This window comes from Schistocerca americana, chromosome 9 (genome assembly GCF_021461395.2).
Source record: "Schistocerca americana isolate TAMUIC-IGC-003095 chromosome 9, iqSchAmer2.1, whole genome shotgun sequence".
NCBI lineage: Eukaryota > Metazoa > Arthropoda > Insecta > Orthoptera > Acrididae > Schistocerca > Schistocerca americana.
In genome coordinates, this window is record NC_060127.1 from 34736857 (window position 1) to 34992643 (window position 255787).

Here is a 255787-nt window from a genome sequence, read left to right on the forward strand (position 1 = left end):
CTAAATCTTCCGCTACCATTACCAGTACCAAAACCAGAAGAGAGGTTCTAAATTTGGCATTTATTCTGGTTATAGATAAATAACCATTTACCAAGTACAGTAAATCGATCAGAAGTTTTTAGCGAACTACAACGTGGCGGACGACATAAAACCCAGGAATCCACAGGCACGTGAAAGTTATACAGTGAGACACAGGTCTCGACATCTATGTAGTATAGACATCACTGCAACATATCATTCGTATCATCAGCTATTTCCACCGATTGTTAGTGTCGCAAATTCCTCCTGCTACCCCCCACCCTCCCCGCTCCCCAAGCCATGATGTCTTGCTCCGTCTATTGGTCATGGGACTTACGTCCATCAATCCCTTCTTTCACCTCTAACAATGTCCGCCCCTGGTAACTGAGTGATCAGCACGACGGAATGTCATACCTAACGGCCCGGGTTCGATTCCCGGGTGGGTCGGAGATTTTCTCCGATCAGGTTCAAAAAATGGTTCAAATGGCTCTGAGCACTATGGGACTCAACTGCTGTGGTCATCAGTCCCCTAGAACTTAGAACTACTTAATCCTAACTAGCCTAAGGACATCACACACATCCATGCCCGAGGCAGGATTCGAACCTGCGACCGTAGCAGTCGCACGGTTCCGGACTGCGCGCCTAGAACTGCGAGACCACCGCGGCCGGCCCGATCAGGTTCAAATGGTTCAAATGGCTCTGAGCATTATGGGACTTAACATCTGAGGTTATCGCTCCCCTAGAACTCAGAACTACTTAAACCTAACCACCCTAAGGACATCACACACATCCATGCCCGAGGCAGGATTCGAACCTGCGACCGTAGCAGTCGCACGGTTCCGGACTGCGCGCCTAGAACTGCGAGACCACCGCGGCCGGCCCGATCAGGTTCAAATGGTTCAAAATGGCTCTGAGCATTATGGGACTTAACATCTGAGGTTATCGCTCCCCTAGAACTCAGAACTACTTAAACCTAACCACCCTAAGGACATCACACACATCCATGCCCGAGGCAGGATTCGAACCTGCGACCGTAGCAGTCACGTGGTTCCGGACTGAAGCGCCTAGAACCGCTAGGCCACAGCGGCCGGCCTCCGCTCAGGGACTGCGTGTTGTGTTGTCCTTATCATCATCATTTCATCCCCATCGACACGCAAGTCACCGAAGTGGCGCCAGCTCCAAAGACTTGCACCTGGCGAACGGTCTACCCGACGGGAGGCCCTAGCCACACGGCATTTTCATTTACCTCCAACAATTATTTGTACATATTTACAAAAAAAAAAGTCCTGGTAGTTGCACTACGATTTGGTGTTTCCCTGCAGTGGCTTTGTAAATCAATCCACATGCCGAAGGAAGTAGACATACCACCTTCAATAAGACCAAGTCCAGTAAAGCACTGTGATGTTCGTGTTGAGGATAGCTTTAATTACACTGACGGAAGAAAAATCGCAACACCAAGAAGGATTTATGTGACACAAACGAAGGTTGATAGGTGTGTTTCTACATCTGAAAGATGATCTCTATTCAAATTTCGCGCCAGTCGTATAAGAGTGGCGCTATTAACGCCTTTACGATGATGCAAATCAGGTGTGCTTTAAATAACTCTGCAATGGTCGTGAGATTTGACGTGGTGAGTTGATGTTAGTCAAGAATGTCTTTAAGGCGCCAAAGATGCCATTATCAAAACCTCACTGAGTTTTCAAAAAATGGTTCAAATGGCTCTGAGCACTATGGGACTCAACATCTGAGGTCATAAGTCCCCTAGAACTTAGAACTACTTACACCTACCTAACCTAAGCACATCACACACCCATGCCCGAGGCGGGATTCGAACCTGCGACCGTAGCAGTCCCGCGGTTCCAGACTGCAGCGCCAGAACCGCACGGCCACCGCGGCCGGCTCACTGAGTTTTGAAAGATGTCATATAATAGGGCTACGAGAAGCCGTATGCTCCTTCGTGATGTTACAGAAAGACTTGCAGGAATGTAGCCACTGTACATGATTGCTGGAAGCAATGGTGACGAGAATGTACGGTTGCAAGAAGACCAGGCTCCAGACAGCCACGTGGTGCTACCGAGAGGTTAGACCATGTGTTCGTTGCATGGCTCAGGTGCCTCGTACTGCACCTGCAGCCGCAATCTGAGCAGCAGTTGGCACCACAGTGACACAACGAGCTGTTACAAATCGGTTACTTCAAGAACAGCTCCGAGTTAAAAGCCCTGTAGCGCGTATTCCACTGACCCCAGATCACCCCCATCTGCAACTTCTGTGGTGTCAAGCGAGAGCTCGTTGGAGAGCAGGGTGGAGGTCTGTTGTGTTTTCTGATGAAAGCTGGTTCTGCCTCAGTGCCAGTGATGATCGTGTGTTAGGAGGAGGCTAGTTGAGGGCCTGCAACCAATCCGTCTGCAGCTAGACACACTGGACCTACACCTGGAGTTACGGTCTGGTGCGATTTCGTATGACAGCGGGAACACTCTCGTGGCTATCGCACGTACCCTGACTGCAACGTCAGTCTGGTGATTCGACCTGTCATGCTGATATTAATGAACAACATTCCAGAGGGTGTTTTCCAACAGGATAACGCTCGCCCACTTACCGCTTTTGTAACCCGACGTTCTCTGCAGGGTGTCGACGTTTGCCTTAGCCTGCCACATCACCAGATCTGTCTCCAATTGAACACATATGAGACACCATCGGACAACTCCAGGTGCCGTCCACAACCAGGATTGACCGTCCCCATATTGACCGACCAAGTGCAACAAGCATGGGACTCCATCCCACAAATTAACATGCGGCACCTTACAACACAGTGTTATGCATGTACATTTGCATGTTTGCATTCAACATTCTGCCAGTTACTCTGGTTATTAACGTACCAGCATTTCATTTTTGCAATGGCTTACCTCACGCTTACTTTGACCTGTGATCTTGCAATGTTAATCACTTAAATATGTTACCTAGACAAATTAACATCCGGCACCTTACATCACAGTGTTATTCATGTACATTTGCATGTTTTCATTCAACATTTTGGCAGTTATACCGGTTATTAATGTACCAGCATTTCATTTTTGCAATAGCTTATCTCAAGCTTACACTACCTGTTATCTTGCAATGTTAATCACTTGAACATGTTACCTAGACATATTTTTCCGAAATTTCATTACTCTACATTAATTAGTTTCTAGAGGTGCGATTTTCTCCGCCAATGTATTCACTACTACTCCTTTTTTCTGTGCGTAAAATAAAAATGACCCTGAAAAGAGTGAGAAAAGGTGGATCAGGTAGTGTTATTGTTAAAATCAGGTAGAGTCATTATTAACGTTATAATAGTAAGGTACTTCTTAATCCATATATCATCTACGCCATGGCACTTTTTTAGATAGCTACATAGCATTTCATGTAGTCTGCCCGCTCTGATTCTCACCTAAAGTACGATTATATGAGGCATGAAACTAGATTTGTGACTGCAATGAAGTTTTGTTCGTTGGTAGGACGCAGCATGTTATCTTGGATGGAGAATTATCGACAAAAGTAGAAGCAACTTCACGCGTGCCCCGAGAAGTGTGTTCGAACCCTTGTTGATTATACTATATATTAATGACCTGTCAAACAATATTTATAGTAACTGCAAATTATGCAGTTATCTATAAAGAAATGCTATCGAGAAAAGAGCTGCACAAATGACCCTTAATAAAACTTAAAACAGATGGAAAGACGACGAACTTGTTTTGAATAATCAGAAATATAAAATTATGCACTTCAAGAAACGCAAAAAAGAAATATTCTATTACTGCAACATAATAAGTAACAACTGGAATCAGTTGACTCATACAAACACCACGTTTAACAGTTCGTACAAATATGAAATAGAACGATTACGTAGACTCAGTCACAGGTAAGGCGCGAGGCAGACTTTGGTTTATTGGTGATCCGTTCTGGAATAATGTTACAGTGTGTGGGACCCTTACCAAACAGGCCCAACAAGGGACACTGAACGCATACAAAGAAGAGTGACATAAATGGTCACAGTTTTGTTTGACTCAAGGAAGAGTGTCACCGAAATATTGAAAATCCTGAATTGGCAGTGTCTGAAAAGAGATCCGTATCATTCCACGAAAGCCTACAAAATTTCGATTACCAGTTTAAAATGAGTAATCTGGATAAATTCTTCTTCCCCTTCCTCATGGCTCCCATAACTACCGTGAAGACAGGATTAGATTAATTACAGAGCGCACAAAGGCATTTAAGGGGACTTGTACGTGAATAACTCTCAAAAAATCGATTTTTGAAACTTTTGTTTTAAAAATTCTCTGTAGTTTTCAGAACGAGAAAAAGTTTACTTCCGGGATAATGGACCACAAAAAGCACAAAAATTAGAGGACTTTAAAAGTGACTGCACGCATCATTACGTCCCCATGGCACACAGTCAGCTCTGTTCAAAATAAAGTTGTGAATCCAAAATATTATGCTGGCACAAAAATTGAGAAAATGTAATGTGTTGGACATATCCAGAAAAGATTAGGTACAAGATTGAGGAACTTGAGGAGGAATTTGAAGAGAAAGAAATTAGCTGACAGTAAGTGCTTTAGTGGACAGGGTCAGCTTACAGATGATGAAATTTACAGGTTGAGTATTATTATGGACAAGCCATAAGACAAAATAAAAATGACCTTGAGGGAACGAAAAAGGCAGCATGGGCTACCTTCTTTCATAAACCCTCCACAGATGACAATGCACGTCATGCACTCTGCCCGCCTGGCTGTGATTCATGTTGTGGCTACCAGAGGTCTCGAGGTGAGACCTACAACCATAAACATTCTTTGCCATTTGTTATAATGGAATTATATATTGGGATCTTAGTGGCACAAGACTATTAGAGAAAAGTTTACATGGTAAGACCCAAAATCCAAATGAAAATTTCAACGATACCAAAAACTGTCCTAGTGGAATTAAATACTTTGAAAATAGATGTACTAGATGCTGTTCTATGTTTCAATGACGGTGCAGTGTCAAGGAGTAATGTTATGGAGCTGATGGGAGTGCCTGGTGGACTAAATATGCATACAGCTCTAATAACTATTGACAAAAGGAGACTCTTCAAAGTAGAAAAATCAGTGTCGTAAGTGATGAAAAATATTATTTAAAGGCAAGAAAACATTTTATTAGCTTTGTAATTACACCCTGGATACGAAAAAAAACAAAACACATTTACTGTAAGAAAAAAACACACAGAAGCTACACACAAGCCAAGAATAAAGATATTGACAGCAGAGTCGTGGAGCAGCACATAAATATAGACGTCAAGGAATTTTTTCTTTTCTTTTAACACTTCCCCCAAAAGAAAAAATCATGAAATTATTGCTTTGTCTCTTGCATGCCAATTTCTGAACATAGAAAATTAAATCGAACTCGTTCAAGAGGTTTCGTCAAAATATCTGCCAACTGATTGTGTCCATCAATGTGTTCCAAGAAAATCTCACCGTTCAGATATCTTTCGCGAACATAGAAATGTCGGACCTCTATATGTTTAGAACGTTGATGATATTCTGGATTTTTTGCCAACTTCAATGCACTAGCATTGTCAATGTAAAGAACTGGAGGCTGCCCTGACATTTCCACTAATTCTGATAGCAGACGACGTAACCAAACTAACTCTTTTGCTCCTTCACTAGCTGCAATTATTTCCGCCTCGGTTGTGGATGTGGCCACTACTTTCTGCAACTGACTTGTCCATGACACTGCACCACCGGAGTACTTTGCAAGAATTCCAGTTGTTGAGCGCCTTGTCCGGTTATCACCTGCGAAATCTGCATCAGCGTAAATCTTTAACTCTTCTTTTTTATTATATACAATTCCAAAATTTAAGGTCCCTTTCAAATACCGGAAAATGCGCTTCACTCTATTCCAGTCTTCAGTGGTTGGTTTCTCCATAGCTCGAGCAGCTTTATTGACTGCAAAAGTGATGTCTGGACGAGTTACTGTTGAAAGGTACATGAGACAACCAATTGCTTCACGGTAGGGTACAGATGACGAAACTCTTCGTTTTGATTATTGTCCTCACGTCCAATAGGAGTTGAGATTGTATTGCATTCTGCCATTCGAAATCTTTGCAGAATTTCTTCTGCGTATTTCTCTTGACTTATCATTATTGCTCCATCTTCATATTGCTTTATTTTTATGCCAAGAAAATTGTCAAGACTGCCAGTTGTTATTTCGAATTCATGTTGTAAAACATCCATAAAAACAGCAATTTCTTTCTTGTTACTGCCGACAATCAGGCCATCATCAACGTAGATTGCCACATAAAGGCTATTTCCATTTTGTCTACGATAAAATAGGCATGAGTCTGCATCACTGTTTGAAAAACCAGCTTTCTTCATGAACTCAACAAAACGTTTGTTCCAGCAACGTGGCGCTTGCTTCAACCCATAAAGACCTTTTTTTAAGAAACATACTCGGCCTGTACCATCTTCGAAACCTTCTGGTTGTTCCATATATACTTCATCTTCAAGTATTCCATTCAAAAAAGCTGTCTTTACATCGAATTGTTCTAGCAGCATTTTCTTTGAAGCAGCTACAGCCAACAGAGTTCGTATGGTGTCATAACGTGCCACAGGGCTAAAGGCGTCGTCATAATCAATTCCTGCTTTCTGAATACAGCCTTTTGCAACCAATCTGGCTTTAAAGCGAGTACCTCCATTGACTGCGACCTCTCGCCGTAGAACCCAGCGGTTTTGCAATACTTTGGCATTCTTCGGACGGTCAACCAGCACCCAGGTATTGTTTTCCTTAAGTGATTGAAGTTCTTCACTAATAGCTTGCATCCATTCTTCCTTCTCGTTTGACTGCAATATTTCTGAAAAACAGTTTGGATCTTTGTATCCAAGTGCATCAACTTTTGTTGCCATACAAAATTCACCACTTTCCATCCAGGTTGGTTTTCTTCGTTGTCTTTTATTCTTCTATTTCTCTTCATTAGAAGATTCAGCAGCTTCTGCTTTTAGAAATTCTGTTAATTCTTTATTTTCTTCAGATTCACTCGACTCTTGACTTTCTCTAGAATCGAGAGTGCCAATTTTTTCTTGAGTTTGGCTTCCTCCAGAAGTGTACAGCCTAGGAGATTTACATTGGTCATCTTTAGATGAATTCGGATCATTAAATTCTTCCCGAGGGACTTCAAATTCAACATGATCACTATGTAAATCACAAACAATTTCTGGCTTAAATTTTACATCGTGACTCAACACCACTTTTGTTTTAGATGGAATCCAAACTCTGAACCCATCTTTGTCATTAACATATCCAACAAGTCGTCCAAACACTGCCTTATCATCAAACTTGGAACGGAATTGTTTGTTAATGTGAACATAGCAGCCTGTACCAAAAATTCTGAGATGATCAAGTCGTCCTACTGGTCGATTAAACCATAGTTCATAAGAGGTTTTATTTTCAACTGAAGATTTTCCAGTACGATTTATTATGTAGACTGCTGTGTTACATGCCTCTGCCCACAACCCTTTAGGTAATTTACTCGGATTTAGCATTGACCGGGCAGCTTCAACAATGGTCCTATTTTCCCGTTCAGCCACACCATTTTGTTCAGGAGTGTGAGGAGGAGGAATCAGTAGCTCTATTCCCCTGTCTGCAAGCAGTTCACTGACATTCTTATTGTTAAATTCTTTGCCACCATCACATCTAAATTGTTTGACAACATGCCCATTAGTTCGTGCTTCATTTAAAAACTGCTTAAGCACAGTACACACTTCACTTTTGTGTCTTAAAAAGAAAATTCGACGAAATTTACTAAAATCGTCTTTGAAACATACATAATAATGCTTGCCTCCAAAAGATTTCGTGCTCATTGGTCCATTTACATCCGCGTGGATTAATTCACCAGTACTGGTAGCGCGTATTGTTCGTGTTTTGAATGACAGCCTATGCATCTTTCCAACCGCACAGCCGTCACAAAATTCACTCTTGGCATCTTCCACATTAATGTTCATTCCTTTTAAAATATTCTTCACATGTTGTTTATTCTGATGACCAAACCTTTCATGGTACACTTGCAATGTTTCGGATGAAGTCATCAAGCTCATACGATTCATTTTTGCATTTCTAACAACACGCATGTTCAACACATAAAGTCCATTTTTCACATAACCTGTCATAACAATATTGCCACTGACTTGTTTTCGAACACAGACATTATTATAACTAAAATTAGTACTGTAGCCTCTGCAGGCAATAGCTCTCACAGAGAACAGATTAGCACTTGCATCAGGGACGTATAAAACATTGTCCATTCTAGCATTGTACCATTTATTGTTTCGTCGGATTTGGATGTAAACTGTTCCTTGACCGTACGCACACATTTTCACATCTTGTTTTCCCAATGAAATTACTTGAGGAACATCAAATTCACTATACGAAACAAAATACTGTTTGTTGGGAGTGATATGATTTGTAGCGCCACTGTCGCAATACCATTTATTTGGGTCACTGTGATTACTGGTACACACACCCATAGCGTATGAAGTAAATGCAGCGTGTTCACTGTCTCGCTTCTTCTCTTTTCTTTTATTGCTGTCACGAGTGTTCTGTGGACACTCTGCTGCCCAGTGACCTAATTGTTTGCATTTATTACACGGACACTTTTGTTTTAATTGTGACTTCGTCATCTTTACTTGCTGATTACTTGTTTGCCGTTTTCTTGTTTTAGAAACGACAAAAGCTGCACTTCCATTAACTTCTTGTTCACGCAGCTCAATAGTACAGAGTTTTTCAATCAATAAATTCAAGCTTTGCTTTTCTGTCGGTATCGTATCCCAGAGATCCTTAAAATTGTCGTAGTCTTTTCCCAGTGTAGACAAAATTCGACCATTTAAGATTCTTTCAGATAGCGTATTTTCTTCATGTTTTGATAATTCATCGTTCAGGTTCACAAATAAGTTTTGCAGTTTGGCCACATGTGCACTAATATCTTCCGATTCATCACGTTTAACACGGAAAAATGTTTCAATCAACATATTCAAACGCTGAGTACTGCTACGCTCAAATCGGGCGCGTAATTTGTCCCAGATTTCTTTAGCATTCTTGCACGTTAAGACGAGTTCTGCAACAGGTTTACTTAGCGCACTTGCTATAAGACTTGCTGCCTTTGCGTCGTCCTTGAGCCATTCCACATACGCTTCTTTTTGTTCACTTGTCGCATCTTGCGGCAACTCTACACGTTCACGTGTACCGTTAATAATATCTTCTAGTCCATATGCACGTAGCACCATAGAAATATGCCATTTCCATTTAGCCCAGTCGTCAGGTCCTTCAAGCTTATCAATGCTGACCTTATAATCGCTTCTAGCAGTCATGTTTCTTTACAGACATACGCTCATTTCAAATATTGTTTTAATTAAACTGTGTTGTTTGCCTTTACACGTGTACTGGGCCCATAACCTGATGAAAAATATTATTTAAAGGCAAGAAAACATTTTATTAGCTTTGTAATTACACCCTGGATACGAAAAAAACAAAACACATTTACTGTAAGAAAAAAACACACACAAGTTACACACAAGCCAAGAATAAAGATATTGACAGCAGAGTCATGGAGCAGCACATAAATATAGACGTCAAGGAATTTTTTCTTTTCTTTTAACAGTAAGCCACCAGAGAAGCAATAACAAGAAGTGTGAAAAAGCGAAAGGAGGAAGTACAACACAGGAAACAAGATGAATATGCTTCCAGAATGAGATTTTCACTCTACAGCAGTGTGTGTGCTGATATGAAACTTCCTGGCAGATTAAATCTGTGTGCGGGAGCGAGACTCGAACTCGAGACCTTTGCCTTTCGCGGGCAAGTGCTCTACCATCTGAGCTACCCAAGCACGACTCACGCCCCGTCCTCCCTCACAACTTTACTTCTGCCAGTACCTCGTCTCCTACCTTCCCAACTTTACAGAAGCTCTCCTGTGAACCATGCAGGACTAGCACTTCTGGAAGAAAGGATACTGTGGAGACATGGCTTAGCCACAGCCTGGGGTATGTTTCCAGAATGAGATTTTCACTCTGCAGCAGAGTGTGCGCTGATGTGAAACATCCTGGCAAATTAAAACTGTGTGCCAGAGTGCTAGTTCTGCAAGTTTCACATAAGAGCTACTGTGAGGTTCGGAAGCTAGGAGACGAGGTACTGGCAGAATTGAAGCTGTGAGGACGGGTCGTGAGTTGTGGTTGGGTAGCTCATATAGTAAAGCACTTGCCCGCAGAAGGCAAAGGTCCTGATTTCGAGTCTCGGTCCGGCACACATATTCAATCTGCCAGGAAGTTTCAAAATGAATATGGACCTGGGATGGAATAGTGCCAGGCAAGTTTAATAGAAAAAGCAGGTTAACTCTAACTTGAATTTCCCAAAAGTTAAATTATTTCATGTTCTGGTAGACTTTGGCTAAAAACTATTAAAGATAGAGAGCTGAAAATTTGTATACTGTCTTAACAAAAATGTAGACTACTCTTGCGACTTAATTTTGAAAATAAAATGAATTTTCTGAAGAAAAACCCTGAATTCATTTCCAAAATGTTTGATAATCATACATAAAAAAATTTTGTACCACAATTTATGACATCATCATCTTTTAAATAGTCTGCTTTAAAGATAATAGTGTAAACAACTTACAGGAAAAAAATAAACCTTCTACTTTTTTTGTATTTAGAGTAATGCGTACCTATGATGTTCATAAATAATTAGCATGGTTTATTTCACTGACAACAAAAAATACAATTTAAAAAATATGAGAGCTAAAGCTGTGGTTCATACATAAAAATGTCCCTAAAAGATATCTTAAAAGATGGTAAACGTTATATGGGCTTACAAATCTTGTTCTTTGAAATAAACTGTTTAAAAAACTGGCAATTTTTTCCAGGTTCCCCCTGGTATTCACGGACCAGTCCCCTTAAGCAATCATTCCATGCGCCATTGAAACGGGAAGAAGCCCTGACATGTTGTTCCATCGTAAGTACCCTCTGCTATGCACTTCACAGCGTGTTGCAGAGTATGAATGTAGATGCAGATCTTTTTGTAGGATAGAGCCTGAAGGAATATCCAGCGGTGACTCTTCCCAGGTGAGCTCTATCGTCAGTGAAATTCCGTAAATAGAAAAGAATATCAACCAGGCCGAGTGTTTTAAGGTCGTGCTTCGTATTATCCGTAAAACACTGTTGTGACAGGACCTGACCATTTTGCCACGTTAGCCGCGGAAAGGAAGAAAATGCTAAGAAGGATGGAGAAAGAATGCTGATAAGCGATCGTCCGCTGGAACAGACTGCACGCCGCTATCTATTATCGATCCCGCTGGCGCAGTCGCGATACAGCAACAAACGTGCAACGCCACCAGAGCGCACTGCACGCACTGCCTCCTTCACAAACTGCGCATGCGTGCACGAATGCGTTTGATGCCGCTAGATTCAAACAACTTTTCATTAAGGAACTATGGAAGATTATAGTGTTTAGCGTCCCATCGACACCGTGATCGTTAAAATTGGAGCCCTAGCTCAGATGAACAAGAATAAAGGAGGAAGTCGAACGTTGATCCATTGACTATCGCGTTATCAGTCACAACTGGTTTGCGGCAAGCTGGCCTGCTGTACGAGGATTTGAATTAGTTTCTTACGATCTAATATACCGTCTTAACCACTGATCATCTTTTCTAGATTTTTCTCGTCGAGAGTAAACGGCTTATCTAACCAGTCGCTCAGCGCGAGACATTTCGAGAATTTCTCATTTCCAAGGCCTTTGTGGCGTTTCATTATCATATTAACTTGATGATGCAAAAAAAAGGTTTTGCATTTTATGTCTTTTTTGTTTTGATTAAAAGCTATATCGCACTGCGTTTACAGCTATGAAACTATTTACTCACAGAATATTACTGCAAGAACTCATTCGAGCACAGCCGCCATGAACGAGAATATTACACAAGTTTATTTCAGAGATGATAAATGCATACACAGAGATTATTAACATAACTATGAATTTCACCAGTGTCTCAGGATCTTACAGAAAGTATCTGAGAAAAACTGATTTACTTATTCCAATAATTACATTAGCCCAGAAAAAGATTGGTAAAAAATAATGATTAACTTTTCGACTATCTGGTTTTATTTACAGTTCCACTAGATCACTAATAACTCGTCAGATAAATGCAGTGTGTTACCTTCATTTAAGCAATGATATATCTTTGTCCTTGCCAGTTTGTTACGTGCATGGTTGGAAACATTTTCTGAATGTAACGTAAACATCACTCACAGATTACACCTTAGGCCTCTTCCAACTGCTGCCTACAAGGTGGTACAAGGAGTGACCTATGATTGTGCGGCATCTGATCAACATGTTGCCAATCCCTGCAGTTGTTATTACCAATAGCGGAATCCTGACGATGCCACCGCTTCTTTATTCGAGCAGCTCCTCATATGGCCTCGGAGGAATTGAGTGGACCCCGCTCTCTATCTCGGAAAAATCTGAGAAAATACTGGGAATCGAACCCGGCTCCTTCCACACCGAAAGCGCTAATGTTAACCATTCAGGTACACGCGCGATCTTTCTGCTTGTTATTTTATAAATACCATTTCTTTGTATGTGGACTTTGTTTATAGTATTATTTGGTTGCTAAAGTGGGAAAAAGAGACCGACCAGGGAAGTGCATTGTTTATTCCATGTAAAAGTAGCTGATTTTGATGGTTTGATGTTTATTCTTTGTTTCTGTTCTTTTGTTTACAGCTGTACTTCAGACTGTAACCCAAGTAAATAAATGTCTATGTATATGTGGGTTTGATTTCTTACCTACGTATTACAACAGATCAGGGTCAACAAATCAAATCTAATCTGTTCAACGAACTGGCTAGACCGTGTGGATTCCAGAGTCAGCACACAACCAGCACACACGGCAAGCTGGACAGTGAAGGGGGAGGCGTGTTTATAGCGATAAGAAGTGCAATAGTATCGAAGGAAATTGACGGAGATCCGAAATGTGAAATGATTTGGGTGAAGGTCACGGTTAAAGCAGGCTCAGACATGGTAATTGGATGTCTCTATAGGCCCCCTGGCTCAGCAGCTGTTGTGGGGCTGAGCACCTGAAGGATAATTTGGAAAATATTTCAAGTAGATTTCCCCACCATGTTATAGTTCTGGGTGGAGATTTTAATTTGCCGGATATAGACTGGGAGACTCAGACGTTCATAACGGGTGGCAGGGACAAAGAATCCAGTGAAATTTTTTTAAGTGCTTTATCTGAAAACTACCTTGAGCAGTTAAACAGAGAACCGACTCGTGGCGATAACATATTAGACCTTCTGGTGACAAACATCCGCGAACTATTTGAAAAAGTTAACGCAGAACAGGGAATCAGCGATCATAAAGCGGTTACGGCATCGATGATTTCAGCCGTAAATAGGAATATTAAAAAGGGTAGGAAGATTTTTCTGTTTAGAAAAAGTGACAAAAAGCAGATTTCAGAGTACCTGTTGGCTCGACACAAAAGTTTTGTCTCAAGTACAGATAGTGTTGAGGATCAGTGGACAAAGTCCAAAACCGTCATACATAATGCGTTAGATGAGTATGTGCCAAGCAAGATCGTAAGAGATGGAAAAGAGCCACCGTGGTACAACAACCGAGTTAGAAAACTGCTGCGGAAGCAAAGGGAACTTCACAGCAAACACAAACATAGCCAAAGCCTTGCAGACAAACAAAAATTACGCGAAGCGAAATGTAGTGTGAGGAGGGCTATGCAAGAGGCGTTCAATGAATTCGAAAGTAAAGTTCTATGTACTGACTTGGCAGAAAATCCTAAGAAATTTTGGTCTTATGCCAAAGCGGTAGGTGGATCAAAACAAAATGTCCAGACACTCTGTGACCAAAATGGTACTGAAACTTAGGATGACAGACTAAAGGCCGAAATACTAAATGTCTTTTTCCAAAGTTGTTTCACAGAGGAAGATTGCACTGTAGTTCCTTCTCTAGATTGTCGCACAGATGACAAAATGGTAGATATCGAAATAGACGACAGAGGGGTAGAGAAACAATTAAAATCGCTCAAAAGAGGAAAGGCCTCTGGACCTGATGGGATACCAGTTCAATTTTACACAGAGTACGCGAAGGAACTTGCCCCCCTTCTTGCAGCGGTGTACCGTAGGTCACTAGAAGAGCGTAGCGTTCCAAAGGATTGGAAAAGGGCACAGGTCATCCCCGTTTTCAAGAAGGGACGTCGAGCAGATGTGCAGAACTATAGACCTATATCTCTAACGTCGATCAGTTGTAGAATTTTGGAACACGTATTGTGTTCGAGTATAATGACTTTTCTGGAGACTAGAAATCTACTCTGTAGGAATCAGCATGGGTTTCGAAAAAGACGGTCATGTGAAACCCAGCTCGCGCTATTCGTCCACGAGACTCAGAGGGCCATAGACACGGGTTCACGGGTAGATGCCGTGTTTCTTGACTTCCGCAAGGCGTTCAATACAGTTCCCCACAGTCGTTTAATGAACAAAGTAAGAGCATATGGACTATCAGACCAATTGTGTGATTGGATTGAGGAGTTCCTAGATAACAGGACGCAGCATGTCATTCTCAATGGAGAGAAGTCTTCCGAAGTAAGAGTGATTTCAGGTGTGCCGCAGGGGAGTGTCATAGGACCGTTGCTATTCACAATATACATAAATGACCTTGTGGATGACATCGGAAGTTCACTGAGGCTTTTTGCAGATGATGCTGTGGTGTATCGAGAGGTTGTAACAATGGAAAATTATACTGAAATGCAGGAGGATCTGCAGCGAATTGACGCATGGTGCAGGGAATGGCAATTGAATCTCAATGTAGACAAGTGTAATGTGCTGCGAATACACAGAAAGATAGATCCTTTATCATTTAGCTACAAAATCGCAGGTCAGCAACTGGAAGCAGTTAATACCATAAATTATCTGGGAGTACGTATTAGGAGTGATTTAAAATGGAATGATCATATAATGTTGATCGTCGGTAAAGCAGATGCCAGACTGAGATTCATTGGAAGAATCCTAAGGAAATGCAATCCGAAAACAAAGGAAGTAGGTTACAGTACGCTTGTTCGCTCACTGCTTGAATACTGCTCAGCAGTGTGGGATCCGTACCAGATAGGGTTGATAGAAGATATAGAGAAGATCCAACGGAGGGCAGCGCGCTTCGTTACAGGATCATTTAGTAATCGCGAAAGCGTTACGGAGATGATAGATAAACTCCAGTGGAAGACTCTGCAGGAGAGACGCTCAGTAGCTCGGTACGGGCTTTTGTCAAAGTTTCGAGAACATACCTTCACCGAAGAGTCAAGCAGTATATTGCTCCCTCCTACGTATATCTCGCGAAGAGACCACGAGGATAAAATCAGAGAGATTAGAGCCCACACAGAGGCATACCGACAATCCTTCTTTCCACGAACAATACGAGACTGGAATAGAAGGGAGAACCGATAGAGGTACTCAAGGTACCCTCCGCCACAGACCGTCAGGTGGCTTGCGGAGTATGGATGTAGATGTAGATGTAGAAGCTGGTGGGAAGGTGGCACAGAACACTGGAGGCGGCCCTCATTTGTCATTAAGAGAGTTGGACAGAGGCAATACCGCTACTACTTCTAGGTTTATGGAGTGCCTATAAGGTGGATATAGCCGCATCGTTGGCAGAGATGGTTTACAGAAAACCATTGAGAATTCCTGCACACTATCTCACAACTGCACCACTACAAGCACGAACGGAGCTACCACTGCTGGTACAGTATATTTGTGACCATGTGACATGGACGAGAGGGCCACCAGCATCCCGCCATGGTGAACACCTTGTCTTCGTGCACAAAGCATTGGCCGATAGCTCGCGCATCATGTTGTGCACAGACACCGTACGGGCTCCCCTGCAACCTCCTTATACTGGGCCCTACCAAGTGCTGTGACATAATGCTCGTACTAAAGACATCTCGCAAAATGGAAAAACTGCCAGGGTGTCCATTGAAAGAGTGAAACCAGCGTGGACCTTCCCATCGCCGAAGCACGAAAGCACTCCTCCACTTCAGGATGGTCGAGGTTCAGGTGAGTGTACACCCAGTCGAACTAAACAGACAACGCCAAGATGGCAGACGACTACAGAACAACCAGTCACACCTGTGGTCACACTGACAACAACCTGTCATCCGTACAAGAGCTGGACGACAAGTCAAATTCAAATACCCCTGCAGCCCAGGCACCCTACACTTTAATGGGTGGAGGGGGAGGCTGTGCGGGAACAAGATACCGACCAGGGGAGTGCATTGTTTATTCCTTGGAAGAGTAGCTGATTTTGGTGGTTTTATGTTCACTCTTTGTTTTTGTTCTTTTGTTTAGAGCTGTGCTTCAGACTGTTAATCCAAGTAAATAAACGTCTCTAAGTATAGGGCTTATGTGGATTTCATTTCTGACCTACACTAATTTATGTGGTAATTTATTTGTTACACAAAAGACTGTTCTTTTTTTTCTTCATTTTTCTAAACACTGATAAATGTAGCACCTCATGTGTGATGTAACATGTGTAGGGAATATGAGAAATTTCTTTCTACTTCATTTACTGTATTTCTTATTTTCATTTGAATTGTACCTATCATAATGTTAGAGAATTGTTGGTTACTGCAGTTCCATTGTCCAGTAAAGGTAATTTAGATAGTTCATAACTGTAAAGTGAACAGATCAAAAACCTAAACACAATGCTAGCCATAGAATTACAAGTTGTTATAATTATCAATCTTATTTGAAATGAATAAAAACAGCATACTTCTGCACCATATACATTCCTATATATTTATTACAGAGTGCTGTCTGCAGCTAAAACTGTATTTATATTTACAGCTCAGTGGAGAAATCATTTCTGTATTTCTTACATTAGACACTTAGTTTCCAAAACGATATGGACCTGTGTTTTAATCCTTGTTTACTATGAAAAACATAACTGAAGGTGTTCTACTAATTTTTCTAACTGATTAACAACATGAATACGTGTTACTGAAACATATGAAATTCAACAATATGTTCCAAGGGTGTAACTACAAAACATATGCCTCTTTTACCTTCGTCAGTAAATAATGCATTGGGTACAATCAAATTACCTTTGTGTGCTGTCAGAGGACAGTGGTCGTAAGTTGTATGATGAATCATTACCAGCAGCAGCAATGAAATCTAATCATGCAAAGGTAAAGGAGGGCAGCAGTCATATGCTGAAATTAATATGTATGTTACCATCGCTTTGTGACTCACCCGTCAGGACTGGATGGCCTGTATCGTGATTAATAATGAAACTGATATTACAGTAACATTTAAAATGCAATATCAGAGCTGTTGTTTGTATTGTACCCACAAGTTGTGAATCAGGTTTGGCAAAGATGTGGTTACAATCACATATATTTTTAACTAGAAATATTAATCCGCACTGCTTTCTCCTGTAGCAACAGCACATTCCTGTCTGTACTGAAATGACTTACTGTCTGTTAGCAACATACGACTGAAGTTTACGGAGCCACATACAACTGAAGTGTTGTCACAGCAAACCTTCCAATACCAAAAGACTTTATCTTAGTGGTGGTGGTGGTTAGTGTTTAACGTCCCGTCGACAACGAGGTCATTAGAGACGGAGCGCAAGCTCGGGTTAGGGAAGGATTGGGAAGGAAATCGGCCGTGCCCTTTCAAAGGAACCATCTCGGCATTCGCCTGAAACGATTTAGGGAAATCACGGAAAACCTAAATCAGGATGGCCGGAGACGGGATTGAACCGTCGTCCTCCCGAATGCGAGTCCAGTGTGCTAACCACTGCGCCACCTCGCTCGGTGAGACTTTATCTTAGTAAGAATGTCCTTATGTGAAATACAAAGGCCATACTAGAATCACAAAGTAACAGTGCTATACATTGCTCAGGTCCAAAAGATTCTCTTATCTTTGTAATAATTAAGTTGTAAACTAATGTTGTTGTGGATGTGCCCTTCTGAAAACTGCTGTGATCATGTAACAGGTTGCTCTCTTCAAAATAAGTTAAAAGTAAGCATTTCATTCTAGATTCCATCACTTAAGCCAGTAGTGGGTCTCTAGAGAGGCCTGTGGCTAGAGACACTATTGGGGTCACTTCTTCTATAAACTGTCACTGTGTCTGCTAATTTTAAGAAGTCTGAGAATTCATTAGTAGATAGGCACTTATTTATTACCTCAGTTAGTGGCTGACAGTTGCACCAGTCATTTTTACAACAGTACAGCACATTTCACAGGTGTGTGTGATCACCAATTATTTGTGCATTTTTACAATGGCATTTGGTTTCACTCCCTTCCAGTTTTGAAAGCTGCACTGGTTTCTAGACTTTACAGATATTGTCAGACGATGTCTCTGAGATGGATATAGTCATCCATCCTGTTCCAGAGGAAGTTTCTCAGCCCACAAGGTCTGGGCATTCACAGATGATGGATTTGCTGCTGGTTGGGAACTCCAATATTAGGCACGTAATGGGGGCACTCCATGTGCATACCGGGGGGGGGAGTCATTCCAGATGTGGAAAGGGTGCTTCTGGATGCCATGAACAGTACAGGCTGCAGCCAACCGCAGGTGATGGCTCGTGTCGGTACCCATGATGTGTGTCGCTTTGGATCGGAGGAGATTGTTTCTGGTTTTGGGCGGCTAGCGAAAATGGGACTGACTGCCAGTCTTGCTTGTGAGATTAAGGCGGAGCTCGTAAACTGCAGCATCATCAATAGAACCGACTGTGGTCCTTTGGTGCAGAGCAGAGTGTCGGCTCTGAATCAGAGGCTCACACAGTTCTGTGACTGTGTAGGCTGCAGATTCCTTGACTCGTGCCATCGGGTGGTGAATTTCCGGGTTCTGCTTAATACATCAGGAGTCCACTACACACAGGAGGTGGCTACATGGGTAGTGGGGGCTACATGGAAGGGACTGGGTGGTTTCTTAGGTTAGAGGATCTCAGGGAACCCCATCTAAAAAGAGACAGGTAAAACACAATAAGTTAGTTGTAGAAACGATCGATATTGTAGTTGTAAATTGTCGTAGCTGTGTTGGGAAAGAACCAGAGAGCTCCAAGCCCTAACAGAAAACACTGAAGCTCAAATAGTTATAGGTACAGAAAGCTGGCTAAAGCCGGAAATAAGTTCAGCTGAAATTTTTTTAAATGATCTAACAGTGTTCAGAAAGGATAGATTAAGTACAGTTGGTGGTGGAGTATTGATTGCTGTCAGAAGTAGTTTGCCTTCTAGTGAAATTGAAGTAGATAGTTCCGCAAAATAGTGTGGGTAGAGGTTATACCTGACAATCCAACTAAACTATTAATTGGATTGTTTTACCGATCCCCACGACTCAGAAGATATAGTTGCTGAACAGTTCCAAGAAAACTTGAGTCTCATTTCAAATAGGTACCCCACTTATACAGTTATAGTCGGTGTTGACTTCAGCCTACCCTCGATATGCTCGAAGAATTATACATTTAAAGCCAGCAGCAGGCATAAAACGTCATCCAAAATTGTACTTTATGCTTTCTCAGAAAATTATTTTGAACAATTAGTTCATGAGCCCATTCGAAGTGTAAATGGGTGCGAAAGCCTACTTGACCTCTTAGCAACAAATAATCCTGGACAAATAGCAAGTATCATGGCGAATACAGCGATTAGCGACCATAAGGTAGTTGCTGCTAGGCTGAATGCCGTAACGCCTACAACCATCAAAAATAAACACAAAGTATACCTATTTAAAAAAGCGAATAAAAATGCTCTTAATGCCATTTTAAGAGACAGTCTTCACTCCTTCAGATCTGGTCATGTCAGCATAGAAAAGTTGTGGAATGATTTCAAAGAGATAGCATTGATAGCAACTGAAAGATATATACCACATAAATTAATAAGTGATGGTATTGATCCCCCATGGTACACAAAACGGGTCAGATCGCTATTGCAGAAGCAGCAAAAAAAGCATGCTAAATTTAAAAGAATGCAATATCCCCAATACTGGCAATCTTTTACAGAAGCTCAAAATATAGTGCGTACTTCAATGCAAGATGCTTTTAATAATTTCAACAACAAAATTCTGTCTCAAAATCTGGCAGAAACCCAAAGAGATTCTGGTCATACATAAAGCACACCAGTGGCAAGACGCAATCAATAACTTCAGTGCGCGATAACAATGGTGAAGTCACTGATGTCAGCTCCACTAAAGCAGAGTTATTAAACACGTTTTTACAAAACTCCTTCACCTAAGAAGATGAAGTAAATATTCCTGAATTCCGATTGAGAACAACTGCCAAAATGAGAAACATAGAAGTAGATATCCTCAGTGTCGCAAAGCAGCTTAAATCACTTAATAAAGGTAAAGCTTCTGGTCCAGATTTTATACCAGTCAGGTTCCTTTCAGAGTATGCAATTATATACAACCACTCACTCACAGAAAGATCCGTACCTAAAGACTGGAAAATTGCTCAAGTCACACCAACACCAAAAACGGGAAGTAGCAGTAATCCATTGAATTACAGGCCCATATCACTAATGTTGATTTTCAGTAGGGTTTTGGAACATATACTGTATTCGAGCATTACGAAGTACCTTGAAGAAAACCATCTATTGACACATATTCAGCACGGATTCAGGAAATATAGTTCTTGTGAAACACAACTAGTTTATACTCATGAAGTAAGCCGGCCGCTGTGGCTGAGCGGTTCTAGGCACTTCAGTCTGGAACCACACTGCTGCCACAGTCATAGGTTCGAATCTTGCCTCGGGCATGGATGTGTGTGATGTCCTTAGGTTAGTCAGGTAAAAGTAGTTCTAAGTCTAGGGGTCTGATGGCCTCAGATGTTAAGTCCCATAGTCCTTAGAGCCATTTGAATTCATGAAGTAATGAGTGCTATCGACAAGGGATGTCAAATTGATTCCATATTTTTAGATTTCCAGAAGGCTTTCGACACCGTCCCTTACAAGCGTCTTCTAACCAAACTGCATGCCTATGGAATATCACCTTAGTTGTGAGACTGGATTCGAGATTTCCTGTCAGAAAGGTTCATAGTAATAGACGGAAAGTAATCGAGTAAAACAGAAGTAATATCCGGTGTTCCCAACCGAAGTGTTATAGGCCCTCTATTGTACCTGATCTATATTAACGATATATGAGACAATCTTAGTAGCTGTCTTAGATTGTTTGCAGAAGATGCTGTCATTTACCATTTTGCAAAGTCATCAGATGAAAAAACGAATTGCAAAATGATTTAGATATCTGTATGGTGCGAAAAGTGGCAGTTGACCCTGAATAAGGAAAAGTGTGAAGTTATTCAGATGAGTACTAAAAGAAGTCCACTAAATTTTGATTATGCCATAAGTCACACAAATATGAAGGCTGTAAATTCAACTAAATACTTAGGGATTACAAATACAAATAACCTGAATTGGAACGATCACGTAGATAATGTTGTGGATAGAGCAAACCAAAGACTGCAATTCATTGGCAGAACACTTAGAAGGTGCAACAGGTCTACTAAAGAGACTCTGCTTGCACCACACTGTGCGGTGGGGGATCTGCATCAGGTGGGACTGACAGATGACATCGATAAAGTACAAAGAAGGGCAATTCGTTTTGTATTATCGTGAAATATGGGACATAGTGCCACAGACACAATACATGAATTGGAGTGGCAATCATCAAAACAGAGGCGTTTTTCGATGTGAGAGGATCTGCTCATCAAATTTCAATCACCACTTTCTCCTCCAACTGTGAAAACATTATGTTGGCACCCACCTACATAGGGCGAAATGATCGTCACAATAAAATAAGCAAAATCAGGGGTCGCACAGAAAAATTTAAGTGCTCGTTTTTCTCGCACGTCATTCGAGAGTGGAACGGTAGAGAGACAGCTTGAAGTGGTTCATTGAACCCTCTGCCAGGCGCTTTATTGTGAATAGCAGAGTAATCACGTAGATGTAGATCCAATTCTGAGTCAGGTATTTTCACATATGGAGCTTCCTTTACAAAACACCGATTAAATTCATCTGTAACTACAGGGTTATTACAAATGATTGAAGCGATTTCACAGCTCTACAATAACTTTATTATTTGAGATATTTTCACAATGCTTTGCACACACATACAAAAACTCAAAAAGTTTTTTTAGGCATTCACAAATGTTCGATATGTGCCCCTTTAGTGATTCGGCAGGCATCAAGCCGATAATCAAGTTCCTCCCACACTCGGCGCAGCATGTCCCCATCAATGAGTTCGAAAGCATCGTTGATGCGAGCTCGCAGTTCTGGCACATTTCTTGGTAGAGGAGGTTTAAAAACTGAATCTTTCACATAACCCCACAGAAAGAAATTGCATGGGGGTTAAGTCGGGAGAGCGTGGAGGCCATGACATGAATTGCTGATCATGATCTCCACCACGACCAATCCATCGTTTTTCCAATCTCCTGTTTAAGAAATGCCGAACATCATGATGGAAGTGCGGTGGAGCACCATCCTGTGGTACGTTTAGCTCCCTGCTTGCTTTATTCGTCAACTTCCACGGGCTACGCGTGAAACTTGCCCGCACGCGTTCAACTGTTTCTTCGCTCACTGCAGGCCGACCCGTTGATTTCCCCTTACAGAGGCATCCAGAAGCTTTAAACTGCACATACCATCGCCGAATGGAGTTAGCAGTTGGTGGATTTTTGTTGAACTTCGTCCTGAAGTGTCGTTGCACTGTTATGACTGACTGATGTGAGTGCATTTCAAGCATGACATACGCTTTCTTGGCTCCTGTCACCATTTTGTCTCACTGCACTCTCGAGCGCTCTGGCGGCAGAAACCTGAAGTGCGGCTTCAGCTGAACAAAACTTTATGAGTTTTTCTACGTATCTGTAGTGTGTCGTGACCATATGTCAATGAATGGAGCTACAGTGAATTTATGAAATCGCTTCAATCATTTGTAATAGCCCTGTATTTATCTACAAGTATTTGTGCACGAGATGCGTTTCTCCCTGTGTTTGTTGACTGGGTCCCATGCTGCCTTTCAGCAACACTGTTTTCCTTCTTTTCTTGTTCTGTATCCTTTCTGTAGATTGTTTATCTCTGTATGTAATTCGAATGAAGTGTGTGTTTAGTACCAGTATCTGCTGCTGCCTTTACCTAATCATTTTATGTTACCTAGTTTCGTTGTGTACCACAACTTCTTCTTCACTATTTTTCCACCCCTACCGATTCCTCGCAGTATTTTTTTCCTTTGTTTTAGTGGAAACATTTCATCAAATTTTAAGCTCTGGACCTGACTTCATCATCACTTGGAGCCAGCTTTTCAAATATTTGTTGCAATTCAATAATAGACAATGCAGCTTTGACTGCATCTACACTTTTCTTTTTCATAATCCTACTGTGCAAAATACAATTTTGACACCATGCCAGAATACGTAGTTTACTCACTGTTTTTACCCACAGCTTCATGATCACTGCTCTGTGAATGCTGATCATCGGTTTGACCACACTTACCTTGTAGTCCCACCTACTTAGATTTGCTGTAACAGTGTCGAGACACGCACCTCTTTAACTTCGTAAACAATTTGCCACAAACACTCCATACCTGCTTATTAATTTCACTACGGTGCTCTCTTTAAAACCATTCTCACCAATACGCTTTGCTGAAACTGCAAACAAGGTAATTTTTACTCCCACAAGCAGAAAGTGGTAAACACACTATTCTGTTTCTCCAGAATATAAACTCGTCATATCACAACATTATTGGGCCAGGACTATTGTCCATAATGTCATCTATTAATTTGAAATCAACATAAGTTTTATAACTATTATTCAACTTCTTCATTTCCAGTTTGTCACCTTTAAAGATAGTGTTTGTATTAACACGATTCACGTTTCCGTCGCACTTCACCTAGTGTAGACCAGGAACTGTCTGCTAGACCTGCCCGATGTGAACTGACTGGCCCGGCCCGTGCTGCCGGAGTTGTTGCTGTTGTTGTTGTTGTTGTTGTTATGCCGGCAGAGGTCGCGTCCGAATTCTCGCGTGCCCTCTGGTGGACGGGACTCTACTTGCAGCAACTACCATCCGTGACGCACCGTGCCAATGTGCGCCTCCCGCGATCTTTCTGGTGGCTACAGCAGTGTTGGTTTCTTTTCCAAGATTTACTCTACATACAGACACATAGGCACACATTCCTTCCAAGTGGAAATGGTGGCATCTGGCCACCAAATACCACTAACATTAGCATATCCACTATAATGATGCTGATCCCATAGAGAAATGGGAACCAGGTGTTATTGTTTGCATTTTAACCTTTACAATGCACTGCCAAAAAAGTAGTATAAAAGACAGGCACATCTAAGGGTACTGAATGAAAGATGTTCACAGTAAACACACATCAGTGTCAACACAGTGGATGCACAATTGGCATCAAGTATACCGAGAGAATGTGATTAATATGATTTTGTTTACTATTCATATTTTTAATACCTATCACTGAGTGGAGGCTTAAGTTTTAATGTAGCTGACATGTAACTTGGAGGTTCTGGGCTAGACATTTGAACCACACTGTCTTTTTCTGTATGTTTCAAATTCATATGTTAACCATATGATATTTACAACTGATATAAATTTCTCTCTCTGAACTCTGTGCTACTTTAAAAAAGTTGTGTATTAATGTTCTTCCTGTAAAAAGTTATGTAACTGATTGTCAGGGTTTCTGTATTTATTTACAGATCACTGAAATTGCCGAGAGATGAAATATATGAAGTGTCTGTCTCATTGTGATAATTAAAATCAACAGTTCGATATTATTTTCCACATTATGTACCATAACACTAGAACAATTCCACCCTCATCCCTTTGTGTGTGTGTGTGTGTGTGTGTGTGTGTGTGTGTCAGTCAGTTACTAAGAACACTGCCTGTGTTCACATCAGTTTGAATCTGCTAAGAAGTACTACAATATTGTACACTCTGCCACAGTATGAAAGATTAATTCTGCATTTCTTAGGAGAAGCTCTGTAAATCTGAGAGTGAAACAAACATTCAGGTTTGTTCTAAAAGTTAGCTTAGCATACGCAACTTCACTCTTAAACAACAGTCACTAATTTCTGCAATAGCATATTTATTATGGCATTTAATACAGTGACAACACATATCAAAATCTAAAAAAGCTATGTTGTACCACCTGTTACATACATGAATCATCAACTTCACATATTTTATCTTCTACTACAATAGGAAGCAAAATGGAACTAATGATGTTTCTATTGTATTGCTGGAAGACTAATAAGGTCAGTCAAAATTCAAGTTGCTGATAAAGGTCTCATCAGTCTTGAACTACTCAGATCAACATGCTTATATTGCTTGAGATTGCACATTGTCTTTACAATTTGGTAAATATCTCTTCTTGACATAAATAGTCTCACATGTCAATCACAAATGCATCCTAGATAAACTGAGCAATATTTTGGTAACTCTTGTGGTTACTGATTTCCTTTGAGAAACTGAATACATTTCTTACACACAACCACCATGTTAAGTGCATGTATATCTATTAAAGTATCTGTCTCCGCCATTTCTCAAACCCTCTTGTTAACTATTTTTGTGCTTTTCTTAGATGACAACCATAGACACATACATCCGCTCAGACACTACACATAGTTTCAAGTGAGATAAATAAGACTATATCTAACACCCAGTAACATAATAGTTAATTACAACAAGAAGCAATTCTATTAAGAAAATACTTCATATAAGAAATATTTAGCACCCACAAGATTTGTACACCTCATTCACGCTCTGTCCTTTATTAAATTCTCACACGTACAGCTTGAACAGAGTGAAAAATCCGAATGAATGCATAAAGAATAGACGTGTGAACTATTTTCTAGACAACTAAGAAAAACGGTTGTATTAGCTGAATGCTAAAAGTGCAACATAGCACACACAAATCATTACAATTAAATGTATTACGCTTTCAGAAACACACATTTTTTATAATGGCTAATGAAAAAAATAATCTCTGCAGAGGATAAAATTTTAGTTTTTGAAAATCTTTAGTTTTTGGTGTCAAAGTACTCCACTATTCTAACAACTCAGTCACAAATACATGGTGGTCTCAAATATAAAAGACAAATCAAAGTTGCAGAAAAAATTTTAAATTTAAAAATACTGAATTACCTACTTTTGTATACACAGATTGTGTCAAACCATGTCACTGCTGCCTCTGATCATATCTGCTTTGCTTTTAGTGCTGCTATCAAGACCACGACTTCTACACTGTGGTCAATTATTTCTCCAACAGAATTTTTAGTATTCTTCAAGGATCTAAATCATTATTTCCCCAAATTCTTAATTTACTAATATCAACATTGTACCGGGAGTGAGTTGAAGTGAATAAAATGTCACATTACACGGGCAATGTTGTTCTGTCCAACCAGGTTTAGACTGACTTGTGCTGCTGGAAACAACATAAACAGCACAAAAATTTCTGGCTATGAAGTGAAATAAAAGCTTGTAACCAACAAGTGGCAGCACAAACATAAAGTAAGATCATATAAACATTAGCTCTTATAACTATGGATTGCTTCTACCAGTGAGAGAGATGAAACTAGGCCATTAGAGTATTTAGTAATTAAGTCAACAGTGATCCTTGCCCAAGCATATGAGAGAAGAATGACAACACATTACTTCCTCTGAAACAACCTACTGCAAAATTAGAGGAAGTTGAACTGATACAGAGAGCTACTAGCACTCACTTTTCAAATTCCTTCATCATGTTTTCCATAGCAATGAGGTACCATGGTACTGGTACATTAGTTATGCTCCAACAAAATCCAAGCGACATCCGCAAATATGGATGCAGAGGATCATCACATCTTATTTTTCTGCTGTTGACAATGATTGATAAAGGTACCTTATTTTTCTGCTTGGTTTTATGTATATTCATTTTAAAGGTTATTTACTGTGTACACATGTGACTATTATTTTGCAGAAAATTGTCACGAACTAAAATGCATCCTCTTAAAATCTGTGTTCTGTCAATGGCATTAAAAAAAAAAATGCTCCTTTTTGTGCTTTGATTGTTCCAAAAATATCCTGGAATGTTTTGCCCCCTCCTTTTCGTCAAAATGTTCCTCCAATACAACCTTCTTTCCACAATGTCTATTCATACAATGCTTTCATACCACACTTCACAAACCAATGTTGATTAAAACTTAATCTTAACAGCAAACCTCCAAAATATTATGAAGATATGGCACAGCTTTTGTGCCTTCAGTCAAATTCTGTGCAGGCTATTCAACAGGCAATGTACTATTCAACATCAACTAATCTCAAATTTTGAAAAACAAAGTATCCTCATTTAACTGAAACATTACACCTTCCATATTTCTTAACCTAGTGAAAGACAGAGATTCAAATGATATTAAAAGCCACTCTTTCAAAATTATGGACATATGAACTGCACCAGAATGTTAAAAAAAGTGTAGATCAATTTTTAAAATCCATATATCAATGTAGAGATTTAAGAAACAATTGCTCTGTCGTTTCCTTATTTTTTTCTGGTTTCCGTTTTCGCCATACAAAAGTCAAGAGATATAGTATACACATATAATAACACCTGTAGTTACTGTTTTCAAACATGCAGGCCCATCATCAGGAAGCACACAATTCTCTTTTCACAGTAAAATGATTGTACTTATTTTGCGTGTTTGATTCACACCTTTGCACAGTCTCACATGTGTGAAATGAATAAGCAATCTAGTGCATTCATTAAGCATTTTGGGTAAAAGTATTCTGGAACTAACAATGCAATATGCTGTGAGATATAAATGTAATATTAATAGAGGCACCAACTTGTGAAAAGTAAACTGTGTGCAGCTGGCTTCACAGTACCTGTAAAGCTATTGTGCTTAACAAAACAACAATGTACTGTGTGTTGAGGCAGTCTTTATACATGGAAACAACGATTTAACACAAATGCAGATATCCAACCAAGTGCATTACCTATTGAATAACCACTGCCTTTAACAAACAGAACTATATAAAAGCTATTAATGGAAGCAAAATATTTCTGAGAAAATGCTTCCCACTGTGAAGTGGCTCAGAATCGCTTCAACAGAAGTGCTTCCACAATGGAGCCAGCAGGTAATGTCTGCCGGAACTCCGTCCGTGCTGGAAGCATCAGGAAGGCATTGGCAGAGAGGCAACTCAGGAGGCGACAGCTTAGCTGATTGCCTAAAAACAGAACAACATTAACTGGTTATTTATCAAAATCACACACTGCAACGACATTACATATGAGACAGCCAATGCATACAGGGTGAGGTTCAGCTCAAATATCTTCTGACTCAAAGATATCTATAATCTAATTCCACCCAGACAAACACAGACCAGTGACACATGAAACAAAAACCAACACACTTTTGCAACTTCATGAACCACGAGTGTACTGCGGCAAAACTGTGTTTGATTAATGGTGTACCTTCAGGTGTTCAGCCAAGTTGTTCGTTCCATTTTATCCGCAATAGTTCAGTGACTGACCTCGTCATCTTCACGTGCTGCTAGTTGTGCAGTGAAGTGCACTCACTGCCTGTACTTCAGCCAGACTGTGAACCACTGTTTACATAGTAGAATCCAACTTTGGACATTCTCTGGTTTTAAGAGACCACACTAATAGTTAGCAAAACACACATACTCAGCTTCTCCAGCTCTGACAGATTGATGGCCAGCGAAATCCGAATGAACTGTGTGCTCGACCACAAGCCTTAAATATATTGAAAACTTCATTCCCATTTATTAGGTTGATTTTTTTAAATTTTTTTTTTAGCATCTTTATCTTTTGTTCGCGTCCCTTGCATATCTCTTTAACTGTTCTCATTGTCTACCACCATTTGCATGGAATGCAGTACACACCCAGCTTTCAGACACACATTTCATCTATACAAAGGAGACTTTTTATCTTTGTTCACATGAACAAAACATACAGTGTCATGACTGTGTAGAAGTCTACCAATCTTTCCGGATATTTAGCTAGCATAAGGAATATAAGTGATTCTTGGCTACTCTGTCTCAGTTTCCACCTCTTTCTCAGGCATCTGCTCAATTTTACAATCTGAGTACTCATTCCTTCAGGACACTATTTGTAGGTGTAATTCTATGAAGAGGCACTCCCCGTCTGAAAGTGTTTGCGCAGTATTTCTCTTCTTGACGTCAAGAGTCTCACATGTAAATCACAAATACAGCCTAGATAAACGAGCAATATTTTGGTAACTCTGGTGGTTGCTGATTTCTTCGTGAAGGATGGTGATGGCTCAAGGCATGGAGATTAGTTACAAGCATTCACAAAGTAGGACCCTCATGAAAAAGGAGACTACAGTGAAACTGACCATAATTTATGTATCCTGGAGCTGAAAATGAGGTGTTCACAGTTCCCCACATATTTGTTGAGGAAATATTTCAGGTATTTTTCCGGCTAGTCTTTAGGTCCACCAGCAGTATTAACTCAGCTGAATACCTGGGAGTACATCATTTACAGGGATCTTGGCTTTACAGCCGGGTGGCAGTGTTGGGGAACTGTGACATTTCGATGGGTGTCATACTCATCATCATCTTGCGAAGTGTCGCTATATTTACATGTGTGAGTGGCCACTCACTCCACCTGGTTAGGTTTTAATGTGGCTAGTGAGAGGGGGGAAGGGGGAGGGAGGTAGTGTACCGTGGTGGGATGGGGATGGGCCAGAGGCTAAGTTCTAATCTCTGCACACGCACTTTTCATCTGCTTTGCAAGATGGCAACTGCCAGTTGTACTTTTGGCATTTAATTCCTAATGCATATTTCTCCAATGAACTCAGCTGATAACCTTAGTCTCTACTGACAAGATTCCACAGATCCTTATTTCTATGGATTCATTCATTATCCTTTCCCAATAGTGGCTGGCCCAGCACAGCAACAATTCTGAAAAGTTATAGGTGTTCGTTTAAGCTATAGTCTGTCAATTTCCCAGTATATCGCACACATTTAATGTGTTTCTCACAGCTTTTAGATATGTGATACTGCTTTTGCCTGATGTACTGCACTCAGCTTCACATGGGATGCTATAAGTCACTGATTTTGAAGTTTCTGCAGGTCCTTCACAGAGTCCAAAATAGCTTTCATCTTCGGTGGTGACTGGATTAATTACATGATAAATCACACAAATCTAAAAGCTGTAAATTTAACTATATGCTTGGGGATTGCAACTACAAATAACTCAAACTGGAATGATCACACAGTTAATGTCTTGGGGAAAGCAAACCAAAGACTGTGATTTATTGGCATAACCCTCAGAAAATGCAACAGGTCTACTAAAGACCTACTACACCTGTCTGCCCTCTTCTGTAGTATTGCCTCTGCAGTGTTTGATGATGATGTTTGGTTTATGGGGTGCTCAACTGTGTGGTCAGCAGTGCCCCTACAAAGTCCCAATTTTTACACAGTCCAATTTCTTTCTTTCTTTTTCTTTTTTACACAGTCCAGTCTACACAATGTCACGAATAATAATGATGATGATGATGATGATGATGATGATGATGATGATGATGAATTATGAGGACAACACAAACACCCAGTCCCCGGGCAGAGAAAATCCCCAACCCGGTAGGGAATCGAACCCAGGACCCCATGAGCTAGAGGCAGCAATTCTAGCCACAGGACATCAAAAAAGTTCAAACTAGGGCGGCTCACTTTCTGTTATCGCAAATTAGGTTATGATACTCAAATTGGGGCAGCAATCATTAAAATAAAGGCACCTTACACTGTGACAATATCTTTTCATGGAATTTCAATCACCAATTTTTTCTTCAGAGTGTGGAAATATTTTGTTGCACGCATCTAAAAATAAGAGAAATCAGAGCTCACACAGAGAGATTTAAGTTTTAGTTTTTCCTCCTTGTTGGTCGAGGGTGAAACAGTGGAGAAAAGCTTGAAGACGGTTCGATGAACCCTCTTCCAGGCACTTTATTGTAAATTGCGGAGTAATCATGTACATGTAGATGCAAATATTATAGTCTCCAAGCAGCCTCATGAACCTCGGGTTAGTGTCGCCTTGTATATGAAAGAAAATTGAGTTTCTTGTCCCATTCATATTCCTCGTTGCTTGCGACATCTTTTCTTTCATTGACTACCCTCGTTGTACCCATTTTTATGGAACACTTCCTTCAGGTGTTGAAGCTTGGCTGGGGGGCTTCTTTGTCACAGATGATGCACGCCATGTGGACCAGGGTGGTTAGCACTGTGCTCTTTGCATGTAGATACACTTATGTTTGATCATCTTTCTATAAACTGTACAGCCTAGCATACCATCAGCCTCCTTCTTTATTAGAATTTCCAAAGTAAGGCAGACATCTGTTTTTTTTTCTAGCTCAGTCATGAATGTTTTGATGACTGCCGTTTCACTGATACACAACTCCTCAACTAACTATTTGCCATACCTGTAAATATAGAAACATCCCAACACTTTGTTATAAGATGATCAGAATGATCCTTGTTGAAACACTGCGTTATTTTAACACAGCCAGCTGCATGAGCATTTTGTCAAAAATATACACTGTAAAAGTCTACACACACACTGTAACCAACTTTTTCTTGCACTATGGCATATTTTGCACAAGTGCAGCAAATTTGTACGGGCAAATCCAGGGTTTTAATTCTGTTGGAGGTTTGAAAGGAAATTATGGAGTTAAATATATTGAATATCCATAAATTTCAGAAGTTCTTATGGAATGATGTCACTCTGCACGTACCTACAGCTGTAATGTGCTGAGAAAACAGAACAGTAAAAGGAATGCTTGGATATAATATGTTAAAAACAAAAAGGAGTGCCATGCACAGAGATTGGAAATAAAAACAAAACAAAGGTCTTAAACTTAAGAAATTCTTTATAATAGAGGGAAACATTCCACGTGGGAAAAATTATATATAAAAAATTATATATAAAAAAATTTTAAGAAATTCTTTGTAACATTATCTTTCCAGACATTTAAAATTTCAAAAAATTTTGATACCGTATAGCTCATACAATAAATGTGGAAATAAAGATCTATAGTGCAAGATATCAGCATATCATAATAATGAAAATTCCAAGGTGGAAACAACAAAGAAAAATGAGGGAAGACAAGCACTCATCAGCAACTGACTGTAGGGTAGCACACAGACACTGCTGATAGCTCAGAGAACTGTACAAGCTTTTGATTAAGCTCCCACTGTTTTTGTAGTTTAATATTGGGGCCTCAGTGTCTTAGATATGTCAGAACTCTGAAGTGGGTTGTTACAGACCAGTGGAATAAAAACAGGCAAAGCTCTCTTTGAAAGAATGACTGACAGCAAAATACAACTCTTTCTTTCTTTTTTTTTTTTTTTTAAAAAAAAAAAAAAAAAAATGTAAATCATGTTCAGGGTTACCAAGAGTGAAGCAGGATTTCAGAACAAATGTGTGTGGCTAGATGTGTGCTAGCATGAAAAAGAGTTTTCTGAACCAGCAAAGGCAGAATGAGCAAGGGTTCATATTGGAGCTCATGGGGACAACTTGTGGTAAAACAGCAATCAAAAATGAGTAAACCAACACTGGAAATAATTTTATAAAGAAGTGCTTGTTGCCATAATAGATAGGAAAGTGAATGACATAATTAATAAACTAGATACATTAATGAAATCTTAATACAATGAAGGCTTTCATTGAAATAAAATTTCATTAGACTAGCATTTTAGCCTTGACAACACACTGCTGTGTGTTCTTGTATTGACAGCCAACACAAACTTCTAAACACAGTAATAACTTTAACAGAAAATAAGAAAGAGTAAAACAAGTAAGGTATGGAAGCTAACTTTACAAAAAGAAAGGAATTCTCACTATTGATTACTTTTAATTGAGAATGATGTCATCTGATGTGCATTCATCACCACATGATCAATAATGGTGCCCTCCACACAGCTCATAATGCCCCTAGGAATGTGGAGCACCTTGAGCTCTCTGAAGATGTTCACCACAGGCAGATGCAAAAAGTTAGCAAATAGTTTCAGGCATCTATCAGCCTGGAAGTTTTGAACAGACTGTTTCAAGACACATGCCCAAGAAGCCGTGAATGCAATCATAACTAAACACAAGCAGTTGAGAAGTTGGAGTTGGTAACATGAGCAACTGATGCATTTTGCAGCATGTAGGCAGGAGAAAGTAAAACATCAGAGGTCAAAACAAACAGAAGGAAAAACTACAGACAAAACAGACACAGAGATGAAATAAATGTATTGGGCAAGAGAATAAAGGGTTACAATGCATCAACGATTTACATAACTGGCTTTTACAACAGTGGGCATTCAAATTACACCACATGAATGGCATGTATATGGAAGAAGGTAACATATAATGCAGAAAATAAATGGAAATAGGAAACAAAATACTGGAAAAATAGGCCGTAAACCACAGAAATAGAAAGAGAGTGACAGCTGCTGGAAAGCTAGTTCATTTTTCTGAATAGTAGCAGTTGTTTGTTTGTTTGTGAAAATGCTTGTTCCAACAATCAGCTGCAAACAAAAGAGAGGAACACCTTATGACTAGCCTACCTGTGCTCCTTGCAACAGGAACTGCATTTCCTGGCTGCCAGTCCAGAGACACTCTGTGATATTCAGGCCTTGGGTCCAATGAAATGTCCTTTTCAGTCTGTAAACAGAGTGAGGCACAATGAAAGTAGTCAATTTGGAAATTACATTATTTAAGATTGTAGAAATGGCTTACAGTAAACCTTGAAAAAGGAAACTTTCAACACTATTGCTAACTTGCGTTCGAAAAGTAGATTTAAATATGATACTTCCTGGAAGATTAAAACTGAATGCCAGACCAGGACTCTAACGTGGGACCTTTGCCTTCCACAGGCAAGGGCTTTACCAACTGAGCTACCCAAGCACGACTCATGGCCCATCCTCACAGCTTTACTTCTGCCAGTCTCTTACCTTCCAAACCTGACAGAAGTTCTCCTACAAAACTTGCATTTACCACTCTTGGAAGAAAGGATATTGTACAGACAGGGCTTAGTGACAGCTTGTCTGATGTATTAAAGCCGAAATTTCATAGTCTGTAAGTCCTGCTAGTGAACACAAAATACCACTCTTTGTGGTGAATGTAGTTTACTTTGACCTATGAATTCTATGTAAATTTGTGTTTCAATTATCCAATACCACTGATATGACTAGCATACTTGAATGAGATGTAGTGAAGAGAAATGGCTTTCAAAACCAAAGAAATAGTGTTTTATTTACCTTTGTTTCTCCTAGCATCACATGAATAGCTCACACACTCCATTTCACACTAACCTAGCATCTGCTGTCGAAGTGGTAATGTCTACAACAATTACCAGTCACATTCCGCATGAAGTACCATTTGTAACATTGTTGATTCCAAAGACAAATATGTACTCTGACCTTTATGACAAATTTCAAAAGTGAGGTATCCTATATGATATCTGGGAATCGAAGAGGATAAATGTTATAATGGCTGCAATAACTTATCCCAACAATAGTTTGGCCCAATATTTGTCTCATGCTCAGTTTGATTCAGTTCATTTCACCATGGTTCCAACTCTGCACAGTGAAACTGTATGTTACTTACAATGTTTTGGATTATTCTGGGGCTGGGGGAACATTTTTGCTTGGTAAAACAAACATAAAATTGTAACCAGACTGCGTCACTTTATTTGTTTGATGTACCCAAGACCAATTGATTAATCGCTCAAGTAATTGTTTCTAACATTATTACTTCTGACAATAACATGTTGTGATACTATTAGCGTATTTGCTACAAAGATCATCTGGCCAATGAAATTGATTTGTTAAAGTATTTAATTTTCTATATTAAGAATTATATAAGAGTAAAGGAGGAGACTCACCGAAAGGTAGAAGTACTGTGTTGTGAATCCATGGCAAGGATATATTATCCGCATTCCTCCACAACCTCAACACCTTCTCTCCTATCCACCTTACCTAGTCCTCCTCCACCCATTCTGCCACTTTCCTAGGTGTGAATCTCCTCCTCTCAGATAACTCCATCCGCACCTCGGTCCACATCAAACCCACCAATCACCAACAGTACCTGCTCTCTGACAGCTGCCCGATCTTCCACATCAAAACATCCCTCACATACAGCCCAGTCACCTGTGGGAGATGCATCTGCAGTGGTGAGAGCTCCCTCACCCAGTATGGTGAAGGCCTCAGAAAGACCTTTGCAGGCAGGCAATACAGTGAAGATCTAATTCACAAACAGACTTCCCGTGCCATATTCACACACACACACACACACACACACACACACACACACACACACACACACACACCTGAACCTCACAACCTCAAAGAAGCACCCCACTTGTTATCTTGTGCCACCCCAGACTAAAACAACTGAACCATATCTTTTATCAGGGCTTTATCTATCATCATGTCCCAAAATGAGGGACAGCTTACCCAAGATACTTCCAATCCCTCCCAAAGTAGTGTTCCACCACCTACCCAATCTCCACAACATCCTAGACCATCACTATGCCACTCCCACCCCAAATCCCCTGCCACAGGGATCATATCCCTGTGGAAGACCCAAATGCACGACCTGTCATTCCACCCACCCAGCACAACCTACTCCAGTCCTGTCATAGGTTTATCCTACCCTATCAGAAGCCAGGCCACCTGCAAAAGCAGCCACATTATATACAAGGTCTGCTGCAACCACTGCACAGCATTTTACATTGGTATGACAACCAACCAGTGTCAACTAGAAAGAATGGTCACCGCCAAACTGTTGCCAAAAACGAGGTGGATCACCCAGTGGCACAACATGTAGGAGACTACAACATGTGAAATTTCAATGGCTGCTTCACAGTCTGTGCCATCTGGAACCTCCCCACCACCACCAGCTTTTCTGAGCTGCACTGACGGGAGCTATCCTTACAGCAAATCCTTCACTCCCATAATTTTCCTGGCCTAAACCTAAAGTAATTCACTGCCCTCCCCCCACCCGATAGTGTGTGTGTGTATGTGTGTGTGTGTGTGTGTGTGTGTGTGTGTGTGTGTGTGTGTGTTTGCTTCTTTTTCCTACTGAAAGCTAGCAGAGCTCTGTACCCTGTATTTGTGTGCCTACTGACGACACAGCACTTTCAGTGAATTGTTTCCTTCATTCCTAAACAATTTGGAATTTTCAACCAGAACTTTCTGTACATTATAATTTTCTGCATTTAAAGATATAGTAGTAATTTGTTAGAGCATCCAAAAAGCCATTATTAACACCAAGAAGAAAATTAAGAAAATGAATTTCTATTATTCAACCTTTCTTGTAGTCTAAGTATTATTACCCAATCCTTCTTGTAACCAAATATTATCAATTTTATGTTGTAAAAGTCAATCCATCTGATTGTGAGTGTGTGTTTTACTTCACTATTGACTGGCAGACAATGTGTACAGTAACAAAGCATAGCTCTGCTCTAAAAAGCATAGCTATGAAAGCATAGCTATGCTCTAAAAAGCATGGCTATGCTCTAAAAAGCATAGGGCGACCTGCAGTTTAATGTGGACTCCAAACCACAGATGTATACTGATAATGAATAAATGGAAACTATTATCCAGATTGATGTGAACATTAATTTAAAGAAGAGTAACTTCTTGTAAATATCTGTATTTCTAAATATAAACCATCAATTATTAATAAAATTATTTTAAAGTTATTTAAATGGATTTAAATCTATTACATGGATTTAAATAATTGTATTTCTAAATCTGTTTTATCTAATGTATTGGGAAGATAATGTCTTGAGAAAACTGAAGATAACAGTTTTAGGTGGCACCTAATGGCCTATGGTTAATATATAAATACATGGTAACAGTTCGTATATCTGTCCACAGTTAGTTTCTGTTCATCAAGCAAGCCTTTAAAGCTGTCAGACAGTGACACGTATTTTATCTTGCCTGAGATGCCTCCTCAATTTAATTCTGCCCATTGAAGATGCTTTCCAATCTCCCTGAATGATATGTTAGAAACATTAGTATGTTGTGAAGTATCTTAAAAATTCGAGTTTCAGCCTCTTCTTGTCCATTCTAAACATATTTCCATAAAATTTTAATCTTCTTTTTCTAATTGACTCATTTAATCTTTCATTTTCTTGGTACAGTTCTGCTATTCATTGTAACCTATACTAACCATGCCATTATCTTCCTGAGACTGTTTCTCTCAGCCCAATATGTATAGAGATTAATGAAGGACAGACTTCAACCCACCTCTACAGGAGTAGGGGAGGTATTGAGCAGCAGAAAGGTACATTTAAAAGTAGACTAAGCTACCAAAGTTATCCTTCAGTGGATGGAACAACAGCAATAATATGAAGTCAGATAGATCACCAAAATCTATGTAAAGGAAGAATGCATCTATATAAAACACACACACACACACACACACACACACACACAGGAGAGGCAGAGGCAGAGAAGAACATAACATAATACCTTAGCAGAAACAATCGTGCCGAGCAGCAGAAGTGTAGAGCCGGACATCTTGCGCAGAGCTGGCAGTACAAAGAGGTGACATGTCACAGTCGCAGACACGGGGTTCCCCGGCAGCCCGAACACCAGCTTGCAGCGCCCTTTGTATTCCAGTGTTGCAAATGTCGTCGGTTTACTGTCACATAATTATTTCTTTTGTTACTTCGAGCACACTTAACAGTTTAAAGAAATTAAAAGGAAGACTGATTAGATTTTAACACCTCATCAACGATGAGATCACAGGAGATGCAGCACAAGCTTGTGGACAGGAAAGAAATATGTCGTATCCTTTTCAAATCAACCATTCCAGTATTTAGCTTGATCAGTTTAAGAAATTCAAGAATGCACAGAGACTCATTGCATTTCTGATTAAATATGAGTTACTCAAGAAAAACAAATTTGGCTTCCAGAAAGTTGCACTCACAGATCTCATCAAAATGACATAACCAACTCAGATTTTAGAAACAAGTGTGTAAGAGTTTTTATGGATCTAATAAAGGCATCTGACTATGTAGGTCACAAAACTTTAGTGGAAGATGAAATGGAAGAGACTGAATTCTATCATACCTGGAAACAGGTGCCAATATGCAGAAAGTACAAAAATAAGATATGAAGTGAGAATGCTACACTCCAGTGACCCACAGGGATCCATTCTTGGCCCATTGATTTTCATTTTATACACAAATCACTTCCCAAACATGGGTAATTATGGTAATCTAGTTACTTATGCACATGACACAACTTTACTATTAGAAGATAGATACAAAAAAATCTAGAAATAAGTGCCAACATGGAAGTAAATCATGTTATCCAAAGGTTTACTGAAATAAATTTCCACAACAACATTACTAAAACACTATGTCTAAATTTCAAACTAAAGAAAATAAACCAACACAATGAATAAATCAACATTTGCATACAAAATAACATAGTAGAAATCTAAAAAATTCCATGGACAAATAATCAATGGAAATGACAACTGAGATAAGTTCATAGAATACATATTGGGAAAACTCAGCTCAGACCTATATGTGCTGCACAAACTCGGCTACCTATAAGATTATGAAAATGCTATTATTATTATTGTTGGCGAATTTTCCCTAAAAGGAAATCGTTAAGCTTATGACTTTGAAGGCTTGTTCTTCTTGTCCTTCCAGTACTCCTTCATTCTCTTGGAGAGGGCCTCTTTTCTCTCCTCAGACCATTCTTGTTTGGTCCGCTGTTTTAGCGCTTCTGACTTTACTTCCCAATTGTCTATGTGTTTTCGGAAGGTGCTTCTGTCTGTGGTGTTTGTGGTGCCAATTGCTTGTAGGTCTTTTCGGACTCCTTCCATCCAGGGTGTCGAGACTTTAAGTGTCTTGATGTGTTCTAGAATTTTCTTGGTGAGTCTTGTTCCAGGGAGTCTATCTAAATGTCCGTAGAATTTAAGGCGCCTTTTTCTCATATCGTTCTCGATGTTCGAATATGCTTCTACTGTTGAGTTCTTATGTAGTCTGTAGCCATCTGGTGTGGGTCTTCCTCCTAAAATTTTCCTCATGATTTTGCGTTCTTCTTTTTTGATTTCTTCAATTTTGATTTTCCTGTTGAGTGCTAGTGTTTCGCTGGCATACAGTACGGTGGGTTTGATCACTGTGTTATAGTGTCTGATCTTGGTGTTTCTGGAAATGCATTGTTTGTTGTAGACGTTTCGTACCATGCCTAGTGATTTCCGTGTCTTCTGTTGTCTGTCTTCGTAAGCCAGTTTCTCTGTTCCGGTCGGTTCGATGATTTCGCCTAGGTATCTGAAGTGTGTGACCCCTTTAATTTTGCCGTACTTGGTTGTGATGTCGTCGCCTTCTCTTGTTAGGACTTGCGTTTTTTCAAAAGAGATTTGTAGGCCGACTTTCTCGGCGCATTCTTTCAGGATTTCGATCTGTGTTTTTGCTGATGTTGGGTCATAGGTCAGTATCGCTAGGTCGTCTGCGAATGCTAGGTAAGGGATTTCCAGTCTTTTCCTTCCTAATGTGACTGGTCTCCAGGTGTTTTGTCTCCTGACTTCAGCTTCCCATTCGCTCATTACTTTGTCCAGGACGATGTTGAACAATAGCGGGGATAGTCCATCTCCTTGTCTTAGGCCAGTGTGGATTTCAAAGGGGTCCGAGATTTCGCCCATGAATTTGACTTTGGATTTTGTATTGGTTAGTGTCTGTTCGATTAGTCTTCGGGTCTTTTGGTCTAGGCCTTTTTCTCTGAGGATTTGGATGAGGGACTTTCTGTTGATCGAGTCGTAAGCCTTTTTGAAGTCGACGAAAGTGCAGATGATTTTTTTGGGGCTTGTCATGTGGGATTTTATGATTGATTTCAGGTTGAAGATTTGTTCGGGGCAGGCTCTGTTGGGTCTGAAACCCGCTTGGTATTCCGAGATGGCGGGTTCCAGTTGTCCTTGCGTTCTGGTGAGAAGGCAGGTTGATAGAATTTTGTAGATGACCGGTAGCAGGGAAATTCCTCTATAATTGTTTGTGTCTGTCCTGTCACCTTTCTTGTGTAGCGGGTGAATGAGTGCGGTCTTCCAGTCGTCAGGTATGATTTCGGTTGTCCAGGTGTTCTGAATGATTTGTGTGATTTCGTTTAGCGAGTTTGGTCCTAGGTTCTTCAGCAGTTCTGCCGTTATTCCGTCTTCACCGGCTGCCTTGTTGTTTTTCAGTTTCTTTATGCAGTGGAGGATTTCTTCTTTTGTTGGTGATGGTGAGTCTTCCGGTGCGTTGGCCGGTTCTCGGGGTTCGAAGGTTGAGTTAGGTTCCGGGCAATTTAGTAATTTTGAAAAGTACTTCGCGAGCTCTTCACAGTTTTCTTTGTTGGTAAGTGCCAGTTTTCCGTCTTCTTTTCTGAAGCAGAGGTTCTGTGGTGAGTATCCTTTGACTTGGTTGGCGAACGTCCTGTAGAAATCCCGTGTGTTGAAATTTCTGAAGTCTTCTTCGATGGAGTTTAGCTGATCGTTTATGTATTTGCGTTTCTCTTGTCTTATTGTTTTCGATGTTTGTCTTCGAATTTCATAGAAGTTGTCCCGTGTTTCTTGTGTTTTGTTGCTATACTATACTCTAATCCAATTTGATATTAAGTTATGGCATTGGGCAAGCACTTCCAAAATAAACACTAATACAGTATTCAAATTACAAAAAAGAGCAGTAAGAATAATACCAAACCTTAAATGGAGAGAATTATGTAGGCCATTTCTGAAGCTCTTAAGATGCTAATACTACCCAGCATATACTTATACGAACTGTTGTGCTGGACAAAATTCAAATATGCTACCAATATTCAAGACATCGAGGCACAACACAACCACTACACAAGAAAACACAAGGTATTCCAACACCATGAAATATAAATTACACCCAAAACTTCCTTCTTATAAAATATATCTTAACCATCAGCTGCTGTGTAATACTATAATAAAAAAAAGAGGTTTAACTTACATAAACTGCAAAAATGACCTTAAAAAAGAAAATGAAAAAAAAAACTACCAAACCATACAGAAATATATGCATATTTAGCATGGACTGTGTAAACAAAATTGTAATTTAATAAAACAATACTATGAGAAGTAAAGTTGCTACTCACCATATAGCGGAGATGCTGAGTCGCAGATAGGCACAAAAAAAAAAAAAAAAAACACTTCCACACTTAACTTAAGGCTTTCGGCCAATAGCCTTCGTCAACAATAGACACACATCCGCACGCACACATGCACGCGCGCGCACACACACACACACACACACACACACACACACACACACACACACAAAGAATGGGTGTGGTGGTGGAATGATGGCTATGTAGTGCTGGAATGGGAGCAGGGAATGGGGCTGGATGGGCGAGTACAGCGATTAACGAAGGTTGAGGCCTGGAGGGTTACGGGAACATAGAATGTACTGTACTGCAGAGAAAGTTCCCACCTGCACAATTCAGAAAAGCTGATGTTGGTGGGAAGGACTCATGTGGCACAGGCTGTGAAGCAGTCACTGAAATGAAGGATATCATTTTTGGCAGCATGTTCAGCAACAGGGAGGACCACTTGTTTCCTGGCCACAATTTGTCAGTGGTCATTCATGCGGACAGACAGCCTGTTGGTTTTCATGCCTACACAGAATGCAGCACAGTGGTTGCAACTTAGCTTTTAGACCACATGACTGGTTTCACAGGTAGCCCTTCCATTCTTGATGATACATTTGATTATTCGAATAAATAAGATGTTAAGTGTTGTTCTTGTTATCATTGTTGTTGTGGTCTTCAGTCCAGAGACTGGTTTGATGCAGCTCTCCATGCTACTCTATCCTGTGCAAGCTTCTTCATGTCCGATAAACTACTGCAACCTACATCCTTCTGGATCTGCAAAGTGTATGCATTTCTTTGGCTGCCTCTATGATTTTTATCCTCCATGATTCCCTCCAGTACTAAATTGGTGATCCCTTGATGCCTTAGAAAGTGTCCTACCAACTGGTCCCTTCTTTTAGTCAGGTTGTGCTACAATTTCCTCTTCTCCCCAATTCTACTCAGTACCTCCTCATAGTGATATGATCTACCCATTTAATCTTCAGCATTCTTCTGTAGCACCACATTTCAAAAGCTTCTATTCTCTTCTTGTCTAAACTGTTTATCATCCATGTTTCACTTCCATACGTGGCTACTCTCCATACAAACACTTTCAGAAAGGACTCCCAATATTTAAGTCTACACTCGACGTTAACAAATGTCTCTTCTTCAGAAACGCTTACCTTGCCACAGCCAGTCTACATTTTATATCCTCCCTATTTCGACTATCATCAGCTATTTTGCTCCCCAAATAACTAAACTCATCCACTACTTTAACTGACTCATTTCCTAATCTAATTCCCTCAGCATCACCCGATTTAATTTGACTACATCCTATTATCCTCATTTTGCTTTTGTTGATGTTCATCTTACATCCTCCTTTCAAGACACTGTCCATTCTATTCAACTGCTTTTCCAGGTCCTTTGCTGTCTCTGACAGAATTACAATATCATCGGCAAACCTCAAAGTTTTTATTTCTTCTCCATGGCTTTTAATTCCTACTCCAATTTTTTCTTTTGTTTCCTTTACTGCTTGCTCAATACACAGATTGAATAAAATCGGGAATAGGCTACAACCCTGTCTCACTCCCTTCTCAACCACTACTTCCCTTTCATGCCCCTCTACTCTTATAACTGCCATCTGGTTTATGTACAAATTGTAAAAAGCCTTTCGCTCACTGTATTTTACCCCTGCCACCTCCAGAATTTTAAAGAGAGTATTCCAGTCAACACTGTTAAAAGCTTTCTTCAAGTCTACAAATGCTCAAAACATAGGTTTGCCTTTCCTTAATCTATCTTCTAAGATAAGTCATAGGGTCATCATTGCCTTACGTGTTCCAAGATTTCTATGGAATCCAAACTGATCATCCCCGAGGTCAGCTTCTACCAGTTTTTCCATTTGTCTGTACAGAATTCGTGTTAGTGTTTTGCAGCCATGACTTATGCCTTACGTGTTCCAAGATTTCTATGGAATCCAAACTGATCATCCCCGAGGTCAGCTTCTACCAGTTTTTCCATTTGTCTGTACAGAATTCGTGTTAGTGTTTTGCAGCCATGACTTATTAAACTGATGGTTCGGTAATTTTCATACCTGTCAATACCTGCTTTCATTGCGATTGGAATTATTAATTCTTCTTGAAGTGTGAGGGTATTTCGCCTGTCTCATACATCTTGCTCACCTACCAGATGGTAGAATTTTGTCATGGCTAGCACTCCCAAGGCTATCAGTAGCTCTAATGGAATGTTGTCTACTCCTGGGGCCTTTTTTTGACTTCGGTTACTTAGGTGACTTAATTAAGATACTGAATAAATTAATTACGGTCCTGAGAAATTTACATAAAACCTAGTAAACTAAAGCAGACATGTTAAGGAACAAACAGTTTTATTAAGAAATTGGGTTTGTATCAAACTATTTATACAAATAATTTAGGATAGAATATTGTTGATGTAGACAGTTTAAATTAAGTTCTTGATAATTTTGTGATGCAGAATACACAAACTTTAATGTTTCATTAGTGTGTAATGAAATTTATAAATTGCACATAGCATGTGGCATCATGATAAGGTAATGGCCGAAATCAATACCTTCATAGAATCTGCAGAGCACAACACAAATCTGAGAATTTTTACAAGAACAACCGACGACTGTGCTCATTCTGGTCTCAAGAAGGGGCAACATGACCTGACGTGCCATGTGCAAGAGGTCTTTTTAGCAAATGTGGAATTCAAAAACTCTATATCAGTTCACAAGAACAAACTGCCACAAACTGTTGCAATAACACTGACTGTCAAAATAAGACTATAAAAATTAAATTTCTTTATTCTTAGAATGAACAAGAAACATCATCAGAAAAACAAAATCATTTCTCATATAGAAGTACTAACAATATTATGAAAAGGATAGATTGCTATTCACCATGTAGTGGAGTGCTGAGTAGCAGATCAGCACAACAAAATGACTGCTAGACAGGTATGCTTTTGACCAAAAGGCATTCTGAATTAGGCCGTGTACAGACACACAATTACACAGATGCAACTCATACACACCTGATCACTGTCTCTGGCTGCCGAGGCCTGACTGTAAGCAACAGAACATGATGGGAGAAGGAATCTAAGGAGGAGGCTGCATAGGGGAGGGGGAGGGATAGCAGAGTAGGGGTGGCTGACAGTAAAGTGCTGCTTGTAGGAGCATAAAGGGATGAGTAGCAGAGAGTGTAGGGCAGCTAGGTGTAATTGGGAGGTGAGTAGCAAGCTACCCTTTTCATAACATTGTCATTATTCAGTCCTGGATTTTCCATTGTTTGATTTCATACAGAAGTATTGTCACGTAAGAAAAGTTAATTTCTATCATTTAGTACTACAATCTATTTAAGCATTAGCTGTGCCAAGGCACAGTCACCTTCATCTAGTCTTGAGTTAGAATGGATGCATTTAAATAAATTGCACCTAGCTAATAATATTACCTATTTTGGAAGCACAAACTAAGAAGACTCCTAAGTATTTGCAGCAGACAATATAACTCTTGGAAAGAAAGAAGAGGTGGCACCAAAATTCGTTGAGGACTTTTCCGATTACATCAAAATGAAGTAAGATATGTACACTTTTTCTTGTAACACTTAGTTTTCAAGATTTTGCCCCCCTTTTTTTCTTTGCAATTCCAAAACAGTAAAGAATTTGTGAGTTGGGCAAAATTATAAATCTGAGACAAGTTTAACAAAACTGATATTGTTGTCATGAAGAAGTGGTTAGTTACAGTCTCAACCATAGTGCTGCACGTAAGTGAAACTTGGACCATGGGAACACAGGCAAAGACCATACTGGAGGCATTTGAAATGATGTGCTAGAAAAAGGTTTTGAAAATTAAATGGACAATTAAAATAAGGGAGAAAGATGTGTTATAATTAGGGACAGGAAAAAAATCGGTGTTATTTTATGGCCAAAATTGGTGTTATTTTTTGCCCTTTTTGGCATTATTTGTTGGCGTTATTTTCTGGCAATATTTTTCTATTATCAGTTATCTATTTTTATCATATTTAACCATTTTTCAATGCTATGTTGAAAATGGAACTATTCCTACGAAAGGGGGGCCAAACATGAAACAAGTGTAGAGAAAATTATTTTAAAAAAAATTTTTGACACAAATAATTACTTAAAAACAAATACCAAAGGTAAAAACGAAAATAACAGGGTGATGCACATATTTTATTTCTGGCATGTTTCGTGCTTCTTCATATTGTTCTTGAGCCATGGAGACCACAGAAGCCGGTCTCTGTGGCTCAAGAATGATCTGAAGATGCACTAGAAGCATGAAACGCATCATCAATAAAGTATCGGCAACAGACACTATTATTTAAATTTTTAACATTTGTATACTGTTGCTGCACTTGGCCAGAGTGGTGTGGAATGATACATGTATTTTAAATACTGAGGGAACAAATATTTATCAATAATGCATCCAGCAGATTAAAAAATATACAGAACTCCCCTTTTCTCTGGTCTGCAATCAATTTTTGACACACGACAATTTTCCTCACTGACTTAAATATTTATGTTAAATGGCTGAAATTTCTTATAGAATAGCAATAATGAAACTTAGAAAAAAAAAGCTTTTAATGTAAAGAAAAACCTCTGCCTGTGCAATATTATTGTTAATAAATAAAATGTCTTGGCTGCATACTCAAGAGATTTTTTTGTATGGATATCACCAAGAAAGCTTGAAGGTTATTTTTTAAGTATTCCTAAGTAACAAAATATATCTAAAAACAAAGATGATGTGACTTACCGAACGAAAGCGCTGGCAGGTCGATAGACACACAAACAAACACAAACATACACATAAAATTCTAGCTTTCGCAACAAACGGTTGCTTCGTCAGGAAAGAGGGAAGGAGAGGGAAAGACGAAAGGAAGTGGATTTTAAGGGAGAGGGTAAGGAGTCATTCCAATCCCGGGAGCGGAAAGACTTACCTTGGGGGAAAAAAGGACGGGTATACACTCGCACACACACACATATCCATCGACACATATACATACACAAGCAGACATATTTAAAGACAAAGAGTTTGGGCAGAGATGTCAGTCGAGGCGGAAGTGCAGAGGCAAAGATGATGTTGAATGACAGGTAAGGTATGAGTGGCGGCAACTTGAAATTAGCGGAGATTGAGGCCTGGTGGGTAACGGGAAGAGAGGATATATTGAAGAGCAAGTTCCCATCTCCGGAGTTCGGATAGGTTGGTGTTAGTGGAAAGTATCCAGATAACCCGGACGGTGTAACACTGTGAGAAGATGTGCTGGCCGTGCACCAAGGCATGTTTAGCCACAGGGTGATCCTCATTACCAACAAACACTGTCTGCCTGTGTCCATTCATGCGAATGGACAGTTTGTTGCTGGTCATTCCCACATAGAATGCATCACAGTGTAGGCAGGTCAGTTGGTAAATCACGTGGGTGCTTTCACATGTGGCTCTGCCTTTGATCGTGTACACCTTCCGGGTTACAGGACTGGAGTAGGTGGTGGTGGGAGGGTGCGTGGGACAGGTTTTACACCGGGGGCGGTTAAAACTCTTTGTCTTTAAATATGTCTGCTTTTGTCTGTATATGTGTGGATGGATATGTGTGTGTGTGTGTGTGTGTGTGTGTGTGTGTGTGTGTGTGTGTGTGTGTGTGTGTGCGCGTGCGCGCGCGAGTGTATACCCATCCTTTTTTCCCCCAAGGTAAGTCTTTCCGCTCCCGGGATTGGAATGACTCCTTACCCTCTCCCTTAAAACCCACTTCTTTCCCTCTCCTTCCCTCTTTCCTAATGAAGCAACCGTTTGTTGGGAAAGCTAGAATTTTGTGTGTATGTTTGTGTTTGTTTGTGTGTGTATCGACCTGCCAGCGCTTTCGTTCGGTAAGTCACATCATCTTTGTTTTTAGATATATTTTTCCCACGTGGAATGTTTCCCTCTATTATATTAAGTAACAAAATACTTATAAACATTTACAAAAGGTATTTAACTTGGGTTAAAAATGAGACAAAATTTAATTTTCTTGATATTCACTCAGATGTTGCTTGGAAACAAAGTTCATAATATGTTCCAGTGCAAGTTCTGACTTTTAAATTCCATTTCCCATCAGTAACACAGTCTTTTAATACAAAAATACTTACTTTTAACGTAGTCGCCCCCCCTTTTTTTTTCCAAACATATACAACTGGTAGTAAGGCTCATTTATGTGCTGTATTTTCAGCTGTTTTTACCAAGATCTGGATAAAGGGGGTAAAAACATACAAAACATCTGATATGCTTGCCTTACTATTAACAATTAAGTGTAAATGTGAAATATCCAAACATGGGAACTGCAATAGCTTCGAAACAATTGAAAGCATGCCACAAACAAAACAAGAGTCAGTGAAGTGTACCCCCACTCCAACTCGGACAGCTATGCGCATGTGCGATTCTGGCAGCTCGGCAGTGTCAGAAAAAATTTTCCGGGTAGATTCTGGCTGCTTTCTCTCACTGCTTATACACCACACAGGCATAGTACACAACACCAAGCTGGTCCCACCGAATGCAGAGCATGATCTTGGAGCTGTGAATATTCGGTTTGGCCGTGGACATGGAAGCATGGTGGGAATATCCCCATGATTTTTTGCATTTAGGGTTATCGTAATGAAACCATTTTTCATCCCCGGTCACAATGCGATACAGAAATCCCTTCCATTTTTGCCTCTGAAGCAACTGTTCACAAACACATAAATGCCATTCAACGTCTCTTGGTGTCCTTCTTTCTGAATCACGCTCATAGCCTTGAGACGTTTTGAAATGACTTGCTGTGTCACTCCCACTAATTGTGCCAATTTTTCTTGAGTTTGACGACAGTCTTCACTCAGCAATGTCTCCAATTCTGCATCTTTGAAAACATTCTCTCTTCCACCACTATGCCGGTCTATGACGTTAAAATTACCATTCTTGAAGCATTGAAACCACTCAAGACATGTTCTTTCACTAACAGCATCCTTACCATACATACTTGAAAGCATTCGATAAGACTCAGCTGCTGGTTTCTTCATATTGAAACAGAACAGTAACACCTCCCACAAATGACGAGAATTAGACTCGTAAACTGACATTTTGAATCAAGAACAACTTTATGATGTAGACACAAATCAACTAATGTTTGAATGAACTTATGTTGACCGAGCTAACTGCCTGACATCTGCGCTCTGTTTCTTTCGACCGTTACTTACCTCTGTCGCTACCTATCGGCAAATGGCGAAAGTAAAGTTGTACACCATATAGTGCAAAGAGAAAGGTATACCTGGGGAAAGACAGATAGCAACAGCTTGTAGCTGGGTGTTCAATGAATTGGTTTGTCTATAAATGTTGTCCCAAATGAGCTGAAGTTCCTTCCACAGACGGAAAGTCAAAATGTACTGGAGTGAAGAGTAAGAGATCAAACCAGTCATGAGGGCACAATTTCGTTTCTTGGAGGGATAAAACAAATGGGAATTGTGATTGCAATAGCAGCTGTATAAGTCTGTCCTGTGTAATCTGATACTAAGAGTTTTCAATTAGAGAACAGCCATATTACATGATAGAAGTTATTATAAGGAGCAATTACTTTGGTAGCTGCCAAGTGCCAGACTTCGGCTGCATACTACTACAGGGTTCTTAGGCTGGAGGATCCTGTTCTATTATTTCTTCAGGGAAACCAGTAATCTCCCTGGGTCAGTAGCTGACTCCAGGGTGCAGAATCAGTTGGTGATTTGCACTGGTGAAATGGAGGTCGGCTAGACGGAGGTGCCACGTGGTGTCAATGTTGTGAGAAGGGGAGAATGTTTGTCTTGAAAACACTTCTTGGTACCTTTGCGTTTGTCAGACATGAACCCAGACATTTGCTGACTTGAGGTGCACAAAAGTTATCTCAGGAATATTCCAACTTAAATTTCCATTCTTCTGGTTGTGTCACAAGTGACTTCACTGGTGTGGGCGAAGACGTTTCGGTGTGTTGAACAGCTGTAGTGGCTGGACGTGATGACGTCACCATAACACTAGACAATTTCACAACCACAGCACTGAACTGGAAGGCGCAGGTCTGTGTGGTCTTAACTTTTGTGGTCATGATGTAACAACAATGGTACTGTAATTGCCAGATAGTGGTATGGAAGGCTTCAAGCTAGCTAACATTCTGCAAGTAACATTGAGGGCCGTACCTTTTCATTCACCTGGATCTCAAGGACGGCTCGCTCATCGAGATACACGGGGGATTCACTAGATGAAGCGGCATGGTTGCATCTGCTGCATTCTACAAATGCCCTGTGTACCTTGATGAGTGAGCTGTTCATGAGATCCAGGTGAAGGAAAAGGTACCCATCAATGTTAATGCAGTGGGGAGAGGGAAGTGGGCAATCTCTCTCATCCTTGCCCCAAGTTACAGATTTGACTGCATTTTCATGGGAAATGTGAGTGTTGTCATAATGCCGACATTGGTAGCATTGCGTTGGGTTCAGTATGTAGAGTCCGACACTGGTAACTTCGTAGCCTGCCTTGATCTTTGACAGCAGCTCCACTCGATCAAACATTAAGAAAAGGGAGCAGGTAGGCACTAATTCTGCATCATCCCTCTTCATAACCCACCGGATGGCAGTTACGCCCTAATAATGTTGTATATTGCCCTCCTTCATACCATCAAGCAGCTGACTTTGTATGACACCATGTGAAGCATTCAGTGTTTGATGAGACTCTACATGAAATGTAGCTTTAAGCGGTTTTTGGACTCTGAAGGCTCTGTCTGCCTCTAGAAGCAAAATTCCATTGAATAAGCGAGGGCAGGACTTTAGTGGGCCTTCAATTGTAGCCACACATTTCAGAATGACAAACAGGTTCACTGTAGAAAAGTTCTGACCTTCTTCTGCCAGTGGGCGTTAATACACCACGATTGCCATCATTTCCAATGATTACCAAAACTGTTACAGCTTTTTTATATACTCATCAGGACTCATTATTAATATTAAACAAATTATGAAAAATAAAGTAAATATCAAGTAATACAAAGGGAATAATTATTAGTGTCATATTGCATGCTTGTGAATATGAATACACTGCAAACGAAGATAATATAAAGTACTGTAGTTACCCTGGTTTCATAAAAACTCTTCCAAAGTGTATGGTGGCACCAAGGTCATTTATGAGCACATCTTTCAGCATGTCACGTTCACCCATTGAGACACTGCCTGTTGAAATCACCACGTCAGCCATCTCCAACGCTGCAGTCAACCTCTCCAGCATCGAGTCGGGGCTGCATATGAAAAGAAGTGTCACTTTATGTATCCTGTGTCTTTGTTCGTTTCATAACTACATTTATTATATTAAAAAAAGAAGAGTTCTATAAAACCAGTTTGAGAGCCAAATGCAATGTACTTCATGAAATAACATACAGAGGAGAAAGGGAGCAAAAGTTATTTTTTTATGTATGAAAAAAAGGGAGAGGGGAGAAGGGGAGAGGGAGAGAGGGGGGGAGTAGATTTCTCATGGTTTTAAACATTGACAGATTGACAGCCATGCTTTAAACAACTTTCTTTTTAATTATTTACATGTTACACTTAATAATGGTGGTACAACCAAGAATGTATGTAGGTACTGTTTCCTTAATAAACATAATCTGAATATGGTTGTCAATCGACCAAAACCATACTGAAATTTTACGTTTCTTTTTTTTAAGTGGTATTGAGCTCCTGTATTTATGTTCAGTATTGACAACAACATAGCCCAATAAAACTGTCCACTAACACTACTCAACAATGATGCTTTTACATGAAGAAAAATACACAAGGTTTATAGATTTTGGTATGCTGAATTCGAAAATGACAATTTTTGTTTTTTAGCTCCTTTTTTGCTATATGAAGTTTGTTATGGCCTTACTTCTATTCTTTAGCTGTCATTTTCTTGTCATACCAGGAATGCCACTGAAATCACATGTGAATGCTGTGTTTCATACAGTTGTAAGATACACACATTATGATGTGAGGCAACAAACATGATCACATCCTCATATATATCAATTGGTGAATACACACTGCACACAATATTATGTCAGTGTTTTGTTTCTAGCTAACACAATCTGAGATTGCTTTCCTTCTGGAGTGCTCCACTGTGTATTGTGACTTGACTTTTATGATAGTTTCTGATTTATTGCGCAGTATCAAAACTGCTGTTGTGGCCCCGCTGAGGTCAACAACTTCCAAACTTGAGACAGCTACAATTTTGTCATTCTAATATTCAGCACACTAAAATCCATGTAAAACAACAATTCTGGCCCTTGTAAAAAAAAAAAATTATTGTCTAGTGCAATTTGTGAACATGGTACAGAGTGGGATAACGAAGCACTATATGAAGGGAGAAGACAGAAAAGAGTTAACCGAAGATGGAGACAATGAAATAGAAGTATAGAGAGAAGAGGAGCTTAGTTGAACTTGCAAAATCAAAACAGCTGTATGAAAGTGAACGTCAGTGTGGTAGTGCAGCCACTGGAGAGAAGTATCTGATTGCACCAAATGGTGAAGCCAGCAACCATAGTTCTCCTGACATGCTACAGCCACCCGGCAAGTTTGCAACAGCTTGGGGCTACACAACTGTAATACATAAGTGTGGAATTAGTTGCATTTTAAGAGTTGAGTATAAAAGGTTTTTGGAAAAGTTAAATGTTTGTTTGATAGTGGAGAATGAGGGCTTTCGAACAAGCTGTATCACTCTTGAAACAAACAGTTATTTATCTCTTCATATTGTCCATAGCTGCTTTACAATTCCTGAGGGTATTTTCGTTCTGTCGTTGCAACTACAAGAAAATGCGTGTTTTTTCACCAGACACGTTTCGCTTTACTGAGGTAAACCATAACCAGTGATCTGAATTAAAGACATTTATAATCTGATTTGTTTTTAAGATTGAAAAACAGTCCATTAACAATATGTTGCTTTTTACTTGTGGTGATTTCTGCTTGTAGACAAGAAACCAAGCAAGAATTACAATAAGTAAAAAGCAACATATTGTTAATGAATTGTTTTTCAATCTTACGCATAAAACATGCATGCAGCCTATGGAATGCGCTTACTTGTCTCTCGCAATGCCAGCATCGTAGGTGTCACCAAAGCCCTGCTCGGCCAGCAGGGACAGCAGTGTCAGCTTGTTGCTGTCTCGGATGCGGCCGGGGCACAGCGGCTTGTCAGGTTCCTGCAGCTCGTCTCCCGTGGAGAGCACCGCTACTTTAGGTAACCTGAAAAATAGCAGCAACATCGACACTAGTATCTTACACCAACAAACACACATCCAGGTACTGACTGTATCTATCAAATTCAAATGACAGCAGACACATAGTGAATACGAGTACTAATTTCATGCAGTTATCACATACAAGCACATAAATTGTCAATTACTATAGTGTGCAATTCCTTTCAGGAGACCTCCCAACAGCTTAAAAATAACTTCCTCTAAATTAACCCCACTTGTCTAGCTGCACTGCTGAAAACATCATGAGAAGGTTTCCATACCACACCTTCATACACCTTGCAAAATGGCACTTATATAGTAGCATACGGCAACCTTAAGTTCATCACCTGTCTGCAAACAAATGGCAAAGACGCTTTCTTTCAAGTAACCACAAAGTACCTCAGTGAAGTTGGATATCACATGGCTTGGAAATGTTTGTCAGAGTATAGCCACACTCTGGTGTGCTGTGTGAGCCATTGCACTGTCCTGCTAAGCCCAAACCCTCTCACCTGCAATTCCGAAATGGTTTTCTCATCAATAAATCCAGTCACAAAAAATTTTCCTTTGTCGGACATTAGTAGCTATCGTAGCAACAGTGATTCTCAGTTCATCATTGCAAGAATCTCAGTGAAAGTGGGGATTTTGTTTTGTTCATCAATGTGTCTCAACTCGTGATCCACTTGTCATTTATACAGGCAAAACTTCAAATTACCCATTAAGCAGCCCGACATAAGTTGTCAAAGTTGCAACATTTGTGCATGTCACTGTGCTGAATGTCTGGGACTGTTTTTGAGTGATATGCGGGCACTTGTTCAGGTTATCATATGTTTGAACACTTTTTCCCCAGCCTGCTTGGTGACTGTTGGTTCAAAACATTATCAGCTTCCTTGGCAGAGCCATGTTAGATAAATGCTTTCACTGCCACAATTCCTGTCTGCAAAGACCACTGCTCCATGGCAAACCAATTGCTTGATTTCCCTCCATTCAGCAATGTATGCACATGCAAAATTCAATGCATGTTTGGCCAGAGTTACCAACTGCAGCTGTTAGACCCTATATGCATCACTCCATATTTGTGAATTTTTTTCTCTGCATGGCATGCCATGCCATAGTTTCTTTCTTCTTTTTTCATACCATTGCATTATTTGGTTTCTTCCTTGGGAAAAGTGGATTTGGGAGGATGGGGTGGTGTATGTAAGTGAGAATGACCAGTCACATGCAGTAATTACCATTATTATAATTTACTGTTTACAAACATTACTCAGTTTGTATAATGTTTGAACACATTTTCCCAATTTTCAAATTTACAGATGGAAAGAGAAGTAGTAACACATCAAACACAATAAAAACAAATAGTCAAATTCCTTCTCTCAAATAACTCTCTCTTCCCACCTATTAATCGTACAAATTGTGCGCACAAATTACTGGTACAATCCATTGTTGTTACTATTTTCAGTACACACTGGCTAATTTTCATACACTCTGAAAACTAATGAATACAGAGATGTCATCACCATAACCACCACTACCTCCAAAGCTCTGTGACAAACACAACAATGCTCTCTTCAAAACAACTCTTTTGAGATCACATATGCCTGATACGCAGTAATGTCCTCCATCCCCCCCCCCTCCCCCCCCTCCCCCCTTGGATCTTCTGCTCCTCCTCCATGCCTTTGTACACATCTTTTCTTAGAAGATATGTGTTGGGGATGAAGCTTAACAATGTGGGCCATCTCCACTAGCTATGATTTGATTCCTAGTGTAAATCAATAGCTTTTTTCTCTCCTTTTTAATTCACTTTTGGATTGTAATTACTCAGAAAAGAGCAAATACCAAAATAACCCCCACAGGCTAAAATTTTCAAATTCTTGTTATTCAGACAGAAATTTAAGAGTTTGCTGATTCCTATGATTTAGTTAGTTTTGACAAGGAATTATTATGTTACAAAAGTGTTTGATTTTTAAATTTCATAGTACCATGTGCTTTAAAAAAGCTTGATCCCACTAATAACCTTTCACTGGATCTACACTGACAAAGTGCTATTTTGGAGAAGGAAAAATAATTACGGAAAGGTATTGAAAGACTGACAGACATGTTAACTTTTAAGGCACAATCACATAATATGATAGCAATCATAATCAGTTTCAGCCATAAATTGGTTGTCTTCAGATTTAATGTATTATAAACAGCATGGGCATCAGTACAAAGTTCAAAGCTTATTGTGGCAAAGATAAAGCTATGTTGTCCAACAATTTCTATGCAAGATAGATCACAGAACACTAAGATATAATATCACACTCAGAAACATGGAAATGTGCAAATGTAGCAAAATGGTGGTAGTGAGAGAACAACATTCTCCATTACTGCAACCAAGAAGCACCTTTCAGCCAATCCCAAGAAAATGCAAAAATTGTCAAAAAAAAATCGTTAAACAAAGCTGAAATAATTTCTAAGAAACATAATCCAACTCTCCTGAATAAATTCCCAGTGGCATAGTGTGTGTTTGTATGAAACTTGGTAGCAGATTAAAACTGTGTGCCGGACTGCAGCACTAACCTGGGAACCTTTGCCATTCATGGGCAAGTGCTTTACCAACTGAGCCACCCAAGTATGACTGCCAACTCATCTTCATTGTTTTGCTTCCATGAGTACATTGTCTCCTACCTTCCAAATTTCACAGTAGTTCTCCTGCGAAACCTGGAAGACTAGCACTCCTGGAAAATAGGATACTGCAAGACACATGGCTCAGCCACAGCTAGGGCGTTTGTTTGCAAAATGAATTTTTACTGTACAGTGGAACAGTTTAAGTCATCCAGGAAGTTTCATATCAGCAAACATCCCTCTGCAGTGTGAAAATTCATTCTGCAAAAAAATCCCCAGGCTACGGCTAAACCATTGTTTTCATGTTTTTTTGATGATGACATGTCACAGACTGGTCAGACACATTTTAATATTTCAACAAGCACTTGAAAATGTCTTTGAAGCTGAAATCATGACTGCGTAAAATAAATGAGCTATTAACAGTCAAATAGCAGAAATTCCTTTAAAAAACTATTGTGCATTTCTCCCAGGTGTGGCAGTCCTGCAAGATACACAGAAGAACTACTGTGAGGCTTGGGAGATAGGAGATGATGTCCTGGTGGCAATAAAGCTGTGAGGATGGGCCCGTGAGCTGTGCTCAGGCACATCAGTTGGTAGAGCACCTGCCTGTGAAATGCGTAAGTCTCAAGTTCAAGTCGCAGTCTCGCAAATAATTTAAATCTGCCAATACATTTCAAAATCCCACTTTTGGCAATTTTAATGGAGTCTTTCACAATGTGTTTGTTAGGGGTAAGAGTGATTGAATGTAGGGACGTCACATTTATATGAAGCCAACTTGCACAGATCTCTCTCTCTCTCCAGTCTCACAGTTGTCACTATCCAGCTCAGTGCGAAGGGATTCTTCATACCTTGGTTCATAGAGCCTATGTAATATCAGACCATGAAAGTTTGTCAGCCAAGTTTGCCCACCTTGAACCCGCCTTCTGCCTGAATGGTTAAAGTGAAAGAAAGACTAGGCATTGTGCTGTCACCCGATCGCAAATTAATGAGGTAGTAGCTAGTCTACAGCCTTTTTCCCTTACACAGGTAGTATTTCCGAGAAAATTGATCTTACTCTGTGGGAACAAGGTACGAAGTGTGTTTTTCAAGCACCATCTAAAATGAGAGCCCCTTAAGTGTCTGTAAAGGATGAACTTAGTGTGCATAAGTTAGGTATTCATCATATTCCTTGAAGTTGTAGCAAGTCCATATACTGGTCAGACCATCAGGAGAATGGAGGACCAGTGTATAGAATGCAAGCATCACACAGTCTTACAACAACTGAGCAAATCTGTTACTGCAGAACAATGCCTTAGTACCAGTTTCGTATAAGGTGTAACTTCCAACTATTGGGAAAGTATTATGAAACTTATTCGCAGATTGCTAATTCATTTGACACCAGCTATACTATGTATAGATGCAGTCTACTGGCAATCCATGAGCATTTGTGCTGGACAGGGACTCGAACCCAGATTTCCTGTTTATCATGAGAGGTCATCTTAACAAATAAAGATATCCACCCATGCTACCTGGACAACCCAAAACTACCTACATCATACACAAATAAGTTTCATGTATTTAATACAGCTGCGGACCCCCAGCAATGTCTGTTCCTTCATAGAAGCAAAATAAAACATATAGCTTTAAAAACAGTAGCAACATATGGGCTGGTTGCATGGCGTAAAGGACAAACTTCAGGTGCAGAAATTGTGTGTTCGAAAGTTGTCAGATGCTTTAAATTTTGTTTATTTTTAAATCTTTATGAAATGGCTTTGATCATTACTTTTATTCAATTATTGGTTTAAATGTAATTTTTTATTTCTATTCCATTCTCACATCAATTTAGTCACTCCATCAATTTTCTTTCTTGGTCTCATTTTTTCTTTGTATCATTCTTTTACCATTTTGTTAATGTGAATTTAATTATATTTATTTTTTATGACACTTCAATATTTCAATATGCCAATATATTGGTTCAAAAACAAAAGATGAAATAATTCATTTATATTGGCTGCACTATGGTGTCAAAAAGGTATTTTTCATTACAAGATGTCCATGTTTTTACGGTAATCGTCATACAAACATTTAAAGCATCCCCTAAATTCCTCTCACATTGTGGACAAAATAATGTAGAAGAAGATTTAGACAAAAGAAGGAGTTATAAGTAAAATGAAATTCAAGCAAAATGAGAAATAGAAATAATGAATGCAGTAACATGGACAAAAAGCAGGATGGTAAATTTAAAGAAATTAAATCAAAATTAATACATAAAATTAAAATCACATGAACAAAGATTTCAAGCATAAAAAAAATGATGAGAAGAAAATGAGAGCAAATGAAGATGTTGATATGATGATTAAAATGGTGTGACAAAAGAACAGAAATCAAAAAATTACTTTTAAACGAATTTATTAAATAAAAATAATGACCAGTCATTTCAATAAAGACTCAAAAATAAACAAAATTTAAAACATCTGACAATAAGCGAACTCACGACCTTCTGCATGCGAAGGCCTCACCCTATCCATTAAGCCAAGCAATTAGTCCACAAATTATTACTTTTTAATGCTATTGAGCGTCATGCAAAATTCCATTTTTTTTCTTCAATAAACATGGAACTATCCTACTGTGCTGCCTGAAAATCAAAGATAACATCCTGACTTATGTTTTTCTGTCAACAAATGCTCACAAAACTTCATAACAACAGAAGAGGAAGACCGAATCATTCCTAAAATACCCCACAACAATATTAAACAATGGAAAATCTGGGATGAAGTAACAACAGTATGGTCTATCAACTTAGCTACAACTATTGTGTGACATTCTACGTGGACGAGGCCACTAACAAGCTTTCTGTCATCAAGAACAGCCACTGCCATACTGTGACTATGAGACAACTGGACCACACAGTTGCCAAGCATGTTGTGCAACTTGATGTGTTCGACTTCCAAGACTGCTTTATAGCTCTTACCCCTATTCCTCCCATCGACACCAGCTTTAATCAGTTGTGTACGTGGAAACTTTCCCTGCAGAGTATCCTCCATTCCCGTAACCCTCCTGGCCTCAACCTTCCTTAGTTCCAGTCTGCCGCCTGCCTCTATCACCTTCCCTACTTCCACTCCAATCTTACCGACACCTTTGGTTTCCCCAGCACACCTGCATAACACTTTCCCCTTCTATGTTTCTCTCATTTCATTCCTCCTTAACCCCCCCCCCCCCCTCCTCTCTCTCTCTCTCTCTCTCTCTCTCTCTCTCTCTCTCAGAACAGCCTCTCAATGCTGTATCTAGCAGCCAATCATTCTGTCCCGCGATGTTTCCACATGCAGCCCTACAGCATCTTCCCCCATTCTCAACCTGCTTTCCCTCTGACTCCCTGCCCCACACCTCTTGTGTACACCTACTACCCACCCCTGCCAAGGTCACTGTTCACATCAGTCTGGCCTGAGTGGCTAGAGATGACAGATGTTGTGTTTGAGAGTTGTGTGTTATAATGTAACTGATCAAGACTCAAATAATGAAGTTTACATCTCATTATTAACCATTACGATACACAACTATTAACATATTATGCGATACGCAGTCTACAATGTATTGAGTAACACATAATATCTTTTATTATGTTCTCTTGTATTTAGATTTGTGTTTATTCCTCTCACAGTTACTATTCTTTGTCTTATATCATTTGGAATAATTAAATGTGCTGTAAATGCCAAGTTAGTAATGCTGTTTCATTGACAAAAATATAAGTTTGAAATGTCATGTATGCACATTTCTATTTTGTTAAAATGATAATTTCTAATCCAGAATGCTGTTTAACTAAAGTAGTACAGTTTTGTAAAATCAACGAATAGAAAGTTATAGAAAAAGCACTTAGTAACATCGAGTATGATTATTGAAATTGTAAAAAGTTCTGTAGATAACGTCTTTAATGTGGTTCATAAAAAATTGGTCTACTTTTAAACATGCCCAGCTCCAATTCAATGTTCTTCAAAACAGTACTGGTGAAAATAAAACTTTTTGTACAACAGTATTCTGAAGTCTTCATCTCTTTATAACTGGACCAAATGAACTAACTGTAATCAGTCAGAAACTATTGCAATAATTTAATGTTGACTTTTCTATTAATTCAAAATCAAGGCAAGCAGCTATGCTTTAGTATGTGGAGCTTGTGGCCTCACCTGTGGACTGACACCGTAGTGGCCCCAACAGTAGCCATCAGCCCCAGTTCAGCAGGGCCGATCTCCGTGCCTGCGGGAATAACTGTTTGCCCTGTCTCGATGTCGCTTCCCAGTGGCCTGGTGAGAAAAGCAAAGCCAAACACTCATTATGAAAACGTCTAGTGCACACCCACTAATCCATGTTTGAAAACAAAATAAAGCTCACAATTCAGTGCTCATGAAATCTTCTACAAAAATTCACAAATTATTATAAAAATAATGCACAAACAACAGTTTTATTAAATTATGCATCTGTTAACTTCGTAATCAAAATTATTAATTAATTAGAAATTTACTTATGAGCTAGAAAAACAAAGAAATTAGATATTGTAATTTGTAACAAAATCTGTTGCCAATAATTTTAGCTCGAGCAAAGTCAGAATCTCAAATGAACGCGAGCTTTCAAGAGATCAGCAGAGTGGGCTCACCTGATGTCCTGCCCCGGCTTCGGTGCCACCTTTACCTCCACCTCCAGCTCGGTGGTTCCATCAGCTGACGAGCGGACCAGGTCCACGTCCTCCACCTGCACTACACAGTCAGCTCCTGAAGGCACGGGGGCTCCCGTGTTCACACGCACTACCTGACCAGGTTTCAAGAAGACGCCATCCACCTGTAAATGAGGCACAGCTGTTAAGTGGAACTGTCTCTTAAGACAAGAGTGACTGTTCAGTGTGCTCCTAAGAAAGCAGTTGAGCTGACTTAACAATAGGTACAGAAAGCTAGTTAAAACTCAGAACTGATAGCAATCAGAGTTTCGGGGAAAATCTGATTTAAGGTATAAGCTTACATGCAATAATAAAATTGCTTTAAAAATTGCAGTTATTTTGTTTGAAATAAAAACAGTATTTACTTAATAGAACACACACCTCTTATCATTTTTGCAATTTAAAGTTTTTGGGTTTACGCATGGGTTGTAAATCATTAACTTTAATGAGAAAGCCTGAAGAATTATTACACCTATGACCAACCACTTGAACCCCAATTGCCGCTACTGGGAAACAGTGGAAGCAAAGTTGTAGACCTAATATAAATATAGGGATATTTTTATAGGAAAGAAGAAACCATGAAACTTAACAACTTATGGACAGTGGCTCTGCAGAATCACTAAACAGTTCTTTATCTTTGACAAGACAACAATCAATAGTTAAGTTTTATCTTTCACAAAGATCATCTCTCCTTATCATGTGTTAACTCCAGCCAGGTTCCTTTTTTCTACAGGATATATGTCGCTCTCAGATGTCCGGCCTGTCAGTCAGCAAGACTCAACAGACAAGCAATGCCTTTGAAGATGTCCACGACAGTTCTGGACAAAACATCAGGAACAGAAGAGTTTCGGCGACCACGTCTTTATACAACAGAAGTTTTAACAGCAGCAGAGATGTAGAGAGCTCATAACTTTTCTTGGTACTCTAGAATAACATAGAAGAGATTTAAAAAACTCTATTTTTTGACACAAAATAACTTACCGTGACTCCAGCCTCTGAACTGCCAACAACTTCGCGCCTGCCAGCTCCATCTGAACTGATAGCAGCATACCCGTCTTTAATGGAAGCAGGAAACGGTGGAAGAGGATCACTAGAAGTCACTTCAGTTGCCAACACACGACCCAATAGACGTGCGGTGAGAGGGAGGCACTCCGGATCTGCAGGTGTCGGACAGAGTGCCAGAACCTTCCACTGGGCATCAGGCACAGTGAGCAGCGGCCAAGTCGACTTGCGGGGTCGCAGTGCTACTTTTGACACATCCACCTGTATGCACAAACAGTTAGATTTAAATTATGTTGTTACTGATGTATCTTGTAGTAAACCCAGTTTTTGGCTCTGTAATCCAAATTGAATCTGTCACTATGATCTTCTCTTACGAATATTTCATTGCCACTTTAGTCGGAAATTATGTGGCACTTGATTTTGTGTAAGATTTTGATACAATGAAGTAATTTACTGATATTAACTAAATTAAATTAAAAATAAACTCCATCTGAACAGACCTCAGAAGGCCCAACGGTACTGACCAACTGCACAATATCCTAAGTCAAAAGGTGTCACTGGAAGCAGATATGGAAGGGATGTGGCCAGCACACTGCTCTCCCAACTGTTGTCAGCTTTCATGATTGGAGCCACTACTTCAACTGGCCTCACAAGAGCTGAGTGCACCCCACTTACCAACAGCACTCAGCACATCCACACAGCCCGACAGTGCTTATCTTTGGTGATCTGGCGGGAATAAGAGTTACTACTGTGGCTAGGCCATTGGTGCTACTTTACTGAGATTAATGTTTCCTTTTTCATATAATGTTGACAAGAATTTTTTTATGTATTAAAATTTGAGAACTTGGAAGACCACCAGGAAAAAGTCACTCTTACATTTTAAAATCAAATAGAAACATAGTAAATAAAAAATTATGAAAATAATGCAATTTTCGTCAGGAACATATGAGCCTTTATTCTGATCTAATTTGGTATAAGTCATAGTTTATATTTCTACAAGTGTAAACACCTGCTGCACATTAATATATTTGGTACTGTCAGCATGTGCAGATATGGCAGGCATGTTGTGCAGCACAGTTAATTGAAAGTTGATCATTGTATCTGTTGCAAGTAGCAGTTTGTAATTGGTGAAGACTGGCATGTTAGTCGATCCACATTTCACAATTTAGAACCTTTCTGAAATTATTTCATGTCATGACAAATGCAACTGTATTAACAAACTGATGTGACAACTTACTTAGAAAAAGGTTCTGAAATAAAATTCAACTTGCATTTGGAGCAACTATGTCAAGCCATTACTGCTGCGACAATCAATAATGAGAAAGTATTAATTTTTACAGACTTGTGGAAACATGAAAATTGTTATGTGTGAAGTGAAGGCAATAAATGAATGGAAGTATACACCGTATCTACAAAGATTTTGTTTCTGAATTATAAACCAACAATGTACCACCCATATGTCAATTGTTTCTGTGAACCTCAACTTCATCAAGGAGTCACAAAAAGCAGATGAGTGGTAAAAATGTTTTTTCACTGTGTCACTTCCTTCCTCAGATATTGCTGCACTACATTAGCACTGGTGCAGTTAAAATGGTGCACTTGAATTAAACATCAATTATTCACATTTTCAATATTCTGGATCGAGTGAATAAACTATTGAAGGGAGGGTGATGACAATATTCTCTTCTGAATTTCATTCCTTACCTCTTCATTACTTACACAATCTGCCCTCCTAATCTTCATCATTCTTCCGTAACACGTTTCAAAAGATCCTATTACGTTGTTCATTGTACTGTTTCTTGCATACAATTCACTTCCAAACACTTTCTAGAAAGCCTCCCAACATTTGAATTTACACACTCCATTAATATAGTTCACTTTCACAGGAAAGCTTTTCTGTCAATTGTCAGTTCACATTCTATATCTTTTTTACTTCTGTCACTGTCAGCTATTTTCTTGTCCAACTAGTAAAACACATCTCATTTCCCAATCTAATACCTCAGCACCACCTGAGTTAATTCAACTACACTCCATTACCCTCATGTCACTTTTATTTAGGTTTGTGTTAAAAATTACCTCTTTCCAACACTTTATCCATCTCATTCTACTGATCTTCAATGTCCTTCATTGGCAAATCTCAAAGTTCTTATTTCTTCTCCCAAGAATTAAGCACTTTTCCCAAATTTTTCCTTGGTTTCCTTTATTGCCTCCTCTATGTGCAGACTGAATAATATGGGGGATAGAATACAACCATGCCTTATTCTCATCCCAATTAGTGCTTCCCTTTCATGCGTGTCCTTCAACTGTTATCACTGCTGTCTGGTTTCTGTTAAAGTGGCAGATAACCTTTCATTCACTGCATTTTATTCATACGACACTACAAATTTTGAAGAGAGTATTCCAGTCAAGATTGTCAAAAGATTTTTTATAAACTTACAAATTCTAGAAATGTGTGTATGCCTTTCTTCAATCAATCTTCTCAGAATAGTCCTATGGCCAGGACTAAATAAATTGTAAGGCAAAATAATTATGTAATTTTGTAGCTTTCACAGAGCAAATGTTAGAAGGTATATTTCCAGAAATTCTGTCAGGTAGATATTCCATATTTTTGCACAATATTTTGATGGTTGACAAAGCTATTCTCATCGGGTATTCCAAAATATAATCACATGTGTTCACTACTTAAATCTCCAATTAATGTTAGCTGCTATTTATGCCTGACTTTAAACTTGCAATACCAGCTGCTCCCTTTCTTGCTAGTTTGTTTACCACTACCCTTAGCTGTATACTTATTGTTGAGGCTCATTTCAGTCAAAAGATTATCTTCAGTCAACCCATGAAGATACAGAAACATATAGGGTCATTCAAAAAGAAAAGGACAGATTTCAATTGTTTATTACTGACAAACTATAAAAGATAGAAACACATTGCACACATCATTGGATAGAGGAAAGTTCAAAGTTTTATGTTCACACATACACTATACCATACACTCAACATGAGCACCAAGTGCTGCTCGACAAACATCAAAACCGTAGCCCACTTCATTCCACACACATAACAACAGGTTCCCGAGTACTGAATCAACAACTTCACAGTCTGATTTCTCAGCTTTTGAAGAGTAACTGTCATAGGTGGAACAAAGACTGTCTTTTATATACCCCCCACCAAAAAAGATCACTAGGTTTGAAGCAGTGATCTGGGAGGCTAAAGCAATGAACAAGCTCTTGTTGTTAACCTTGTCCAATCCAATGTTGTGGGATGGTGTTGTTAATACAACGTCGCACCACTAAGAGAAAGAGAGGCAGGCCACCAATCATGTGTGAAAATTAAATCACTGTAATCTTCGTGAAGTAGAAAAAAATGGTTCAAATGGCTCTGAGCACTATGGGACTAAACATCTGTGGTCATCAGTCCCCTAGAACTTAGAACTACTGAAACCTAACTAACCTAAGGACATCACACACATCCATGCCCGAGGCAGGATTCGAACCTGCGACCGTAGCAGTCGCGCAGTTCCGGACTGAGCGCCTAGAACCGCTAGACCACCGCGGCCGGCTTTGTGAAGTAGAGGAAACAAACAATTTTGCAGCATGTCCAGATATGACATTCCCATGACAATTTCCTCCACAAAAGAGAAAGGTCTGTACACTTTTAAACAAAAATGGCACAAGACACATTCAGTTTCAGTGAGTCTTCTTCAAGCTCAATAACAATTCCAGGATTTTGTGACCCCAAATTCTTACATTATGGTGGTTTACTTTACCCCATAGAGGAAATGTCAGTTTGTCTGAAAAGATGAGTCATTTGGAAAAATTTGCCCTCTGTCATATCCTGGAGAGCTGAAATGCAAAATTCATACATGCCTTTATGGTCACCTGGACACAACTGCTGCAGTAACTGCAACTTGTAAGGCTCCATATGTAGGGTTCATTTCAGAGCGCAGCACACAGCTGATTGAGGAAGTTTGAAGTTCCTGGCCTGCTCATCTTGTGGACTTCCAAGAGCTCCATGTGAACACATTTCAAATACGCTCGACATTTTTATTAGATGTGTGTGGCCGCCCAGTGCTCTTTGCATATGCAACCAAATTCTACAACTTTTATACGACATTCATAAATCTATTTATGCAGAGATGGCTTCTTGCTGAATCGAAGGCAGAATGGACATTGCACTTGAACAAGGACTGACTTCGTGCAAATTCCAATACACAGAATGACTTGTCTCGTGGTGTAGCCACCATGTTGCTACACACAAATAACAGTGGAGTTGTGTCACAACTTTGAACCTTCTTCTATCCAGTTACATGGACAATGTGTTTCTATCTTTTATAGTTCATCTGCAAAATTTATTCTTTCTTTTTTAATCACCCTGAACAAGTGGACAGTTCTGGAGGTTCTACAGTTAAAATCTTGTTACCTAAATTTCTTATGGATGTTGTCAATGAAGCAAATGCTTTTTAGAAAGGTTCCTTGGCATCAAATAATCATTCAAAAACATAGTGGTGTGTTTCATGTTAGGAGTAATTACCGAAATATCTTTCACATACTGGACTTCTTACCAATGGGTCCCTTTTTCAAATGGACATCAGCTGATCAACCCTTTAGTTTCATTGCAACACCGCTTAATGCTGTAAATTTTTGACATATCTGTTGTTATGATGTCATTTTCAGTTGGTGATTCTATGACACTAAAATATATGATAAAAAACATGACAACATTTATGTTCACAATAGTATGTTTTGTTTTTATGATTTTTGACTTCTAGGAAACTTTTTAGAAAGTATTTGTTGTAATTATACCTTTTTGGAATATTATAGACAACATGAATTAATTCGTCCAAACTTTCAAATAATGGTATCTCATATTTCTGAGTTTGTATAGGTTGACTGAAGATGATTTTTTAGAGGCCATATCCTTGCAAAAACTTTTTGGTTTTTAACAATGATGTTCTGTAAATAAACTAGGAGAGAAGTTTCAAGACTTGGAACATGGCACTGATTTTACGAAGTTCTCACCGGCTATGTTATTCACATGACACAAGCAACAAAAGTATGTGGATTCACTACCGTCAAGAAACGCAACAACCCAACCATCTTCAGACAAGTAAATGCTGCATGCTTTTAGGGACCTTCATGGTACGGTGCTAACATATTATACTCGTAAGAGGCAAACCCTCACAGGAGCATACCACCAATCTCTTCCGACAGCGTTATGGGTGGCTGTTACGATGAAGTGTTCCAAGAAGCTGTGGTAGAGGGGTAGGGGACGGGAGAGGCAACTGGGGATGGTGTGGGGGAAGGAGTTCTCCACATCAATGCCTCAGCTGATTATGTGCAGGACACAGTCACATATGCTACTCTTTTGCTCTATCAAATTGACCCTCACCCCTCTGTATTCTCCTGACACAGCAGCCAGTGATTTCTTCATCACTGCTCAGATGAAGAAACCATTAGGTGGCAGGCATTTTAAGGAATGATGAGGTCATTTTTGAGGTGCAGTGTTTCAGCTGTATTCAAACTGCATACTTCTACAACCGAAGTCTCTAGCAGGTCACCGATCATTGGGAAAAAATTTGTAGCATTGAAGGATGAATATGTAGAGACAAACTAATACCATCACAAAGTTTAAAAGTCACAGTATGAGTTCTTCCAGGTGGTAATTAAAACTTTATAACTACTTCTCTTATTGCAATCTAAGACAGTACTACCACACTCGAACATACACCGTCACGACACTCACTGCGGTGACAGTTATTCCCGTCTGACAGCCAAAAACACACTAGCATCCCTATCGGCAAATAAGTCATGTCTCTCTCAACATTACATGCCCTGTAAGATTAACATTCTTTTTTAAGTTTTTCTACATAATTCGCAAAATATATACAATACTTTTCTGTCCCAAGTGATCATAAAACATCAGAAGACCTGAATAATCATAAAATAAATGTAAACAGAGCAAAAACTTATGAATGAAATGACATAAGCTAGAATGTCTTCATGAAGAAATACCTCATAGAATGTAAATAATTTAAGAGCAAAGGAGACTGCTCATTAAGTAGCATAATTGCTGTGTCGTCAACATGCACATGCACATGCATATGCATATGCATATGCCTCCGCTGCTGTCCCCTGCCCCCCACAGATACACACGTGCTCTACCCCCCGTGTGCGTGCACCATGACCCTCCTACGTAGTGTCAGTTGGATGCATGAAGCCAGGATTCTAGTTTGGTTGGTGGACTAGTGTGGTGGTGCGAGTTGTGTCAAGTGGGGTGGATAGACAGAGAGAGAGGCAGGAAGCAGGATTGTGGGTGGGGAGCTAGTAGTTTGGTGGGAGGCACTACTTCCCCCCCCCCCCCCTTCCAAACACAGTCTGCAAACAGACATCCCGTGGCATAGCCCTCACACACTAAACTTACCATCACCCCAAAGAAGCAGCTACAAAGGAGTGGCCCCTTGTCACTCAATATCAATCTGAACTGGGACAACTGAACCATATCCTTTGGTAGGGCTTGGATTGTCTATCATCATGCCTTAAAATGGGGCAAGTCCTACCTGAGAAACTTTCCCCCACTCCTAAAGTGGAATTCTGCCACCCGCAACACAACATCCCTGTCCATCCTCATGCCACTCCAACTCCCAACCCCTTGCCACAGGGACAAAAGCATAAGGAAGACCCTGGTGCAAGACCTGCCCAGTCCACCCATCCAGCACTTTCTACTCCAGTCCTGCCACAGGACTATCCAACCCCATCTGAGGCCGGACCACCTGTGTAAGCAGCACTGTCATATACCAACTCCAATGCAATCAATGCACACTCTTTTATGTGGATATGAAAACCAATCAGCTGTCCACCAAAAATGCATGGTCACCGCCACGTTCCAAGAACAATGTTGACCACCCAGTCATAAACATGCAGCTGAGCATAACATGCTCTATTTCAATGGCTGCTTCACATCCTGTGACATCTGCGTCTTTCCCTCCACAACTAGCTTTTCTGTTCTATACTATATGAGTTAGCATTACAAAATATTCTTAATTCCTGTAACCCTCCTGGCCTCAATCTTGGTTATCCCACTGTCCCCACACTCTCCACCCAATAGTTTCCTCTTCCTCCATCCTATCTGCCCTGCCCTCCACACCCTCAGCCCGCACCACTTTAAACTGGCCATCCTGGCATCCTGTGCCCTTGCCACCCCTCCCTTCCACATTTTGTAGCTGGCAAACCAGCTGCAGATTTATTGTGAAAGCTAGCATTTTTCCTTTCTTTTCTGTCTGTGCCTGTCAAAGAATACAGCAGTATTTCATCCACAAGAAGCCTATTATTTCTGTTGCTAGTTGTTCTTATAATTGGCACTTTCTTTGATGCACAACAATTTTTCATCCAATCTACAAATTCGCTCATTGTTTCACTTAATTCGACTTTCTAATACATGGATATTTTAAAATATAATTATTACTTCTTCAAGAGATAACTGTATGTTGAATTCTGAAGATTCTGGCTCTGATATAGCACCAATTGCAGAATTAGTTTCTTTTGAGTCGAGAAACAAGATCTTTTTTTACCACATCTGCATGGTATGTTTTCTCTCTAGCTACAGTTATGGTGGTGTATCTGTACACTAGATAATGTAAGTACTGCATTCAATACCAAGTTCCTGTTTTACATGTTTATTCGAAGTGTAGCAAGTAAAACTGCACATTATTGTGTTGATAGATGACATCTTTCTGCAATTCAACACAACTTCTGCCTTTTACTAGCTACTTCTTGTTCTTAGAAACAAATGTTACTCTTAAGTTAATGTCCATAGGTTACAGGAAAATAATAATTAAACAGTCCTGAAATGTGTTTCACACCTCTTGTGGTCTTTAGGCAACCCACAGAATGACACATTTGGTGCCTCCTTTCTGTTTCTTTTATAATTTATTGCATAATGTACTTTTTTTTTGTACAATCTATATTACAAACGAATATAAATAATACTACTTGCATTCATCAAGATGTATTCAACAGTGTAGTGTACTGTCCACTTGGCACACTGGTGTCGCAAAAATTAGAAGGAATGTCGCAACTGTACATGACAGACTGTGGTATTACTCGCAGAAGTTTATAAGGTTTGTGGACTCAGTTTGCTGATAGCGTAGATATAAAGTCGCCCACCTTGCTGTGGACGCTGGGAGGGGCGGCCTCGGGATCACTGTCGCCCTGTGCACCCATGCTCCTGTGAACCTGCTCCACTTCCTTCTTGCTGTCCCTCACCAGCTCCACCGCGTGTGGCAGGACTTTGGCGACTGCTTCCAGGGACTCCTGAGCTCCTTTAGTGCTGCCTGGCAGGTTGATAATCAGGGTTTTGCCACGTATTCCACACACACCTCTGGAATGACAAGGAGATTACAGTTCATATAATTTAAAGAAACCTTAATTTCTGAAAATGAAATTTATTGTCTTGTCAACAGACAGCAGGAACATAAAACTGAAGTAGTAATGGGAGCGGGCCAGTTTGGATTTAGGAAAGGAAAAGGAACCGGAGATGCCATCAGTACAGTGAGGTTTTTGTCAGAGGTAGTTTTGGCTCCTAACAAAGAAGTCTGTGCTTGTTTTATAGACTGACAGCAGACTTTTGACAGAGTCAACTAGACAACTAGAACATCCTTAAGGAGATAGAAATCAACTGGAACAAAGAGTAAAGGTGTGACTAAACAATGGAGAAACAAACAGCGTGGAAATAGGGAGAGGAGTCGGACAAGGATGTTGTCTATTGCTGAGTCTCTTCAACCTGTATGGAGAATGGCTGGTGAAAGAAGCTTTGAAAACATGCAGAAACTTCAGGATAGGAGCAACTCATCAACACCATCAAGTATGCAATTGATCTGGTAGTGCTCGCCAAAAATTAAAGGCAATTGCAACATGCGATGAAGCAGAGAAACTGGAAGGAAATATGGCATGGAAATCCACATCGAGAAATCAGAAGTGATGTGTATATCAAAATGGGAGAAACTTTTGAGGATAGCTGCCAAAAGATGCCTACTGCACAACTGAAATTCAAGGAAGAATCACCATGGCCAAAGCCGCATTTAACAAGAAGAGAACTCTGCTGACCAGAAAATTGAGCTTGGAATTAGGAAGAAACTTGTGAAGTGCTACATCTGGAGCATTGCACTGTATGGAGCACAGACATGGAGCATGAGGAAAATGGGGAAAAACCTGGAAAGTTTTGAAATGTGGTGCTGGAGAAGAATAGAAAAGATCAAGTGGACAGGTCATCTGACAAACAGTGATACTGAGAAGAGTAGGAGAGAAGAAAACTATTCTGAATACAATTCTTCAGAGAAAGGCCATCTGTATCAGACACATACTTAGGCATGAGGGGGACACATATGATATCACTGAAGGGAAGAACAAAGGAACTACATGATCAGGAAGAAGAAGAATTCAACATCTGGATACATGAAAGATAGAAGGAGATACAGAAGACTCAAGGAAGAAGCTGAAGACATGGAACACTAGCATCAGAAATTCTCTGTATGAAGACACAGTCCTGCCACTAGGCAGAATAATGCATAATAATAATTGTCTTGTCAAGAGCATTAGCATCATTGAAAAAAATTAAGCACGGAAGTTGAAATACAACAAGGAAGAGTATCTCCATCTACTCTGCTACCACTGCTACAATAAGTAAATTACAAAAGATTCCCATTTTGCAATTTACTTTTGTGTCACAGTTATCATGTAGGGCAAATATCAAAATTATTTCAAAGGCTATATTTTCCAAATTCTTATTATTCAGACAGCAGTTTATGTTTCATCAATTTCTATGGTATGGTTTTATTGAGGAACTTTTTCCACAAAAATTAGATACTGAATATTTCACACAGAGCTATGTGGTCTAAAAATTTTGGCTCCACTAACAATATTTTGCTGAAACATCAGACTATACAGATTTAATGAACTAAATTTAATAACTACAAAAACATATTTAATTTTTCCTAATTTTCAATAATGTATAAGCGATTTTAATTTAAACATTTTATTGTTGACATAAAAACAATAATGAATACTGCTTAAATTTTGATCCTAAAAAGTATTAACTGATTAGTTTATATTTACAGAAGCATGTGACCTATTAAGTGATACAAAAACATGTATACTAATTACACTATGTTATTAACTAAAAGTACATTAGCACAAACTGCACGAAATACATTGTTATAAAAACTGCCATAAATGTGCTCCAACTGTTACTAGTGGTTATGTCTTGAGAGTAGTTGTTACAGCATTGCTCAGTAACTAATTGCTGCGTGGCGATTTTGGTTGATAACGCCACTTTTCACTCACTGAAATGTAATTAGTTGAATCCTTGTGAAAGTTTATGTTATGTTTCCAGCAAGAAATCGACATAAAAACCACATGGTAACACAGCAACATTTTTGTATGATTTGAAAATATATTTGTTGAACATACTTTACTGTTTATGAAAACTTTTGCCACAAACAAGGCACATTAACAATAATTTTATCGTGGAATATTACGAAGTGAGTGCAGCTTGGTTGGGGACCATTTACTATATATTTGTATGAAGCAATTCAAGAAAACCACAGAAAAACCCAATCTACAATGACTGAAGTGGGAATTTTAAGTCTGGTCCTCCTCAATGTCTTCACCTCTGTATCACATCACTCAATTATAACTTTTACACACTGCAAATTCATTTTTCTAAACCTATTAAGAACTTATGACTACTTCTAATTGACAAAAATATTCTCTCAGTCATCATTTCTCCTGCAGAAGATAATTACATTTTTAAAGTATTAAGACATAGTAAGGGAAAGCTATAAAACTTAAAAGCTAACAGGATGTACTAAAAAAGATCAGAAACAGATCTTAGTATCCAGCGGGATATTTTTTACTTGCAAGTTTTTTTCCACAAAATAACAGCTGTCTTCAGGAATGTAAAAAGAATTACTAGCAAATAGTTTTTCTTTAACGTTAGCTTTCAGCTTCAGTGTTGGAACAGCAGTGCTAAATACACTGGCGGGAAAAAAACTGGTATGTCAAGAAGTTGTGTGACACAAACAACAGTTGGTAGGCATGTTTCTACACCTCAAACATGATGTCGATTCAAATTCTGCACCAGTCACCTAAGAGTGACCCTAATGGCGCCAGTATGAGGACCCAAATCAGGTTTGCCCCAAATACATGCTGTAACAGTCGTAAGTGTTAGTTATCTTCCGAGACTGGGTTGGTGAGTTGACGCTAGTCAAGAATGCCTTCAAGGCAATAAAGACACCATTATCAACACCTCACTGAGACTCTATGAGGTCATATAATAGGGCTATGTGGTGATGGATCTTCCTTCTGTTATATTGCATAAGCACTCAGCAGGAATGTAGTCACTGTACATGACTGCTGGCACATGTGGTTACAAGAGTGTATGGTCACAAGAAGACTGGGCTTTAGACACCTACGTGGCACTACCGAGAGGGAAGACCATTGTGTTCAGCGTACGGCTCTGGTGCATCGTACTGCATCTGCAGCAGCAATATGAACAGCAGTTGGCACCACAGTGACACAATGAATTGTTGCGAATCAGTTATTTCAAGGACAGTTCCCAGCCAGAAGCCCTGTAGCGTGCATTCCACTGACACCAAACTACTTCAGTGGTGTCAAGCGAGAGCTCATTGGAAGGCAGGATGGAGGTTTGTTGTGCTTTCTGATGAAAGCTGGTTCTGTCTCCATGCCAGTGATGGCTGTAAGTTGGTTATAAGGACACCAGTTGGGAGCCTACAACCAACCTGCCTGTGTGCTAGACACACTGGCCTACACCTGGAGTTTTGGTCTGGGGTGTTATTTTGTATGACAGCAGGAGAGACTCATGGTTATCCCACGCACTCTGACAGCGTATTCCTACATCAGTCTGGTGTTTTGACTAGTTCTACTGCCATTCATGAACAGCATTCCAGGGTATGTTTTCCATGTATGGTTGGAGAAAAACTTGCAGAGCTTTGAGGAGGGGCCCTGAATGTGTTTCTGTCAAGAAGGATGTCGTTTTAATGACTAATTTCCAAACCTAATTTATCTACATAGATTTCAAAAATGCAATAAAACTACAGTATTATTACTTACTGTAAAAGTTTTTTTCTATGAATAAAATAGTGGAAATTATTCGGTAATGAAATACATAAGTTTCCTCTGCTCCATCCTGTATTTTAATTTTAGCGAAATGTGTACATACTTGCAAGTACCGTAGGCTGCAAATTCAAAAATAAAAATGATGTGGTGTGAGACAACTTACAGGTCCAAATTGGTTCCCCCTGCGCCAATGCTAACTAGACTGGGTACAAAAGAACTAAGTTCTACAACAGCCCACTCTCTCCTTTTAGGAAGGAACGAAAGATGACTTTAAAAATAAATTTACAAGAACGAACAATGAGGGGCAGGCCACCACCAGATCAATGGTGGGCTGCATGTGACCTGTACATCCCTGGAATACAGCAAAGAGCTTCCTTGATCCAAAATACCACACATTCACCTTTGGCTGTATGTTCCATCCATCACAATTACATTTTTGTTGTTGAGGGTGTAGTCTTCAGTCTGAAAAGTTGTCTGATAAAACTGCTTATGCTAACCTGTCCTGTGTGAATCTGTTCATCTCTGCATAAATACTGTAACCTACATCCACTTTACACACATTCCACTTGACTGACAAACTAACTATTTCTTTATGTGCCAAGAAGTGTCCTGTCAACTTTTTTTTTTCTTTTTGTCAACTTGTACCACAAACCACTTCTTCTCTCCCCAACTCAGTTCAGTGCCTCTCAGTTATTTATCCCCTCTATCCACCTAATCTTCACCATCCTTTTCAACAGTCTCTTTTGATCTGTACTATTTATCATCATTTTCATTACTAACAATGTAAGGAAAGGAAGATTGCTACTTATCATAAAGTTGCAGACAGGCACAACTAAAAGACATTTATGCATTAGCTTTCAGCCACAGCCTTCCTCAGAAAAAAAAAAAAAACCCATACAGTGAGTTATAAATGTGTCAAATTCAGAACTTTCTCAATGTTCTGTATGCTCTCATGCATTATAAGAACTAAATATCAATTGAAACATTATCATCATACTCACAAACAAAGAGAAAGAACTATCACCACATATTCACCAAATAATGAAAACAGATTGAATGTAGATACTGTGTTATGCTAGTCTACCAGAAATAGGAAAAGCATATTTTAGCATATTGTGCTACAACACGTAGGTAAGAAAATAATTAAACACAGTACCTCCTCCTACTATAGTTCAATTATTTTGGTAAATGTGCTCAAGAAATTCAAAGAACTTGAATGTAATTCTGTGGACATTACAACTGTCCAGAAAGCTTGCACTGTGTCTGAATACACACTGATAAGGTAGCTTAATGTTATCTTTTATCTGTCACAAGTGAACTTCCCACAGCCCAAGCAAATAAAGGCAGTACAATGGTTGAGTCAAATACCAAGATCAAGAACAGCTGCTCAATGTTCTTATTTCGATGGATCGGCAATTTGTTCAAACATTTATACCACTTACAAATCAGCCTTAGCTCTTATCACTGGTCTTTGTATCTAACATATTTGCATGAATCGTTGACTAATTAATAGAAATACTTACTTTTAAGCAATTCACTAACAATGCTAAACATACTTTAAAGCCGGTCGGAGTGGCCGTGCGGTTCTGGGCGCTACAGTCTGGAACTGAGCGATTGCTGCGGTCGCAGGTTCAAATCCTGCCTCGGGCATGGATGTGTGTGATGTCTTTAGGTTAGTTATGTTTAATTAGTTCGAAGTTCTAGGCGACTGATGACCTCAGAAGTTAAGTCGCATAGTGCTCAGAACCATTTGAACCATACTTTAAATTCTGACAGCCATACACAGAAATCTCCTGAAGATTTTCGCAAAAGCATTTTTAATATTTTTTTTTTTTTTTGTTTAACTTTGAATTTTGGATACTCAACTCCTACACAGGTGATATGGTAGATCATGATTACTACTATTACTATTACAACTACTACTCTGGTTTTGGCCATCTATTGAGCACACAAAGTAACTTCCTCATGGTTGTCTTCCGTCCTGATTTTTGGTCTCTTTTGCGTTGCTTAATTCTTTCACTGTGTTCTTTTCTTCTTTCATCTGTCCATACTGTCCTGTGCTTTCTGACCTTTTTGTGAAAATCCCCAAATTTCCTAATCTTGTTTTGAAAAATTGGCCTGTCTAGAACCTCTGCTTTTGCAATTTTATCTGCTAAGCCACTTTCACTTCCCTGAACCAACTAATTTGTGTTTTGGAATTTTTGTCAAAACAGTCAACTTTTTTTTATTACTGCTTTGTTCAGGGATCATTCTCACCAAGTGACCATAAAATGAAATTCTCCATTACCTGACAACATCAGGTAGGTTTTCAGCTTGGGTGCAAATTTTTTCATTACTTCTCAATCATGTGCTCCCAACTTTTCCTGGACCAAGTATTTTCCATAGTACCTGTCTTTCTGTTTTCTCCACCTTCTCTATTTCTTCCTTTTTGTTGGGGACTATACATTCCGCTGCATACATGCACCCCAGTTTGATCAGTGCTGCAGCATTGGATTTTTGTTTTTTCTGGGAGTGATTTTTTTATTGTAATGTCTTCCATTAACTGCTAATCCATTTCCATTTTCTGGGCTTTATTTTTGTTTGCTTCTTTATATAGACCATTTGGATATATTACTTCCCTTAACACTTAAAAGTTATTCACTGTGTCTACTATATAGAAATTTTGAATTGGTTTTAATGTTCATAATGAATTCTGTCTTCTCAAAAGAAATTTGTAATCCAGTATTTTCCACCATCACTTTGAACAGACTGATTTGCTCAGTTACCATACTGACTTTTTTGCAAAATATTGCTAAATCATTTGCAAAGGCTAGACAGTTAGGTTTGACATTCAAGTTTCTATACATCCCAATCTGATTTCTTGGATTCCTTTTTCTTGGAGCCTTAAATTTCACTCCTTTCTTACTTTTTCCAAAACACTGCTGAAGAGCAATGGTGAGTGGTCATCACTTTGCATTACATCAGCTTTAATTTACTTACTTACTTACTTCTGAGGTTATCAAACAAACCTTAAGCCATCAAAAAAAAAGTCCTTTCAGCATAAAAACAGACTTGGTTACAAAATTATTTAACATCACTGATGCGTTTTACCCTTTTGGGCCATCATCAGATCGTGTAAAAGTAGCCGCATACGTAACCCATCCATCATAAAGTGATATAAACCGGAAGATGGATGCAACAGTAACGGGATATGTTTTTCTGGTGGATGTATTACAATCCAGTTACAGTTGTGTCCATTTTCCATTTTATATGGCTTTATGATGGGTGGGTAACATGTCCAGCTACTTTTACACAATCCGATGATGGCCCAAAAGGGTGAAACATATAATTGACGTTACATAATTTCACAACCAAGACTGTTTTTATTCTGTAATAATGTTTTCTTTGTGCCACTTACGTTCGCTGGATGTATGTGTGAATGGGTGCAGGGCTTTAACTGCCAGGATAAGAGTACTGTTCGGCAGATTTTATCACTGCCAAATTTTAGTACACAGCAGAACTGGCACTCTCCCTCTCTTGCAATGCCACAATCTATTTCATAAAGCCATTTTTGGTATAAAGAATAATTGGGAGAAAGATCGCTTTAGCTATTTAACTATCTATAGAGTGCTAAAACCAACAAGAGTAGTTATGTTCCACAGCTTTTTACTATTACTATTTTGTTAATTAATTTATTATTTTATAAAATGTTTCAATAGTTGTGTGCAACACTTGCACAAAAGAATAAGTTACGGTGCCAGAGATTACACTCGCTCGCTATACCTCAAATTCTACAAAAACTTCTCAGGGATCTGCAATTCATATCAATTATTTACCTGAAAGATATCTATCTATATGCAGAGACTAAAAGGCTAATACTCCACTATTACACTTGCAAAAAATAACATAAATGAATATAAACCAATATTAAAATGAGACTGACCTTGACAGAACCGCAAATGGAGTTTTTTCCAGCCCCTTCTGGAGAATGAGAGTAGACAAACCTGGCGCCTCCTTTGACACGACACGCTTTGTGGCTTCCGGTGTGACGTCACGAGGTGCAAAGCCTGTCCCACCAGTCGTCAAAATTAGGTCCAGACGTAATTTGTCTGACCAGTCAAACAGTATACCCTGAAGAAAACCATAGCAATTAGTTATTTTGATGGCTCATGTTACTCCAGATCTATAACAATAATAGACATTTATTGCTAATTTACACTGTGAATTATTTTATTAATCACAAAGCAATTGCTTTTCTTAAGCACTCTTCCTCCATCCATATATTGATACATAAGGTTTTGTAGATTCCATCAAAAAGGAAAACCTTCAAGGATATGAAATGAGTCAAGCAAAACATGTACACTCCGTCTTCAGGCCACAAGTGGCCTACCGGGACCATCCGACCGCCGTGTCATCGTCGGTCGAGTAGCTCCTCAATTGGCATCACGAGGCTGAGTGCACCCCGAAAAATGGCAACAGCACATGGCGGCCTGGATAGTCACCCATTCAAGTGCCGACAACGCCCAACAGCACTTAACTTCAGTGATCTCACGGGAACCGGTGTATCTACTGCGGCAAGGCCGTTGCCCTAATGCTTAATATGTACACATTATTATTAATAAACTATCATTATATTGCTTCATAAAGCTTGTGCTTTTGCCAACTACAGGAATGTACTAAACTGGATGGAAAGTCACTAATTTGGAAAAAGTTACCAATTCATAAGTTACATTAAATATCTACTGTTTTTCTTCTACTGGTAATTTAATTTACTTATGTTGGTATTTTTTTAAATAAAACTGCTACCCACACAAGTAACATCAGATGTGTGTTCACAATACAGTATACTACTGTTCATGCAGATTTACTATGTACTTTCCATGTAGCCAAAAGGAATTTTCAATCCATGAATCTACATACCAAACCTAGTAGCTCACCACTCAATTTCCTTTATGTCTTTCTCTCACCTGACATGCTGAGACTGCTACACGTTCAAGCAGTACTACAGAATGGATCACGCAAGTGTTCCCTAAGTGGGCTCTTTTGTCTGTATGCTGCACTTTCACAAAAGTCCCTCAGTAAACTATATTCAACCATTCAACTTCCCTGCAACTGATCTTATGTGCTTGTTCCATTTCATATCCTTTCATAACATTACATGTTTATATTTAACTGAGTGTGTTAAATAGTGTACTAATAATATTATATTTGAGTATTACATTTAAAGCAAGCTGCCACTCATTCAGCCTAATGGAAATTCTGTCAGGATAACAAGATCTCTACTTCAGAGAACTGCCAACATGCACTGCGCCAGAAAAAAATAAGAAAAGATTGCTTGGAGGCCAAACAGTGATAAATTTATGAGCCTTATCTTAATCATATCATCGTCTGTAAAACACAGCAAAGATAAACTGCATTTTCTCATGGCTTGAAATTATGACATGATAAGCTAGGATTAAAGATTATCTAGAAATTTTGGACACAGGGAATTGTTCAGGAGTTACTTAAGTCATTCCATATCTTATATCGGATAACATATTTCACCAGCTGTTGTTTGTGCAGATTAACTTCATATTATATCTGAACTGCTGGTAGTTGGTGTATACTTTACATCAGCATCCTTCATTTAAACCATGTAACACAGCTACCATGGAAAGGTGTATCAGTTATTTGGAAACATAAGATATCTATCCAATACAGTGGAAAGAGCTGATGAAGACAAATAATTATTTCCCATAAGTCATTTAAAATTGGGGAAAAATGCTCATTTACTAAAATTAAATGACTGAAGTGTACATAAAAATTGTTTTTAGTAGCAGTATGCACTATTAAATGGATTGGGTGGGTGTATGAGATGCCAACATACTTCTCTCATGTTTGGCTTTTTATTACAGCATCGTGTTCACTCAGTTAATGTCATACATATGAGCATATCACATGTGCACTTGCAAATGATGAAACCATGCTCGAGAGAGGACGTGCAAAGGCAGCATCTTCACTTTCTGATAAGAAAAGTAATGAAAGATTTGAAAACATCAACATTTGGTTCAAGGTAAATTAATTGTTATCATTAAATTATGACAAGACCTCACCACATACAGTACAATACCTTCTGTAAAATTTAAAAAAAAATAGAGAAAAGAAAGGGGCAATGTGTAAATTCAATTTAAAACTTAAAACTCTAACACCAGCTTTAGGAACTGTTGGCTTCTCCCTCAGGGTGGAAAGATAGGTTGGAGAAGGTCAAAAAGGGTGGGCAGGTCCCTCAGACCTAAAGATAGGGGGACCCATCTGTTCTGAGGGTAAGGGGAGTCAAAGATGAAGGGGGAGAGGTCAGAGAGAGCGAGAGAGAGAGAGAGAGAGAGAGAGAGAGAGAGAGAGAGAGAGAGAGAGAGAGAGAGAGAGAGAAGATCAAAGCCAGTACACTGAAAAGCACTGTGTCAGTTTACATCCAAAGAATTAAAAATCTAATGAATAGTGGAATTAAAAACTGAAAAGAAGACAGAAAAAAAAACAGAGGGTCAGGTTGGTGAGGGAGATTATAAAAAGGGAATAAAGGAAGTAATTTAGTGTAAAAACAAAATATTTAATAAAAAATAATAATAAAGGAGTGAGGGATTGTAAATTAATGAAAGTTAAGTTTAGGAGAGCGTCTGGATGTGAAGATATGTTTGAGGGTAAGTTACCATATCCAGAGTTCAAAGAAACTTGTATAGTGTGGGGAGGATTCAAATGGCTTGTGTGGTATAGTAGTAGCAGGAACTCAGGTCCCTTGAGTTATGCTGCAAAGCATGCTCGGCTACTGTGTACTGAGTAATGGATGTCTTCAAGACATCCACTCCAAGACAGACTGTTCCTCTGTGTCCATTCAAGGACTCAGCCAGTTTGATGGTGGTTATTTCTATACAAATTGCTGTACTGTGAACAGGTGTAAGTTAATAAATGATGTTTGTGGTTTCACATGTTTCTCTGCTTGTTAGGTTGTATGGTTGACCAGCAGAGGAGCTGGAGCAAAAGTTACACATGGGTGAAAGGGATCAGTTTTACTGTGGGCAGTTGCAAAGGTAAGAACCTTAGGACAGGGATAACAGTCTGGGAATGTTATAAATTTCAAGACAAATGTTATGGAGGCCAGTAGGGTGACAGAAGGCAACAATAGGTGGTGTGGGAAGGATATCAGAGAGAGAAGATTTAAGAATCCAATCTGAGAATGTCACAACCTTGGTCAGAGAAATTTATTGAAACATTCATTAAAAGCCTTGGTGGCACTACACGACAAGCAGAGCTTTTGGGTTTTGTGGAAGTAGGAGTCGTATCAGTTGGAGAGTGAGAGGAGGATACTGTCTGGGAGACTGTTTGTAGAGAAGATCTAAGGGGGAGCTGGGGGAGGGAGAAGACCAGACAATATGGTCAGTGTAGGTCTTTCGGGATTCACTGGTGAAACAGATATGTTTGCCACGCTGTAGGGAATGCAGCATTTGATGTGGAGGTGGTGGCAGTTGTCAAAGTGGAGGTATTGTTGCTTACTGTTCGGCTTCATATGGACTGCTGTTGGATGTGAGCTTCAATTGGATGGAAATCAGTGTCAAGTAATAGCTTTGGATTTGGAAAAGGATCAAGTGAGTTTCAGTTGGGTAAAATAGTTAAGCTGTTGTAGGAAGTGGAAGAGTAGTTGTTCACTGTGAGTCTACACTGCAAACACGTCATCAATAAAAATGCAGCAAGACAGGAGGCCCAACTTCTAGGTACTGAGCAATGTCTCTTCCATGCAATCCATGGAAAGCTTATCATACAACGGGACCACTGTAGTCCACCTAATTTGTCTGAATATCTGGTCCTCAAAAGTGAAGTAGTCATAGGTAAGAGTAAGTTTGCTAAGAAGACAATAAATGAGGCTTTATGGAGTCTTCCAGGTCACCATTGGAAGAAGTAGTGTTCTTGAGCTGAAAGGCTTTGTGTCTGTCACATAATAGTGTAGAGTGAGGTTACGTCAATAGTGCCAAGGAAGGACCCAGGTAGGGATAGATTTGAGGCATTCCAGGAAGCAACTGGTGTCTTGTGGAGAATGGGAGGCTCCGTCTAATGGGTTCGAGGTCTGGTCTAACAGAGCTGAAATGTGTTCGGGAGGTAGTGCCAGGGGAAGGGGGGTAGGGGGGGGGGGGGGGAGGGTGCCTTGAAAGTCAGAAGATAGATGTGATGGGATGGCTGTGATAGGTCCTTTTTTACGGATTTTCAGAAGGAGGTAGAAGGCGAGGTTGTATGAGCCATGAGGGATAAAGATGTTCCACAGAAGCAGGTGTGAGTCCTTGGGAGGAATGTAGGTTCATAAAGACATTTTGCAGCTCAGTCTCGATGGAACAAATGGTGCCTTAAGAACAGTTCTGTAAGACAAGATGTTCGAGAGCTGACTAATGCCCTTAACAGCACACCCTGCTTGTCACCCAGTATCGTCCAGGCTTCAAATGCCTCAATACCTTATTCCAACAAACCTATGCCCCTCTCTCAAGTTGGACCATGAAATGATATTCTCTCTCCGATATATTTCCCATACCATTCACTGTCACCAATCTAACCTCTGTCACAATCTAGTTAAGCCATATGATATTCCCAAACCATTATCCCAAACTCAACGCTCCTCTGTGAGGGTTCCTGCAGTAAAACCTGTCCCATGCACCCACCCACCATCACTTCCTCGAGCCCCCACCACACAACAACTTAAAAGGCAGAGAAATGTGCAGAAACATGCATGTCGTTTGCCATATTACATATTTCAGCTGCATAGCATTTTCTATAGGAATGGCCACCACCATTTTGTCTTTGGCGCAGTGACAATGATCTGCATAAAGGTTGCATTTTTTTCCATTTTACATATGGACAATACATCTGTGTTACACCCATTACCACCAAGTTCGTAAGTCACCTTTATCAGTGATAACAACAGATAGAGCTCCCTCACACTAAAGTGTGGAAAATAGGACACGTGATTACACAGGATTGCCAAAATAAAACAGGCCTCATGTCTTATAAACAACATACAGACAATTCACTCATTTATTGTAAATACAGAATACAGAGTAGTAAATTATTATTGTGAAAAATAATGTATTCAACATTCAGTGGGTCAATAGTTCACAGGAGGTGCTGAAAATTTTCATTATAAACCTTGATACACAATTCGGCATACATCAACATGTTTCTGGAAACTTATGTCAATTTATTTGGTGTGATTTCCGCAGTCTCATTGTGAATGTGTTTTCAACTCTTCAATTGTTATTACTGTAGACTTTACCCTTTAAATTACCCCACAAATAAAAATCACAGGTAGGCAGATCTGGTGATCTGGCAGGCCACAAACCTTCAGAAACTGTGTGTTCTTCTCTGAAAGTATCATGGACATATGACAGTGAAAACTGTGAAGTATGCACCATAGCATCGTCTTGCTGGAAAAACACCTACTCTCATTCTTCACCCATTAGCCACACTATGAATGGTTGCAACTATTTCATCTGAGAGTACACAATGATGTTAAAACAAATGGCGCCTACAATCCGTTAGTCTGAAACTGCACACCAAATGCCTACTTTCAAACCACACAGAGGCACACCAAAGCATTCCCTAGGACTGTCTGTTGACCAATAGCTTGTGTTTTGAGAGATCACGTAACCACTAAGGTGAAACGATTCTTCATCTGAGTTGAAGTAAAGATTTGGATCCAGATAATTATCAGTGACATGCATAATCTGTAGGTTTTAATGTTTGCATCACTCTTACTTTGTATGCTTGCGTATGTAACAGCTTCAACATGTTCTGGCATGACATTTGTTTGATGTTTAGTTGGGAAGACAGGCGTCTAATTCATATCTGTAGACTTCTTACCATAGAACACGTTCAATATTTTCTGGTGAACAAATTTTCTTCGCACGGTTACCTTTGCTGTCAGCAACTGAACCTGTTGCTCTAAATTTAGTGATCAGTTTCTGCACAACACTTTTTGCAGGAGCAGCAATAAACCTTTCATTCAACGTTTTAAGCTATTTACATCCAAACAAAGTTTCAACAATAAACACTCTTTGTTCAATTGAAGAAGACATTCTGTAGAACTGTATTCACTACAAGCTTCAAACTGACTACTGACAGTGCAGCACTGATCACTAAATTGCCCTTCAACATCAAGTGACCCCGTTTGAGCACTGCCCTAATGTTAAGAAATAACACTCAGATGGCTTCAGATATCAAGTTCAGTGTAACACAAGGCCTCTTTTATCCTGGCCGCACCATAGTTTTCCACTGTGACGGAGGTAACTTGAATATGCTCTAGGCGGTAAAATTAGCTAATATTGCAAAAGCATGAAATTAAGCATTTATTTCACAAATAAAAACAACCTATACAAGGCTAGGAATTCCCTGAAGAAATTTGAAGTGGGTGTGGACCCATATTCACGGAAGACTATTAATAAACAAAAGTAATCTATTTGATTTCATTGTACTCATATGTCTTCAGATCATCAGGTGATTTTATAAATTTTATTGTGAAAGCAACACTATATACGTTTTACCCGATACGGTATCATACCAAGGTTCACTGATGGCAGCATTGACCGACACTGGTAATAGGAAGAGAGTTGTGTGGCAAGTTGTCACACCTCACAATCTGAGTAGGAATAAGGTGGTGGTGGTGGTGGCGGTTAGTGTTTAACGTCCCGTCGACAACGAGGTCATTAGAGACGGAGCGCAAGCTCGGGTTAGGGAAGGATTGGGAAGGAAATCGGCCGTGCCCTTTCAAAGGAACCATCTCGGCATTCGCCTGAAACGATTTAGGGAAATCACGGAAAACCTAAATCAGGATGGCCGGAGACGGGATTGAACCGTCGTCCTCCCGAATGCGAGTCCAGTGTGCTAACCACTGCGCCACCTCGCTCGGTAGGAATAAGGCTACAGCCAGTGAGAACATAGTCGCTGTATGACTGTCTGTGTATGACAGTGTGATTGCATTAGGTGTGATCTAGCATGAACCTTATGTGGCTTATAAAAGCACCATTCATTCATGAGCACTTCCTGAGGAAGTCGTTCCTTGATAATTGACAGCACTCCAATCTCAGGAATGTGCTAACTCATCAATGAACCCTCCCACTGGAGAGAAAAGAGGCTGCATTAGTCAACCAGTGGAAAAATGGTCCTGTTAGAGCATAACAGGTTAATATGTTCCTCTTTAAAAGACTTTGATAGAAAAGTAGGGAACCAGCTGTGTCAATCCTTGTTCCACTTTCCTCACCAAAAATTTTGGCGTGTGATATTCACGCTTTTTTTGCGCTGAGAGTGAGTGGTAGAGAGACAGTGACAGTGGAAGAGAGATGCTGTTATGCTCTAACAGGACTATTTTTCCACTGGTTGACTAATGCAGCCTCTTTTCTCTCCAGTGGGAGGGTTCATTGATGAGTTAGCACATTCCTGAGATTGGAGTGCTGTCAATTATCAAGGAACGACTGATTGACAAAAATGACCATTGCTTGTCACTGGTTATGTGCTGACTGTATTCTGCAAGGTCATCAGTGGCTCCACAACTGAGATTGTTCTTGTAAATATAGTCAGCTAGCCTGCTTGAAACATCAAAGCCTCTTTCCGATCTTTTGACTTGTTCCTAAACCAGCTTGTGTTACGTGGTGGCAGTGGAGGGAAGGAAAGAATTTTAGTGATGGAAGATGGTACAAGAAAGGGGACAGCACTGTGCAGATGGATGATCACAGTGGTGGCAGGGAGAGAAGGAGCCCAACCACTATCCATGGAACATGATGCCAAGTGTTCTCTGGTGGGGCTTGTGCTTGCACTTCTTAGCTGAGTGTCGAGGCATGGTGAAGGGTGCAGTTGACCATACAAGACGTTCCTGCCAACATCAAACTTATCCATGGTGCTGGAAAACATGAGCACTTGCTGAAACCACTCTACTACATTAAATCCAGTTTTGTTAGTTGCTGCTTCTGGTAAGACTAAATCCACAAACTCTTATGTCAACTGTAGCAGAATTGGAGCAGAAAATGGATTATTCTAATTTCATTCTGTCCAGCTTCATTATTTGACTCCCAGTAAGTTTAAAAACTGTCTTCTCTGTGCAGATTAACTGAGAAGAAATAATTACAAACTTAACTGTGTAAAAAAGCAGTATGAATGTGCTGATGTGTTTCAAAAAGTAAATGTTTCTTCTTCTCCTCCTCCTCCTCCTCCTCCCCCCCCCCCCCCCCCCCCCTCCCAGTACAGTTGCTGCATTCATGTCATGTAAGTGAATTGTGTGGAAAGACTGCTTTGCCATACATTGTTGTTTCACAGCATAAGTAGTTTAGTATGTATGCGTATTTTGTGTCACATTGTGTCCAATGGGCAATGACCTAACAAATGATTAGATATTTGTTCTACAACATATTCCATATGGAAATATAAGGGATTTCGGCCTGGCAGAATATATTTAGTAAGCACCCTAGAGGTACAGATGGCCCTTTACATACCAAACCTGGTATTGTAGGTGACATAAAAGGCCCCTTTGGGGCCATTATGCTACAAACTGCAGGAATCAGGCTTAGGGTAAGAAGTCTTCTATTATTTACTAAAGTTTGTTTGGTTCTCATATGTCTGCTCTGCATTTTGTCCTGTCTGTTTTGCTTAAGAAATAGTTTAATTTCTGGGTTACCACAAGATTAAATTGAATTGGGTGACAGATAGGAGTAAGTAGCAGTCATAAATTGCAATGTGATACACAGACACAGAAGATTTACAAAGAATATTCTGAATTTACTTCATAAAGTTGTCAGAAGAGAGAAATACACTTAAAAGTCCAGATTTCTTACAAGCATTGGGCACAGATTATTAGTTAGCCTACAGCATGGGTCAGAGTTTACAAACATCCTCTCCCAAACTTTCAGACTTTCACAAGCTATCTGGCACCTGCAGCTGTGCATCAAGGGTAGCATAATCCAGGCTGCAACAACTAAAATTTTGCTTCTCAAAGACAGACAAACGTGCTGCTTGGTGTGTGTTCATAACGTTCTGTCAAATAAGTGAATACATTGCATTTCCTTATAATTATGCTCAGCTGGTAGTCACTGGATAACTTCTATTTCTGTATGCCATGAGTAGCCATACAGTATCATCATCATCATCATCATCATCAGTATTTTAATGTTCTGGCACTTATTGTCATTTGCCTTCTTGCTTCCCATACAATGTTGTTATGTATGGATTACAATCTTGTAATTCTGTACACCCTTAAATGTTCTTTCTTCATAGTGGAGTCAATCTTGCGACACAGAACACATTCTGGAGCCAACATGACGACAATCTTATACAAGTGGACAACCAGTTACGTCCAGCAGTGAAGCTGAATATGGCTAATGCCATAGGGTACTACTCAGTCATTGCAAATGAGGGTTTTACAGATCTCTCCCTCACATGAAATTTTGATGGACCTTTTAATTCTTCTTTATACATGATGCTAATAGCACACTTTAAATGTTAGTTGTTTTTTTTTCAATTTGTTTAATTTTTGTGTTCTTTGTTGCTAGAAAATCCACTGTTTCATTACCGTCTAAGCTACAGTGAAACAATACCCACTGAACTGCAAATGTATCGTTCTTCAGGAATCACAAAAAATGACTGCTTTGTTGAACATATGTAAAATCATGTTTCGCTGGCTTCCTGGAAATTCTGATGATTTCAAGTTCACCTTCAAAACTTGACCAGTGTGGTCCTTAAGTCTGATACAAAGAGCAAATTTTCCTGTACTTTCCTATTTCAATGTTTCCTTCTTCTCCATTATTTATTTATTTTTATTTACCTTTATTCATCCAAGAATCATCTCACAATGTTACAGGATTTGTCATGGTAATACAGTGCAATTCAGTAGCTCAAAATATACATACATGTAGAAAACATAACAAGCTTAATGATGGTAGGACAGGTTGTCGGCCATGGCCTCGACTAAGGAATCATCCCAGCATTTGCCTAAGTGATTTAGGAAAACCATGAAAAACCCAAATTGAGATGGCTGAACAGATCAACTCCTTCCTCCTGAACAAGAGATCATACTCTTAACACTTTACAAAGCATTCTATCAATGAAGCGTAAACAATGATCGGTATAAAATTCAGTAAAACTGTCTCAATCACAGCAGATGTTCATTTGGCAACTGGTTTCGGTCTACAATTTAGACCACCTTCAGGCTGTAAGCACCATGATGGCAGCTGGTGGCAGTGGACAGAGCAATATCCATAAGAGCATAGATGTCAACTGCCCCATACTCGTACGGATATTGCTCCATTCATCACCACCAGCTACCATCAAGGTGCTCACAGCCTGAAGACGGTCAAAAATATAGGCCGAAACAAGATGCCAAATAAATATCTGTTGCAATCGAGACTGTTTCACTGAATTTTAAGTCTCTTTCAGCTGCAATGCCTCATTCGGTTGACCCCTATGAGCCATCTGTGTAGATATGGTGCCACTGTTCTTCAGGGCGTCTCAGATTTGTTGCGTCCAATGCTGTAGCTCTCATTATTAATTTATCTGTTTCATTCTTTTTATTATTGTCCATTATGTCTAGTTTGCATTGTAGTTGAGGAAGCTTAACTGAAGAGAGAGAAAAAATAAAGTCTTCAGCATCAACTTTTGCAAAGCACACATAGTCCTCCAGTTTCATTTTAGGCTCTTCTATTTGCAGGTGTTACCAGCAGCACTATCAGGTCATTTGCTGATGATGATGCTGTCTGCAGGAAAGTGTTATTGGGCAATATTAAGGAAATCATAAACATCTGGAGAAAATTTCCAACAGGTTTAATGAATGGCAGATCTCCTAATGTGGATAAATGCAAGATAATGTCTATAACAGAGGGAAAGAACCCAACAGCATCTGATTATAAGGCAAGGGCAAACATCTGCAGTGGGATGGACACGTAAAGTGAGACAGTGAATGAAAGACTTAAGATTTGTTTTGTACAGTTCTGGGAAAGTGCAGTGCATCAGTAAATGAATTTGCATGCAAGACACTTGTGTGACTAGTTCTAGAGTATCACCCCAGTATTAGGAGTCATTACTGCATACACACACCAACAGAGATCGAAAAAATTCGGAGAGGTGTTGCTAAGATCACAACAGGTTGTTATATCCCATATTAAAGTGTAACAGAGATGCTCAAGAGATCTAAAAGAGATTGTTTGGAAGAAAGGCTGCATCGTTCTACAAACAGGTGCTGAATTCTATTAACAAGAGAGACCTCTTGTACGGGGTGACAAGATTCCATAAAAAACAAAGATAGTTATTTTCAGCATCCACTTTGTATCAATACTGATCTAATCTATCTAAGCATGCATCCTCACAAAGAGAGAACCATCGACACTCCAGGCATCCAAAATGAAATTCCTTAGATCCACCATCAAAAAGACTATCAAAGGGAATTGTCCAATCCAACATCCCAAAACCTACCCTGAAATTTTTCGCACAAAAAAAATGAAGCAAAAGAAATGCACTGACAAAATTTTAACTGCTAAGGCAAACTGCAAGAATTTTTTTTAAAAAAATGTTAAAGTTACTCTTTTTTCCCCACACAAAAACAATTTATAACAGCAGGTTGTATGACCCTTCCTGTCTAGTATGCAAATCAGCGAATAAGTAGACGCAACCATGACAAGAGAATGTAGCGCCACATAGTGTGAAATCCAAAGTGCCCACTTCCAAATTTTAAGCACTTAAGCCACACCAAAAAGCCTGAAATCATCAATTTTTTGAATAACTTGCAGTTCATATCGACAGTTAAACGGTTGCAGATGAGACTGTTACACAAGTGACTAGCAGAAGGAAGAAAATCAAAGCAGTTTATGATGTTAGATTACAAACGATTTCCGTCAGTCGAGACTTTTAATTTGTTGATGTTAAATATTTTATAACAATTCATGTAGCACACTTCTTATGATAGGTTTTGAATAATGTATATTTCACCAACAATGAAACAGTTCCTTTTTTTATTCTCTGGAATTTGCAAAATGTGGTGATGCAAACTCACAGTGCAGAAAGAAGTTAAGAATACTGTTCTGTTGATAAACCATAAATGACAAAGAGCTAATAGAAATAGTATTGTTTGATCACACTATCAGTTCCAGGTGAAATCTGAATTATATAATCAGTCTTTTTATCCTCCTCCTGAGGGCAATGACTTTGTACAAAAGTAACGAATTATTTTCCACACATGGTAACAAGATGTTTCAGATGAAAAATTCCAATTTATTCTCTCCCATTTTTCCGGATTTTGCTACATGAGTTACAATATTTTTGCAAGTAAACAGTCTTTTTTTCTTTTTTTTTTTTGGGTCATAATTTGGTTTGATGTTCCTGAAGACTGATATAAAGCTGTGGAAACAGTAATCCACTGATACTTATCACTGACACTGTTGTATAGATGACTGCACATGCAAATCTGTCTTCTTTTTGCTGAGAATATGCGGTTTGCACGCATTTCTTGCACGGAACATGACTGACTTTCGGGTTGTTTGGGGGGAGGAGACCAGACAGCGAGGTCATCGGACTCATGGGCTTAGGGAAGGACGGGAAAGGAAGTCAGCCATGTCCTTTCAAAGGAACCATCCCGGTATTTGCCTGGAGCGATTTAGGGAAATCACAGAAAACCTACATCGGGATGGCTGGACGCAGGATTGAACGATCGTCCTCCCGAATGCGAGTCCAAACTGACTGTCCTTGTACACATAATTTTATTGATAACAAGAAGCTTCATCTTCCCGTCAGTCACAAATGTCTTTATAGTAATACCTATTAATGACATCTTCTCTACGCATTTAATTGAGGTAAACTTCATAATTTTCTGACTTCCTATTCCGTACATTGTCCTGAATCTATTCAATCAAGGTGAAGAAACCTGGAAATCAGTAATGTCTCACTGGCAATTCAGAGCGTCCACTCTCATAGATCTTCTTAAGTAATGACGCACTGACTGTCATGAGCAGTTCTAAATCTTTCGAATAGTTCTTATTTTAGACTTCCTTGAGTTTCATTTTGACACATACTTAGTGTAAATCTTTCTTCCATTTACAGATTTCATGTTCACATCTCATGTAATGAAACCAGCTTTGCACACTGCTTTGCTCAACCAAAAAATTTACTGCCTTTTCGTTTTCACTGTAACTATTACTGTGCACGTTTCCTTTGGGCTTGGAAGATACACCATTTTTGTTCTGGACTTTAATTAGCACAATAATCATCATTCGAGCCACAGTTCACAGCATCATTTAAGACATTTCCTATTCCTTCTTATGTTCCCACAATTTCTAATGATATGTCAACATTATTTAAATGAATATCCAAAAAAAGTTAACTAATAAATAACACATGGGCAGGTCTTCAGGAGAAGTAAGTGATTTCGATTGCATACCACATTCTTCGTATTTTACCTTTGTAAGACTGAAAACATTAATTGGATTCCACGTTACTGTGGAACTCTAGAACCTTAATAAACATAGAATCTCTTAGGAAGTACACAAGAAGAAATCACAAAGGAAATTAATTACGGTTTATCTCCATTTTAACATTTAGCAACACCACAAAGGCAACTTGTTATTATTGTGGATATTTAACGAGTTGCAAATACAATTAAATAGTAACTGCATCAGTTGGTGCCTTCTGGAGATGACGATACAGTGGTCCTGCAGTAAAACGGAAGACATCCACCCTTCTCAAATCCAGCCAGTTTCCTGAAAATCTTAAAAGGAGCTTACGTGGACAAGTCCCAGTTCCACCACCATTTTATGGGTTGTGTAAGATCCATAGGGAAAGGGTTCTACTTCGCCCCACTGTAAGCAATATAGGAGCCCCAACATATTACCTATTAAAACATTTGGCTCCTCTTCCGAGTCCTTTGGTAGGAAAATGTGAACATCTTATTTGAAACTCAGAAGATTTTATACAGCAACTGAAGACTTTGTGTTTCAAACCAGCTGACGTATTAGTGAGTTTCAATGTGGTCTCTTTGTTCATGCAAGTTTCTGTGGTGGATTCATTACAATTTATAGAAGCTAAGCTGGAGGAGAACATCTTAGATCTATTCAGACATATGCTTACCTGGACTCACTTTTTATTTACTGAACAAAATTTTGAAAAAATGATGGTGTTTCTGTAGTTAGCCCTTTGTCTCCCATAGTAGCTAGCCTTTTTATGGAAGACTTCAAGGAAAAAGCAGTTAGCAGCATTGAAACCTAAATGTTTTTGAAGATATGCGGATGATACCTCTTTAGTGTGGCCATATGAGGAAGCAATGCTTCCCGCATTTTTGGAATACCTTAACACCCTCCATCCGAGCATTTGTTTCGCCATGGAAATGGAGATAAATGGAGACCTCCCATTCTGACATCCTAGTCCGCAAACAAGAAGAAATTTCCTTTGGTCACAGTGTGTTTTGTAAACAAACTCACGTTGACCAATGCTTACGAGATATGAGCTGCCATCACCCACATCAATGTAGTGGCATATTACGAACTCTCGTACATAGGGCAAGAGTTATTTCAGATGCAGAGATCTTATCAGCTGAGCTTAGGCGTCTTCGCTAAAAACGGGTGATCTGATAAACAGATTCCTAACTTATTTCAACCTGCATGCACTAAACATGAAGAACAGCCAGAAGAGACAAAGATCTCCATGAAGATGGTTTTTCTACCCTATGATGGTGATGTTTAAGAAACATGAAATAAAACATGTCCTCTGCTCTCCAGCGCAAGTGCAAACAATGCTAAGTTCCGCTACAGACAACCTATGTCTCAGGAGACCAGGGATGTATAAAATATTGTGCCAGAGTGGGAAATTATACATTGGGTGGATGTGTTGTACTTTTAAGGATAGGTGCACTGAGCACAGATGTCACACCAGATAGGGTCAGCTAGAAAAGTCTGCTGTTGTTGAACACTGTCTTGATACAGGACACAGCGAGAGAAAGATCCTTTCATCCGCTGCCATGCACTGGGACTCCATCATTAAATAAACAGTCAAAATACATATATGTAATGAACTGAGTAATAGAGACACGAGATTTCAACTCAGCAAAACACAGGAATCAGCACTGGCATTAATAAGGAGTCATCGGCCCAGAACCAATGAATCTGAGTCAACACAGATAGGGAATCAGAGTCCACACACTTAAACTGGATGCCAACACACTGGGCCGTGACCTGCAGCTCCGCTTTTCCTGTGTCGCACATGCAAAGACTCCAGCAGGGGGGCACTGGATGACAACACGCTCTCCGATTTGTCTACAATGATGTTATAGCCCCACCCCTTGGCACTTTTCTAGTGAGCCAGCTTATATATTGGTGAGCCACTGTAGCAAATGTCAGTAAGTACCTGAAGATGACAGGCAGCTGCCTCATTGAAATATAGTGCAGCTGCCACAACATTATCCGAGGCAACACCTATGAACCAGTGAAGCAGTTATTATGTCAGGAAAGTCTGAAACAGCATGCCTTTACTGTTGAAAATGGACAAATTAACATAGAGTTCTGAAACCTCAGTTTTCACTGTTTAGCACTGACTGGTCATAATGCCCAAATTGTGGTACGATCCTCAATTGCAACTTGATTTTTGAGAAGAGTTTCAAACAATAAGAATCAGTAGCAGAATATTGGTGATTTTTTTGTAGTACTTAGTCACGTATCACTTTTTGAGAAAAGTAGCCAATAGTGAGTGCATTAAGTTTTCGTTTATTTACCTATTTGATTTTATATTTTGATTCTACGTATATTGAAACTGAGGGAGCCTTTCAGTTTCCACATTTATTATAGGAAATAATAAGAATAAAAAAACAAAACATCGGTTATTTCAGAAACCGTTATTTTGAGTGATTTTAACAGTCAGGTTAAAGTGTCATAAAAAAATTTATATAACTGAAAATTGGTTGTTTCAGCAATAATCACCATCCCTAGGAAGACCTTTCCATTTGAGGCCACTGCTGCAGCATATATACAACATAGTGTAACTCCAATGCGGATATCTAAGCACTGACATTAGTGTGGCATTCATGTCTTTCCAATGTGTGTGCACTAGATGTGGAAAAGTGAACTATGGTTACATAATTACCAAATGCATCCTAACAGGACCAATGTGCTGGTGTTCTTTTCTTGGCTGCCAAAGGACTAACACCAGCAGACATCCATCGAAGAATGAATAATGTGTGTAGGGCAGCATGCCAGTTGAAAACCGCTATTGTGGTCCACGAAAACTGTAACAAGCAGTGTTGCTGTTTCTTGATAACATACATCCCCAAATCGCAAATGTTGTAGGGCAGAAGCTACACCAAATCAAGTGAGACACACTTGAACTTCCACCCTATAGTCCGGATCTCTTCGCGTGCTATTATCACATCTTCAGTCCCTTAAAAAAGGGCTCAAAGGGCCGACGATTCCCGTTTGACAAGGATGCACAGCAGGTAGTTATGGACTTCTTCACGCTGCATGACTCAGTGTTTTACCAACCGATATCTTGAACCTGGTGTGTCAGTGGGATGATTTCCTCACACCAATTTTATCTTGTTGGCTCATTGATTCTGGAATGTATGGCCTTCAAATGGAAACTTTTTGATTGCCCCATACACATGAACAGAGGAAAGTGGAAGCACCTCATTAACAGTATTTGGAGAACTGGAATTGTATGATCATGATGATGCCATGTACAGCCATGTACAGCCACATACAGACAGTACATCTACCCTTTCCCAATCCATAAATACAATTACTACTACTACTACTACTACTACTACTACTACTACTACGTGATCAGGCCCAGTGGACCACACGCATCTACAAGTTTCCTCCACTGTATTCTGTCCATTGCTGCTATCCGCCATTCGTCCACATCTATTGACACTTGATTTAAATCTTCATGGAGTCCATCCCTCCAAGGCTTCTTGAGACTCCCTGGCAGTCTCTTTCCTGTAGGTGTGAAATCCAGGAGCTTCCGAGGCCATCTGTGATCCTCCATCCGGGCCACATGGCCGGCCCACTGCATTCGTTTGGCTTTGACAGTTCCTGCTATGTTGGGCTGCTGGTATAGTTCCTCAAGCTCTTGGTTGTATCTGATCCTCCATTCCCCTGTATCTGCATCCAGAACTGGACCGAAGATCTTCCGAAATCCCCAGGGGACTTCAGCTAGAAGTACGCGGGTGGTGACCGCGGGGTCCCGAGCTGAGTCTGACATTGCCTCCACTTACTTGTGTCAGACTCCTGCTTTCTCCTTCCCTGTCAGCCTCCCTTGGCCAACTCTTGCTTTTTCAACCCCAACGGTATTAGGTTTCGAGGCCCGAGGGCGTCTTTCCAATTTTCTTATTCCTACTTATAACCCAACTCCTGAGGGGAGCCCACCCCTTTAGAAAAGCCAGCAGTCCTGTAAGCTGTGAGGGTAACACTGCAGGTTGGACGGGAGGCCAGAACCCTCTCTCCGTAAAAAATTAAACATGCTTTCAAGACTACAAGCATGAATACAATAGGACAGAAAATTGGGAAGGTTGTTATAAAGTACACCCAGCCATACACTCTATAGTGGCTACCATGATACCTGAGTAAGAATAAATAGCATGTGCAAGAACAGCTGTCAATGTGCCACTATTCAAGCCCAAATACAAGAGCAGTTCAAAAAGTGTCTAAACTTATTTTTTCAAAAAATGGAAAATCCAGGATGGAATGTAACAATATTATGAAAAGGAAAGTTGCTACTCAACAATCAGCAGAGACGCTGAGTCGCACAGCAAAATGACTGTCACGAATAAAGCTATCGGCCAGCAAGGCCTTCGTCAAAGACACACACACTCATGCAAATGCAACTCACACACATGACTGCAGTCTCAGGCAACAGAAACCACACTGTGAGCAGCAGCACCAGTGTGTGACGGGAGTGGCGACTGGGTGGGGGTAATGAGAATGCTGGGGTGGAGAGGGGGAGGGATAGTAGGGTAGGGGGTGGCAGACAGTGAAGTGCTGCAGGTTAGACGGAGGGCAGGGGAGAGGTGGGAAGGGGAGGGGGTTAGCGGAAAAGGAGAGAAGTAAAAGGACTGGGTGCGATGGTGTAATGAGGGCTGCGTAGTGCTGGAATGGGAACAGGGAAGGTACTGAATGGGTGAGGACGGTGACTAACAAAGGTTGAGACCAGGAGGGTCTTGCAGACCTGTCCCATACATCCTCCCACTACCACCTAATCCAGTCTGGTCACAAACATCACCTATCCCATCAAAGGCAGGGCTACCTGTGAAACCAGTCATGCGATCTTCAAGCTAAACCAATACTGAGATACAGGCATGCACACACTCATGTTTGTAGGCAGATGTAGTGTGCATGCCAGATTTTTTTCACAGCTGGAGACACAACTAGTTGCTGACTAGCCATTGATGAGCGAAAACATGTAACTGGTAGTTGTCAGTTTATTAGTTGTGGGCAAAATGACAGAAAAAGTGGAACAATATTACTGCAAAAAAATTTGCTTTAAGCTCGGTGTTTCTCAGTTGAAACAATCCACAAGATTCGACAGTTGTTTGGAGATGAAGCAATAGGTACCACACAGATAAAGCAGCAGTACAACTGCTTCAAAGATGGCCACACATCAGTGAAGAGTCAATAAGATCCAGGTAGGACCCTGAACATCCACAAATGGGGTTGTTATTGATCATGCCAGGAGCCTGGTGATGCAAGATAGATGAATGACAATCAGAGACCTTGCAGATGAAGTTAAAATTAGTACTGAATCCATTCATTCCACTTTAACAGAACATCTGACCCTCACTATGATCTCAGTAAAATTTGTGCCAAAGTTGCTAACAAGTGAGCAGAAGCAACTTTGGAGATCACACAGGACATACTGGATACTGTGAACAGTAATCCCAACTTTCTAGACACAGTTATCATGGCAGATGAGTCTTGATTTTATGTGTACAACCCAGAAACAAAGTTCCAGTCATCACAATGGAAACATCCACCATCCACAAAATCCAAAAAAGCAAGGCAGGTCCGCAGCAATGTGAAAGTCATACTGACTGTCTTTTCTGAATCACGAGTGTACCCCAAAAGGTACTGATGCCAACAAGGAGTACTATCAAGAGGTTCTGCATCACTTTCATGAAGCAGCCAGATGCAAATGGCCAGACTCGTGGGCAGCAGACAGTTGGCACCTTCACCACGATAATGCATCCATTCATCTTTCTCAATAAATTTATAGCTTTTTGGTCAAACAAAACATGGCTGTTGTTTATCAGCCTCTCTGTTCCCCTGACCTAGCACAGAGTGACTTCTAGCTTTCCCCTAAACTGAAAGAGACTCTGAAAGGCACCAGAATTCACACCGAGGAAGACATTATGCAGAAATCGAAAGAATCGCTGCATGTCATAACAAAAAAGGCGTTGCTGTGATGCTTCCAACTGTGGTAGCAGTGTTGGGAGAGGCGTGTAGAAGCTTAAAGGGACTACTTTCAAGGTGACTAGTGTCAAACCATTGTAACTGAATAAAGGCCGATTTTATAAATAAAAGTCTGATACTTTGTGAGTACCCCTCTTATATGTAACTGTATTGTCACAGTAACGATGTGATGTAAGAAAATGGTTTAAATGGCTCTGAGCACTATGGGACTTAACATCTGCGGTCATCAGTCCCGTAGAACTTAGAACTACTTAAACATAACTAACCTAAGGACATCACACACATCCATGCCCGAGGCAGGATTCGAACCTGCGACCATAGCAGCAGCACGGTTCTGGACTGAAGCGCCTAGAACCGCTCGGCCACAACGGCCGTCCTGTGATGTAAGAGAGTATGTCTTTCGACTCATCAAGTGACACGGTCTGAGAGTTATCTGCAATGTTATTACAGCACCTAACAAGATGTCTGACAAACTGTGTGTAGCTCTTCTTCAAATGTTCTCTAATTCTCCTATTAACTCAACTTGGATCGGGTCTCAAACTGATGAGAAATACTTGAGGAGGAGGATTTTGCAAGTGATTTCATGAAAGGAAAATTTACACTTCCAATCAATAATTTCACAAAGTCTCAGCTCGCACTTGTTTTTCTAAAACTAGATTTATGTAGTTGTTCCATCTGAAATGGATTTGGTTTAATATTCTTAGAAACTTGGCAGATACAACTGATTCCAGTACAACCAACTATCTATCTTATGAGGGTGACTGGCAGTCATTGCCCCAAATGTTGATAGTTTTTCTTACACTGAACAACAATTTTCCAGTAATTCAAAATCCTTATATTCAACAGCATTACCCACAAACAGCCTCAGGGAATTGCTAATAGTGCATTCACTCAACTTGGCAACTGTTTTGCTCTGCACCATTGCTCAAATAATAACAACAAATTAAAATCATTTCCATAAAAATGTTGAAATGTACGGGGCCAAAAACTGTGTGTTACATTTACAACCCTATTTGAGAAAATAATACTCACCATTATCCTATCCACTTCATCTGGGACAATGTCTTCTGCAAGAACATTACCATCAAGTAATTCACCGGATACTAATTTTTTCAAGTTGGGTCCACTCTCATCCTTTGCTAAGCCAGCACTGCAGCGGTCACTAACTGTAAACACAAATAAGCTATAGTTCCCTTTCTTGCTCTGACATAACAGTAGTTCATATTAAGGTCGCAATAAGCCACCACTCAAACCAGCATTTTAACAGATTTTCTGGCCACTGGAGTGGAAAAAAGTCTTATTAAACTCAAATACATGCACAACATGCTCTAACTTTGGACTTGCAAGAAGTGGGACTGGTGCAGGAAAATTGGAAAGGAGGGACACGTAACTCAGAGACCCAGTTGATTAAGACCCTTGTGTATTAATCAGTGGTAGCTTACAGTGCAGTCTTGTATTTGTAAATGTGCTTGTCAGATCTATCTGTCAGCAACTTTCACAATTCATAATGTGCTATAAACAGGAAGTAGTACATTTTGTCCCAAAATTAACTTTACAACTCTGATCGTGTGTATTTCAGAAATGGGGATAGGTACAAAGGTGCAGTTTGACACAATATTCACACATATCTAAAGTTTCATTTTTACAGCTTAATTATTGATACACTCCCCTCCCCATAGCAGATGGCACATGTGTGGAATGGTTTATAGTGACCAAGTCAAAGTTTTATAGAGTTGATAGCTTTACACACAACTGGTTTGAACCACACTTAACAAACGGAATGTAAAAAAGATGTGCTGAACAATTGAAGCAGTGCTGAACAGGTAGAAAATTTAAGTGAGTGGGGAGAAATCACAAAGGTAGTCCCAAAGGATTATGGATCTTCTGTTGTTCCTTATACATGTGAATGACCTTCCCCTTAACATTCAACAAGTAGAATTAGTACGTTTTGCAGACAATACTAGTGTTTTAATAAGTCCCATTAGAGAGAAAGCAACAGAAGAGATTATTAATGATATTTTTACAGATGATTATTAAGCGGCTATCTGAAAATGGAGTCTCCCTAAGGTTTGAGAAAGCACACTACATACAGTTCTATACAACAGAGTCATACCAACACATGATGTAGCACATGAGCAGCAGTTAGTAAACAGGGAAGAATGCTCCAATCTTTTTGGGCTCTACATATTGATGAAAACACTAACTGGAAGAAACAATTAAGTTCTGCTACTTTTCCTCTTCATATAATTGCTGAACTTGGAAATAAATGAGTCAACCTCCTGATGTATTTTGTATATTTCCACTCAGTAATGTCTTATAGAAGAAAAGAACTGATTGCCCAAAAGTGAGCACTAAGAGAAATATGTGGTGTTTACCCAAGGTCATCATGTAGAAACCTCTTCAAGGAGTTGAGCATTTTAACTGCACCATCATAACACACATATTCTCCAATGAAATTCACCATACATAATCCATCACAATTTGAGAAGAATAGTGATGTCTATGCATATACTGATATAGGAAAAAAATTACCTTTAGTACTCATTATTAAAACTGTCAGTGGTTCAGAAAGGAGTTCAATAAGCAGCAACAATTTTTTTACCATTTGTCCAATACTATAAAATGTCTGACAGGTAGCAAAACAAGTTTCAAATCTAACTAAAATCATTTCTCCTGGACAGCACATCCTATTCCATAGACGAATTTCTATTTACAAACTGGTAGCCTGTAGAAAAAAAAGAACACAGTCTTCAAATATAATGGCATGAGTAGGACTAACTCGAAAAACCAGGTCCAGTGGAATTTCTGCACAGATTGCAGAAGCACACCACAATAACGTCTGAGCATCAGACAGTGGTACACGAGGTTCAAGGAATCCAGATGTGCCATGAAGGGGATGAGTTCTGGGCATCCGAGCATGAGTGGTGCAGGTGTGGACCAGGTGCAACAGGTATTTATTCAAAGCATAAATAAATCAATCCATCAAATGTATAACAGTTGCAGCTACCACCTACCACACTGCACAGTGTGCTGCAAAAGAGACTGGAGATTCACACCTACAAGGTGCAGCCACTGCATGTGCCTCAACCTGATGACAGGTCAAAGTGCAAAGCATTTGCAATTTATGTATTTAGTCACATCAATGATGACCCAGACTATCTGCAGAAGGTGATGTTCACGAATGAAGTGTGTCCGGGTACGCAAACTGACAGCATGTGCACAACAGTTTAAAGGTAAACATGCGGTGTGATTTGCTTCATGACTGTGTGGTGGCACTATTTTTCTTTGCAGACGCATAAAGAAACTTGACCGCTTATCTGAACACGGAACAGTTTATGTTTCCACATGTCGAAGAACTGCAAACCGACAACGTGCTGCAGCATGATAGTGACCATCTTCACTGAACCTCGATTAATATAAGGGCTTTGGCCAACACATTTCCAAGTCACTGAAATGGCATAGGAGGATCCATTTTCTGTCTCCCAAGGTCTCCAGATGAAACCCCATTACACTTTTCTTCTTTGCAGCTTTGTGAAAGATGATGGCTACCAGAAACCAGAAAGATTTCGCATCAGAGCAGCAATTGTACATGTTAGCGAGGATGCGCTAGGCCACATAGGGGAGGAACTAGATATCACTTACATATCTTGTGTGCTACAGATTGAACTCTGTTAAACAGCTACTAAAATGTAAGGCAGGTACAAACATTATACCAAAAATATACCTTTTTAGCTATTTCTATATATGTGATCAAAGTTGCAAATATCATTTTGTAAAATCCTGCATTTATAGATGTAAGAAACAGTTTCCTTGAAAAATGCCACTGTAATCAAGTAAATGTTAAGCTATTAATAGTAGAAAAATATCAGCTATTTAATGGAACTGAGGAAGCAGCATCTTTCTCATTGATTTACTCAAATTTAGATTGTGTGTGAACAGTAATAAGCAATACAATGGTAGTTTATTGTTAATACATCATACAGAAAAAAGTTTTTATGATGTCTTTGTCTCATGTTGATGTATACCTCAACTCGGTCCATATTTCTGTAGTTTACCCTTCCTGACATAAGCTACAGAACACTGTTAATGAATAAATGACCACACGAGTGGTACCAGAGAGAGTAAGAGGTTAAAGGAAGTACCATGCCCAACCTCCAACATTTATGACAGTTCCCATCACCTTCATCTCTTGGCTCTGTCTGACTATCCCAATTTAGGTTTCACACATAATTTCAGGCAAATTATTGAATGTTTCCTAAAAAATAGTACATCCAAATTACATTCCATTCAGAAAAATGAATCAAAATGAAGATCACTTTCTGGAACTGGATGGAAAAAGAGTTGGAAAGAGTTAAATTTACAAAACTTAAAGGAATGTATGTTGATGAAGACAAACTGGAAAGACCATGTAACAAAACTCTCGCAGAGACTCAGTTCAGCGTGTTTTAATCAGAGAATCGTTTTGAAAGTATGTACCTCAAATAATCACTTTCAGCCTCTTGTAGCTTATGGAAAAGTTTTCTGGGGTAAAACTAATAGCCGATTAAAAGAAATTTTTAAATTACAGGAAAGGGCTATTTGAATCTAGTCATGTTGAGCTAGAAGGGCTCACTGCGAGCCCCTATTTAAAAAGTTGTGTTTGATTACTGTACCTTCCCTACACACAAACAAAGGGTGTTATTGACAAGAGCTAAACTTGGATACCTCCAAACCAATAGTTATTACCATAGTTCTACCACTTCCAACTGAGGGTGCCTCTATGTAGAACAACACATACTCATCATGTAATGAACCACTTTGGTTTCATTGCTTACAGTGTTCTGGCAACATACATAAAGAGATCAGAGAAGGAAATGGCTTTTACAGCAGATGGAAAAACATTTCTTGTTGAGAAATGTTTATATCGTGTATGTTAGTTTAAAGAAATACTAGGCCCTTGTTTATTATGAGTGTGAATTTCTAAGAGACCAAACTGCTGAGGTCATCGGTTCCCTTGTTTATTGTTGAGTACTTTTTAATCTGCTATTAGGTCACCATCTTATCTGTGTGTGTGTGTGTGTGTGTGTGTGTGTGTGTGCGTGTATGTGTGTTTTTGTTTGTGCAAGAATGTTTCTCCTGTTTTCTCCTTTTCAGATGCAATGCCATAGATCTCCTCAAAGCAAGAAAGTGGTTGCAAGAAAAGTCATGATGGATGTACTGTTTTCAGGCTTCCATGTCTTGAAATGTTTTAGAAGTGGAACATACTGTGTTCACATGCTTATATTTCTCACAAATGTACAACAAAGTCTTGCGTTTTACTTATATCATTGATTTTCCTACTTGTGCATAACATAATCTGCTTTCGGTTAGGTACACGTGGTTTTCATTCCAGATCATATACTGAGTGAGGTTGCTAAGCCATTGTTAATGCACTGGACTCGCATTTAGGAGGAATGGGGTTCATACATCATCCTGTCATTCTGGTTGCTTTTTTGTGGTTTTCCCAAGTTGTTAAGGTCAATGCTGGTATAGATCCTTTTTTATGGCCATAAGGCCTGCCCTATCATCACCTAATCCTCTCCCACATTGTATATTTTTATGTACGTATATACTATTTCTGTAATGTATCTGACATCTGTGTTGTTGTGCTAAATGGTCAAAGGATGAACAAATATATAAATTAAATAAATTCATCAAGGTCAAGCATGACAAACTATCCTAAAGAATATAGCATGTCAATGTGCAAGTGCATGTGCACCTTTAGAACTATTAACAATGTAAAAAAAGATAGATCGCTAATTACCATAAAGAAGACACATGAAATTGCAGGCAGGCACAATCAAAAGACACTTACATAAAGCGCGCGCGCGCGCACACACACACACACACACACACACACACACACACACACACACACACACACACGCGCACACACACCCTATGCACATGTGGCCACCAACTCCAGCATCTGGAGCCGAAATGCAGCTATCACATGGGATGCAAGCAGCAATCTGGTGGGGGAGGGGGAGGGGGAGGGGGAGGAGGAGGGGGAGGGGGAGGGAAAGGGATAGTAGTGTATGGGTGGTGAGAGAGACAAACACTGTCTGCTGGAGTGTGCAGGGACTTGAATGCCAACAGGCACAGTGTCTGAAGGTTGTGGGACAGGGAGGTGGGGAAAAAAGGAGCAATAAAGGAGAGGAAGGGGGGGGGGGGGGGGGACGTGCATTGGTAGACAGCAGCAAGTAAACAAGGTGGGAGAAGTGAACAGAGATGAAACAACAGGGCAGAGAGAATGGAAACTATTGAGAGGAAGGTGTGGGTACAGTATGTTACCATAGGTTGAGGCCGGGATAATTACGGGAGCAGAGAATGTGCTGTAAGGATAACTCGCATCTGTGCAGTTCAGAAAAGCTGGTCATGTGGTGGATGGCCATTCATCCTGATAGACAGCTGGTTGGCAGTCATACCAATAGAAAAACCTGTGCAGTGATTGTAGCAGAACTGGTAAATGATGTGGGTGCTTTCACAGGTAGCCTGGACCCTGATGGGGTAGGATAAACCAGTGACAGAACTGGAATACAAAGGGCTGGGTGAGTGAATTGGGCAGGTCTTGCACCTGGGTCTTCCACAGGGATATGCTCCTTGTGGCAAGGGGTTGGGACCAGGAGTGGAATAGGAATGGACTAGGATGTTGTGGCAGATGTGGTTCAGTTGTTACAGTCCAGATGGTACTAGGTGACAAAGGGGACGCTCCTTTTGGGCTGGTTCTTGGGGACAGTGGCAGAACTGGGGGTGTGACAGGAAATGGTACGGGAGAGCTGTTTGGGTACTACATCTAGGGGATAGTGCCTGCCTGTGAAGGCCTTAGTAAGATCCTCAGCATAGTAAGCAAGGGAGTTTTTGTCACTGCAGACACACCATCCCCTGGTGGACAGGCTGTATGAGAGGAATTTTTGGGTGTAAAAGGGATGACAACCGTCAAAATGCAGGTACTGTCGGTGGTTGTTGGATTTAATGCAGACAGAGGTGCAGATGGAGCCATCAGAGAGGAGGAGGTCAACATCTGCGAAGGTGGTGGCACACTAAGTTGAGGAGGACCACATGAAGCAAATGAGAGAGGTGTTGAGATTGTGAAGGAAGGAAGATAGGGTGTCTTGGCCCCGAGTCCAGATCATGAAGGTATCTTCAGTGAATATGAACCAGACTAGGGGTTTGGTATTTTGTGAGCATAGGAAGGTCTCCTCTAGATGGTCGGCAAAAAGAGTTGGCTTAGATAGGTGTCATGCAGGTGCCGATGGCTGTGCACAGATTTGTTTATACACCTTCCGTCCAAAGGAGAAGTATTTGTGGGTTAGGATAAAGTTAGCAAGGTGTACGAGGAATGAGGCAGTGGGTCTGGAGTCTGAAGGACATTGGGAAAAGATGCCCTACTGTGGCTGGTTACCGTGTCCCCACTGAAAGAATTTCGGTCCTCATTGACCAACACCTCCAACCAATTGTCCATAATCTAGCCTAGCACATCGAAGACACCAGCCACTTCCTTCACCAACTCTCCACCATTCCCACCCCTTTCCCTCATGGATCCCTACTCATCACTCTGTTGATGTCACCTCCCTATACACCAACATCCCTCATGCCCATGTAGTCCTACCAAAACTGAACACTACCTTTCCCATCGTCTTTCAGACTCCACTATCTCATTCCTCAAACACCTTACTAACTTTACCCAAACCCACAACTGCTTCTCCTTTGCACGGAAGGTGTATAAACAAATCCAAATCTGAATGACACACATATGCCAACCTTTTTATGGATCATATAGAGGTGGTCTTCCTAGCCTCCCAAAATGCCAAACCCCTAGTCTGGTTCGGGTTCATTCATGATACTGTAATGATCTGGACTCAAGGCCAAGACACCCCATCTTCCTTCCTTCATGACCTCAACACCTTCACTGCCATACACTTCACTTGGTCGTCCTCTACCCAGCGCGTCCCCTTTCTACATGTTGACCTCCTCCTCTCTGATGGCTCCATCTGCACCTCTGTCCACATTAAACCCACCAACCACTAACAGTACCTGCATTTAAACAGCTGTCATACTTTTCAACCAAAAAAATTAAAAAAGTCCCTCCCATACAGCCTAGCCACCCAAGGACAGTGACAAGAACTCCCTTGTTCAGAATGCTGAGAGTCTCACCAAGGCCTTCACTGATGGGCATTATCCCCCACACCCAGTCTGCAAACAGATCTCCCATGGCATTTCCCATCACACCTCCAATCCTCTCACCACCCCAAGAACCAGCCACAAAGGAGTGTTCCCTTCATCACCAAGTACCACCTGGACTGGAACAACTGAACCACATCCTTTTCCAGGGCTTTGATTACCTACAATCATGCACTGAAATGAGGGGCATCCTACCTTAGATACTCCCCACCCCTCCTAAAGTGGTGTTCCATCAACCGCTCAACCTCTATAACATTTTGGTCCATCCCTATGTCACTCAATACCAACCCCTTGCCAGAAGGAGCATATCACTGTGGAAGACCCACATGCAAGACCTGACCAATCCACCCACCCAGCACTTCCTATTCCAGTCGTGTCACAGGTTTATCCTACCCCGTCAGAGGCTGGGCCGCCTGTGAAAGCAGCCATGTCATTTACCAGCTCTGCTGGAATCATTTCATACCTTTTTACATTGGTATGACTACCAACTAGCTGTCCACCACGATGAATGGCGACTGCCAAACTGTGGCCAAGAGCAAAGTAGACCATCCTGTGGCACAACATGCAATTGAACATAACTTACTTGATTTCAATGGCTGCTTCACTACCTGAGCCATCTGGATCCTTCCCTCCACCAACAACTTTTCTGAACTGCGCAGATGAGAGATGTCCTTACAACACATTCTCCATTCCTTTAATTATCCCAGGCTCAACCTACAGCAACATACTGTCTCCACACCCTTTGCCCAACAGATTCCATTCCCTCTATCATATCATCTCCTCCCCATCCTCATCTCCCTCCCTATCTATCTGCCACCCTCTACCAATGCTCCCACCTATCTTTCCCCACTCCTTTTGTTTTTCTCTCACCTCCCTGTCCCACAACTTCCTGACACAGCACCTGTTGTCATTCTAATCCCTGTACACTCCACCAGACAGTGTTCATCTCTCTCCCCACCCATGTACTACTATCCCTTTCCCACCCCCTCCAGACTGCTGCTTGCATCCCACGTGATAGTTGCATCCTGGCACGAGATGCTGGAGTTGGCAGTCATGTGAGCATGAGGTGTGCTTGCTTGTGTGTATGAATGTTGTGTTTCTCTTTAGCTGATGAAGGCTGTGGCCGAAAGCTTTATGTAAGTGTCTTTTGATTGTGCCTGTCTACAACTTAAAGTGAATTCTTTATGGTAAGTAGCAATCTGTCTTTTCCTACATTGTTGATATTCTTTCCTGGAGTTTCCTTTACAACTATTAATTTTTCACTGTGTTGCCGCCATGACAACTCCTGTCTCACTGCAATGTGATCATTGAAAGAAAGAAATAATGAAAGAAAGAATGAATGAATGAGTAAATAAATAAATGAGCAGGTGGGTGGCATTTAACCTGAGGTCTGAGTTATGTGCCCCTCCCTTCCAACCTCCACAAACCAATCTCTCTTTTCTCCCTGACACAGGAAGTTTCGAAAGCTCTGAAAAGCTCAGAGAGCTGTTTCTACTTTTTAAGAGTTTCTATTGCCAGTACTCAACATTTCGCTTCCAGATAATGGGCAGCCATTTTATGTCTTTGTAATTTAAGAAGATAAAATATCATATATTTACAGAGATTGGAGAGGACAGATGGTAAGGATAATATTTTCAACTAAATGAAAAAAAAGGGACACATACGCTACATTAGCCATACAAATGTCGAGTTAGGTGAGACAGGAATCATCAATCATCATATTTTGGGGGAGGGGGAGCAACAGGGGAGATTTTATGCAATTGTAGATGTTAAAAGCCATATTCATGTATTTATTAGTATGAAATCCTTTAAGATATTGGGTAGAATGGACATCTTTACATGATGCAAGAAGGGAGTGGCAGCATACAAGTAACTACGGACACAAAGTGACTTGGTCCCAATACATTTCTTGTGAAAAGAAATAATTGTGGACAAGTGGATAATATTATCATTGACAGGTATTGAAATATTATTATTATTGTTGTTGTTGTTGTTGTTACAGCTGTTGGTGGTGGCGGTATGGTCTCCAGCCCAGAGACAAGTTTAAGCACAGCTGCTCACATTAACACACTCTGTGCAGCCCTCTTCATATCTGTGTAGAAGCTGCATCCTATGAGGGGTGTTCAATAAGTAAAGCAACACATTTTTTTCTCAGCCCATTTTGGTAGGAGGGGGGGGGGGGGGGGGGGGCAGTGGAATTTGTTGTGCGACATGGCACAATATTCCCGCTTCAGCTCCTATAGTGTCACGAAGTTTCAATATGTGGCAACAGTATTCCTAGCCTTCAAAATGGTGTCTGCAAAACAAGTGCATTATAAGCAAGGAACCGGCGAGTTTCATTTGCCAGAAAACCAGAGCATCACAGATATTCATAGGTACTTGCAGGATGTCCACAGCGACCTGGCAGTCAATAAAAAACACAGTGAGTCATTGGGCAAGATGTCTGTCATCACAACGAAGTCTCACAGACTGGTCTCGTCTCCTGCGTGCCAGCCGGTCGCACATATCTGTGACTCCTGCAATGTTGGAATGTGCAGACACTCTCACTTGAGGTGATCAGTGCATCACAATCAAATACCTCACAGTACCACTTATCCACCTGGTGCCATACTCAAATGTATGTGCTCGCTGGGTTCCTCTCTGCCTAACAGAAGGCCATAAAGTGCAACGAAGGACTATCCATGCAGAATTACTTGCACGTTATGAGACTGATTGTGACAATTTTTTGTCAAACATTGTCACAGGCGATGAATCATGGATTCATGACTTTGAACCAGGAACAAATGGTACCGCACCACCTCTCCTCCGAAGCAAAAGTTCAAAACCACTTAATGGCAACAGTCTTCTGGGACTCCGAAGGCATTATTCTGTTTGATGTCCTCCCTCATAGTGCAACAATTAGCTCTTAAATGTATTATGCTACCCTCAGGTAACTGAAGAAATGATTTCAGCATGTTCATGCCACAAAAATGCAAATCGACTTCTGCTTCTCCATGACAATGCAAGGCCTCACATAAGTCTGCGAACCCAAGATGAGCTCACAAAACCTCATTTCCTCATCCACCCTACAGTCCGGTTCTCGCACCTTCCGACATCCTTCTGTTTGGTCCAATGAATGACGCAGTCGGCAGAAAGCTGTACGTGGATGATGAGAAAGTTATTGATGCAGCAAGATGTTGACCAGTAGAGTGGTACCATGTGAACATACCTGCTATCCCAGTAAGGTGGTGTAAGGCCATTGCATTGGAGGTTAAAACCCACCTTGCCGATCCCCCCGCCCAAAAAAAAAAGTGTTACAGTAGTTACTGAACACCCTTCATACATCCGGTTCTGCTTCTGCTTACTGTAGTCAAACAGTTGTCTTCCTCTACAATTTTTACCATATACTGTTACCTCCATTGCCAAATTAAGTATTCCTTGACACCTTAGGACATGCCCCACTCAACTATCCATTCCGTAAGTCAAGTTGAGCCATAGATTTTTATTTTCTCCCAAATTTGATTGAGTACCCCCTTCATTAATTCTTTCTGCAGTGTTTAATATTAACATTTCACTTTTTTATGGGGCTATGTCACACAAATTCTAGCAGAAAAGATTTCCTAACATTTAAATTTCAATTCACTGTTACTATATTTCCCTAGAAGTACAAAACAGTGATAATGAATTGCACTGGTGAAATATAAGCTTGGATAACAACACCAGACTTGTAGCAGTTAATTTATATCTTTGTAAAGCTTTTGATACTGTTCGTTACAAAATCCTTTTAGGTAAGCTGGAAGCAATGGGAATAAAATGGATAGAAAATAAGTGGTTTCAATCATACTTGCAAAACAGGTCACAGGTTATGGAACTCACTTCAGCTCATTATAATCATAGTATCAGATTAGTATCTTGTCAAAGACAGGTGAACTAGCTGTTCCACAGGGACGCATAATAGGCCCCCTCCTGTTCCTTATTATATAAATCACATACAGTCCTCAGAAACTGCAGCTAAGATAATGTTTTTTGCAGATGAAACTAGTGTAATAGCGAGTGATGTAAAGGAATCTCTGTCCACAACTGATCAGGTCTAAGTCCCTACATTTATTGTTTGCTGTCATCACACTGACCCTTAATGTGATGAAATCAGATTGCATTCAATTTGGAAAGATGAATCTTAACCATAATCTCCAACTGGTACTGGGCAGAAATGAGTTAAAAGAGGCACATTTCACAAAAGTTTTGAGAATATGTGTTGATCAAGACAAACTGGAAAGTCCATGTAAAAAAAACTGTTGCAGGGACTCAGTTCTACATATTTTGCTCCAAGACCTATTTCTAAAGTTTGCTCCTCAAGATGGTGTTAGAATGGTTTACTTCATTACTTCCAGTTCCTTGTAGCATATGGAATAGCTTTTTGGGGTAAAATTAATAGACAATTAAATGAAATTTTTACATTACATAAAAGGGCTATTTACAACTTGGTACATAGCTCTGCTGGGGCTCACTGAAATACCCTACTCAAAAAGCAGTCTTTGCTAACTGTACCTTCCCTATGTAGAACCTAGACTTGCAGACTTGCAAACCAAACGTGGTTGCCCTATTTACAATACTTGCAACTGTGGGTCCCTCCACGTAGATTACAGAAGTAAGAACAGTTTATACTCAAATACATGTGAGCAACTCTGGTGTCAGTCTTTATAATCCACTGCCAACTTACATAAATTAGTTGGAGAAGAAAGCAGCTTCTAGAGTAGAATTAAAACCATTTCTTGTTGAGGAGCATTGCTCAAATGTAAACAAATATGTCAGCTTAAAGATATACTAGGCCCTCCTTTATTGTTAAGTTCTTTAGGCTCTCTTACCTGCTGTTCCATCTATGCTGTTTTTGTCTATGCAGTAGAATGTTTCTGCTGTTTGTTTTCTGTTTCCTCTGCTTTAGATGCAGTGTAACACACATCCTCAGAGAAGGGATCTGGTGCAAGCTTAGTTGTGATGGATATATTGTCAGCAGGTTTTCATGTGTGATACTTTTCAGTGTGTTATATAACATGTTCATGTGTTTCCAGTGTTTTATACCAAAATTTCACGTTCTAGTTATATCATCAATATACTTCTTGTGCATGTTGCAACCTCAATGCAGACTACGTATTTGTGATTTCCTTTCTAATTATGTACCAAGCAAAGTGGCTGCACCAGTTTTCATGCACTGGACCCACATTTGGGAAGAGCAGGGTTTATTTCCCATCTAGCTATCCTGGCTTGGGGTTCTCATTGTTTTCCTAAGTTGCTAAGGTGTACACTGGGATGGTTCCATTGATTAGGCCAATCCATGCCTGGCCATCCATGCCTAATCCTATCCTACATACTGAATGGTTCAATGATGGATAAATGAATAATAATAACAAATAAAATAGATAGTAACAATTTGTTGCAAAGCTTTTCTCGCTATTGAATGAGAATGTAACCACAATTACACTCAACTTGTTGTAAATTTCTCCAAAAGAATATTAGTAATTGATTGAACAAATGCTTTACACACTCCACAAAAAACCAAGTTACTGCTAACTTTTTATTATGTTTCTGCTTTCTAAATTAGTAAATGGTGCGATCTGTAACAGCCTTACTTGAATTCTCATTGTACATAATTATAATTTCCACAGAGGCTCAATATTTCTTTGGCCTGTTGATTATTTAAATGCTCATGGAACCAGTGGATAGTATATTCCACATGGGAAAAATATATCTAAAAACAAAGATGATGTAAGTTACCAAACAGAAGCGTTTGTATATTGATAGACACACAACCAAACACAAACACGTGGCTCCTACCCTTGTAACCACCCCCGGTGTAAAACCTGTCCCATGCACCCTCCCACCACCACCTACTCCAGTTCTGTAACCCGGAAGGTGTACATGATCAAAGGCTGAGCCACGTGTGAAAGCACCCACGTGATTTACCAACTAACCTGCCTACACTGTGAAGCTTTCTATGTGGGAATGACCAGCAACAAACTGTCCATTCCCTTGAATGGACACAGGCAGACAGTGTTTGTTGGTAATTAGGATCACCCTGTGGCTAAACATGCCTTGGTGCACGGCCAGCACATCTTGGCACAGTGTTACACCGTCCGGGTTATCTGGATACTTCCCACTAAGCTTTATAATATCTGCTTGTGTCTGTATATGTGCGGATGGGTGTGTGTGTGTGTGTGTGTGTGTGTGTGTGTGTGTGTGTGGGCGCGCGCGCAAGTGTATAGCTGTCCTTTTCTCCCCCTAAGGTAAGTCTTTCCGCTCCTGGGATTGGAATGACTCCTTACCCTCTCTCTTAAAACCCACACCCTTTCGTCTCTCCCTCTCCTTCCCTCTTTCCTGATGAAGCAACCTTAGGTTGCGAAAGCTCGAATTTTGTGTGTGTGTTTGTGTGTCTATCAACATACCAACGCTTTCGTTTGGTAAGTTACATCATCTTTGTTTTTAGATATTTCTCCACAAATACAGGCTACATGTTAAGATCTATGTCTACATGTATTAACTAAGACAACTGTAATTCAATTAGGCTGAAGCACTTGATTTGTAGAGTGGCTGTCAGTGTGTAATAGAATGCTAACCAGTAGTGTATTTTATTATATGTATCTTGAGTCTGAAGTACTGTATGTTAAGAGTTTCTTCACAATCCAGTCATGTAATGAAGAATGGGAAGAATGACTGCTTAAATGTCTCCAAGTGTAATCTAATCCTGAAACTTCCTGGCAGAGTAAAACTGTGTGCCAGACTGCACTCGAACCTGAGACATGTGCCTTTCGAGTCAAGTGCTCTACCGACTGAGTATCCAAGCTTGATCGACAACTTGACCTCACAGCTTTACTTCTGCCAGTACCCCATTTCCTACCTTCTGCGTTTCAAATCAGTGCACACTCCATTGCAGAGTGAAAATGTATTTTGAATCTAATATTGTCTTCGCACTCCCAGTGGGAAGGCTTAAGTATATTTGTAGATTCTTCACTTAAAAATGGTTCTCAAAACTTATAAGTACACCTTTGCATCTATTGTCAAGAGTATGTCACCTCAGGTTTTTCAACATTTCCAAGCTGCTCTGCCATGATTCAAATAAACATGTACCCTTCTTTGAATAACTACAACATCCCCCACCAGTCCTTTTTAATATAGTTTTAACATACTTGAGTAATATTTTAAGGTAGGACACACAAGTGTTTGTAAGCAGTCTTCTTTATAGCCTGACCTCATTTTCTCAGTATCCTACCTGTGAACCGAAGTCTGTCACCCGTTTTCCCTAAGACTGGGCCAATAAGATCATTCCATTTTATATTCCTACAAATTGCTACACCAAAGTGTTTGCATGAGCTCACAAATTCCAATTTCTACATCTACATCTACGCTCTGCAAACCATCGTGAGGTGCATGGCAGTGGGTACGTCCCAGTGTACCAATTTCTTCCTGTTCCGTTCATGTATATAGCACGGGAAGAATGATTGTTTGAATGCCTCTGTGCGTGCAGTAATTATTCTAATCCTATCCTCAGGATCCCTATGTGAGCAGTATGCAAAGGGTTGCAGTATTTTGCTAGAGTAATCACTCAAAGACTGTTCTTGAAACTTTGTTAACACACTTTCTCAAGATAGTTTACACCTATCTCCAAGAGTCTTCCAGTTCCATTCCTTTAATTTTTCTGTGACTCTGTCCCTCAGATTAAACAAACCTGTGACTGTTTGTGCTGCCCTTCTCTGGATATGTTCAACATCCCCCTATTAGTCCTATCTGTTACAGGTCCCACCCACTTGAGCAATATTCTATAACCAGTCACACGAGTGATTCGTAAATGATCTCCTTTGTAGACTGACTGAACTTCCTCAGTATTCTGACTCCTTGATGTTGTAGGCAATGAATAAACACTTCTGATCTCCAGTCACTGTATGTTTGTTACACTTCCAACACGTCAAACATTTCAAAGCACAAACTCCACTTTCAAGAAATATTTCAGGATTTTGTCTTCTTTCAGATAATGAAAACACACTAAGAAGAGATTTTGCATTTGCATTTCCACTTATGAAAACTAGACATCAAACATCACCTCTTCCTACCTTTGTTTTACATTACAAACACTTGTGTTATGTTAGAACACTGACAATGTGCTATGAAAACATAGTTAAGAAGCTATTAAACTTCCTGCTCATAGTTTCTGCCCTGCTCGTTTCATCTTGCTGATCTTTCTGGCATTTCTCCCTGAACACCTGAAGTCGTCGTTTATTACTCAATTACGCAGTATTCTTCATGTAACAGCTAAGCCAAACTGATCCGTATATGTATTATTGCCATTTGTACAAGGCGTGCTTTTTAGGTAAGGTCTGTTTGAACATAAGTACACAATGGAAGGTTATTTCAAAAAAGTAAATTTATTTTCAGAAAGTACATACTTCACTCTATTTTTTGACATAGCTGCCGAGTTTGTTGAAACACTTATCATACCTCTTAACCAATTTTAAAATCCCCTCTTCTTAAAAACGTGTCGCCTGCTCCGATAACCAAGAGTTCACTGCCGCTTTCACGTCATCGTCATCATTGTAACGGCTGCCACTGAGGTGTTGTTTGAGGTGGAGGAACAGATGATAATCGCCTGGCGCAAGATGAGGACTGTAGGGTGGGTGGTCTAAAACTTCCCAGCCAAAACTGTCCAATAAATCGTGGGTCTGACCTGCAGTGTGAGGTCTTGCATTGTCATGGACAAGGACAATTCCTTTTGTCAGCGTGCAGAGTCTTTTGTTTCTAATCACTCTGTGTAGCTTTCTCTTGGTTTGGCAGTATGCTTCTGCATTGATAGCAGTTCCTTGTTGCACAAAGTCAAGCAACAAAACACTATGCCTATCCCAAAACACTGACACCATGATTTTGCGTTGGGACAGAAGCTGTTCGACATTCACCTTTACAGGCAAGTGTGTGCATCTCCATTCCTTGAGCTGTTGCTTCGATTCGGGTGTGATGCGAAACCTGTGTTTCATCTCCAGTTACGATCTGACTCAAGAAGCAATCACCTTCTTTGTGATAACGAGTCAAGAACTTCATCACACACTCAAATCTTTGGTTTTTGTGGTCCTCTGTTAGGAGTTTCGGGAGCCAACGGGAGCACAGTTTCCTAAACTTTAGGTGTTCAGAAACAATGTTGTAAAGCACTGATCTTGACACGTCAGGAAATTCGTTTGAGAGACCTGTTATTGTGAAGCGCCTGTTCTCAAGAACCCTCGGTTCAACTGAAGACACCAAATCGTCTGTAATCAAAGGAGGGCAACCGGAGCGGTCCTCATCATGGACGTTGTCATGGCTATCTGAATTCTCGTACCCACTTACACACTTTGCTTTCACTCATAACAGTATCACCGTACACTTCACAAATTTGTCAATGAATTTCTGCAGCAGACAGATTCCTTGCTGACAAAAACCGTATCACTGGGCGAACCTCACACGTGCCGGGCGAGTTGGCAGTCTTACACAGAGCTGAAACTGACCGCAGTTGTTCCCGAGGCATGCCGGTACACAACGCACGTGCTCATTGCGGTATGCACACAACCTACTAGTGTCTACAACAAAACAGACCTTACTTAAAAAACACGCCTCATACATTGTGGTCAGACGAGTCATTTACCAGCATTTTAATGTGTACAGTTTGAATTAGGAGGAATACTAATGTCCTCCTATCCATATGGTAATATCATTATGAGCCACATGTAAACACCGCGAGTTTAGATTTCCTCAGTCAGCAATCAACCTTACAGTCTGCAGCCAGTAAAAATTTTGTTGATTTAAATAATGAAACACTGCAACAGTTTTACATATATATATATATATATATATATATATATATATATATATATATATATATATATATATTATTTTTTTTTTCATGTTTAGCATGATGAATTTGAGACTTTACTCTCATCATCAAGTGCTAATATTTACATGGGTATTTTATGTGATGTTTGTGTGTGTGGTGTTCAGCTTCTCTTGCCTTGCAGTAGTCTTCATTTTTTTAAGGTAGCCTAATTAAAATCTCAAAAAATACAACAGTAAGGCAAGACAAGCAGAACAACACACATGAAAACATCTCATAAAATACCTTTGCAAATATTTGCACCTGATAACGAGAATAGATTCTTATAATGTGTTATGCTAAGTGTTTCATTGTTTAAATCATTGATGATACAGTTGCTGACTTTCCAAAAAATCTATTATCATGGATGAACAATCTTGTTAACACTCTCCAATTGGTGCATGTGGATTCTTTCAAAGAACACAGCTTCTATTGATAACGCTATTTATTTACATTATTAGCACCACAATTAGTTTTGACAGATTCATCTTGTCCACATCAAGTTGCACATTTGTTGAAGTTAGCGTAAGTTTTTTAGCTCTTTATGCCCTCTTGTGGTGAAAGGTTCTTGCGATGGTGGTGTCTTCAAAAATTGCTCTTCATTTTGTTGGAATGTTGTTGGCTTGTATTCTGAAATACTGTAGAGCATATGCAGCACATCTGATTTGCATACATCAAAAAGTTTTTGGTATGGTCCTATATGTGATGTGGTTATATACAAATCAAATAAGTGCTGCATACATTCTACAGTATTTCGTGAATACAAGATGACAACATTCCAACAAACTAACAAGGAATATTCTGAGAATTTCACCAAATTTGCATCTTAATGTGACCGGCCATCCGAAGATGAAACTGTTCATTTAGAAGTGGTTACAGCACTATTTGCGTAAATAAATAGCATTATCAATAGTGGCTGGTTGCTGTCTTCTTCTTTCAAAGAATCAACCTACATTTTGCACAGAGCCATGGTCTCAAATTACCAGTTTTTAACAAAAAAGGCAAATCCTCAATTAGCTCAACAATCGAGGAATACATTCTGTTGTGGCTAGTACACAAGCAGAACCACTATTTTGTGAATTTCTGAAACCATAAATGTGGCAGGATAATCAAAGAGCTGTTCAAAAGTAAACCCTGAATTAAAAATGATTTGTTTGCATCTACAAAGGTTATAACATTTTCATGAAATATATTAAGAGTTTCTTTGTTTATACCGCTGGTTTTGTAGAAGCTGTAGTGTTTTGTTTTGTTAATAGTTGCGTTGGCTGCATAATTTCTCTTCACATTCATCTTTAATGAATCTATGCTTAAAAGAAATTAATGATAAACAGTTTTTCATTTTTATGGTCTTGTCTGTGATGTTTTGGTGAAATAATTATTACAATTTGGAAGAAAAGACACTTTTCTGCCAATGTTTCGCAACTCTAGGAGAAATGGCCAAGTCATGTAAAATAAAGTGTTAATGAAACAAAGGAAAATGGTTTTTTCTTGTGTAGTAACTACAATATAAGTCACTGATGGGATGAATAAAAATTTTGTACATAAAATAATGTGTACTCTTTCTATTACTTACATGCAAAAAGAGTTTACAGGAAAGCAGTTGAAGAGGCTAAACTTGATTGAAATACCACATATACTGAAAAAGCTCATAGTCATTGCCACACAGCTTGGAATTTGGCCAATAAACACATGAAAACACTTACAGTTCCTATAATTTCTTGTAGTCCCACTGAATTCAATCAATGAATTAGGAGTAAGCTGTTAATGAAATGCTAATGTCCTCCTATCCATATGGTAATATTATTATGAGCCACATGTAAACATCAGAGTTTAGATTTCCTCAGTCGGGAATCAACATTACAGTCTTCAGTCAGTAAAAATTTTGTTCATTTAAATATTGAATGACAAAGGATTTTTGACAGTACTTTGTGATGCTAGTGGAAATATAAATTTTGGGTAAAGGCCCTGGAAATATACGTATTGCAACACAAAGCAGATGATGTACCAATGGTAAATGGTTAAGAGCTGCGTAGTTATCAACCTCGCATTTTTATATATGTAAAAACCCTAGCCAGATTTACATATTATGTAACAGCTTTCCTGAATTTACCTGCACTTTTATTTACTTATAACGAGAAGTGTGTTATATATTGTGCAAATATAGGCCGCAGGCTATTGTACAGGTAAATCTGTTACAACCATCTTTATTTCATATTTCATACTCACACTCACAACAAAATTGTCTCCTTTCAACCTAATCTAGATCTCGGGATACACTAGAGATCTCATTGTCATGACAATACAGATTTCAAAGGGAGACCCTAACTGAGTAAATGGAGGGGAGGCATCTTAATAAGATCTTGAGAACAGGTATAGTATACAGAAAAAACATTTGGTAGAATGAAAACCAAAGGTGTCAAAATTAAGAGCACAAGAGGAATTTCACTGTTAAATGCAGAGGGCAGAGAGGATAGGTAGAAAAGGAAGGCCTTTATCAGGGTAAGAAACCCAAGATGTGATGTAAAGCTTAAGACAGACTCAATGAAACCTGCAAAACTGCAAGCCTACAAGACGATTTTCTCAGGTCATAAGATACTTTTTTTTTTTTTTTTGCGAACATTTTAGGTTAGGCTTTACCGTGACTGTTATTGACATTAAATGAAACAACAAGTTTACTGTTACCAGTCACCGTTTTATTTACTTTCACAACACGTTTCAAAGGTTTAAACCTCCATCATCGGGTGGATTTACATTAGCTAATATGAGATTTGTGTGGGTGTTGTGTTACGATTTTTTGGAGGAACTTGTGGCACTGCCTAGTGGAGAGACAAGACATTATTTCAGAATATGGTTTTGGATTTCTTCTGACAAAAAATTAAACTGATATCTAATAATAAATGTAAGTAAGTAAACTAGAGTACCTACAGTGGTCACAGGTCCCTTTCGCTGTCGTAACACAGCGTGCCAGGCCTTACCGACTGACATCGATACCTCTGCTCACTGCAGCACTCTGTGAAGAATGGGCTGGCATTCCCCAAGAAACCTTCCAGCACCAGACTGAACATATGCCTGCGAGAGTGGAAGCTGTCACCAAGGCTAAGGGTGGCCCAACACCATACTGAATTCCAGCATCCACCATTACCGAAGGAGGGAGCTACGAACTTTCAAGTCATTTTCATCCAGGTGTCCAGATAATTTTGATCACATAGTGTGAGTAAATACAACCTCCTTAATAAAGCACAGTTTGATTTCAGAAGTGGAAGAAGTACAAAATCGGCCATTGCAGAGTTCACAAAATGGATGATTGTGTTACAGGCATTTTCTTAGACTTGTCCAACACTACTGTCCATAAAATACCCCCGAGCAAGCCCATACATTAGGTATAAGAGGAACAACAAATGAGTGGTTTGCCTTGCTTGGAAAACGGGATGCAAATCTGGAAATCATTCATATGTCTGGTGATAATAAATTTTTAGTGAAACAATCGTCACGCAAGAAATACATAAAGATACGTGTTCCTCCGAATAGTGTACTGAATCCAATTCTGTTCTTAACTCATTAGCACCCAATTTATTTTTAGTAACATACATTCTGTATTTTTGGAAAATGGTGTCGTGGCAACCCAGTATATGGAAATAGGAAGAATTTTGTTCATTTATTGTCAAATGCAAAATTTTTGGCTGTCCTCATTTGAGGACGGTGGGCACTCAGCAGTTGTTTTGTCATCACACTGCTTACTAGGAAATTTTTTTACAAGGTACAAAGAAATTGGTAATAACAAACTCAAAATAACATTTCAAAAGTGTTATTTATTTTACATTAAGTAACATTTACAAAATTTTTAACTTTAAAAATTCTCCAAAACAGAAATTTCATTAAGGCCTGATGTGACATTTGGGAAAGCATTCCATACAATGCACAACATTGCACTTCCAACAATATGTTCTCAGCTTTCCTTTGCAGTTCCCATACTGGCATCATTTTCGCTTTTCAAGCTTCTGGATGACTTGTGTCTTCTGATCATACTGTGTATCTGGTACATAACTCCAAGGAGGTGAGATGAGTTTTGTTGGTCTTTCCTTCTGACCTCATTTTAAGACCTATGTTTAGGTGTGTTCCCGCAATCTCCTACTGAATTCTTTCACTGAAAGAGAAGTTCCTTCTCTATATCTCTTGAAAGCCAAGTATGCATTCACAACAGTCATATTTACCATCCTTGTAAAAGGGCACCAGTTCTACTTTTTACCATGCAACTGCAATGCTCTGTTTCTCAATTAGCCAGCCATGAAGACTGACGTCTCCCATGAAATTCTTGTACAAAATCAATGCATGTGACTGTGGAACACTGATCGTTTCTTTTTGGGATGAATTCCAACGTTGGATTTTGACAGTAGGAAGCACAATGTTGAAATTAGTAGCTATTATAACACACTTGTTGTCATCCCGTTTTATGATGAAAACTTCCTTCTCTCTGTCAAATATGAACTCAGAATATCTCCTTTCTTTCTTTTTCATAACATTACTTGATGATATGGAGCACTTCCTTGTTCTGCTTTCTCTTACAGTTGAATTTGCACAGAATCCCAGCTCCTTCAGTTGGATGAGCAGTTCATGACTAGTAAAGTAATTGTCAAAAAATACTTTGTAACTGTTCGACTAACCAACAATGGACATCTTCAAAACTACTTTGGAAGTAAGTCGTAGATTTGCACTGCCATCATTCTAGTCCTTCCCACAATACAGTAAAAAATTGTAACAGTAGCCATCAGTACCACATAAGGCCCAAAGTTCATATCCAGAGGATTTGGGGTTCAGTTGGATAAACTGTTTTACAAGGTGATGTCCATAGTAGCTCATAATCATTTCATCAATCCCAGATTTTCCTGAAAGACTCCCCATTTCAGATCATTTTTTACTAGAGCCTCTGCTAATGGTTTTATTTTGAAAGACTTGCCACTCTTGTTGTCATACATATTGCATTTTTAAGAGAAACTCCGAAAGTATTTTTTTTTTTACAAACATTTGATATGCGAACCATGAGTGACCCAGCAGACGTCAATACAGTAATTCAATTCTAACCATATCCGTCCCAGCATGGCATCATCGACTGTGGCAGTTGCTTCCCGTATTTTCTCCCGGAGCTCTGCTACATCACATGGTAGAGGCCATACATACACCAGATCTTTAATGTGTCCCCACAGAAAAAAGTGACACGGAGTGAGATCTGATGATTGGGGAGGCAATTTCATGACACAGCTGTCCCCTTCTGTAGCACGGCCAATCCATCTGTGGGAGCTCTGTGTTCAGGTATCCACGAACTTCACGATGAAAATGGGATGGACCCCTGTCCTGCTGAAAGATGAACGGAGAGACCAATTGCATTTGAGGCATTAGCCATTGCTGTAACATGTCCAAGTAGGAATATCCAGTGACAGAGCTCTCAGCAAAGAAGAACGGCCCATACAGTTTTCGACATGACAACGTACAGAGAACATTTTTCTTTGGGGAATCACGCTCAAATTCAATGCATTCACGTGGATGCTTTGTACCCCAAATTCGACAATTATGCCTGTTCACTTTTCCATTAGTGTGAAAAGTGACTTCGTCGCTAAAAATTAAGCAATCAACAATGCCACCCCCATCCTCATTCAACTTTGCAACAGCAAACAAAACTCAAAACACTTGTCTTTGTCATCGTCATTGAGCTTCTGCTCTAGCTCCAATTTGAATGGTTCCATAGACAGCTTCTGTCGCAGGACTTTCCACACAGTCATTGGAGTCATTTCGAGTTCACAGGATGCATGATGGATGGACTTCTTATTAATGTCTCTTGCACTCGCTCCACATTCACTTCAGTCACTCTGGGACTCCCACTTCTCTTTGCCGGACACAAGCAACCCGTCGTATCGAATCTGTTGTGCCAGTGGTAAATGGCCTTCCTTGTTGGTGGCTTCTTATCCTACTTAGTCCTAAACATCCATTGAACAACTGTAGTACACTTGTTTTTGTCGGACTCCAACACACAGAAAGCTCGCTCCGCACCTGAACTCGCCGTGTTTGCGACTAGCGTTGGCTAACGGCAAATTACCAAACTACGCCGTGGCAGTATACACTAAAAAAAAAAACACTCCAGGGTTTCTCTTCAAAATAACATATGTATGATATCTGTAGAATGTTTGGTTCCTGTGCAATAAATAATTGAAAGTGTTCTCGGACTTTATGTACACCCTGTATTTCTTTAGAAAATAAGTGTTCCACTGCCTCTTCAACCGTTTTAAAAACATGGCGAGCCATGGAAAAGAAATCTGAAAAGACCGAAGACATTAACATTTACCACGGAGATGCCCCATGTCCTCAAGTGAGGACAGCAAGTTTTCGAGCACTAGGACACAAAATGTAATAACTATTTTTGCTTTTCTAAGTAGCAAACAATATCACAGTATTAAATTATGCAACACACAGAAAATGACAGTGATCCTTACCTTAGATGCAGCCACAAAAATAAAAACAGAAAACAAGCAGGCTCTGTAAAAATGCTCCACTTCAATTAACAGTCTTCAACTGAATAACTGTAGCAGCGAGATAACAATGGTACCCGTTCTTCACAGAAAGCTTACTTTACAACAACAAATGCCCATTGTGGGTTTGGAGTATCATACATTGTATAATGATGAAAAAACTGACTGTCATCAATTGAGGACAACGGGTGCTAATGGGTTAATATATATGAATGATGTTTTTTATGTTGGGCACTGAAAACCCATTAAGCCAAGATCGCACATGAAGTCATCTTTATTTGGACTGATTACTGGTCTTAGCAAACAATGTAGCTGTCTTCGGATCTTAAAACATTCTTGACTAGTGTTTGTGCCATTTCAGCTTACACATCATTAAAATTTTTTCTTAAAATGAAAATGAAAAACAATGGTCATAAAAGAAAAGTGTTATGCCGTTGCAACTTAGTGACTGATATAATCAATATTTACAGCATTTTGTAATAAAAATCATCATAAGTATAATTATATGTTGCTGTGACGTACATGTGAATAGTATGGTGGCTGATACCCATTACAATGTTCAAGAAATGTAACATTTGGCATACATGTAGTATACACATGTGGGCCAGTACTGTGGTGAAATATCAATAAATATGATTCACAAATGACTTTCTAGACAGTGTAAGAATTGGAGAAAACATTCTCTGAGCCAACGACAGCAACATCATAATCCCTGATGAAATCTCTGAACTCCTATCAAGAGACAGCAAATGTCCACAACTGGGCAGTGTATAATAAAGTAACGTTGAACATGTGTTGTTGTTGTTGTTGTTGTGATCTTCAGTCCAGAGACTGGTTTGATGCAGCTCTACATGCTACTCTATTCTGTGCAAGCTTCTTCATCTCCGAGTAACTACTGCAACCTACATCCTTCTGAATCTGCTTAGCGTATTCATCTCCCTCTACGATTTTTATCCTCCACGCTTCCCTCCAATACCAAATTGGTGATCCTTCGATGCCTCAGAATGTGTCCTACCAACTGATCCCTCCTTCTAGCCAGTTTGTGCCACAAATTCCTCTTCTCCCTAGTTCTATTCACTACCTCCTCATTAGTTACATGATTTACCCATATAATCTTCAGCATTCTTCTGTAGCGCCATATTTCAAAAGCTTTTATTCTCTTCCTGTCCAAATATGTTTCACTTATATACACGGCTACACTCCATACGAATACCTTCAGAAAGACTTCCTGACATCTATACTCAATGTTAACAAATTTCTCTTCTTCAGAAATGCTTTTCTTGATACAGCCACTCTACATTTTATATCATCTCTATTTCGACCACATCAGTTATTTTGCTGCCCAAATAGCACAACTCTTCTACTACATTAAGTGTCTCATTTCCTAATTTAATTCCCTCAGAATCATCTGTTTTAATTCGACTACATTCCTTTATCCTCGTTTTGATTTTGTTGACGTTCATCTTATATCCTCCTTTCAGGACACTGTCCGTTCTGTTCAACTGCTCTTCCAGGTCCTTTGCTGTCTCCCACAGAATTACAATACCATCGCAAACCCCAAGGTTTTTATTTCTTCTCCATGGATTTCAGTTCCTACTCCAAATTTTTTTTTTGTTTCCTTTACTGCTTGCTCAACATACAGATTGAATAACATCGGGGATGGGCTACAACCCTCTCTTACTCCCTTCTCAATCATTGCTTCCTTTTCATGCCCCTGACTCTTATAACTGCCATCTGGTTTCTGTATCAATTGTAAATGGCCTTTCACTCCCTGTATTTTACCCATGCCATCATCAGAATTTTGAAAGAGAGTATTCCAGTCAACATTGTCAAAAACTTTCTCTAAGTCTACAAATGCTAGAAACATAGGTTTTGCAGCCATGACATTAAACTGATAGTTCAGCAATTTTCACACCTGTCAACACCTGCTTTCTTTGGGTTTGGAATTATTATATTCTTCTTGAAGTTTGAGGGTATTTTGCCTATCTCATACATCTTGCTCACCAGACTGTAGAGTTTTCATGGCTGGCTCTCTCAAGGCTACCAGTAGTTCTAATGGAATATCGTCTACTCCCGGGGCTATGTTTCAACCTCTACTTGAATATACAGAAAACAAACAGTATGCACTTGAGCATAAAGAGAGGAAGTAACTCTAAGCATACACAATAAATCTATAGATTGTGTAGCAAACACAAAATTTTGTGGACGAACATTGATTGTCAGGTAACACTGAGTAACATACAAAGGTACTGGCAAAAAATGTCATCAGCATGCTATGTTCTTAATGTGTTAGCACAAGTTTGTAATAGCCACTGTCTCATGATGACATACGTGCTATGCCTGCACACACTCAGTTCTTGGGAAGGGATTCTTTTCTGGGATCGAAAGAACGAAACATGGATATGGTCTTTAAACAGCAGAAAAGGGCCATAAGAATAATAGCAAAGTAATGGTCAAGGTCACTGTAAAGAGTTAATTAAAAAATTGGACATCCTTACTGAATCACGAGAATACAGATATCAATCTGTGGTGCATATCACGGAAAATATTACTAAATACTGCACTAATACATAGTTATATACATAATTACAGAATAAGAGCCAGTTTGAAGTCACATTTACCCAGGAAAAACAAACTCAAAAACATTTTATATAAGGGAAGACGACTGTATAATAAATTGCCACAGGAAGTAAAAAAGATAACTACAACCCACTTGTTTAAAAAGGCAGCTAAGACATTTTTCACAAGTAATGCATATCTCACAATTACAAATTATTTAGAGGACTCAGAGTAATGGACTGTAATGACAGGGAATAACTACACCACCCTATCACATTTCAGTATATGGTTATGGTTTACTGCTTTCACAAGGATCATGTGACAAGATGCAACAACAAAAACAATCAATTATTGATAAAATTATTGAACTGTATAGATAAAAAGCTACTCACCAAATGTCAGCAGAACACACACATAAAAGACTGTTGTGATTGGCAAGCTTTTTCAGGCAGAATGGTGAAGGAAAAGGACTGGAGAGGTCTAGGAAAAGGGGTAGATCTACTCCTCCAGTCCTAGACCACTCCAGTCCTTTTCCTTCACCCTTCTTCCTTCCCCTTCAACCCTTCTGCATGAAGAAGGAGCCACTGGCTTCTAAAGCTTGCCAATCTCAACAGTCTTTTACGTGTGTGTTCTGCCGTCACTTGGTGAGTACATTTTTTAAATAACGTGTCAAGATGTGTACTACATGACAGTAATGTCTGTTGGATTAGTTTTTCAGGTGAACAGTAGCAAACAGTTGTATGTGGAGTCTGTAACTGAGGTTAGGGGCACAGCAGCAATGTCTCAGTCTAGGAGTCATCACTGGTTCTTTTAGTGTGAATGGTAGTGAAGAGTGTAACTACACTTTACATTGCAAGTGATCCGAAGCACTTCAGGGGCCATCAGCAAGTGTCCATGGTGTGTAGGCAGTGAAAAACAAAACTATGTTTCATCTTGCAAATTGCCTGAAACAATTTGTGTGTAAATGAAAGAACAATATACAACAGAGAATTATCAAATGAGGCAATGCAGCTGATAGAACACTGAGCTCACATCTGGGAGGATGGAGCTGCTCTGTCTAGCCACAATGATTTGAATTTTTCACAGTTTTCCTAGATCGCTGAGAAAATGTTGGGATGGTTCCTCAATCGAGGCCACGGTCAACCGCCTTTCCTATACTCGTCCTACCCTCTCCAGTCAGTCATTGATCAGTCTGGTTTGGCAGTAGAAGATAGCAAAAGGAAGGCTGAAGTTTTACCTTCCAAATTTAAGAAATCATTCACACAGGAGAATTGTGCAAATGTACCATTATTTGACCACTGCACAGAGTCCTGTGTGGATGGCATAGTAATAAGCATCCCTGGGATAGAGAAATGACTGAAAGAGTTGAAAACAAATAAGCCGCCAGGTCCAGATGGAATCCCAGTTCAGTTTTACAAAGAGCACTCTACATCATTGGACCCTTCCTTAGTTTGCATTTATCACGAATCTCATGACCAGAGCGAAGTGCTAACCAACTGGAAAAAAACTGCAGGTGACTCCTGTATATAAGAAGGGTAAAAGAACAGACCCGAAAAATTACAGGCCAGTATTCTTGACACTGGTTTGCTGCAGAATTCTAGAGCATATTCTGAGTTCGAATACAATAAATTTCCTAAGACCAAAAAGCTCATGTCCACAAATCAAGATGGCTTTAGAAAGCATCTCTCATGCAAAAAAACAGCTTGCTCTTTTCTCACATGAACTCTGCGAACTATGGATGTAGGGCAACAGGCAGATTCCAATTTCTATATTTCCGAAAATCATTTGACATGGTACCCCACTGCAGGCTGTCAACAAAGATATGTGGATACAGAATAGGCTAGCTCAGAGACTTCTTAAGTAATATAACTCAGTATGTTCTCCTCTATGGTGCGTGTTCGTCAGAGACATTGTAACATCTGGAGTACCCCAGGCAAGCATAATACAACTGTTGCTATTTTCTATATACGTAAATGATCTGGCAGACAGGGTGGGCAGCAATCTGCAGTTGTTTACTGATGATGCTGTGGTGTACAGGAAGGTAAGTGACTGTAGGTTGGTACAAGATGACCTAGACAAAATTTCCAGTCAATGTGATAAATGGCAACTGGCTCTTAATGTAGAAAAGTGTTAGTTAATCCAGATGAGTAGGAAAAACAAAACTGTAATGTTCGAATACAGCATTAGTAGTGTCTCGTTTGACACAGTCACGTTGTTTAAACATTTGGGTGTAATGTTGCAAAGCAATATGAAATGGAACAAGCATGCGAGAATTGTGCTAGGGAAGGCAAATGTTTGACTTCGGTTTCCTGGAAGTATTTTAGGAAAGTGTGTTTCATCTGTAAAGGAGACTACATACAGGACACTAGCACGACCTATTCTTGAGTACTGCTTGAGTCCTTGGGATCCCCACAAGACTGGATTGAAAGAAGACATCAAAGCAATTCAGGGGCAAGCTGCTAGATTTGGTACCGGTAGGTTTGATCAGCATGTGAGTGTTATCAGTATGCTTTGGGAGCTGAAGTGGGACACTCTGGAGGGAAGACTACATTCATTTCAAAGAACACTACTGAGAAAGTTTAGAGAATGGCATTTGGAGTTGACAGCAGAACAATCCTACTGGTGCCAACATACATTTCGCATAGGGATCACGAAGATACGATACAAGAAATTAGGGCTCAAATGGAGGCATATGGACAGTATATTTTTCTCTCGCTCTATCTGCGAGTGAAACAGGAAAGGAAATGACTAATTGTAGTTAATGGTGTCCTACACCATGCACTGCATGGTGACTTGTGGAATATGTATGTAAATGTAGAAAATACTTCCATAGGATACGTCCACTTAAAAGAACATTCGAAAATATAAAGTGGTGAAAGGTGTTCAAAACTCTCAGAAAATAGATTTAAGCTATAGGGAAAGTCAGATAATATACACTTTGCACAAGAACCAAGAGGTAACAATGAGAATAGAAGGCCAAGAGCAAAGTGCTCAGATTGGAAAGGGTTTTAAGACAGGGATGCAGTCTTTCTCCTACTGTTCAAATAGTAAATCAAAGAAGTAATGACAAAAACAAAATAAAAGATGCAGGAGTGGGATTAAAATTCACAGTAAAGGAAAATTAATAAGAAGATTTGCCAATGACATAGCTACCCACAGTGAAAGCGAAGAAAACTTATGGAACCTGTTCAATGGAATGAATAGTCTAATCAGCAGAGAATATGGATTACACTAAAGAAAGACTAAAATAACAAGTAGCAGAAATGAGATTAATGATGAAGTTATCAGAACTGGAGACATGAAGTAGACAAAGAGAAAGAATTCTGCTACCTTGGAAGCAAGATAATGTGTGGCAGAGGAAGCAATTTGGGTATAAGAAGCAGAGTACCACAAGAAAAAGGGGGCTTTTCTCACTAAAAGTAGAATACTTTTAACAAAATGTAGGCCTTAATTTGAGGAAGGAATTCCTAAGAAGACATATCTGGAGCACAGCAGTGTATGGAAGTGAATAATGGACTGTGGGAAAACCACAAAAGAGAATTTAAGATGTGGTGTTGCAGATGGATGCTGGCAATTAATTGGACTGAAGACCAGAAATAATGAAGCTCTCCAGAGAACTGGTGAGGAAATGAGCCCGTAAAAACCACTGGAAAAATGAGGTGCTGAATGATAAGACATGTATTCAGACATCAGGATAAAACTTTCATGGAACTATGTGGTGCTGTGAAAGATAAAACTATAGAAGACAGAGACTGGAATACATCCAGCAAATATAGTATTTGAAGACATTGGGTTATGTTATACTCTGAAATAAACAAGCTGACACAAGAGAGGAAGTCATGGTTGGCCTTATCAAACCAGCTAGAAAACTGACAGGCACGTTGAGAGAGGGGGGGGGGAGGGGGGGAAGGGAGGGGGAGGGGGAGGGGGGGGGGGTGTGAGAGCTTACGAACCTTCAGTGTGTCTTGATGGTAGATATATGTACTGTGCAGAAGGCTATGGTTTTTGCAATTTTAGAACTATTAACCACAGTGATTAACAAACACTTGTCCTTTTCTGAGATCCACAGTGTCAAGAGTGTGCCAACAATACCAAATTTCAGGCATTACTTCTCATCACAGACAATTCAGTGGTCGACGATCACTTACTGACTGAGAGCAGCAGTATTTGCATAGAGTTGCCAGTGCTTACAGACAAGCAACACTAATAATCAATTGTTTTTAAATGTAACATAAGTGGATGGATCAAAAAAAACTACTCACCAAGTAGTGGCGGGAGAACACACGTATAAAAGGTATTAAAATCTGCAAGCTTTCAAAGCCAGTGGCTCCTCCTCCTGGCAGTTCTGGGCAACTTTTCTGAACTCTACCACTTTTCCTAAGCCTTGCCTGTCCTTTTCCTTCATCCTGCGTCCTTCCCCTTCAACCCTTCTGCCACATGGAGCCATGGGCTACAAAAGCTGGCAAATTTTAATATCTTTTGTATGTGTGTTCTCCTACCACTGTGTGATATAACTACAGTAATCAATGTGGGACATACGATGAATGTATCAGTTAGGAAAGTGTGGTGAAATGTGATATTCATGAGCTTCAAGCAGCAGATGACTGACATGAGGTGCCAGAATGGCTTTCTTTGGTTACTTCCAGTCCCTGGTAGCTTAAGGCACAGTTTCTTGGGATAAAACTAATAGTTGTCTCAATGAAATTACTGAGTTATATAAAAGTGTTATTCAAATCTTGACACGTAATTCTTAGAGGGCTTACTAGAAGCTCCTATTTCAAAAGTTGTGTGCATGTTCAGTATCCTCCTATACATCGCCTCTCCTGGGCCCATGACCATATCAGTTTGACCCTAGATAACTAGAAAACTGTGACTCGATCACATGAGTCTCATCTAAGTTGGCGAGAGCTGATGGTAGGGTTCAAGTGTGGCGCAGACCCCACGAAGCCGTGGATGCAAGTTACCAACAAGGCACTGTGCAAGCTTGTTATGGCTCCATAATGGTGTGGCCTGTGTTTACATGGTACGGACGGGATTTTCTGGGCCAACTGATCATTTTGGACACTATTTGCAGCCAATCATGTTCCCAAATGACAACTGAATTTTTATGGATGACAATGTACCATGTCTCCAGGCCAAAATTGATCATGGTTGGTTTGAAGAACATTCTGGACAATTTGATCGAACAACCTGGCCACCCAGATGGCCCGCCATGAATCTCATCAAACACTTATGGGACATAATCAAGAGGCCAGTTTATGCACAAAATTCTGCACTGGCAACACTTTTGCAATTATGGAAGACTATAGAGGCAGTGCAGCTCAATATTTCTGCAGGAGACTTCCAACGACTTGTTGAGTCTGTGCTATGTTAAGTTATTGCACTATGCCTGGCAAAAGAAGGGTCTGAATGATATTAGGAGGTATCCCACGACTTTTGTCACCTCAGTGTATGTTGATCAAGAATCAAACCATAAAGATCATGTAACCACACTCAGTCCTGCATGTTTTGCTCTGATAATCATCTATAAAGTGTGATCATCAGGTGCCAGAATGGCTTTATTTGGTTACTTCCAGTCCCTGGTAGGTTAAGGCACAGTTTTTTTGGGATAAAACTAATTGTTGTTTCAATGAAATTATTGCGTTACAGAAAAGTGTTATTCAAATCTTGTCACATAGTTCTTCGAGGGTTTACTGGAAGTTCCTATTTCAAAAGTCGTGTGCATGTACAGTATCCTCCCTATACATATACAAGTGCATGTTCAAAGACTTGTGAGCTACTTTGGTGCTCAGAATGAGATTTTTACTTTGCAGTGGAGTGGGTGCTGATGCGAAACTTCCTGGCATATTAAAACTGTATGCTGGACAGTCTGCAAACACCTCCCAGACTGGCTAGGCCATGTCTCCACAATATCCTTTCTTTCAGGAGTGCTAGTCTTTCAAGTTTCACATGAGAACTTCTGTGAAGTTCGAAGGTAGGAGACGGGTTACTGGCAGAAGTAAAGCTGTGAGGATGGGTCGTGACAGGTCAGTTGGTAGAGCACTTGACCACAAAAGGCAAAGGTCCTAAGTTCGAGTTCAGCACACAGTTTTAATCTGTCAGGGAGTTTCATACTTTGCTGCATAATGCACTGCCAAAATACAAAAAGTGATTGGAGAAGGAACTGGATTTAGAGCAAAGTTAAAACCATTTCTTATTGAGAAGTGTTTTTACAGGGTAAATGATTACGTCAGCTTACAGAAATACTAACCCTCATTTATTTCCTTAGTTTTTAGTCTGTTAACAGATGTACTATATGCTGTGTTTGTCTTCGTACAAGAAAGCTTCTGCTGTTGGATTCTGATTTTCTCTGTTTGAGGTTCAGTGCAAAACACTTCCTCAGAGGATCTGGTAGTAGATTAGTTGTCAAGGGTATGATGTTGGCAGGTCACCATGTATTATACTTTCCAGCAGTTGTGTGTTCATGTGTTTAAATTTTTCGGAAGTGTATTATATGTAAATTACATTTTTTACTTGACTTCTTGAGCATGATGTACTCTCCTTGCAGACTATGTGATTTCCTTTCCATTCATGTACCAAGCAAGGTGGTTAAGCCAGTGTAAACGCACTGGACTTGCACTCAGAAGCAGCAGGGTTCAAGAATGATCCAACAATCCTGACTTGGGTTTTTCACAGTTTTGCCAAATTACTAATGTTAATGCTGGGATGATTCCACTGAAAAGGAAATGGCTGAGTTGTTGTTATATCTGTATTTATAATTTCTGTAACTTGTCTGACACGTCCAATACTGATGTGTTGAATGGTCTACGCACGAGTAAATAATAAGCCCCAGTCTACAAAAATGTGATACAACTGAAATCTCAGGTTACTAATCAATATCAATTCTTACTGAACTGTCTAAACAAACGTTACTTGTAATGAAAAAATCTGCCTCTGAAGTATTTCGAAGAGAGATTTTGGAACCAGATTTTAAATTGCAAGACATTTCCAGGGGCAGATGTGGACTCTTGACAACAATTTACTCATTATGAACTGTAGACTAAAACTGAAGAAACTGCAAAAAGGTAGGAATTTAAGGAGATGGGATCTGCAAAAACTGAAGGAACCAGAGGTTGTAGAAAGTTTCAGAGGGAGCATTATGGAACAACTGACAAGAACAAGGAAAAGAATACAGTAGATGAAGAATGGGTAGCTCTAAGAGATGAAATAGTGAAGGCATCAGAGGACCAAGTAGGTAATAAGATAAGGGCTAGTAGAAATCCTTGGGTAACACAAGAGATACTGAATTTAATTGATAAAAGAGAAAATATAAAAATGCAGTAAATGAAGCAGGTGAAAGGGAATAAAAACATCTAAAAATGAGATTGATAGGAAGTGCAAAATGACTAAGCAGGAATGGCTAGACAACAAATGTATGGATTTAGAAGCACATATCACAAGGGGAAAGACAGATGCCATCTACAGGAAAATTAGAGAGATCTTTGGAGAAGAGAGAAGCATCTGTATGAATATCAAGGGCTCAGATGGAAAACCAGACCTAAGCGAATAAGGGAAAGCAGAAAGGGTATATAGAGGGTCTATACAAGGAAGATGTACTTGAGAGAAATATTATGGAAATGGAAGATGACATAGCTCAAGATGAGAAGGGAGATATAATACTTCTTGAAGAATTCAACAGAGCACTGCAAGACCCAAGTCGAAACAAGGTCCCAGGAGTAGATAACATTCCGTTAGAAATACTGATAACCTTGGGAGAGCCAGCCGCGACAAAACTTTTGCACCTGGTGAGTAAGATGTATGAGACAGGTGAAATACCCTCAGACTTCCAGAAGAATATAATAATTTCAATTCCAAAGAAAGCAGGTGCTGACAGGTGTGAAAAATCACCAAAGTACTGGTTTAATAAATCGTGGCTGCAAAATACTAACACAAATTCTTTACAGAAGAATGGATAACTGGTAGGAGCCAACCTTGGAGGAGATCAGTTTGCATTGCGGAGAAAGGTAGGAACACGCGAGGCAATACTGACCATACAAATTCTCACAGAAGATGAGTTAAGGACAGGTAAACATATTTTTATAGTGTTTGTACACTTGGAGAAAGCTTTTGACAATGTTGATTGGAATACTCTCTTTGAAAGGGAAACAGTGGTTGAAAAGGGAGTGAGACAGGGCTACTGCCTGTCCCCAATGTTATTCAGTTTATATATTGAGGAAACAGTAAAGGAAAGAAAAGAAAAATTAGGAGTAGGAATCAAAGTCCCAGGAGACGAAATAGAAACTCTCATAGCATTGTAATTCTGTCAGAGACAGCAAAGGACTTGGAAGAGCAGTTGAAGGGAACTGATAGTGTCTTGAAAGGAAGATATAAGATGAACATCAACAAAAGCTGGAATGTAGACAAATTAAGTCAGGTGATGCTGAGGGAATTAGACTATGAAATGAGACAAAGTAGTAGATGAGTTTTGCTATAGGAGCAGCAAAATAATTAATGAGGGTTGAAACAGAGAGGATATGAAATGTAGACCAGCAATGACAAGAAAAGCATTTCTGAGCAAGAGAAATTTGCTAATGCCGAGTATATATTTAAGTGTCAGAAAATCTTTTCTGAAAGAATTTGTATGGAGTGTAGCCATGTGCAGAAGTGAAACATGGACAAGAAACAGTTGACGAGAAGAAAAGAGAAGCTTTTGAAATGTGGTGCTACGGAAGAATGCTGAAGTTCAGATGGGTAGATCACATAACTAATGATGAGGTACTGAACAGAATTGGGGAGACCAGAATTCTGTGGCACAACCTCACTAGAAGAAGGGATTGATTGAAAGGACACTTTCTGAGACATCAAGGGATCACCTTGGTACTGGGGGAAGTGTGAGGGGTAAAAATCAAATAGTGACACCAAGAGATGCGTACAGTAAGCAGATGCAGAAGGATGTAGGTCACAGTAGTTACTCCGAGATGAAGAGGGTTGCACACAATAGAGCAGAATGGAAAGCTGGACCAAATCACTTAAACAGTATCCTGTACACACTTCCACTGCCACATCAGTTACAAATTACTGTAGCCTACTGTTATGACTGAACAGATTGTAAGCACATCCTACTACTCAAGAAGAAGACAGTTACAACTGTAACATCAAGTAAGAAACTAGACCACTGCAGGGCTGTTTAATCTTGCAAGGAGTAATGACAATACTCACTCAATATACTCCATTTATGTGAAAAATAACCAGAAACCCTTTAGTACAAGGCACAAAGTTCACAGCTACAAAACTTGAAGAAATGGAAATATGGGCATATTATGTTCTGACTCAACAGTTACTGAAAATACAAGAGAGCTCTCCAATAGTTCAGCTCAAAATGTTTCTACTTTGATTAAAATAACTTTGTGATTGATTTTTCTGCAATTGGAGTGGTAGGTGCATCTGCTAGCAGTCTTAGTTCTCTCTTGAGCAAAACAACACAAACACACACACGATTCCACATTCAGTGGCACTTCTATGGAATATAAGCAGATTGTCAAGCAGATTGAATGACAGTATACCTCATTTATATCTACAGCACGCTGTTTTCAGATTACTGTCACAAGGCCTAACTTCTTAAAGAGCCATACACAAGATGTTCTAAAGGGCGCACTACGGTTTATTCCTACAGTTATTTTTTAATGTATGAAGCTATCACTTAGAGCTGTGTAAACAATTTCAATGCATATTTATTTTTGTTAAGCTTTATACATTTTTGTAAGCATATTACTAACTTATTACATCTATATTATTGTGTGTGCTCCTGAAACGTAAGGTAATCAGTCCAGTTTTGATTAGTAAATGATTGACAGTCTGAAACAAAGTATGTTGCTCTTAACACAAAAAGTGCTAAGAGCTTTTACTTGCTTCCAGCAAACTTTGATTTTGTCACGCCTGATACCTGATGTACAGCTTTTGGGGCATTGGTTTTAACGTCAGAAATAAACCTGATGATACTCACAATTATGAAAAAATAAAGTATACACCTTACTTCCTTCATGACGGTTATATTTCCATTTTTTGGGATTCGTGGAAGGCAAGTTTTTGTGAGGCAGGGCGGGTGAAATATTATTTGTACGTTTTTGCTATAACCTGTTCTGTAATGATACAAAAATGAATTTATCTACCAAAATAGGTATTATAAACACGTGTACACACTTTAAACCACGCAAATTAATTTAAGAAGAATGATCCAAAAAATCATGATTGTCTTCGATAATGGACATAACAACACTTGGAACACGTTGGTAATCACATGTTTGGTTTATTACACGATAATCGCAGACATTTGTACTCGAAAACCGCTTACTGATGCAAACTTTTCAAATGTTATATCGTGTTCTTTACAGGAATCATTTTATAGCCGCAATAGGTATATGCTGATTTGTGATAAAAGCAGAACACCTCACTCTATATTCTTTATTTGCGCAGGAAACAGATATTTCGACAACATCCTTGGTTACCGAATTATGATGATTATCTGCAAGACCACACACTGACAGTCTCAAGCGAATTGCATTTGTGCCTACCACATACACGATCCAGAGAAATAATTATAATAGCTAACCTGTCAAGATGCCGATACGAAATTTGTCACCGACAGTGCTCATCTTCGCTGTTTACCAGTGGGAGGGGAAGGCTGCACTGCGGTGCGGGCACGAACTACTACTGTTCAAACAGTTCTGAGGGTCGCCTTCAACATTCGCTTGCGTAATCATGCTATTCATTGAATACACAATGAGTTTTGCAAACGTAGGGAACCAGAAAGGCAGATTTCCGCCGGGTAAATGATGATAATGTCTGACGAAGCGAACGGGCATCAGCGTCTAGACTGCACCTGAATTACCTGCTTTAACGTTTTAAATATTCCAAGTGTCTTTCCAACAAATAAGTTATTTTTAATTTGTCTATTGTACTTCCGACATTTTGGAGCATACGTGTGCCCCTATGTACCTACTAAATATAGTTGGTAGTAAATGGTCTTTTCAGGTCAGTGGTTTTGTCCTGTACATTTGAGCACCTTCATTTATTACCAAAAAAAATAAACTTACGTTCCTTAAAATTCGTTCTCAGGCAGAGGCTATATATTTTGATCTACTTTATGTCCCAAGAAATTAATCAGTCTAAATCATATTTGTACATATAAACTTTTATTCTATGCCGGTATCTGTGCACATCTAAAGGGACATGCGTACTCAGCAATACAGCAAAGGAGGTGATGCTAAATAAAATAATTATTTCCCTTCGCTTTCAATTCACGATTGCTGTTGGGTGTCACACACGCCGGATTATTCTTCTCGGCAGTTGTGGTAACTCGTGATTTTACCACTGAAAACTGTGTCCGCTAATCAAGTAACTTATGCAAGTACTTGTCGGGGTGTTTACTGTTTACATTAGAACAAAAAGTTGCTCAATGTTACTTCTGCAAATCCCATGGCAAGTTCATCTCTGCAAGTACTTCCAGAAGTGTTTCCATTAATGTAGCAGGAAAGGGGGGAGGGCAGCTAATGCTCTATCTAAAAAAAATTAAAAGCCACATTCTTTAATTGTTGTTGACTTATATTGAAAACACACTTTTTAAAGTGGTTCTGGCGTGTTACTAGCGTCCAAGCGCCCGCGACATGAAAATATTTTTTATCACAGTCTTAACAAAATCGAAGCACTTTCAATAAGGTTTACTAACGTGTGGAGGGGGGGGGGGGGGGTACTTTAGGCCCACCTTAAAAAACTTTAAAATGCAAATTTCTACAGCAGTTAGTGACTTTTCCTTGTAACATACCTTTTTAAGAGATGATGTGTTGGTTGACATAAAACAAAGTTTTGCTTATGTTTAATTGAGAAATTTGAATTATGTGTTGAATCACGTAGAGCAATTCATTAAAAACAACGATATTTGTTCCAGTATTTTAAAATAAAGCAATTGACTAGCTTACAATATTTTGAAAAGGTGGGCATGAAGTAACCCATTCCCCTCCGATTCATGGTACTGGGTGGATTAAAAACCAAAGCAGCCTTCGCCGTTGTTGCCTAGGCGGTTAGAATATTGTAACCTTCTCGGTTGTTGCGCTATTATTATTATTGAAGGAAAATGCGCTATTCTTGTTGAAGCAAAATCGGGGCAAAACAAGAAGAAGAAAAAAATACAGAAATATTTAGATGAAGAATCGGATACAGGAGCGTATAGATAAACAGTATTCAATTAACTTTATTTATTTATTTATTTATTCATCCGTGGAACAATAAATATTGTATGGATGTCGTCAGATTACAACACATGAGCACACATTTACATTTACAATTAAACAAGTTTCTCATATTTTGTGTAGTTTTTATAACTAGTCATACACATATTTATAATTAGGCTACATAATATTTTGGTGATAATGTCATATGTTGCTAATAATCTACATCTATGTTAAATATTCTTTTATAGTATAAAAACTTTTACTTACTAAAAAGGTTTTAAGCTTTTGTCTGAAAGTGAGGGGCTCATTTATTTCTTTAATTTCTTGTGGTAATTTGTTGTACAGTTTTATCCCATTGTGAAATATACTTTTTTGCGTCTTTGCCTTGTTCTTTCTATCTAGATGGATGTGGTGACAAGCTCTTGTTTCATGGTCATGTATTAGGCTATTTGTGTTGTACATGTTAAGATTTTTCTTAATGAACATTATGTTCTGAAAGATATACTCACAAGAAACAGTTAGAATTCCTAGCTTTCTAAATAATTCTAGACAATGGGCCCTGTTGTTGCTATTTGTTGTTATCCTTATGGCTCTTTTTTGTACTTTGAACACAGTTTGTATGTTACTGGCACTTGTTCCCCAAAACATGATCCCATAGCTGAGGACTGAGTGTAGATATCCGTAATATGTTATTTTAAGACAGGTATTATTGCATACCGGTGCAAGGATTCTAAGAGCATATCATGCTGTGGATAATTTCTTTGCCAAAATGTCCACAGCATGCTATGCTCTTAGAATCAGAAAACTTGGCTCAGATTAAAAACTCTCTGAGAACGTCGTACACAAGTTTCGAACACCTTTTTACGTTGTCAAATAATCGAAAAGAGACTACAAAAATGCAGTATAATGCCTTTTAATTACTCTTCGACTTCTGCACACAATATTTGATACTTTTATTACAAATGTAATGCATTAATGTTTACGCTACCATTATAAAAACACGCAAAAATTTAAAGACATCTGTTCTGCTATTCTATTCCCCGATTTGGTGGAACAAAACGTTCGGTCGACGCATTTCGCGTTTCATTACATGACGATGTTCAGTTACATGTTTAGAAGTTCCAGGGGTGCATTTGTTTTGGTTCATCTGCCTTTGCACCATTCTTTTTTTCAACACGACATTTTCGCCTCGATGTTATGCAAGTTTGAGAAAAACTTCCAGTACCTGGAAGTACTTGCACCAAGTTGCACACAGAATATGGTTATGGTAAAATCAGGTATTAACAACACAGCTTACGACTAGGTCGGCTGTCGAAATATTCTGCATAACGCGGAATCTACAACTATTATCTGGACAATTACTTGATATAAATAGCTTCCCAATTGGGTGCAACATTTAGTCACACAATAGAAATTATTGATAAACTAAATGGTAGAAGGTATTGTGTGTGCATATTTTCTGTTATCTTGCTCAAAGCACAATAGAAATTATAGATGAACTGAATGGTAGAAGGTATTGTGTGTGCATATTTTCTGTGATCTTGCTCAAAGCTTTCGACTGTGTAAAACAACGTATCAGTAAAAAAAAACCACATTATGGCACCAAAGTCCAACCACTCGGCTAGAATCCTTCTAACAAAACAGGAAACGAAATAGTTGCCCTAACAGGTTCAGGCGAATCAATAAAATCAGAGGGGGTAACAATTAAGCATTGTGTTCCCCAGGGGTCGATTCTTGGGCCACTGTTTTTAGTGTATATTAATGCCCTACAAACATAAGTAAATAGCAATTCAAATATAGCAATGTTTGTTGATCATGGGCATGAAATCCTCTGTGCATGTTACAACTGAAACAACAACACAAAAAGTATACAAATGGTTCACAGCAATGGTTCCAAAACAAACCTAATGCAATTTCAGACGGCAAATAAGAAGCTCCAAGCTCATGAAGTAGATATCAATGGTCAGAAAATAAATGGAACTTCACATATAAGATTTGTAGGAATACAAATGGATAATAAATTAACATGGAATAAAGATATTGACCACTTGCTCAAGAAACTTCAGCTTGCTTTGCACTAAGAGCTATTTTGATGTGTGCTGATAGGGAAATAATAATGTTATTCTACTTTGAATATTTCAACTCTCAGATCTCGTATGATATGGCATAATATTCTAAGGAAATGCTGCAAAAATGGAAAAAAATTTAAATGACAAAAACTAGCTGTGACATTGATCTGTGTTGCTAGAAATCAGCTACTCTGTAAGCAACTGTTTAACACCACTCACACTATTCACTGATGATATTTGACACAAATAACTAAAAACTTTCCAAAACTAATTGTGATATTCACAACCATGACACAAGGCAGAAGCAAAGCCTTCACAAACATTCAATAATTCCCTATATAATACAACAAGGAGTTATCCATTCTGGAACAAGAATTTACAATAAGCTCCCACTGAATGTAAAACCCCTCATGCATTCAAGCAGAAATTAAAACAGTTCCTCATAAGCCACACTGTATATGGTTTAAATTACTTTCTAGAGCTATAAGTTTTGTATAACAAGTATCACACACAGTCCAGTCACATTATGTGGCCACCACCTTTGTTCGACATCAGCATACAATAACTTGAGGGAATATGAAATAGTTGTAGGTAAACAACTAGAATTCTCTCAGATACAGATTTATTCACACTTATCTTCTACACAGATACAAGTCCGGAGGCTAACTCCCATTAGCGTCCAACATCCTGCCCAAAGCCCTCTCCTCGAAGATAGCACACTTACGCACAGAACAAATATCGATATTTATGGCGCTCTACGCCACATAGCCCCCCCCCCCCCCCGCACAGTATGGAGTACGTCCCTGTGAATGGGGGGGGGGGTGAGAAGTTAGGAAGGTAACGTACAGTTCTTCTGCGTCAGGCGGAAGCGGTCGACTGGTAGGAGACCGGGGGGTGAAACCCGATACGTCGACGGTGAAGTCAGCAAGTGACGCCGGGGCCTGAAGACGAGATCCCATCCTGGAGTGGAGGTATAGCACTTCGTTAGCCGGCAGGCGGAGAATCACCTTGCCAGAAGGCCTAACAAAGGCACGCAAATTGCCACCCGCAGCACTTCTTCTCAATTTAAAGTGGCACACCACATGAGATTCTGCACTTCCTCCCTCAATATTGTCACACGCGAGTACCACACATACCGTATCACCATCTATGACAACAGATTATTTATGTATGTCATCAGGGTGCACATGTGTTGTGAATTCTTGGGTGGCACCTGTACGAGCAATGGTAGGGAGGCAGGGAGGTGTGGGAAAGCCATGGCAGGGGGAAGCATCTGCTAAGAGTGGGGTGGCAGGTGCACTGGACTGCGCAGGAGACAACCTCGGGCGATCAGCTGAGAGACGAGGGAGCGTGACCGAAGGCAACGAGGAGCCAGTGTGGATTGAATGGCGTGACAAAAAGCTGTCACACGAATATGGTAACACAATGGTAGAATCCGAGTGGTTGGCAGTTCGACTGTGAGGGCTGTGAGGAGTGAAGCCCCGAAAAGATTGGCCACTCGAATTAGATGAACGCGGAGAAGGAGCAGTGCTCGGCAGAGAAGCACGCTGTGGAGAATCAAAACCCGAATGCATGGTGTGGGAAGATGGATGGCTGCTCGAAGCAGGAGTGGGAGAAATAGGGGCAGAATCAGGGAGGTTCACCTGAGGCTCAATGAAAGCTGGTTTCACTTGGTTGAGTGAGACCGTGGTTACAGAGTCTTTTATGAGGAGATCCATGTTATTCTCAGAGCGTTTGACGACCTAGTAAGGACCTGTGTAGGGCGACTGAAGTGGGGCTTTGACTGAGTCGTCTCTGAGAAACACGTACTCACAAGAGTCTAGCGTGCGCGGTACATACACGCGCGGAGGTGTATGAGCAGCTGAAGGTGGCGGCTGAATTTTGCTGCAGTGCAAGCGCACCCGCTCGAGAAGTGAAGGGAGTTCAGAGGGCCGTGGAAGTGGGGTCGGAGTGACTAGTTCTCCAGGCAAAACCAGAGGTTGGCCATACACAAACTCGGCTACGGAACCCTTGAGGTCTTCCTTGAAAGTCGCACGAAGGCCAAGAAGCATGAAGGGCAGTGCCCCTGTCCATAGTGAGTCATGGCAATGCAGGGCAGACTTTAAGGTGCAATGCCATCGCTCGACAAGCCCATTGCTTTGGGGGTGGTATGCAGAAACATGAATTTTGACAATACCACACATTTTACATAAGTCAGAGAAAACTGAAGACTCGAATTGTCACCCCTGGTCAGTGGTGAGGTAAACAGGTGAGCCAAATCTAGAGATCCACGAATCTAAGAATGCTCGACTTACTGTCACAGAGGTAATGTTCAGAATAGGCACAGCCTCAGCCCACCGAGTCATCCTGTCAATAGCTGTAAACAAGTAACGGAAACCCTCGGAGGGGGGCAAAGGGCCTACGAGGTCGACATGAACATGGTGAAACCGGCCTGGCGGTTGGGCAAAACAGCCAAGGGGTGGAGAAGTGTTCTGTTGACACACCATGCATGGCCTTGCCCAAGACTGACAGTCACGGCGCATGTCTCTCCAGACAAACTGTTCAACTACCAGATGGGTGGAAGTTTTGGCGCCGGGGTGTGCTAATGTGTGTAGTTTGTCAAAGACCTGTCGTTGAAGGGGCTTAGGAATGAATGGCCGCAATGTACCAGTCGATTCATCACACCGCACTAAGTCAGATATGCCAGGGAAAGTAGAGCGTACCGGTTGGAGAGAGGAGCTATGGTCTGAAATTAACTGCACGGTATCGGGGTCTGCCGATTGCAACCGAGGTATGTCCGTTAATTCAATTAAGGTTGTGACAGCACCACCACGCGAGAGAAAATCAGTGACCACATTGTCCGCTCCTCAGATGTAGCGAATGTCATTTGTAAATTGCAAGATGTAATCGATGTGATGAAAGCATCGTGGGGGCAGATCAGCCGCAAGATTTTTTATGGCAGGAACCAACAGCTTGTGATCAGTGAGCACATAGAAATCTCGTCCCTCAACATCAGTTCTGAAGTGTCTTATGGCCTCGTAAACTGCAAGTAATTCTCTGTCGAATGCTGAGTATTTCTTCTGCGCATTGTTTAGCTTTTTTGAGAAAAACTGCAGGGGGGTCGTAACATCATTGTATGTCTGACTCAGTACTGCGCCGATAGCATTGTCACTAGCGTCAGGAGTGATAAACATTGTGGCGTCTGCCCGTGGGTGAGCAATAGTGACAGCGGAGGCCAACAGCTGTTTGAGTTCGTTAAATGCCTTGTCCATGTCTGGTGTCCATGGTACCTGGCGGGTGCCAGAAGTTTGTGGGCCAGCGAGAGCATCTGTGAGACGAGCCTGCACCGCAGAAGCGGCTGGCAAATGTTTCCGGTAATAATTAACTGTTCCGATGAACCTGCGTAATTCCCTATAGGTCTGAGGGCGTAGCATCTCGAGAATAGGCTTGATCTTGTCCTGTGGTGGTGTCAATATAACTTAGGAATGTGACGGATGACTGGTGCAATTGAGTCTTTTTATTGTTCAGTTCAATACCAGCGGCTGTTAAAATATCTGTCATGACTTGAACACGCTCCTCACTCTGTTCCAAAGTAGAAGCAAAAACCAATATGGCGTCCATGTATACGAAACAAAAGTCTAGATGGGATAAAGTTTGACTGATGAAACGCTGCCACGTTTGGGGGTTGTTTTTCAACCCAAACAGCATAAATTGGTATTGGAACAGCCCGAAGGGAGTGGTTATGGCAGTCTTTTCAATATCCTCCGGAGCCATAGGAATCTGATGAAATGCGTGCTTACAGTCCAAAACAGAGAAGTACTTTGCACCTGTGAGCACATGATTGAAGTCTGCAATGTGTGGAACTGGATATTTATCAATGATGGTGCGGGCATTTAAGCGCCTATAGTCTCCGACCATACGGCAAGTACCGTCTTTCTTTTGGTCAAACAGGATAGGACTAGCCCAGCAACCGGAAGAAGGTTCAATTATTCCCTTTTGTAACAGATCATCCAATTGTTCTTTTGCAATTTTCATAAATTCTGGCTTGAGGCGGCGTGGGCGTTGCGATATGGGCGGCCCATCGGTTAGATGTAACCGATGAACTGTGCCATTAGTGACTACTGCAATACGTGGCGCAGCATGACAGTCAGATGTCTGTGAAGTGGAGCAGGCAGTGGCAGACGGACCAAGCTGTGGCGCTGAGGGCACGGAAGTACAGGTGTGCCACCCGCTCGTAGGCTGCGTAAAGGCCGCACACATGTTAACATGGGCGAGGTTGGTACACTGGTAGCGGACGGTGCCACTACAAGTGCTGTAGGCACGAGTGGGCATGGCCGAACAGCAGATGGCCGTAGTTCATTGCCACGAGCTTGGAAAGTTAATTGTTCATTCGGAACGCAAGGAGCATGAGCACTTGGGCATACACTATCACTACAAAAGGGGGTGCTGACACAGTTTACAGAGTTCACAACATTGTCGTTAACGTGCGCGGGCACGGGAACACCAGATTGGCATGGACTGACCTTGTCTGTAGCCGACGAGTCGTCTGCTTGTAGTGCCACGAGGCGTTGTTGTGTGGAGGCCAACTCATGGTGTATGTCGCGGAGATGCAGCAGCATTTCCATACGTTCCATCCGCAACATCGAAGACTTGGCACACTCCACTAGCCACTTGTTTGTCCAAGATTGCAGCTCCAAGGATAGGTTTACACACTTCTTAGCACAGCACACATGTTTGGTGTTAGCCAAACTGCCACTCGGCGAAGCGAAAGGAATATGTTTGTTAAGGGGGGGGGGGGGTAAAACACAGTATTTTGCACAAAATCTAGTGACAACTGATAGTGCTTGAGGAAATCAATTCCGAGAATAGGTTCTTCAATTGTTGACACTAGAAACGTCCACTCCAGCTTGCACTTGGGCGAAAGTTTCACTGTATACAAAGTGGAACCCGAACACTGTAGGGTAGACAAGTTCACTGCGCGAAGTACTGTTTTGTGTGGTTGCACTTTATTGGTTGCTAGGCGAACTGGCAGCAAAGAGACGTCTGCACCAGTGTCTACCAGAAAACATACACCTGATCATAAATCGCGAACATAGACTCGACCACACTTACTTACGGAGTGCAACGTTGGATGGTGCCCATTGTTTACATCGCAGGAGGTGGCACCGTAGCCTACCTGCGGTTGGAGTTTGGGTAAGAACACGGTGACTGGCATTTGCGAGCTTGCTCCCCGAATCTCGCGTGGAAGAAACAGTAAGGTAGGGCGGGCCTGTGCTCCTGTGGGTAGTTGCTAGGTGACAGAGTATGTGCCCCAGAGTCTTCCACAGAGGCCGATGCACTGTCGCTGCGGGGAGCTGAAGGTGCAGGCAGGGCAGCTAGTTGAACAAACTTGTTAATAGCAGCACCAGACAAGGGCGTGGCGTCAGAAAGCGTCTTAGTGTGGTCACGTCCGGAATGCAGTGCACGGAGCTCACGTTGCCTAGCGGAGTATGCTCTGTCGGCGGCACGTAAACGTTCATTTACTGGCCTATCTTCATACGCAGAGATTGCAGTCTGGACAGGCAAAGGCAGCTTTTCAGTCCAGATTTCTGCGATCGTGTTATCAGGCATAACTTGCTCATCGTCGAGAAGACGGATGCACCGCCACAGCTGGGACGGAGACCTGTCGCCGAGACGCTCTTCGTAGATGAGCTGTCGCACATTTTCTCTCCTGGTTTTAGAGACGCTGTTTCGCTGTTTCGCCACAGCATTCCCTGCTGGGGGGGAGGGGGGGGGGTGCTTCGACCAGATCGTAAATTAAATTGACGCGGTCGTGAAGATGGTTCATGAGGCAGGCGAAGCGTGCGTCGTCGTCCAAAGCACAGACATTGAATGTTTGCTCAACCAAGTTAAACCAGAACTCCGGGTGAGCGGGTTTGAAGTCTGGTAATTTCGGCAGATTCGGCACTGCAGTCACTGCGGAGGTGCGCCTATTACTTCAGATGGAAGTAGAGCATGCAGAAGATAACGAGTCCGAATTATTGGCGTCCCGTAATGCGGGAATCGTGAAATTCACTTGACGCCGGGGGGGCGGCTGAGAAGCGACGGACGCTCGAACGGTGTGAGGATCATAGTCAAATGGTCAAAATGTGCATTCTCATTGACGTGGTAGCTCGGAGAGAAGCCACAAGTGCTTAAGTACGCCGGTGAAATTCACTTGACGCCGGGGGGGGGGGGGGGGGGGCGGCTGAGAAGCGACGGACGCTCGAACGGTGTGAGGATCATAGTCAAAATGTGCATTCTCATTGACGTGGTAGCTCAGAGAGAAGCCACAAGTGGTTAAGTACGCCGGTGAATGTCCGTTATGCACACAGTATTCACTCGACCGTGAGTGGTGGGGCTGGTTGTAGATGTCAGAGTAATTACTGTCCAGCACAGAATTGTTGACTTGATTAGAAGCAACACAAGGATCCCACACACGTCCACTAGGATGCACACTCGGTGTGATATTTGCTGTTTGGCGAGCATTGAACACCTGTTGATTAGCCGGCACGGAAGGATACACACGTGGCGGGAACTGATTCGAGTTTGAATTTACTACTGGTACTAGCAAAACCTCACTCGACACCACGAACTGTATTGAATTGTGCGTTCGACACAGGAGTCGGAATGTTCCGACCAACACTCTGTGGAGAACACGTGGGAAGGTGTAGGCTAACAAAGCCAGAGTCCACGACCGTTGGCGGTTGGAAGAAACTGGCGGCACTCGATGAATTCCACTGCATGTTCTGGCTGAAGGATTCCGAAGATTCTTGCGGCATGTCCACTATGACGGCAGGAGTGCTGGAGAGATGTTGCTGGAATCCAGGCGGCGGTGAATGCTGAAAGGCCATTGTCTGGAGCTGAACAAAGGCCCTCGCGATCGCGAAGAAACCCGACGCAGTAGGCGCGTAAATAACCTTCGGGCGGTAACTCGGACGCGTATTACACAAAAAACGGGGTCACCAGTGAGGGAATATGAAATAGTTGTAGGTAAACAACTAGAATTCTCTCAGATACAGATTTATTCACACTTAGCTTCTACACAGATACAAGTCCGGAGGCTAACTCCCGTTAGCATCCAACATCCTGCCCAAAGCCCTCTCCTCAAAGATAGCACACTTACGCACAGAACAAATATCGATATGGCGCTCTACGCCACAAATTAATGACAGGCAGCACTAGCAGCTGGAGGGCATACAAAGTGTGTCCAGGGAAAATGGGTAACAGAACAGTTGCTGACATAATATGGAAATGGAGCGATTTATCTGAGAGTAGAGGAGCAAAATCATTAGGTTTCAGGCCTAGGTTGGAAGCATTTCTGAAATGACTAAGTTTGTGAACTGTTCATGTGCCCCCATGGTTTAAAGTTTACTGTGCATCACAAAATGGTGCTTTTCAAAACCAGCACTGAGGCAAATGTGTTGCACCTCAGGCCACAGATGACAGAGGTGAACAATGGCTCTGGATATGTGTACAGACAAATAGATGTACAACGATGAGCAAATGAGCAACTGACTACCCAGATGAACCAAGGGGCTACCAACAGTGTCTCTTCAATGACCATTCAGCAAACATTGCTGTGTACGGGCCTCCACAGCAGGCACCTGGCTCATGTACCCAAGCTGACCGCTGTCCATCAGTGACAAAGACTGGAATTGGCACACCGACACTGCAACTGGACAGCCTCTGATTGGGGATATGTAGCCTTTTCAGATGACTCATGTTTCATGCTCCATCGACAAGAAACGTTTGAAACACTGCAACAATAGTCAGAAGGGTCCAGGCCAGAAGAGGGAGCATTATGGCCTGGGGAATGTTTTGTGGCATCCTCTGGGTGATCTTGTCAATCTGGAAGGCACAACAGATCAACAAGAGACTTTTGGAGATGATTTCCACCCTAATGGCAGTTTGTGTTTCCACAGCATGATGGCATCTACCAGCAGGAAAACAGGATGTGTCACACCGCTTGTAGCGTATGTGTGTAGTTTGAGGAGCACCAGTATGAGTTTATCATAATCCCCTAGCCACCAAACTCCCCGGATTTAAATACAACCAAGAATCTATGGAACCATCACAATCAGGCTCTTTGCGCCATGGGCCACAACTGAGAAACCTAGAGCATAGCATTAGAGTCATCGTGGTTCTATATCCCTGTCGGTAACTTCCAGAACCTCGTTGCTTCTCTTCCTGCACATCCATGCGGCAAAATGTAGTTATTCAGGCTTTTGACATGTGGTCGTCTTAAAGTGACCGGACAATCTATTATAAATTATGTAATTTGTATGCTATTGTATAGCTTGTATATCTTGAATGTATAACACTGAACAAAGCTCCAAGGCCTGTTTGCCTCCCTATCAGATTCGATACCAAATTTGTGGGTGAGTTAGCCCCTCTTGTTACTATAAACTATTGTAGATCCTTTGAAACAAAACATGGTGCCAAGCAGTTGGAAGAAAGCATAGGTCACACTTTTAAAAGAAGGGTAGTGGAAGTGATCCACAAAACTACCATCCAATGCCCTTGACATTAATTTGTTGTAGAATATTAAAACATATTCTAAGCTCACACATAACAACCAACCTCAAACAGAATTACCTCCTCTACGCCAACCAGCACGGATTCCGAAAGTATAGATCACGTGAAACTCAACTATTACTTTTCTTGCATGACATGCAGGAAGCTTTGGATCAAGGCATTCAGGTAGGTACAATATCTCTTGATTTCCGAAAAGCATTTGACTGTGGACCACATTTACATTTATTGGCAAAAGTAAGATCACATGGGGTATGAAGTGAAATTTGTCGATGGATTGAGGATTATTTTGGTAGGGAAGAAGCAGCATGTTATCTTAGATGGAGAGTCATCGTCAGATGTAGAAGTAGCTTTAGGCATGCGCCAAAGGTGTGTGTTGGGACAACTTCCAGATCATATTAACAGTAACTTCAGACTTTCTGCAAATGATGCAATTATTTACAGTAAAATCATATTAATAGTAACTTCAAACTTTCTGCAGATGATGTAGTTGTTTGTAGTGAAGTGAAAGAAATTGTATAAATATTTAGTCGCACCTTAATTGGTAACTTGCTTTACGTATTCAAAAATATAAAACTGTGCAAAAAAAAAAAAAAAAAAAAAAAAGGTTATCACGTGACTGCAATATCAATGAGTCACAGTTGGAATTGGCCACCTTCTGCAAAGTCCTGGGTGTAACTCTTTGTAGGAATATCACGTGGAATGATCACATAGGCTCACTCATGGGTAAAGCAGGTGACTCCTCTTCGGTTTATTGGTAGAATACTGGGAAAATTCAATCAAACTACATAGAAATTGCTTACAAATCACTCAGGCGTCCCATTCTGGAATACTGCTGATGTGTGTGGGACAGGTATCAAACAGGACTAAGGGCAGACAGTGAAGGGTAGCACAAATGGTCACAGTTTTGTTTGACCCATAGGAGAGTGTCGCAGAGATGCTGAAGAAAGTGACCTGGCACACTCTTGAAGACAGATGTAAAATACCTTAAGAAAGCCTACTTACAAAATTTCAGGAACGAGTTTCCAGCTTTAAATTATAACGTTAAGAATATACTACAGCCCCCTACTTATCACTCGCATAGGGATCGTGAGGGCTAGATTAGATTAATTACAGCATGTGCCAAGGAATTTAAACAATAATTCTTTCCATCATTGTCTGCCAAGTATAAATGTGGATTTAAATATATTGTCTGCAGTATTGTATTCTTCTTGAAATCTTCAATGTAATATTGCATAACTTGTATCTATATGTTTATGGTATTGTTTGTTGTTCTTTTCTTTTTTGTCCATGTAATACGGTATGCTTTGACTTGTCCTACATTACAGTACGATCTTTTTACAAAATGTAATTTAATAGGTCAATAGGGCCAAATAAAAATCAGTCTATCTGTATTGTTTAACAACACAGAGGCCATTTACAATATTTCTGGGAACTGAAGTATTAAATACAATACTGACACTTGCCTAATGGATAGTTACTTTTATTTATTTCTTCACTTTTCCACAGCGAAGCCTTGTAGTCACCCACATACTAATTGGTATATTCATATACCAGCTAACTTGTAGCTTATGAACAACTCTATACCAAAATTGTAAAAGTAGCATTTTTGCTGCTAGTAATACAAGATGCTAATTTTTAGCCTTTGCACATGTAAACAGAATACTATTTACCAAGGTGCTCTGATACATGCTGTAACGCACCACTCATTGCTCACAGAGTTGTTAACATTGTTTGCACAATCAATTCATCACACTTAAATCACTCTGGTAATGTGTGTAGGAAATCCATTGCAGGACTTTTGTGGAATGACGCACTAACTGATAAAAACTGTGAGGAATGTTTTTATAGCTCACGACTTGAACTAACATTCACATTAGCATCTGCTCACAAAGTCATCAAAAACCAGAGGACTACATGATAAAGATATCACACACTTCACTATTCTTTGTTCTCATATCCTCAATCATCTATATTGATACTATTTTATCATTCCTTTGCATCTGCTGGAAGAAAGTCCCACGGAGACCAATTCACCTCCCCCCCCCCCCCCCCCTTCTCCTCTATGTAGTGCAGAGAACTGGGGAAGACGCAAACGACGCTAAGGCGCCAATTGTGTCGAGTAGACGTCTTCACAAACAGAAATGACTTACCCTTCAAGATATGCTGCACTATAAAATTCTGGTCATATTACTGTAATTAAATAAACAGTAGAAACTGGAAATTTACAATTTGTATGGAACATTTGCTATGTTTATCTTTTGTGGAAGGATAAGAATAATGGAAACTTTTGTTCTGTACACCATGATGACTGAACAGGTGAAATTTTTAAAAACAAGTTAAAGCACTAAAATTTCTGAACCATGAAAAACATTGTTGAAGAATACACATTTTATTGTTTCAAGTAATAAACCCAATATGATAATACACATGAAAATCAGTTATGTTTGTTACACACCCAATCTCTGAGTTGTAGTACTTGCAGTTACGTTCCATTTGAAACTTAACACAAATTGTAGAACAAAGACAACACATTTGGGAGTAAAAAGCAGTCGTTTTCTTAGGTTCATCAAGGGTGCTTAGGATTTTTTTTCCATTAAATTAATACTATATGATAATTTAAAAAAAATTAAACTTATAACTGGTGTTCAAAAATTTACAAAAGTCAGTTACTTAGTACCAAGTATACTGCAATTAACAGTGCCATTTCTTACCTTTTATAGTATCAACAATGCATCATTTTTTGTGATAAACACTTACTAGTCTGTCATGATATCCTCAACTTGTGGAGGTGGGAAGAGTGGGCGGCCGAGGTGTGACAGTAGGGGTGTAAGCGAAGAGTTTGGTGGGAGTTGCCACCTTAGATATCACCAAATGTTGTGTCCAGCCAGAGTGCAGGTTCTGCTGCGGATTGATGGTGCTGCAAACTGTGTCCGATTCCTGTTGGTCGGGCTCCAAGCTTAATATTCATGTGTGTTTGATTCTATGTATCGAAACCATAGTACAATTGTCATGGGGAAGGATATCAAATGTGTGTTCACCCCACTGGCGTATCTTGTAAGGACCAGAAAAAGGTGGCTGAAGTGATGCTCTGATAGTTTTGTCACATAACATCACATGCTTGCATGTTGCCAACTCTCAGAAACCTTGAGAATTCTATGACACTGCAGAGGAGACATCCTGATGTTGAAAATATGCTGTCTGACTCATTGGATTATTGCCAACAGTTCATTTGTGTCTGTTAATGCCACAGGGGTGACAAACTCTGATGGGAGATTCAATTTTTAATCATATAGCATCTATGCTAGAGAAGCCTGAAGTTCCTTCACGAGAGCACTGTGAGTACTGAGATGCACCCATGGAAGGCCCCTGACCACTATCCATCTTGGCACATCAGTAATGCTTTGAGCATGTGGTGGCACCACTCCACAAACCAACTGCTTCACAGGTAGTACGCAAGATTGCTCAAGTGTTGTACTCCACAGAGGCTGGGCAATTCTTTGAATAGCACTACCTCAAATTGCCTTCCCAGGTCCCTCATTATTGTGGCACCATGACCGCAAGATCTATACATACACAAAAGCCTTAACCATTATTTTGGCCATAATTTCTGGTATCAGAATTGTCTTGACCCTATGTATGATTCGATCAACAGCCAACAAAATATACCTGTATCCACCAGAATCTGGCAGACCAAATCCAAATGTACGCACTGTAATCTACCCACCAGAATGTTGTAGGGCAAATTCCATTCTAGCATGCTTGCCTGTTTTGCAGCATTGGCATACAATGCAGGTGCAGGTCCATTTCTTGCAATCACACTTTACTTCTGGCAGACCGAAGTGGTCCGTTTCAAGTTTGGTTGTAGGGTGGATTCCCAGGTGTGATAAATTGTAGAGACTATCAAACACAATTCTTCTCATTTGAGATAGAACCAAAGGTCTAACTTTCCCTCTCAATACAATACACCAGACATGTATATCGTATGTCCGATCTGAGGAGGTGGCGGCATTCAGACCAAAGGCTAGTTGGGGTATCTGCAAAAGTTCTTTTATTTATACATTTATCTCTGGCATCAAAGCAAGTCTGTCATTATTAATACACACTGATTCTTGAGCAGAAGACTACCACTACACTACACTATCCACCTCTCGAATATGTTTCACATTGGTTGTAAACTGACTTTCATAGTCCAAATGACGAAACATCAAATGGGAAATCCTTCCCATGGTTCTGTGTAGCCTCTGCATGGGGTTTGTAATGTGTGAAGGGCCTAATCTCCACTTCCATTTTGAAATGATGTACTGCCTCGTGCACAGCTAACAGCTCTCTCTGAAATGCAGTTCATTTGCACTGCAACTTTTTCAGTTTCTGAGAAAAGAACCATAATGGTTGTTGGATTCATCAACTAGTTGTTGGAACAATGTGTTGATAGCTAAATCATCTGCATCAGTTTCGATGGATAAGGGAGTGTCACAGCTTGTTGGAGAGACAATTGAATGTTAACAATGGCCCTGAAAATGCCCGAAGTCCATGTCAGCATATAATTGCCACATTTGTTTTTTCCTGTCAGTGTGTCTGTTAGTAGGGTTTGAATAGCTTCGGCCTGCAGTAGGTGTCTCCTACAGCAGAAGTTGATGGTTCCCAGAAATCACCTTAATTATTTGTAGGTTCATGGCTAAAATACAACTGGAAGCAGCAATGTTTTTCTCTGCGGTAGATCAGGACCATTATCCAATAACCCTGTGCCCTAGAATTGTGACTTCCTCCCAGAATTGCTGGCATTTTTCCACATTGATCTCAAAACCATAATGATCCAGGGTAATGAAGTGAAGATGTACGTTGTGATCTGCTAGGTTTGGTGAAAAAACCAAATGGCAACCATAATGATCCAGGGTAATGAAGTGAAGATGTACGTTGTGATCTGCTAGGTTTGGTGAAAAAATCAAAATGTCATCAAGGTAAGAATAACAAAAAGAAAAATACCTAAAAAAATACCTCCCATGTCTATGCAGCACTTTTTAATCGATAAGGAATGAAAAGGTACTAATGCAACCCAAACATTGTAACAACAATTGTCTTTGGTATATCTTCCTGTGCCACAGATACATGGAGCGTCAATTACACCGAAGACAGATGCACCTGCCAAGGGTCGAGAAAAGCCCAGGACATTTAAGTGTTCATGCATTTAGCGAATGACAGTCCCCAAACATTCTATGAAACCTATCCTTCTTCAGAACCAAATGCAAGGGTGACACCCAAGTACTGTACAATGGCTTCACAGTCTCAGCATTGAGCAGTTTGTCTGTAATATGCTTTATTATAAGAAATCTGTCCAGTGCCAGGCCCTGAGTCTTATAATGAACTGGTGGTCCCAGTGTTGTAATGACATGGTGCACAATTCGTTTGGCCATACATTTGCAATGCTCGGTAGTGTCACTCATCACACATTTGGGGTTGGCACGTACACTTAAAATATCAGGCACTGGACTAACCTCCGTCCCTTGCTTTGCATTGGAAACCTGTGTAGGCAGTAATGTCTCATGCTTTATGCGCTGAGAAGACTGCTGATGTGATGGTGGTTGCTGTAGCTGTTGCAGTTTTTCACTGACATCGTTGTTGTAAAAGTGCAATGTGGTCACGAGCATTGCTGTAGTCCTGAAATTTCTGAACACAGCTGTTGACACTCCTGTCCAGCATCCTCAAATTTCTTCATCATACTGCATAGTTGATGTGTTAAAGTTTGCTCTAGTTTCTCATCCTTATCATGGCAGTCTTGCTACTGCTTAAATGGTTATGAATTTGGGGTGGCCCAGAGCAGCCATAAACTGTCTCCTCACTCCATGTTTAACAAAGTAATTTCACTGTCAAGTTGGGTGCCAGGTTGAAGAAACTTTGAAAACCAGCCCCACAACATCGGTTCACTCACTTCAGTAGTACAAAAAATGCTTTGTGCACTTTTCTCTAAGACCAATGTCTATGGTACTTTCTACAATTCTATTATATTTAACCCTTTGAGTACCAATGGTTTCTGCCTGAAATCACCATTTTATTAATTTTGTTTTGAAGTAACAATGCTTGTAGCATGAAATTACCAAAGTTGTTGCAAGGCAGAGACATCCAGTGGTACTTCTATGATTGGGATTGCAACTACAAAAAAAAGAGAATTTGTTTTCAAATACGAGGCGTGTTTTTTAAGTAAGTACCATTTTGACATTAAAAAAAAGATGTGCCACAGAGTTCTATGAGGAGGGTATTCAAAAACTGGTACAACATTATGATAAGTGCCTCAATATTGACAGAAATTATGTAGCAAAGTAGATTAACGTACAGGCTTTCACGTAAAAATAAAATTATTGAGACATCTTAGAACGTCTTTTTTTTATATTTCAAAATGGTACTTAAAAAACACACCTCATACAGGGTGTTTGGGTGAGAGTCAACGAAACATTTGTTTGTTTGTTTGTCACCTATTAAACTTGATAAGTGCATTTGTCCAACATGTACAATGGAGCACAAACATTTTTAAGCATGTTCGTACAGTTCAATGTGGGCACCGTTTGTAGCTCGGCAGATATCAAAAACAGTACTCCATTTCTTGAGACATGTTCATAAGCATGACAGTTGTTTTGGCCTCTCCTGTGACATAGATCGGTTGTCTCAAATCTACTGTATCTTGAACCCTTGTTCTATAAACAATGCCCTTGATAAGCGCCCCCCCCCCCCCCCCCCCCCACGCACTGAAATCCAGGGAAGTCAGATCACTAGACACTAAGAAAAAAAATCTCAGGGAGAAATATGGTAACATTACCATGATAGTATGGGGGTCGTGTGGCATTATCTTGGTGGAAAATGACACAGGTGGGCATCTACATGGCTGCAGAGTTCATCAACATGTTGAGATAGATGTGCCCTGTCACTGGCATGCATGTGCCATGCTACTCAGCACTGTTCATAAAGTGGTAAGGATCACATCTTGGAGAGTATCAATTGTGTTCTCACGCAACAACATAAAATGTCAAGTTCTTTCATTATAAAAGATTTGTTTGTGTATACCTCTAGCCCAGACAGCCTGTATATCATGTAAAATGACAGGTGGTTGAAAACTGTATGTCCTAGTGGTTGCAAAGTGAAGCCACCACCTTAAAACAAGTGACTGTTTATTTTTTGCCTAATTCTTATAGTCATTTTTTACTATAACAATGAAGGTTAATTTTGTGAAAAAATTTAAAATTATATTGTTTATCATATTGTATGGACTCAAAGGGTTAACATGAGTCATTTGCTGCATGTAGTAATACTACCACTTTGCCATGTTGTGGGGATCCTGAAGTACCTGGTAAAATGCTCACTGTTGACCCTGTGTCACCAAGGAAATAATTCCCCATGTCATGGTTAAGAATATATAGTCTCTTATCTGTTCCTTCAAGTTGTGTTATGTTTGTTTGGGCTGTTAATCCAGCCAAGAAGGCACCTTCTTGCTCTAATGCAGCCCAGAGCATCTATCACGAGCTGTCCCCTAAGTTTAGGTAATTACATGAAAGCGAGCTGTTGCACGCCCTGTCTTCAAAGCATGTGTGGGACCAGCATCTTCGTGAGTGCATTGAAGCCAAGGCATGTGAAGCACTGCAGTCAGCCAAGGGTGGAGCAGGCATAGGCTGAAGATCAGTGGACCCTCTTCACATGGCATCAGAAGTGCTCATGGCTGCTCGGTCAGCAGAGCCCATGCGGCCCCCTCACATCTGAGGGTAGCAAGTGTGAAGTATTGAGGAAAATGACTCCAGTGCCCTGACATTGTTGTGGAATTCTGTATAACCTGCTGGCCAAACATAGCCTGCTCTCTGCAGTCTCACATTCTCTTGCGATTAATGCTGACTGAGTGAGCAGTGGAAGTTTAACCATGCAAATTGCCCACAACACGCTGTTTGGCTTAGCGTCTTCACATATGGCTTCTTGTTCTGGTGTCTTCGTCAGACTTTTTAGTACAGCCATCTCCCTGCTTCAAATTTCCCAGCAGTCAGTGGTGCCTACAGAATATCGATGATGATGTGGACATGACTGGACAGATTGTACGGAAGGATTACGAATTTCCACAAGTCATTCTCAGTACCATAACAATGCAAAGTGAGTTTGACTATTTGAAACCAAGTCCCCAGGTGAAGTAGTTGAAATGCTGTTAGTTTAATCATATGACCTCAATGAAGTATGTTATCACCAAAACTCTGTCCATGCTCTGTATATAAAGTCTGTCCAGGAACGGTGTCGACAGCTCGTTGCATGAGCACGGCATGGAGCAAAGCCCAGACACGTGACATGAAGCTCAAGTGGTTGAGCACAACTTACTTGTGACTAACAGGTTCATCTGGAAAAACAATGACGCAGAAGGACCAATCGGTACACTTACGTGGCTTTCACACAGATCAAGGTATGTGACTGGAGTAAAATTATGGTGGTCTAAAACACCAAAATCAGTAAATTGGAGTTCACTGGGTGAGGCCTATTGATATGCATATTGTTCCCACACCAACCACCATTAACAGCATTGTCTGTACATTGCTTTGCAATGCCACTTTTGTGTTTTAGTTCCATTTGATGATGGTCAATGGGTATGAGAACATTTGTTGGAGCATTAGTTGTCACATAGTTCTGCGTGAGTTGTTGGAAAAACAAATGTTCCTGAAATGTATCCATCACTGAAGTAGCAACTGAGTGTCATACAAATCCAAAAGAGATAAAGAAACTGGTGCACAGAAACAGGATTATCACAGCAGGTAATTCATTGTAGTATTCATGCAGAACAAAGCACTAACTGATATAAACTGTGAACAATGTTTTTATTGCTCTCAAATCGAACCAACATACAGTTGAGCATCTGGTTGCAAAGGTGTACAAAACAAGACTGATCAAATATTAAAGATATCACACAAGTCACTATCCTTTGATCTCATATTCTCAATCATCTACATCAATACAATTTCATAGTCCCACTGCTTCTTGCAGGAGAGGAAGGGGGGAGTGTGGAGGTCCCCTTCTACTGTATTAGTATAAGTACATGATGTTATTGTTGTTGTTGTCGCCTTCAGTCCAGAGGCTGGTTTGATACAGCTCTCCACACTACTCTGTCTTGTACAAGCCTTTTCATCTCGTGTATTTACTGCAACCAACATCCTTCTGAATCTGCTTGCTATGTTCACCTCCTGACCTCCTTCAACAGATTTACCCACCACACTTCCCTCCAGTACTAAATTGGTGATCCTTTGATGCCTCAGAACGTGTCCTAGCAACTGATCCCTTCTTCTAGTCAAGTTGTGCCACAAATTCCTCTTCTAGCCAATTCTATTTAGTGCCTCCTCATTAGTTACTCATCTACCCACCTACAAATACTTTCAGGAAAGACTTCCTGACACTTAAATCTAGACTCGATGTTAATCTAGTTCTCTTCTTCAGAAATGCTTTTCTTGATATACCCAATCTACATTTTATATCCTCTCCGTTTCGACCATAATCAGTTACTTTGCTGCTCAAATAGCAAAACTCATCTACTACATTAAGTGTCTCATTTCCTAATTTAATAATTAGTTTTTACTTCTTCTCCAAGAATTTCAATTCCTACTCCAAATTTTTCTTTTGTTTCCTTTACTGCTTCCTCAATATACAAATTGAATAGCATCAGGGATAGGCTACAATCCTGTCTCATTCCCTTCTCAACCACTGCTTCCCTTCCATGCCCCTCTTAAATAGCCTTTTGCACACTGTATCTTACCCCTACCACCTTCAGAATTTTAAAGAGAATATTCCAGTCAACACTGTCAAAAGCTTTCACCAAGTCTACAAAAGCTTTAAACATAGGTTTGCATTCCCTTAACCTACCTTCTGTGAAAGGCGAAGGGTCAGCGCTGCCTCATGTGTTCCTATATTTCTCCTGAATCCAAACTAATGTTCCCCGAGGTCAGCTTCTACCAGTTTTTTTTTATTCTTCTATAAAGGATTCATGTTAGTAATTTGTAACTGTGACTTATTAAACTGATAGTTGGGCAATTTTCACACCTGTCTGAACCCGCTTTCTTTGGAATTGGAATTGTTATATCCGGAATTGGAATTATTATATTCTTCTTGAAGTCTGATGGTATTTCCCCTCTCATACAGCTTGCTCACCAAGTTGAAGAGTTTTGTCATGCCTGACTCCCCCAGCGCTATCAGTAGCTCTGATGGAATGTTGTCTGCTCCTGGGGTCTTGTTTCGACTTAGGCTTCTTAGTGTTTTGTCAAATTCTTCACACAGTATCATATCTCCCTTCTAATATTCATCTACGTCCTCTTCCATTTCCATAATACTGACCTCAAGTACATCTCCCTTGTATTGTTGTTGTTGTTGTTGTTGTGGTCTTCAGTCCTGAGACTGGTTTGATGCAGCTCTCCACACTACTCTATCCTGTGCAAGCTTTTTCATCTCCCAGTACCTACTGCAACCTACATCCTTCCGAGTCTGCTTAGTGTATTCATCTCTTGGTCTCCCTCTACGATTTTCACCCTCCACGCTGCCCTCCAATACTAAATTGGTGATCCCTTGATGCCTCAGAACATGTCCTACCAACCGATCCCTTCTTCTGGTCAAGTTGAGCCACAAACTTCTCTTCTCCCCAATCCTATTCAATACTTCCTCATTAGTTATGTGATCTACCCATCTAATCTTCAGCATTCTTCTGTAGCACTCCCTTGTATAGACACTCTATATACTCCTTCCACCTTTCTGACTTCCCTTCTTTGCTTAGGACTACTTTTCGATCTCAGCTCTTGATGTTCATACAGGTGATTCTCTTTTCTCCAAAGTCTCTCTAATTTTCCTGTAGGCAGCATCTATCTTGCCCATAGTGATACATGCTTCTACATCCTTACATTTGTCCTCTAGCCATTCCCACTTAGCCACTTTGCATTTCCCATCATCTCATTTTTTTAGACGTTTGTATTGCCTTTTGCCTGCTTCATTTGTTGGATTTTTATATTTTCTCCTTTCATTTATTAAATTCAGTATCTCTTGTGTTACCCAAGGATTTCTACTAGCCCTCGTCTTTTTACCTACTTGATCCTCTGTCCCTGACATGAATAACGGGCCATTCTACTGTTTACAATACGCTGTGTCAATTGCACAGCCTGCAACACACAAGAAATACACAGCACGTGGTCAGAGGAGCTGTCATCCTTCAGTGCCATCTATTGTGGCAATGATGCCTTTACAGGCACATGTTCATAGGACCTTTTTTCCTCCAATTCCAATCAGGAATCTGTCCCTGCAGTTTGTCAGTTTAATGTTCACCCTGTACATGCATTACATTTTTTTGGTTGTTCCTAAATTTTAACATAAAGCCTTGTAAAATTGATCTATGGATTAATAAAGCTGCTGCTAACTACCACTACTACTTCTACTGCTACTAATAAATGCTTGATTTTTTTTTATTGTTTCCAGCTACACATTAAAATCAAACCACCCCAAAGTACTGTAGTGCACCAATAGAGGAGCAAATCAAAATGGTGCAGCCCATTGACAAACTGATGTAACGTGCGGTAATTTGTTTTCTCCATTTGAAGGGGAGCAGCATAGTCATGTTCCAAGTTGAGTTAGTTGAAGTCTACGGCAACAGTGCACGCAATGTTTAGGTGATGCAAATGCTTCCACTGTTGTAAAACAGATCTGAATGATTAAGACATGGCAGACCATCTGTCTGTGAAAAAGTGGGCACTGCAAGAGAAGTTGAGGTCCTGGTGCTCAAATCCCGATGTGTAACAGTTGAGGCACATTAAAAAATGTGAAAAGTTACTAGTTACACATTCCATGGATAATTTTGCACGTAGATTGTAATGATGTGGAATGAGTCATTTTATATTCACATCTAAGGATTGTTTTTTAATTTCATATTTTTTTATTGCAAAAAGGAAAGAAGACATACAGATGCGAGTTAGTAATTCTTACCCACCACATTTTACACATTACAGCAATACAAATTATTCTACAGAATAGGTGTCAAGGAGGAACTTTTTCAAATTTTACTTTGCTGTCTGTCACATTTTATATCACTGGGTAAGTGATCAAAGCTTCATGTTGCAGTATTGTGCACCCCTTGTTTGTGTTAAAGACAACCTTAATGTGGAGGAATGAATGTCATTTTTCCTTCTGGTATTGTAATTATGTACATCATTGCTCCTTTTGAATTGCAGTAGCTTATTTACTACAAACTTCATGAGGGAATAAATACTGAGAAGCAGCAGTCAGAATGCCCAACTCCTTACACAGTTGTCTACAAGGTGACAGTGGGTGAGCACAACATATTATTATTATTATTATTATTATTATTATTATTATTACAACACATTTTTGCACAATGAAGACTTACTTTCTTGAATATGATTATCCCAGAACATTATACCATATGACATTAGGAGTTCCAAAATGGGCTTTTTCTAGTTTAAATCTCGTCAATATGAACACTTACAATTTTTTAAGTTTCCACCTTATTTGTTCTTTCCTCACCATGTGTTACACTTACATTGCCATAGTACCCCTAGATGTAAAGATCTGAATATTTTGTATCTTTTTAAAATTGAGGGTGAGACCATTCACAAAAAACCAGTCAATGATACTTTTAAGAACTTCGTTTACCGTTTCTTCTATTTCTGTACATATGGTTGGATTGATTACAATACTGGTGTCATCTGCAAGAAGAACTAATTCTGCTTGTTGTATATTAGACTGATGATAGTTTACATATTTGAGGAACAGTAACAGACCTAAGATTGAATCTTGGGGAACCCCTTATGTGATTTCTCCACAGTCTGAATTATGTCCCTGGGCTATACTGCTTGAATTGCTAAGTACAAGCATTCCTTTGGTTAGATATGACATCCAGTGGTTGGCTGTACCATCAGTCCCATACAGTATTGATTTATCTAGGAGAACACTGTGATTCACATAGTCAAATGCCTTGCAGAGGTCGCAGAAAACACCAACCAGTGGTATTTTATTATTTAATACTTGTAAAATCTAGTGAATGAACATGTAAATGGCATTCTCGGTAGAGCAACCCTTTTGAAACCCAAACTATAATTTGTTAAGTATAGCATTGTTCCTGAGGTAAGATACTATTCTAAAACACATCACTGTATCAGAAAGTTTGGAGAATGATGCATTAATTTTTTTTGAACGTGATGGAAGTCACCACCTGCTGAGTTGCGTGACTGTTCACACCCACATAAAAAGCCTGCTGAACTGAGGCAGCAGCAGAAATGTTGCAGCTGTGTTGGGACTATCCAGAGGACTCTACTTATCATTGGCAAATGTTGGATGTATCACTATTGTGGTGTTTATGCCACACCTTCACCGACATTTTAATATATTTATATTGCCACATTTTAACATTTAGTACTGGAAGATTCGTGTCCCTGCAAGGTATCAAGTAGTGTACATATTGCTAAGGTGACAGAGTGAGATCGGTGCATCCAGTGAAGGCTGTATTGTGCTGAAACCGATACAGACAGGAGGCGTTCACCTAAGAGGCTTGGCATGAAGGAGCATAACTTTCATCATTTATATTTATTATTAAAAAATTAACACACTTTTCCAGCCATGCTTCCAACATTACTTGCACTGATAGCTTATTAGTGATAATTCAAATAACTTTCAGTACACATGTAGAAGACTAAAGACAGACTTCAGTTGATGTTACCAGCAATTGGTGGAAAACGAAAAGCCAGTCAAGGCATCAAATTGCTAAGATAACTCACTATGAGTTAACAGCAGAATTCCCATTGCGCTCTTAATGTTACCGGCCTTGCTTTTAATTACATGAAGGTTGTTTTGATTTTTCTGTATGCTGAGTTTGTCCTTCCTTCCGACAGTCATTTCTTTTTCGATTTCTTCACATTTTTCTTCCAGCCATTTTGCCTTACCTTCCCTGAATTTCACATTTATTTCATTCGTAAGTAACCTGCATTTCTGCATTCCAGAAATTCACTGAACATTTTTTTACTTCCTTCTTTTGTCAATCAGCTGAAGTATTTCATCTGTTATCCACAGTTGCTTCACAGCTGCCTTTCTATGGTTTTCTTTCCAGTTTCTGTGATTGCCCTTTTTAGAGTTAACCATTCCTCTTCAATTGAAATGCCTACTGGTCTATTCATTATCACAGTATCAATAGCCTCAGAGAACTCCAAGCAAGCCTCTTCATTCCTTAATATTTCCATGTCCCACTTCTTGCACATTGATTCTTCCTGACTTGTCTCCTAAACTTCAGCTTACTCTTATGGAGTAAAAACGCCTGCAACAGGACTGAATTAGGACATAGCATGAGGATGTATGGGACACGGCTTCCATCTAGGACTACAATATGAGCCAGGGGCATGGGGTTAGGAGTGCAGGTGAAATAGGGACAGACAAAGGACACTGCACAGGTCAGGTGGCTGGTGAAGGTTATTTCTCATTTCAGCGCATAGCGGCAGATATCTAAACTCTCACAGAGAATGTGACTTGGCCGCTCCAGTTCTGGGTGGTACTGAGGGTGGGGCTCGTTTGTGACTGGCGAGACATGTCACAGGAGATCGGTTTCTGGATGAGGTGGGGAGGGTACTTTCAGTCTGCAAAGGTCTCAGTGGCACATTTGGAGAGGGCTTACTGGTCACTACAGGTGGCTACACTCTATGGATACTGTTATTAAAATAAACAATGCTAAATATAAGCTGCAAATACTCATGTTGTGACTAAGTTCTAGGACTACCTTTCTGTGAGAAACTGGTAATTCATCTATAGTGACTCATCTATTCATTATTAGTCCTGATTATAGAATGGTACCTAGCTCCATGTGCAACTAGCAACTAACTATAACTTGAAAGGCTTAATACAGTTAACAGTGACTCTGCTCCTTTGATGCCTAAATAGCTTATGGCCTTATTCAATATACAGGGTGTAATGGGTATAAAAGCAGATATTTCTACTAGTGACTCAGGATGGTGTACTGAACAACATTACATCAGTATTTACCTTGTTTGCCGTCTAATAATTATAGCTATTACAAGTCATATGGTTTCAGGTTGGGTAGTTCCTCCATATATAAGCCCGCCATTAATGACTATTTTCACCGAGATCAGGATAACAAATCAGGAGGTCCCTCTCCTGCAACTAACTATAAATGGAGGAATCTCTCAGGGTTAGTATGTACCCCAGTAAGCATTATTTGTTGTACATATATGCTTGTGTGTGAAATACGAATCATTTGTCAGTCATTATTTGTGTTATCTACAGTGTCCATTACCACAAAAAAGGCAAAATGGAGTACAGAGGTGTGAAAAAGTTAAATTGAGAATTAGAGCTTATACAGCCATTGGAAATGCTCATCCTTGCATTGCTTCTTTAACGTGCGTAACACTAATGTGTTATGTGAAACAACAAAGCGAACAGAAAACAGGAAGACACGGTACACAATAAAGAACTTTACGTACAATGAAAACAAAAGAATATTCGACATTCTGTGGCTTGTTAAGGTAATCAAAATGTATGAAATTAAGGCTCTTATGAGCTTTCTTAGGAGACTAACAACCCTGATTTCTGTCACATCCTTCCAAGCAAATGTTCAAAATGGCCTCCATCAGTTGCATGGCAGGCTTGTAAGCAACAATGTCATGATGCTCTTACCTGTCCCCACAGTCCAGTGTCAGTTCTGATGGTTGTGACAGCTTCTTGGATTTGCCGTCTTAGAGAGGCTTCAATCCAGGTGATTACTCTGTAGAAAAGCACATTGATGTGACCCCTGAAATAAGAAACTAGTGGATTTAAATCAGGGGGGATCTGGGTGACCAAGAGACAAGGGTTCATTCACCAACCTGTCTATCGCGAAACTGGTGATTTAATTACTGATTAAGCATTCTTCCAGCATGAGGAGGTGCCCCATCATGCATAAACCACATCTTTAGATGTTCGCAAAGTGGAGTGTCATCCAGAAATTCTGGCAATGAAGACTGTAATATGTGAAGATAACCAGCACCTGTCAGTTTCACAGGCAGCTCTAATGGACCAGCAGCATATCTCTGACAATCCCAGCACATATGTTTAGGGCAAATCTGGCTTAAAACCTACCCCCACTGAAAGGTGTGAGGGTTTTCATCTGCCCAGGTATACAAATTATGCACACTCACATGACCTTCGAGAGTGAACATGGGTTCATCTATCAGCAGTAGCTTCCAAAAAAACTCTGTGTTGTTTCCGCACTTTTCCATGAGCTAGGTGCAGAATTTAGCTCTATGTGGGTAGTCCATTTCATGAAGCTGTTCAACACTCTGGTGCTGATACAGAAGCAGCAACATGTGATGAACAGTTGTATTAGACGTTTCCACCTTATTTGCTGAGCTTCTTGTACTTACAGTGGTTTGCTCTTCAACTAAACATAGAATTTACTCATCACAGTTTGATGCTGCACCATTACATCGTTGTCCATATCACTCGCATCATGGGCGAAGAGAGCATGTGTCTTGTAGGCAGTGGTGGACTGCACTGAAGGTTTTCGCACTTGTAATGTGACGAGTTGGAATCTGAGATGACAGATTTTCCTTGCCCTTTCCGTAGATTGCCTAGCTTCTCTATAAATTAGGTGCATATCAGCTACTTCTGCAAAGGTGCATGTCTTCATTATCCTGGAACTGCCTTTTTTGGAATGCTAATGGCCTTCTGTTATATAGGTAATTGGCTGTTACTCATGTGTGGATGCAAGGAAGCAAAATAGATAGTCTACAATGCAAGACATCTTTCACTTCCGTGGTCCAGGTACAGCCATGCAGAAAACATCAGGTCGTAAAGTTTGTGACGCGTTTGTGGAAAGACTGTTCGATGCAGAGGAAGAGCACCTGACACACTGATGTGTGTACATATTATGGTACAATGTATACAAATATATGGACTACACACATTACATCCTATATATATACACCATTCTCAGACTACAGCTTTTTAACATTTGAGGGCATTTTACACAACATTTGCACATCAAAAGAAATAATTTTCATTTTATTACTTTTTTGTTAATGAACAGTGAAAATAAAAAGTTTGTGTGTTTATATATCACATCTTAACTAAGGTCTTCAACTGATGTTACAAATCATACCACAGCATCACAATTTGTTCAGAAATACGAGGGCAGTTCAATAAGTAATGCAACACTTTTTTTTCTGAAACAGGGGTTGTTTTATTCAGCATTGAAATACACCAGGTTATTCCCCAATCTTTTAGCTACACAACACTATTTTTCAACGTAATCTCCATTCAATGTTACGGCCTTACGCCACCTTGAAATGAGGGCCTGTATGCCTGCACAGTACCATTCCACTGGTCGATGTCGGAGCCAACGTCGTACTGCATCAATAACTTCTTCATCATCCGCGTAGTGCCTCCCACGGAATGCGTCCTTCATTGGGCCAAACATATGGAAATCCGACGGTGTGAGATCGGGGCTGTAGGGTGCATGAGGAAGAACAGTCCACTGAAGTTTTGTGAGCTCCTCTCGGGTGCGAAGACGTGTGTGAGGTCTTGCGTTGTCATGAAGAAGGAGAAGTTCGTTCAGATTTTTGTGCCTACGAACACGCTGAAGTCGTTTCTTCAATTTCTGAAGAGTAGCACAATACACTTCAGAGTTGATCGTTTGACCATGGGGAAGGACATCGAACAGAATAACCCCTTCAGCGTCCCAGAAGACTGTAACCATGACTTTACCGGCTGAGGGTATGGCTTTAAACTTTTTCTTGGTAGGGGAGTGGGTGTGGCGCCACTCCATTGATTGCGTTTTGTTTCAGGTTCGAAGTAATGAACCCATGTTTCATCGCCTGTAACAATCTTTGACAAGAAATTGTCACCCTCAGCCACATAACGAGCAAGCAATTCTGCACAGATGGTTCTCCTTTGTCCTTTATGGTGTTCAGTTAGACAACGAGGGACCCAGTGGGAACAAACCTTTGAATATCCCAACTGGTGAACTATTGTGACAGCACTACCAACAGAGATGTCAAGTTGAGCACTGAGTTGTTTGATGGTGATCCGTCAATCATCTCGAATGAGTGTGTTCGCACGCTCCGCCATTGCAGGAGTCACAGCTGTGCACGGCCGGTCCGCACGCGGGAGATCAGACAGTCTTGCTTGACCTTGCGGCGATGATGACACACGCTTTGCCCAACGACTCACCGTGCTTTTGTCCACTGCCAGATCACCGTACATTAAGAAATGGCGTATTCTCCACTATACACTGAATTTTAAAGCCATTTTATAAAACATGACTTTTTTCCCAACATTTATAGAGGGTGCTACAAAAAGGTACTGCCAAACTTTCAGGAAACATTCCTCACACAAAGAAAGAAAATATGTTATGTGGACATGTGTCCGGAAATGCTTACTTTCCATGTTAGAGCTCATTTTATTACTTCTCTTCAAATCACATTAATCATGCAATGGAAACACACAGCAACAGAACGTACCAGCGTGACTTCAAACACTTTGTTACAGGAAATGTTCAAAATGTCCTCCGTTAGCGAGGGTACATGCATCCACCCTCCATCGCATGGAATCCCTGATGCACTGATGCAGCCCTGGAGAATGGCGTATTGTATCACAGCCGTCCACAATATGAGCATGAAAAGTCTCTACATTTGGTACAGAGGTTGCGTAGACAAGAACTTTCAAAGGCCCCCATAAATGAAAGTCAGGAGGGTTGAGGTCAGGAGAGCGTGGAGGCCATGGAATTGGTCCACCTGTACCAATCCATCGGTCACCGAATCTGGTGTTGAGAACCGTACGAACACTTTGACTGAAATGTGCAGGAGCTCCATCGTGCATGAACCACATGTCGTGTCGTATTTGTAAAGGCATATGTTCTAGCAGCACAGGTAGAGTATCCCGTATGAAATCATGATAACGTGCTCCATTGAGCGTAGGTGGAAGAACATGGGGCCCAATCAAGACATCACCAACAATGCCTGCCCAAACGCTCACAGAAAATCTGTGTTGATATGTGATTGCACAATTGCATGCGGATTCTCGTCAGCCCACACATGTTGATTGTGAAAATTTACAATTTGATCACATTGGAATGAAATTTCATCCGTAAAGAGAATATTTGCACTGAAATGAGGATTGACACATTGTTGAATGACCCATTCACAGAAGTGTACCCGTGGAGGCCAATCATCTTCTTATAGTGCCTGTACACGCTGTACATGGTACAGTAACAACTGGTTCTCCCGTAGCACTCTCCATACAGTGAAGTGGTCAACGATACCTTGTACAGCAGCAACTTCTCTGACGCTGACATTAGGGTTATCATCAACTGCACGAAGAATTGCCTTGTCCATTGCAGGTGTCCTCGTCGTTCTAGGTCTTCCCCAGTCGCGAGTCATAGGCTGGAATGTTCCGTGCTCCCTAAGATGCCAATCAATTGCTTCGAACGTCTTCCTGTCGGGATACATTCTTTCTGGAAATCTGTCTCGATACAAACGTACCGCGCCACGGCTATTGCCCCGTGCTAATCCATACATCAAATGGGCATCTGCCAAATCCGCATTTGTACACACTGCACTGACTGCAAAACCACGTTCGTGATGAACACTAACCTGTTGACGCTACATACTGATGTGCTTGATGCTAGTACTGTAGAGCAATGAGTCGCATGTCAACACAAGCACCGAAGTCAACATTACCTTCCTTCAACTGGGCCAACTGGCAGTGAATCGAGGAAGTACAGTACATACTGACGAAACTAAAATGAGCTCTAACATGGAAATTAAGTGTTTCCGGACACATGTTCACATAACATCTTTTCTTTATTTGTGTGCGAGGAATGTTTCCTGAAAGTTTAGCCGTACCTTTTTGAAACACCCTGTAGATGCATGTGATACATAAAATACTTTTTTCCCCCAGCACAGTCACAATTAGCTATACAGATGACCAGTTTCAACCTTCTCAAATGGACATTTCAGATTCAACTGCTGCACAGGAGGACCATCCGTTGTCATCTGTAAAGACAATTGTTACTGTGTTGGGGAAAAAACATATTTCAAACTGAAACAATTTTTTAAAGTCCGACGACATCTGTAGGCTAGGACTACCAAGGCTTCATCCCCATGGAGCCACCTGCAACCAAGACAGTAACACTGGCAGCTATTACGGCTTTAACGACGCATCACACCTGATACGAGTCATGCCAAACCATCAACAAAACGGTGTGGCCTCCTGTACACTCCCAGAGGTCTGCAATCAGAGTTCTTCCTCCCAACCGATGTTCTTCCGCAAACACGTCAGGCAGCCGGCCGCAGCAACGCCACAGCGCCCTCTGGCTAAGGTAAGAAAACAGCAGAATGTGAAGTGGAGATTTCAAAAGTAACTTGCTACAGACAAGGAGGAAGCACAGAGAACCAACAGTGACATTTTGTCATGGTTCACTGTTTCATGTAAACTGCAACAGAACAAAAAAAAAAGCATTTGACTATGTTAACGTAATTAACTATTTTACTACAATTGATGCACAGTTGTTTTCTTGTCTTGTGGATACTAAAATGTAAATGAAGCTCTTATGAGCTGAGTTCAGTTTTGCTGCAGGGACTCTAAAGGAAATGAGTGGCAGGGAAGATTCCGAGGGCCCGGTTCCCGCAGTCCTCCCATTGGAATGCCTGAGTGCACGGATGGCATCAGTGTGAGTGACATCATAGCAGAAGCAGCTTCTATTTCATATCACATTCCCAGGGATTTACTGACATTGTAACCTGTACAACAGTACCACCTGCTGCTCCTCATTCATTAGTGAAGAGCTGGCAGCTGAAAAAGTTATACAAGACAAGGCTAGAGAGCTTACCGTTTTGTTATAGTAGAGGGAAACTACTTTTTTTTACGTAATGTAACAATAACTGAGAAATGGAGAGTGCACATTATTCTCAAGAATTTCAGCAAATACCATGACATAAGTAATTACACGACCTACATCAATTGAATCCATAGTTGTCACGGAGATAGACATTGTAACTCAAATTAGTTTGACTCTTATGTAATGTAAATGTGACTGTAATGAGAGTACCAATATATTAAAATCAACACTGAAAGCTTATCAGAGTTTTGACCATGTTAGATAACAAATATCAGAACACAATAAGAGCCAGAGAAAAGAATTCAGCATCTGAAACCATGAACATCACACCGTATTGTGAAAGTGTTGGTCATTACAGACAGCACTACCAAATAACACAAGAAAGATAGATGATTAAGAACTCGGTAAAAGGCTTTATAGAATACAAACAAATCTGTTTGGTGTAGTGACTGCAGTATAAGCACATGTAACTAAAATAACAACAGAGTGTTAAGGAAATTTAACTGCAATCAGTCAGTTATAATGACAAACATTCTGTCATTCAGCAACTTATACGATACCTTTGATGAGACACTGCCTGCTTTCAGTTGTAGTTGTCCTATAATTTACAGCCTGTAATATTTGGTGTTACCAATTTCATTTTATTTTGTTCTGGGTTGTGGAATGTGTACATTACACCAGTGTGGGAGAAAAATGAATATCAGATTACTTGTGTTGCCCACATTCACAAAATATTCTGCAATGTACATTAAAAACAAAAAAAAGATACTAACTTTTTTGTTTTCCTAAAATGTTTATGTTTCAAAATCTCCTGTTTATTTCCTGCAACATATCTGTGAAATAAGAACTTTATTCTTAACTTTTAGTTAATTATTCAAATTTTTGTAACTTTATGTTACTTTTGAATTATTCAGAAAGATTATTTAATATGGTGGACTCATTGTTTGGCTTTGTAATGTAATTTAGAGTGAAATGAGAACTGAAATCTTAGAAAATACAATAAAGAATACTTCATAAAAACGATGCTTAAATATCGTACTTTGTTTTTTACTTTATTACAAGTAATTTGTTTCTAGTGAATTTTTTCCCCACTTGCATAAATCAATACAGAACATAAGGTCAAGTACAGTAAAATAGCTTGTTTGTGATGAGAAAATCGTAGTGTCAAAGTCATTTTGTTTTTACTACATGGTGTGACCTTTGTGTATACTGTTACTTATTTCATGCTCATACACTTTCACTTATTTTGTAAAATATAGCAATAAGAGTGTACTAACAGCGTCTGCCACTTTCCCATTGTGTGCCGCTGTTGGTAAAGGTTCGCAGGATCAATGATGGGAAGTGACCCTGATGAATTGTCACTTGAATGTGAACAGTCAGTCGCACTGCTCATTCAGAGTTTATTGTCCTTCGTAAATGAGGTTATCACGTATTTTTCCCCCATTTGAACCACAGCACTTTCAGCTGTACTATTAGATCCCAATCTAACCACAGCTTCGGAAATTGTGACAAATTCTGCGAGAGAAGAAAAAAAAGAGCAGGCAAATATTTGTGACAACCAAGATTACAATAGTGAACAATGGAAGTACAAGATGGAATAACACCAATATTATCAAACGGCTAGATTGTTACTTACCACATAGAAGATACAGGCCTAACAAAAAGAGGCCTTGGGGTGGCATGAGATGGGGAGACGGGATAGCATGGTGGGGAAGGGAAAGGTTTAGTGCTACTTGTGGAAGTGTGCAGGAAAGTGGTGGGGACAGCGTAGGACTACTCTGCTAGGTGCAGTCACAAATTGTCTCTTTTTTTGGAAGGGGGGGGGGAGGAGAGAAGAGAAGGAGAACACGACCAGTGGGCGAGGTGGCAGAGCAGAAGTCTGCATTGTGTTGGAGTGGGGAAGAGGGTAGGTAAGTGGAGGACAGGGGCTATCAAATGTTGAGGCCAGGAGGCTTAAGAAAAAATAGGATTTATTGCCGAGAGTGGGGGACTTCTTTCCTGCACAATAGCCAGTGTATGTAGGAAGGAATCAGACGATACAGGCTGTGAAGCAGTCCCTGAAGTGAATCACATAGTGATGGGCAGCATGTTCAGCAACTGGGTGATCCAATTACACCTCTTTGCCACTATTTGTCAGTGGCCATTTGTGCGGAAAAGACAGCCTGACAGTTGTCATGCACACATACAAAGTAGCACAGTGGTTGCCACTTAATTTGTAGATCAGGTGAGTGCTGTCGCACACAGTCCTGCCTTCGGTAGGATAGGGGATGCCTGCGATTGGATTGGAATAGGTGGTGGTGGTAGTGGTGGTGGTGGTGGTTGGTTGGTTTTGGTTGTTTGAGGTTAAAGGGACCAAACAGCAAGGTCATCAGTCCCTTGTTTCAAATAGACTCCATTCTGCTAACGGGACATCTCAGTATAGTCAGAAAAATAAAACGGATAAAGGGGAAACGTAAAAGGGCAGTCACGTTGTCATTAGTAAAAACAAATGAGGGAAGTTGGCAAGAGAACGAACCCAACACTATGCTGAAACAGCATAGGCAAGACCACCTGTGACTTAAAAGGTACAACTGCTATAATGCAGAAAGTACGTATGGGAATAGAAAAACTAACCAAGCCTTAAAAAGAAGGGGTGAAAACAGAGTAAAAGGGAAAGAAAAGAGGATTCCGGTCAGGGAGGTGAATCGGGAATCTCTGAACTCTGCCTACAGTGGGAGACACCCAAACACTCACCGCCCTGCCCCAACACCAGAGGGAGATTAAAAACTTTAAAACTGAGAATAAAAACCACTCTCCCGGAGGAAACCTAGAACCAGAGAGACCATCCGGGAATCGTCAGCCAACATCAAAGGTAAAGTGTGGGGGAGTCTGTACTTAGCACGCAGAGCCAAAAGAAGGGGGCATTCAACCAAAATGTGGGCCACTGACTGGAAGGCTCCACAACCACATAGCGGGGGTGGCTCATCACGCAAAAGGAAACCATGGGTCAGCCTGGTATGGCCAATGCGGAGACGACACAGTGTGGTCGAGTCCTTGCGGGAGAGGCTAAAGGAAGAACGCCATGGGCCTGTATTCACCTTAATGGCACGAAGTTTATTAGACAGTGGAGTAGCCTCCCAAGAATTGGCCCATGACTGTGCAAAGTGGGATTTGATGTGAAGCCGTAAATCCGCCGCAGGAGGGGTTACAGAAAACGGGGGGGGTAAGTAACTGCTCCCCCAGCCAAACGATCAGCGAGCTCATTACCCGGGATACCCACATGGCCCGGGACCCATAGGAAGTCAATGGAACAAGCAGCACGGTGAAGATCAGCGAGATGGTCATGGATGGCAGATACCAAGGGATGGCGCAAAAAACACCGGTCAATAGCAAGAAGGCCACTCATCGAGTCCGTACATAACAAAACGCGGTTGTGTTGGGATTGTTTAATAAAGGTAAGGGCCCGGGAAATTGCCATCAATTCTGCAGTAAACACCCCACATGAGGGTGGCAGTAGATGATTTTCCGTTCCAACAAAGGACGTGAAGGCATACCCAACATGATCAGCAGATTTAGAACCATCAGTGTAAAAAACAACAGCATCCCGAAACTCCCATAAAATTTGGTGGAAAAAGGAACGGAACACCACCGGGGGGATGGAATCTTTCGGACCGCGGCGGAGATCCATCCGAATTCGAGGCCGAGGAACTAACCAAGGAGGTGTGGAGGGGAGGGAGCGAGGAAGACAGGACAAAGAAGGAAGCCGAAAATCACGGGTAAGAGACGCAAGGCGCAGCCCAACCGGTAAACCCGCCCGAGGGCGGGAGTCAGGCGGGCGACGCCCATGGTCTGGGAATAGGATAGAATAGGAAGGATGAGCGGGAGAAGAACGGATAGTAAGGGCATAAGACACCAGAAGCTGGGACCGCCGAACAGAAAGGGGGGGGATCCCAGCTTCAACCAGGAGACTATCAACAGGGCTAGTAGGGAAGGCACCGGTGGTCAAACGGATACCACGATGGTGGACTGGATCCAGCATGTGCAGCGTGGAAGGAGCAGCTGAACCATAAACTTGACAACCATAGTCCAAACGTGACAGAACTAGAGCACGATAAAGACGGAGGAGGAGGGAACGGTCTGCACCCCAGGAGGAGTGGGCAAGGAAGCGAAGGACATTGAGTTTACGGAAACATCCTACCTTCAGGAGTCTGATATGGGGCAGCCAAGTGAGCTTGTTGTCGAAAAGAAGACCTAGGAAACGAAACTGTGGAACCACAGGCAATCTTTGTGCAGCGAGATAGAGCTCTGGATCAGGGTGGACCGTAGTACGGCGACAGAAGTGGACCACCCGCGATTTTAAAGGAGAGAATTGAAACCCGTGGGAGAGGGTCCATGCAGAGGCACGCCGTATAGCCACCTGGAGCTGCCGTTCTGCAGATGGCATCGAGGAGGAACTAACCCAAATGCAGAAATCATCCACATACAGGGCAGGGGCGACCAAGGGACCGACAGAGGCCACAAGTCCATCGATAGCAATGAGGAAAAGAAGGACACTCAAGACAGAACCCTGTGGGATGCCCGTCTCCTGGGTCCGTGGAGAACTAAAAGCAGTACCAACTCGAACTCTGAATGACCGATGGATCAGGAACTGGCGGATAAAAATCGGGAGTGGGCCCCGAAGACCCCACTGATGAAGGGTTAGTAAGATGTGATGGCGCCAGGCCGTGTCATAGGCCTTGCGAAGGTCAAAAAACACTGCAACCAAATGGCGGCGCTGGGAAAAAGCCTGCCGAACTGCGGATTCCAAGCGAAGCAAATGATCGATTGGAGATCGTCCCTCTCGAAAGCCACACTGGTAAGGGGACAATAGATCCCGAGATTCGAGGACCCAAGTGAGCCGACGGGCTACCAGCCGTTCAAGTAACTTACAACCAACATTGGTCAAACTAATTGGCCGATAGCTGTCAACAGATAGGGGGTTCTGACCAGGCTTAAGGACAGGAACCACAATGCTATCCCTCCACTGAGAAGGGAAGTCACCCTGGAGCCAGATACGGTTAAACACCCGAAGAAGATGGTGCCGTTGTGGAGCACTGAGATGTTGAAGCAGCTGGTTATGAATGGAATCTGGGCCAGGAGCCGTATCATGAGAAGCAGATAGAGCAGAAAGAAATTCCCATTCAGTGAAAGGTTCGTTGTAAGATTCTGACTCACAAGTGGTGAAACATAAGGTGACAGCTTCAGCCTGCTGTTTTTGATGAAGGAAAGCAGCTGGATAGGAGGCCGACGCTGATGCCACTGCAAAATGGGTCGCAAGATGTTCTGCGAGAACTAATGGGTCCGTACAAATGCCATCTGGGAGGTGAAGGCCTGGGAGGGTGGACTGCCGATGGCAACCTTGGAGAGAGCGAAGTGTAGCCCATACCCGTGACAGAGGGACAGTGGAACCAAGGGAAGAAACGAATCGTTCCCAACATATCCGCTTGCTCTGTTTGATTAAATAACGGGCTTTAGCGCGAAGGCGCTTAAAGGTAGAAAGGCTGGCTACAGATGGGTGCCTCTTAAAGTGTTGCAAAGCTCGACGGCGATCACGGATGGCAATGGCAATGGCCGTACTCCACCACGGGACTTGCTGACGACGAAATTGTCCAGATGAGCGCGGGACAGCAAGGTTAGCAGCGCGAACAATCGCGTCAGACACGTCACGTAGGACGTCATCAATACAACCCGACAAAGAGGGAGAAAACTCGACCTGTGCAGTATATAGAGGCCAATCGGCGCGGTGGAAAGACCAACGAGGTAACCTCTCCATCGGGGAGCGGGAAGGGAGCGTGATAATCAACGGGAAATGGTCACTATCACAAAGGTCGTCGTGTGGCGACCAGTGTAATGAAGGGAGGAGAGAGGGAGAAGAAAGAGAAAGATCAATGGCAGAAAAGGTACCATGACCAGCACTGAAATGAGTAGGGGAGCCATCATTAAGAAGGCACAGGTCGTGGTCTGCAATAAATTGGTCGATAAGAAGACCTCGTCTAGATGGAAAGGCACTGCCCCACAAAGGATGATGAGCATTAAAATCCCCAAGGAGGAGGAAGGGAGGAGGAAGTTGCTGAAGAAGGGTGGTTAAGGCAGCAGGTGTAAGAGTCCTGTCAGGAGGGAGATAAAGATTGCATACTGTGACTGCAGAGTCTAAGTGGACCCTAACAGCAACTGCTTCCAATGTAGTTTGGAGAGGAATCCACGTGCTAGCAATGTCTGTACGGACCAACGTACAAACGGCACCAGAAGCCCGCAAGGGTCCGACCCGATTTCGACAGAAAACACGGAACCCACGGAGGGTCGGTGAGTGAGCATCAGTAAAATGAGATTCCTGGAGAACCACACAAGCTGCTGAGTAGGACGAAAGAAGGGATTTCAATTCCGGAAGGTGACGATAGTAGCCATTACAATTCCATTGGAGAACCACAGAACGATGGTTTAAATGAGGGCTGAACACGCTAAATCCAGTCATACCGCCGGGTCCCCACCTGTCACCGACAAGGAGGGGGCGACATCCATAAACGACAGGTCAGAATCCGGTTGTGAAGCCGGGGAAGGGACCTCCGGTGACACCAGAGGCTCTTTGTCCCGGGACTTATGTTTCTTCTTCTTTTCAGGCTGAGATCGAGGAGGGCTGTGTGGCATAATGGAGCCAGCTGCAGCAAGATCAGGAACAGAAAGAGACCGGGCGACCTGGGGGCCGATAGACCGCGGCTCTCGCGGTCGCCGCGCTGCAGCAGACCTTTGACCTGGAAGGTGCCGGGAAGGGGCATCCCGGGAGAGGCGCCCTTGACCGGCAGACGCCGAAGGAGTGGGACACTTCTCCGGCTGGGGAGGGGGAGTGGCGCCCAGACAAGAAGGTGTGGGAGCCGCAGGGGAGGGGGGAAGGAGAGGGGTCCGGGACGGGGGTAAGGAAGGGGGAGGAAGGGATGAAGATGTAACCAAGGCGTAACTAGATGTCATGGACACAGGGTGCAATCGTGCATATTTCTTACGGGCCTCCGTGTACCTTAAACGATCAAGAGACTTATACTCCTGTATCTTTTTTTCTTTCTTATAGACTGGGCAATCTGCTGAACGTGGAGAATGACTACCATGACAATTTACACATACAGGAGGGGGAACACAGGGACTCCCCTCATGGAGTGGACGTCCACAGTCACCACAGAGAGGGTCCTGGGTACAGCGAGAAGACATGTGGCCAAAACGCAAGCACTTAAAACACCGCATAGGAGGTGGGATGTACGGCTTCACATCACAGCGATAGACCATAATCTTAACTTTCTCAGGAAGGGTATCCCCTTCAAAGGCCAGGATAAAGGCACCAGTATCAATACGATTATCTTTAGGACCCTTCTGAACACGCCGAACAAAGTGAACACCCCGCCGTCCGAGATTGTCCCGAAGTTCCTCATCAGTTTGAAGGATGAGGTCTCTGAGAAAAATCACACCTTGTACCATATTTAGAGACTGGTGAGGGGTAATGGACACGGGAATTGTGCCAAGATGGGTACAGGCACGAAGGGCCGCAGATTGGGCAGCCGAAGCAGTTTTTATCAGTAATGAACCCGACCGCATCTTGCTCAGGGAGTCCACTTCGCCGAACTTGTCTTCAATGTGTTCCACAAAGAATAAAGGTTTGACACCGGTGAAAGTATCTCCATCAGTCCTGGTGCAAACTAGATAACGGGGGAAAGGTTTTGCCCCTAGACGACGGGCCTGACCCTCCTCCCAGGGGGTAGCCACGGAAGGGAAGGCCGAAGGGGCAAGAGAAGCAGCACTTGAGGAATCAGTACCACGCAGAGAGACGGCCGCAGAAGAGCGGCCAGAGGTTTGGACCCTTATGCGTTTCATCTGCATAGCGTCCGCCCTGATACCACCCACTCCGATCAGGGGCTCTCCTCACGGGCGCCACCCAGCCACAGCAAGGGCCGTCTGGCACGGCGGCCATTGCCAGGAGTTCCGATGCTCCAGGATGACGAGCAACCACTCCAAGGCATGCATGAGGAGGTCACAGCTCAGGTATCAGAAGTGTGATCCCTGTGTGTTCAGGGGGGGTCAACCAAAAGGGTACATAGCGACCCCACCACACGGGCTGGCTACCGTGCTGGCTATGCACCCTAGCATCAGACAACGACGTAGAAGAAAAGGTGGAATATACTAGGAGGGCACACGTCGGAGACACTAGGTAAGGTGCTCTTCCCCAAATGGCTCACACTACGGAAAGAGAAATTTTGGAATGGAGGTCAAACCCCAGAGGGGGACCAAGGAATGCCAAAAGGAGGAGATGATTACGCAACAAAGCCAGAGTGTAAAACCAACAGAACCAGGAGGATAGCGGGGGCCAACATAAGCAAGGACACCAATAGAGGGAGAGGAGAGGGCGAGGGGAAAGGGGTATGGAGGGGAAAGGAGGGGAAGGGAAAGGAAATGCAGCCCGGGAGAGAAAGAAGGCTGCAATGGCTCGGGGCCCCGTGCTCGCCACGCACGTATCCACGAAAGAGTGGTGGACCCCCTGGGGGGGGGGTGGGGTGGGGGGGGGGGTGGTGGTGGTGGTGGTGGTGGTGGGATGTATGGGACAGGTCTTGCATCTAGATCTACTGCAGGAATACGAGCCATAAGTAAGGTGTCAGGAGCAGGGTTGGACAAGGATACTGAATAGGTGTGAGGGGCAGCAGAATAGCACTAAGGAAGATTCGGGAAGGGTGGTATTCCTCATCTGAGGTCATGAGGTAGTCTAAACCCTGCAGGAGAATGTGATTTAGTTACTTCCAGTCCTGAGTGATACTAACTGATGAGGGGAGTGCTTCTTTGTGGCTGGATTGTGGGTGATAGTAGGTGACTGGAGAGACAACACACATGATACCTATTTCTGTACCAGACTGGAAGGGTATTTTCAGCCTGTGAAGGCCTCAGTGACATCCTTGGTATATTTGAAGAGGGACTGCTCATCACTGTAGATGCAATGGCCATGGGTGGCTAGGCTGTATAGAAGGCACTTCATGGTGTGGAATGGGTGGCAGCTGTCTAAGGTATTGCTGGGATGGCCAATAGATTTGATGTGGACAGGATACTGTACTATGCATCTTTGAGGTGGACATCAACACTGAGGGAGAAGGCTTGCCGAGTTGAGGAGGACCAGGTGAAGCAAATGGTAGAGGAGGTGTTGAGGTTCTGGACGAATGTCGACAGGGTGTCCTCAGCCTCAGTCTAGACCACAAATACGTCATGAATGATTCTGAACCAGGTGAGCAGTTGGAATCTGGGCAGTTAGAAATGATTCCTCTAGGTGGTCCATGAATACGGTGGCATAGGATAGTGATATGTGGAGCCCATTGCTATACTGCGAATTTCTTTGTGGGCAACATCTTCAAAGGAGAAGCAATTGTGGGTGGAGATTAGTTGGTCATGCTGACTAGGAAGGAGGTTGTTGGGCTTGAGTCAGTCAGGAGTTCGGAAAGATAGTATTCAGTATTGGCAAGGCCATGAGCATTGGGGATGGGAGGTTGCATCAATAGTGACAAGAAGGGTGCAATGTGGTAAAGAAACAGTTACTATGGACAGTCGATGGAGAAATGGTTGGTGTGTCTTATGTAGAAGGATAGCACCTGTGGTCTAGGGTTAGTGTCTTTGACTTTTGACTAGTAATTAAAAACATCCTCGGTCCCGAGTTTGAACCCTGCCACTGCTTAAATTTTGAAGAAACCATCAACAATGGCAGACGAAGACCTCTGGCATAAGAAGTCAATCACTTTCTGCAAAATGCCTTGTCAAAGAGAGCAGAGGAGCATCAAAGGTTCAGGGCACTCTCTTGCCCTTTGGGTGGGAAACTGTCCCTAAAAGGTGGAAGAATCAGCAATTATCAACAGCATGAGGACGCAGAAAGCAATGGAAACCACAGCATTAAAGACACACACTGTGCATCCACTGGACATCTGACTTCTAATTGAAAAAGTATGATGATGATCTCTCCATTGGCAATATATTCTGGACTAGTTCCCCGTTCAGGTCTCTGGGATGGCCAATGTGGAGGTGAGCATGACAAGAAGACTGAGTATCCAACAAAAGGATAATCTCCTTTTGAGTCACAGCATAGCATGTTAGAAGGTTAAACATGATAAAGGAGCTAGAAAAGTGAAAAAGGAAATGCTGATGCTCAGTCTAGATATAGGTGGGGTAAGTGAAGTGAAACTGGAAGAAAACAAGGCTTTCTGGTCAGATGTGTAAAGGGCAATATCAACAGCTGCAGAAACCGATATAGTGTGAGTAGGATTTGTTATGAATAGGATGGTAGGGTAGAGAAAGAGAGTTATGGTGAACTGTTCAGTGATGGGATTGTTTTCATCAGACTCATCAGCGAACCAATGCCCACAACAATAGTTTAGTATACATGCCGACATCGCAAGCAGAATATGCAGAGATAGAGAAAGTATATGATGATACGGAAAGGGAAATTTAGTATGTAAAGGGAGGTGAAAATCTTATAGTCAAGGGGGATTGGAATGTGGTTGTAGGGAAAGAATAGAAAGAAATTGTTACAGGAGAATATAGGCTTGACAGTAGGAGTGAGAGAGGAGAAAAACTGAGTTCTACAATAAATTTCAGCAACTAATAGCGAATACTCTCATCAAGAATCACAAGAGGAGGAGGAGGTATACTTTGGAAAAGCCCAGGGGATACAGAAAGATTTCAGTTAGATTACATCACGGTCAGGCACAGATTCTGAAATCAGATATTGGGTTGTAAGGCCTATCCAATAGCAGACAGATTCAGATTATGACTTATTAATGATGAAGAGTACGCTGAAGTTTAAGAGACTACGCAGAGTAGGATGTAAGCTTATTTTAGCTTTATTGCCTTTGTCAGTGCATGTACCGACATACGTGGACATGTGTCAACTCTGAGTAAACCATTATTGCTGACTGTAGTTGTTGGTTGTAATATTATTTTCAGCAATATTTTAAAAGTTGTTTGATAATTTGATGTTGCACATATATTATAATACTCTCTTTGCTATCTGACAGCAGAAGAAATTCCAGTTTGACAGCTAGTTGTTTACTCAAAGAGTTGTTTACTCAAAGATCTCTTTTAGTGAACAACTAGCTGTAAACTTGAATGGGCAAAGAAATTGGAATGAAGAGAGAGACTTGAAATTCACTTATGCTATAGATATTGTGTTAATGGATACCTCAGTATGCAGTTCAGTTGAAGGGAATGGACAGATCACTGAAACTGGAAAGAAAGACATTGGCACAAGAAAGGTAACTGCAATGAATTTCTAGGTAACAGAAGAAATACTTCAGTAGATTGACAAATGAAGGACAAACAAAAATGTTCAGAGAAATTCAGAAATGCAAGTCATTTAGGAATGAAATGAATAGGAAGTGCAAGGAAGCTAATGCAAAACGGCTGCAAAATAATTGTGAAGAAATCAAAAAAGAAATGACTGTTGGAAAGACTGGCTCAGCATACAGGAAGTCAAAATAACCTTTGGTGAAATTAAAAGCAAAGGTGGTAACTGTTATAACCTTTAATCACTAATAAATTGTGTGGATATACAAAAGTAGAAACACTAGCGGGTTACATGTTACTAACTCTGTATCTGTCATTCGACTGCCGTGCCGTGACGTGCGGCCGGCGCCGTTCATAGCCAGGTGGCGCTCCCGCGTTCGGCCGAGCTGCGGAGCGCCTCTATCGCCGTGTTCGCGTACTAACGTAGCGGCACTTTTGAATGTCGTGGCACTGTCACAACACTTTTCCCCCCTTGAAAAAAAAGAAAAAAAAAAAAAAACACTCACTTCCTTGGAGACACGGACAGTGCGGAGACATCCATGGCCTCTTGGGAGGCCCCGAGAAGATCCCGCGGAGAAACACGAGAGTATGGTCGAAAATGTCCAGGACGGAAGCTTGCGCGTGGAACGTGCCTCCTGGACGAGATGATGGGTGAAAACTCCGGAGCAGCATCCATAGGTGTCGTGGGCCTGGGGGTGTGCTCCAGCGAGATGCGTCCCGGAGAAGGCGGCGTCGCGACTGGGGCCGGTTCCGGCGTACTCGGAAGCGGTAGCGACGGCGGCGGCAGCAACACGCCCGGAAGATCGGCAGCAGCGACAGGACTGGCTTCTCGGGCTGGTGGAGACGGCGTGGCCACCACTCGTGGGCGCATCTGGTCGTAATGGCGGACAACCATGCCGTCGTCCGTACGTATTTCACAAAGCCGGCGGCCGCGAAGAGCCTGGACCACCCCTGGAATCCATTTAGGGCGAGATCCATACCCCCGTGCCCACACGTCGGCACCCACCGTGTATTTTCCCGCACTAGGGGACACAGAACAAGGCCTGACAGGGTGAAGCAGGTGCAGTAGAGTGTGCGGTTGGCGGCCATGCAAGAGTTCAGCAGGGCTGTGATCATCCAGAGGCGTGAAGCGATAAGAACTCAGAAATTGCAACAGAGCGTCATCTGTGGAAAAATCACTAAGGAATTTTTTCATTTGGCTTTTGAAAGTGCGGACAAGGCGCTCGACCTCCCCATTCGATTGCGGATAGAAGGGCGGTGCTGTAACATGATGAATTCCTTGTCCAGTACAAAAATCATGGAAGGCCTGCGAAGAGAACTGAGGGCCATTGTCCGTGACAATCGTGGATGGAAGACCTTCTAGCGCAAAGATTTTGGACAAAGCCAGTGTCGTCGCCGCAGTGGTGGGCGACGGACATCGAACAACAAACGGAAACTTCGAGAAGGCGTCAATCAACAGTAGCCAATAAGTGCCGAGGAAGGGGCCGGCAAAGTCAGCGTGCACCCGTTCCCACGGCTGCGCCGGATCAGGCCACGGAGAGGGCAGAGTACGAGGCGCAGCCAGTTGTTGAACACACTGATCACACGCAGCGACCATGTGGGCGATGTCCGAATTAATACCGGGCCAATAAACGTGCCTGCGGGCCAGGGACTTAGTCCGAGAAATCCCCCAATGGCCCTCATGCAATAGTTTGAGAACATCTTTGCGAAGAGAGGCAGGCACCACCACCCGTGGAGATGCGCCATCCGTGGCCAGAAGAACAACACCCTCACGAACAGACAGACGAAGGCGCAAGGCATGGTAGTTGCGAAGGGGATCCGATGCCCGGCCCTTGGTCCGGTCCGGCCAACCCCGCTGAACAAAACCGATCACCTGACGTAGGACCAGGTCCCGCGCAGTAGCCGACGCGACCTGCGAACCTGTAAGTGGAAAACCCTCGACCGCACGACGTTCTTCCTCATCAATGTGGAAACAGAGTAGTTCATCTCGATCGAAAACCGAGTCGGGGCCCATCGGCAAACGCGACAACGCGTCAGCGTTGGCGTGCTGGGCCGTGGGGCGATAGTGAGTCTCATAGTGAAAACGAGACAAGTATAAGGCCCAACGTTGCAGGCGGTGAGCTGCCTTATCCGGAAGCGACGCCGAGGGGCTGAACAGAGAGACCAGTGGCTTGTGGTCGGTGATGAGGTGAAACTTAGAACCATACAAAAAACGCTGAACTTTTTTTAGACCATAAATGATAGCGAGCGCCTCCTTTTCTATTTGAGAGTAACACTGTTGGGCATCGTTGAGGGTCTTGGAAGCGTAGGCGATGGGTCGTTCCAACCCATCCTCATACCGATGGGCGAGAACAGCCCCTAGGCCATACTGTGACGCGTCAGTCGCCAGAACCAAGTGCCGACCCGGACGGAATGTGGCAAGACAAGGCGCCGACTGCAAATGAGCCTTCAGGCGGACAAAAGCCTGCTCACACTCGGCGGACCAACAGAAAGGAATGTTTTTGCGTAACAGCTGATGCAGAGGATGAGCCACCGCCGCCGCGGAGGGAATGAATTTGTGATAATAAGCAACCTTGCCTAGAAACGCCTGAAGTTCTTTGACCGTAGACGGCCGGGGTAGAGCGGTAATGGCCGCAACGTGCCGTCGCAGAGGACGTATACCCTCACGGGACAAGTGGAAACCAAGATACACAACGGAGGGTTGGAAGAACTGTGACTTGTCCAGATTGCACTTCAACCCAGCTGAATGCAGAACCCGAAACAGTGAACGCAAATTGCGAAGGTGCTCCTCAGTGGAGGCCCCCGTGACAACAATGTCATCCAGGTAGTTGATGCAGCCGGGAACGGAAGCCGTGAGCTGTTCCAAAAACCGCTGAAAAATGGCCGGCGCGCTAGCGACGCCAAATGGTAACCGCTGGTACTGATACAACCCACAAGGAGTGTTGATGACGAGAAATTCCTTGGAAGATCCATCCAACGGCAACTGATGGTACGCCTCCGATAAGTCAAGTTTGGAAAAGAACTGGCCCCCAGCGAGCTTGGTAAATAACTCCTCAGGACGGGGAATAGGATAAGTGTCAATGAAGCTTTGAGCGTTGACGGTGGCTTTAAAATCACCACACAATCGCAGACTCCCGTTTGGTTTAGAAACCACCACGATGGGCGATGCCCATTCGCTGGAGGTAACAGGAAGGAGAATCCCCGAAGCTGTTAACCGGTCTATCTCAGCTTTGACAGGTGCACGCAACGCCATCGGAATAGGGCGTGCCCGGAAAAACTTAGGGCGAGCCGTAGGTTTAAGAGTAATGTGGGCTTCAAAATCCTTGGCACGACCCAGACCAGCAGAGAACACGGACGAGAATTCAGAACACAACCCATCCAGCTGTTGATATGGAATGTCCTCAGATATGAGGTGCACATCATCATCAATGGAGAACCCGAACAACTGGAAAGCATCATAACCGAACAGGTTTTCAGTGCCTGCATGATCCACCACATAAAACGTGAGGGGCCTAACAACAGACTTGTAGGCAGTGGAAGCATCAAACTGGCCAACGATAGGAATTTTCTGCTTATTATAAGTTCGTAGATGTCGCGTAACTGGAGACAAGGGAGAGGAGCCGAACTCCAAATACGTGCGAGAATTAATGAGAGTTACTGCAGAGCCAGTGTCCACTTGCATGCGAATGTCTTTATCCAGAACACGAACAGTAACAAACAACTTATTCGTTTGAGAAAGCACACAGTTAACATCCATGTCCGATGCCTCGTCCTCGTCGACAGGAACTTTAGGGGACTGACACACAGAAGCAATGTGGCCTTTTTTCCTACATGAATTACACGTGGCCCAACGTTTTGGACACGCGGCTCTGTCATGCTGTACGAAACAACGTGGACAAGAAGGAAGGGCGGAACGAACCTGCTTCTGTGGTTGCTGTTTTCGCTGCGAGCGTGGCGGCCCAACGCGACGTTGTTGACGCGAGTGCACCGCCGCCACATCGTCGTTTCCCTGTGAAACAGGCAAATTGTCCGCGTCGAAAGTGGTTTGTACAGCGCCTACATCACACCACACGTCTATTTGCGCACCAGCAGCGTGAGACACTTCAAACGATTGAGCGATGCTGAGAACTTCCAACAACGACGGGTTTGGCAATTGTAAGGCACGTTGCCGAACTTCTTTATCAGGAGCAAGCCGTAAAATAGCGTCCCTAACCACTGAATCAGCGTAAGACTCATGATGAGTGTCCGTGACAAACTGACATTTCCGACTCAAGACCGTGTAGTTCCGCCGCCCAAGCCCGGTAAGATTGATGGGGCTTTTTACGACACCGGTAGAACACCATGCGGGCGGCAACGACATGGGTGTTTTTGCGGTAATAGTTAGACAATAAGTCACACATTTCTTGGAAAGACAGAGAGGCAGGTTCCCGCAGAGGGGCTAACTGAGACAGCAGCTGATAGATCCGTGGGGAAATCCAAGAGAGAAATAACGACTTACACATAGGAGCGTCGACAACGCCGAAAGCCAAGAAGTGGTGCCGCAAACGCTTCTCATAATCCTCCCAGTCTTCAGCGGCCTCGTCATAAGGAGGGACCGGCGGCGGAGAAGAGGAAGACAGACGATGAGTAAGCGACGTCGACAACGCCTGAATAGCAGCCGTCAGCTGTGTTTGTTGTTCAATAAGCGCTTGCATAAGTTGTTCCATGTCTGCCCCGACACGAACACACAATTCCACAACGCAGGAAAAAAAATATCCGACCTCGTCGCTAAAAAGTGTTATAACCTTTAATCACTAATAAATTGTGTGGATATACAAAAGTAGAAACACTAGCGGGTTACATGTTACTAACTCCGTATCTGTCATTCGACTGCCGTGCCGTGGCATGCGGCCGGCGCCGTTCATAGCCAGGTGGCGCTCCCGCGTTCGGCCGAGCTGCGGAGCGCCTCTATCGCCGTGTTCGCGTACTAACGTAGCGGCACTTTTGAATGTCGTGGCACTGTCACAACAGTAACATTAAGGGTGCAACGGGAATTCCACGGTTAAATGCAGAGAAGAGAGCAGATAGGTGGGAAGAGTACACTGAAGGCCTCTATGAAGTGAAGGACTTGCCTGACTATGTGACAGAAGAAGAAATGGGAGTGAAAAGGGGAGAGAGATGGGATCCAGTATTAAAATGAGAATTTAAAAGAGCGTTAGAAGACTCTCAATCAAATAAGGCAGACAGGATAGATTACATTCCACCAGAATTTCAAAATCATTTGGGATGGTGGCAACAAAATGACTATTCAAGTTTATGTGTAGAATGTATGGTAACATACCATGAAACTTTCGGAAAAACACCATCCAAACTATTCTGAAAATCGCATGATCCGACAAGTGTGAGAATTATTGCTCAATCAGCTTAACAGCTTATGCATCCAAGTTGTTGACAAGAATAATAAACAGATACATTGAAAAGAAAACTGAGGATATGTTAGGGGATCAGTTTGTGTTTTGAAAAGGTAAAGGCACCAGAGAGGCAGTTTTGACATTAAGGTTGATAATGGAACCAAGACAGAAGAAAAATCAAGACACATGCATAGGATTTGAAAAATGTGTTTGACACTGCAAAGTGGTGCAAGACAATCCAAATTCTGAGAAAAGTTGGAGTAAGCCATAAGGAAAGATGGGTAATACAAAATACATACAGGAACCAAGAGGAAACGATAAGAATGGAACACCAACAACAACGCAAATGGAGTAAAAAGTGTGAAAGACACGGAAGTAGTCTTTTGCCCCAACTGTTCAATCTATACATCGAAGACAGGTTTAAGAGTGAGATTAAAGTTTAAGGGAAATGGATATCAATAATAAGATCCACTGATGACAATTACAGAACCTGTTGAATAGAATGAACCGTCTAATGTGTACAGAATATGGATCGAGTGTATATCGAAGAAAAACTAACATAAGTGAGAAGTAGCAGAAATGAGAATACAGACAAAATGAAAATCATAATTGGTGATCACAAGATTAAGTTAAGGAATTCTACTACCCATGCAGCAAAATAACCCATAATAGTCAGAGCAAGGAAGACATAAAAAAGCAGACTTGCACTGACAAAAGGGGAATTTCTGGCCAGGAACAGTTTTCTAGCTTCAAACACAGGCCTTAATTTGATGAACAAATTTCTGAAAATATATGCCATTTGGAGCAACTCATTGTTAAAAAAAATAAAAAATAAAAAAAAGTTAAGAGTAAAGGGCTGGAGGCATTTGTTCATGAGAACAGATATTCTCTTAGTGGGGGCACACAGAAGAATTTGAAAGAGAGTATTCCAGTCAACAGTGTCAAAACTTTCTCTTAGTCTACAAATGCTAGAAATGTAGGTTTTCCTTTCCTTAATCTATTTTCTAAGATAAGTCGTACAGTCTGTACTGCCTCACGTGTTCCAACATTTCTGTGGAATCCAATCTGATCTTGCATTTGTAGACTAAGAGAAAGTTTTGACACTGTTGACTGGAATACTCTCTTTCAAATTCTGAAGGTGGCAGGTGTCAAATACAGGGAGCAAAAGGCCATTTACAATTTGTACAGAAAGCAGATGGCAGTTATAAGAGTAGAGGGGCACAAAAGGGAAGCAGTGGTTGGGAAGGGAGACAGGGTTGTAGCCTATCCCTGATGTTATTCAACCTGTATATTGAGCAAGCAGTAAAGGAAACAAAAGAAAAATTCGAAGTAGGTATTAAAATCCATGGAGAAGAAATAAAAACTTTTAGGTTTGCCGATGACATTGTAATTCTGTCAGAGACAGCAATAGGCCTGGAAGAGCAGCTGAATGGAATGGACAGTGTCTTGAAAGGAGGATATAAGATGAACATCAACAAAAGCAAAATGAGGATAATGGAATGTAGTCAAATTAAATCGGGTGATGCTGAGGGAATCAAATTAGGAAATGAGACGCTTAGAGTAGTAAACAAGTTTTGCTATTTGGGGAGCAAAATAAATGATGGTCAAAGTAGGGAGGATACAAAAATGTAGACTGGCAATGGCAAGGAAAGCGTTTCTGAAGGAGAGAAATTTGTTAACATCGAGTATAGATATAAGTGTCAGGAAGTCGTTTCTGAAAGCATTTGTACGGAGTGTGGCCATGTATGGAAGTGAAACGTGTACGATAAATAGTTTAGACAAGAAGAGAATAGAAGCTTTCGAAATGAGGTGCTACAGAAGAATGCTGAAGATTAGATGGGTAGATCTCACAACTCATGAGGAGGTAATTAATAGAACTGGGGAGAAGAGAAATTTGTGACATAACTTAACTGGAAGAAGGGAGCAGTTGGTAGGACATGTTCTGAGGCATCAGGGAATCACCAATTTAGTATTGGAGGGCAGCGTGGAGGGTAAAAATCGTAGAGGGAGACCAAGAGATGAATACACTAAGCAGATTCAGAAGGATAAAGGTTGCGGTTGGTACTGGGAGATGAGCAAGCTTGCACAGGTTAGAGTAGCATGGAGAGCTGCATCAAATCAGTCTCTGGACTGAAGACCACCACAACAACAACAACAAAACAATTCCCAAGACAGTACACACTGTAATAAAATAAAATGATTAATGGGTTTTCTACGAATGCACACACAAATACACCTAAAATCAAAGTAATTTGTGTTGTGATGAAAACAAATAATTCTAAGTATCATCATCCATACCTGACACTCACAGCTTCAGATTTTCACAAATTATAAGTAAATGTGCAAAGTATTGTGAAAGGCTGGGACAAAGGGTTACAAATCCTTGAATTATTGCGTGTTTCGAATGGAATGACCCACGTGAATATTCTGTAACCATTTTAATAACATTATGTAGTGTACAAAGTGTCTGTATATCAAATCATCTCATAATTATAAATAACATGACAATTCAGTCACCAACTTTCACACGCCTATAAAACTTAGATTAAAGTTTGCATCATTTCACAACACAAAACTGGACTGACACCTTCAACTCTTACATTACAATGAAGGCCATAGTTGTTGAAACGAATCTGCCTGAAATACAAGTAACAAATATGATTTCTACTGCTAACATTACTCATAAACAAGCTCTAATATCCATGTTGTTGACGCGATGGTGGCCAAGACACTAGTGATAGTCAAGAGATCCCTAATGTACAACTTTTAAATAAGAACAAGGTATAAAAATTAATGAGCGTCCAAAATTTCAATAAGGCCTCAATTTCGCTCGTCGTTAATTAGGTACCAGGGGTTATGCTATTGATACGACTTGTCAAATATGCCAGCAGTTATTAGTTGACATACGCCTTAATTTTCAATGAGCATAATATTGTCCATTGTAAACACAGATGCATACAAACTCTTCAAACATAAATAAATAGCTCACCTTCATTATTGTCGGCTTTGGTCCTGGCTCTGTCATTTCTGATTCAAGGTGCGAATAGCTCACCTTCATTACTGTCTGCTTCGGTTTTGGATTTTTGCCATTTCTGATTCGAAGTGCACAGATTTGTACCGTCGAATATCGTAGGAATTTCATTACATTTTAATAGCTTTATTCATCTCGGATTGTGCATCCTCAAAGTGAAGTTTAAACAAACCATATGCACTTACACTCTACAAAAAACTATGAAATCGTAGCTGCAATTGTTTCACCAGATTAATTACTTTCGTCAGCAAATTTGAGTTCCATTTGTCACTCAGATAGTAGGGAATCTTGAGTAGCCTGTTAATTTTTGCCGTGTTGCTGACACAATTCGGCGCTGCACAGTGTCCCGTTCCAAGATTTCTACACCAGAAATTTACTCTGACTGATAAAAACTATAGTCAAAGACCGCCGGCAGTCAACCTGTCATAAAAACTAACACCCAAATCGACCACCATCGCAAAGAATGATGGGATAAAACTTGACGCTTCCTAGCTGAGGCGGGATCCTGCACATAACGTGTTGAAGTGACATCTAACGGCCATGTTGAGCAACAATGTGCTGAATGCATGGCGCGCCGCCTGAGGACAGCACTTAAACTATCTGATTTCTTTTTTCCCTGTTACAAATTTAGCACAAAGGAGGTAAAAGTGACAAATATCTTCTTAGCTATATCAATTATTTATCTTTATTTTATTAACAAAATTGCTATCAACGCCTGTGTTTCTCGACTATTTGTGAGAAGATTACTTCCTGCCCTATGATATTTGTCGTGAAGATGCCAGTAGATTTGGCAACTTAGTCATGTAGTACTATCACCGTCAGAGGGTGGTACGGGACTACAAGTCCCACCGCCACACCTCCAAAGTGAATTGCAGTGACGGAGTCACTGCCCTGTGGAAATCTACTGCCTCACCAACACAGTTAGACCGCAATAGACCGGTGATGCTGTATTGTAACATATCACCCCGGACTACAAGTCCATTTAAAAAAAAAAAAAAAAAAAAAAAAAAAAAAAGCATACAAGATCACGGTGTTGAGCGATACTCAACACGTTGTGGATTGTGGTTGGGTTTATATAGCCAATAGGAACAATTTTTGAAGGGCGTGATTGCGTATGAGCGATCCACCCCGTTGAACTGCTACATAAAGGAGGTCGGGGGATGAGTATGAATTTTATGTCGAACTACAAAAAACGATTTGAGATGTGCTTCTTTGAGAAACGTGCATCAACTACACGAACTGTTCACAACTGTTGTCATAAATATGGCTGCAGCAAGTGTAAATTATTAACTGTAAAATAATGAAAACATCTAATTTTATATAAGTTACTGCTCGCAGCTTACAATCACTTCTTAGAAAATTATATGCAATCCTAAATTTTTGTATTAATAAATGCAATATATTAAACATTATTTCTGTTTACTTTCAGTAATGTAAAAATTGAAAATATAAAAACATTTTCTTCAGGCGGATATGAACGCACGCCCTTGGCCCTACCACTGCACAAACTCCTACCAGTATAGCACACATTGCTTGCAAGCCGTAATACATGAGTGGCTCATCCGTCTTCGCGAGCTGCGTCAAAAAATGCTATTTCCTTTAAACACCTGGTCCCCTGGAGCTCCCTCTTTTGTCCCTTTAATTTCTGGCCGAGCCCTGCATACACCACAAACATGAACGAAATCATCATGAGGAGTAATCTCAGTCCTTTGTACCAAGAGAACGTTCCACTTTTGGAGCAAATCTTATAGTTTCATTTGACCATTTGAAGCTGAGACTTTTTCTAGATATTTTATCCGTTTTGGATGAAGATACAGTTAGCTTCATGACAGCGTTATTCGCTATACAACTATACGACAAGTTCGTTTATTTGGATAGAAACCCAAAGATGGCATAATGAAATGCCGAAACTGGTTGCTTTCAGAATAAAATAAAATAATACCTTAAAGTATATGGCTGTTGGTGAATTTATTGGCATTCAGAATTGCATGTAAATAATATCTTTAGTAGACCATAGAAATGACTTGTGAATTTTCTGAATAACAAAATTGAGATTCTTAGAAGACTTATATGGATATGGTGTCTCATATCCATATAAGTATATAGTTCTGACGATACCGGCCATGACCTTCTTCTTCTGTGCAGATGAACACATATTCCCCGAACTCTTACAGGACTTGGAAGAATGTCTTCCATGAGTAATGAGTGTGTTGGGGTGGGACACTACGAATGTAGTGTGTGGACATACAAGGTGAGAGTGTGAGTCTCGCTGGAGGCGTGCGTGAGATAGTCCCTGCAGTCGCACTATCATCTGTGCCCTCAGTGACTCAGATGGGTAGAGCGTCTGCCATCTAAGCAGGAGATCCCGGGTTCGAGTCCCAGTCGGGGCACACATTTTCACCTGTCCCCGTTCATCTATGTCAACGCCTGTGCGCAGCTGACAGTATTAATATAATTCTAATTTCGTTCGTAGAAGACTGGTCGAACTTTCAGAATGTGAGGAAAATTGCTAGCAAAACGATCAGAAACGCCAGGAGAAGTAGATGGAATGAGAAACTTGAAGAAGCCTTCAAGAAACACAAATCACGAGTCTTTTTCAGAGAAATGAAGAGGCAAAGCAATCCTTCGTAATAGGACAAGATGACACAATAAAAATTGGCATAAAAAAGGTGTGCGAGGAAATGATTAGGCATTTTAGGGATTTGCTGAATGCAGAAGCACCGGCGTAATGCACCCACCAGAGTAGAAGTAGAAGAGGCACTTAAAAACCTCAAAAACAACAAGGTATCAGGCAATGATGGTATCTGTGCTGAAGAGATCTAGTGGGGTGGGCCTGAAATAGAAAGAAGTATGTACAATATAATAATGGATATCTGGAGAAATAATAAAATACCCATAAACTGGAATGAAGCCATTATAATACCATTACACAAGAAAGGGGACAAGAAATTACTGGATAACTACAGGGGCATCTCTCTCTTAAACATAGGGTACAAAGTTTTGTCAAGAATCTTGCTGAACAGAGTTGGCGAACAATTGGGGTCAACAATAGGAAAGTACCAGTGTGGCTTGACAAAAGGGAGGAACTGTACAGAACAGATATTTGGAATAAAAAGGATAATAGAACACAGACAGTGGAAGGGAAAACAGACAATAGTGACATTTGCGAACTTCCAAAACACCTACGATTGAGTTGACAGAAGTACTCGGCTTGATGTGTTAGAAGATAAACGACTGGATGCACAGCACATGCAATAATAAACGAAACGTTAAGCGGCGCTACTGCCAGGATTAGGCATCGCAGTAGGGCGTCAGACAGCTTCGAAATAAAAACAGGAGTCCGGCAAGGGGATGGACTGTCACCAATTTTATTTAACATGGTTTTGGACGAAGTAGTGACGCAGTGGAGACAACTGAATAGTAACATGAAGATCTAAGGTGTGCAAATAGGGTACAAGATCAAACACAATGCAACAGTGGACTGCCTGGCATTCGCAGATGACATGGCACTCTTAAATGAGACAGAAGAGGCAAAGACAGCACTAAAAGAATGTAGCCGAAACAGCAGAACAGATCGGACTGAAGACTGCGTAAAAGATGACCAAGACATTGAAAACTGCGTCTGACTGGAAGATAGATGGCCAAGTGGTTGAGAAAGTCAACAGTTTTCGTTATTTGGGGGGAGAAGATAATTGGTGGCATATAGTAGCGCAGTAGACAGGTCACAGCTATTGCAGAAGCTTCGGTATGCGGTGAAAACAACATATGTCAAGAAAAATCTGTCACGGAATGCCAAATTTCGACATTACACAACAACTGTAAGAAATGCTGCTCTGTGTGCATCAGAAACGATCACACTTGGCAAGAGAGCTTGTATACAGTTGGAGAAGGAAGAACGGAAAATGTTGAGAGACATGGGGATATCTGGATACACAGAACACGACAGGAACTGTATGAAAATACTGAACCTATACGATTTGTTGGGCACATCATGAGGATGGACGAGGAGAGGTTGACTAAGAAGATATGGAATGTAACATGTCATACGGGAAACAACTGGTAAAGGAAGTCATTGATGACTGGAAGGCTGCAGGAATATAGGAATACAAGAAAGGAACCTTCAGGCAGTAGCACAGAACAGGGAGAACTACAAAGGGTTGGAGACGTGCAAAACAAGCCACACGTGATCCTGAATGGTCCTAAGGAAGCTTTTTTGCAATTGCAAATTTACTATAGCATCTTCAGTTCTGATTCATACCTCCCTTCGCAGTTCATATGTTCCACTAGTATTACATCAGCGGTTGAGAGCATATAATTACGGAATCCTACTATTTAATAAATCAAAACGTTCTAACGGAAGTTAAATCTGAAGCAGCTTTTCTGTAAAGCTGCAGGTTACTCGTGGATGGTGCTCTCACGCTACGCGCTCGAATAAAACACTTTTAATTCTACTTTCTACATATTGAGTCGGGATGGCTTTCCCTCCAACTTCAAAAACAACTGCGATATGTTAACTACATTTAGTATACAGCAATGTGCACCTAAAATGAACCAAACGTAAAGTAGCTGGCGACTACATCTTTCACTGCAAACCCTTCAAATTTTGTGCTACAGAGTTGGTTCAAATGGCTCTAAGCACTATGGGACTTAACATCTGAGGTCATCAGTCCCCTAGAACTTAGAACTACTTAAACCTAACTAACCTAAGGACATCACACACATCCATGCCCGAGGCAGGAGTCGGACCTGCGAACATAGCAGCGGCGAGGTTCCGGACTGAAGCACCTAGAGTCACTTGGCCACAGTGGCCGGCTGCTACAGAGTACTTGGAATTTAAGTGTCACATCATCTATGACTGAAAAAAAATAGACACTTTATCGTCAAGCTGTGACATGATACAATACGATACGACAGAAATTATTTTTATATGTCGATTATCATCCTCGGGACCAAATGGGATGTGCAAATACGAAAAAAGTCGTCTTTATTTTTGAATAAAAAGAGAACCTCTATCGAAAAACTAACCACAGGCGCTGATGTAGCTTCATTTACACACAGCATTTTTTACAGTTTCAGAAAGTTACCGTTTACAGTAAGAAATTCGGAAAACTCATTTTTCTGATATATCAGCCGCTTCGTGGGAATCGCTCATTACTTTTCTGTGTTGTCTTTTCTCTTACTGCTGCTCATTATATGTTTCTAATTTTTACAGTAAATCAGACAACTGTTTACTTGTAGGTATGCCCAGCAACTAAAATGCACAATTAATAAAATAAATAAAACTTATGCGTTCGCCTTTGGTTTCAAAAACAAACGTTTACTCGCTTTCAATATGGCGGACTCACGCACGCGCATAAAATTTTGTCACACAGATTTCAGCTGAGTTTCCATTCTGTATACTGTCTATTCTGTGTAAATACTCGACAGAACACAGCGGCAGAGGGTACGTCCCATTGTACACGTTGTTAGGGTTTCTTCCCGTTTCATTTACATACAGAGAGCCGGAAGAATCACTGTCTGAAAGCCCCTGTGTGTGCAGTAACTATCTAATCTTGTCTTCACGATCCCTATGTGACCGATATGTAAGGGGTGTACTATATTACTATAGCCACATTGAACGCTGGTTCTTGAAACTTTGTTAACAGACTTTCTCGGGATAGTTTACATTTATCTTCAAGAGTCTGCAGATCAGTTTCCTCACCATCACTGTAGCGCTTTCCCACGGGGCAGACAAATCTGCAACCATTTGTGCTGGCCTTCTCTGTATACGTTCAATATCCCCTATTAGTCCTATTTGGTACAGGTCCCACACATGTGAGCAGAATTCTAGAATGGGTCACATGAGTGATTTCAAGCAAAGACTGATTGCACTTCCCCAATATTCTACCAGTAAACCAAAGTCTACCAAATGCTTTACTGGCAACTGAACCCATGTGGTCATTCCATTTCATACCCCTACAAAATATTACACTCAGGTATTTGTATGAGCTGACAGATTCCAGCAGCGACTCTTTGATGTAATACTCAACGATACTACTTTTTTTTCGTTTTGTGAAGAGCACAACTTCTGAACATATAGAGCAAGTTGCCAATCTCTGCATCACATTGAAATCTCATCAAGATCTGACTGAATGTTTAGCAGCTCTCTCAGATAGTACATCATTACAGATAACAGCATCACCTGCAAAAAACCTGATTTTACTATTAATATTGTGTGCAAGGTCATTAATATACAACATAAATAACAAGGGTCCCAACACACTTCCTGGGGCATACCCAAAGTTACTTCTACATCTGAAGATGACTCCCCACCCAAAATAAAGAGCTGCGTGATCCCTACCAAAAAGTCCTCAGTTCTGTCACAAATTTCATTTGATACCCCATATGATCGTACTTTTGACAATAAGGGTAGCTGTGGTACTGGGTCAAATGCTTTTTGGGAATCGTGAAACACTGCATCTACCTGGTTGCCTTGATCCAAAGCTTTCAGTATGTCACGTGAGAAAAGTGCGAGTTGCGTTTCACATGATCGATGTTTTCGTAATCCTTGCTTGTTGGCATTGAGGAGGCCATCTGTTCATGATACCTAATTATGTTTGAGCTCAGAGTATTTTGTAAGATTCTACAACAGATCGATGCCAAGAATATTGGACAGTAGTTTTGTGGATCACTTGTACTACCCTTCTTGCATATGGGTGTGACTTCCGACTTTTTCCAAGAACTGGGCTGGTTTCTTGTTTGAAGCATCTACGATAGATTTTAGCTAGCCGAGGGACTAACTCAGACACAAATTGAGTACAAAATGTGTTAGGGATTCTACTGGGCCCTGGAGATTTGCTCGATTTTAATAAATTCAGCTGTTCCTCGACACCACTGACACTAATACTTGCTTCACCCATCTTTTCAATGGTATGAGAACTAAGAAAGTTTGGAAGGTAGGAGACGAAGTACTGGCAGAAGTAAAGCTGTGAGGACGGGGCGTGAGTCGTGCTTGGGTAGCTCAGTTGGTAGAGCACTTGCTCATGAAAGGCAAAGTTCCCGAGTTCGAGTTTCGGTCGGGCACACAGTTTTAATCTGTTAGGAAGTTTCGTATGAGGACTAAATTGGAGTAATTCTCCTGGATTTTCTACTGTAGAGGAACATTTGAAAACGGAGTAATGCATTTCAGCGTTTGCTTTGCCCCCCTCCAATTTCAGTTCCTGTCTCATTCGTTAGGGATTGGACGCCAACTTTGGGGCTACTAACAGTCTTTACATTTGACCACAATTTCTTTGGGTTTTGTGAAAGATCATTTGACGATATTCTGCTACAGTATGTATTGAAGGCTTTACCCACTGCCCTCTTGACCGTTTCATTCGGCAATCCCTCTGTCTACAGCCCAACGCTTTCTTTTACACCTATTATGCAGTGGTCTCCGTTACTGTATACCATGGAGGGTTCATCCCATTATGAACTGTTCTGCTGGGTACATGCCTATCCAGTGCATGGTTAACAATTCTTTTAAACTCGAGCCACAGTTCCTCTACATGCTCCTGCCCTGTGCTGAAAGTTTCAAGTTACTCACTGAGATACGACATTACCACTTCCTTGCCTAGTTTGCATAACATCTAAATCTTCCTGTTTGTTTTAGCTGTCCTTCGTACATTGGTATTCACTGTTGCTCTAACTACCTAATGATGACTGATATCAGTTTGGATGTGAAATTCCTTAAAAAGGTCTGGTTTGCTTCTTGCCATCAGATCTAATAAATTTCCATCACGAGCGGTGTTCTACGTTGTATTCAGAGAAGAGATTTAGTATTGTTTAGCAGGATGTCTTGTCACGCCCACGACTAATAACACCGCAATTTTCGCAGTTGATTGTTCGTTGATTAACGTCTCCCATTATTATTACAGTATGAGTGGGCAACTTACGTATAAGGGAACTGCGGTTTTCTCTTCAGGTTGTCGGTTACATCAGGAGATGAGTCTGGTGGGCGACAGAAGTATCCAGTTACAATTTTATGACCACCCTGATACTGTGTCTTGCTCAAACAATCTCACACACAGCTTCAATTTCGATTTCGGTGGACTTGAGTTTCTTTCGTTTTTTATTATTTATTTATTTTATCCATCTTTCAGCATTAACATGCAATCGATGTCGTCAGAAGAATTACTGCTATTTGTACATGTTGTTTTACATAACAAAATATTATAACTTATAGCTGCCTCTACACCCATATCTACACATAACAGTAAGCCTTAATTTATCAATAAATTAGCTCATCTTTACAACTATTCTGAAATTCTTCTATACTATAGAAAGTATTTTCCGTCATGAACACTTTGGTTTTAATTTTGGAAATATCCAGTGAAACCAACTGAGCCTGTACGGGAAAAGTGTTGAATAATTTTATGCCTATGTATTCATAGCTAGATTGGGTTTTCTTAAGCTGGTTGCAGGTATATCAATCATATTTCTTTGTCGATTATTGTGTTGATGAACAAATTTCCTTGTAGTGTAGTGGTTTAAGCTTTCTTTTATGTTTAATAGGCAACAATATATGTAAAGACATGGGACTGTGAGAATTTTAAAGTCTTTAAAATAAGGCCTACATGAGGCATTGTTGTCAACAATTCCATAAAGACGTCTAATTGCTTTTTTATGCCAAGTGAAAATTTTTTTGGCTCCTGGAGAGTTACCCCATAAAAGAATGCCATATTGTAGATGGCAGTGAAAGGAGGCATAGTATGAATGAAGTAATAAATCTTGTGTAACACATGTGTGTAGTTTGGCTTGTAGGTAGATAACTCGTGATAACGTTCGACACACATAATCTGTATGTGTGTCCCACGTTAATTTCGAGTCAACGTGTATTCCTAGTAGTTTAACAGATGATAACTCAGTGTTACTGTTTGATAGACTGAAGATTATCTTGACAGTCTTTTCATGGTTCATAGTTGACTCATTAGCTTTAAACCAGATATTAGATATTTTGAGACATTCTTCACTTTCCTCCTTCAATTTTTTTTATATCCTATCTGGAATTAGCTAATGTTGTGCCATCATCATAGAGGCTAGATTTACGGGGTAAGTTACTTGGAAAGTCTTTTACAAATAATATAAATAATAGAAGGCCAAGCACTGAGTCCTGAGGAACACCTCGTTTTATACTTAGGGTCTGTGACTTTTGGCCATTATGCCTTACAACTTGTTTTATATTGCTGAGGTATGATTCAATTAGTGAGAGTTCCAAGTGTTTAATTCCACAGCAACACAGTTTATCTAATAATAATTTGTGGATAACTGAGTCAAAAGCCTTACTCAAGTCAATTAGAATGGCTTCAGCAGATAGTTCTGACTCGAATGAGCTTAGTACAAAAGAGATAAGGTTTTCAACTGCTTTGACTGTTGATAGGTTTGACCTAAATGCATACTGAGAATCATTTAATATACTTGTCTATTGCTATAAATGCACTGCCTCCATTTCCCATTTACACATCCTTTTGATATACACATTAAATTTTCCCCAAAAATCTCACTGCTATTATTTTCAGGATTTAACCAGCTTTCTGTACCTAGTACTATATGAGCACTTTGAAGTCTAGCACTTCGTTGCAAATGCTTTGGCAAATAACCACTCATATTAAATACTCTCACTTGTGGGAAGCATTTCTTTCGATCATACACTGATACTGCTGGATTTCCTACAGCTATCGTTATCTGGATTGGGTGGAGAGTCGCCTAATCTAAAATTACCTTGTGTGCACCACACATATGGTCAGCTACCTAAGTATTGGCCTCTGATGTGTAGTGCAAATCTGACCCATTTAGAGGACCCTACATTTCTCAACCCTATGCCACAAGTCTAGGAAGTTGCAGCGTAGCTTTCATAGGCCTTTCTCTGTTCAGTCTTCCTACTCGACTCTCAACCAAGGGATCACGATCAGGTCTGGGAACAATGCTGCAAATTGTGAATTCGGTGAAACTCCGTACACAACGCTGGTCTTCTCAACCCTCTCTGGCGGTCGCTGGAATGATGCAAGTATAACCTCAGAACACAAACGACAGGCGTCATTTATTCCAACGTGCGCCACAGTCTGCGATTGCTTGCGTCCGGTTCCGTCAATGGCTACAGGAATAGCCTCTTCAGCATGTTGAATGAGACCCCCAGATAATAATTGTACATTGTTAAGTACTGATACACATTATTAAGCATCGCTTACAACTAATAATATAGTAAATAAACACTTTTATGGTATAATAACAGCCACCTTCAGAGACTTAATATTAAGAGCTAGAAGATGTTTTTGCATTCACAAATACTCACTGTAGATCAAGAAATTCACGACGCAGCCCACCGATGGTTTTTCTTCGTGGCAAGATTTTTTTTATATGTCCTGTTTTAACTTGTGTGTTCACATGCTTTATTCCAATGAAGATTTTATGTCTTACGTTGACAGAAACCACTTTCAGATTCATTTCGGGAAACTTTGACGTTATTGTAGAAATAATCTTTTGCATCACTCCATCACATTTAGCACCGTTTCGCCCACGAAAAGTCACTTCAAACTGGTTTATTTTACCGAACCAGTCAATTGAAGTGGAGTTTAAGGAAATCATTCGTTACCGGAAGAAGTTTCTCCGCGAATGGAGGAACTGTCGACGTAAGATAGAATCTGCCCTGGTGTGAAACACCGCATAATTTGTTGTTTTACTGCAGAAGAAAACTGAAACTTGACTATAAATGACGAAAAATGTGAAGTTGTCCACATGAGTACTAAAAGGAATCCTCTAAATTTCGGTTACACGATAAATCACACAAATCTAATGAATGTAAATTTAACTAAATACTTGTTGTTGTTGTGGTGGTCTTCAGTCCAGAGACTGATTTGACGCAGCTCTCCATGCTACTCTAACCTGTACAAGCTTGCTCATCTCCCAGTACCTACTGCAACCTAGATCCTTCTGAATCTGCTTAGTGTATTCATCTCTTGGTCTCCCTCTACGATTTTTACCCTCCACGCTGCCCTCCAATACTAAATTGGTGATTCCTTGATGCCTCAGAACATGTCCTACCAACCGCTCCCTTCTTCCAGTTAAGTGATGCCACAAATTTCTCTTCTCCCCAATTCTATTCAATACCTCCTCATTAGTTATGTGATCTACCCATCTGATCTTCAGCATTCTTCTGTAGCACCACATTTCGAAAACTTCTATTCTCTTCTTGTCTGTTTATCGTCCACGTTTCACTTCCATACATGGCTACACTCCATACAAATACTCTCCCTGACACTTAAATCTATACTAGATGTTAACAAATTTCTCATTTCTTAATCTAATTCCCTCAGCAACACCCAATTTAATTCGACTACATTTCATTATCCTCGTCTTGCTTTTGTTGATGTTGAACATCAACTATATACTTAGGTATTACAATTGCGAATAACTTAAAACGGAACGATCACATAACTTTCTGAGACTGTTATTTGAAATACTCCTCCGTGATACTGACAAAGGGGAGACTTGAGTATCACGGGTATGATGGGATATCTTGCAGAATACTGAAGTGCTGTTTTGCTAATGTCAGTCCAGTTCTTGGCCATATCTGTAACTTTCTCTTTCGGAATGGCCAGTTTCCTTGCCGATTAAAGTACTCAGTAATGAAGCAGTTTGATACAAATGAAGAAAAGAGTCAAGTATACAATTTTAGAGCTATTTCTATCCCTTTGGTGTTTCCTAAAGTTATTGAAAAGGCTGTATATTCAAGAGTAATTGATCATTTCAATTCACATAATTTACTGGCAAATGTACAGTTTGGTTTTAGAAGTGGTTTAACAACTGAAAATGCTTATTTTCTTTTCTCTGTGAGACTCTGGACGAATTAAATAAAATGTTGGAACGCTAGGGGCCATCTTTGATTGAACTAAAGCGTTTGATTGTGTTGATCACGAAATATTACTGCAGAAGTTGGACCATTATGGAATAAGGAGCATAACTCACAATTGGTTTACCTCTGACTTTAAGAACATACAGGAGAAGGTCATTCTTTGCAGTACTGAAAATAGCTATGATGTGCAATCCCAAAATGGCATGACGCAGGGGGGGAGGGAGGGGTGCCCTAGGAGTAGGTGTTTCTTATTTATATAAATGATAAGCCTTCTACTATTACACGTGATTCTAAAATATTTCTATTTGCTGATGACACCAGCTTGACAGTGAAGGATGTTGTGTGCAAAATTGATGCAGAATCAAATAATCCAGTGTGAGACGTAAGTTCATGGCTTGTAGGAAATAAATTGATGCTAAATCACAGTAAGACTCAAATTTATCAGTTTCTAACACACAGTTCAATAGAAACTGAGATTTTGACTACACAGGATGGGCATATGATTAGTGACACTGAATAATTCAAATTCTTAGTCGTTCCGGTAGATGGTACATTGTTGTGCAAAGTCCATGTTCAGGATCATGTTCAAAAACTAAACGCTGTTTTACTTATCATTAGACCAATATCTGTAATGGTAGTTAAACGTGAAAAGAAGTCAACTTTGCCTCACTCCTTCGTTTGTGGCGTATGATAATACTTTTTAGAGTAACTCTAATTCAGAGAGGGTATTTTTGGCTCAGAAAGGGGCGATTAGAGCAACAGGTGGTGTAAGTATGCGAAACTCTTGTCAATCTCTGATCAGTGGTCTGGGCATTCCTGCAATGGCCTCTCAATACATATTTCATTTAATGTCGTTTGCTGTTAATAATATCAACTTATCCCCCAGAGTTAGCACCTTTCACTCAGTTAATACTAGGCAGAAATTCAATCTGCTTTTGGAATGCATCTCCTTGACTCTTGTGCATAAATGCATTCAGTATTCTGCTGCATATATTTTCAATAAGCTGCCAAGAGAATTCAAAGACCTTAGCAGTAATCCACACGCTTTCAAGTCTAAAGTCAAGTCTGCTAAGAGTCCTCATGGCCCACTTATCTATTCTGTCGAGTAACTCCTGGAAAAATTATAAAATTACTCTGATTTCCGTGCTACGTTGTTGACTGTGTTTATATAAGCGTATGGCTTCTCGCCTGCATAGGATTCGTATACGTTTCATTTTATTTATTATTACCCTTCTGTTATAATTTCAGTGCTTCTCAATTTGGTACTACAGAACATGATATACAAAGGCTGTTCAAAAAATTTTACACAGTCGTCTCTAATTTTTTTTATTTTTTGCAGGAGGAGAATGAAATTTTTTGTGAACATACTTGGAACATTTAGCTATACATTGAGCCTACTCAATGTAGCATCCATCAGCTGTGACACATCTGGCCCATCGTTCTTTCCATTATGAAAGTGCACTTTGGTAAAATTCTGGGGATTGACTTTTACTCCATCACTTGACACAGGAAATAAGGTCTTTCTCACTATCAAATGTTTTACCGCACAGGAGGGCCTTCAGACTACCAAAGAGGTAAAAATCAGATGGAGCCAAGTCTAGACTGTAAGGAGGATGAGGAACAATTTTCCAACCCATTTTCCTGATTTTCTCTTGCTGTATGGGGTTCGACATTGTCATTTCAGCATTGTCATGGTGTAGTCTGATGAGCTGACCCTTAAGCTGTGGTCTGTGGGTCTTGATAGCACGTCTCAGCTTGTCCAATGACAAACAGTAATGATTCCGGTTAACTGTGGAGCCAGGTTCCAAAAAGTCAATGAAAATGACACCACACTGATCCCAGAATTAGGAGGCCATCACCTTTCAGCCTGCTGTTCGTGAAAGTCTTTTCTTTTCTTCCGAGGGGAACCTGGATGACGCCATTCCATGGACTGAGCTTTGCTCTCGGGTTTGGACAAAAACAACCGTGTTTCATCCTGGGTAATGACGCCGCCAAAACACTGTTTCCACTTTTCAGTAAAGGTCTTCATGAGACCCTTGCACACATTCTTCCTCGTCGGTTAGATTAACTTAGATTAGATTTACTTTCATTCCAATTGATCCGTACTGAGGAGGTCCTCCAGCATGTGGAACATGTCAGAAAAACAACAATACAAGACAAATATTTACATCTAAAACAAATAAGCTAATGTACCATTCCATAGGTCCCAAGTGGAATGATCGTCACTTTTTAATGAACGCTATATGAAAGTCATTTTACAAATACTAATACACTGAATTTTAAATAAAATGTTCATTATTTATTTATAAGGTAATAAACATGTAATACAACTACTATAATACTTATTTACAATGAACACATTACTGCACTGAAAATGTGCAGACGTTAGATTGTACTTACACACACAGACACACACACATACACACACACACACACACACACACACATTTACAATGAACGCATTACTGCACTGAAATTGCACAGAAGTTATATTGTATTTTTATATATATATATATATATATATATATATATATATATATATATATATATATATATATATATATATATATATATATATCAGTTGGTTTTACTGAGAAATTCATCAATGGAGTAGAAGGAGTTGGCCACCAATAAATCCTTTAGGCTTCTCTTAAACTGAATTTCATTGGTTGTTAAGCTTTTTATGGCTGCTGGCAAGTTATTGAAAATGTGTGTTCCTGAATAATGCACACCTTTTTGTACAAGACTAAGTGTCTTTAAATCCTTGTGAAGATTATTCTTATTTCTAGTTTTGATTCCATGAATTGAGCTGTTGGTTTGAAAAAGTGATATATTTTTAATGACAAATTTCATTAAGGAATAAATATATTGGGAAGCAGTAGTTAGTATCCCTAGTTCCCTAAATAGGCTTCTGCAGGATGTTCTTGAGTTCACATCACATATAACTCTTCCTGCACGTTTTTGTGCCCGGAAAACTTTAGCTTGGCTTGATGAATTACCCCATATGACATTATGACATTATGGAATGAAAGTAAGCATAGTATGCCAGCTTTTTCATTTTTACATCCCCTATGTCTGACAAAATTCGCATTGCAAACAGAGCTTTGTTAAGACGCTTCAGCAGTTCTGTGGTGTGCTCCTCCCAGTTGAATTTATTATCAAGCTGTAATCCCAAGAATTTAACACTGTCCACTTCTTCTATCTTCTTGTCATCGTATGTTAGACATATACTCGGGGGACACCCCTTACAAGTTTTGAACTGCATGTAGTGTGTTTTTTCAAAGTTTAGTGACAAAGAATTGGCTAGGAACCAGTGATTAATGTCCACCAATATTTTATTGGCTGATCTTTCTAAGACTACGCTTGATTTGCTATTTATTGCAATGTTTGTATCATCAGCAAACAAAACGAACTTGGCATCTGGTAATGTTACTGATGAAAGGGCATTGATATACACAATAAAAAGTAAGGGCCCCAAAATGGAACCTTGTGGGACCCCACATGTAATTAGTTCCCAGTTGGATGATGCCTGATAGCTTGATACATGTCTCTTTCCTAATAACACCCTTTGTTTCGTGACAGAGATATAAGATTTGAACCATTTTGCAGCATTTCCTGTTACACTATAATAATCTAATTTAATTAAAAGGATATTGTGATTTAATATTGTGATTTACACAGTCAAATGCCTTTGACAGATCACAAAATATACCAGTTGCCTGCAATTTTTTGTCTAATGAATTAAGCACATTTTCACTGCAAGTGTAGATAGCCTTCTCAATATCAGAACCTTTTAGAAATCCAAACTGTGACTTTGGCAGTATGTTATTTGAGATAAGATGGTTATAAAGCCGATGTACATTACTTTTTCGAAATTTTTTGAGAATGCTGGCAACAGTGAAACCAGACGGAAATTTGATGCTATTTCTTTATCTCCCTCCTTAAATAGTGGCTTAACTTCAGCATATTTCAGCCATTCAGGAAATATTCCACTGATAAATGACTGGTTACACAGATAGTTTAATATGTTACTTAGCTCAGAATCACATTCTTTAATTAACATTGTTGATATTTCATCATACCCACTAGATTTTTTTGATTTTAAAGATTTTATGATGGACATTATTTCTGTTGGGGTAGTGAGGGTCAAATTCATATTATGGAAGTTGCTTGAAATTTCTGGTCTGAGGTATTCCATAGCAGCATCTACCGAACCCGACAACCCCATCTTTTCGGTAACAGTTATAAAATGTTTATTAAAAAGTTCTGCAACACTATACACATCTATCACCAATGTATCATTTACTCTTAATGCTATTTGTTCCTCTTCATATCTGGTTGTACCGGTCTCCTTCTTCACTATATCCCATATTGTTTTTATTTTGTTATCTGATATGACTATCTTTTCCTTGTAATATATTTGCTTTAACATCCGTATTACAGTCTTTTATATTTTGCAGTATTTCTTGTAATGTGCTATAGCATCAACATCGGAACTGTTTCGGATTGACAGATACAGTTTTCTTTTTGTTTTACAAGATACCCCTATTCCTCAAGTAATCCATGGCTTTTTTGTAGACTTTGCTTTAACCTTGGTAAGTTTTGGGGGAAAACAGTGTTCGAATAAGGTGAGCACTTTATTAGCAAAAGTGTTATATTTTTCATTCATGCCATGAGCACTGTAAACATCAGTCCAGTGAATGTCTCTGAGGAGTGTCCTAAAATAATCAATTTTTGGATTATTGATTACCCTCTTGAGCTCAGATTTAACAGATTTTATATCCTGTTCAGTATTAACATTCAACAGAAGGAACTGCATGTCATGGTCTGAGAGGCCATGGACTATTGGTTTTGTAATATAATTTTGTTCATTGGACTTTTCTATAAAGATATTATCAATGGCTGTTTGTGAGCAAGTGACTACCCTAGTGGGGAACTTTACAGTGGGAATTAAGTTGAATGATAGTGTTACTAACTCAAATAAGTTCTTATTGGGAGAGTCTTTAAGGAAATCTACATTGAAATCACCAGCAACCACTATTTCTTTGTTTTTGGTTGTTAAATGGGCCAGTACAGCTTCAAGGTGGTTTACAAACAGATTAGAGTTATCTGCAGGTGCTCGATATACTCTTAATATTATGAAGGATTTTTTGTGAAATTCTAATTCTGTTGCACATGCTTCCATATGCTGTTCTAGACAAAATTTATGAATGTCTGTGTTCTTAAATTTATGACAGTTCCTAATGAATGTGGCAACTTCTCCTTTCTCCATTTCTGATCTACAAAAGTGAGATGCTAACCTAAACCCTGTAACACTTAAAAGTTCTATAACAGTGGTCACATGATGTTCAGAGAGGCAGATTATGTCAGCTGGGTTTGAAGACTCTAATTCATCTATGCAAATAGTTAATTCATTAATTTTATTTCTCAGTCCTCGAATATTTTGATGCAATAAAGATAGCTGACATTTCACATTGACTGAGTTAAAATTTGGTAGAATTATAATATCTGCTGACTGTTGAAAATTCTTAACCAATAGCTGTTTATGCTGATGTAATAAGCTGGAATTATGTTTTTTGATTTCTTTCTCAAACTTAAGGTTTGTCTCAGTTCTAACCTCTCTTAAAATTTGCTTTCTTTCTGTTCTCCCTACCCTAAAAAAGGGTCTTTTCTGAACCCTATAACCACTGGTATTTTACCACTCATGACAGTGCCTCCCCCCTTTAACTTTCCTCCTATTTCCCCAGCCAATTTACCCTTCCCCTTCCTGTTGAGGTGATGCCTAGTATAATCCCACCTACTGAGAGAATCAACGGGAACCACACCAATGTGTGACCCTGCACCCGACATAAGCAGCCGTTCCAGCTCCAAATTAACTCTCTTGGCAGAAGAGTTCAAATGAGGTCGGTCATGGCGCCCAAGAACAGATACAAACTCAACACTAGTATGCTTCGATGCTGATGCAATCTTCGCCAGGTCACACTCTATAGCCCGCATCTCGTGGTCGTGCGGTAGCGTTCTCGCTTCCCACGCCCGGGTTCCCGGGTTCGATTCCCAGCGGGGTCAGGGATTTTCTCTGCCTCGTGATGGCTGGGGGTTGTGTGCTGTCCTTAGGTTAGTTAGGTTTAAGTAGTTCTAAGTTCTAGGGGACTGATGACCACAGATGTTAAGTCCCATAGTGCTCAGAGCCATTTGAACCATTTTCACACTCTATACTGTACCCAGGATCTCTTGTCAATACTGCTACCTGCCCCAACCACTATGTGCACCCAATGTGCACAGATGTAGGTTGTGTTCCAAAACTGAACAGCATAGAGACATAAGTGATGACACTTTCTGCAGGACCTGACCATCATTTTGCGGGACAATGCTCAAGCACGTACAGTGCAAGCTGTTACTGATTTGACTGATGGGGCTGCTAAGTGCTATACCACCTACTGCACTCCCCTGACTTAAGCCATCTTGAGTTCAACTCGATTTCTAAACTGAAGGAAACACTTCACGGCATTCGCTTCAGAACTGCTACAAATTCGTCAGGCAATAGACTGCGCCACTCGAACTGCCAACTCAACTGTCACTGCTAAGAGTATCCTACGACTTCCACATCGCTGGCAACGGGTTATACACAATACTGGTGACTACTTTGAAGGTCAGTAAATCTTTGGAACGCGTATCTATTTTGTACGAGCTGTAAGTAAATAGTTGCCACTATTAAAGTTCCAACCCTCCTACATCCCAAACAAGAAAGGATCTCAGCACCCCACTGTTTTCCTAAAGAGTTTCAAAGGGTACTGCCCACATCTTGGACAGACATCTTTAGAATACAACTTGTTGCCTCACATGAAGTCGAAGGTGCGCAGTGGGCATCAGAAATTGTAGAGAAATTCGAAACATATGAACACTTCGAGAGAATATTTTTATCAAAGTCGTGGTTCCAAGCCAGCAAGAGAAGTTAAGAAAAGAAGTGTACTAACCTGAAGTTTACAATAGCAACCAAGGTACTCTACGCAAGTTGTTTGAGAAATATATCAGTAAGACAAGATCTGGAATGATTCCAAACCAATAAAAGATATTATAAGAATTTTAATGGCAAAATTACATTTAAATGTAAGAGAAAAGCTGTTTCATGCTCCTGAAAATGACTCTGAGCAGTTCATGGCTGTTCTTGACTCTATAGACTTGTTACATGAGGACATGAAGCCGTGGACTCAAGACAACATGCATATTAATAGTAAAGACAATCTATACCTCAAAAACCGTGACAACGGGAACCAGAACCAAAAACAAAACAGTATCAGTTACGGTGATGATAATGAGAATGGAAATAACGTAAATGCACCTCAGTAAGGTTATAAAAATAACCATGCACAGGAAGCTTACAAGCGACAGTGCTTCTGAAAGAAAAGCAGGTATGATAATCGGTTTAATCCCGTTATTGGTGTTACCACCACAGGAATAATCAGAGTAACAACATAATGCCACAAACATGGCCAAACAACGAACAAGAGAATTGGCAGCCGAATACTGCACCACAAAACAATGGGCAACAATATTTGATGCAGAAAAACAACCCTAACCAAAGTAGTCAGAATAACAGTAATAATGCTGCAAACTGGCGAGTACAAAACCACCCCCTGAGGATAACTGAAGTGATTGAAAGTAATCAGTCTTCAAGTAGCCTGCCAACAAACTAATTTTGATCGCATCGAGCCCTCGGGTAGTGGCCAGGAATAGTGTTGGGAGCAACACACAAAAACAGATCAATCTGATCCATTATAATAACGGTTTTGATATCGGATGAACTGGTCTCTGAGGAAAATTTCTGCAGAGAGGAAAACAGTACAGTGGTACAGGTTCCAGTTGAAGCTGAAGTAGGTAAAGTATCTACACACTGGTGCATCAGAGAGCGTCATTCCTTAGAATTTGTTTAAACAAATATATGAGAAGGGTACACCTCCACCTCCCACATTACCAGTCCAGAATTGTAGAATTATAGTGCGAAAGGCACCAGGTCGAGGGACATTAATTGGCAGACTCAGTTGGGAATATTGACGGGAAATGGAGCATTTACTACACGTTCCTGTTGGCTGAGAATCTGTCAGCCAACTGTACGATTTCTGCAGGAGAAGGATGCAAAAACTGACTTGTCGGCAGGCAAATGCTATATTACAGTCGATGGAAAAAATATAATTGTGGAGTTGCTCGAAAGAAAAGCTCGCCATGGCAAATTCTGCCAGCGAGTAAAAATCAAATTTGTAGATATTGAACCTCCAAATACCAGGTGGTAGTTCAATTTCTCTGTCTGTCTGATGTAACCAAGTGTGCTAACGTTGACAACAGGCAAGTTCTCGAGGCAATATTTTCAGGCAGGAACTTAGGAGCAGATTATTTAAATCAGCTGCAGAGGAATAAGTTATGCAACCTCTTGTGTAGATATATACAAATCATTCCAGAAAAAACAGGTATAATAAAAGGATACGTATATCACATGCAAGTCACACAACGTACTTGATTCCATTGGCCAAGAAAGAGACCATACACAAAGAAATCAAGAAAATGTTAGAATGGTGAATAGTAGAAACAACCTTATCGCCATGTAGTAGCCCTGTTACCTGTAGTCACATCGGGATGTAGGTTATGCTTTGTGCTGGACGCACGAGGGATCAACAAGATACCTGTCAGAACAAGGCCAGAAAGGTTAGAACAACAAATACAGAAATTTTATGGTGTGCAATATCTATCTTTGACAGATTTACGAAATTTGTACTGGCAGATCTTGCTGTCCGAGAAATCTAAGAAATATACCTCATTCATTTTCAGTGGCAGACGTTATGAGTTTCGTGTATTATCCTTTGGGTTAGAAGAACAAGAAGTTGCAGCTGAAGTACACTTGTCTGTACAAAATCGTGGACTTTCCTCATAAAGCAAGTTATTTACTAGCAAACATCCTATCAGATATTAATCTCAAGAAATTTATTTCATAAAACATGACATTTGTATTGTATATAACTGCACAAATATTTAATTTCTGTTTTTATGTACATAGTAGACTTAGTTGTGAGAAAAAGTCTCAAAGTAATTGTATGGATATTGCAAAGAGAAGCTAAACTGCACTTAAAGGACACAAAAAAATCGCTTGCCAAAACTCCATTTCACTTGCAAAGCCAAAATCGGTCTTATAACGACATCTCACGTAATAAATTGCAAATAGTAGCATTGTTTTATGAACAGAATTTGTAGATAGAGCGTTAGTTTTAAGATTATTCATTTATACTTTGGCTCCAAAATATGTGATTAGTCGTAAACAACTGTGCACTACTCATGTCAGAAGTACATGTGCCACAAGTTCAAGATAAAAGTTTTGAATAATAGTATACATAGTCATGTCTATAAATACTAAACAACGTATTTTCTATGGTATGATTTCCTGTGTCAATACATTAGCCAGCAGGCAAGGAACCCCGATCATCTATCTTGGAATTAAACTATGTGCTTATTTTGGCACTTACTAGTGTACTCTGATATTGGTTTTGCATTTTAGAGGTTTTTTTTGCTTGCTTTCTTATCGGTACGGCACAATATCGGTAATGACCCTTGAACTGGGTTTTCCTTGGAATAAACAAATACACTGGGAGCCTTAACGAACGAAACACATACAGGATGTTTCTGTAAGAGCATGCCAAAATGTAACAGGACATAGAGAATGCTCCACTGAACAGTTTCAGGTAGGGAACCTGCGGTCGGAGAAGCTAGCTTAAGGTTTGTCTAGCATTACTGTTTTCCATGTTATTTATAACTAACACAGGCTGTGCTGTTTATTTACATGTATATTGTTTATTTCCTGCAAGGAAACAAGGAAGACGAGACCGGTTACCAGGAAATCATTATTCAGGTTTTGTTTACTATACTTGTTCATAAGGCAACTCTATTGTATTGTATGTACATTGTCCCCTGAGAGACATGCTATGAATCAACGACGTACCCATTCATTACACAGTGTTATTCAGAGACATACATTACAATGGAGCAATGCCGAAACAGTATTTTACTTAAAATTACCAAATATGCAGCAACCGGTCGCAAAATCATGTTTCATTCATTCACTTTTGCACAACGATTTCAACTGATTAACAACCATCATCGGTGCTTTCAACCAATATATGCCCTGAATAGTAATACTGTCTTAAGCAGAGGTCAAACATAAAGTCAAAAAGAAGTACATGTGCCACAAGTTCAAGATATGACTTTATGTTTGACCTCTGATTAAGACAGTATTACTACTCAGGGCATATATTGGTTGAAAGCACCAATGATGGCTGTTAATCAATTGAAATCGATTTGCAAAAGTGAATAAATAAAACATGATCTTGCGACTGGTTGCTGCATATTTGGTAATTTTATGGTTTACGGTCGCTGCACAACTACATGGAGCCCACCATTCATAATTATTTTACTTGTCTTTTGGAAACCAGGTTCTTGGGTTGAAATGGCTCTGAGCACTATGGGACTTAACTTCTGAGGTCATCAGTCCCCTAGAACTTGGAACTACTTAAACCTAACTAACCTAAGGACATCACGCACATCCATGCCCCAGGCAGGATTCGAACCTGCGACCCTAGCGGTCGCGCGGTTCCAGTCTGTAGCGCCTAGAACCGCTCGGCCACCCCGGTTCTATTCCATGGCCTGTAAGGTCTCCTTACCTGAATCTCCTTAGTTATGTCATATGGAGATTATAAAGTCACTTGTGTATGACCCCCCAGTGGATACGGAGATGGAATTAGTTGGCAGAACGTAGCAGCCTGTGATGTGATTCCAAACACGCCTGGGATATTTGCCAGGGTGCGTCAGAATCTCGTTCGTCGATGTCTTGCTTGCATTGAGATTGATATCCGTCAGTTTTAGCACATTCTCTAAGGTACAGTACAAATGGTACGTTCATGGTGTCAATGATGGTATTTTCACTTAACTAATGTGAATAAAAAAGAATGCAGTAATGTGACTTTATTCCTATTATCTCCTTAATTAATTCCTATTATTTCCGACCCCACAGGAATGGCCCAACACAGATCGCATTGCGAATTTTCAAAAAAAAATTGCAGAAACTTATATAATCAATGTTCATGTACAGACATGTTCTAATATAAATATTAAACGACTAGTGCAAAGTGATGTATCAAACGATTCTCCACATAGCGAACAAATATGCTATTGTGGACGCTAGATGAAATGCATAACTTCAGGACCAGTCCAATTTGATTCAAAAGACTGTACGTAATTGCAAATGAATAACAAAACGAACGCCAAAGTCAGTGCTATTAAACATTTTCCTAGAAAGCCGTAGTACACGAACTTTGTGCGCAAATAAACAAAACTGTGCAACGGAGCTATACTCTGTTCATCATAAGAATAAACCTGATGCAAGCAAATACAAACACGATGATTGGTGAGTTGATTTGGGAGAGGAGACCAGACAGGGAAGCCATCGGTCCTACCGGGTTAGGGAGGAAATCGGCCTGTCCGTTTCAAAGAAACCATCCCGGCGTTTGCCTGAAGCGATTTAGGGAAATCACGGAAAACCTAAATGAGCATGGGCGGAAGCGGGTTTGAACCGTTGTCCTCTCAAATGCAGCTCCAGTGTGCTAGCGACTCGCTCGGTTTGGGCGTATGTTATTCCTGTATATTAGATATCGTATTACTAAGTTACGTTACATGAAACTTCAAAATATTCTAATCTACTAACAGCCATCAACGTTTTCCTCAATCACACTTTAGTTATGTAGTTTTATTTTAAAAATCGTGTACAGTTGCACTCTCTGTACCTTTGTGCTGTGATAGTCGTGCTTGTCAAAACGCTGTATGAAAATGGCTGAGGCTGCTTCATGCCCCGTAGTGAAACACGGTTAAAAAGTGCCGAGAAATAGGTTGTTCTTAATGTTTTTCATAAATTTGCAGAAAAAAATTGTCTTTGAAGTTTTCCGAGGGACTATACTTGATACGGTTAAGATACGAACAGACATGGCGGAATCGGAAGCGCAGTACTTTTGATAATATGCTGCAGTTCATGGATCACTGGGTGAAATCACGCCTTGCCAATCCCTTTTTTTTTTTTTTTCTTTTTTGTTCAATTTGAAACGCCGGATCCTACATCTCGTAATTGTAAAATTCATCATCTTTTTTTATGAATAATGCCCGCCTTCTTGTTTGTAATTACATAAATTCCTGTTTCCATTTCAAATATAAATTTTTAACTATCGATATTTTATGAAACATTGAAACTTCCTGGCAGATTGAAACTGTGTGCCGAACCGAGGCTCGAACTCGGGACCTTTGCAAAGGTTTCATATCAGCGCACACCCCGCTTCAGAGTGAAAAATCTCATGAAAGATTGTTAATAAAGGTTGCTTAAATTAAGAAAACAACAATTTCATTTCGTAGGAAAAATGAAAAACCACATACTCTTTATTTGGACTATGTCCACTGTAATATTCTCACACCAACTGGAGTAATAAACATCGTAGAAAAATTAAAACAATCATTTTCACAACATCGAGCACACCACACAAATGCTGCATTTTTACATTTGCCACTGTATTATTTCAATATAAATCCAACAGAACTGATCTGGACCCAAGTTAACGGATTTGTTGCGAGAAATAACAAGACCGTTACGCCGACAGACGTACAGACCTAACGCATGCAGCTTTTCCATGTGTCACTGCCGAATGATGGCGGATGTAGAACGGCACGTCATAAAAGAAGAGGAGAAAATGCGGAGCATGGGTGGCTCCGTGGATTCTGTTATTGATTGTCTCGTTATCAAGATGGCAGTTCCAGAACTGAAATGTATTTCTCAGATTCGGATAAGGAAGGAGCTGAGAGACTGCCGGACAACTGACTAATTAATGCCTTCAGCGGCTTCAGTATACGGCAATACGGTGAAATCGCTGCAGTAAGCTTTTTCATCACCCATAGGTCGCTCAGAGAACTTACCCTATGTTTAGGGTATCAATAACTCTTGCTTGTAATTGGAAAACTATGTTAGGTGAGAATGAGAGCATTTTGTACTTTCCATCTGGTCACCTAAGAAGCGTGCTGGAGTTTTGCCAAATATTTTTCATTCTCTTTAAAAATTAAATGACATTTGAAACTGTATTGTTTTCTGCTCGTCTCTTTTTTACATCTGAAATGCAACTGCTCACTTCATTGCAGGTTAGTTGGACTAGGAATTTCAGCACTTGGTTGCATTGTTTTCATGCCTATAATGGTTTCAAATAAGCTACTGCTGTCTAAGAACTCTTATATATGACTATGAGCAAGTGACTGGCTGAACACACAATTAAAATGACATATTTCTATCCCGTCCAGATTATAATCTAGGGGATTATTTGAGATCAAAATCAGGTTCCCAGCAGGTTGGAGATATGTGATATAAGCATTTTTCACATCCTCGGAATTTTTCTGAAATCAAAAATTGACATACGTTAATATTTTTTAAAACATTCTTTATAACTTTACTGCTCAAATAATTACATGTCTGCTAAGTATGTGCACCTATTAACTTATGAAAAAAGTTCCAAATCAGATGCTTCATAAACACCTGAATTATGGGCATTTATGTATATAGATACCATTTCGCACTGACATACTTTCAAAGCCCAGTTATCAGAACATCAGTACATTTAAAACTCGATATAAAATAAAGGTAGATTAAAACTGAAGAAACTGCAAAAAGGTGGGAATTTAAGGAGATGGGACCTGGATAAACTGACTAAACCAGAGCTTGTACAGAGTTTCAGGGAGAGCATAAGGGAACAATTGACAGGAATGGGGGAAAGAAATACTGTAGAAGAAGAATGGGTAGCTTTAAGGGATGAAGTAGTGAAGGCAGCAGAGGATCAAGTAGGTAAAAAGACGAAGGCTAGTAGAACTCCTTGGGTAACAGAAGAAATATTGAATTTAATTGATGAAAGGAAAAATATAAAAATGCAGTAAATGAAGCAGGCAAAAAGGAATACAAACGTCTCAAAAATGAGATTGACAGGAAGCGCAAAATGGCTAAACAGGGATGGCTAGAGGACAAATGTAAAGATGTAGAGGCTTATCTCACTTGGGGTAAGATAGATACTGCCTACAGGAAAATTAAAGAGACCTTTGGAGAAAAGAGAACCACTTGTATGAATATCAAGAGCTCAGATGGAAACCCAGTTCTAAGCAAAGAAGGGAATGCAGAAAGGCGGAAGGAGTATATAGAGGGTCTACACAAGGGCGATGTTCTTTAGGACAATATTATGGAAATGGAAGAGGATGTAGATGAAGATGAAATGGGAGATATGATATTGCGTGAAGAGTTTGACAGAGCGCCGAAAGACCTGAGCCGAAACAAGGCCCCGGGAGTAGACAGCATTCCATTAGAACTACTGACAGCCTTGGGAGAGCCAGTCCTGACGAAACTCTACCATCTGGTGAGCAAGATGTATGAGACAGGCGAAATACCCTCAGACTTCAAGAAGAATATAATAATTCCAATCCCACAAAAAAGCAGCTGTTGACAGATGTGAAAATTACCGAACTATCAGTTTAATAAGCCACAGCTGCAAAATACTAACGCGAATTCTTTACAGACGAATGGAAAAACTAGTAGAAGCCGACCTCGGGGAAGATCAGTTTGGATTCCGTAGAAATGTTGGAACATGTGAGGCAATACTGACCCTACGACTTATCTTAGAAGCTAGATTAAGGAAAGGCAAACCTACGTTTCTAGCATTTGTAGACTTGGAGAAAGCGTTTGACAATGTTGACTGGGATACTCTCTTTCAAATTCTGCAGGTGGCAGGGGTAAAATACAGGAAGCGAAAGGCTATTTACAATTTAAACAGAAACCAGATGGCAGTTATAAGAGTCGAGGGACACGAAAGGGAAGCAGTGGTTGGGAAGGGAGTGAGACAGGGTTGTAGCCTATCCCCGATGTTATTCAATCTTTATATTGAGCAAGCAGTGAAGGAAACAAAAGAAAAATCCGGAGGAGGTATTAAAATCCATGGAGAAGAAATAAAAACCTTAAGGTTCGCCGATGACATTGTAATTCTGTCAGAACAACGAAGGACTTGGAAGAGCAGTTGAAGGAATGGATAGTGTCTTGAAAGGTGGATATAAGATGAACATCAACAAAAGCAAAACGAGTATAATGGAATGTAGTCGAATTAAGTTTGATGATGCTGTGGGAATTAGATTAGGAAATGAGAAACTTAAGGTAGTAAATGAGTTTTGCTATTTGGGGAGCAAAATAACTGATGATGGTCGAAGTACAGAGGATATAAAATGTAGACTGGCAATGTCAAGGAAAGCGTTTCTGAAGAACAGAAATTTGTTAACATCGAATATAGATTTAAGTGTCTGGAAGTCTTTTCTGAAAGCATTTGTATGGAGTGTGGCCATGTATGGAAGTGAAACATGGACGATAAATAGTTTAGACAAGAAGAGAATAGAAGCTTTTGAAATGTGGTGCAACAGAAGAATGCTAAAGATTAGATGGGTAGATCACATAACTAATGAGGAAGTATTGAATAGAATTGGGGAGAAGAGAAGTTTGCGGCACAACTTGACTAGAAGAAGGGATCGGTTGGTAGGACATGTTCTGAGGCATCAAGGGGTCACCAATTTAGTATTGGAGGGCAGCGTGGAGGGTAAAAATTGTAGAGGGAGACCAAGAGATGAATACACTAAGCAGATTCAAAAGGATGTAAGTTGCAGTAGGTACTGGGAGATGAAGAAGCTTGCACAGGATAGAGTAGCATGGAGAGCTGCATCAAACCAGTCTCAGGACTGAAGACCACAACAACAACATAAAATAAGGTTGTAGTCTGAGACCAGGATGATTTTGCAGAAGTTCTTATGTTATAAGCAAATGTGCAAAGTTTTGTAAAAAATCTAAGGTAGAGGGTTATAAATCCGTGAATTATTGCGTGTTTCGTCGTGGAATGCCCCAAGTAGGTGTTCTGTAACAATTTTAATAACATTATGAAGCCTACAGCGTGTCTGTATATCAGATCATGTCATAATTATAAATAACATGACGATTCAATCATCAACTTTCACACACCTATAAAACTAAGCATAAAGTTTGCATCATTCCACAAACAAAACTGCACTGACACCTCGAACATTCACATTGCAGTAAATGCGATAGTTGTTGAAATGAGTGTGCCTGAAACTCTATTCAATACGGATAACATATATTATTTTTACTGATAAGATTACTCACAAACAAGCTCTAATATCCATGTTGTCGACAGGATGGTTGCACAGACATTAGTGATAATCAACAGATCCCAAATGGGACAACTTTTAAATAACAAAAATGTATAAAATTTACTGAGCATCCAAAATTACAACCAGGGCTCGATTTCGCTAGTTGTTAATTTGGCACCCAGGGTTATGCTATTGATGCGACTAGTCAAATATGCCAGTGGTTATTAGTGACATACACCACACATTTGAATGAGCATCATATTGTCTATCATCAACATAGATGCACACAAACTCTAAAATATAAATAAATATCTCACCGTCATTACTGTCGGCTTTGGTCCTGGCTCTGTCGTTTCTGATTCGAAGTGCTAATAGCTCACCTTCATTACTGTCTGCTTTGGTTTTGGATTTTTGTCATTTTTTATTCGAAGTGAACAGATTTGTACCGTCGAATGTTGTAGGAATTGTATTACATTTTAATAGCTTCTTTCCATCAACTTTATTCATCTCGGATTGTGAAACTTCAGAAGTGAAGTTTAAACAAACACCCACAGTCTACAGAAAACCCGCCGCCTCCCGTGATGCCCCTTGCTCTCCCCTCCTTTTCCATCCTCTCTGACCTCTCCCACAGCAGGTCCCACCTGGCAGTTTTATACTTCACCGTGTGTGCACCAAGAAGGTTTTAAAGTGTGTTGTTCTGGAGTGTTTTTAGTACTGCGGCTGACTTTTAACCTGTGCATGTGCATTCAGTGTCTTCTCTGTGTTTTAAGAATAGCCAACTGTGTTTTTTAACTTCATGGTGTCTTTTTTAATTGTCCCCCATGAACGTCTCCCTGTCAGTGTATTTTTACCTCCACTATCTGCCCTTACTCTGTTTTATGTTTACCCTTTTTATCGCTTTATATATTTAGCATTTTTCTTGTTTTAGTTGTCATGTCACTGGGCTGAAGAGCGGCGGATTGTGCCACTGACAGCCCTCCCCTTCCCATATGGGGCAGGGGAATGAAATCACAACAAAGAAAAAAAAACTACAGAAAACTATGATATCATAGCTGTAATTGTTTTACCAGATTAATTACATTCATCAGCCGACTTGAAATGTATGAGTACTAATGTAGTACAGTTGATTTCCATTTGCCATTCATGTAATACGGAATTTTGAGTAACCTCGTAATTTTTCCCGCGTTACTGACAATTCAACGCAGCACAGCATCCCATTCCAACGTTTACTACACCAGAAATTTACTCTGACTGACAGAAACTATAAACAAATACCGCCGGTTCAATTAACACCCAAAACGACTACCATCACAAAGAATGAAGGGATTGGGACGCAACGCGACGTCTGCTAGATGAGGCAGGATACTTCACACAACGTGCCGAAGTGACATCTATTGGTGACGTTGAGCAACAGTGTGCTGACTGTACGGCGCGCCGTCTGATGGCAGCACGTTAGCTAGCTGATTTCTGTTTTCTCAATTAACAAATTTCGCTGGGAGAAGGTAGAAGTAACAAATTTCTCCTCAGGGACTTCAATCATTTGTTCTTATTTTACTACCAAAATTGCTATAAACGCCCGTGTTTCTCGATTGTTTAGTAGAAGATTACTTCTTACCCTATGGCATTTGTCGTTAAGATGCTATCATACTTGGCAACTTTGATTTGCATAATGGAAACCCTACAGGGTGACGTGTTTTAAAAAATTTTTGAGGAGCGTGGTTGCAAGTGAGCCATCCACGCTCTCAATTTGCATAAAAGTAAAGCAAGGTATGCTTATTATAGGAATTTTAAAACTCATTGCTGATCACATGCGCAGGCAATAAACTGCCACTCCCTTCAGATTTCAAATACCAGCTCTGTCCTTGCAGGAAATTTATTTTACTCCCAATTTTTCATTTCGGGAACTGTGAACTAATAAATCAAATTCACCTTCAACAGAAACAGCGTTTATTTTGCAGTGTAAGAAACGTAATAATTGAAAATAGAAAAGATAAAATATTTTTCACAGATGGATACGAACCCACGCCCCTTGGCCCTTCCGCTCCATACCCCCCTCATTTGTGGCACGCACTGCTTGCCAGTCGTAATACTATAAATTGCTCAGTCTCCCGAGCCGCGGAAAAATTGCTATTTTCTTTTAAACGTCTGGCCACCTGGATCTCCTACTTCTGTTCCTTTCTGGCCAAGCGCAGCATATAACACAAACTTGGACGAAAGTTTGTCAGTTGCAGGCTGCTCGTACTTGGCGCCCTGAGGCACCACGCTCAAATAAAATACTTCAACTTCTGTTTTCTCCATACTCAGTCGGAATGGCGTTCCTTCCAGCTTTACAAACAGTTAAGATATGTTACCTACATTTCGTATACAGCAACGTGCACCGAAAATGAACGAAACGTAAAGTGGCTAGCGACCACGTTTTTCACTGCAAAACGTTTCAAATTTTATGCTACAGAGCACTTGGAAACTAAGTATCACATTACCCATAACGAAAAATAGACATTTCATCATCAAGCTGTCATATAAAACTATAATACACGAAAAAAATAATTTTTATGCATCGATTATTTTCCTCAGGATCGAATGGGACGCGCAAATCTTAAACAAGTGGTTTTTAATTTTTTAAAGGAAAAAGAGAATCTCTACTGAAGGAATAATCATGGGAGCTGATGTAGCTTCATTTACACACAGTATCTTTTACAGTTTAAGAGCTTTTTCTGTCTACAGCAAGAAATTTGGAAAACTAATTTTTCTGATATACTGCTATCAGTCGCTTCATGGGAATCGCTCGTTACTTTTCTGTGTAGTCTTTTCCCTTACTACTGTTAATTATATGCTTCTAATGTTTACAGTAAACCACACAATTGTTTACTTGCAGGTAAGCTCAGCAACTAAAATGCACAATTAGTAAAATAAACAGAACATACCAGTTCGCGTTTGGCTCCAAACACAGACGTTTACTCGATTTCATAATGGCATGCTCGCGTATGCGCACACAATTTAGGCACATGAGTGTCAGCTGAGTTTCCATTCGGTATTCTCTCTATTCTGTGTCCATTCTCTGCAAAACACCGCGAAATGTTTGGCTGAGGGGCGTCGCATTGTACACATTATTAGGGTTTCTTTCCGTTCCATTCAAGTACGGGGCGCGTGCATTAAGTTCTAATCTTGTCCTCACGATCCCTATATGAGCGATACGTAGGGGGTTGTAAATTACTACAGTCATCATTTAACGCTGGTTCTTGAAACTTTGTTAACAGACTTTCTCGGGATAGTTTACATCTATCTTCAAGAGTCTGCTAGTTTAGTTTTTTCAGCATCACTGTAGCACTTTCCCAAGGGGCAAACAAACCGATAATCATTCGTGCTGTCCTTCACCGTATACGTTCAATATCCCTGTTAGTTCTATTTGGTACGCACCCCACACACTGGAGCAGTATCACAGAAAGGGTCGCTGTTTCCCTTGTAGATTGGTTGCACTTCCCTAGTATTCTACCATTAACACGAAGTGTACCACTTTCTTTGCCCACAGTTGACCCTATGTGATTATTCCGTTTCATATCTCTACAAAGTGTTACACCCAGATATTTGTATGAGTTGGCCGATTCCAAACACTGACTCATTGATATTATAATCATAGGATATTAGTTTTTTTCGTTTTGTGCAGTGCAAAATTTTACATTTCTGAACGTTTAGAATAAGTTGCCAATCTCTGCAACACGTTGATATCTTATCAAGATCTGACAATATTTATGCGGCTTCTCTCAGATAGTACTTCATTATAGATAACTGCATCATCTGCAAAAAGCAAGATTTTACTATTAATATTGTGTGCAAGGTCATTAATATACAACATGAACAGCAAGGGTTCCAACACACTTCCCTGAGGCTTACCAGAAGTTACCTGTACATCTGAAAATGAGTCTCCATACAAATAACATGTTGTGTCCTCCCTACCAAAAAATCCTCAATTCAAATTTCGTTTGATAATACGAGGGCCGTTCAGAAAGTAACCTCCGGTTGATTTAAAAAAATACACAAAGTTAAATAAAAATATTTGAATATATACATCTTACAACTACATCTTTGCACTATTTTTCTACATAGTCTCCATAGCGATTGAGGCACTTATCGTATCTCTTCACAAGCTTTGAAATTCCTTCTGCATAAAAATCACCCGCTTGTGCCTGGAGCCAGCCTGTGACCGCATCTTTGAGCTCTTCGTCGTCATCAAACCGCTGTGACCCGAGCCATTTCTTCAAATGCATGAAGAGGTGATAATCATTTGGCGCCAGGTCTGGGCTGTAAGGTGGATGGTTGATAACGTCCCACTTGAAGGACTCAAGAAGGGCCGTTGTTCTGCGAGCAGAGTGAGGACGGGCGTTATCGTGCAAAAAAACGATACCGGAAGTCAGCATACCATGGCGTTTGTTCTGTATAGCCCGTCGTAACTTTTTTATTGTTTCACAGTACACGTCTTGATTAATGGTCGTACCACGTTCCATGAATTCAACCAACAACACCCCTTTGGCATCCCAAAACACCGTTGCCATCAGTTTTCTGGCAGAAAAATCTTGCGAGGCTTTTCTTGGTTTGGTAGGCGAATTTGAATGTGCCCACATCTTTGATTGTTCTTTTGTCTCAGGGTTCACGTACTTAATCCAGGTTTCGTCACCGGTCACGATTCTGTTTAACAATGGTTCTCCTTCATCCTCATAACGTGACAGAAAGTCTAATGCAGAGGCCATTCTTTGAGTTTTGTGGTGGTCGGTAAGAATTTTGGGCACCCATCGTGCACAGAACTTACGGTAACCCAATCTTGCTGTCACTATCTCGTACAAGAGAGTCTTAGAAATCTGTGGAAAACCAGTAGACAACTCCGACATTGAGAAACGTCGATTTTCACGAACTTTTGCATCAACTGTCTGAACGAGTTCGTCAGTCACCAATGATGGTCTACCGCTCCTCTCTTCATCATGAACGTTTTCTCGTCCACTTTTAAATAAACGTACCCATTCACGGACAACTCCTTCACTCATAACTCTTGGTCCGTACACGGCACAAAGCTCACGATGAATAGCTGCTGCAGAATATCCTTTGGCTGTAAAAATCCTTATGACAGCACGCACTTCACATTTGGCGGGGTTTTCTATTGCAGCACACATTTCAAACTGCCACAAAAACTAAACTAGCGCAGGTACGACGTTCACTCGACCACGGCTTGATGCCGACTGACCTGTTGAGTGCGTGAACGCACAGATGGCGTCGCTACTCCCCCCACAACCCGCACTGTGACCAATCGGAGGTTACTTTCTGAACCGCCCTCGTACATATGATCGTAGTTTTGACAATAACCGTAGGTGTGGTACGGAGTTAAATGCTTTTCGGGAACTGTGAAACACTGCATCTGCCTGGTGGCCTTGATCCAAAGCTTTCAGTATGTCACGTGAGAAAAGGGGGATCTGGGTTTCACATGATCGATGTTTTCGGAATCCTTGCTTGATGACATGGAAAAGGCCATTCTGTTCAAACGTACCTCACTATGTTCAAGCTCATAATATGGTCTATGATTCTACAACATGGACTGTGCGGCTGGTCCCGGCAGAGGTTCGAGTCCTCCCTCAGGCATGGGTGTGTGTGTTTGTCCTTAGGATAATATGGGTTAACTAGTGAGTAAGCTTAGGGAATGATGACTGTAGCAGTTAAGTCCCATAAGATTTCACACACATTTGAACATTTTCTTTTCTACAACAAATCTACGTCAAGGATATTGGATGGAAGTTTGTGGATCACTTGTACTACTCTTCTTGTAGACAGATATGACTTCTGCCTTTTTCCAATAACTGGTCATGGTTTTTTGTTTAAGGGATCTACGATAGATTATAGTTAGAAGAAGGGCTAGCTCACCCCCTAATTCAGTACAAAATCTGTTAGGAATTCTACCGGGTCCTGAAGCATTGTTCTATTTTAATAATTTCTGCTATTTCTCAACGGCACTGACACTAATACTTATTTCACTTATCTTTTCAGTGGTATGAGGATTAAATTGGTGTAATTCTCCTGAATTTTCTTTTGTAGAGAAACATTTGAAAACAGGGTGAAGCATTTCAGCTTATGCTTTGCTAGCCTCGATTTCAGTTCCTGTCTCATTCACCAGGGACTGGACTCCGAACTCTGGGGCTACTAACGCCCTTTGCATATGACCAGAATTTCTTTGGGTTTTGTGAAAGATCATTTGACAATATTCTGCTACAGTAGTTATTGAAGGCTTCACATGTTGCCCTCTTGACAGCCAGATCCGTTTCATTTGACAGCTCTCTGTATGTAGTCCTATGCTTTCTTTTACACCTGTTATGAGGTAGATTCTGTTTATTTAGATGTTTTTGTACAATGACTGTATACCATGGAAGGTTCCTCCCATTATAAACTTTCCTACTGCATACGTATCTATCCAGAGCATGCTCAACTATTCTTTTAAACTCAGTCGGCCGCTGTGGCAGAGCAGTTCTAGGCGCTTCAGTCCGGAACCACGCAGCTGCTATGGTCACAGGTTCGAATCCTGCTTCGGGCATGGATGTGTGTGATGTCCTTAGTTAGATTTAAGTAGTTCTAAGTTTAGGGGACTGATGACCTCAGATGTTAAGTCCCATAGTGCTTAGAGCCATTTGAACCATCTTTTAAACTCAACCCATAATTCCTCTACAAGCTCCTGCCATATGACACTACCAATTTTATTATGTAGTTTGCTGGGTTATTACAAATGATTGAAGCGATTTCACAGCTCTACAATAACTTTATTATTTGAGATATTTTCACAATGCTTTGCACACACATACAAAAACTCAAAAAGTTTTTTTAGGCATTCACAAATGTTCGATATGTGCCCCTTTAGTGATTCGGCAGACATCAAGCCGATAATCAAGTTCCTCCCACACTCGGTGCAGCATGTCCCCATCCATGAGTTCAAAAGCATCGTTGATGCGAGCTCGCAGTTCTGGCACGTTTCTTGGTAGAGGAGGTTTAAACACTGAATCTTTCACATAACCCCACAGAAAGAAATCGCATGGGGTTAAGTCGGGAGAGCGTGGAGGCCATGACATGAATTGCTGATCATGATCTCCACCACGACCGATCCATCGGTTTTCCAATCTCCTGTTTAAGAAATGCCGAACATCATGATGGAAGTGTGGTGGAGAACCTTCCTTTTGAAAGATGAAGTCGGCGCTGTCGGTCTCCTGTTATGGCATGAGCCAATTTTCCAGCATGTCCAGATACACGTGTCCTGTAACGTTTTTTTCGCAGAAGAAAAAGGGGCCGTAAACTTTAAACCATGAGATTACACAAAAAACGTTAACTTTTGGTGAATTGCGAATTTGCTGCACGAATGCGTGAGGATTCTCTACCGCCCATATTCGCACATTGTGTCTGTTCACTTCACCATTAAGAAAAAATGTTGCTTCATCACTGAAAACAAGTTTCGCACTGAACGCATCCTCTTCCATGAGCTGTTTCAACCGCGCCGAAAATTCAAAGCGTTTGACTTTGTCCTCGGGTGTAAGGGCTTGTAGCAATTGTAAACGGTAAGGCTTCTGCTTTAGCCTTTTCCGTAAGATTTTCCAAACCGTCGGCTGTGGTACGTTTAGCTCCCTGCTTGCTTTATTCGTCAACTTCAGCGGGCTACGCGTGAAACTTGCCCGCACGCGTTCAACCGTTTCTTCGCTCACTGCAGGCCGACCTGTTGATTTCCCCTTACAGAGGCATCCAGAAGCTTTAAACTGCGCATACCATCGCCGAATGGAGTTAGCAGTTGGTGGATCTTTGTTGAACTTCGTCCTGAAGTGTCGTTGCACTGTCATGACTGACTGATGTGAGTGCATTTCAAGCACAACATACGCTTTCCCGGCTCCTGTCGCCATTTTGTCTGACTGCGCTCTCGAGCGCTCTGGCGGCAGAAACCTGAAGTGCGGCTTCAGCCGAACAAAACTTCATGAGTTTTTCTACGTATCTGTAGTGTGTTGTGACCATATGTCAATGAATGGAGCTACACTGAATTTATGAAATCATTTGTAATAGCCCTGTATATATACATGTTGTTGTGGTCTTCAGTCCTGAGACTGGTTTGATGAAGCTCTCCATGCTACTCTATCTTGTGCAAGCCTCTTCATGTCCAAGTACCTACCGCAACCTACATCCTTCTGAATCTGCTTAGTGTATTCATCTCTTGGTCCCCCTCTGCGATTTTTACCCTCCATGCTGCCCTCCAATACTAAATTGGTGATCCCTTGATGCCTCAGAACATGTCCTACCAACCGATCCCTTCTTCTAGTCAAGTTGTGCCATAAACTTCTCTTCTCCCCAATCCTATTCAATACTTCCTCATTAGTTACGTGATCTACCCATCTGATCTTCAGCATTCTTCTGTAGCACCACATTTCAAAAGCTTCTATTCTCTTCTTGTCCAAACTGTTTATCGTCCATGTTTCACTTCCATACATGGCTACAGTCCATACAAATACTTTCAGAAACGACTTCTTGACGCTTAAATCTACACTCGATGTTAACAAATTTCTCTTCTTCAGAAACGCTTTCCTTGCCATTGCCAGTCTACATTTTATATCCTCTGTACTTCGACCATTTGCTCCCCAAATAGCAAAACTCCTTTACTACTTTAAGTGTCTCATTGCCTAATGTAATTCCCTCAGCATCATCCGACTTAATTCGACTACATTCCATTATCCTCGTTTTGCTTTTGTTGATGTTCATCTTATATCCTCCTTTCAAGACACTATCCAATCCGTTCAATTGCTCTTCCAAGTCCTTTGCTGTCTCTGACAGAATTACAATGGCATCGGCAAACCTCAAAGTTTTTATTTCTTCTCCATGGATTTTAATACCTACTCCGAGTTTTTCTTTTGTTTCCTTCACTGCTTGCTCAATATACAGATTGAATAACATCGGAGATAGGCTACAACCCTGTCTTATTCCCTTCCCAACCACTGCTTCCCTTTCGTGCCCCTCGACTCTTATAACTGCCATCTGGTTTCTGTACAAATTGTAAATAGCCTTTTGCTCCCTGTATTTTACCCCTGCCACCTTCAGAATTTGAAAGAGAGTATTCCCGTCAACATTGTCAAACGCTTTCTCCAAGTCTACAAATGCTAGAAACGTAGGTTTGCCTTTCCTTAATCTAGCTTCTAAGATAAGTCGTAGGGTCAGTATTGTTTCACGTGTTCCAATATTTCTACGGAATCCAATCTGATCTTCCCCGAGGTCGGCATCTACCAGTTTTTCCATTCTTCTGTAAAGAATTCGCATTAGTATTTTTCAGCTGTGACTTATTAAACTGCCGGCCGCGGTGGTCTAGCGGTTCTAGGCGCTCAGTCCGGAACCGCGCGACTGCTACAGTTGCAGGTTCGAATCCTGCCTCGGGCATGGATGTGTGTGATGTCCTTAGGTTAGTTAGGTTTAAGTAGTTCTAAGATCTAGGGGACTGATGACCACAGATGTTAAGTCCCATAGTGCTCAGAGCCATTTGAACCATTTGAACTTATTAAACTGTTAGTTCGGCAATTTTCAAATCTACCAACACGTGCTTTCTTTGGGATTGGAATTATTATATTTTTCTTGAAGTCTGAGGGTATTTCGCCTTTTTCATACATCTTGCTCACCAGATGGTAGAGTTTTGTCAGGACTGGCTCTCTCAAGGCCGTCAGTAGTTCTAATGGAATGTTGTCTACTCCGGGGGCCTTGTTTCAACTCAGGTCTTTCAGTGCTCTGTCAAACTCTTCACGCAGTATCATATCTCCCATTTCATCTTCATCTACATCCTCTTCCATTTCCATAATATTGTCCTCAAGTACATCGCCCTTGTATAAACCCTCTATATAATCCTTCCACCTTTCTGCTTTCCCTTCTTTGCTTAGAACTGGGCTTCCATCTGAGCTCCTGATGTACATGCAAGTGGTTCTCTTATCTCCAAAGGTCTCTTTAATTTTCCTGTAGGCAGTATCTATCTTACCCCTAGTGAGATAAGCCTCTACATCCTTACATTTGTCCTCTAGCCATCCCTGTTTAGCCATTTTGCACTTCCTGTCGATCTCATTTTTGACGCGTTTGTATTCCTTTTTGCCTGCTTCATTTACTGGATTTTTATGTTTTCTCCTTTCATCAATTTAATTCAATATATCTTCTGTTACCCAAGGATTTCTACTAGCCCTCGTCTTTTTACCTACTTGATCCTCTGCTGCCTTCACAACTTCATCCCTCAAAGCTACCCATCCTTCATCTACTGTATTTCTTTCCCCCATTCCTGTCAATTGTTCCTTTATGCTCTCCCTGAAACTCTGTAGAACCTCTGATTCTTTCAGTTTATCCAGGTCCCATCTCCTTAAATTCCCACGTTTTTGCAGTTTCTTCAGTTTTAATGTACAGGTGCTCCTCCTCTTGTGTCTTCTACGACGGTACGGCATGACTGTGTGCTTCGTGCGGCTGCCTCGAGTCGAATGGCTGTGTGAATTTGTCTTACGCTGGTGTGTAAGGCGTGTGACCTTGAAACGGACTTACTCGCTGAGCGAGGCTGCCGGGCAACACGGGCCCTAGTATTACTAGGCCTGTGTTGCTGGAAAATCAAGGAGTTGTAACACAGAGTCCACATCTGCCCCTGCAAATGTCTTACAATTTAAAACCTGGTTCCCAAATCTCTGTCTTACCATTATATAATCTATCTGAAACCTGTCAGTATCTCCAGGGTTCTTCCATGTATACAGCCTTCTTTTATGATTCTTGAACTAAGTGTTAGCTATGATTAAGTTGTGCTCTGTGCAAAATTCTACCAGTCGGCTTCCTCTTTCATTTCTTAGCCCCAATCCACATTCACCTACTACGTTTCTTTCTCTCCCTTTTCCTACTACCAAATTCCAGTCACCCATGGTTCAAATGGCTCTGAGCACTATGGGACTCAACTGCTGAGGTCATTAGTCCCCTAGAACTTAGAACTAGTTAAACCTAACTAACCTAAGGACATCACAAACATCCATGCCCGAGGCAGGATTCGAACCTGCGACTGTAGCGCCAGTCACCCATGACTATTAAATTTTCGTCACCCTTCACTATCTGAATAATTTCTTTTATTTCATCATACATTTCTTCAATTTCTTCTTCGTCATCTGCAGAGCTAGTTGGCATATAAACTTGTACTACTGTGGTAGGCGTGGACTTTATATCTATCTTGGCCACAATAATGCGTTCACTATGCTGTTTGTAGTAGCTTACCCGCATTCCTATTTTCCTATTCATTATTAAACCTACTCCTGCATTACCCCTATTTGTTTTTGTGTTTATAACCCTGTAGTCACCTGACCAGAAGTCTTGTTCCTCCTGCCACCGAACTTCACTAATGCCCACTATATATAACTTCAACCTATCCATTTCCCTTTTTAAATTTTCTAACCTACCTGCCCAATTAAGGGATCTGGCATTCCACGCTCCGATCCGTAGAACACCAGTTTTCTTTCTCCTGATAACGACATCCTCTTGAGTAGTCCCCGCCCGGAGATCCGAATGGGGGACTATTTTTACCTCCGGAATATTTTACCCAAGAGGACGCCACCCTCGGGAAAAAATACGGAAGTAGTTTCCCCTTGCTTTCAGCCGTTCGCAGTACCAGCACAGCAAGGCCGTTTTGGTTAGGGTTACAAGGCCAGACCAGTCAATCATCCAGACTGTTGCCCTTGCGACTACTGAAAAGGCTGCTGCCCCTCTTCAGGAACCACACATTTGTCTGGCCTCTCAACAGATACCCCTCCATTGTGGTTGCACCTACAGTATGGCTATATGTATGGTCACTAATACCATTTTCGAATTGGACATTGTCAACAAGGTCAGGTCTATTTGTTGCCATTAGCTCCAATAGGTTTCCGTCATAGGTGGGGTTCGAAACTATCCATTCTAGGTAGTTTATAGGAAAGGCATTTAGTAACGATTTGCAGGATGTCTTATTACGCACACCACTAACAATACTGCAATTTTCCCAACTGACTGTTCAGTGATTAACATCTTCATCTATTATCACAGTACGAGTGGGGATGTTACGTGTAAGCGAACTGAGGTTTTCTCTAAGGTTTTCGGTTACATCAAGAGATGAGTCTGATGGGCGATATAAGTATTTCCCATTACCACATCCTTTCGATATACAGGTTAAATTTTTACCAAAAATCTTACTGCTATCACTTTCAGGATTCAACAAGCTTTCTGTACCTAGTATTATATGGGCTTCACTGCTTTCCAGGAGCGCTTTGAACTCTAGCACTTCATTGCGAATGATTTGGCAATGCCTCCCATCTGTGGGAGGCATTTCTTTCGACCTTAACACTGATACTTTTGGAATTCCTAGAGTTGCCGTTACCTGGACTGGGTGGAGAGTCGCCAAATCTAAAAACCCTTTATGTGTACCCCACATACAGGTACCTGAGTACCAACCTCTGATCTGTAGTGCAAACCTGACCCATTTAGGGGACCCTACGTTTCTCAAGCTTATGGTGCGAGTTTAGGAAGTTGCAGCGTAGTTTTCATAGAACTTTCGAAGTCTGTCGTTCAGTCTTTCTACTCGACTCTCAATCAAGAGGCCACGATTGGTTCTGGGGACAGTGCTGCAAATTGTGATTTTGTTTAAACTCCGTTGCCAAGGCTGGTCAGCTCAACATTCTCTGCCATTCGCTGGAATGATTCAAGTATGACCTCGGAGTCCAGATGACAGGCGTCATTTGTTCCAGCGTGCACCACAGTCTGCAGTTGTTTGTGTCCTGTTCCCTCAGTGACTGCCTGTATAGCCTCTTCAGCGTGTTGAATGAGACCCCCAGGTATTCATTGTACGTTGTTAAGTACTGGTGGACATTATTAAGCATCGCTGGTAAATCTAAAATTATAATAAATAAACACCTCTATGTTATAATAATAGCCACCTTTTAAGACTTAATATTTTGAGCTAGAAGATCATTCTGCATTCGTAAATACTAACTATAGCTCAGGATGGTCACGATGCAACCCTATGAAGATTTTTCTTCGTGGCAAGATTTTTATGTGTCCTGTTTTAACTTGTGTGTTCATATGCTTTATTCTAATGAATGTTCTAGGTCTTACGTTGAGAGAAACCACTTTGTGATGTATTTCGGGAAACTTTACATTATGATAGAACTATCTTTTGCATTACTCCGTCAGCCCACCTCCGGAAATCAGTAATTACCGGTGATGTAACATGAAACCGGAGGAAGTTTCTCTGAGACAGAACCAGAAGAACTGTCGACGTAAGACAGAATCTGGCCTGGAGTGAAGCACTGTCTAATTTGTTGTTTTATTGCAGAAGAAACTGACGCCTCTAAATAATGAAAAATGTGAATTTATCCACATGAGTACTAAAAGGAATAATCTAAATTTTGGTTATACTATAAATCACACAAATTTAATGACTGTAAATTTAACTGAATACTTGTTGTTGTTGCTGTCTTCAGTCCAGAGATTGGTTTGATGCAGCTCTCCATGCTTCTCTATCCTGTGCAAGCTTCCTCATCTCCCAGTACCTACCGCAACCTAGATCCTTCTGAATCTGCTTAGTGTATTCTTCTCTTGGTCTCCCTCTACGATTTTTACCCTTCACGCTGCCCTCAAATACTAAATTGGTGATCTCTTGATGCCTCAGGACATGTCCTACCAACCGATCCGTTCTTCTAGTCAAGTTGTGCCACAAATTTCTCTTGTCCCCAATTCTATTCAATACCTCCTCATTAGTTATGTGATCTAAGCATCTAATTTTCAGCATTCTTCTGTAGCACCATATTTCGAAAGCTTCTGATCTCTTCTTGTCTAAACTATTTATAGCCCATGTTTCACTTCCATACATGGCGACACGTCATACGAATACTTTCAGAAACGACTTTCTGACACATAAATCTATACTCGATGTTAACAAATTTCTGTTCCTCAGAAACGCTTTTCTTGCCATTGCCAGTCTACATTTTATATCCTCTCTACTTCGACCATTGTCAGTTATTTTATCCCCAAATAGCAAAACTCATCTACTACTTTAAGTGTCTCATTCCCTAATCTAATTCCCTCAGCATCACCCGATTTAATTCGACTACATTCCATATCCTCATTTTACATTTGTTGATGTTGAACATCAACTATATACATATTTACAATTTCGAATAACTTAAATCGGAACGATCACGTAACTTTCTGAGCTTGTTATCCGAAATACTCCTCCATGACACTGACAAAGTTGAGACTGAGTACTCTCATGGGTATGATGGGATATCTATCAGTATACTGAAGTACTGTTCTACATATGTCAGTCCAGTACTTGGCCATATATCTCACTTTCGGAATGGTCAGTTTCCTTACCATTTAAAGTACTCAGTAATGAAGTCCCTTTATAAAAAAGAAGAAAAGGATCATGTATACAATTTTAGAGCTATTTCTCTGGCTTCCGTGTTTCTTAAAGTTATTGAAAAGCCTTTATATTCAAGAGTAATTGATAATTTCAATTCACATAATTTGCTGGCAATTGTACAGCTTGGTTTTAGAAGTGGTTTAACAACTAAAAATGCTTATTCTGTTTTCTATGTTAGGCTCTGGACGGATTAAATAGAAGGTTACGAACTGTATTCTTCGATTGAACTAAGGTGTTCGATTGTGTTGATCACAAAATATTACTGCAGAAGTTGGACCATTGTGGAGTAAGAGGCGTAACTCACAATTGGTTCAGCTCTTACTTTAAGAACATACAGGAGAAGGTCATTCTGCGCAGTACTGAGAACAGCTACGACGTGCAATAATCCCAAAGGGGCACAGTTAATGGCCGAAAGGGGGGGGGAGGGGTTGCCCTAGATGGTTTGTGCTGGGGCTAGCATTACAAGTGATTCTAAAATATTTCTGTTAGCTGATGACATCAGGCCGGCCACTGTGGCCGAGCGGTTCTAGGCGCTTCAGTCTGGAACCGCGCGACCGCTGCGGTCGCAGGTTCGAATCGTGCTTCGGGCATGGCCGTGTGTGATGTCCTTAGGTTAGTTAGGTTTAAGTAGTTCTTAGTTCTAGGGGACTGATGACCTCATATGTTAAGTCCCATAGCGCTCAGAGCCATTTGAACCATTTGATGACATTTCTTGTGCATTTGACACGTTCCACATCATAACGATTTTTCCGAGGTATTGATCAATGGGACACGTAACTAACTAACTAACTGACTGAGAATTAGGACAGCGGACCAAAGAACAGAATGACATTAGTACTCAATTGAATGAAAGGCTATAAATGACGAGTCATAAGTAGCAAATGTGTTTAATGATAATTTCCTAAATATAATAGAAAATAAAGGGACAAATAGTTAAAGAGTAAAATCACAGCACTATCTTGAGAACTTAGCTCTCATAAAATTCAATCATTTGAATGTATCACCAAGTTTTCCCTCTGAAATCAGGAAAATTATATATTCTCTCAAAAATAAAAGCTCATCTGGAGTTGAGGGTGTTTCCAACAGAGTGCTATAAGATTTATTCCCACACAATAAACCCTGTCTTATCTTAAATATGTAATGCATCACTAACTCAAGACTTTTTTTCCAGAGAGATTGAAATATGCTGTTGTTAAGCCACTCTATAAGAAAGGTCAATAGATGCCTACCTGTTTCACTGCTGACGTCACTTTCCAAACTTTTATAGAAGGTAATGTGCACTAAAATAGTTTTCTATCTGTGCAACAGTAATATCCTCATTTAATCACAGTTTGGATTTCAGAAGAGTTGTTCTGTTTAAAATCCCATTTACATGTTCAGTCATCAAATTTGACAAGTATTAAATAACCTGTTGGTATTGTCTGTAACCTATGTAAGGCATTCGACAGCGTGAATCAGACTATTCTCCTGGATAAACTGAGGTTTTATGGGATTTATGGTATAACCAACCAACGGATAACGTCGTATCTGTCCAAAAGAATGCAGAAATTGTACATTTTACGCAATTTATGGTATAACCAACCAACGGATAATGTCATATCTGTCCAAAAGAATACAGAAATTGCACATAATAATTCAACGAATGTAATGAGGAGAAATTCTTCTTACTTGTGAGATATCAAGCACGGGGTTCCCAAGACTGCTCATATCCTTTTATATGTGAACGATCTTCCGTCTAAAATACAACAGGCAGAATTAGTTCCTTTTTCGAATAATACTAGTATTGTAATCAATCCATGCATACATACTGCAAGAAATGGTAAACAATGTTCTTAATAGTATCACGGAATGGTTTTCTGTGAATGATCTCACTTTCAATGTTAAAAAGACAAACATATTCAGTTCTGCACACCTAGAGGTACTACGCTAGTGTTAAGTGTAACACATGGTGTAGAAATAACAACTAGAGTGGAAAATTTAAAAATTTTAGTTGTTCATATTGATGAGAATTTAAACTAGAAAGAGCACCTTTTGGAACTCCTAAAACAACGTATTGGTAGTTCAGCAATATTTGCGCTTAGAATCTTTGCAAACCTGGGAAGAGACAAATCAGTAAGTTGACATATTTTGAACATTTTCATTCAGTAATGTTGTGTGGAATTATGTTCTGAGGTAAATCGTCTTGTAGAAAGAAAATCTTCATAGCTCAAAAACGTGCTGTAAGAGCATTGTATGGTGCTCGCACAAGATCATGTTGTAGACATGTTACGGAGTTGTGCATTCTAACCATTACTTCGCAGTATATTTATTCCATCACGAATTTTGTTGTTAATAATCCACTGCAGTTCGAAAGAAAAAATTGTACATCTACAAACCATTGTGAAGTGCAGGGCAGAGGGTGTAATCTGCTGTACCAGTTATTAGGGTTTTTTCCCGTTCCATTCATAGATGGAGTGTAGGAAGAATGACTGTATAAATACCTCTGTGCGCGCTGTAATTAATATAATCGTGTCCTTCGAGCCCTATGGGAGCGATACGTAGAGTTGTCGTATATTCCTTGAGTCATCATTTAAAGCCGGCTGTTGAAATTTTATTGGTAAGTTTTCACGGTATAGTTTCCGACTGTCTCCAAAAGTCTCTGTGTTTCAATTCTTTCAACATTTCAGTAATACTCTATCGCTGGTCAAACAAACCAGTGACAATTCGTGCTGCCCTTATCTGTATGTGTTCAATATCCCCTGCCAGACCTATATTTTAGCAATATTTTAGGATGAGTCACATGAGCGACTTGTAAGGAGTCTCCTTTGTAAACTGACTGTAGTTCCTAGTATTCTATCTCTTAACCGAACTCTGCTACTTGATTTAACCACGACTGACTCTACGTGATTGCTCCATTTTATGTCCTACTAAGTATCACACCCAGGCATTTATATGAGTTTACTGATTCCAAATGTGAGTCACTGATGCTATATTCATAGGATACTACGTTTTTTTTCGTTTTAGGAAGTGCACAATTTTCCGTTTATGAACAGCTAAAACAAGTTCTAGTCTTTACACCACTTTGAAATCTTATCAAGGTCCTACAATATTTGTGCAGCTTCGTTCACACTGTAATTCATTGTAGATAACTGTATCACACTCAGAAAATCTGAGGTTACTATTAAGATTCTCCGCAAAATCATTAATATAAAACATGAACGGCAAAAGACCCGACACACTTCCCTGCGGTACACCCAGAGATACTTCTACATCTGTCGACAACTCTCCGTCCAAGATAATACGCTGCATCCTCTCTACCAAAAAAATCCTCAATCAGTCACATATGTCTCGTGATAACCTGTACTATCGTACTTTTCATAATAAGTGTCGGTGCGGTGCCGAGTCAAAAACTTTTTGGAAATCGAGAAGTACGTTATCTACCTCACTGCCTTGGTCCACGGCTTTCGGGATGTTATGTCAGAAAAGCGCGAGTTGGGTTCAAATGGTTCAAATGGCTCTGAGCACTATGGGACTCAACTGCTGTGGTCATAAGTCCCCTAGAACTTAGAACTACTTAAACCTAATTAACCTAAGGACATCACACACATCCATGCCCGAGGCAGGATTCGAACCTGCGACCGTAGTAGTCGCACGGTTCCGGACTGCGCGCCTAGAACCGCGAGACCACCGCGGCCGGCCACGAGTTGGATTTCACATGATCTGTGTTTTCGAAATCCATGCTGGTTGGCACAGAGGAGATCATGCTGTTCGAGATACTGAAATGGAGGCGACGTAACTTAGTTATTTTTTAAATTTGTATAAATAGTAATAAGTTTTTGAAGATATGTGAGAAGCGCGGCAGACCAAACAGCTGCTATTCGCCTGAAACACTACCAATTCAGATTCATCTCCTGTAAAGTAATGTCCGCGAAAGTTATCGCTTTACCTCGTTTCTTCTTGAAAGCAGCAGCTCCGGCATCTTCTTCTGCGGCGTTCCTCTTACTAGATAAATAAATTTCTTCTGATCGTATCGCGTCGATAAGGCATCGTCGTCGTGATACAAAATTTTTGCAGAAGGAATGGTAATGGTCGTAGGCTTTTCTTCCTACTAAATAAAACCCACTCAGAAATTTTTAATAAACACTGTATTGCATTTTATTATACAAGTTTATACTTTTTTCTTTCGCACAAAAGACGGAGCGTCTCCATAAAACATTCTACCACGGAGGCGTCCGAAACAAGATAAGTGATCAATTAAAAAAAAAAAAAAAAAAAGCGGAAAGAAATTTTCATTCTGCAGCGGAGTGTGCGCTGATATGAAACTTCCCATCTTTTTTTATCTCATTTTGTTCGTTATTATTTGTCGCGTTTGTTCGGGCCGAACGTCCCATGACACCCGTTAAAGTTCATCGTGTATCCATTCACTCTTTTTTTTTTTCAGAGGGCAGCTATTCCTTTGACTGAACACGCTGAGCTACCATGCGGGCGAACCATCTGAGCTACCCAAGCGCGACTCACGACCCGTCCTCACAGCGTTAATTTAGTTCTGGAAACATATTCCCAGGCTGTGGCGAAGGCATGTGTTCACATATCCTTTCTTCCAGGAGTGCTAGTTCTGCAAGGTTCGCAGAAGAGCTTCTGTTAATTTGGTAAGGTAGGAGACGAGGTACTGGTGGAATTAGAGCTGTGAGTTGGGGTCGTGAGTCGTGCTTGTGCAGCTCAGATGGTAGAGTACATGCCTGGGAAAGATAAAAGTCCCTAGTTCGAGTCTCGTCCCGGCACACAGTTTTAATCTGCCACGAAGCTTATAATAATTGTGGACAAATGAACATTTAAAAAATTGAAACTACTGAGGTAACATTGATTCTACACCACATGTAGTATAATGTTGTTAGGTTCGTCTTCCGACAAATCATGAGAAAAAGATAGACAAACAATTAACAAAATTACAGTCTTTTAGGTAATCCAGTTTAGGTACGCTACAACTGCCACCCTACTTTATTCTGGCGTTGTTCAGACTTTACTGGACGACAGTATACAGTAGTGGTGCTCTTTTCTGTTGTTTAGGGTTTGTTTGTTCGCTATTCAGAGTAGACGTTACGTTACAATTTTTCATACTGGGTCCTTGGCCTGGAGGGGGTCAATACCGTTTCTACATCTACATGGATACTCTGCAAATCACATTTAAGTGCCTGACAGAGGGTTCATCGAACCGCCTTCACAATTCTCTATTATTCCAATCTCGTATAGCGCGCGGAAAGAATGAACACCTATATCTTTCCGTACGAGCTCTGATTTCCCTTATTTTATCGTGGTGATCGTTCCGCCCTATGTAGGTTGTTGTCAAAAAAATATTTTCGCATTCGGAGGAGAAATTTGGTGATTGGAATTTCGTGAGAAGATCCTGTCGCAACGAAAAACGCCTCTCTTTTAATGATTTCCAGCCCAAATCCCGTATCATTTCTGTGACACTCTCTTCCATGAAGCTGGGCTACGGTCCCGCACACCGTTAGGCCGTCTTCCGCTCACGCCCCAACATCGTGCAGCCGGCCTCCAGTGGTGTCGCGACAGGCGTGAATGGAGGGACGAATGGAGACGTGTCGTCTTCAGCGACGAGAGTCGCTTCTGCCTTGGTGCCAATGATGGTCGTATGCGTGTTTGGCGCCGTGCAGGTGAGCGCCACAATCAGGACTGCATACGACCGAGGCACACAGGGCCAACACCCGGCATCATGGTGCGGGGAGCGATCTCCTACACTGGCCGTACACCACTGGTGATCGTCGAGGGGACACTGAATAGTGCACGGTACATCCAAACCGTCATCGAACCCATCGTTCTACCATTCCTAGACCGGCAAGGGAACTTGCTGTTCCAACAGGACAATGCACGTCCGCATGTATCCCGTGCCACCCAACGTGCTCTAGAAGGTGTAAGTCAACTACCCTGGCCAGCAAGATCTCTGGATCTGTCCCCCATTGAGTATGTTTGGGACTGGATGAAGCGTCGTCTCACGCGGTCTGCACGTCCAGCACGAACGCTGGTCCAACTGAGGCGCCAGGTGGAAATGGCATGGCAAGCCGCTCCACAGGACTACATCCAGCATCTCTACGATCGTCTCCATGGGAGAGTAGCAGCCTGCATTGCTGCGAAAGGTGGATATACACTGTACTAGTGCCGACATTGTGCATGCTCTGTTGCCTGTGTCTATGTGCCTGTGGTTCTGTCAGTGTGATCATGTGATGTATCTGACCCCAGGAATGTGTCAATAAAGTTTCCCCTTCCTGGGACAATGAATTCACGGTGTTCTTATTTCAATTTCCAGGAGTGTACAAAACGTGCTGCCTTTCTTTGAACTTTTTCGATGTACTCAGTCAGTCCTACCTAGTGAGGATCCCACACCGCGCAGCAGTATTCTAAAAGAGGACGGACAAGCGTAGTATAGGCAGTCTCCTTAGTAGGTCTGTTACATTTTCTAAGTGTCCTGCCAATAAAACGCAGCCTTTGGTTAGCCTTCCCCACAACATTTTCTCTGTATTCTTTCCAATTTAACTTGCTCGTAATTGTAATAACTAGGTATTTAGTTGAATTTACGGCTTTTAGATTAGACTGATTTATCGTATAACCGAAGTTTAACGAGTTCCTTTTAGCACTCATGTGGATGACCTCACACTTTTCGTTATTTAGGGACAACTGCCACTTTTCACACCATTCAGATATTTTTTCTAAATCTTTTGCAGTTTGTTTTGAACTTCTAATGACTTTATTAGTCGATAAACGACAGCGTCATCTGCAAACAACTGAAGACGGCTGCTCAGATTGTCTCCCAAATCGTTTATATAGATAAGGAACAGCAAAGGACCTATAACACTATCTTGGGGAACACCAGAAATCACTTCTGTTTTACTCGATGACTTTCCGTCAGTTACTACGAACTGTGACCTCACTGACAGGAAATCACAAATCCAGTCACATAACTGAGACGATATTCCACAAGCACGCAATTTTACTACGAGCCGCTTGTGTGGTACAGTGTCAAAAGCCTTCCGGAAATCCAGAAATACGGAATCGATCTGAAATAGCACTCAGCACTTCATGTGAATAAAGAGCTAGTTGTGTTTCACAGGAATCATGTTTTCTAAACCCGTGTTGACTGTGTGTCAATAGACCGTTTCCTTCGAGGTAATTCATAATGTTCGAAAATAATATATGTTCTAAAATCCTGCTGCATACCGACGTTAACGATATGGGCCTGTAATTTAGTGGATTACTCCTACTACTTTCTGGAATATTGGCGTGACCAGTGCAACTTTCCAGTCTTTGGGTACGGATGTTTCGTCGAGCGAACGGTTGTATATGATTGTTAAGCATGGAGCTGATGTATCAGCATATTCCGAAAGGAACCTATTGGTATACAGTATGGACCAGTAGACTTGCTTTTATTAAGTGATTTAAGTTGCTTCACTACTCCGAGGATATTTACTTCTACGTTAATCATGTTGGCAGCTGTTCTCGATTCGAATTCTGGAATATTTACTTCGTCTTCTTTTTTGAAGGCATTTCGAAAGGCTGTGTTTAGAAAGAGTACAGGCCTCAAGATCAACACTGAAGTCATCTAGACTTCAAACGCCGAGACTAACTGTGGAAAAAAACGTTTTTTAACTTTTTTTTGCTGAACACACCTAGTATCGCATAGATCTTTGTCTAGATGTGGTCATCGCCTTAAAGGGGTACACCCTGCTCACTCTATGGCGGTTTCGTCACGAAACATGCATAATAGATCGAAACTAAATGGTTCAAATGTCTCTGAGCACTATGGGACTTAACAGCTGAGGTCATCAGTCCCCTAGAACTTAGAACTACTTAAACCTAACTAACCTAAGGACATCACACACATCCATGCCCGAGGCAGGATTCGAATCTGCGACCGTAGCAGTCGCGCCGTTCCTGACTAAAGCGCCTAGAACCGCTCGGTCACCGCGGCCGGCAGGAAATAACACTTTCTTGTAATATCGAAATATGTTACAAACCGTAGGGTGATGATGTTTAACAACTAAATGCAGTAGTGCGTCTGTATCCGTAATACGTGGAGGGACATGTGCGATGCTCGGTACACTAGTTTATTCAGACTATCGAACTGCATCGTCTTGTCTACCAATAAAAACTATACATATATTTGTAATAACATGAATCTCTTTTATTATTGCTAATGCAAGTACAATAGAAATGTATGCAGCGCAACCTAGTAAACAAAAAATTTAATACAGCTACACATTTCACATCTACAGTACTTATTTATGGATAGAATTAACTCTTTAAATAATCCTTAATCTGGGACCGTCCAAGCATGCTTTACGAGCAGCTAAGTCATGAATTTTTTTTTTTTTTTTTTTTCTGGACTGATTTTATTCGGACAGTAAGCCGAACCGTAAACAAATGGGATCTCAGACTGTCAAAGGGGAGACGAGTGATATGATAGGGATCGCTGGTTCCTTTTGTTTGGTGCTGCTGTTGGCAGTAGTTAAAGCTCTGTATGAAGGAAAGTATGGCCATCCTTTCCCCTGCGTTTGCCGCCGTCCGCAGTTCAGGATTGCCTGAAACCGTGTCACGTGACATTAGCAGGCACTGTGAGCCTAAGCGTTACGTGTGAAGCATAGGAAGTGTTGTGTATCTTCGAAGTTGTAAGTAGAATAATGCCTCTGTGCTATGCTTTTGGCTCTTCGTTTCGAGGCGCAGAGGGAGGAAAACTGTACAGAAATCCTTCCGAAGGGAGAGACGCAACAGGAAGGAGAATATTGGTCGCAATGGGAAAGGTTGCAGGAACTCGATTTAACCATAAAAAAGGTCAGAAGAGCTAATAGGATGTTTTCAGCCTGGGGGGATGTTTTCAGACTGATATTTTCACTCTGCAGCGGAGTGTGCGCTGCTATGAAACTTTCCTGGCAGATTGTAACTGAGTGCCGGACCGAGACTCGAATTCGGGACCTTTGCCTTTCGCGGGCAAGTGCTCTACCATCTGAGCTACCCAAGAACGAATCACGTCTCGTCACACGCCAGTACCTCGTCTCCTACTTTCCAAACTTCACAGGAGCTCTTCTGCGAACCTAGCAGAATTAGCACTCCTGGAAGAAAGGATATTGCGGAGACCGACAGCCTGGGGGATGTTTTCAGACTGATATTTTCACTCTGCAGAGAAGTGTGCGCTGTTATGAAACTTTCCTGGCAGATTAAAACTGTGTGCCGTACCGAGACTCGAACTCGGGACTTTTTGCACAAGAGCTTCTGTGAAGTTTGGAAAGTAGGAGACGAGGTACTGGCGGAAGCCGCGCGGGATTAGCCGAGCGGTTTGAGGCGCTGCAGTCATGGACTGTGCGGCTGGTCCCGGTGGAGGTTCGAGTCCTCCCTCGGGCATGGGTGTGTGTGTTTGTCCTTAGGATAATTTAGGTTAAGTAGTGTGTAAGCTTAGGGACTGATGACCTTAGCAGTTAAGTCCCATAAGATTTCACACACATTTCAACATTTTTACTGGCGGAAGTAAGGCTGTGAGGAGGGGACGAGAGTCGTGGTTGGGTAGCTCAGATGGTGGCGGCACGGTAGCTCAGCGTGTTCGATCAGAGAGCTGGTTGGCCTCTGTAATAAAACACTGAGTGAAAGGATCAACAAAACGAACTTGAACGGATGTCATGCCAAACTCAACGATCAACAACGATCAAAATGGAAAAAAAAGACGGTAGAGCACTTGTCCGCGGAAGGCAACGGTCCCGATTTCGACTCTCGGTCCGGCATATGGTTCTAATCTGCCATGAAAGTTTCACCTAATAGGATGGTTTAATGGTAATATAATTACAAAATAGAAATCTTAGAGATAAAACTGCCACTGTTAGGAGATAAAACGAAAAATAGTGAGTGGTACGCTACAGTTATCACGTCTGGTAAAAAATTTGAACTGATTGACTGTACAGTATGGTTTAATCTTATATTTACGATGCTCGCAATAATAAATTGTACTTTGTTCCAAGCGATGTAATGTACAAGAGAGAGAAAAAAAAATAGCACTAGACAAGTACCGGACCTACGACCGTTCATTCAAAAAAAAAAAATGGGTTCAAATGGCTCTGACCATTATGGGACTCAACTGCTGAGGTCATTAGTCCCCTAGAACTTAGAACTAGTTAAACCTAACTAACCTAAGGACATCACAAACATCCATACCCGAGGCAGGATTCGAACCTGCGACCGTAGCGGTCTTGCGGTTCCAGACTGCAGCGCCTTTAACCGCACGGCCACTTCGGCCGGCGACCGTTCATTCAGTAACGATTAACGTTACCAGGAGACTTATTATTACTGTTGCAAACTGACCGCTAATATACATTATATTAATTCAAATACAGGTCTTACTGTTTCGCCGGCCGCGGTGGCAGAGCGGTTCTAGGCGCTCAGTCCGGAACCGCGCGGCTGTTTCGGTCGCAGGTTCGAATCCTGCCTCGGGCATGGATGTGCGTGATGTCCTTAGGTTAGTTAGGTTTAAGTAGTTCTATGTTCTAGGGGACTGATGACCACAGATGTTAAGTCCCATAGTGCTCAGAGCCATTTGAACCATTTTTCTTGCTGCTTCCTACAGCTTGCTTCAGATCGTAGGCCTAGTTTTATCCCAACACATTTTAAAAATATTGTATTCTCTTGTCCTTCCGTAATCATTCTCATAAGGTCATAGAACAATTTGCACACAAAAATTTGTGGGATAGATCTGACAAAAATATAAAGCATGCGTAATCAGATAGGTGCGTTCACCAGTTCTATTTACCAAGGTACCGCGCATATATATTTGAATCCGGAATCCGGTGCTTTATTTCGTATAACAAAAGAGACAGTGGGTGATTTTTCGTAGTACCCAGTAGCAGGAACAAGAAGTAAGTCGATATAGAGCTTTAAATTAGCGATTGATTTTTCCTTGCACTTACAAACTAATATTGATTCTCTTTTGTCATGCTGACTATTGGCTAGGACGAATTTAATGCTAATTACGAAAGCAGATGTTCAAAGTCAATACCACAAGAAGAACTGCGAAATCTGCTTTTGCTATTAATAAAGGATAGCGGGGAAAAAACAGCGTTTCACGCTCGCCACAACAAATACTTTTCGACTTAAATTTGCTGACATTTTTTGTTGCTAAATACCCGACAAGTTCCGTTTGAAGCCAGTGATCAGTTTTAGCAGTGCATTAGACGGATGAGTGCCCCTCTTTAATATACATGGCTAAATATATTGCAAAAGTGAATGTACCACCAGCAGCACAGTGAGCCCAAAATGTCGCAGGTTCGAATCCCGCCTCGGGCATGGGTGTGTGGGATGTCCTTAGGTTAGTTATGTTTAAGTAGTTCTACGTTCTAGGGGACTGATGATCTCAGCAGTTAAGTCCCATAGTGCTCAGATCCATTTGAATCAAAATGTCGGCCATTGGCAAGTTGGCCGACTTCCCCTATACAGAGCTTTGGCAGTAGTAGTGCAGGTCCGGCCTCTACCGGTATCTTACACAACCACAGTCCAAAACATTCCCCGCTTAAAACTGCCACGATATAGTGTCCGTGCAAACCCATGGCAAGGCAGTATCCAAACATGCAAGTGCTTCAGAAGCAGCGGTGTATTTTCATCTTCATTTTCTGGACCACTAGTTGACAAGATGCTGGCGGCGTTAGCTTTATCAGTGACGTGGTTTACAATTTCGCTATCCTGCATGATTTGGCGCCCAGAACCTGCACCGTCGACATTCACCCATTCTAGAACGTCCGCGCTCCGACCATTGTGGACTTAGCATGCTGCTCATTGTTTTCCATTAGACTTTGAGTGCGGGACATGGCACCAGTGAAAGAAAGAAAGAAGGTATATGTAAATGTCGTGTGGCTAGGACCTCCCGTCAGGTAGACCATTCGCCGTGTGCAGGTACATCTACATCTACATCTACATCCATACTCCGCAAGCCACCTGACGGTGTGTGGCGGAGGGTACCCTGAGTACCTCTATCGGTTCTCCCTTCTATTCCAGTCTCGTATTGTTTGTGGAAAGAAGGATTGTCTGTATGCTTCTGTGTGGGCTCTAATCTCTCTGATTTTATCCTCATGGTCTCTTCGCGAGATATACGTAGGAGGGAGCAATATACTGCTGGACTCTTCGGTGAAGGTATTTTCTCGAAACTTTAACAAAAGCACGTACCGAGCTACTGAGCGTCTCTCCTGCAGAGTCTTCCACTGGAGTTTATCTATCATCTCCGTAACGCTTTCGCGATTACTAAATGATCCTGTAACGATGCGCGCTGCTCTCCGTTGGATCTTCTCTATCTCTTCTATCAACCCTATCTGGTACGGATCCCACACTGCTGAGCAGTATTCAAGCAGTGGGCGAACAAGCGTACTGTAACCTACTTCCTTTATTTTCGGATTGCATTTCCTTAGGATTCTTCCAATGAATCTCAGTCTGACATCTGCTTTACCGACGATCAACTTTATATGATCATTCCATTTTAAACCACTCCTAATGCGTACTCCCAGATAATTTATGGAATTAACTGCTACCAGTTGCTGAGCTGCTGTATTATAGCTAAATGATAAGGGATCTTTCTTTCTATGTATTCGCAGCACATTACACTTGTCTACATTGAGATTCAATTGCCATTCCCTGCACCATGCGTCAATTCGCTGCAGATCCTCCTGCATTTCAGTACAATTTTCCATTGTTACAACCTCTCGATACACCACAGCATCATCTGCAAAATACCTCAGTGAAAGTCCGATGTCATCCACCAGGTCATTTATGTATACTGTGAACAGCAACGGTCCCATGACACTCCCCTGTGGCACACCTGAAATCACTCTTACTTCGGAAGACTTCTCTACATTGAGAATAACATGCTGCGTTCTGTTATCTAGGAACTCCTCAATCCAATCACACAATTGGTATGATAGTCCATATGCTCTTACTTTGTTCATTAAACGACTGTGGGGATCTGTATCGAACGCCTTGCGGAAGTCAAGAAACACGGCATCTACCTGGGACCCCGTGTCTATGGCCCGCTGAGTCTCGTGGACGAATAGCGCGAGCTGGGTTTCACACGACCGTCTTTTTCGAAACCCATGCTGATTCCTGTAATTCGAGTTGACGCCACTTCGGCGATTTGCGCGTCGATGGGAATGAGATGATGATGATTAGGATAACACAACACCCAGTCCCTGCCGGGAATCGAACCCAGGCCCTTAGGATTGACATTCTGTCGCCCTGACCACTCAGCTACCGCGGGCGGACATGTAGAAGATGACATTGTGAAAGTTCGAGAATCCTTTTAGGTTTTTTATGTCGGGAAGATTGCAGAGGATATGTCAAAATACATTCAATAGAAGCTGCAAAAAAAGTGGGCTGACTATTGCGTAGTGTAGGGCTCAAGATTATGACAGACAGTGTCAGGTGTACATAGAGCGGTACAACGGAAATTTCGAGATCTCAGTCCAACAGCTCTGTTCAGTCCCTGCACTGATCCGTCCTTAAATCTTTGTGGAATTCATGCATTCTCATGTTGTCCCTGTAGCATCATGTGTTTAGGAACTATAGTCTTCTACGTGCAGATGGGAATTATTTCAAGAAAAACAAGGAAAAAGGTTGAAACGATTGTCCAATACTCGCTGAGTTGTAACAATTCAGTTAAAGTCATACACGCTTCCAATGTGCGTTCACCGCGATGTCGCCAAACACGGATGCGACCATCGTGATGCTGTAAACAGAACCTGGATTCATCCGAAAAAATGACTTTTTGCCATTCGTGCACCCAGGTTCGTCGTTGAGTACACCATCGCAGGCGCTCTCCTGTCTGTGATGCAGCGTCAAGGGTAACCGCAGCCATGGTCTCCGAGCTGATAGTCCATGCTGCTGCAAACGTCGTCGAACTGTTCGTGCAGATGGTTGTCGTCATGCAAACGTCCCCATCTGTTGACTCAGGGATCGAGACGTGGCTGCACGATCCGTTACAGCCATGCGGATAAGATGCCTGTCATCTCGACTGCTAGTGATACGAGGCCGTTGGAATCCAGCACGGCATTCCGTATTACCCTCCTGAACCCACCGATTCCATATTCTGCTAACAGTCATTCGATCTCGACCAACGCGAGCAGCAATGTCGCGATACGATAAACGGCAATCGCGATAGGCTTCAATCCGACCTTTATCAAAGTCGGAAACTTGATGGTACGCATTTCTCCTCCTTACACGAGGCATTACAACAACGTTTCATCATGCAACGCCGGTCAACTGCTGTTTGTGTATGAGAAATCGGTTGGAAACTTTCCGCATGTCAGCACGTTGTAGGTGTCGCCACCGGCGCCAACCTTGTGTGAATGCTCTGAAAAGCTAATCATTTGCATATCACAGCATCTTCTTCCTGTCGGTTAACTTTCGCGTCTGTAGCACGTCATCTTCGTGGTGTAGCAATTTTAATGGCCAGTAGTGTATATTGACAGACGACGCAGAAGGAGGGTGGACAAAACAACGCTAGTGACCAGTCTCATGGTGCTAGATTATCAATTCAAGAGCCGGACGGAGTGGCCGAGCGGTTCTAGGCGCTACAGCCTGGAACCGCGCGACCGCTACGGTCGCAGGTTCAAATCCTGCCTCGGGCATGGATGTGTGAGATGTCCTTAGGTTAATTAGGTTTACGTAGTTCTAAGTTCTAGGGGACTGATGACTTCAGCAGTTAAATCCCATGGTGCTCAGAGCCATTCGACCCATCAATTCAAGAAGAAGTTCGTCAATCATTGTTTCAATGCATATACCGGTTTATTATAAGAACTGTCACAACGATACACGGCTGTGAATGGTATTACCAACGTTTCCCAAATGGTTGAAACAAAATTTATACTGGAAGCTTCCGACCATACTCTGGCTGTAACAGTGGAGAATCTGGTAGAAATTTACGATGACTTTGATAAGGAGCAAGTACCACAAGAAATAAACTGTTACCGTAGGCATCCACGTGCAGCCGACACGAGTGTGAACGTTCATGCTAGGTGGAGAGCCCAAGAAATTCTTCTATTTATAACTATATGTTTCTTCAGTGACTCATTACCTTATACACCATTTACAGTAGTGGAAATCAGTACAAAGACAGGGTTCCTGCGAAAGTAATATGCAGTGTCTGAAGCATACATTCATCGAATGTATTATGAAAGTAGAAGATAGATATAAGACATAAACAATCACGACAGAATTCGTAACAGGAGTACCATTCTGGATGGAAATTAGTATAAAGGCACTCACTGTTCTGTTGTGTTATTGCATTGTTAGCTGTCTGTCTAAACTCCACTCTTCCTACCGACTTCGAAAATTCTCTTCGATATTGATTTTGTTAGAGTTTGAGTTTTTGCAGTGAAATTGTCACCCACTCTTCCTGTATCGCTCTTCTCAGCCGACATACGGCCTCAAATTGTCTTCCATTGTAATAAATGTCGAGAAATACGCACAGATGCATTACCTTGTAGAAACATTAGATTTTCGTCCCCTAGGTCCTCATCCATTCTAATCAATTCTGTCTCCAGCATCACAGTGTACATGATCGAGTTTATTCTAGTGTTCATCCAAACAATGCGTGATTTTAGCTTTAGTGGAGAATGCTGATAAGTCATAATGGTTCCACCACCAAAATTTCTACTCATTCTTACCAGCCGCAGTGTTTGCAAATCACGTCAATCGTACTGATATCTATCTAGACCATCTAAATTAAACTTCTTCCCATCACAGAAGATCACTTTATCCCATTCTTAAGGCCATGAGATATAGTTTTCAGCGAGCTACAATCTAGCCTATTTATGTTTGGTGTTGGAGAAGGTTTCCATAGTCGTTTCTTGAAGCACTATGTTTGTCATGCCACAAAATTTGTCCTGAACGTCTGGCAGTTACTAAAAAGTGTAAATCCGCAACAAAGTGAAACGGTTTGTGACCCTTGCATAGCTCAAAAGTAACCGCTTCAATGCATCAGATAATTTTCTACTCTGCCCATATTTTCCGTTCTGTACATTTTGTGCGCCAAATCTAACGAAATTATAAAACACTGTACTTGATCAGTTCAACCTATTGGCAATTTGACGATAACTGTTTTCCATGTGGGTATGTCTCAATCTTTGTTTATGCACACAACACTCACTGTCACTAATGGTGTCTGTTTCCTATCTGCAGGAAAGGGATGTACGAACACATTAACTCTCCACAGAGATGCTAATTTCATTCTGAGATCGAATCTCTATAACCTGAATCGATAATATTGAGATACTAGGTACTAGTACTAGTGAGATACCATTTGATTGCCTGTATACTGCCTATTATACACTGAAGCGCCAAAGAAACTGGTACAGGCATACATATTCAAGTACAGTGATAAATAAACTGGCAGAGTTCGGCGCTGCGGTCGGCAACGCCTATACAAGGTGCGACAATAATGAGACTGATTTTCTTTGCAAGATGTGACAACCTTGCAGGCTTGCGGAGGCACAATATCTTTGACATTGGTCTATAAGGTGCTTCTACTCCAAGCGGCACATCAATGCAACTGCTCAGTCGTGAGTTGTGCTCTAATAAATTAACACATGTTTGTGTCTCTCGTCACGGAAATGGAACCGCGTAATATTGCGCAACGGTATGCCGTTTCTTTTTGCGTTAAGTTGGGTGAAAATGCGATGATAACTTACGGTAAGCTTCAGAAGGCTTTTGGAGAGGAGGTTATGTCAAGAGCTCAAGTTTTTCGTTGGCATAAAATGTTTAGTGAAGACAGAACGAATGTTGAACATGAAGAATGGAGTGGACGACCATCAACCTCATGGACAGATGTCAACTTGGCCAGGGTGTGTGAACTCGTGTAATCTGATCGAAAATTATCCATGAAAATGATTGCAGAAGAAATGAACATCAATCGAGAAATGGTTCGTCTAATAATAACTGAAGATCTTGGTATGAGAAAGATTTGTGCAAAAATGGTCCACAAAAATCTCACACCAAAACAACAACAAACACGGAAAAATGTTGCAGCCGATCTGTTAGAGCAATCGTAAATCAATCCAGAATTGTTGAGCCATGTTCTCACTGGTGATGAAAGTTGTATTTTTCAGTACGATCCAGAGACAAAACGCCAAAGTTCGCAACGCCTCAAAGGGATCACCCAGACCAAAAAAAGCTCACATGTCCAAGTCAAAAGTGAAATGCATGCTTGTGTGCATGTTTGATTCCAAGGGAATTGTTCATAAAGAGTGGGTGCCTCCTGGACAAACAGTTAACCAATATTACTACAAAGAAATTTTAGAACCACTTCATAAAAGAGTTCTTCGTGTCCGTGCCAACATTGCTGATAGTTGGATTCTGCATCACGATAATGCGCCATCCCGTACTGCTCTGTCAGTACAGCAACTTTTAACCTCAAAACAAATTTCAGTACTACCACAGCCACCTTATTCACCAGATATGGCTCCATGCGACTTTTTTATATTTCCAAGAGTCAAAACAGCGGTCAAGGGACACCATTTTAAACAAACCAAGATGTTCAAAAAGCTGTGACGAGGGTCTTGGAGGATATTACAGGAGTTCCAGAAATGTTACCATTAATGGCAGAAGCGCTGGAAAAAGTGTGTGCAATCAAAGGGAACTACTTTGAAGGAGACAACACTAAACTTGACTAAAACGGTAAGCAACATTTTTTTTCACATCAGTCTCATTATTTTACTGTCACACCTCTTATAAGACAACAAGTGTTTGGTGCAGTTATTAGATCGGTTTCTGTTGAAACAATAGCAGGTTATCAAGATTTAAGTAAGTTTGAACGTGGTATTGTAGCCAGCACACGAGCGATGGGACACAGCATCTCTGAGGCAGCGATGAAGTGGGCATTTTCCCATACGGCCATTTCACGAGTGTACTGTGAATGTCGGGGATCCAATAAAACATCAAATCTCCGACATCGCTGCGGCCGGAAAAAGATCCTCCGAAAACGGGACCAACGACGACTGAAGAGCATCGTTCAACGTGACAGAAGTGCAACCCTTTCACAAATTGCTGCAGATTTCAATGGTGGGCCATCAACAACTGTCAGAATGCGAACCACTCAACAAAACATCATCGATATGGGGTTTTGAAGCCTAAAGTCCGTTTGTGTACCCTCGAAGGCTGCAAGACCCAAAGCTTTACACCTAGCCTGGGCCCGTGTGCATCAACACTGAGCTGTTGGTGACTGGAAACATGTTGTCTGGTCGGATGATCTCGTTTCAAATCTTATCGATCAGATGTGTATAGAGACAACCTCATGAATCCATGGACCATGCATGTCAGCAGGGGCTGTTCAAACTGGTGGAGGCTCTGCACTGGTGTGGCGCATGTGCAGTTTGAGCAATATGGGAGCCCTGATACATCTAGACTGGTGACACACACATACGCATTCTGTCTGACACCTGTGGCCATTCTTGTCCATTGGGCATTGCGACGGACTTGGAGAATGCGATACCCCCACTCGTCGAGAATTGCTACAGAGTGCCTCCAGGAACACTCTTCTGAGTTTAAACACTTCTGCTGGCCTCCAAACTCCCCAGACATGAACATTATTGAGCATATCTGGGATGCCTTACAACCTTCTGTTCAGAAGAGATCTTGAGCCCCTCGTATGCTTACGGATTTATGGACAGTCCTGCAGGATTCATGGTGTAAATCCCCACCCCCAGCACAACTTCAGATATTAGTCGAGTGTGTTGCGTTACTTCTGCGTGCTCGTTTGGGCGCTGCACTCTATTAAGCAGGTGTTCCAGTTTCTTGGGCGCTTCGTTTCTCTACTGCATACATACTGTGCTCAACTCTTCCAGCCGATAATGGAAATTTTTCTACAAACATGCGTCCCTTTGTACTAATTTCCACTACTGTATAACTGTAGAGCACATACATTATAAATACTGGGTTTTATTGGTCAGTCATTACCTCTATATAATTCATTTTTTACAAAGTATACACTACAAAGTATCTGTAATTAGACTGGAGGCCTCATTTTGTTTTACTGCCCCGGGCCTCCGACAGGCTTAGTCGTCCACTGCATCGCAGAAGAAAAGAGAATACAACGTTCTCAGCTGTTAAACCACTTCTAAATCAAACTGTGCATTTTGGTGGCAAATTATGTGAACTGAAAAGATCAGTTACCCCTATATACATATCATTCCAACAAATTTTGCAAACACCGATTGTATAGAAATAGGTCTAAAATTGTGTGCGCTATCCCTTTCTCCTTTTTAATGTTCTGTACCTCAATTGGTAAAAACAGAACCCTTACAATATCGCTTTGTCTTCCCGTCTATCTGTTAAAGGCCCTTTTTCTGAGGAACGGGTCGATGTATGAGGTTGAAATTAATGTCACATACTAAGGCCAGCGGTCCCTTGGCGGTGTAAATTGCTAAAGCTTCGAAATCAGCGCAGTGATGGCCATTTACGTCACATATTTTAATACTCGCAAGCTCTAGGGTACTACCTGTTGGACTAGGATCATGAAATTTAGCAAGAAGCAAGGTATCACAGTATAACCAAAGCAAATATCCGAAAACTGTAAACTTGTAATTACACTCCTGGAAATTGAAATAAGAACACCGTGAATTCATTGTCCCAGGAAGGGGAAACTTTCTTGACACATTCCTGGGGTCAGATACATCACATGATCACACTGACAGAACCACAGGCACATAGACACAGTCAACAGAGCAAGCACAATGTCGGTACTAGTACAGTGTATATCCACCTTTCGCAGCAATGCAGGCTGCTATTCTCCCATGGAGACGATCGTAGAGATGCTGGATGTAGTCCTGTGGAACGGCTTGCCATGCCATTTCGACCTGACGCCTCAGTTGGACCAGCGTTCGTGCTGGACGTGCAGACCGCGTGAGACGACGCTTCATCCAGTCCCAAACATGCTCAATGGGGGACAGATCCGGAGATCTTGCTGGCCAGGGTAGTTGACTTACACCTTCTAGAGCACGTTGGGTGGCACGGGATACATGCGGACGTGCATTGTCCTGTTGGAACAGCAAGTTCCCTTGCCGGTCTAGGAATGGTAGAACGATGGGTTCGATGACGGTTTGGATGTACCGTGCACTATTCAGTGTCCCCTCGACGATCACCAGTGGTGTACGGCCAGTGTAGGAGATCGCTCCCCACACCATGATGCCGGGTGTTGGCCCTGTGTGCCTCGGTCGTATGCAGTCCTGATTGTGGCACTCACCTGCACGGCGCCAAACACGCATACGACCATCATTGGCACCAAGGCAGAAGCGACTCTCATCGCTGAAGACGACACGTCTCCATTCGTCCCTCCATTCACGCCTGTCGCGACACCACTGGAGGCGGGCTGCACGATGTTGGGGCGTGAGCGGAAGACGGCCTAACGGTGTGCGGGACCGTAGCCCAGCTTCATGGAGACGGTTGCGAATGGTCCTCGCCGATACCCCAGGAGCAACAGTGTCCCTAATTTGCTGGGAAGTGGCGGTGCGGTCCCCTACGGCACTGCGTAGGATCCTACGGTCTTGGCGTGCATCCGTGCGTCGCTGCGGTCCGGTCCCAGGTCGACGGGCACGTGCACCTTCCGCCGACCACTGGCGACAACATCGATGTACTGTGGAGACCTCACGCCCCACGTGTTGAGCAATTCGGCGGTACGTCCACCCGGCCTCCCGCATGCCCACTATACGCCCTCGCTCAAAGTCCGTCAACTGCACATACGGTTCACGTCCACGCTGCGATGGAGTTCTGTATGCCACGGCAAACTGGCTGACACTGACGGCGGCGGTGCACAAATGCTGCGCAACTAGCGCCATTCCACGGCCAACACCGCGGTTCCTGGTGTGTCCGCTGTGCCGTGCAGTGTGATCATTGCTTGTACAACCCTCTCGCAGTGTCCGGAGCAAGTATGGTGGGTCTGACACACCGGTGTCAATGTGTTCTTTTTTCCATTTCCAGGAGTGTATATCAAACGGAGAAGAAGTTTTATCATTTGTTATCCGACTGTTCAGACCCCTTTTCCTCAGGAACAGTTGAAATTTAATATCATATCTATGATCCCTTGGCGGTATAAAACATTGAAATTTCTAAGTCAATGCAGTCAAAAGATACGACCACTTGTTTCGCATATTTGACACAAACTCACTCATCTAAGCTATAGGGTACTATCCGTTGGCCTAGAATATTGAAAAATGAAAAAATTAAGGTTTAGCAGTCCAACCAAAGGAAAAAAATCCGAAATTTGTAATTTTGTAATGATTCCACACGAGAAATTTTTTGTCGTTTCTTATCTTACTGTCGGTTCGTCTCCTTTTTCGCAGGATCGGCTAGCGTTGAAATGTACGTCACATACTAAGATCTATGGCCTATAGGTCTTGGGGGGTCTAATAAATGTAAGCTTGTAAGTCAATGCAACCAAAAGGTACGACCATTTAGGTCATGTATTTTGATGCAAACTCACTCATCAAGACTTTTACGGTACTTCCCGTTGGCCTAGAATCATGCAGATTGGCAATAAGCAACGATTCACTGTATAACCAAACTAAAAAATCCAAAACTTTTAATTTTTTGCTATACTACACGAAAAAAATATTTGTTTATTATTTGTTATCCGACATCAAACTTGAAATTAAAACAATGAGTACCGTACTTCTACATTCAGGCTGACTGAGTGGTAACCGTGCTCAGACATCAGGCAAGTATGTGAAACGTGCAGTAATCGCTCCTGGACATCTGATGATGCGTAAATTCCGAAACGCGTCACATAATCGTAGATTGCTTGAGCAACGAAATGTACGTAAGGACTGGAAAAAAGTGCAGGTCATTCCCAATTTTAAGAAAGGTCGTGAGACAGATCCACACAATTATAGACCTATATCGTTGGTGTCAATCTGTTGTAGAATTATGGATCATGTTTTATGCTCAAGAATTATGACGTTCCTGGAAATGAACATCTCCTCTATAAAAATCAACATGGATTCCGCAAACAGAGATCCTGCGAAACTCAGTTTGCTGAGTACAATATATATATATATATTTTTTTGATCTTTTATATATATATATATATATATATATATATATATATATATATATATATATATATGATCAAGTAGAAAGCGTCAGATGCTCTTTTAAGGCTATTCGCAGATGATGCAGTTATCTATAACAAAGTAGCAACGGCGGAAGATAGTAAGAATTTGCACACCTGCAGAGAATTTATGAATGGTGTACACTCTTGCAGATGACCCTGAACGTAAATAAATGTGACAATTTGCGCATACATAGGAAAAGCAGTCCACTACTGTACAGCTACACTATTGATGACAAACAGCTGGAGACAGCGTCTGCCATAAAATATCTAGTCGTAACTATCCAGAGCGACTTTAAAACAGATAGTGGGAAAAGCAGGCACCAGACTCAGATTCACCGGAAGAATCTTAAGGAAATGTAACTCATCCACGAAAGAACTGGCTTATAAGGTGCTTCTTTGCCCGACTCTTGTGTATTGTTCATATATCTGGGATCCCTATCATGTAAGACTAATAGAGGAGATAGAGAAGATCCAACGAAGAGCGACGCGTTTCGTCACGGGATCGTTTAGCTGGCGAGAGAGTGTTACGGAGATGCTATACAAACTCTACTGACAGACGTTACAAGAGAGGCGTTGTGCATCATGGAGAAATTTACGATTGAAACTTCAGAACAGCACTTTTCAGGAGGAGTCGGACAACAGATTTCTTCCCCCCACATGAACGTCGCGTATTGACCATGAGGAGAAAATTCGAGAAATTAGAGCCAATACAGAGGCTTATCGACCATCGTTCTTCCTAAGCACTATTCACGAGTGGAACAGGGTTGGAGGGATCAGATAGTGGTACCGAAAGTACCCTTCGCCACACACCTTTAGGTAAGGTGACAATATTTTCTAGACTCAAATTCGGGAAATTAACATATTTCCTAGGCCCAAATCCGGGACACATTAAAAATTTTGCAAAATAGGCTATATTTATTTATTTATTTATTTATTATATGAGAAGAAAGTATCAATTAAATGTAATAAATACAAAATATCAATTAAATTTGTTACAAAGAAAAGCACATTTACATTTTATTAATACGTTCTAAGATTAATGAGTGTGATCAAGGCAACTGTATTTATCAGTGCTGTGAATTTTCTTTATCAAGTCTGTATTTTTCAACAACATATGAAAAAACTCGACACAAGTTTCATCATAATTTATTCTACTTACTAACATTGCTTTCATGGTTTCTACAGCCAACTGTGTTTTGTCACTTGTCCCTATATTGTTCATGTAGGAAAATACCCTTTCAGTAGCAGCATTAGTGCCAGGAAGGCAGAAAAGAAACTCCACTAGCTTGAGTACCTTTGAGAATGGCACATGATTCTGGCTGAAATGAGAAATCATCTCAACCCATCGCTGACCTGGAACAGTGTTGTTAGCAATCCATTCAATGATTTTCTCTGTGGTTACAAACTGTTTGACACTGACATACTTATCATACATTGCATTTTCTGCAAACTGAACATATGGCACAGTTTCGCTAACTAAAGAAGAAGTTCTTTCGATGTCATCCCATACAGGTATTTGATCGAAGGTAACCCAATTGTAGCAGTCCAAGTTCTGGAAACTTTTTTCAGTCCACTTTTTTAAGTAGGATAAAGCAGTTTCTTAGAAAAGTAATACAGCACCATGAAAACTCTTTACCTCTGCTGGAAGCAGACCTACCTCTGCTCCAAGAGTTTCAAGAATTGCTTTAACTCTTGAGGGAAGGAACTGGTCTTCAATTTTGGACTGCAATGTAGTTTTCAACTTACTAATACAATCAGCCACTTCAAATATAGTGACTGTCTGTCCTTCAACTTTTTTAACTGCTCCATGAAATGATGAAGCCTGACTGTGAACAAAGTATAGCCATACTTCAGACAAAGGGTGTTGAAAGAAGTTTTGAAGGAACAATGGACACGTTTTTTCAAATTGGAAGTATGATTTTAGTGGTTTAAACGTTTTGATGACTCGCACAACAGCAGGCAACAGTGCTAACCATCTTGTTTGAGCATAACCCAAAATCATTGCAAAATCTGTTTCAACAAAGCTGCAAAAGTCTTTCAGAGTTTCAACTCTCACAGTATATGATTTTAAATACAGAAATATTTGGGAAACTGCCATTTCTATATCTACAGACAAAATATCAGTAGTTGCTTGAACAGTATTATGCAGTATACGAGCAGCACAACCAACCCCTATCAGTTTATGACCGAGTTCCACTTTTAGTTTGGTAAAAACATTATTCTGATTTTTTCTTTCAGCACCTCCAAAATTGCAATTAGTGTTATCAGCACACAGTCCAACAACTTTTTCTTCTAGGCTGTTTTTTCTGAGGCAGTGTGTTAAATAGCCACTCACAATAGTAGATGTTTCCCCAGGCAACGATTTTAATTGTAATAATCTTACTTTTACACCAGTTTTGTAATCAAAATATCTGACGAGGATAGGAAAGACCTTAATCTCTTTGTGGTTAGATGCATCAGTCAGAAGTGAAATAAATGTCACTTTTTTAAAATCTAATGCATGAGGAGCTAACACATTCACAATTATTGCCTCTGTTTTTGTACGTGCACAAGCAATTTAGGCTCTAATGTCGCTTGAAGAACCTTCGATGTACAGTCCATAGATCTGAAACTATGATTGTGTTGAATTGAATCATACGCAAAAACGCCCTCAGTTGCAACTAACCTCTCCTCCTGACCACAAAGTTTCGCTGATGTAGAAAATGACTTTAATGTTGCACTAGACGCTGCTGCAGAGACTGCTCTTCTATGTTTGTCACTTTTTAAATGTAGTTGTATATCACCACGTCCTCTGTCACTTAGTGAGAAACTAGAAGCAGATGTGTTGAACCTCACTTTTCCTTTTGAGTCCGAAGAACTAATGTCACTGATGAATGGAAATTCTTTCTGCAATTGTTCCTTGATGGAGCACTTGCGCTTCTTTCAACTCATTCTTGCGAAGAAGTATTGTTATTGTTATTGACTAGGAAAAACAACTAAACTTATCAAACGTAATCTACCATAACACGACGTAACACAAAATTCAATCTGATATAATATGGCGCACACAGATGACAAATGGTACTATTCTAGAGTCCAGCATACACTGCGTTGGCGACGCCAAAGTCAACTAGAGTGTATATTACTGTTCGTTTGTTCGAGTTACTTTGTATTTCGTCTGCATGTTTGCCATAAAACCTCCTCTGCCTCTTCCATGGCTATCAGAAAATATGCAAATTTCTTCCGTCTTCTATACGATTTACAGTAAGACCCGTTTCGACCGCGCGAATGCGATCGAGTGCGACTTTTTCCCAGTTGCCATGGTCTCTGATTGCCCATTAGCTGTTCGAACTGCGGCCAACACGTGTTTGCACATTAGAAACAGTTTGATAACGGTTTCGACAATTTGTCGTACTCTCTTGTCAAATTTCCCACCATAACTAAAACTAATAATAAAATATACCGATACAGGTGAAATGAATGTCTTATTCTGGACAAACTGGGTCATGATTGTTAATTTCGGGACAAACGTGTCGCGAATTACCTTTGAGAAAATGCGGGACAGACACACAAAAATCGGGGCTGTCCCGAAAAAAACGGGACGGATGGTCACCTTACTTTAGGTAGCTTGCGGAGTATGATGTAGATGTTGTTGTTGTTGTTGTGGTCTTCCGTCCTGAGACTGGTTTGATGCAGCTCTCCATGCTACCCTATCCTGTGCAAGCTTCTTCATCTCCCAGTACTTACTGCAACCTACATCCTTCTGAATCTGCTTAGTGTATTCATCTCTTGGTCTCCCTCTACGATTTTTACCCTCCACGCTGCCCTCCAATGCTAAATTTGTGATCCCTTGATGCCTCAGAACATGTCCTACCAACCGGTCCCTTCTTCTTGTCAAGTTGTGCCACAAACTCCTCTTCTCCCCAATTCTATTCAAACAATAAAGTAATCCCTTGCTTTATTTTTTACTTTTACTGTTGGGACCTAGCCAGCCTGAACAGAGAACTACTGATTATTATAACAATGGTCGCCTGCCTGCTGCATGACATGTTATGTCATATTTATATAAATTAAAACACGATCGAAAATCTTGGAATCGCTGAGACCGATGCCGTGCTAGTATCAATGTCGATAAAAGGCAAAAATGGTCGAGATTCTCCGAATGGATGGTATATGTAGACTAAACATAAAAGTTAGTTGGGAAACCTCACAGCGTGAGTCCTCCTCACACCTGGTCATTTTTTTTACATGCGGTTTCACCACTTAGTACTTTAATCATTCGGGAAATTGAACATCCATTACTGAAAAGTTACAAATGTGGTACTAAGTATGGCGCTAAGATACGCAGCTCAGTGTTTCAGTA

The 255787-nt window shown here is 40.9% G+C and overlaps 1 protein-coding gene across 1 annotated transcript; it reads right to left on the minus strand.

The window, feature by feature from the left end:
- Positions 1 to 25133: 25133 nt before the first annotated feature.
- Positions 25134 to 134069, minus strand: LOC124551009 (gephyrin). The gene is made up of 12 exons (XM_047125852.1): positions 133947 to 134069; positions 97250 to 97383; positions 76729 to 76916; positions 68838 to 69051; positions 60655 to 60936; positions 59617 to 59798; positions 59150 to 59266; positions 52237 to 52398; positions 50265 to 50426; positions 37543 to 37714; positions 33628 to 33724; positions 25134 to 28266 (listed from the first exon to the last, which is right to left on the minus strand). The coding sequence occupies exons 1-12, from the start codon at positions 133987 to 133989 to the stop codon at positions 28133 to 28135; spliced, it is 1887 nt and encodes a 628-aa protein (XP_046981808.1). The 5' UTR covers positions 133990 to 134069; the 3' UTR covers positions 25134 to 28132.
- Positions 134070 to 255787: the final 121718 nt, after the last annotated feature.

Coding starts and splice junctions, on each gene's coding strand:
- LOC124551009 (XM_047125852.1), bottom strand. CDS start 133,989: ATGAGCACTGTCGGTGACAAATTTCGTATCGGCATCTTGACAG. Junction 69,052..76,728: donor CCATTTGCGGTTCTGTCAAG/GTCAGTCTCATT, acceptor TTGTCATTCCAG/AGGTGTGTGTGGAATACGTG. Junction 37,715..50,264: donor AGAGTTTTTATGAAACCAGG/GTAACTACAGTA, acceptor ATTATGTGACAG/TAAACCGACGACATTTGCAA.